The 273,310-nt window shown below is 42.2% G+C and overlaps 7 protein-coding genes and 3 long non-coding RNA genes across 20 annotated transcripts; 5 read left to right on the top strand and 5 right to left on the bottom strand.

Moving 5' to 3' along the window:
* Positions 1-4,583: 4,583 nt before the first annotated feature.
* Positions 4,584-34,512, bottom strand: ENO4 (enolase 4). Of its 6 annotated transcripts, none has more exons than XM_082222672.1 (14): positions 33,936-34,500; positions 32,262-32,390; positions 28,975-29,165; positions 27,900-28,042; positions 24,067-24,236; positions 22,924-23,055; positions 18,325-18,390; positions 17,458-17,514; positions 14,315-14,482; positions 13,912-14,037; positions 10,578-10,767; positions 9,735-9,802; positions 8,623-8,740; positions 4,584-6,966 (listed from the first exon to the last, which is right to left on the bottom strand). In XM_082222672.1, the coding sequence occupies exons 1-14, from the start codon at positions 34,119-34,121 to the stop codon at positions 6,851-6,853; spliced, it is 1,860 nt and encodes a 619-aa protein (XP_082078798.1). In that variant the 5' UTR covers positions 34,122-34,500; the 3' UTR covers positions 4,584-6,850. The 6 variants fall into 6 exon arrangements, 5 of the variants coding, with proteins under 5 accessions (XP_082078798.1, XP_082078802.1, XP_082078801.1 ...); XM_082222676.1 differs by lacking the exon at positions 33,936-34,500 and adding an exon at positions 33,611-33,822; XM_082222675.1 differs by lacking the exon at positions 33,936-34,500 and adding an exon at positions 33,480-33,592.
* Positions 34,513-78,652: 44,140 nt separating this feature from the next.
* HSPA12A (heat shock protein family A (Hsp70) member 12A) lies at positions 78,653-127,972 on the top strand. 2 transcript variants are annotated; one of them, XM_082222627.1, is made up of 12 exons: positions 78,653-79,093; positions 92,565-92,650; positions 94,081-94,205; positions 100,815-101,001; positions 104,045-104,149; positions 107,576-107,689; positions 121,274-121,445; positions 123,046-123,132; positions 123,266-123,370; positions 124,745-125,003; positions 125,586-125,689; positions 126,019-127,972. In XM_082222627.1, the coding sequence occupies exons 1-12, from the start codon at positions 79,066-79,068 to the stop codon at positions 126,651-126,653; spliced, it is 2,007 nt and encodes a 668-aa protein (XP_082078753.1). In that variant the 5' UTR covers positions 78,653-79,065; the 3' UTR covers positions 126,654-127,972. The 2 variants fall into 2 exon arrangements, with proteins under 2 accessions (XP_082078753.1, XP_082078752.1); XM_082222626.1 differs by having other exon boundaries at positions 78,654-79,093; positions 94,078-94,205.
* Positions 111,973-134,037, bottom strand: LOC309532442. Of its 2 annotated transcripts, XR_014219851.1 has the most exons (4): positions 133,810-134,037; positions 123,083-123,198; positions 120,031-120,121; positions 111,973-112,122 (listed from the first exon to the last, which is right to left on the bottom strand). It is a non-coding gene; the product is annotated as an uncharacterized lncRNA (long non-coding RNA). The 2 variants fall into 2 exon arrangements; XR_014219852.1 differs by lacking the exon at positions 123,083-123,198 and having other exon boundaries at positions 133,810-134,029.
* Positions 134,038-134,106: 69 nt separating this feature from the next.
* SPMIP5 (sperm microtubule inner protein 5) lies at positions 134,107-143,675 on the top strand. The gene is made up of 6 exons (XM_082222717.1): positions 134,107-134,256; positions 135,133-135,203; positions 137,334-137,555; positions 141,717-141,903; positions 142,612-142,709; positions 143,486-143,675. Exons 2-6 carry the CDS (start codon positions 135,146-135,148, stop codon positions 143,653-143,655), a joined length of 735 nt encoding a protein of 244 aa, XP_082078843.1. The 5' UTR covers positions 134,107-134,256; positions 135,133-135,145; the 3' UTR covers positions 143,656-143,675.
* Positions 143,676-150,689: 7,014 nt separating this feature from the next.
* LOC309532970 (pancreatic triacylglycerol lipase-like) lies at positions 150,690-169,199 on the bottom strand (the record flags this gene model as incomplete). The annotated part of the gene is made up of 12 exons (XM_082223749.1): positions 150,690-150,845; positions 152,614-152,781; positions 156,993-157,104; positions 157,834-157,963; positions 159,755-159,873; positions 162,811-162,930; positions 163,019-163,138; positions 163,618-163,726; positions 164,796-164,930; positions 165,791-165,916; positions 166,438-166,670; positions 169,112-169,199. The coding sequence occupies 12 exons, from the start codon at positions 169,197-169,199 to the stop codon at positions 150,782-150,784; spliced, it is 1,524 nt and encodes a 507-aa protein (XP_082079875.1). The 3' UTR covers positions 150,690-150,781.
* Positions 169,200-174,068: 4,869 nt separating this feature from the next.
* LOC309532422 (pancreatic lipase-related protein 2-like) lies at positions 174,069-196,341 on the bottom strand. The gene is made up of 14 exons (XM_082222692.1): positions 196,205-196,341; positions 190,643-190,729; positions 188,019-188,067; positions 186,392-186,546; positions 184,924-185,049; positions 184,377-184,511; positions 183,149-183,278; positions 180,726-180,842; positions 180,530-180,643; positions 179,048-179,166; positions 177,739-177,868; positions 176,449-176,560; positions 175,194-175,361; positions 174,069-174,728 (listed from the first exon to the last, which is right to left on the bottom strand). The coding sequence occupies exons 2-14, from the start codon at positions 190,643-190,645 to the stop codon at positions 174,665-174,667; spliced, it is 1,422 nt and encodes a 473-aa protein (XP_082078818.1). The 5' UTR covers positions 190,646-190,729; positions 196,205-196,341; the 3' UTR covers positions 174,069-174,664.
* Positions 175,377-177,731, top strand: LOC309532453. The gene is made up of 3 exons (XR_014219868.1): positions 175,377-175,714; positions 175,783-175,857; positions 177,398-177,731. It is a non-coding gene; the product is annotated as an uncharacterized lncRNA (long non-coding RNA).
* On the top strand, positions 194,493-273,022 carry LOC309532440 (uncharacterized protein). Of its 2 annotated transcripts, XM_082222725.1 has the most exons (7): positions 194,493-194,512; positions 221,079-221,220; positions 232,252-232,404; positions 268,044-268,224; positions 269,723-269,784; positions 269,883-269,950; positions 271,331-273,022. In XM_082222725.1, exons 3-7 carry the CDS (start codon positions 232,384-232,386, stop codon positions 271,371-271,373), a joined length of 375 nt encoding a protein of 124 aa, XP_082078851.1. In that variant the 5' UTR covers positions 194,493-194,512; positions 221,079-221,220; positions 232,252-232,383; the 3' UTR covers positions 271,374-273,022. The 2 variants fall into 2 exon arrangements, 1 of the variants encoding a protein (XP_082078851.1); XR_014219849.1 differs by lacking the exons at positions 194,493-194,512; positions 221,079-221,220; positions 232,252-232,404; positions 269,723-269,784 and having other exon boundaries at positions 267,369-268,224; positions 269,883-273,022.
* On the bottom strand, positions 219,144-247,543 carry CCDC172 (coiled-coil domain containing 172). Of its 3 annotated transcripts, none has more exons than XM_082222712.1 (8): positions 247,274-247,543; positions 246,168-246,253; positions 243,140-243,256; positions 241,237-241,402; positions 238,006-238,107; positions 236,895-236,997; positions 221,486-221,573; positions 219,144-219,884 (listed from the first exon to the last, which is right to left on the bottom strand). In XM_082222712.1, the coding sequence occupies exons 1-8, from the start codon at positions 247,350-247,352 to the stop codon at positions 219,849-219,851; spliced, it is 777 nt and encodes a 258-aa protein (XP_082078838.1). In that variant the 5' UTR covers positions 247,353-247,543; the 3' UTR covers positions 219,144-219,848. The 3 variants fall into 3 exon arrangements, with proteins under 3 accessions (XP_082078838.1, XP_082078839.1, XP_082078840.1); XM_082222713.1 differs by having other exon boundaries at positions 219,144-219,607; XM_082222714.1 differs by lacking the exon at positions 247,274-247,543 and adding an exon at positions 246,876-247,006.
* Positions 247,661-264,321, top strand: LOC309532454. Its single transcript, XR_014219869.1, has 3 exons — positions 247,661-247,936; positions 250,230-250,291; positions 263,872-264,321. It is a non-coding gene; the product is annotated as an uncharacterized lncRNA (long non-coding RNA).
* Positions 273,023-273,310: the final 288 nt, after the last annotated feature.

Here is a 273,310-nt window from a genome sequence, read left to right as displayed (position 1 = left end):
CCTGTTCCCTCTAGGAGGCTTCGCTTTCACTGCTGCCGGTGCTAGGGCTCTGGCTGCTGACTGAGCCCTTGCACCTCCAACCTCCATCGGTTCCCCTCCCCCTCCTGGCGGAGGTGTGGATTGCGCACGCGCTGCTTCCCTCAGAACGAAAGAGAAACTTCTCGCTGCTTCGCGCCCTCCACGTCCTTCATCTCTGCACCATGGACGTTCTTCCAGCCTCACCCCCACAGTCAGCGCCCTTTGGACCACCTCCTGCGTGCTTCGGGGCCTCTCCCCCCTTGCAATTTCATCCTTAACCGCAGAACTTAGACCCTCCCAGAAGAGGTCTCTGACAGGGGGCGAATCCCGATCCCATTCTAAAGCACTGACCAGCGCAAAAAATCGGGCGTGATACTGCCGGACGCTCGCCCTCCCTTGTTTTAGTCCATGAATCTCCCGTCTGGCAAGATCCACATCAATAGTAGACAAAAAACACGCATCCATCGCTTTGATAAAGGCATCTGCATTCTGAAGCGCCGGATCTTTATCCCTCCACAAATTGCGCAGCCAGGCTTTGGCATCCCCATGCAAATGGGACAATATGAACCCCACCTTCTCTTCCTCATCTCTAAAGTCTTTTGCCAGCAGTTGCAGTGCGCACATTACGTCTGCTCTAAAATTAGGGTACTGTTGCAAAGTCCCATCGAAGTGAGCCACAAGCCCTCCTGCTCTCCGTGCCAATCCCACGCCCTCCGGTCTGGGTCCCGGTTGCCCTTGCTTAACAAGCATTTCAAACCTGGCGTGTAGGTCTCTGTAGGCGGCTGTAGTCTCCTCCTCCCGTTTCTTGGAAGCCAATACCTCTGAGGACAACTGGGTCACTGCCTCTTGCAGCGCGGAGATCCTCTGTTCTTCCGTCATCTTGCTAACCTTTGTGAGCTCGCTTACAGACACCCCTCTTCCTCCCCTAGCGGCTTCTGCTCCCGCTGCGAGGTTTCAGGTTTCTGAAGCTTTGCAAGAGACGGGTCTTACTGTCAGAGCTGCTACCAGGTCCCAGCTCACATAGGACCACGCCACACAGCGTCCACTTTAAAAGAGTCTTTATTGAGTTACAGGTTTCATTTCCGAACTGCAGCGTGCAGCTCTACACCTTCTGCTCTAGGTCGGCGAAGACCCGTCTGAGTCCCCGCCTCTTGCACACCAGCTTAATACCCTAGCCTTGCTCCACCTCCTTCGCCTCTCCCTACGTCTCTGGGTCCTTCTGCCCCCCTGGGCCTCCTCCCTTCTACTCTCCTCTGACGCTGACCCCCCTGATCCTTCTGCCTCCTTGCGGCGGGCTTTAGGACCTGGTTCACTCTCCGGGCTGCTTACTGCTCCAGCTTCCGCTGCATTTGAACTTGGCGCGCGCGCCCAACTCTCTACTTTCCTCTTAACCGTTGCCTCGCTCTCTGAGGAGGGCGTGACCACCCCTGACTCGTGCCCTCCCTCCTGCTGACAGCCTCCGGAACCCGATGCCTGGCTACCTTCCTCCCTGCTGCTCTCAGTCTTGAGCGTGGGTCCCGACTTCCAGCTGCTGCCGCCCTCAGTTATGAGCGTGGGTCCCGACTTCCAGCTGCTGCTCTCTGAATCTCCTCTGTTCCCTTCCTCCTGGGGTGTCCCCCCGGATCCCCCCCTTGCTCTGCTCACTGGGGCTCCCTTTTGGGAGTCCTCTGACTCACTGCTTAGGCTTGGAGATCTCGGGTCGTCATCATCACTCATTCTCCCTTCGGCTTCCTCCCCCTCGCTCTCTGTTTCCACCCTTCTCTGCGTCTCTGCTTCTGAACCCCTGACAATAGTTAACAATGTTCAATGTCCATCTGTTAAGAAACCCAGATTCATTGCATCTTTCAGTTCTTATAGTTCCTATATCCGTAATGTTCAAAATCTTACTGCTATTATAGGTTTGTAGTTTCCTGCATACAAATACAGTGGTGCCCCGCAAGACGAATGCCTCGCAAGACGGAAAACTCGCTAGACGAAAGAGTTTTCCGTTTTGGAGGTGCTTCGCAAAACGAATCTGCTATGGGCTTGCTTCGCAAGACAACGATGTCTTGCGAGTTCTTGCTGTTTTTTTTCTCCTCCCCCCCTTTTTCTAAGCCGCTAAGCCGCTTATCAGCTGATCCGATCAGCAGATAAGCCGCTAAAAGCCGCTAATAGCGCTAAGCCGCTTATCAGCTGATCCGATCAGATAAGCCGCTAAAAGCCTCTAAAAGCCTCTAATAGCGCTAAGCCGCTAATCCTTCAATGGGCTTGCTTCGCAAGACAAAAAAAACCGCTAGACGAAGAGAATCACAGAACGGATTCTTTTCGTCTTGCGAGGCACCACTGTATTGTAGAATTAAGTGCATTGCATCTACCAGAAGTAGTTTGCCAGTTATCTTATACCTGGAAATGAGAGGCAAATTGTATTAAACAAAAGCATCTAAAATACATACAGTAGCTGCTAAACTGCTCTAAACCCCCAAGCAAATATTTTCGTCCGTACACTCAATAAAAACAAGCTAGTCATCTCTCTGGATAAGGCAGCTGTTGTTGTCCAACTAGGCCTTGTGGCACACCAGGCAAGGTGTTAATGAAGTTAGATAAACTTAGGAAAACTAAAAACCTTTCTATAGTCAGAGTGTCATTTCACCACCCAGAAAATTCATGGTCCTTCCTGAGAGATTAGACCATGTTGTGTCTCCACACAACTTATGTTAACCAATACTTAGCTCTCATTATGCAGCCATGGCCTCTTCCCTGGAAAGCTGTGGGCATCATAGTAAGTTTGCCAGTTTATGTGGCATTTTAAAGTAGCTGTGATCTTCACTAACACCTCTGTGCTGCATAGGAGAAAAGTGGTGGTCATGGTTTTGCTGCCTGTGGCAAGAGGTCAGGCTACAGTTTCTTGCAGTCTTAGCCATATTTTAAAGTGCTGCCTCAAATGTTCTGCTCTTTTCAAATAAGGGCTCAGCATTTCTGTTGCCTGCATGCACTTCACTGAAATGCCTACTTCCGTGCATGTTACTTATTTACTGTCAACCATGTGCAGCTGTGACACACTTCATCAACTTCTTTGCTTATCAATAACCCAGGAAGAATGTTGTGTGTAGGCACATCTAGAACATGCCTCCAGCTCTTGGTGGTCCTCCTCAAATGGGACTTCGGTTGCTAATTGCTGAGACTTCCATTATTCTTTTTATCAGCACTTTGCACATTTTGGGTTTCTACAGCGATCAGAAATTAGTATATTTGACCATTTTGAGGCATCTCTTGAGGAAAAAAAACTTCTCCCCAGCTGTTTTTTCAACTAAACATTCAGTCTACCAGTATGTCATTTCTTGATTGTTCTGCCAGGCTGTGCAAACCCTGTGCACATGTTACTCATGTGTAGAGAATGCATGCGTATGGACCAGAGCATTTTTTTAAACATCCAGCTTTATTTTTAACAACCACACATAAAATGTGGCTGTCGGTATAAGAAGGCCAACGCCCAAGCACCTCCTCATGTGTAGGGCCTCCATGCAGTTAGGACGCCCAAACAGCCAGGTGTCCAAAATGCACAAAGCCTTACAGACAAGGAGGCATGTTGGCCTTCTTGTGCAGACTGTGGCTGGGTTGCTGTTTTGGGGTTGTTGTCAGGGAAAGTTGTTGCTGTTGGTTCTATTTTAGATCCTGTGATTTATGTGGAAATTGTTTGCTTGGGCATTTTACTGTTTTCTTTATTGTTTGTCACTCCTTTTGTTACATTTTTTCATGTTGTAAGGTGCCTTGAGTATGGTCAGAACTGTGGAAAGGCAGCATACAAATAAAATTATGTATGTTTGTACTGACAACCACACTCAATGCACAGTTCTTAAAAATGCTCTGGTCTGTACTAGAGTATGCCTTACGCATGAGTAACATGTACATGGAGCTGCAAGCAGCTGAATCATTTCACAAGACCAAGTCTATAGAAATCTTGTATTGAGCTGACCTTCTCTTGTAGCTCCATATTTAATAAATGTAGGTATAGTATTTAGGATCAAGTATAGGTAGCAGCTTCTGTCTGTTTTAAAAGGCTTAAGAGCAGAGTAATAGAATCTCATATGGAGACCACCAAAATTCCTTTCTCCATTGCACCCCTCCAGTGAGGAGATTAATAAACATTTGCATGTGCTGTGCTGCTTAAAGAATATTTACTTGTAAACCAACATGTACATGGCCACAAAGCACCATGTCCAACCAGTAGATTATGGCATGTCCAACAAGTAGATCATGATCTACCGGTAGATCCCTGGCTGATCCTGGTAGATTGCGAGATCATCCCCAAAAGCTCTGCAATCCTCCCCCCAAAAAAGCTCAACAACTTTGGGCAACCCACCCACCCACCCACCCCATGCATGCTCCTCCTCCCTCCAATGACAATGGGTAGATCACTGCCAGTTGTTGTTTTTTATACTAGGAGTATATCGCAGTCTCTTGGGAGTTGGACGTGCCTGCTATATATGTTGCAGTTCTTCAGTGAATCAGCATTAGGCTTTTATTCTACTGTAAAATGACACCTGAAAACAATAGCCTGTCAAAACATCATGGGGTTGTTTTTGTTGGGGTTTTTTTTAACTAAGTGAAATAGCTTACATAGCACAATTATGGCATCACTCATTTCCCAGTGAAGACAGTGACAAATGTGCTTTTTACACAGTTTTCACGTTTCCAAAATCAACATACTTTTTACACTACAGTGGACAGGTGCGGTCAGGACTTTCTCCTTTAAAAAAACACTTGAGCAATTTAATGTTAGTTTGAAATTGGGTAGCAATGTTCTTGAATGCACTGTGAGATTTTAATGATAGGAGACAATGATCAGTAATTAGGATTAAATGATGAATGTGTTTGGTTTGTTAGCTTGGCTTTATAGTAGTTGTTCAATGCTTATCTCCCGAAAAGCAAAATCATTAAAAGCTATAATCCTATACACACTTCCCTGGGAGAAAGCCCCACTGTCCGAGTCAGGGCCAGCCCTACCATTAGGCACAGTGAAGCAGCAGCCTCTGGCAGATTTTGGATGCCATGAGAGGACAGCAAATAATTATTTAATTTATTAATGTGTTTTTACTCCCAGGAAGAGGTGGTTGTGGGATTTTCTGCCTCAGATGTCAAAGTAACTTGACCAGCCTAAGGTACATATGCACCATGACCAAAGGTGCACAATTTGCTTGCACTGCCTCAGGCAGCAAAATGTATTGGTCGAGACCTGCCCTAAGTAGATACATTTAGGATTGCATTGTTAGTGTGGTAACTGTGTGCGTAATTTTTATTTTTATTTTGCATGTTTGTTAAGCAAATAATGGGATCGATCTAATCAGTTAACTGTTTCATAAATATGGGGAAACATGTCCATTTGCTTTCCATGAACTTGCCCTTCAGTAGGTTTTGTTTCCTACTAATTGCTTTTGCACTTAGATATCAGTTTGATTACAATGAATTTCATACGACAATTTCTAAATGTATTTTTCCTTGAATTCTTACAGGAGAATATGCAAAAAAATGAAAAATGTATTTCTTTCTAGTTAAATTATTTGTTATACTATGATATAAATTATTTATCTTTTTAATGCTGCTTATTAAAAAAGGTTTTTGACTTTTTTCCCAGAAATTGTGGCATTTTGTTGTTCTTTCCAGCTTTAAGACAGGGGTAGCCTGGTACATCTGTTTTTAGTCTGTCATGTAGCAAAACTGGTGACTGGCCGTAAGATACAGGAATCAAAGACGGGTCATTAAGACAGACAGCCCCAGAAAAAGCACAGGGTTCACAGTCAGTAATGAAAGCCAGCCCAGTCAAGGTCATATGTATGTATATATGAATGAAACTCTTCTGTATACAGGTTATATCATACCAATTAATATCCGTGGAAGGAGTCAAATCAAAATATGCATTCTTTGTGTGCAAAGATAGAGGTCTTCTGTTGAATGGGAAGCATTTGCTGAGAAGGTTACTCATTGCATTTGAAAACGACCACTGTAGACTCCAGGGCTGGGACATGTTTTTCAGACAATGGGCAGTGGTGGTGGGTGGGGTTAGAGCCAAAAATGAGCAGAGTAATGGATGTGACTTTTGCTTTGTACAACAGGGTATATTCCTGCCACGTCAGGCATGCAAAAGGCATTATAGTTCAAGCATATATAGTCAAGCCAGGCAAAAGGACTTGAGGGAGAGTACAGAGCAGGACTGGTGAGGCATGTGGCCTGGAAAGAGTCTCAAAGGCCAAATAAAGAAGCTTGGGTGTCCACATTCGGCTCTGAGTCCGTTTCCTCACCCCTGATCTATTCAAACTTTCAGAGAATTTTACTTCAGAGATATTTAAACCTGAATTATACTTTGACTGCTGACACTGTTATTGGAAAGGAAAATCAGCTTGGCAAAGTGGTCTTTAAAATTGTGTGTGAAAATTAATGTCCTAAAACAAAATTATGGCAAACATTTTAAATTTTATTATTATTATTATTATGCTTTGGGGAAAAGGACTCCAAAGTGAACACTGCATTAAAAAAATACATTCATAAATGGAGTAACAGACTAGTAAAGCATGCATTGCTCATGGATTCTGTGGTCCTTCTGTCCTACACAGAGCGCCGTCATATCTTTATAGAACAAACAACTGTTATTCCTTATGGTAAATTCCCATTAAGCTGTGTTAAAGGATGCATAGCAGAAATATAAACATTTTAAAGGAAAATAAAACCAAAGGACTGACTGTGTCATGCCAACTCTTGCCCCATTGTGATAGTCCTGTAGGAACATGTTGTTGGCCTCAAAATGAAGAATTCAGGGGTCAGTTCTGGGCCAAAAAAGTCAAGCCTGAAACATCACTTTCTATGTAGCAGAGCGCTCTGTCCTTGCAGTAATATCAGGAGACTCAAGTTGTTCTTCCTCCTCCTCTTCTTCCTCCTCTTCAGTATAATCAACAAATTCATGATCCTCTCTTTCACCTGAAATGGAATATTTGTATCTTGAGTATTTTTTTAAAAACCCACATACAGTATTTACAAAAGTCTTTCAGCAAAAGCAATGTGATTTAAAAGTGCTTAACTTTAGCAGGCTTCTACCTATGGAGATTAAATTGGTATGGCTGGGATCCTGGACATACTTAACTAGGAGTACAGATGTAGAATTGCACTGTTAAGTCACGTGCAGTGTAATGCCAGGCCTTCTTGCCTCACAGCTCACACTCCTAGCAAATACACTATGCCGACTCTGTAGAAGCATGGACAGTTATTCCATTTGTAAACAATTCTATTCTACTACATCTCTGAATCTGTGAATACAGCATAGTTCTTTGCATACGTGTATTTAAACAGGCGACATCCAAGTTGTTTCAGGTCAATCTAGGAGATGGGAAGCATATGTACTCCTTGTATATTCATCCAGCCCTCCTCACTCTGCTGAAGGAATGTGAACATCAAACTCATGTTCCTTAGCTTATAAGAGAGGCTATGGAGTTATGCGCACATACACTCATTCCCTGTAATGGCTTGGCACAGTGCCTGCATCCGTGTGTATGCACAAAGAAAGAAAGCGGTAAAACCGGGCCTCGGCTATGCCATTTGGGGATTCCTGCATAGGGATTGTGCCCATAGATTTTGCACAGCTTAGGGAACAGCTGACAAGTGTAAAATTTCAATGACATGCCATGGGAAATATACAAGGAAATACGTTTTTCATTTGGATTGATGCCACTGGCAGAATGAACTGGAACATAGGAAGCTGTCGTACACGGTGCCCGATCATTTGTCCATGCAATTGCTCTTTCCAGGGTCTCAGGAAAAGACCTTTCCCATTACAGTGGTACCTCAGGATGCAAATGGGATCTGTTCCAGAGCCCCGTTCGCATCCTGAATGGAATGTAAGACATGACGGCGCATCGGCGCGGCGCGTTTTGTCGCTTCTGTGCATGTGTGTGATGTCATTTTGAGCGTCTGCACACGCACGAGTGGCGAAACCCGGAAGTAACGTGTTCCGTTACTTCTGGGTTGCCGTGGAGCACAACCCAAAAGCGATCAACCTGAAGCACATTCAACCCGAGGTACATGCTATCTCCTTTTAGTCAGACATGCCACAGATTGAACCTGGAACCTCTGGGTTCAAAGCCTCTGACCTATCACCAAGCAGGTCCCTTACCAGGACTGCTACCACATATGATATTCTATATGAAGCTGCCATGTAGCTTTTTCACACAGCTATATTTCTGCATCTTTATATGGAATGCTACAGAACAATTTCCAAAGCATCATCTGCAACATGCCTGCCTCCAGCTAAAATTCTGTGTGAACAAAAAAAATTCCCAATAACATTAGAAATGTTCTCCATTGGCCTTGAAGATTCCAACCAATTAATTCTGCTCATGAAAAGCTTGTTGTAGGCTGTGCCTAAAGGATGTCTTATTTTAACATTCAGGTAAACAGACAACTCATTATAAGGACAATGTACTTTGTGGCAAATGTCATCCTGTTTTCTGCAAGTGCTTATTTATAGTCTTTTGATTCTCCTTCCCTCCTGCAGAGTGTTTTCAATCACTCCTTTTCCAATCTTTGTATTCTTATTCATTAAACACCGAAAACAATGAAAGAAAGGGGTTGTTTTTTTACCAAGTCTTCCATTCTTGCCGAGTTCTTCCTCTATTGCAAGAAGACGGTTGTATTTGGCGACCCTCTCGCCACGTGAAAGACCTCCCAACTTGATGAACCTAGTTCTCAGTCCAACAGCCTTAAACAAAAAAATTACCATTTTAAACCTTCAGCGTTGAGGGGAAAAATGAATCCCCTTTCCTGCTATTTACATAACTTGGGTGACTTAGAAGCAGACTTCAATTATGTAACATTCATATTTCTCATCTCTATGTGGAGGCCTACAATTCAGCATTTATTCTTGTGTTTGTAACACTGCCATATGTATGGCCAGAACATTTATTTCACAGGACAGTGAGTGTTTGCTTTGTAATGCTGTGCTAAAATTTGGCTTCTGGTTAATTTTTTGCTTCCTACATGTAAACCCCATGACCTTCATGTAAACAGGTCATTGACTGGACTGCTGTAAGGTCATAGAGTAAGAGTAAGGCATGGCATTTTAACAAATACCTTGGCTGCGATGAGTCAAAGGAAAAACTCTGTTGGGAGGGAATTTCATGCAAGCTCTAGCATTGGTGGGATAGGTAGGGAGAAAGAGCTATCCAAGCCAGAGAAGAGGAAAGGGAAACCACATTGAGCTGAGAGTCAGGAAAACAGTACAGTGCTGAAAGGAAGGGAATTGGAAGCTCAGGAGACAGCAGGAGGCAGGGTAGGGTGACTGGGAGGGGGGTGGACTAAAATTCACACATTAATTTTAAATAAGTGGCCAATTTTTAGTGACATCCTCTATGCAATTATGCTTTAACACAAAGAGACTAGCCTGAGTCCATTAAGACCTGTTATTCAAGAAATACTGTCAGTGCTCTATGTTTTGAATAATTTGCTTAACTTTTCCTTAAAATGTCAGCAAGAGACAATACATATTTTCACTGTGCTACCATTGCCCACTGTTGTGCATCTCCGCCCCCCTTATAGTTCAAAGATTAACTCTCTTTAAAAGGCGACTCTCTCAAAAAAGCCAATTTTCTAAAAGGTTACCTGTGTTTCAACTACAGACAACATTTCTACTGTGGGCCACATCAAGATAAAAAGCAGTATTTGAGCAATTGAACAGCTTTCGCTACTTTACTTGCCAGGTCTACAAGACTGTCATCAGAAGTCTCTCCATCTGGACTGCCTAAAATGGAAATGCGCTTTCGACCTGTATAGGATGGAAATGAAAAGTGCTTTTTGTTTCTTCATTTCTCTATCCGGCCAAAAGACTATCTGTTTTCCATTGTTTGCCTTTGGCTATTACAATAGTTTTCTTCTTCTTTTTTTCTATGTCTTCTCTTGTTCTGTTAAATCCATGGTTCATAATCCATTTGAGTTTTGAGAATTTAAGCTCACTTATTTAAAAGGGCTTGAACTCATTTAACTCAGTGTTGGATTGTGGGCATTCTGTATAACAGCTGAAATACTTGCTCTGTCACTTTCTACAACTACTAATGACTGAACATATCATTTTGGTAGCATATTCAAGACAAAAGTGAGGCACTGAGGCATTTAATTTAATCTAAACTTATACAAAATATAGCTGCAGATTAAAGAAGAAAGGGGGGAAACCACTTCTCTAGCTAGTATAAATTAAATTCTGAAGCTTAGAGTTCATTTATTTCAGCAGCTTTGTTACATTTTGAAAACTTGTAAAATGTCCATAGAAATATACAACAGAAACGATTCATATGAGAGATACGCCCTGTTACCCTGGCTCTATACAGCACTTTGAGCGGAACTGTATTCCAAGAATTCATTTAATATATTTTGAACATGAGCCCACAACTCTATTGTTGTGCCATGATGAGAGCCAATTATGTCTAATAAGCATTTCTAACACTGTCAATTACTGTATTTAAGTATAACATGTTACATCCTTTTACAGATCGTATAGGCAAACCTATAGTGTATACTTCATTTTAATTCTGTTCTTTCCTCACCATCTAAAAGCTGAGTTATTTTACAGAGGTCAGAAATTTTAGCTTCATTGGTATATTTTAGGACGAGACCACTGCATTTTGGTGTGTTGTGGTTCTCCATAAGTTTAGATACACTCTTGCACAATTCTTCTGCAAAAATATAGCATTTAGATCCCAACGTGTTGCGTAATGTGATCCACTGCTGGCAGTCCTATACAAATAGCAAAATAACAGATTAAGAATTTCAGAAGTTAATGCTAGAAACCAGATGGATACTCTGTATTTTCAGTATAAACTTCAGTATGTGCTGTTTTAGAGAAGACAAATGGGCCCCCACAACTAATACCTGCAACCCTACAGAAGTGCTTCTGTCCAAGGCTCTAACCTGCTTGGAATAGGAACCCAAAATATGCATTTTGGGGTTCCCATTCTTCCCTCGCTACTTCATATAGCTGGGATAGCCAACAAGGGACCCTCCAGATGTTGCTGGAGTTCAATTCCCATCAGCACCAGCCAACTGGTGAACAGTCAACCCTTCTAATCAGATATTTATCCCAGTTGGTCGTGGGTTTGAATTGAGTATGTGCTGTTTTTGTTTTAAACTATAAATATATATACTCGGTGTGTGTGTATCTTAAACATGATTTTACACATGTAACTGTTTTCTCTATGTTTTTATTATATTGCAAATCACTTCGTGAATGAAATAATTATAACCACCGCCATATATTTGATTGCTATACAGGAAGGTGGGATGTGAGGGTTCTCCAAAAGTCACACACCCTCTTTACAGGCCAGACCCTGCCCCCCACTGGCCCTGCTCTGTGCCCTTGAGGGATCTTGTTTTGCTGAAATGTATTCTTTAACTCTGATGTTACTTGCAGGTCTGAGGATGGAAAGTGTGTATATGTGTGCTGTGCATATAATCCGCTGAATTTTGTCAGACTGATACGGACCCAACCATACAAATGTTAAGTCATTGCTTCCCCCACTTTTGGCCCTGTTCATCCTTGGCACACAGTCCCTGGAAGGTTGCCCACGGGGACATGCAGCTCTCGGGCTGAAAAGCGGTCCCCATTTCTGCGTTGGACCTTTTCTTTTCCCTTTCCCACTTGGCTGGAAGGTGTATGGGAAGCTGCCTACAGACTTTAGCATAGCTATTACTGAGCAACAGCGTGTTCCCATCCAACAAAGGTAACAGCAAAGGCAGTCTCTGGCATTCAATGTAAACTCTGAATTCCCTCTTCAGACAATAAGAAAGGTAGTTTATCTCTAAGCCATCAACATTCATTGTGGTACTGGAAGCTCACAGGACTATATTGTGCTATTTATTTAGCCATTTATTTTCCTTTCCTTTTCAATACCCAGAGAGGCATCAAGTAAACAGATGAATGTGGTAAAGCCATAGTCATCTTTGTTCCTAATAGGAAAAAAAAACCCTGCCATCTTCCCTATATTTAAATTTGTTCTTGTTACATTTTTTTATACACAAAAGAGAACAATTTATTTCAAAACAATGCATTTTTATATGACAGTAACGCAGAATTAATAGTTATATATTTAACCATATGTAATGTTTCCTGTTTCACATCCCCCCCAATGTACTTCACAACACTTTATCTTTTTTTTAAAAAAAAAGTAAATGTGTTTATATTTATGTGTAACAGTTTTATTCCTATTACAGTTTGCAACAGAAGGCTGATTTTTAAAAAGAAATCAATAGAGTGAATTTTCCCGTCTCATTTAGGTCTAAAGGAAATCAATGTTATCCATTATGCTTTGTCTGCCAACATTTCCTTATCCATACCTCTACAACGGAAACTAGTATATTTTACCAATATTTTGCCAGTAATTCTAAAGCAGCAAGATATGTATTTCCATCCTCTCTCGTATGTCTCCACTATGATTTCTGAGAAAGACTGACAAAACATTTTCTCAGTATACAATCTGTATGCCATGGGCATGTACCGCTTCTTAATGGCTGCTCCACAATTACAGAATTCTCTCCTTTTGGAGACTTGCCAAAATCACAGCCTGATTGTCTTCCCAGAACTATTGTAAGACCTCTTAGTTTTGTCTGGATTTTAATGGCCTGCATTAAGAGGGGACTGGAGGCAGTTATATTTGGTTGTTCAGTCTTGCTCAGATATGAAAGCATTTATCCTATTTTATAGCAGTTAGCTGGCAACTAGACTGTCTGACAGTCCAATCGAGGATCAAGGACAGGGGTGATGTCCAAGTTTATTTCTCTTTTCTCCTTACTCACTTCTACCAGCCTCACAGGAGGAAGAGGAAAGCTCCAGAGCACACAGCTTTTCTCATGAGTGTGGAGAGACTGCAGAAAACATGTAGGCACTGCAGCATGTCTGTTTCTGATGGTTTCCTCTCCCTCATAAATACACTCAAAATACACTCACTTTAGCTCCTACAATGGTACAAGTGCATGGTCAACTTTTCAATTTCAATTTGCATACAGAACTAGCAGATATCTAGAATGAAACTACTATAACTTTCCAACAATAGGTGACAAATGTTGACTTTAAGTTACTATCACAAATTTAAAACTTTGAGGCTCTAAACTACTTGCCTATTCTTTGGCCATTTGGGCTCTGATGGCAATCTATGTTGTCATGTGACCTGGGATAGCTCAGTTGGTAGAGAGCGATACTTGTATCTATAAGCATATATCTATTAAATGTCTTAAGTTTACTGAGGTAGACTTAATTCAAGGTAATGGCATTGCCACTGATTTTTACTTTAATATATTTATTTATTATAGTCACTTATAGCCCTCTTTTCAGGGTACAAATCCTTCTAAGATAGTTCACAACAAAATACGTCAACAATATACTGTATAGAGTTAAAATATCAAATAGTTGAACACAGAAATGTGGCAAATATTCTCGTCCTAGTTAATTGTGCTGCTGTGTTTTGCAATCATTCTCTGAAAACGAGACTTTAATATGATGCATGAATCTCATACATTTCGTTCAAACAGGCCCCCAGCCATCTAAAGTTAGGTATCAATGGGAATTAAGCATTATAATGGATCTTAAGTTACAACAAAATGCTATTCTTGTCTACTCAGACATATCCCGATACAGGATTGTCATCTTAGTCAAAATTCTGTCACATTGATTTCAGTAGGACTGAAGTGTGTCTAACTTTAATTGGATCGGGGCCACAATGCTGAGGAATGAAGCTCAGTGAAATTTTCTTTCCTCTATGACTTCCTCTTTTCTATAAAACATATCCTTCCCAAAGTTTAAGCACGTTTTATGTGTTTCTTTTATTGTTGGGTTCTCCCCGAGGACAGTGATAAAAATACCAAAACAAAGAGAGAGAAAGCTCCTACCTCTTTCCTCAGTGGATCTATTAATGTCATAATAGATGGGAATTTACGAATTAGGTCCACATACACATCCACCATTTCATCAGGGCTCTTGAATGTTCCAAGTATCACTTCATATTTTCCCTTAGACTAAAATTAAAAATACTGAAAGGTAAAAATCACTATCAGAGTTGAAGGTGCTCACTTTTCTTTTTAATAGATAATGATAGGAATAAAGTACAATAATTAGAAACATTGAGGTGCCGCAAAGGAGCCACTGGTCTTTTGCATGAATGAAGTCTGTTGATCGACTTCCTTCCCTTTACAGAGCCCACCCCCTTGATAGATCCCCTATGGGGAGAGAGGAAGAGTTACTGAAAAGGACAAAAGAACGTTGAAAATAAAGATACCAAAAATTTATGCTTACACAGTCAATTAGTTCATGAGCAGCACAATTTATTCCCAAATATACATCTATTCCTAGTTCCAAGGAAAGGTGTGTACAAGCAGACTGGATCAAAGCCAGAGGTTGTTCAAGACTTTCAAACCCTGTTACCAGGCAGCCTAAGTGAGACATCTTTTTAAGAACAGGAGACTGTAAATGAATTTAAAAACACTGGTATTAATTTCATATAGTCATGTACAAGAAGTATTCTGCCAAACTCCGAATAAGACCCCCAAGACCATCCCCTGCTGCATTATATAGGTACCATACTGTCCTACAACCTAGCCAGATAGAACATTCTCTCCCTGTATAGCTATTTTATAATTCAGTTTATGATTGGATTATTATTTTGTATGTGCATCAACTGTATATAAATTATCAGCATCTACATGAAGGCAACCAGCTTCTTGCAGATGGCCTGGCTAATGTTCCCAGTTTCTATGAACAGATGACACATAACAATACTATTTCCAAGCATGCTGTTTCATACATTCAGATTTGACATACTTCCACAAAGTTGAAAAGGGAGAAAATAGAAATATATTGTAGTCTTTAGGCAATTAAACAAAAGAAACAGGATGAAACAACTCTGTTGCTTCCAAATGATGCAATATTCCTATGAAGTTTAATAAAATATGAAACACAAGTAATGGGCATGATTCACTTAAAATGAAGCATAATTAATCTGATTCAGTGGGAAAGATTTAACCATGTGCCAAACTCTTCCACTGAAGTCAATTTAAAAGTGGGCAATTTGTGCCAATGACAATAGAAATAGAAGCCATCTTGGCCCTAGAATGCAAACAATGTAACACTGAAGCTGTTGGCAGAATCCTACCACCAACCACAGTTGTTGTAAAATCCTAAGAATATCAACCCAAAAGGCTGCAATTATATGCATGCTTATTTGTCTCATCCCCCAATCCTACTAAATCAGCTCTATGTGGGGCTGCCCTTGAAGCTGACCCAGAAACTCTAGCAGGTGCAGAATGCCACGGCGAGGCTCCTTATGGGGTCCTTGCCACAGGATCACATTCATCCAGTGCTTTACCAGCTGCACTGGCTTCTGGTGGAGTACAGGGTCAGGTTTAAGGTGCTGGTTTTGACCTTTAAAGCCCTATGCTGCCTAGGACCTTCATACCTACAGGACCGCCTCTCCTGGTATGCCTTGCGGAGGACCTTAAAGTCCACAAATAACAACACTCTGGAGGTCCTGAGCCGCAAGGTGGTTAGATTGGTCTCAACTAGGGCCAGGGCCTTTTCAGTATTGGCACCGACTTGTTGGAACACTCTGTCACAAGAGACCAGGGCCCTGCGGGACTTGACATTTTTCCGCAGGGCCTGCAAGACAGAGCTGTTCCACCTGGTCTTTGGTTTGGACTCAGTCTGACCCTTATATTTCCCTCCCCTTATGGTTTTGATTTATGGGCTACTGCTAAAATGAGGCTGCTTTTTAAATTGTATTTTATTTTTTTTATTTTTTTATATATATTTTTATTGCTTTTTTTTTAGATAGAAAATATTCAATCAATTTACACAAAAAAAAATCAGTTACAAAGAAAAGAAAGAAGAGAAAAGAGAAATTGATCATTTCAAAGCTCGTTTCAGTCTACTATCGGACTTCCCCACATCTCCCTCGCAATGCATTCTTAACAATAAAAATATCAGCAAATTATAACCTTGTTTCATGCGTTTCTTTTATACTTTCAAAACTTACGTTTTAGTTTAAATTACTTATTGCCAATTTACTATAAACAGCCAATATAATAGCATTTCAAACATTTAAATTGTATTTTAACCCGTATTTTAATTATTGTTGTTGTTGTTGTTGTTTTCTTTCCTATTACGTTTTATTGTAATTTTATTGGTGTTAGCTGCCCTGAGCCTGGTTCTGGCCTGGGAGGGCGGGGTATAAATAAAAATTTTGTTGTTGTTGTTGTTGTTGTTGTAAGAAAAGTCTATGTAATTATCAGTTATGTGCAAGTATGTGCTACTTAGAGTAGACCCACTGGAATTAATAGTGCTAAGTTAGTCATGTTCATTCATTTCAATGGGTCTAACTCTGAGCAGAACCAATGTTAAATATGATCCGCTATATTTTTTATTTTTCACACTATATTTTTCACACAATATTTATTTAGTTTCCTCTCTTACCTTATAAAAATGGTTTTTAGCAACGGTTTAAATAAAAATACATCCATTTAATGTAATCATTTATTAAACATTAAATCTAAGAGTATTACAGAGAAAACATTTTTAAAATGCAATTGTACACGTAAAAATTTCCACTTAAATTTACCTGCTCTTCTCTCCCTACCCTGGAGAGCATCCGCTCCTCACCATCCAACCTACATAACCCATATTTGTTCATACATAAATCCTCACAGGGGCACTGCTAACTCCCAGTCTAATTAATAAAATACATGTTCTACATTTTATGCTTTTTATAATTTTATGATGTTTTAATTATTGTAGTGTGCATCACTATGATATTTTTATTGAATTGGTTGTTTTAGGAATGCTCTTATAATAAATAATTTTAAAAAAATCATTCCTATCCAAATTGGGCTTCCAATTTGGCTATCAAAAATAAGTAACTCTTACCGGTACTGGATGGTTTCATATTCTGCTTTTGAACACATGACTGAACCTAGCTCATAGGCAGTGGATGCACCACATTTTGAGTCACTAGAATACCTAGGAAATTGCAACCCGTGGACTGATACAGATCCAAGTAACAGGATCTAGAGACAAAACCAGCATGACTTATTTGAGCACTATGCTGCCATCATCACATGAGTAACATTGGTTCCAGGTTTAAGAGACAGTGTGTGCCTCCATTTCCTTCTTCAATCAGTGTGAAGTGCAGTAGGAATTCCTACAAACCTGAGCTTCTAATGGTTGATATAATTATGTCAGAAAGGCTGATTGATGGAAAGCAATCTTCTTTTTCTATTCACAATATAGTATAATATAAATCCCTCCCAACAAATAATGGTACACAAGTCTCAATACATCAAGGGCCATCACACTTGCTAATAAACCTATCACCTTATGATTCTAACAACTGTTTTCTGCAATAATCCACTCCTCAGGTTGAAAACTGTATTGTTATTTTTTCTTACCGGAGCTTTTTTTGCAGCATCCCGTGAAGTCTTTTTACCTTCTCCCACAGAACTAGGCTGTTACAAAGGTTTTAAAAAATTGTTTAGAAACACCAACATTATATATTCAGGAAAAATAGTAACCCAAAAATTAGTCTTCTTTTAAATACTGTAATAGCTTCAAAGATACTATCCAAGATAAAGGTTGGTTATAGTACAGAACACAGAGTTTGAAACAGAATGTATTTATTGCAAACTGACAACAGATATCCAAAACATCACTATGAATAAACCTCCCTGATTTTGAACAGATTATTTACAGCAAACAAAATGAAGCACATTAATGACTTTTTTCAGAATTTAGGCACATGAAATATAAATGACATATATAATAGGACACCACATCCTGAGAGCATCTGGAGAGGTTGTATTTGTCACAGCAAGTAACAGATATGTGTCAATAAATAAACGTGAACCGTAAGCCAATGCAAAAGCAGCTAATCGTTCATTCTATTGAGAAAAAAATTAATAGACGACCTGGCACCTGCATAGAAATGTGAAAAATAGACACAATAGTAACTTGAGTCCCTAAATAAATGGGACTCTCCATAAGTTCCCATGAGTTTGAGGTGGCTTTCTTGTTTGGTCTTCCTGGTGCATAAATGAAATAAATGGTTGCCATACTGTATAAAAAGATAATGGGTTTGATTTACTTCTGGTGGCTTTTACTTGAAAAGTTAACTTGTCAACCAGGGCAACAGACTGGACTTGTGTATACCTTCTGTAAAGCAAGGTATATATGCACACAAACATACACATAAACATATACATAAAAACACACACACACTCCTGAAAATACAAAAATGATTAATTTATAACTTATCTTACCACGTTAGTAGTTTGACTCAGCAACTTCATTACTTCTCTCTGAATATCCACACATCTTTCTACACCCTGCAAAATAAAAATAAAAAAATCCCACAGAACCACAATTTTTCCCCCTATTAAAAGTAATTGCCCTGGCTCCCATCCCAAACTCAGTGACAGTATGTGTGTAAGTAAGCTTTATTCAAGGCTTACAGCAATTTAGGCCACACTACAGCTGCAGATCACCAAAGGCAAGCCTAAAAGTTCATGACTAAGTCTTTAAAGGGGGGGGCACAGCCCTCCACCAGCTTCTAAAAGTGAGACATGGTCACTTGTGACACAAGCCTCTCTCCCAATGAGACTGGTGGCACACACTCCTCCAAATGGGGCAGGGGCCTGTTCCCAGTAGTGCAGACAGCACTGAGTCTGTGAGAGGTCATAGGTCAGACCCTCTGACTCCTCCAGCTGTCCAACAGCCCTCCTGACTGGTTGATGCCTTCCCCCATTGCTAGGGAATTCCATCCCTGTTTGTAAGGGCTTGACGGGGAGCCAGGGGCAATGGAGCTCGTGGCATCACACCCCTTTTGTCCACTCCATGCTGTTGACATGCTTGCACTCTCCTCTTCCTCTAACAGCAACTGCCACCCGTCCCAAAGTAGCCAGGCTCACAACAATTACATTCTGAAAACAAGTGACCTTTTCCAAAAGTTACTAGGTAAAGGTAAAGGGACCCCTGACTGTTAGGTCCAGTCGTGAGCAACTCTGGGGTTGTGGCGCTCATCTCGCTTTATTGGCCGAGGGAGCCGGCGTACAGCTTCCAGGTCATGTGGCCAGCAGGGCTAAGCCGCTTCTGGCGAACCAGAGCAGCGCACGGAAACGCCGTTTACCTTCCCGCCGGAGCGGTACCTATTTATCTACTTGCACTTTGACGTGCTTTCGAACTGCTAGGTTGGCAGGAGCAGGGATCGAGCAACGGGAGCTCACCCCGTCCCGGGGCTTCGAACCACCGCCCTTCTGATCAGTTACTAGTATGCTCATTAAACTGCAGCTATTCACTTTAATAGACATGTTCCAGGTTGCATGAGAAGTTTTGGAGAAACCGCAACACCAGTGGCAATGTTCTGTGGGGGATTAAGTGTATCTCAAATCCTGCCAAGTAAGTAAATCCAGGTATTAGCAGGAGGGAAAGCAAGTATGAGCATAAAGAACACTTTGAATGGTAGGCAGGGTATGTGGACCACAACCAGCGAAGAGTATTAGCCAGGCGCCTACTAACTTCTGAAATAATACTGCTTTATTCAGGTATTATCATTCAAGCTCCATGTCCTTGAAAAAATGGCCTTGTCTTTCACTTATTTTTTTTTTATTTTATTATTATTATTATTATTATTATTATTATTATTATTATTATTATTTAGATTTATATACCACCCTTCATCAAAAGATCTCAGCGTGGTTCACAAGACTTTGAGTTGTGCCTTGACTTTGAAGAGGATACCAGATTATAATCAACTGTGCCAACATGCAATTAGACCTGAGTTAATTTTGCTCACACACATGATGTTGTGCAATAGAATGAAACATTTACTTTAACCATTTTTTCCCCCATTTAGGAACTGGTAATTGGGGATCTATGCCAATTCCCACTTGATTCAAATGAAGATTACCATATCTAATTAAATCTCTTTCCCCTCTCACCCACTTCATTGCTCTCAGTTGTTCTATCCATGAGTGTACCATTATACATCCTTAATCTGAGAGGTGGGATTGAACAAACATTACCTGGGAAGGTGATTTGACAAAAACATTAATCTATGAAAGTGAAATTTTAAAACTTATATTCAAGGTATTTGGAATCATCATAATAATGACCTTTCAGGAGAATAACTCATTCGTTCTATAGGAATGTGATGTCTCATTTTGTGAAAATGAAATGCCTACTATAACACAGAACTCTGCTATATCTTTCCATTGTCAATATTACTCACAAGAGACACATCCACGAGCAACTTCCCAGATGTACCGTATTTTTCGCCCTATAGGACGCACTTTCCCCCCTCCAAAAATGAAGGGGAAATCTGGGTGCGTCCTATGGGGCGAATGCAGGCTTTCGCTGAAGCCTGGAGAGCGAGAGGGGTCCGTGCGCACCGACCCCTCTCCCTCTCCAGGCTTCAGGAAGCTATCCGCAAGCCTTGCAAGCCTGGCGGGATGTCCCCCGGGCTCGCAAGGCTTGCGGGCAGCAGCCTGCACCCAAAAGCTGGGGACAGCGGGGAGGCGCAGCGCCGCCACCCCGCTATTCCCCGACCTGATGGGAGGCTGGGGGGGGGAGAAGCAAGCCTGCTTCTCCCCCCCGCCAGCCCCACAAGCTCGGGGGATAGGGGGATGGCGAAGCGCCGCCATCCCGCTATTCCCCGACGTGATCTGAAGGCTGGGGGGGGGAGAAGCAAGCCTGCTTCTCCCCCCCGCCAGCCCCACAAGCTCGGGGGATAGGGGGATGGCGAAGCGCCGCCATCCCGCTATTCCCCGACGTGATCTGAAGGCTGGGGGGGGGAGAAGCAAGCCTGCTTCTCCCCCCCCCGCCAGCCCCACAAGCTCGGGGAATAGCGGGATGGCGAAGCGCCGCCATCCCGCTATTCCCCGACCCGATCTGGAGGCTGGGGGTGGGAGAAGCAAGCCTGCTTCTCCCCCCCGCCAGCCCCACAAGCTCGGGGGATAGGGGGATGGCGAAGCGCCGTCATCCCGCTATTCCCCAACGTGATCTGAAGGCTGGGGGGGGAGAAGCAAGCCTGCTTCTCCCCCCCCCCGCCAGCCCCACAAGCTCGGGGGATAGGGGGATGGCGGAGCGCCACCATCCCGCTATTCCCCGACGTGATCTGAAGGCTGGGGGGGGGAGAAGCAAGCCTGCTTCTCCCCCCCCCGCCAGCCCCACAAGCTCGGGGAATAGCGGAATGGCGAAGCGCCGCCATCCCGCTATTCCCCGACGTGATCTGGAGGCTGGGGGGGGGGAGAAGCAAGCCTGCTTCTAAACCCGCCAGCCCCACAAGCTCGGGGGATAGGGGGATGGCGAAGCGCCGCCATCCCGCTATTCCCCGACGTGATCTGGAGGCTGGGGGGGGGGAGAAGCAAGCCTGCTTCTCCCCCCCGCCAGCCCCACAAGCTCGGGGAATAGCGGGATGGCGAAGCGCCGCCATCCCGCTATTCCCCGACGTGATCTGGAGGCTGGGGGGGGGAGAAGCAAGCCTGCTTCTCCCCCCGCCAGCCCCACAAGCTCGGGGGATAGGGGGATGGCGAAGCGCCGCCATCCCGCTATTCCCCGACGTGATCTGGAGGCTGGGGGGGGGGGGAGAAGCAAGCCTGCTTCTCCCCCCCGCCAGCCCCACAAGCTCGGGGAATAGCGGGATGGCGAAGCGCCGCCATCCCGCTATTCCCCGACCCGATCTGGAGGCTGGGGGTGGGAGAAGCAAGCCTGCTTCTCCCCCCGCCAGCCCCACAAGCTCGGGGGATAGGGGGATGGCGAAGCGCCGCCATCCCGCTATTCCCCGACCTGATCTGGAGGCTGGCGGGGGGAGAAGCAAGCCTGCTTCTCCCCCCTCCAGCCCCACAAGCTCGCGGGATAGCGGGCCAAGCTGTCCCTGAAGGCAGAAGAGGGAGACGAAGTGCTCCGTCTCCCTCTTCTAGTTTGGGGATGGCTGCGCAAACCTGGGGGGAAATCAAATTTTTTCCCTTGATTTCCCCCCCCAAAAAAATAGGTGCGTCCTATGGGCCGGAGCGTCCTATAGGGCGAAAAATACGGTAAATGAATGGGGTGTTGTGCATTAAAAGCACAGCCATTTATTACACACTTCCATATGCATGATTCCTCCATATACTTATAACCAACTCAGAAATGTTTTAGATTCAGGTAGGTGGCCGTGTTGGTCTGATGCAGTCGAAATAAATAAAAAAGTATTTGTGCAGTAGCACCTTAGAGACCAACTAAGTTTGTTCTGGGCATAAGCTTTCGTGTGCATGCACATGAGGTATCTGAAGAAAGTGTGCATGCACACGAAAGCTTATACCAAGAACAAACTTAGTTGGTCTCTAAGGTGCTACTGCACAAATATTATTTTATTTCTTCAGAAATGTTTTGTTATGTTTAAGGACCTAATAACATGTTACATTAATGATGTGTTTAGCAATCATATAATAATAATAATAATAATAATAATAATAATACCAAGCACAGAGACACCAATGAGACTTTTTCCTTGTGCTAATTGCTACATGGAGTGGATGATTTTCACCTTTATCACAACTGGAGAGAGTAGACTGAAACCACATACTTTATTCCTGAGGAAAATGCCCTCTTCCCACCTAATGCCTGGTATTTAATACTTGTAACCCCACATCATTAGAAATTATGCCACAATTGTAACAAGTAGTGAGGCAGTAAGGCTTCAATCCTACACCCTGTTCACTCTTACTCCAATTGAAGACAGCAGGTATAAGCGTAGGGAACGCGAAATTGGATTACGCCATAAAAAAGCAATTAACTTCTTACAGGTTGATTAAAATATGACCAAGTGGTTTTTAATATTGTGATTTATTATAAACAAAAGGGAAAACAGTTGCACATGGTACCTGTTTAACTGGTAACCAGTGTGGAGGTATAACCATCACTTCTTTCAATAGATTCAGTTTTCCAGGTGATGATTTTCCACAACTCAAAACTGTTGCCATTGGAAGTGGCAAAGCCAGTTCTTTAGGCGATTCCTAAAGTGGAAAAAGTCATGTGGGAACTTCTTTAGGCTTCACTTTGCAAATTATCCAGAACAGAAAGATGATTACATATGCCCCCCAAATACTATGGACTGCTGGAACTGTAGATGCAGCTTGATTGCTCCATATTATTTATTTACTTAATTTCGGCATTTACATACCATCCCATCCCATGCAGTTCTCTGGGAGGCTTACTTGCTGGTCAACAGCACATTATTAAATTAAGCAAGCACAGTAAGCATGGGGCAGCATCGACTACCTGGACACCTTTAGAATTAAAACCAAAGGAATTAATTGATATGTCACAAAATGTGACAGTTGCATTTTAGTGACCAAGGGCACAAATTTGCACAGCAATACACCAGGTGATGACTAAGCCCTCGCTCTAGCACAGAGATATCTGCCAGATTCATTATGGCCATTACTATGGATTCTGGTGGAAGAAAGAGCACAGAGCTACCGTATTTTTCGCCCTATAGGACGCACTTTTTCCCCTCCAAAAATGAAGGGGAAATCTGTGTGCGTCCTATGGGGCGAATGCAGGCTTTCGCTGAAGCATGCAAAGCGAGAGGGGTCGGTGTGCACCGACCCCTCTCGCTCTCCAGGCTTCAGGAAGCTATCCACAAGCCTGGGGAGCCCGCGGGAGTTCCCGCAGGGCTCCCTAGGCTGTGGATAGCAGCCTGCTGCACGGAGCGCGGGGCGCGCTGAAGCAAAGCACCCCGCGCTTCGGGCAGATATCTGCGGCTGGGGGGGGAATAATTTTTTTCCCCTTTATTCCCCCCCCAAAAAAAAACCCTAGGTGCGTCCTATGGGCCGGTGCGTCCTATAGGGCGAAAAATACGGTAAGTCATACTTGTATAATAAATGTACTAGAATATGGTTGTGATACAAACCACATCAATATTGAGCAAAAGGTTCCACAGAACTTAGGCTGCACGTATGTCTGGATTACTTCTTATTCCTATCTTGAGTGAGAATTCTGGATGCTTAAATCCAAACAAGTACCTGATCGTGTTTCAGCAAAGCGATATGTAAGTACAAAGGCATGTCACGAAGAGTCGCAGCAGTCTTTGCAAAAGCAAGAGATGTACACCCAATAGCCATGCTACCCATAACTACAGGTTCCGTGGGTTCTGCAGGAGGGATTGGCTTCTCCAGCACAGACAACTTCTTTGCTGAGAAAACAAAAACATGTTTATAGTTTTCTATTGACAATATCAACATCATAGGGTTAAGTAAAATATGGCTATGAAGTCAATTAAAACAAAGAATCTGGACTTCTTATTCTATTGGCGTCAAAGACACTGCTCCAGAGATAGGTGTTTTGAGGACTGCCATCTTAACCCCTTATATTAAGACACTTCTTCTAACGAACTTTCTAACACTAATCTCCTGTTGTTATGGAACAGGACTTTGAAGCATTTTGTTTGTAACTAGGCTGTAAAATGGTTGCCCTTTATGTTGAGAAGGTGAAACATGCAAGGGATACTAATTCGGGAAGTTTTGCATGGGAACCTGGTAATTAAGGAGAAACAGAAACCTAACCAAGACTCTTGTCCTCAATGGGGGGGTAGTTAAAATATTCCATATAAAAGTTGAAGAGTTGCAAGAAAGAAAAGGGGCTTGAATTAAACTGTAAAATTAACTTTTTTTCTAAAATAATTTCCCCCAAAAGTGTTTAACTTGATACCTTTAATAAAAGCATAGCTTATTCGGGAGCAGGGAATTTGGTCTGAGACCTTGTTATTCAACTCACCCCTGCCAATTTGCTACCAAGCTACATTCACGACTTTGCTACTGGTATAAGAATCCCTATACAGGTGGCGACCATTTACGCATGTCCAATTAGCACTCAACTGCTGACGCACAGGTCTTTTGCACCCAGAAGAGGGAGGAATGGGGGCAGAACAGGGCAGGCTTATGTGTGCTCCGCAGACACGTGCTTTGACCCAGAATACAACAGCTGTGGAAACAGTAATTGCCAGTGCAGTTCTGCATCTAAGAAACCACCTCTCCCCCCTACATCCCATGCTGGTCACTTAGATCTGGGAATAGAGATCTGTTGGTGTTTATAGCAAAGCATGTAAACCATGCTGTTACTTAGGCACATGCTCTGAGAACTGTGGCACCAGTTGTCTGGAATTCATCTTCCACAGATGGGAAACAAGCCTCCATGTTGTCATGTCAAAAACTTTTCACCCAGCCCGTCCCAAATTAGTATATGTCTGCAGTTTTCAATAAATAAAATTTATGTTTTTTTATCTGCTTTATATTTATTTCACTACACCATTTCCACACTACTGAATATAGGAGCAGTTTATAAACCAATTAATTAAATACCACTCCTCCCAATATAGACAGGAGCTGGACCACTTAAAGTGGTCCAACAGAAAGTTGAAGCTGTTGTTTAGTCAGGGAGTCAGAGGAGTCAGAGAAGAATAAACGTCATCCACAGTGGCAATGGTGAGAGGAAGGTGGGGTTGGTTTGGCTGGTTGGCTTGCCTTCTTTCCCTCTCATGATGAAGGCTATAACCCATGCTGTCACACCTAACCTTTAGGCTTAAATCACATCTGTTCTTAGACATAAGAATCTGATATTTTGACCTCTGCAATGAAGGCTTGTTTCAGTCTCGGATAGAACCCTTCTATTTTATTTCCTTTTCTCTTCCATTGCTTATTATTATGCCCTTCATCTACCAGCACCCTTAGATCCAGACTTTCCAAAGAGCGTTTTATATGCACAAAACTTAAGAACCCAGAGTAGATTTTGAAAATTACTTGGCTCTCACTTGGACACCTTAATAATGGCTGGATTTTTGAAGCAAAGAGCTTAGCAACCATAAACTCCCACTGTGACATTTATGTCCTCAAGTCCTCAAATTCTTATCATCCAATGGCTTGCTTTGACTCTAAAATAGGAGCTGGCATCTTTTGAAAATCCAGCACTAGTTGTGGGTGCTGAGTGCCTTTGAAAACCTGACCTTTTAATCCAAGCACTTAACAGAACTTTCGAACAGCAGAACATGAAAGCTGTCAAGTGCAGCTATGGAACTCTATGCAGACACCCAACTTAAGTGTTTGAAGCACATCATATATTTGAAGCACATCATATATTTGATCTTCCTTAGGTCTGGAATGCACAGCAATGAGTGCATTATGAGTGAGGTGTCAGGCATGAAGCAACAGGCTGTTCTCCAAAGTTTCTCAAAAATCACCTTTATTCTCCATAAAATGACAAATTCTACTCTTCAGAAGTTCAACTTCTCTATAACGGCTTCTATTGAGACTACTGAAATTCCAGTAATTAAATATTTTCTCCCAGAAAAGTAAAAATGATTTTGTTATATTTGCTAAGAAATCAAGAATGACAATTAAAATTATCAGTGAGGCAAATGCAGCAATACAAACTTCTGCTACAGTACTACTTTTAAGCAAATTTAACTCTGAGCAGTGTTTTTGGTACAAAATGGGGTGCCAGTACTCATAATCTTCATAAAAATGCCATGGATGCTGGCATAAAATGGCTGTCATGAGCTGCTACAAAAGGGGTGATGGTACTCCATACTGGTGAGTACTGTCAGACAAAAAACACTGCGAGAATCATGAAAGATATGAAATGTTAAAGAGTATACGAATAAGAACACTTTCTTCTTATCATGAACAGGTCACTGCAATTATGCAAAAAGCCAATAAGAGGAGAAACATTCGACACATTTCCCTCGAGTTAAACAGTCAATGGGTGTTGCATCCTTAAGACTCTTGCTCTCAAGGGGTCAGTATGATCTGGATGTTGTTTCCATTAGTGGAACGTTACTGAACGTTACAGATAACAAGTGGCATGGCCCTGGCTGGCAACTAGATCAGCTAGCAGTTCAATTTAAAGCCAAAGGGTGTGGCTAGGAGACACCCTAGCCCCCTTCCACTGTGCTGTTTTCCTGCCCTGCCAGATCAGATCCCATTAAACAAACATAAACTTCACAGCAGGTGTGCTGTTCCATGTTCCTCTATTAAACTGATTCCTAATAAAATGAACAAATCAACATGAGACAACGGAGTGCACATTCACATGTCAAGACAAATAATGCAGTCTGATACTCAGATAAGGCATTGCCCAAGAAAAGAGAGCCAGGTATCCAGATCAAGTGTTTCCCAATCTTTTTCTTTTGTTTTGCCTGTGTGATTCCCATTTTGAAGCATCACATAGCAACAAAGGCAAGCAAGCCACCCACCCACACCTCACTCTACAACTGCCATGACTTTACTTGGGATCATTAAGTCCAGTATGCAGAGTGATATGGGGATATGTTGAAGGGTGGAGAATCCAGGAAAGCATAACAGGTTATATGCAAAAGTATTTATTTATTTATTTATTTCATTTCATTTCATTTTATACCCCTTCCTATAATAATGTGGCTTACTCAAAAACAATAAAAATGCAACATTGATAACATTTCAATAACATTTCATAAAAATGTGATAGCAGAAGCATGCTTTGAACTACCTTCCCTTCCATAAGCTTAGGTAAGAAAGTAAATGTGGGTCTTTATCCCAGAAAGGACTCCTACTTGCAGAATAGAACTTCACCGTGCTCTCCTCCCCAGGTGGCCTCCCAAATCTGTTCTGGGAGTTCCGCCAACCCTCCAGAGAAAGATTTGGGTGGGTGGGTGGGTGGGCAAGGGACATGTAGGAAGAGAAGACGGAGGGGAAGTTCCATTACACAACCAGAAGTTGTAAGAACGGGACAACTTCATTGGATACAAGCCTGAGAGCCATGATACCCATTTGCTAAATAGACCGGGATGCTATCTACTTTATAGATACAAGGTCTATTCTATAACCTGCTTTGTTTGGCTTTTTTTTTCCAGAAGGAGCTGGAGCAGCTGAAGCACCGGAAGCCTCTGCTTCCTGGATTTCTTTCTCTTTCTCCTTTTCAGCTTCCCTTCTTTCTTCATCTGCTTCTGCTTTCTTTGCAAAATATTCACTGTAATAAAAGGAAGCGCAGTAACCGCTGGTTGCTTTAGTACTTCAAGAAACTTCTTGACACACGCAAGTCAGGGTACACTGAAATTTGTTACCTTCACTTCTATAAATAGTAATACATTTCTGATAAAACACATAACACAAAATTAGAGAGGTATTTTGTATTTGCCAGGGGGGGGGTCTTTAACCTCCCCACTCACACTTACCGTGTAGTTTATATTTGCAGAAAATAACTTCTAGGGAGTACATGAACTCAGAGAAACCCAGCACGGGAAAGATGTTTCCTGGTTGCTAGGTAAAAAGGAAGGGCAAACTATGGAGATTCTAAGGACTATTAGAAAATAAGGCAGAAGCAGATAAAGTACATGAAAGGGAAACAGCAACTCTTTCGGACCCAAGGTATTCCCATTGCCTGGTGTCCAAGCAACTCATCTATCACAGCTCTAATTTTACTCCTAGCTATCAGTGGTTTTAGCCCATGAGTAATCATTTCACTAAAATTGCTTAGAAGGGTACCTGCACATTTTGCTTAACTTTCTAGGAGGGCTTAGAGACTTACTTTTTTATTTAAAATAAAATGGCAGCAGGCTCTGACACAGTAAAGTTTTTCATGGGTTCCAGGCTGGTATCCTCCAAGGTAGATGATAATTTTATTTACAGACTAAGCTTAAACTCTATCATAATCTGCCTCCAGACCACCAGACTGTTATGGTTGAAGAACAGCCATTTCAAATCCTCAAGTATGCCACATGCTGGTAAGCACAAGTACAATCCAATACAAGTCTGCTCAAAAGTAAGTCCCACTGAGTCCAAAAGGGCTTACTCTCAAGTATAGAATTGCAGCCTGAATTACAGTCTTGTAAGTGCAACATAATGGATTTTCAAAAGAAATGAATTGCTATATAACATGCAGAATAAATATGTGAAACTTACCCTAGAAGTTCATCAGCTTTATGCTGGTCAGTAGGTTGAAGGCCTATGAACATTTCATTCAGTGATTCATTTATCCATTCAATTGCTATCTTTATAGATTCCTCTCTTTCCCTTTCATCAGCATCAATTGCTTCTGGTGAAGCATTTTCAAGAATTTCAGCATGAGAAGAGATCATGCTGGAACAAATCCTCTGCAGAACAGTATTTAAAAATAGATCCACCATTGAAATTTCACATAATAAACACTACATTGAAATCATTTTGTGCTAAAGGTTTATTTAATCTTTATTTCTGATGTATGGAGAGGGTTACCACTTTCACTGTCGAATGTTATAAACTCCACATGTCAAATCTTTTGACAAGGTATTTAAAAGAATTTTATTGCTAGAGTAGAATTCTTCACAGCTCCTTTCATTTCAATTTTGTTTAGTCCATATGCTTCTTTGACCATGTAAACTACAATGTTTATATGAACTTCTGAATAATGCAAATGCCTCTAGGTTATATTATTAGAAAATCGTAGAGTTGGAAGGGACCCCAATGGTCATCTAGTCCAACCCCCTGCAATACAGGAATCTCAACTAAAGCATCCATAGACATCCAACCTCTGCTTAGAAACCTCCAATGAAGGAGAGTTCACAACCTCCCAAGGGAGACCGCTCCACTGTCAAACAGCTCCTACTGTCAAACAGCTCTTCCTGATGTTAAGTTGGAATCTCCTTTATTGTAATTTGAAGCCATTGGTTCGAGTCCTACAATCCAGAGCATGAGAAAACAAGCTTGCTCTATCTTCCATGTGACAGCTCTTTAGATATTTGAAGATGGCTATCATATCTTCTCTCACTCTCCTCTTTTCCAGCTAAACATACCCAGCTCCTTCAACCATTCCTCATAAGGCTTGGTTTCCAGGCACTTGATCATATTAGTTACCTTCCTCTGCACATGTTCCAGCTTGTCAATATCCCTTGTGGTGCCCAGAATTCTAGGTGTGGTGTGACCAAGGCAGAAGAGAATAGTACTATTACTTCCCTTGATCTGGATACTATACTTCTATTGAAGCATCACACTATTGGTGGTGGTCCACTAAGACCCCAAGATCCTTTTCACATGTACTACTAGTAAGCCAAGTGTCCCCCATCTTATATTTGTGCATTGGTTCTTTCTGGCTAAGTGCAGAACCTTACATTTGTCCCTACTAAAATTCATTTTGTTAGTTTAGACCCAGTTCTCCAATCTGTTAAAGTCATTTTGAATCCTGATTCTGTCTTCTGTGGCATTAGCTACCCCTCCCGGTTTGGTGTCATCTGCAGACTTGATTAGCATCCCCCTCATGGGCGTAGCCACGTTTTTTGTTATGGGGGTCCCAAAAAGTTGTTGAGCTTTTTTGGTGAGATCACGGCTAAAATTCCCCCTAAAAGAGGGCATTACAGGGGGCAAGCTTTTGTTAGGGGGCAGTTAATTGAGTATTTTTTTATGCTTTTCAATAATTTTTGAGGATTATAGGGGGCAGCTCCCCCCCCCCTTGGCTATGCCTATGATTCTTCCCCCCGCCCAATTTCTTCATCAGTTGTTTATAAGGACGCTGAACAACAACGGGCCCAAGACAGAACCCTGCGGCACCCCACTTGTCACTTTTTCCCAGGGTGACGAGGAACCATTAATGAGTACTCTTTGGGTTCGGTCAATCAACCAGCTACAAATCCATCTAACAGTTATTTATCCTTTGATTCTCTATTGAATATACCTTAATATTGAATACACCTTAATATACATTTTTGAAGAGCAAATACACAGAAACACTGGGTGTCTTCTGTCCTTCCACTCATGCCATTTCTGTTACCCAAGTGAGGGATATGTACTCTTTCAAGTGTAAACTTGGGGCTACCCCTCCCATGATCTCAAGTGGCACTCTGTGAGGGGTGGCAAATTTGCATCTAGGTACAGTCCACACCTCCCTGCTTCCTCCATGGAGCAATTCCTTCAGGAATGCAGAAAAGTCCCCCACCCTACCCCCGCACTTTCATTCTCCAGATTATACTTGTTTTCTGGCTTCTTTACTTTCCCTCTCCTTCCCTGCTCTTTCCTTCTCTAGTTCACCCTCCCTTGTTTCTGGCATTCCTGTTTCTCTCTCCTCCCACCCCTGTTATCCATCTGCATTTAGTCCCCCTTGCTTCACCACAGCACTTCTCCTCCCCATTTCACAACATAGTCTTTTCCGTAAATCTATCAAGCCACTAACCCACAGAGTCCTGCTCAAGTGGCACGCTGCGTGTGCAGCTGCGTCCTGATGGACAAGCTCCCAGCTTTGCAAGAGAGCAGCCACGGTTTCCAGTAAGCCATGGTTCAAAGGCAAGACAGAATGGAAAGGCAAGCCAGCAGAATGGAAAGAGGCAGTGGGTTTTGAGGGGGGGTGAGATGAGCCCTATCCCACAACCACAGTACCTTCTCTCCATCCAAAAAGACATTTCAGTTAACAAACAAAAAACAAAAAAACCCTCAAAGAGGATGCAAAGCAGGACTGAAGAGGACTGGCCTGGACCTCAACAGAAAGGCCTAGAGGACTGCATTTGGTCTCTGAGCCTAATATTCCCTGCCCATGCCCTAACCCAGCATTCTTAACAAACCACAATTCCCAGGGGGGTGCCATTTTCTGGTTCACCTCAGGCAGCAAAATGCCTTGGGCCAGCCCTGTGTAGACTTCACTGTTGGGTGTCTCATCCTTATCCTTATCCCTCAACCCTAGTGAAGACATTTTATAAAAAGTCACAGCAGACAAGACCCTTCCAAATTTCAAAAGGGTGATAGTATGATGTCTAATTTGCCCCTAAACTTTTTTTACACTCAGGATCATGGTGTACAGGCAAATGAAACATTACAACTTTCTACCATGCAGTGGTCCTGAAGAAACACTCCACCAAAATTGCTACCAGCCCTAGGACACATTAATTAGATTCTGTTCACATTAATAGCATGAGGGGGGATTTTCATCAAGGAAAAAAAGAAGTATTGGAAACCCTTCTCCAAGCACCATGGTCCCAATCCTGACACACACATAACACACAGCAGCTAGTTAAGGGGGAAAACACCTAGATATGTTAAATGCCTTGACACATTTTAACATCAAACCTACTTTGGGCCTTTTGGTTTCATCATATTGAGACAAAAATTGGCAGGGGTTGACCAGTGTCCATATAAGCTCACGGACAATGTTATTTGCAGGCAGCCCTCAGTCTGGCAGTCAGATATCTCTGGATCAAATAGAGAATTAAGCACATAACAGTTCATACCTTGACACAGTTCCTAACTCGGCATGACACTTCCACTTCTAACGTTGGCCGACCAATCCCATCAAGCACCTTTTTCCCAACTAATTTGGTTATCACTGGAGGCTTTGATAATTCGGAGAAGTAGTTTGCCTGGAAGATAACAATTATAGCACTTATTTCCCATATATTTAAAATGAGATTTCTATTCTCCTAGTACACAGTCGTCTGCAGTGAAACTTTTCCCTGACATTTATCAGACTGCTCATTTAGTAGCTCCTGCACCCATGGCTTGGGATCATACCTATTACCAACAATATTATCTCCTTTCTTTTTAAAATCCTAATGGTACCCTCTTGGCTTGCACTAAATCTTCTGGAGTATGGTAAACTGTAATGATACCAGTTCATCTGCGATGAAGTCAAGGATGGATCACAATAAATTCTTGGATTGTGCCACTGACATTGATTCTGCAGGATCCTAGCCTGCCCTTTGGACTAGCAGGAATTAATACAGGGACCAGCATTTTCCCTGACACACGCTAGTATAGGGCATGCTGCCTGGCAATCAGGAGAAATGATCGATCAGGAAGCACTCCAAAAGGCACTATGATGTTTTGTACTGATGGTTGAATTTCAGAGGTAGAGGTCCACAAATATTGGCAGGTCTTGGTAGCCTGCCCAAATGTGAGCTTGCTATGACATATAATACTATTTCTGCTTCCGATGACATATGGTATCATAAAAAGTATGTTCGCATTTTCTAATTCCCTCTTTTATTACCAATCATTTAAATCACATTTTCTAGTGGGCTTAGTGCATTATAACCCTTGTTTTATTAATATCCGAATTAACACTGAGATTATGTCATAAGATTACCATTTTACCAATGGGAAACAAAGGCAGATCATGACATTTACTGTATATGCTACAGCATATTGTTCGGAGGAAGTTCATAAGATTATACACCATGTAAGTATACTCTGCCAACCTACTGGTATACAGTCATGTGGCATGAATCTCATGAACGTCCTCTTTACAATAGACTTGCAAATTGTACAGGATGAGAACCCTTCTACCTCCTAAGTGTGCCTTGCTCATCGTAATGCAGGTGACAGTACAAATTATACTGATATGTAGTAATGTTAGCATATGCTAACCATTCCCTGCCCAATTTACTGCTATGTTGACCTGCACAGGATTGCTCTGCAAACAAATTTATTATGGCACGGGTTTCATGTACCAGAGTGCACTCTTCACATATGATGATGCAGATTTCAACCCATAAAATAAATATTTTGGTGTTTAAGGTGCTGTCAAGGCTCTCGGTTGTTGTTTACTTAAGCAGTAAATTTGCAGCCACTATATACCCACTTAGCTAGGAGTAACTCTCGTTGGATTGAATGGGGACACACAGGAGCTCAGTGGGACTTGCCTCGGAAATATCATGGAGAAGCTCGCCCTGTAAAGGGCCAAAATACTACCATGCAGATGCACACACCAGGAACACACGACCTGCATTAAGGTCACTGGGAGTTCTGCACTCCCACCCAGCCGGTCCCACACCTAAGGCGTCTCCCGCCGCCCCCCCCCTACTCCCGGTGCGCGTGCGCACCAGGCACACATCGCACCATCCTCCGGTTTGGGCCAAAGGCGCATGCGCAAGCGGGGGGTGCCGTTACACAGGGGTCCGGCTTACCAGGTGCCCGTAGAAGTCCTCTGGGCGCTCGTAGAACATGGCGTTGAGCACCTCCTCCAGGCGCTGCGGCACTTCGTTGCTGCGGTAATACTCCGCAGCCTGGTGTTTGAGATCAGTAATGGTGAACCGCCGCTGCGGCTGCTGCTGCCGCTGCTCGCCCACAGCCCGGTTCCCGCAATACTCCATGTCTCCTCGGAGAGGCGCCGGGGCTCCGTTGCTAGGAGACGGAGCACGCGCGCCTCCCGCCCCGAGATTACCGTGTTCTCGCGGGATCGCGTTCCTCCCGCTTCTCCTCTTCTCCTCAGTTCTTTCCTTCGGGCTTCGGTCGAATAGTTGTGCCGAATAGTTTAGCAGAGCCCATTCGGAATCCGTCAGCCCCGACTTCTGAGGGAGGACCACGACGAGGAGGTTCCTGCTGAGCCCTGTTAACGTCTCCGGCGCGGCGCCGGCTGATTAGGTTCCTCCGGAGATTGAATAAACTTGGGACACGGCGGGTTGTAGCGCCACCTGGTGCCCAAAGGCGGGAAGCGCAGTCGAGTCTTTGTCAGCTCAGCCGGTTCCCTGCCTTCACCTGGGACAGACGCCTCTGTGCGCATGCGTGTGTGAGAGAGAGAGACACCCTCCTGTCATTCCGCTCAGGCTTGTGATTGCATTTTGGTCCGTCCCCGCAACCAATTCTGTGACCTTTTGACCAATTTTTCAACTGCTGTTTTTTGCCTCCGATTCTGTTTTCGTATGTGCGTCGCTTTTCCATTTGCTTGCTCCCTGTGTTGTTTTTCCTAACTTTAAAAAACAAAAAACACTTATTTCCCTTATTTAGCCCTGTTTTCTCTCCCTTGTCTCGGTACTTATTTGTCTGGGACTCATGCCTTCTTTCATCAGTGCTTGCAGCCCAAGCCTTTCATGTCAGGCAGGGAGCAGCCAGAGTTTTTTTCTTTCAACTCCACACTACAGGGAAATCATCAGGAAGTGCCCCCAAACCGCACTGTTGTACCAATGGAGCTGTACCAATGGAGCCCCACTTGGACTTGGGGGCGATGGGGGAGCGGCAGACAAAATGGCAGTTAAGAGCTCTGCACCCAGCTCTGGACATTCTTTGGCTGTTTCTGCTACCACAGCACACAAGTGTGTCCTTGCCTGTTGAAATCTTTTCCAGCTTTGCAGAGGGCACATTATATGGGAGAGCTTCCTGATGTCCTTTCAAGGGGCCTCCTACATGGACAAGTAAGACTCCTTTCAGAGGAGGATACTGCATCCCAAGTGCAAGGGGCCTTGTAGATAGGACATCATCTTCCACCCGTGAATTTTCTGGTTTTACAGCATCCCCTCTAGCTATTACCTTGCTTGCTTCTGCTGCTGGCCAGCCTAACATACCTGGTATTGGGCAGCCTCGTTTATTACCAGCAGCTCAGACACTGCAGTTTTCAACCTGAATAAGGGAATCCTTAATGGGGGGAATTTCCCAGTACCTGCATGTGCTACCCATGCCGGCTGCTCAGCCAGTGCTACCGCCACCTGCAGCTGCTGTCACACAAGCTGTTCTGTCATTCCTCACCATTAGCCATGCAGCCTGAGGCTCATGGGAATTGGACTCCCCACTGATATCTGCAACACCACAGGCTCCCTGTCACTCATTTAGAGACACTGAGCAAGCCAGACAGGTGCCAGCTGGTCCTGCAAGGCTTCTTACCTGCTCTCTTCCTTTGAGTGACACAGCCACCCAGAGGAGGCTCAGTCAGCCCCATGGTCCTTGCTGCAGTTTCCACAAGGAAAGGTGGTCCAAGACAGGAGCAGCCTCAGCATGACCTCTCTTTGTCTCCTGTGCTTTCCCTTTGGGTGGTGAAACAGCCTTGATTAGGCCCAGTGGGTTTAATTCTCCATGCTGCTGAGACTAAAGTACCATATTTTTTGCACCATAACACTCACTTTTTTCTTCCTAAAAAGTAAGGGGAAATGTCTGTGCGTGTTATGGAGGGAATGCTAACGGGTGGCATGCCTACGGATTTTCTTCCTCTAAAAACTACGTGTGTGTTATGGTCAGGTGCGTGTTATAGAGCGAAAAATACGGTAAAAACTAGCATAGTCAGTGGCTTTTACTGCCATTAACTCAGCAGTGCCATTGTATCCAGCCTTGTAGCTAGCAGAGGCCTCGCTCTTGTTTGTTCCTCTTGTCTTTGCACAGCACCACAAGCCACATGTTTCCCCACTAGGCCATCCAGAGGGTGAGAGAGAAGCAGAAGCAAACCCCTCCTGTTCCGGTTGAGTCACTCACATGTGCTAAGCAGCAGCCAACCATACCTGCCTTCATGAAACTCCATTCCATTTCACTTCTGCTGGTTTTCCATTCCCCTGCCCTCCAGTCAGCATCCCATAGCCACTGAATGTGTTCTGGGTTTTTTTGGTATTTTGGAGGTTTCTCACCTTTGGCTTTTTCCTAAATATTTGTTGTCCTTCTGCAAAACCTTTGGGTTTCCTCAGACCTCCTAATATGCCCTTTTATGCAGGGATGGTGTTTTGTCTAAAAAAAAAAGTTTGAAAACAGGAAGCGGTTCACCTGTATCATGAAGGCCCTCCTGCAGCTTAGCTTCCAAAAATGATAAGCGGCCCACTCCAATTTTCCAAAGAAAGGATCAGATTAATAATAATAATAACAACAAATTTTTATTTATATCCCGTCCTCCCCGGCTCAGGGCGGCTAACACCAAATAGAAATCACAATAAAACGTAATAAGAAAAAAAAACAGTTAATTAAAATACAGCTTAAAATGCAGCCTCATTTTAGTAGTAGCCCCTAAATCAAGACCACAAAGGGAGGAAACACCAGGTATTCACCCGAGACAGCTATCCGTGCTGGTCCTACATGGGCCACCCAAAAAGCCAAAGGAAATTTTATATACCAAATCCCATATAAGGTGTCAGAGTGAGTCTAAGCCGAAGGCCAGGCGGAACAGCTCCGTCTTGCAGGCCCTGCGGAAAGATGTCAAATCCCGCAGGGCCCTGGTCTCTTGTGACAGTGTTCCACCATGTCGGGGCCAGTGCTGAAAAGGCCCCGGCACTAGTTGAGACCAATCTAACCTCCTTGAGGCTCGGGACCTCCAAAGTGTTTTTTATGGACCTTAAGGTCCTCTGTGGGACATACCAGGAGAGGTATGATGGTCCTAGGCTGCACAGGGCTTTAAAGATCAAAACCAGTCCCCTAAACCTGACCCTGTACTCCACCGGGAGCCAGTGCAGCTGGTAAAGTACTGGATGAATGTGATCCCATGGCAAGGACCCCATAAGGAGCTGCGCCACAGCATTCTGCACCCGCTGGAGTTTCTGGGTCAGCTTCAAGGGCAGCCCCACGTAGAGTGAGTTACAATAATCAAGCCTGGAGGTGACTGTCACATGGATCACTGTGGCCAGATCAGGGCGAGAGAAATAAGGGACCAACTGCTTAATATGACAGAGATGGAAAAATGCCATCTTTGCCATGGCTGCAACCTGTGCCTCCATAGAAAGGGAGGCGTCAAAGGTTACACCCAAACTCTTGACAGAAGGTGCTGGCACTAATTGAGCCCCTGCAAGAGATGGGAGTTGGATTAGTTGGACAGATTAAGAAAGAAAGTTTCCCACATTGCTATAGGATCTGGCTTCATTCACACATCATAACAAACCATGGTTTATTATACAAACTGCTGTGAGTCTTGGACTCATTTGCTCTTCGCTCTCCTCTAGCAGAGCAACAAAAAGATCAGAAGCTTTCACTTCCAGTTTTGATTGACAAGCTCACTTCATAATTCATGGTTTGAATTTGGCCTATTTTAAACAAACCATAGTTAATAAGGGAGGTTGGGGGAGGTGGGAGACACACCGTGCTCCTTCTGGAGTAGTTTGTCTACCTTTGATCTCCACCCTGCACTCAGCTCTCACCTGTGACTCCTAGAAGCTGTCAGCATGCGACAGTGGCCACATCAGAAATAGCTTTGACTGGCTGGCTAAACAAGGTGAGAGTAGCCAATGGGTCTCAAACCTTCAATGAGCTAGGGACTTCCCTTGAATGTGAAGACCAACTCTGGCAGAGTAAATGAGACCAGTAGTGGGTCCAACAGTCAAGAAGGCAGTTTCTGCAAGTGCTGTAGGGGCTCGTCAACCTGAGAAAGCAGCACATCTAGGAGAAGGAAACCTGTGATCCTAAACCTCCACTGCCTTGCAGTCTCTTTGGGAGAAGAAAAGGCCAAGGAGTAAACCCTACACAAATCTGAAGTGAAGTCCCTCAGAGGGTTGGGTGGTGCCTTGTACGTCTCCTTCTGGCAATTCCTGCAGCCAGTTTGGTCCAAAGACACTGCACTGCTTTCCTTTGAGCCACATCAATGAGGCCGAGAGGGGGTTCTTGTCATCTGGGCAGCCCAGGACCTCCATCACACTGCCCAGGCTTGTACCCCGGGGAGGTCACTTCAGTGCTGCAAGTTAAGAATAAACAGATTTATTTGTTTGTCAGGTTGAGATTAAGTGATGAACTGCAGTTAGTCAAAAACAGAACTATTTGCAGATATCCACAGAGGGATAAGGAAGAGAATACACTTAAACCCAAGGCTCTCTGTGGTTCATTCTCATCATGATAAGCCATGGTTTACTACAATGTTCAAACACAGCCATAACATGTCATTTGTTTTACTCTGTCCCTTTCTACATTTGCTCTTTTGTTCAACTGTGCAAAAAGGTATGCTATAACTGCATTTCAACATTTGAAGCTGTTTATACACATCACAATAAATTAGGCACTGTAATGTTTTCATATGAAAATGGTTAGTTCTTTCTTCTGTGTTGTCATTGAACCTTGATGCATTGCCTTCCGTAGACCATTTACTTGAACTTCTGCTGTCTTAAACATTTCCATCTATAAAATGGGAATAACTTCGTAAGGACTATTTATTGTTGCATACAAGAAGGGCTACAGAAAAATCCAGGGTTATACTTAGTTATTTATGAAGTTTGACAATATTCATAAGCAAGCTTTAAACTGCTCTTTTTTGTATAAACTACTTATTGCAGAAAGCTTTAGGCATAGTTTGGTTAGAGATGTGTTCGGCCTTTTTTATTTTTGAACACAAAATGTACTGTTTCTCAAGACTTCTCAAAGGTTGGTTATGATCTTTATTGCTATAAATTTTCTAGCAAGTACCTCTTAGGATCAAAAAAAGACTCTTTGAGCAACAAAATTGCTGAAGATTACCATCCTGAAAGGGACACAGATTACAGCTTGCAAAATGTCTAGGAAGGATAAAGCAAGCAAAAGCCCCACCTGACTTTACTTCTGTATTTAAAAACCCTTTACTTTTCATGAAAAGAAACATTTCACAATCTAAATGATCACTTTTAGCCTGCAATTTCCCATAAAAACTTTCACTTTGTTTCTTTTTTTCATTTGTAATGTTGTTGAACTAACTGAAAATTGATACACTTAAAATGCTGTTAGCTGTATACTTCCTCAGATCTAAAATCAATGTTTGTGAACCTCCCTCATTGTGTGCTCACTTTGGTGGGCTGGGAAGTAATGAAGAAAAATCTTCACTGAATCATTTTCTTTTCCTTTCACATCCTTTCTGAAATATCACAGTATCTCTCCAGGGAGTTAATCCCTCCTCATGTCTCTGTATTCACCAAAGAAGTTTCTAAATTGAAAAGACATTCCTTAAAGGAGGTGCGATTGTGATTGCAGTGTATTTCTACATCCCATGAGATCTGGCTAAATTGTGGAAAAGTCTCCTGCGACATCACTTTCAGTTCCATATGTCTCCAGATAAAGTGACTGTCTCAAACTTTGGTTAGTTTCATTTCCTCTAAATTGGGTTATCCTTAAATTCCTGCTAGATCCCCAATTCCAATTATGTGGAATTCACATTGAATTGCAGTTTGGAAGGAACTGTTATGCTTCCCATTGGAAATTTCATTTCAAAGTTACATTTTTGATAATGGGGCAGCCAAGCAATCTGAGACTGCCCATGTGTGACAATAATTTCTCCTCTGCCCTCTTCATGCCTTTCCTGGTTCTGGGAGACCAGGGTAGCTTGTCACTGCAGGAGAGGAAAACATCTGTGCCTCTTCACTCATCTCTGCCTCTTGACTTCCCTCATCCCACTCTCCTGCTTCTTCTTCTTCTTCTAGACTTCTCTCTGCCACAGATTCTCCCTGCTCACTAATCCCTGTTTCCTCTTCAGCTTCCAACACCTTCTATTTCCAGTCTTCTCCTTCGGACCACTCATTGTCATCCCACCACCATTCCCCAGGCTCTGAGCCTTCTTCCCTTTAGTATTCCCCAGCTGGTCCCATCCCCCCCACCATCATTCCTCTGTGTCCAACCAGTCCCTGGCACCATTTGATGTTCTCTAGTCAGTTCCGTTTCTTCCCTCCCAGCCAAACTGGTCTGCAAACTCCAATAATTTGCAGGCTGGGGGACTGCACTACTGCTGTCTTCCCCTTTGATGCCTGCATGTGTTTGAGGAAAAGGTGTAACTTCTTACTGTATGACTAGTACCTAGATAGCAGCATTTTGATTCGTTTTCTCAAGAAAATGAAGTTGCACTTAAACTGCACAGAAACCGCTCAAGCCTCACCAGCTACAGAGTAGTCATACCTGTGCTGTTGCATTTAGTGTTCTTTTTAAAAATGATGACTACATAAAATTTATAACATGGGGGTGGTTATAACTTTGCATTAACATAGCATTTCTCCATAAAATGTTATCAGGAGAAAGGGGTATTTAAAGAATATTTTTTCCTGCCAGTTAGTATGAGATGGCCTTCCAGCTTGATTAATGCTCTGGGATACAAAAAAACAACTCAGACATAATTGCTTAGTGTTCAGTACAACTCCCATCACTAACTTCTTAGCTTATGGGAAACCAGCAGCAATTTCCCCCTAATCCATTTGGAGACTGTAGTGTGTACATTTGTATGTGCTGTACAATATAGGTTATTTACATTGTAAGAGAATGATCTCAAGTCTCACTAGGATTCTATTGTACTGACATTATGAAGGAGCTGTTGTAAGCTATCATGTCAAGGCTTACTTAAAGACTTATTAGTTCAAGGATCATTGACACAATAGACTATAATGACTCTCTTGGCAATGTTGTCATTTGTTGCGTTAATGGGCTTGCAGACTATAAGCAATTTACATTTTGTGCATGTGTGTATGTTTCTATATCAACTATTGCTATGCCTATGCAAAACTCATAATTTAATCACAATTTCAAAATAGAAGATCAAGTTTAGCTTAATAGAATGACAAAACTTTTTGACAATGCTATGATGAAATATTAAGATACAAGCAGTAACAAATTTGGATGTTTGGCAAAATCCACGCTGTTTTTTCAGGTGAACTCATGCTACGTTAAGGTAAAGACAATAAAATATTTTGCATCCTGAATTATTCGTACTGTGGTTTTTTAACCAGATGATGTTAATAAATATTCTAAAGGTTTGAATAGCCATTTAAAATAATTGTAGGCTGCAATCAGTCATTTACTTACCTGGGGCCAAGCCCCATAGAACTCAGCAGAGCTTGCTTCTGAGAAGACACACCTAGGATTACAGTTGTGCTTTTTGTAACCTAACTATGATAATATTGAAATTGGTGACTGGAATGAGACTTGATACAAGTCTTAAGATCTCCAATAGACTATTACTTCTGCTGGGAGATGTGGGTTTTCGAGAACATTTTGAATCTAAAGATATTCTGATATCCTAACTCAGTTGAGATATGATTTAGCATATTTGACGCAGTGAACAAAACTTTTAAAAGAAGCATATAATGTTAATTTTGCATGGTGTTAATGTCTCAGTGTTTTCCTTATTCCCCAAATAACTGAAGTTTTTAATAAAGGGAAAAAATAAATGTTTCATTTAAACAAATTGAGAAGTTTACTGGGAAGTTATCTGTACTGGCATCCTTATAGTAAATATTTTAAAATATGACAGTTAAATAATAATAATATTAATAATAATACGGTAATAATAATAATTTATTTATACCCCGCCCATCTGGAGTATAATATTCTCTTATTTTCTTTAACTTTTAAGGAAAATAAAGACTGTATTTTTTTATATAAAAAAGCTGAGACAGATATTGCGTTCTTCGATTACTACAACTATGAAATGTGTTGTTTAATTCAATATTTATAGCTGAGGTACCAAAGGTATATTTAGCTTAAGTGACTATAACAATTGTATTAGTAACTAGCCTTGCTCTCTATAGCTGCAATCAAAACATGGCAGAACCAATTTGTTTTGAATTTGTTGTCCATTAGTAGTTTTGGTGTTGCAACTATCACTAACTGAAGAGGTAATCCACTTAAAAATGCACCTTGACTCTTCTGTAGTTGAAAATTCCAGAGAGGAAAGAAAACAGATGCACTGCTGATTTATTATATTGTATAATAATTGTATACTTTATATAGAGGAAATTTGGCAAAGGAACAATAACTTCACTATCGTAGGTCATTAGGTAACATGGGACCAAAAAATAGGTATCTACTTCAATTTTAGCAGTGTGATAGTAGTGAAAACGACTAGGGCTCTGGAGAGACATTTTACATGAAAGGTAAAAAGAACAAAAACAACCCCCAAACCTAACACATCTGAAGAGAAGGAGCTGGTGTCAATAAGCTGCCACTGCTGTCTATTTTTGGAACAAACTGGCCTTTGCTTGAACTCCCAATACACAGAGAGTTCATGTGAAAAGTTTAAGCAACATTTTATGCAATTCTAGGAAATGGTTACAGACAAGAAGGGGAGAAAAGAACATGACAAGTGAATATATTGTTATAGTAAAAAAAACCTAAAAAACAAACAAAAAACTCCCAACACTAAATATCAAAGGAATTTGTCTTTGCCCTTTATTCCCCCTCTTGGCATATGCCAAAATTGACACACAACAAAGAATGATGGGAAATGAGCAACTAGCAGGAGATGCTGTCCATTGTTAGTCATCCTCAGAGTAGACTCACTTAAGTCCTTAAACTAACAGGGCAACTTCATTGGATATAACCTTTAGTATAGTTCTTTCCTCATGTCAGATTCTTACCTGATTTGGTTTGAAATTACCAGTGTCTGCTGAGATAGTGGTCCCATTAAGATGGTCCATTCCAGAAGATTGATGAATCCAGATGGTTTCATGATGAATCTTGGGGTTTTTTTCTGTCACTCAATTTACAACCCTGTTGAAGCCCTGGTTGACCTCTGGAATAAGGAAACAACTCAGGCAGTTGATAGAATCGCTCCTGAACATCCTTTCCCTGCTCATGCTATGCTAGCTCCTTGGTGGTCCAAGGGTGTGGCAGCAACAATATGGCAAGGATGACAACTAGACTGTGGCAGAAAGTCTAGTGATGAATTCAATCAAACACAGGCTGCGAACATCTTAAAACATTATTATGTGGTAAGAGTGATGATGTTTTATTTTCTGCCACCATTGTACCTGCTCTGAGTTGTCCAACAGAGTTGCTCCAAGTGGTCAGAGAGGTTTTGTATCTTAATCCTTAGGTTCAAGAGGAGAACAGCAGTGAAGTGTCTTTATTGCGGGGGGGGGGGTGTCTCCTTGTTGTAACAGTGGCTTTGTATCTTTTTGCATTCTGCTGCTTTTTAGTGCTTTTGTTTTTGTTTTAACGTATTGTTAGCCACTTTGAGCTTTTTAAAGGAAAGGATCATACACAAATTCAAAATTCTTTTTTTTTAAAAAAAAATATTTATTAATTTTCCAACAGTTTAAACACAACAAAACAGAAAAAAACAATACAGCAATACAATACAATACAATACAAAAACACTACAAAACACTAACACATAAGACTAACAAAACAAGACACAAACCATTTAAAACACAGAACAATTTCAATATCTTATCTTTCATTCCCTTATTTCCACGACCTCCTCACACCTCCCTTTTTGTATTCCACTTCTGTTAATTGTTTCAGCAATTCCTTTCCATCTTCCTCTGTTTTCTATCCTATAATTATCTTAACACATTCTAACCTTAGTTTTCCCTTTAATACTCTATTAATCTGTTTATACTTAATTCCTTATAGCATTTCTACTAAAGCCATATAACTTCATTCCAACATTTTTCTAACATTCATGATTTTTACAGTATTTCTATAAATAGCCTTAAACTTTTTCCAGTCTTCTTCCACCGACTCTTCTCCCTGGTCTCGGATTTCTGCCAGTCATTTCCACCAATTCCATATAGTCCATCAACTTCATCTGCCATTCTTCCCGAGTAGATAAATCTTGTGTCTTCCAATACTTCACAATGAGTATTCTTGCTGCTATTGTTGCATACGTAAAAAAAAGTTCTATCCTTCTTTAAAACCAATTGGCCGACCATGCCCAGAAGAAAGGCCTCTGGTTTCTTCAAAAGGGTATATTTAAATACCTTTTTCATTCCGTTATGAATCATCTCCCAAAGTGTCTTGATCCTTGGGCATGTCCACCAAAGGTGAACTCTAATCCTCAAATTCGTCTGTTTTTCTTAAAGTTCAATCATAGCAAGCGTCAACTTATGTTCATCAAATTGCCTCTGTAGGGCTGGGGCTCTCTTTCTCTTTCTCTCCAGTTGTGTTACTTTACATTCAGCGGCAACGGCTTTTTCCCTGGCTTCCTCCGCAGTTTGCCGTATCAAAGTAGGTTCCTGTATCAATTTCTGGGTGGTTTCTGTATTGGTATTATTTATACTTTCTGTATTTAAGTTAATTTTAGTAATTGAAACATCCACTTTTGCATTTATCGTGTCCATTTTCCTGTTAAGCTGATCCAGTGAGTCATTTATCTTATATAGTGCAGCCACTAAAGCCTCTTCTGTCGACATTCCTGTTGGTTTTAAATGTACTGGTACAAAGGCAGCAATAGAAGGAGCAGGGGGGCCTGATGATGAACCTCTCCTGGATTGTTGCCAAGTCCTCCCAGACATTAATGTTTTTCAGCAGTTGACTGGTCTGTTTTTCCTCTTCCATTTACCATAACACTTAAAAGATTCAAGGTCAGTCCCAGAGTCTCACGGTTTTTTATCTTGCAGTTGGAAATTCCCCTAGCCCAGCTCTTGTAAAGCAACCAGTTTCAAAGGCTTCCACTAGGGGGAAACAGTTTCTATTTGTAATAGTCAATAGTATCCTCTTTTAGACACAATTCAAACAATCCAAAGTTAGTTTCAATTTTCAGTTACTTTTACTCTTTTTTAAAGCAGCCGGAGACAGTAAAAACAATGTATTTCTCTTGTTTAGCTAGCTGTCAATGAACGTTCTAAACGCTGTCAATGAACATTCCAAAAGACATCAGTCCTGCTAGCAGCCCGTTTCCAGGGTCAGAGCAGTGGTATTTTAAATTTCTTCGCTCTCTCCCACAGGCATACTCAGTCCGCAGCTTCCCCCTCTCTTCTCCTGCCTCCAAGAGGGGGTTTAATGTTCTTTGCCGATGGAAATTTAGTCTTTTACAAAAGGCTTTCCAGGACTCCAGCTTGCACTTCATTGCCTCAGTCTATTTACAAAAGGGGAAGGCGGACTTCCTGTTTTGAACCTCCCCGTTACAGTACCAAATTAAACATTTAGAAATCCAATTCTTCCGCTTCAGCTCTACTCACGGGTAATTACTTTAAAATCAAATTGTCCACAGGAAAAGGTCAGCGCTCTCCGGCAACAGCTATGCGGCTTCGCTCCGTGGAAGAAGCAGACGATTCGAAGCACCGCGCCGCTCAACACACGTCGCTCCGGACCCCCAAAACCGGGGTTCCCCGCGAGTAGGGGAGGCGCAAAAGGTGCCCGCCAAATCCCACGCTCACAGGCTTCTCCCGTCTGTGATTTTAACGGGTCTCCGCCTTCGCCGTGGCGGCCAGACACAGATTCCCATGGAGCAGATTCCTCCCGATCAGAGGAATTCCGCCATTACCGGAGGCACCTCCCCGGAAGTGTCAAACAAATTCAAAATTCTCAGTCAACCAAAATGCTTACCTTAGGCCACTTTCTCTCTGCCTAACCTACATCACAGATAACATGAAGTGGGGACAAGCATGTACACTGCCGTACATGAAATAATTTGCTTAGCCAATTCCATGGAGCCAACACGAACATTGCAATGAGGATGTTTATGCGACTTTTCTTTTCTAGAGCAGGTCACGCATCTCTGAGGTAAAGACTTCAAGAGCAGGAAGGGTTATTATTAATTATACATTGATTTAAAAAAATTAATAAATCCCAAGATACCAAAAGTAAAAACCATAAAATAAAAAATCCACATGCACAAACGAGTTCATAATGCAAACTGGGGTGAAGGAGACTCCTCGCCCCCAGTTGCAATCTACATTCCCTCAGGAGGAATTGTTTGGGGTTGTATCTCTGTGGTGGGCAGAGTAAAAAGACACAGACAGAGCCAAAGATGAGTATAATTTTCAGCATTATGCGATTTCATAGTGCTGGCATCTCTCTCTCTCCCTCCCCCTTTCTCTTCCTGACTCCACACCTCTTTAAACATTTTAGCTCTCCCCTTTTTTGCCCCCTTCATTAACACAGATTGGAACTGATCGCTTGCAGTGAGTTCCCCTCCCCCTGCCACAATTTTCCTTATGTTTTGGTTCTGCCAGTTTCTGATTTCCCCCCTCCCACCACTCTGTTTCTTCCTTGAACCCCTTCTCCTTTTGGGGGGACATTGGCAGCCGCATCTCTAACTATCTTTGAAACACAGTGCAGAAAAGGAAGCTATTCTCAGGGGGAAAGAGTGGGTGTCTGGATGTCTGGATGGAGTTGGTCTGCATAGGACTTCTGGGCCGCTGATTCTCCACTCGTGATCTAAACCCATTAGCAAGCCAGCTGCACACACAAAAATCAAGCTAATCCCAATGCCATTCATGTTTCCTCTGTTGCAAAGCTCTTGTGCCCTCCGAACCCAGCTGTCAAAAGTAAGAAGTCAGAGCTAAATATATGAAATATTAAAAATCCCAGCAGGGAATCAACCAATATTCTGAATGCTCAGACATTTCTGCAGATATTCTATCATTTCCCCTCTGTTAAAAGAACAACTCCTCTTTGTAGAGTAAATGTTACTGCTATTGTATAATGTTTTTCATTTTTAAATAAACAAATATTGAGCTGGGAATCCTGTTTAAAATTGCAACAGCTAAGATGGTGTTTTGTTTCAGTTTTTGGGGTTTTTTTTGCAAAATCTCTTCAGTCTGAAGAAAGGTTAGGCATGAAATGGTAGCTCTCACCAATTCTGTTCTTTTTCACACCTGTGGTGTAATAATTAGCTATTAACAAGATGAAATTTGATTTGAATAACTTGTTGGCTCACATAATATTCCTCAGGAAATGGTGGTTGCCTATAGCTACTGAGCAAATCTCTGTAAAACTGGAGATTTGCTGTGGGATTTTGGCGTCTTGTGTGTCAGTGCTGCCACCAAGTGACGGACAGGGAGGACTTCATAGGATCTTGATAGTGCAGAGCAGCAAGCAGTATCTGAAATTTCTGTTTGCTCTTTTCCAAGTTTTTCTCTGTTGTATCCCACGGCTTGCTCAAGCTTTAAGGTGACCCTGAGCAAAGTGCCCTCTTATGCCTCTGCTCACACTAATGAGCACTATGTGGATAATGCCATCATACAGCTTAGTCACTAGGTGGTGCTGTGCGTAGGTGTCTCTGAGTGAGATCAAGAGTTTCCTGTTGCTGTTCTGTCTTGCTTAAGAGAGTGAAGTCCTTGTCCAGATTACCCGCTGGCGTGGCCTCTTAACCTACCATTAAAGGTCACTTCATTTTTAGCTGACACTGGCAGAAGGGCGCCCAGGATGGCTGGGAGCGGCTATTTTCATTTCCCACAATGCTGCAGAGTGCTCAGTGTAACATAACTCCTGGGCACTGGAAAAATGAAAGTAGAACCTTGCAGACCCAAATGTTTGATATGGAGGCAGGGGATGGTGTTGACAGACTCTGGTTGTCTTTGGATGTCAGGTACAGGCACCAGGCAGGATACTTCCTATATATGCATGATATTTCATATATATATTATACATACACACACACACACACACACACATATATATATATATATATATATATATATATATATATATATATATCAGTTTTGCATACTGTTTTTCCGAGGGGCATGCATTTTTGTATGCTACGTTCACCATGTACGTGCACATTTTACCCTGGTATATGCATTTTTGTGCACCTTGCTTGGCTGGAGAACCGCACTGCACTTTTCAGAGAAGGGCTCATTTTGAAGGACAGCTGTGTTTCAGTTCGCTTAATGTTTTGGAACGTGCGAATCAGGGAGCTTTGCCTTTAAATGTGAACTGAACCAGTGTATTCCCCATCCCTAGGACACAGTTCCATAAGCGAGGCCCCAATACCAAAACTCTCCTTGACTGTGTATGCATGTTAAATCTTGAAATTGAAGGGAATAGAATCATAGAATCATAGAATCATAGAATCATAGAGTTGGAAGAGACCACAAGGGCCATCGAGTCCAACCCCCTGCCAAGCAGGAAACACCATCAGAGCACTCCTGACATATGGTTGTCAAGCCTCTGCTTAAAGACCTCTAAAGAAGGAGACTCCACCACACTCCTTGGCAGCAAATTCCACTGTCGAACAGCTCTTACTGTCAGGAAGTTCTTCCTAATGTTTAGGTGGAATCTTCTTTCTTGTAGTTTGGATCCATTGCTCCGTGTCCGCTTCTCTGGAGCAGCAGAAAACAACCTTTCTCCCTCCTCTATGTGACATCCTTTTATATATTTGAACATGGCTATCATATCACCCCTTAACCTCCTCTTCTCCAGGCTAAACATGCCCAGCTCCCTTAGCCGTTCCTCATAAGGCATCGTTTCCAGGCCTTTGACCATTTTGGTTGCCCTCCTCTGGACACGTTCCAGTTTGTCAGTGTCCCTCTTGAATTGTGGTGCCCAGAACTGGACACAGTACTCCAGGTGTGGTCTGACCAGAGCAGAATACAGTGGCACTATTACTTCCCTTGATCTAGATGCTATACTCCTATTGATGCAGCCCAGAATTGCATTGGCTTTTTTAGCTGCCGCGTCACACTGTTGGCTCATGTCAAGTTTGTGGTCAACCAAGACTCCTAGATCCTTTTCACATGTACTGCTCTCAAGCCAGGTGTCACCCATCTTGTATTTGTGCCTCTCGTTTTTTTTGCCCAAGTGCAATACTTTACATTTCTCCCTGTTAAAATTCAGTGGCTAGGATTGCAGCCTAAATCACACAATCCTGGTTAGGATGCTTTGTTTATTTTTATATATATATATTGCATTTGTATCCCTCTTTTTCTCCAAGAAGCTCAAGCCAACATACATACTTCTTCTCCCCCTCCTCATGTAATCCCCACAACTACCCTGCAAGGTGGGTTAGGCTGAGAGTGAATGACTGGCCCAAGGCAACCCAACAAGCTTCATATATGAATGGGGACTTGAACCCTGGTCTCCTGGTTCCTAGTCCAACACTTTAACTTTTCCACTACACTGGTTGCTTCCATTCCTGAATCTGGCAATGTAACTTCAATCCTACGTGTGTATACTCCAAAGTCCCACTGAGTGCAATGAGACTTACTCCCCAGTAAATATGCACAAGATTGCAGCCATGGTCTTCTTCCAGGATTCATGTACCCTGAATTAAGCGGCATTGATGTACATTAACAGTTTGATTCTACACTTCCCCTTCCTTAAATTCTTTCCTTAAAATTCTTGTCTTTATATCCTATGGAAATTCCTGATTTGCGGAGGGAATGCTCAGGGAAAGCTGAAAACAACTTCACTGTTATTCCCGGCAAATGCACGAAGGAGACATATCATCCATATGCAGAAACATCGTTTTTTTTTAGCAACCTTGCTCTTGAACTGCCCTAAGAGCTTCCCAATCACTGGGACATTTCCAGGAACAGTTGTTGCAAAGCAATGTTTCCCAGGGAATTGCTTTATCTGGTCATTGGAGCAGCCCTGTCTCCCTTCCCCTTTGTCTGCAGCAGCGAAAGGAAGGAAAACCGATCAGGCTAAATCATTACACAAAGACAAGATATGCCCACCGTGTGGAGAAGATGAGGGAGCTTCATCTTGTTAGCAGGTGCCTGAGCCACAGTGCTTAGGGTTGCGTTTAACAAGGCTGGCCCTTTAAGACAATGCTGCAGGCTTACCTCCTGCAGCTGTTGACAGGTTTGATTCATCTCTCCCAGAGCCCATTGTGGCCACAGTGGGAGGCTCTTGCGCAAATGTGCTAAAGCAAGGCAGGGAGCCAGAGCTTTTCAATGAGCTTCCCAGCTGGAGGGCTGCCCCCTAAATGGCTGGGTTGGGACGGGTCTGCGATGGGAAAGGGGTTAGGCACCTGAGCACCATTGACTTCCCAAGTACTCTGTGCTTAAGGTTACTGGCTTCCCTTCACTGTTTTTTCTTCTTTGCTTTAAATGCTTGAGGTATTTAGCTTTAAAGCACTAAATGCTCCTTTATGATGGGCTTCTTATATTCTCCATGGTTACCCCACCCCCCAATCATCACCCCTAAGTGTATCTTGCAGAATTTCTGTTGACAATTCCGCCCTGGGAAGGCCAATGGGAATGTTATCTCTGTCAGCCTGTCATTTGCATGCAGAGTCAAAATAAGGCATCCCTTTTATTTACCCAGTTTGCAAAGCACAGACACAACAAGCCTCCTTTGGATTATCTTGAAAGCAGGGATTTGCAGGCATTATCTTTTTAAGACCCATCTATATCTGCACGTGCTACTGAATACTTTGGTTAATGGCTGGAAAAATGAAGATTCTGGTGTGAGTGACATGCCAAGACATTTTTTAAAGTATTTTCCTTAGGACTGAAATACTTAGCAAGTTCATCAATTATATCAAAACACATCCAATTTCTGTAAAAGAATGGCAGATGAAGATGATGGATTTTTTGGAGCTAGCTGCCCTGACCGGAAGAGTCCGTGATCAAAATGAGGAGGAGTATCAGGAAGAATGGAAGAAATTTAATGACTATTTAGCTAAATACATAAAGTTAAAATAATTGGAAAAAGCTTGCAATTACCAACTAGGCCTAGGGTTTAAATAAGCAATGTGAGGAATTATTATGTTTAATGCTGAAATGGGAAGATTGACTGATGTTAAGGGATTAAGTTAAGATTTTAAGAACTTTGATTTGGAAAACCGTTAAAATGATTTGCATTGAAACGAAACTAGGGGGACACGAGGAAGTCAGTTAACAATGTTAAGAAGATCAGTTTTAATAAGGATATGATTATGTTTGTTTGTTTATTTGTTTGTGTGTTTCTTAATTTTGTGAAAACTCAATAAAAAAAATTGAAAAACAAAAAACACCCAATTTCCTAAGTGGTGGATATTATTATTTTTAGGACAAGTACTTACCAACTGTATTAAAAGCAGCTCCTTCCCTGAACTGATGAAGACATGGCTCTTATATGACAAAGTTTGCTGTAACACAACATCATTTGAAAACAAAAAAACCACATTTTTCTTTAGAAGTGTTGAATTTATAGTCTTATGCAAACTTATGCAGATTTGATCAATTGGCTAATGAATTAATCAACTAATAGGTTGTGGACTCTCCTCCTTTGCGGGGTTTTAAGCAGAGGTTGGACGGCCATCTGTCATGCATGCTTTAGCTGAAGACTTCTTCATTGCAGGGGGTTGGACTAGATGACCCTTAGGATCCCTTCAAACTCTACAATTCTATGATTAATCAACTAAAATTTCTTCAATCAGCCAGTAACCCTATTTTTAGATCATTGCCCCATTAGGTTACAATTTTGTGTGGAGCATTACTGATAATCCCATGGGATGGGGACACAATCAACACTACATTCTGAATCTGCATGAGGAGAGGACACAGTTCCCCCTTAGGCTAGTCGGGGGCTCTCTCACCCTCCATTACCTCAGCTCTGCTCCCAAGGCACAGCGAGGAAGACACTTCAGTTGTCTTTTGGTTCCTAGAAAACAAGTTGCACCCCTTCCCCTTCTTTACAAATTAGCACTGCCTGCAATGACAGTCTTTTTTGCCAGATCATCCCCAGGAATGTTCAGTGTCACACCTCCAATCACACAGAGGATTCTAGCCCCCCACAGCCCCACTTCTTCCATCCTGGAAGGCTGTAGCCCATTGTCATGGAGGGACCTTCTCATAAGTGGTCCAAAGGCTGTGGGAGATGTTCTGGTCCATCTCTGTTGGACACTTATGGAACTGCTGTTGTTTCCCAAAACACTTTCCGAGACACTTCAATTTCTGGGTGATAGACCAGGTTTGTTAGGTTTCGTTGTTCAGTTAGTTATGATGGTGATGTTTTGTTTGAGAGGATTGTTTGGAAATTTCTCTTTAATACAACTGTTTCCCTTATGTTAGTTGTTAGTTGCACTGGGGTTTTTTTGTAGTTGCACCGGGGATTTTTAATTGAAGATTAAATGCCTGTTTGAATGAATGAATGGCACTCTTAATGTTCCCTTGAAAATCTGTCCAAACAACCCAAGGGACCTGGAGAGAAAATGAATATATTGGGTGCTCACTTTTTTGAAGGGAAGTGAATAGGGATGATCAAGAGAGCCCTCTTGGATCAGGCCAAAGGCCTATCCAGTCTATCATCCTGTTCTCACAGTGACCAACTAGATGCCCATGGAAAACCTGCAAGTGAGACCAGAGTACATGTGGTAATCTCCCTGCATGTGCTTCCCAGCAGCTGATATTCAGAGGTTACTACCTCCCAAAATGAAGACAGAATATAGCCATCATGACTAGCAGAATGCAGACTGTGCCAGCTGTTACTGGGATATATCATAGGCATAGCAAGCATGAGCGTAGTTGTTAGATGTGTAAGGACTAGAAATGGTGCAGGGTAATTTTCTGGTTGCACCTTGCAGGCTCATTTCTACACATTTCCACACTGCAAATATGTACACATCCTGACATGTCTTCTGCATGACTCATCAAAATACCTGCAGGGGAAAAGTAGAATTATAAGATTCTCCCCTTTGGACCCAAATGAGACAAGTTAAGAAACAGATACTGACATGAACCTGTGCATGAACTACATAAACAGTAGTTCAAGTGCAGCCTTGGCCATCTATTTTGGAGACACATGTGCAGTGCTTTTTTTCTGGGGGGTACGCAGGGGTACACATACCCCTAAAAAATTTGTGAATCTTTGTACTTTTGTCCATTTACTGTATTTATTTTCCCTGATTTGAACTATAAAATGGTGATTTTCTTGAGTTAAAATGAGAGTAGCACAAAACATTTTTTTTAGGGAGAAAAAAAGCACTGCATATGTATAACATGTTTACACAGCTGCAGAGTCCAATATGTTTACTTCATGGTCATCCTTCAAATATTTACACATGCTACAGCAGATACTGACGTAAAAACTGCACTAACTCCTATTCTCCCTCCCTGTCCCTCCACATGTAATTCCGTGTGTGATGAACAGACTTAACTCTTGGGAAAACACTGGTTTTGACTTCGCAGAAGGAGTGGTGCTATCTTTTAAGTTACTGTTGATTCCCACCCCTCTCCTTTCATCTCCAAAGGGCAGGAAGGTTATCATGTCTAGCCTTGCTTTTGCTCTGCATGTGTCTGGATGGGCTGGTGGATCCCTCTCTGCTGCTCACACATTCCGCTGTCCCTGCTCCCCCAACTTTTGTGAGTACAAGCAAACTATTCATGAAAAAAATATGCCTGTGTGAGGTGGTGTGGGGGATGATGCCACTGACATTCCCTATTGAAATACTCTGGCTGTTCATTTACATTCACACTTTTAAAAAAAGAAAAAAGAAAAAGAAAAAAATGTTAACTAATGATGTTAAATGCTTTGCCAAAGGTCTTAGCAGGTCAGTTGCAGAAGGACTATTTCGGCCTAATTAGAGCTCTTGGGGTAGCCTGGGGGCCTCCAGATACAGCGGGTGACAAGCTGGGAGATGACAGCTTCAATTGGCTGCAAGGGGAAGGTTGGACCGGTCATGTTTTCTAACTGAGCCAGGTGTTAGCTGAATGGGGGGTGAGGGGATATGGCCAGCCTCAATCTCTTGTTTGATCTCCCTTTCTTTTATTTGCTCTATTTTGAGTCCTTCCCCTTGCCTGTCCCATCTTGTGTCAAGGTCAAGAATGGCCTTCGCTAAATCAGGAGTTTTCCTCCCCCCCCCCCCCGGGAGGTCATTAGCAGCAATCCTCCTCCTTTGCCAATAAACCCAGAGGCGTTGGGGCAGAAACAATGCAGAGGCTCCAGAAAGCCACCCACTTCACATTGTGAATCTGAAGCCAGATGAGATGAATGAACATGGAAGGTGGCAGAGCCCAGCCACCCCATGAGCTGTGTTTAAGCCACATTAGAAACCAAAGCTAATATTGTTAGTCATGCCTGCACTTATCAAATACCCTCTACCAGACCAGCCCTCCATCGTTCAAAAGGAAACTGCATCCAAAAATAAAGGCCCGGTTTGTCCTATAACTTTGCATTTCACAAGCACCTGGACAGAGTGACAATACTGATTGCCACACCGACTTTTAGGCCCCCCTCCAGCAATGCCATCTGAGCAGCAAAAGTCCGTGGAGTGTTCAGAGATTCCTTGGCTGCAAAGCCTGCCCCAGCCATGCTCACTAGTTGGCATATTCGGTGTGGAAGATTCTCACTGAGGCTCAGAGCAGCTATGCTGAAGAATAGCAGAGTCTAATCAAGTGTAACAGATGGCTCGATATAACTATAATGTTCAAATGGTTAATTTTGTCATGAGCCAGGTTCCGACACTGGAGGGGGAGGGAGAATTATGGGAAGGAACAGGGATCACCATTTTCCATCCTGACATCAGCAGCTTTGGAAGGGGGAGCAGGGGTGCTGCCTCCCTCCCTCCCTTCCTTCTTTCTTGCAGAGCAGAGAGCCTCAGTGGAGGGCCATGAAGGTGAGAGCAGGAGGCAGTAGCGACTGAACAGGATCCTGAACAGGAGGGTGCAATCTTGTTGCCTTGAACCAAGCAATGCCTTCACAGGTGAGCAATGACCCACCCATCCTGATTGAGCATGCATCAGCAATCCTGACATTCCCACAAACCTCATGAGTCAGCATGTCACTTCTCACCTTTAACAGCTTGGTGAGTGGGGCATGGAAACCTGTTGGGATATCTTCATTGCTTCCATCTGGTTCTGAACTTCTTGCCATGCTCTTGAACTCCTGAACTAAGGCCCCTGAGCCCTGTGCTTTCTGCTGGGTTCATACTGTTACCTGACTGAAGAAAGATCTCTTTCTTACTTACAAGTAAGAGCCTCTGCTTGCTCATTTTGGGTGGGGGCCAGGACAGATTTCAATGAAACATTTTTTACCTGACATGTACACTTTGCAAGATGATCTTATGAGAATGCAGCATACCTGTATTTGTTGTATACACACGGTGTTCTCTTACAAAAACATACGAACAAGTGTAAGAAGAGTGGAAATACGTGGGGTCACAGCACAGCATTAACTAGACTATGTTCACTTCCCCCATCTCCATAGATTTTTATCCTCAGAAAGATTTACAGCATTCTGCAGGAATGCATTTCTTTTCTATCCTATTATTCCCAGCTAAAGATGCACAATATTTCCAAACAGTTTCAAAAGATTGCAGAGAAAATAAAATGATTCAGCGCAAGGGGGAAAACCACTGAATGCTATTAAAAAAACAACCTCACAACCACCACATACTGTATGTATGTGAGAACTAAAGCTGCCTTTAAACTCCCTGCTGGTTTAATGAGAGCACCCATTAAATGTTCCGGGTTTCGAAGGATAATTTGCCAAGCAGAATCCTCACTGCAGTGCATTGGCTGTTTTGTAGGGTCTCCCCCTCCCCTCTTTCTACAAAATGCAGCTTCAGTTTAAATGAACAATTGATCTGTATGGTCACGGGAAGGTAGGAAATTGTCTTATCTGTCACTTGTTCAACATTGGCTTCTTTAAAGGGAAAACAACAATCACAGTCAAAGATGCTTCACTGCCAGGAAGAAAATAGAGGCTGTAAGTGGGCAGATGAATTATGCTTTTCCAGTGGGGTTTTTTTTCTCTCTCCAAAAGGAAGCATTTACTGAGGGAGAAAATTGTGGTGGTTTTTTTTATCTTATAACAACTGAAGAGTAGAGCTTGTAAAAACATGGAACACCTACACAGACACTTAATTTTTGTTGCATAGGAACACACATCAAATAGCTTTCAGCAAAACTAGGTGGGCAATGGGCTTTTCTCATTGTTTACCTCTTACGTCAAGATCCTTAACAAATCCCTGTCAATCATCTGCGAGACCTAAATGCACCAGAGTTTAAGCCATTACAGTCATAAGAAAAGAAAAGAAAAGAAAAGAAAAGAAAAAAGCACAGTACTTGTAGAATATCCCGTAAAATAGGAATAACAAATCTAAACGGCAGGTGGATGGAGTTTAAATTTTGCTTCACTGCTCTTGAAAATGGTAGCCTAAAACCAGATTTCTGAGGCAACTGCCATTTACAATTCAATCAGGAGTGCTTTAGCTTTGTATACACAGCAGACTTCCCTTTGGGGGGCCAGAGATAGCTAGAAAACAGAACCCCATTTCTTGCCACTTATAGCTCCCGGCTAAAACCACTCCAATGTATTTTCTATGATCTACCACCCATGGGCGTAGCCAAGGGGGGCAGGGGGGCAGCTGCCCCCCCATCAAGTAAAGCAATAGAAATACTTAACTAACTGACCAATCACGTTGCTTCTGCTCCCCCAACCAAGTCCTCACCACCCCACTAACAAAAATACTGGCTACACACATGCCACCACCCAACTTGGTCATGGACAATGGGACCTTCCCTCTCACAGGCCTTGGATGGTAGGTGGATGAAAGCATCTGTGGTGGTGGTGCCTCTTCAATGAGATGCCACAAAAGCATTACACACACACACACACACACACATATATATATATATATATATAATCCAACACTTTAAAATATAGATATACTGTATACCACATGTGCCACATTCTAGGCCCTTGAGCAGAGGCAGAGAAACTGTAGCCTTCCAGAAGTTGCTGCACTACAATTCCCATCATCTCTTACCATTGTCCATGCTGACTGGAACTCATGGGAGCTGGAGTCAAATAATGGCTGGGGGGCCACAGGCTTAAATCACTGCTCTAGAGGATTGTGTATGTGGCATATCCCCCGCCCCCCGTCCCTTCATCCTCAGTGTGGCACACTTTCTCACACTATTGCTCCCTCCCTCCCTTTTAAATAGTTATGCAGTTTTAAATGGCTAAGAACAATTCAGTTCCCTCCTCCATCAATATGTGATAGGCTTATAAGGCTGACCCACCTACGTGCAAAAGAAAACGCAGAAATGGAGAAATGAACATGCAGTTTCACCAAGGAGACACAATGAAAGAAAGATCAGCAGGCTAGTGAAGGGAAGGTATGGAGTGATTAACAATGTTGTACTACGTGAAATGTGTCCCTTTCATCATAAAGCCATTTTCTTTTCTTTTCTTTTCTTTTCTTTTCTTTTCTTTTCTTTTCTTTTCTTTTCTTTTCTTTTCTCTTCTCTTCTCTTTTTCCTGTTTTCTAAACTGCAATCCTTTATTAGTTAAATTTTTCAGTACTTGGTGCAGATATGATAAAAGCCATTCTCTAAATGAATTAGATCTACAAAGATTGAGCTGAAAGGGCAATCACAAGTGGGGGAAAACACACTGGTATCACAGTATTCAGGACATTAAAGTCTAGGCCGAGCTACAGCTTGCAAATGAGTCAGAATCCAGACCTTTGAATGCTAAGCCTTGAGTGGAATGCCCCACAACTATCTAAATCCCACTGAAAAATGATGTTCTTGCACATAACATAATGCACATATCTCTGGCCATTTACTTTGGATTAGTGCAACGCACAAAGAGCAACATATGCAAATTCAGTTACTACATCAGCCTAGGTAGGAAACAGCCTACAACTCATTTATTCTGCTTGAAGGAGGGTTGTTAAGTGCTCCGAGTTTGAGTCAATATAGAATATTCTCAAAAGCTTCATGTTTTGACAGCCCATCACCTCTGTGTGTGTATATAGAAATGTTCTTCGTGTGCCTGTAAAGCAGAGGTGCAAATTACACAGAGAAAATTATGGATCAGGAAGTGCTCTTCTTAAACGATACGACTGTGCACAGTCCACTGCAGGACGGCCTGAGCTGACACATGCACATTTCCATACAAATTACAGTATACTGCTGCCAAAAGATCAATTAGAATGTCTGAGACCACAGCCTGCCACTCAAGCAAAGGGTGGTGGGATGCATGCATTGGGGATAAAGAACCAGAATTTTCCCAGGCTCAGGGTAGAAGCAGATGGGTGGTAGTGTTCCCTGCAGGGTGAGGCTTGCAGAATCACTGAGAGCAGCAGAGCAGAGGGCTTTTTTTGGAGGGTGGGGTCCAAGTAGTTAACACTTGGTTTCCAGCTGAGAGAAGAAATTACATCCTTTTAGCGGGGTCTTGTGCTGAGAGCCCAATTCCACCCCCCCACCCCCCACTCTGAGTCCAGGCAGTAACCTTGATGAACACAAAGCTGCCTTCTGCTTCAGAATACACAGTAGCTTGGGCTGCAAGATCATTTTGTATACTTTTTTATATAGCAATGGCTTTTATAGCAGTGGCTTAGGAGAAACGGCCACGTTAAAGCAATGTTACTATGAGTAGGTGCAGAAAATATTTCTCTACACCTCCCATTGGTTAGCATAAAAGAAAGGCTGTAGGAGCCAGATATTTCGTTTTGGTTTGATAAAACCAGTCCTTGTAATGAAGAGCCTGTACTGTATTTTTCCGTGTATAAGACCAAAAATAATGTCCAAAATTTGGGGGCGTCTTATACACGGGGGCCATATCCCCCCCATTTTCTTAAATCAGAGTCCCCAAAAATAGGGGTCGTCTTATACATGGGGGCTTCTTATAGACGGAAAAAATACAGTAATTAAAAACACAGCACTGATATAAAGAGAAGATTCCTTTTTCCTAATTAATTATTCATAAAAAGATCCAACTAAATGTCAACTTAGAAAAATCTGTTTCATAATTTCTTCTTGAAACTTTTGAGAGGATGTGAACATTGAAACATTAGAGTTCTAAATGTTTCACTCTTTCCTGGATGCTAGCTGAAGAACTGATCTTAATTAAAGTCTTGAGGCTAGAAGATATCTCTTCACCTGTGCTGGTGAAGACAAGCTAATGGTTTTATCATTTCATCTGGCCCTTAAGCAGCACTTTTTTTTCCAGCCAGAACTTGCCAGAAGTCAATTCCGGCATCTTTCAAGTGGGCACCATTGCCATTATAAGAGAGCAAGGGAGGCGTTCATGGTGAGTTCCAGCAACTCTGTTTCAAGAAAAATAGCAGGGCCCTTAAGGAGGAGTCATTGCTCATGAACTGTGCTAAAATGTTCATAACTCAATCATGATATGAAATACAGTCCTAGCAGTGCAATCCTGTACACTTTTACACAGAAGTTAGTTCCAGTGAGTTCAATAAAGCTGACACTTATGTTAGGTGGGTATTGGATTGCAGCCTATAACAACTGAAGGATATCTGTGGATTTATTTGAATCGGAGATGCAATTCATCCAAAAAGGTAAAGGACTCCTGGACGGTTAAGTCCAGTCAAACTTGACAATGGGGTGTGGCGCTCATCTCGCTTTTCAAGCCGAGGGAGCTGGTGTTTGTCCACAGACAGCTTTCCAGGTCATGTGGCCAGCATGACTAAACCACTTCTGGAGCACAGAACACTGTGACGAGTGCCAGAGCGCACGGAAACACTGTTTACCTTCCTGCCACAGCAGTACCTATTTATCTACTTGCACTGCTATGCTTTCAAACTGCTAGGTTGGCAGGAGCTGAGACAAAGCAACTGGAGCTCACCCCATTTTGGGTATTCAAACCACCGACCTTCTGATTGGCAAGCCCAAGAGGCTCAGTAGAGCCCAAGAGGCTCAGACAACAGCGCCACCTGCTCCCTAATTCATCTGCGTGTATATGAGGGTGCTATGCACATAGTTCCTTTCTAAATTCAGACGCTAGGGATGTGCCTCCCCCCCCCCCAAAAAAAAATAGATCAGCTGTTCAGGATGCAAAAGATGTGCAGGAATGTAGTGGGATGGCCCCTATTGTGCTCTGTGAGTGCAGTCATTCCTAAATTCAACCGCAAGATGGCAGTGCATTGTAGAATATATAACAGCTGGCTGCTTTCGTTATGTGTAAGAGGTTGAGACATCTCCATGTCTAATTTTAGGAAAGGGTGACTTTAATAATTACTGGGATGAATGGAAGCCTGGGTTTTTGGATTTTGGCATTTGTGTAAGGTTAAACAAACTACAGACAAGAACAGAGAAAGAAAATTAATAGGCTAGCCAAGTAAGTCAGCACATAAAACCTCTTCAGAGGGATGTTTAGCTACTAGATGTTCAAGACTCCATTAGAAATATTTCTCAGGGGAGTTTTAGAAGATCTCTGACATAAAACTGGATGTCTGATTCTGTGCTTCCTGTTTCCTAGCCAATTCTCACCCTACACTTCGTTTTTGGATACCCAAATACAAACGCTATGAACCTCTCAAGTGTGAAGACCACACACATCAAATCCCTTTAACATACTTGGAACAGATGCTTGATCATTCCGGTACGTTGCCTTTCAAGAAGAGTTGGGAATACACGACAAATTTCTCTCGTATGGACAACTGGCCTATTTTGCTTTGTTTTCCTTGGGTAACTATAGTTGCATACAACAAGCAGAGTGAGCATTATGTCCTCTAGCATTTATGTACTTTTGATACATTGATTTATTAGGCTCTAATAAATTCACTTATTTGCGGGAAGTGTCCCTGAGATAATAAAGTAGCCTCTGTTTCTGAAAAAGAGGGAAATTGTGCAGTGCAAACCCATGTATGTTTATTCAAAAGTATATTTAAAAAATCCCACTGTCTTCAACAGAGCTTACTCCTATGTAAGCCTTAGGATTGTAGCTGTACAAAGATGAGAATCCTTTCAAGGAAGTCTTTGGGTACCATTAATCATTAGATGTGCTTTAACCTGTCTGGAGATGGGATTTCCAAATACAAATATTATGCCATATTTGGCATCCATTTGATGGAGTGCTATAGCAAGAAGAAAGCTCAGCTGCGAAAAATAAGTGTCACTTGTTACATGGTGCTATTATGAACTGGAAATTAAGTGATAGTTGCCTCCAAGATAAGGGGCATCTGGCAGGCAGTGGGGCATAAAGCTCTGCAAAAAGAGCTTAGCACTCAAGAAAAGATAAATTGCTGTTAGAAGCAGAAGAGGGTTAGAAAAGGAACCTATGAGCGCTCAGAACCTTAAAAGCATCAAGTAATAATATAACCATGGGGGAGATCATTTCCTGACAGTTAATGTCTAAACGATGACCTTTTGTCCTCTGCACCAGCTGCCAGGAAGTGCATTCCCTTCTGGTTACTAAACTTGGAAATGCAATGTAAATATTTTAAGGGGAAAAGTGAAGTAGACTAGTAAACATGAAAATAGGATGTCTTGCAAAGAGATGCTGATTTACACCTCTTTACTAATCCATTCCTTTCCTTTCCAGATTTGAGTAAATGTTTATTGTATCGATCACTAAGCCTTCCCCTGAGCTTAGCTTATTGCTTCATTATGGAACGAGGTTCATCTTTCCTTTCAAGGGATTTTGCTGGGTGTTGTGGCTTCCCTCCAAAGGCCTGCATTTTTCTCCATAGAACTTGATAATAGTGCTAAAAGCCCCGGGAACTTAACTTCTCATTTTCCATTGCAAAAGGATGAAACTGCTTTGGGTATCAATATGAGGGGAAACAACAACATCTGAAATTGTGCAGTATGAATGGCCACACATTTATAGATTAACCACTTTGGAGAGCAACAAATTCATGCAACCTAAATGGGAGCTACATGTCTAAATGTCAGTTTCCTGACAAATAGAACCCAAGGAAGGACAGTGTGGATAGGCAGTGACTTGTTTCTTGATAAAAGGTAAAGGGACCAGTGACCGTTAGGTCCAGTCGTGGACGACTCTGGGGTTGCGGCGCTCATCTCGCTTTACTGACCGAGGGAGCCAGCGTACAGCTTCCGGGTCATGTGGCCAGCATGACTAAGCCACTTCTGGCGAACCAGAGCAGCGCACAGAAACGCCGTTTACCTTCCCGCTGGAGTGGTACCTATTTATCTACTTGCACTGTGTGCTTTCAAACTGCTAGGTTGGCAGGAACAGGGACCGAGCAACGGGAGCTCACCACCGTCGCAGGGATTTGAACCGCCAACCTTCCAATCAGCAAGCCTTAGGCTCTGTGGTTTAACCAACAGCGCCACCCGTGTCCTGATATCTTGATATCTCCTGTCAGATGTCATGGGACAATATAGTGCTCTGCACAAGGTACTGGCCTTATTGTTGGGACAAGGGCACTGGAATTTGACACACCATAGAATCATAGGATTGTAGAGTCTGAAGGGGCCCTGAGGTTCATCTAGTCCAACCCCCTGCAATGCAGGAATCTCTACTAAAGCATCCCTGACAAATGGCCACCCAACCTCTGCTTGATAGACTTTCTCCCTCCCATAAAACATGATGGCATTCTAACTGGTACAAACACCATTCCAGACCTATTTGGGAAAGACTGGCAAATCACAAAAGGGACCAAGACAGGAAATCACCACCACCACCATCAACATGCTGACTCAGGTTCTGAGATATTTTATCTCTCATTCCTACCACTTCTAGATCAGTGTATTGGCTTCCGCTGATGGTTCCTCACAACTAAGCATCTCACATTGACAGCAGTATCCTCCGCTTCCTTTCCAGTAATTGCAGCTAGTTAAGCAAAAACTACCTCTAGACAGAAACAGTTCAGCTTACTCTTTCCTAAGTGCCTTGCATTGTACTTGTTTGCACAAAGTATTGATCAGGCATCTTATTGCAGTTTGTGCTAAGTTGGTGTAAAGCTATCCCTCAGCAGCAGTGCCTGCTACTTACGGTATGGTATATTTTAAGGAAATGGCAAGTAGAAGACAAAGAGGCTGACATGAACGGTTTCTCCTAGATGTCCTCTGCAAAGTTGTATGTACTTGTTGGCTTTCTGTCTTTCGTTGACAATTGTGATCCAGCAACACCAACTGTTTAGTGGGAGGTAATTTTAATTTCAGTAGTTTATATATACATTTGATAAGGTACACTTGTGGTTGAATTTCTTAAACAGCTGATCACTCTGAAGCTCAGGAAGGGGTAGAATTAAGATACACACAGAAACAAGCCATCTTGTCTGTACTGCTAGATATTTCAGAATTTCTGTGTAAAATCATGGGTGCATCTGCCAAGTATTCTCGTTCAGCCTTGGAGTAATCATACATTGTAAATTTGTCAGCTTATCTTTGCTTATATTTCCTGTGTCACTAATCACATCTGGTCACATTTATGTAGAACCATACAGGTGGAGGGGACCCCAAGTGTCATCTAGTCCAACCCCCTGGAATATAGGAATCACCTGACAGGTGGCCCTCCAACCTCTATTTAAAAACCTCCAATGAAGGTGCAGTCCTCCATGGCAGCTATACCCTGGAATAAAGAAGAGAGACTCTGTGCTGCTTAAAGCTGGCACATTGCATGAAAGAAGCGTCCACATCCTAATGAAGAAATAGAGAGACAGCTGGCAGCACCTTAAACAGAGGCAAGTGTTTGGAGAGGGACTAGAGAGGGATATTCCTGTCCTTCCCCGTTAAGTATTTTCTGCTTCTTCCCAGTCTCTTTATTATTATTATTACCTTGCCTTTTCCCCTGATGAGATTCAAGGTGGCTTAGAGATAAATGTTGAGAATATAACTTGCTGCCCCCTCTGCACATGATGCTTCGCTCCTCAGTTGGCCATTTGCCTCCTCTCTGTCAGCGCTGGCTGCAAAAGCACCACCTCAGGGAAAGGGAATCTCCTCTTTTCCACCCTTCCTTTCCTGTTGTTTGTTTTCCTCTTCTGCCTCGAGTCTTGATTGAAGTTTTCACACTGTTTTCTTCTCTCTCATCAAAAGCCATTCATATCGATGCCGCTATAACCATATTTGACGGTGGTTTGTTTGAGATCATGAAAGCAGGCAAATTGGAAACAGACATTGTGGTGCTCTAAGCATTGGGATCCATGTGAAAACACTCAGCACAAGGTGTATTAGAAACTGAAGAACCACCCAAACCACACAGCCAGAATGGAAATCCATGGTACATTTCATCCATGCTGAAGTGTTCTTACATTATTTCTGTCCCCAGATCCATCACATAAATGTGTGGGGAGTCAGAGCATACTTTCCCTTCTCACTGATCCGCTGTACATGCCCCACCTCCAGGGGTCACATCCACACCATATATTTAAATTAGATTGTTGTTGTTGTTGTTTAGTCGTTTAGTCATGTCCGACTCTTCATGACCCCATGGACCAGAGCATACCAGGCACTCCTGTCTTCCACTGCCTCCCGCAGTTTGGTCAAGCTCATGCTGGTAGCTTCGAGAACACTGTCCAACCATCTCGTCCTCTGTCGTCCCCTTCTCCTTGTGCCCTCCATCTTTCCTAACATCAGGGTCTTTTCCAGGGAGTCTTCTCTTCTCATGAGGTGGCCAAAGTATTGGAGCCTCAGCTTCGCGATCTGTCCTTCCAGTGAGCACTCAGGGCTGATTTCCTTCAGAATGGATAGGTTTGATCTTCTTGCAGTCCATGGGATGCTCAAGAGTCTCCTCTAGCACCATAATTCAAAACCATCAATTCTTCAGCGATCAGCCTTCTTTATGGTCCAGCTCTCACTTCCATATATCTTAAATTAGATTGCTTCCCTCAAAGAACCCTGAGAACTGTAGTTTGTTATGGGTGCTGGGAATTGTAGCTCTGTGTGAGGTGAACTATAATCCCCACAATTCTTTGGGGGAAGTAATGTGGTTTAATTGTGTCTTGAAGGTATAGTGTGGATGTTCATGTAGGGAGTATAGCATTAAATAAGCCCCATTTTTTTGCATCCAGGACCATTTTATCAAATGGACAAAGGGGACAGTTGCTGAGCTTCCCATTTCTATCGGGCTGACCCAGGCTAAGAGTCAAAGCTTGTGTGTGTGTGTGTGTGTGCGCGCACACACACACACACACAGTATATATATATAACGAGTCTCTAGTCCTTGTAAATTCAGAGAAATTGATCAAAATATGCAGGCATTATCACCTAATTGTTTAGCAAGAAGAAACTAGCCATTGAAGTAGTTGATTTGCTGTAGTTAAGTGAGAGAAGTCACAGCTACGATTTGCATGTAAGAAGAACAATGATGTTCATAGTGACAGGAAAGTCTAGAGTCACAATTCAATTCTCTGGAAATAAAATTGCTTGTTCATTTCTCTACTATTTGGGTTTCCCCCCTCCCCAAGCAAAAATAAGAGCTGTCCATTTAGAGAGAGAAAATGAATTACCAAGCAGCAACATGTCAACCTAGAAATAAAAGATAGGGAAAACAGTCGTTCATGCTCTGAGTCAGGTTTTATTTTGTGCAGGGAAAAGTTTTGAAGGTCATTTACGGGTGTGTGTTTTCAAAAAGTTTTTAAGCACTTAAGAACTTGGGAAGGGCCCTGCTGGGTCAGACCACAGACACATCTAGTCCAGCACAATACTCACAGGTGGGTGATACAAAGGAGGTGGAGGAAGTAGCAGCAGCAGCAGCAATGTCCTCTTGCACAAAGAGACTCACTCTAACTTTTCTGGATCTACAGTAAGTCTGTGTCTTTTTCCCTAGTAGTAGTTATCATCTGAAAATCTCAGAAAACTCCATTTATGGTTGCTGATTTTCATCTCTCACACAGGCTAAGCCCCAAAGGTAATAACATTTCCCTTGATTTTCAGTCAGCTGAATGGACTCCATTAAATGCCTGAGCAAATTGCTCATTTTTATTTTTCTATTTTAAACATTTGTCCCTCGTATTATCTTTACGGACCGTTCAAGGCCGCTATGAAAAAACACTTGCGTGCCTGCTGTGAAATAACAATAAAACCACAGCATAAGCAAACAAACCAAATTACACAGCAGCAAAAGTGTACGCAAGGCAAACCATATAAAGAACCACCCAATAGCCAGAGTGTAGGACTTTGATGCTACAGCATGCATTTGATGCGAACATGGCCATTAGCTGCTGGTGCTGCAGGTGTGGGGTGCAGAAAAGCCACAACAATGTGATGTTAGGATGTCAGCTGCACTTGATACAAAGAGAGGACAGACTAAGCAAGCAAACTGCTGTTTACAGTGGCCATTGGTTACAGGGCCGTCTTTAGCATATGCACCGCCGGGGTGCAAAGATCCGTCCAGCGCCCCCAAATTTAGTTTAGCCGCCCCCAAATTAGCTTTTATTGAGCTTTTTTTTGGGGGGAAGCCAAAGTTGTTGACCTTTTTTTGGGGGGGGATCGCTCACCTGTAACAATGACGCATCGGAAAAAGCTGCTTTTGTTTCCTGACTCGTCGGGAATATTTGACGCTATGGAGTAACAGAGCGAGGGATTTTCGCTCCATTGCTTTTCACTGCCGCCGATCGAGAGGAACCGGTATACAGTAGGTATACATTTCGTGCCCCCCAAAATTCGGCGCTCAGGTGCCCCGCACTTCTTGCATCCCTGGGTAAAGACGGCCCTGATTGGTTATCTAGGATCCTTGAGACTGGATCACCAACCTAGACAAGAAAGACGCACACTTTCCTGAACAAACTGGGCTCTGACAGCTATCTAGAAGGAAAATGCTGTATTGGGATTCAGGGAGAAAACAAAACATAACTAGGCCTTCAACGTACTTTATTCCAAATATTTCCCTATTGTTAGGAGACCACTGTTCCCTTCACAGAGCTACAATTCCCTGGGAAGAGAGATTGACTGATAAACCACACTGGAAATTGTAGCTCTGTGAGGGGAATAGAGGTCTTTGAGCAACTCTTAGCAACCTTAACAACTTTCCCCAAGGTTCTTTTTGAGAAAGCCAGGACTGTAAAAGTGGTATAATAAATAGTGCTTTAAAAATCAATGGTGTGTGTTTCTCTAACTTCCATTGAACTCAATGGGGACTATTTCTGGGCAGACATACTCTGTACATTTTCCTCAGCAAATGTCTGCTCAGAACTTGGTTAGCATTTTGAAAAGTCAAAGCAAGCACCCACCACCTTTCCCTCTGGTCCTATGTCTTTGTTTTTCATCTATGATGAATCTGATAAGCTTTGACAGCAAAGCACCTTGGTGAGGCAGAAACTGACAGAGAAATTCTACTTTTGCCAGCTCAATCCTTTTGGCTCCATTGGATATGAAAGGATACAAACCTAGCCTGGAATCTGAAACCTTGCCTGCAGTGACCTTGTTTTAGCAAACTCTATTCTTATCTTCTAGTACTCCTTCTTGTCTCTGCTGCCATTCTTCGCTGTTTCTCAGCATGTATGATTTCTACTTTTAGAAAGGCCTTTTCTACTTCTCTTCGCTAGATGTTTGCATTTGATTTCTAAGGAATGGGATATGGCCATTGTTCACTCTGCTTCCCCATTAGCATGTATCATTACTATTCTTTTTATCCTACCTTCCTCAAAGGAATTCTGGGCAATGCACATGATTCCTGTCTTTTATCCTGATAGCAATTATAGGATGTAGGAAAGACTGAGAGAGACAGTGTACCTAGAGTGCAAGGTCACCCCAGGGCCGGATTTATGTATAGGCTAAGTAGGCTGAAGCCTAGGGCCTCTAAATCTAGGAGGGCGCCCCCAGCCAGCCCCCCTGCTCCCCAGTGGGCAGTCTCCCCTCTCCCAAAATTGCAAACCCAAGACTTCATGCAAGGGCAGGGCAACTCAGGCACAGCAACTATTAGACTCAGGGCTAGCCAGTGGGGACCAATTTGAAGCAGTGGGGCACAACTTGATTTTGTTGTTGTTGTTGTTTTTTGTTCACAGCCAAAGTCTGCAAAATCTTATAGATATAAATAAAATCCATCTAGATTGCCCTGGTGCAGGGGCCCCCTTAGGAGCGGCCCACAGGGCCCAATTTGGCCCAATTGCTCCAATTGCCTTAAGGGCAGCCCTGATGAGACTGTGCAGGGGTTGGACTGACAAGCCCTGCACCTTCTAGGTCCCTGGTGTCACCATTCAGAGTACAGACTCAAGGACTTGTTATGGAAATAAAGGGGGCACTTATTGGAAATCAGTTTTGTCACCTCTTCCCCCCAAACCCCAAGACAATGAGCCCAGCCAGCTTTTATTCACAGTCACATAAGCACTATACATGTGCTTCGCCATAAACTTGTACGTTCAACAGCTGAAATATATACCCAATATGTAGCAATGGAGATTTATGTTACTGCTTTATGAATGAACACTGTTTTATGAATGGATTCTGTATTTTGTGAATTACCCAAGAGCCACCAATAAGGAGCTCTAGAATCTGACAGCTATCCAATTGGGTACTACCAAACAGTGACCCCTTTTGCTGAAAGCAGGTAACCAGCAGGTAATGCTTCAGCTCAGCCTTTGCATTGTTGACTGAACACCCCCTGTTGTGCAGATAATGGAGAAAGCTCATAAATTGTATCCCTTCTGGCATCCTGGCCAACTCTGTTATGCTGGTGTAAACCCTGGTGCACCGGAAGCCCATAATAGCAACAAATAAAATCCGTTCATACGTCAGCGACTGATAAGACTTGTCAACTAGTTCTTCCAAAGTCTTCCTAAATCGTGGTTCGAGGAATGAAACACAAGGACATGTGATATAGGGTTAATGGGCAAGCAAAGGCCACAACTTTATTGATTACAGCAAGTGTAAAGGTATTGGCTTAGGCATTGGATTACGTCAGCTGACTCCACCCACTCGGAGAGGGGTGAGTCTAAAAAGCAAAGGGGGTTTATTCACCAGTAGGTGGAGCCTGTTGATGCTAATCCAACTATAAGCTCTCCCCTGATGTCACCGAGGGTCGTGCCATGGCCTCCCGCCAAGCAGGCATTGGACAGAATACACGACTGCCGGATTCCTTTAACGGAATACCCAAAAATTGAAGGCGCAGGCGATGGCCACACCTAGCCCTTCGACACCACAACACATTATTCCAATGCCTAACCTACCCACCAATACCACGAAAGTTGTGACGATTGCTACGAGGTAGGCGAAAAAACCAAAAGGCCTAATGCCAAATGGAAAAATTCCTACCAGGCCCCCCGGACAACCAGGGCGACCAACCTAAGGTCATAGCAAGGCCAAAAGAAAACTGTAAACCCTGCTCTAAGGGAATGGAGGGTGGGTGACTTGCGACGGGACGACAAAAAGTGAGGGCTGGAGGCTGGCGCCGCAGCAATTTAGGCTGCTGTACACGCCCCCTTGAAGGCACCTGGTTGGGTGCCTGGCCGAGGGCGTGGGCGCCAGCCAGGTGGGTGGGAGGCAGGGGGCAAACGCACCCTGCTTGAGGCGGAGTCCAGCTCCCGGCCACAACCACTCCCCTCTCTTTCAGGGAGGAGAGTCTTTATAAAGCTCCAAAATACAGGCCAAAAGAGAGCAGGTCTGGGAAGAGCAAGGCATACAATGGGCACCACCAGTGAAAAGGCCCTGCTCCATATAGCTGCTGCCCTGTCATTTGATAGAGTGCTCACTTGCCCTCCTTCTTGACATGGAATGCTCTCTATTGGAGTCTCCAGGTCCAGTACAAAGACATAAGGAGGGAGAGCAGGGACCTTGAAATTCCCAACAGCTGTTAATCAAGCAAGCAAGCACAAAGGTCACCTTGGTCACAGTCAGGACGCCTATGTCCTGGCCAGGCCTGCACCCAATCTTGTTTTTGTACAATCTTGTTTGTCCTCAGTAACCAAAAATATATTATAAACATATACAAGCAGAAAAGTTGTTTTCCTGCATTTGCAAGGAATCGTACAAAACAAAGTGGCACTAATAAAGAAAAGTTCCAGAGTAGCAACAGAAAGCAAACTAAAAATGCTTTTGAAGTTCATCAAAACTATTCAGCAATATCAAGTTACAGTATAGGAAAACTGGTGCTATTAACAGTAATCCTTCTAGTTGGTTAATTGGTTTGGCAGCTTCCATGCACATGACATGTGATGCTAATTATCCCCCCCCCCCGAGAGTTAAATGATAACTATCAGAGGCAGCTACAGGAGAGCTATGAGATTCAGGTGAGGGTCAGATGCCTTGTTAATCCCACCAGGTATATAAGAGGCCTGCGGCCTGCCCAGGGACTTCTCTATGGCAGCCCCCAAGTTGTTGGATTCCTTCCCCACAGAAGTGTACCCAGCTTCTTCATTACGCAGCAAATGCTGAAGGTGCACCTCTTTTCCCCGACCTTTGACACATGAGATGTGAGTTTCCAGGACCAACCCTATTCCTATGAACTTGAATTTTAAATTGTTGCATGCTTGGGATCGCTTGGAATCATCCTCCAGGACATCTGTGGGCTGCCCCCTCACTCCGTATGTTCAAATCTCTCTTTGAAAATGTTCTTCTGAGGCCTTTGGGTCTGTTTAGCTACTCATATTATACCCAATGCAGTGGTTTGTGAATAGTGCATTTTAAACTATTGGTTTTTATTGCATTGTTTATATTTGTTGTTTTAGACCGCATGGCTCTTTGGGGTAGAATTTCTTATTTTAAGTGTGTACAGAGCCATGTACATTGATGATACTATATAAACAAACAAACAACAACAAAAATAATAATTGTAACCCACTCTGGGACCTGTTGGTGATGGGCAGGTCATACATTTAACTACAACACTGACAGCAGACTCCAAGCTTTGCAAAGAAAGCAGGCAGACAGCGCATTGTGGTAGTCACCACTGTAGATACTGCTGAGGGAGTGTAAAGGCAGCTGTGCCATATGTGGGGTGTGTGTGTGTGTGTGTGTGTGTGTGTGTGAGAGAGAGAGAGAGAGAGAGTGTGTCCCCTGCCCACAACAGCAGAGATGACATCAACCACTGGAAAAAGCAAAGTGTGTGCAGACTTCCTACTTCCGGCTGGTGTAGTAGTTCCTAAGGCTTAAACTCAGCTTCCTGAGGCTGCTTTTAGGTTTAGCATTTTAAAAAGCATTGGAGAAAAGTTACAAGAGGCTGTGGGCAACTTTGAATTGGTCCCCCAGTTTTCCAAACCAACTGCAATGGGTCTAAATGGTGGGCCATTAACCTCAATAAATAAAGCAGTAATATTAAATTGGCTCTTCCTTCTTTTTAAAATGTTTCTCACCCGCTGCTCTCCCCTCACTTTAAAACTGTGAAATATTATTACCAGTAGCAATCTATGTGGTAGCCAGAAACAAGTGACATCCCTACTGAGATAAGGAGCAAATTGAAATAATGTCTTATAATCAGTATGGTCAAGGGTAGTGCATGGTGTATAAATACTGGCTGCTAATAACTCTTTATTCCAGTTTACTTATGCTGTAGAAACTGGGATTTTTCTTGCCAGGAAGTAATCTGTTTTCTGTACATTCACCCTGTCCAAATATTGATTCTCTCCCTCTCCTCTTGCATTCTGCAGACAATTTCAGGAAGCAAAGATTTATGCTCACATCAGAAAACATCTATTTTGAAAACTATGGGAACCTTGGATCAGCAACAGTGGTTTGAGAAGCTCTGAGATGAGGCGCTGTGCTTTCAGGTTGTTTGGGTTTCCAAGTGTCCTTGCTGAGATCAGCAGCCACTGCAGGGTTACGAAGTCAATCTTGTCTTCTTTTTCAGCTCACTTCCTCCCTTAAAAACAAAACTAAACTCCCTGAATGGAGTCCCATTTCACATCAAAGCTAAAGGAAAGCATGTGAGTTGGTGAGCACGCTTCCAATGACTGAAAGCCATCTCATTGTCTACACTGAGTGAAATGTCGTGACTTAATGCATGGTGATAAAAGTTGTGGTAAAGTAACATCTAGGGTGAAACAAGTGAAAGTAAATAGATAACAGATGAACTAGTTTGTAACTGTTACAACTAAATAATAATAATAATAATTGTATTATTTATACCCCGCCCATCTGGCTGAGTTCTCCCAAAGACGTTGAGATCAACAAGAGTCTCAATGGCCAATCCCAACTTCATCTGTAGTAAGCGTATAGTGGAAAGTTGAGGGGAAACCACTCTTCTGCTCTTGCTTAAGCAATGTGCTTAATCCACATGAAATGAACCTGATGATGCATGCGGAAAGCACTTGTTACCTCGTATGATACAGTTTGCTTACCCCTATAGGTGAAATCCACCACATTACATTTATACCCTTTCTCTGCTCCGTGAGCTTCTTGTCCGAGTGGTGATTTGAGCCTTATTGGCTGTGAGTCCTGGAAGACCTGCTACCTGCCTTCCAGACCTTTTTGGCCTTGACTGAGGCTGGGGCTGCTGAACAGAATTTTGGGCTGGGGTATTGTTCAGGGGCTCTTGTTTAGGGGGGTGTTGCTGCTGCTGTTATTGCTGTTAATTTTTTGTATCTTAATTTTTTTATCTTATGATTTATGTTGAAATTGTTCAATTTGGTTGTGTACTTTTTGATGCTTTGTTTCTTGTTTATGACTACTTTTGTTATGTTTGTAGTTATGTAATTTTTTCATATGTTGTAAGCCGTCTTGAGAATGGTTTTAACTTAGGAAAGGTAGCATACAAATAAAATGATTGATTGAAAATGAGTTTCCCCAATTCAACAACCTTGCACTGACCTACTCCTGGATCATTAGGTAGAGGGAATATTTTTCAGCAATGCAAATTACAGGTCCATATCTTCTTCTTCTTTGGTGATCTCTTGTAGCCGAGTAAGATTGTCTTCCATAAACACAGTTTTAACAATGAGTCCGTAAGTGACTGTGGAGGCCAATTCTGGATCCACACAGTGGGGACATTGGTTTCCAGGCAGGAGTTGATCATGGTGTGGATTTGCCAAGCATGCCTTCCTCTTAGCACGTTTCTCCCTTGCATCCTGAGTTCAAGTGTCTTCAAAGCCCATGACACCTTTGGTAAAGGCTGTTCTCCAACTGGAGCACTCACAGGCCAGTGTTTCCCAGTTGTCAGTGTTTATACTACATTTTTTTAGATTTGCCTTGAGACAGTCTTTAAACCTCTTTTGTTGACCACCAGCATTACACTTTCCATTTTTAAGTATGGAATAGAGTAATTGCTTTGGAAGATGATCATCAGGCATCTGCACAATAGGACCAGTCCAACGAAGCTGATGTTGAAGAATCATTGCTTCAACACTGGAGATCTTTGCTTCTTCCAGTACACTGATATTAGTTCACCTGTCTTCCCAAGTGATGTGTAAAATTTTTTGGAGACACCATTGCTGGAATCTTTCGAGGAGCTGGAGATGGCATTTATAAGTTGTCAATGTTACACAAGCATACAGTAAGGTTGGTAGTACAATAGCTTTGTAAACAAGCATTTTATACCCCAATCTGGATCAGGACCAGAGTGAGAGCAAAGCTTAAAGCCCCGCTGCCACCCACACTATGGTCCCAGTGGAGATCAGGCTTCCAGAAACTGCCATTTGCATTGCCAAATAAAGCTCCATGAAAGGAAGAAATTTTTTAAATTTTTTTGGCAGCACATAATATATGATGTCAAAAGCTCATCTAGAGAGGAGAAGGGTGTGTGTCGAGTGTGTGTTTGAGGTGTATGATTTTGTGCATGTCCAGCTCTGTCCACTTTTGGTCTAGCCCCACCCACTGCTGAAATATGCAGCAGAAAACTTCCCACTGAGGTAATGCAGCCAAAAAGGCTTTCAGAGCAGCTTACAAGAATCATTACTAAGGCTCATAATCTTTTTAATTCACCTCTCCTTAAGCTCTACTGTGTCCCACTGATAGCTCCTCCTTGTGCATGTCTGGTGCCATGTAGTCTACAGAAGAAGCCAGACTTGGAAAATTAGCATGCTGCTCATATAGTCTGGCGCGACCTGCAACAAAATGTTGCAGTCTGCATTGTTCCAATTCAGGGTTCCAGCCAGCCATACTCTTTTCCAGAATGTTCCATTCAGTTTCATTCTCCCCCCCCCCTTTCAGTTTTCTGTACTGCCTTCCCAATAGTCAGCCAGCACTTTGTAGACATTAAGTATGCTTGATTCTTCTTAAGACATTTTTGGGGAGAGAGTTCACCCCCTGGCTTCTCCTCCCCCCAAAGTTTTTATGTACTTTTACCAGCCTTGGGATTTCCTCAAGACTGTGGAGATCTCCCTTTCGTGTGTTGTTGGTGCCATTTTGACTACATAAGGATGCACACTCTGAAAATGAGTTCACTTTTGTCATACAAGATGATGATGACATCCACAGAAATCAGAAGACTTGAAGTATGAGCTCTAACATTTTAACAAATTGGAAAGTGATAATAAGAAACTCTTTGATATGAAGTACCCCTTGTTGAAACAGAAACAAATTGAGTAGACGTCTACTATCGATAATTTCTGCTACATGCAGGCAGATGTCTGTATAAAGCCTTTTTTAAAAAAGCCATTCTTATTTTATTTTATTTTTAAAAAATAAAAGTTGTTTGTCAGGCCTCCCTGGTGTGATACACTTTGCTTGTTCCTTTCTGCCCTTGCACACACAATAATTTTAACAAGGGCTTTTGATGCTTCACTTCTATTTAGAAGCGCCTATATATTTAGAGAAGGAATATCTCTCTACTTCATTTTAAATTGGACCCTGATGGCCAGTGTACATTAGCCCACACTCCACCATGTGGAGGCTGCTTTAAACGGCTGTGTGTGGCAGCTGTCTCCCCCTAATGTATTGTTTCTGTGCCAAACTTGACAAGCAGTTTGGTTGATTTTCCCCACTGAGCTGCGTGATGAGCCAATGCACACCAGCAGTCAGCACGTGGGGGGAAATGCCACGGGGAGCGATTTAATGCAGCCTGCATGCAGTGGTCACATCATCATCCCTTGCATCCTTTTAATTTGCACACTGCTCTGAGTACTGCTGTGGGAGGGTGGCATTAAATGCTAGAAATCTCTGTGTAGTTTAAGAATGCTGAACTGAGGTGGTTTAGTTACTATGTGCCCTGTTCTGACCACAAGCTGATGGACACCTGAAGGAGGCTTATCAGCCAGATAGCATCAGGCTAGAATTGCAGGACCTTGGATAGCTCCAGGCAGAGCACCTGTTCAGATAATGTTTAGAGCTCAACTAAGCTCTAAATGCAGGTGGGGCTGTGGTCTAAACCACAAAGCCTAGGGCTTGCTGATCAGAAGGTTGGCGGTTCAAATCCCCGCAATGGGGTGAGCTCCTGTTCAGTCCCTGCTCCTGCCAACCTAGCAGTTCGAAAGCACGTCAAAGTGCAAGTAGATAAATAGGTACCACACTGGCGGGAAGGTAAACGGTGTTTCCATGCGCTGCTCTGGTTCACCAGAAGCAGCTTAGTCATGCTGGCCACATGACCCAGAAGCTGTACGCCAGCTCCCTCGGCCAGTAAAGCGAGATGAGCGCCACAAACCCAGAGTCGTTCGCAACTGGACTTAACAGTCTGGGGTCTCTTTACCTTTACCTAAGCTCTTCTGGGCTTCTCATGGAACTGACTACCTCTCCTAGGCTCAACTCCATCACCAAGGAGTGGAGGACCTTAAAGTGGCAGGTCTCTGACTTGGAGTCTATAATTCACACACTACTCCATTCATTCCCACATAGAGCTCTGGCTCTCAGATACTGCGACCAGCGATCCCAGGTCAGGGGTCTACGACTTTGGATGCTCATCACTGGCAGACTTGGTCTCAGTGTCCTGGCCTATGATTGGTGTCTCTGTACCTTCCAAAGCAGCAAAGCTCCTCTTCCTCTCTGTCCCCTGAGTCCTGGCTATCTCTTAAGGTGAAGGTCACGCCTACAAATATCATAACATGATGGGACAGGTGAAGCTGATAGATTTCTGGTGCTCAGATATCTATCTTGTTGTTTCTGGACACACCAGGACAAAACTGGTAGTACTCCAAGAAAGATTGCTTACAGGGACTGTGCTCAAAACACAATATTGCTATACTACTATATATCTACAAAGTCAGCATAATGTCTTGTCTGAGAGCTTCTCTCAGTCCCTGAAAGGCTATGTCATTAAGCACTGATGCCAAAGGAGAAAATTTCTGGAGCCAACGACTTGTCTGTATTTTCTCCAAAAATTTCAACTTAACTTCCTGAGTTTTATTTGATTGCCCTTTCCCCATATTTGCTAACACAACCAAATCCAATCACTGTTAGTTTCATAAATACCTTCTTAAAAAAAGTAAGTTGCTAAGCTTCCAAGAAAAATGTTTTATTTCTGTACCCACTTGCAACACACATGCAACCATAGTCCTCTTGCCTTATTCACAACACCTACAATCAGGCTTGTAACTTAGGAAACCTCACTTGAAACAGATTAATGCTGTTGTGTGCTTGACATTCAGAAAGATGGCTCTATCCAACAAATTCCATTTTAATGTGGCTATTTGGGTTGTTTCAAGTGGGAGGAGGAGGGGGAAGGATGCCTGTCTCTGTGTTGTACTTCCTATTACATTTATTGTTGGTGTTCTCAAATATCTAATTTTAAAGCCAACAACGTAATATGTATACAGGGGTCTGTTAATTTTTTATTTTTGCTGTTAGGAAACTCTAACATGAAATGAAAGTTGTCTGGTTTCCTGTTTCCTATGAGTTTGCCATCAGATTCTAAATATATAACTGTGGCAGGCTAAAGGCCAGATGTTATTCCCTGCTGTGTGGTATCGAAGGGGAGGAGAAGGGAACCCAGAGCTCCACAGCCTGCTGTCCTTATCTCCCTGGGAATTTCTCTCATAATGATGAATTGCAGGGTCTCCATTGCCAGAGCAGCTGATGCCTAATTTAAATGCTGAGGCTGAAATCCTTTATGACCACTGATGTTCAACACATAAATATTTCCAAAGCTATATATATATATATATATACAATCTGTGCAGACATTTCACAATTCTGCCTCCTGTCCTATAAATTTGTCTCTTCAGCCTTTTGTGTTATGGTTGTTCCCAGGGCTTAACTTGACCCAAGGCCATGTTTTCAGTGGCAGGGTTCACTGAAGGAGAGGGGGAGGTAGATATTTTCTGGGCTCAAACTCCCATCAGCCTCTGCCAGCATAACCAATTGTGAGGGGTGATGGGAGCTGTAGTCTGAAGACACAACACTGGCTTCAATGGACTCCCCAAGGTGCTATGCAACTTTCAGTTTACACCTAGGGATGCTGTGATAATCTTCAGTTTTTTGGAAATATAAAACCTAGCAGTTATATCTGAGGTTAACTCAGAGAGAATCTCTTTCTGAGCATTTGCAGATACCCGTCGCCAACAGCCGGCCCCCTTTTAAAATGCTGTTTTTTGTGAAGTTTTTGTGTGTGTGTTTTAAGGACAGAGCTTTCAGTTTTCCAACAATTTTGTCTGCTCCAAGCAAGCACTGTGAGCTTCTGTCCCATTGGTTGTCCCCTGATGCCGATTATGAAAAGGACAAGCAGATAAAACAAATGTATCTTTCTTTTGTTATGTAAAGATCATATGCTAGGTTCTAGTAAAGCATTTTATGGCCCTCTGAGAGATTTTTCATTGTCTAAAATAAAAATAAAAATGCCAGTTTGGCACAGTTGGGACTCATTTTCCCAAATGCTGTTTTCAGCAAACATACAGATCCCCCCCCCCCCGAGATGTAACCTCCTATCCATGAAACCATCTTTTCTGAATGCAAACATTTATGACAAATAAACAGCTTTGCTCAGCAAGCATGTACTGGATCCTAATATCTCTCCCTCCCCCCTCAGTGATTCCTTGTCTACTGTATTTGATCATACAGTATACCTCTGTGAAAAGCAGTATTCTTTATATAAAAACAACAACATGATCACAAGACATTGTAAGATGCAAGAACCCTGTCATTTGCCCCTTAACTGTGGGAAGCTCTCTTTCTAAGAGTTGTGTTAAGCTGTTAGCAAGACACCTTTGCACAATAAAGATGCATTTTTCCATTGCAAGGATGTACTGTATTGGCTTTTAATGCGAAGTAATTTTTTAGCCTAGGAAATGATGCATGAGAGCATGTCCATCGCTGTTCCACTATGCGGAATGCAAAGTCTTCAGGACATAACCAGCAACACTACACCCGAAACCAAGACGGTCACCACTCTGTATCCATTTATGTTTTATTTGTTCTTAATTCTCTCAACCTTGCACACCCCTTCAGTGCGTATAACTGCATAGGAGTGCACATCCAGCCAGTTTCCATTTAATGAATGGCAGCAAGCAGATTTTTTGCTGCTTCTCCATCCACATGACAAGCCTATATCTCATCCCTAGTGGGCCGATGGGACAGCTCGCCATGGACACTGCATCCCCTCTTATGTTAGTTTTCCGCAGTGGCTCCAAGACACTTTCTCATGCACCTTCCATGATCATGTGAGGAAGCCCGCAGACTGGAACCGGTTCACGTCTGGCAGACGCATGGAGATACCAATGTGTCTGAAAGATGCCCTAAGTGGTCAGATGCATTAGGTACGGGGATCCTAATTGTAGCTGTGTTTTAAATAAATAAAAGCCCAAGGGACAGCCTTAGGAATTAAGAAGTGTTACTTATTTTTTATTCTTTTAAGGCAACGACAGCATTCTGGTTTGGGCTCGTCCAAGCCTATTCCTTGGAGATCTCCTTTGTCACTTGCTGCCACGATTCCCTCCCGCGCCCGTGCGTGAGGTGGGGTGGCAAAGGGGAGGGGGGACAGGCCGCTCACTTCCAAGGGGAGGGGCTCTGCAGAAATCCGAGCAGCCAGAGCCTTGCAGCAGGGAAGAAAAGGCTGGTGGACACACACGCAGAGAAAGAGACATAGACACAGGGGTCAAACGCTAAGCCCGTCCCTTTGGCTGTCTACACCGCCAGCCGTGGGTGGGGAAGGAGGAGGAGGAGGAAGGAGAAGACGCGAGCAGAAAGAAGCCTTGGCGTCGCCGCTCGCCTGCAGAACCGGGAAGGGAGCGACTGCAGCACAGCCGCCTCGCCCGCGCTCCCAATGGCTCCGGCTGCCGAGTGAAGCGAGCGACGAGCTCGGTCCCTGGCGGCTGAACGCGCCTGGCGAGGCTGAAGGACGGAGCCGAGGGCGCAGTGAACGCCTCCAGCCATGGCGGGGACGGAAGGCGTCACGGCAGGTAATGGGGGCTTGCGGGGAGGGTGGGCAGGCGGGGGCAGCGCGCCTCGCGTGGAGGGGGCTTGCCTTCGGGAAAAGCGCACCTCTCCAAAATGCGCGTCGTAGGCGATGCGGGGGGGGGGGCGCAGCTAGGAAGGCGCTGCGGGTCTGGGCTCGTGGGGTACGAGGGAGCGGGACGGGAGGCAGGAGGGGGGCTGAGGGCCGCGATCGACCCCCGACTACATCGTGGGAGCCGGATGCCGGCGTCGCGGTTTCTCTCCGCCCAATCAAGGAAACAATCAATAGCGCTGAATCTTGGGTGGTTCTTGCAGGAGACCGTCTAGATTCAGAAATGAAGCCGAGTCTCTGGGTAATGGATGCGCAGTCCCTCCCAGAGGCAAGTATGGCTTGGACGCCGCTGTGTCAGCAGCCTGAGCTGCATATCCGGAGGGTATGTGCAGAAAACGCAATGCACCCACATGCATGCATGCATGAGTTTATGCACACGTGGGATGTGGCAACGTTTTGTGTACGAGTCATATGGCGGCAGGAAGGAGCCATACTACAGGGGTCGACGTGTAAACGTTGCTTTAGGATTTGCTTGTGCGCAAAAGGCATCCTTAAGGCAGGAGTTCCCTTCATTCGTGAACAGACCTTGCACAGTAATCAACACCTACCTATGAATTTGCAGCGCGGCGCACGTAAAGCAGAGGATGGTAGCAAGCAGCCTTATATATTTGCGCGGCTGCTGCGCGTACGTCTGGAGACGCCTCGGTGTGCAAGTCCAGTTAGCAGCCCATGACTTGACTCCACCATCCTGAGTCTCCGGGACCGTCTAGCCAGTAGGAAGTGGGAGGGGGCAAGATCCTTGAGGAGGTGATCTTGGGCGGCGGGGGGGGGGGGATGCCCTGAGACTAATAATGATTTTTTGGAGAGGTGCTTTTTCTCCCCAGTGGCGTAGCGTGGGTTGTCAGCACCCGGGGCAAGGCAAGTAATTTGCGCCCCCTAACCCGTGGATTTACGCCCCCTAACCCGTGGATTTGCGCTCCCTAACCCTAACCCCCAGATGTTGCTCCCGGTGCGGCCGCCCCCCCTGCACCCCCCACGCTACGCCACTGTTTCTCCCTACTCCCACGCTTAGTTCCCCCACCCAGCCCCACTTCCCTTCCTTGCAAGTTGCGCTCCCAGAAGAGAGCAGGAGTTACTGTACTTGCAAAGTGCCTCCGCCCCGTTTCTGCAAAAGCCGGCCTGCCGTCACGTGGGGCTTTGGGGGGAACCGACTGCGCCAGATGGGGAGGCGAAGCGGCCGGCTATAGGATCCAGGTGAAAAAACAATGCGGAGGAATCCGAGGCGGGCACTCCCCCCGCCTCCGCGGCGTTTCTCTCTCTCTCCGGCCAGGCTGCAGGGAGGGGGTGCGCCCCATCTCTCCGCATGTGCTCTGCGGCTGGGCGGGGCACTGGGCCAGAGATCGCCCAGGCTGGCAGTGCAGCGAAAATTTCCCAGAAGCTGCGATGGCCAGCTCCCTCCTTGCTCCTCTGCCTCTTGCGGATCTTTTCCAGGAAAAAAAAAAGCGGGAGGGGCTTCTAATTCTCAGGATTCAGGAAGGATATGTGAGGGAGCAGACAGAAGCGACTGAGATCATGGCGAACAGGGGTTGGAAGCGGATGGGTGGGAAACCTCATTCTTTCAGCGGTTCCTTTTGCAGGCTTTCTTTCCTCTTTGGGAATCGGACACTAGAGTCGCACCACCCAAATTGCTGACAGCCTCGCTTAGCTGCAGTGGCCGGTTCTTTCTCCTTCACTGTTGGGCCCTGCTTTTCCCCTATTCCTCACTTATTCCTTACTTATAAGATGGCATGCCATTCAGCACAGTGACTCTGCACTTTGCGCAGCCTCTGTGGGGTTACAAAGAGCTGGTCCGCAAGAGGGCATCCATAGGATGGATCAATTGGGTGCTCCGCCTTGCATTTCTCTGTCTCACCAGAGTGGTACATGCTCTGGTTATCTCCCGCTTGGACTACTGCAATGCGCTCTACATGGGGCTACCTTTGAAGGTGACCCGGAAACTACAACTAATCCAGAATGCGGCAGCTAGACTGGTGACTGGGAGCAGCCGCCGAGACCATATAACACTGGTCTTGAAAGACCTACATTGGCTCCCAGTACGTTTCCGAGCACAATTCAAAGTGTTGGTGCTGACCTTTAAAGCCCTAAACGGCCTCGGTCCAGTATATCTGAAGGAGCGTCTCCTCCCCCATCGTTCTGCCCGGACACTGAGGTCCAGCTCCGAGGGCCTTCTGGCGGTTCCCTCACTGCGAGAGGCCAAGTTACAGGGAATCAGGCAGAGGGCCTTCTCGGTAGTGGCGCCCGCCCTGTGGAACGCCCTCCCATCAGATGTCAAAGCGATAAACATCTACCTGACATTCAGAAGACATCTGAAGGCAGCCCTGTTCAGGGAAGTTTTTAATGTGTGACATTTTAGTGTATCTTTCATCTTTGTTGGAAGCCGCCCAGAGTGGCTGGGGAAACCCAGCCAGATGGGTGAGGTAATAATAATAATAATAATAATAATAATAATAATAATAATAATAATAATAATAATAATTTATTATTTATACCTCGCCCATCTGGCTGGGCCTCCCCAGCCACTCTGGGCGGCTTCCATAAAAACCAAAAATACAATAAAATATCACACGTTAAAAACTTCCCTGAACAGGGCTGCCTTAAGATGTCTCCTGAATGTCAGGTAGTTGTTTATCGCTTTGACATCTGATGGGAGGGTGTTCCACAGGGCGGGCGCCACTACCGAGAAGGCCCTCTGCCTGGTTCCCTGTAGCTTTGCTTCTCGCAGTGAGGGAACCGCCAGAAGGCCCTCGGCGCTGGACCTCAGCGTCCGGGCAGAATGATGGGGGTGGAGACGCTCCTTCAGGTATACTGGACCGAGGCCGTTTAGGGCTTTAAAGGTCAGCACCAACACTTTGAATTGTGCTCGGAAACGTACTGGGAGCCAATGCAGGTCTTTCAAGACCGGTGTTATATGGTCTCGGCGGCCGCTCCCAGTCACCAGTCTAGCTGCCGCATTCTGGATTAGTTGTAGTTTCCGAGTCACCTTCAAAGGTAGCCCCACGTAGAGCGCATTGCAGTAGTCCAAGCGGGAGATAACCAGAGCATGCACCACTCTGGCGAGACAGGCCGCAGGCAGATAGGGTCTCAGCCTACGTACCAGATGGAGCTGGTAAACAGCTGCCCTGGACACAGATTTGACCTGTGCCTCCATGGACAGCTGTGAGTCCAAAATGACTCCCAGGCTGCGCACCTGGTCCTTCAGGGGCACAGTTACCCCATTCAGGACCAGGGAATCCTCCACACCTGCCCGCCTCCTGTCCCCCAAAAACAGTACTTCTGTCTTGTCAGGATTCAACCTCAATCTGTTAGCTGCCATCCATCCTCCAACCGCCTCCAGACACTCACACAGGACCTTCACCGCCTTCACTGGTTCTGATTTAAAAGAGAGGTAGAGCTGGGTATCATCCGCATACTGATGAACACCCAGCCCAAACCTCCTGATGATCTCTCCCAGCGGCCGCATGTAGATGTTGAAAAGCATGGGGGAGAGGACAGAACCCTGAGGCACCCCACAAGTGAGAGCCCAGGGGTCTGAACACTCATCCCCCACCACCACTTTCTGAACACGGCCCAGGAGGAAGGAGCGGAACCACTGTATAACAGTGCCCCCAGCTCCCAGCCCCTCAAGACGGTCCAGAAGGATGCTATGGTTGATGGTATCGAACGCCGCTGAGAGATCCAGCAGAACTAGGAAACAGCTCTCACCTTTGTCCCTAGCCCGCCGGAGATCATCAACCAGTGCGACCAAGGCAGTTTCAGTCCCATGATGAGGCCTGAATCCCGACTGGAAGGGATCCAAATGGTCCGCTTCTTCCAGGCGTGCCTGGAGTTGTTCGGCAACCGCTCGCTCAATCACCTTGCCCAGGAATGGAAGATTTGAGACTGGGCGATAGTTGGCCATCGTGGCCGCATCTAAAGATGGTTTTTTAAGAAGCGGTTTAATAACCGCCTCTTTCAGCGGGTCTGGGAAGGCTCCCTCACGGAGGGAAGCATTCACCACCCCACGAAGCCCATCGCCCAGCCCTTCCCGGCTTGCTTTTATTAGCCAGGATGGGCAAGGATCCAGGAGACAGGTGGTTGGTTTCACTCGTCCAAGCAGCCTGTCCACATCCTCGGAGGTAACAGATTGGAATTGATTCCACTCAACTTGACCAGACAGAACTCTTGCACTCTCCCGCCCCGGCCCTGCTCCCACGGTGGAGTCTACTTCTTCCCGAATCTGAGCGATTTTATCTGCAAAAAACTTTGCAAAATCATTGCAGGAGAACATGTGGCCCGTACTGGGCCCCGATGTTGCAGGTGGTTCCACTAAATTGTGAACCACCTGAAAAAGTCTCCTGCTGCTGTTTTCTGCAGATGCAATAGAGGCGGTGAAGAAATTCTTCGCCGTCGCTATCGCCACTTGGTAGGCTCGACGTTGAGCTCTAACCTGTGTCCGGTCAGATTCGGAATGAGTTATCCGCCACCGGCGCTCTAGCCGTCTCAACGATTGTTTCATTGCCCTCAGATCCGTGGAAAACCACGGGGCTGTCCGGGCTCCATGCAATCGGAGAGGGCATAATAATAATAATAATAACTTATTATTATTATTTCCACCGTGTGGGTGGGTGGAAGCTGTGACCCACCTGATGTAGATAGCTCAGTGGGTAGAGCGTGAGACTCTTAATCTCAGGTTCATGTTGGGCAAACGATTCCTGCATTGCAGGGGGTTGAACTAGATGACCACTGGGGTCCCTTCCAACTGTACAATTCTATGATTGCAGCTCCCTTCAGCCCCAGCCTGCATCTGGAGGGCCACAGGTTTCCCTGACGTAAACCTAAACCAAGTAGAGCATACACCCCCACTTAGTATTATTTCAGTTCCATTTTTTTCAACACTGGACCAAATAGGCAATTCAGCTAGTATAATTTCCGGGTGGAAATGTCACTGCCCCCACTTTGCAACTTGCATATGGTTGGTGGTGTGCATTCCTTTCTAAGGGGTTATCCATATTGCGCCCCCTTTCACTTGCTCTGTCTGTCTACCTGGCCCCTCATGTCCCAGCCCCATCACTGAGGGAGGCTCTGTTAATGGTCCCCCATGACTCAGATGCGCAGCTTGTAACTGCTTGGAAGCAGGGCATTCAGTGTAGTGGTCCCCAGTTTGTGGAGCTCCCTTCAAATTGAGATTAGACAGACCTCTTCGTTGTCAGATTTCAGGTGCATGACTAAGACTTTCTTGTTCCAGCAGGCATTTTACAATAAAGGTTTATTGTTTTAATTGTCCCATTTCCCATGGGCTGTACACCACTGAGAAGTGCAAATAATTAAGTAGTATATGCGTGTATATTATTTAATAGATCAAGGAGAAGGGACTAAAATGGGGGTGGGCATAATGGGCAATTGGACAACCCTAGGCCTGGCCCTGTTTTCTCAAGATTCTGTGGTGTAGGTGCAGTGGCGTAGCGTGGGGGGTGCAGGGGGGGCGGCCGCACCGGGAACAACATCTGGGGGTTAGGGTTAGGGGGCGCAAATCCACGGGTTAGGGGGCGCAAATTACTTGCCTTGCCCCGGGTGCTGACAACCCACGCTACGCCACTGTGTAGGTGTGGCTGGTGAAGAATTGTGGGCTGCTTGAGGGTTTCTCAGAAGAAACCAGTGCTTCTTGATGTCTGATGTATCTGATGGGCTGGCTGGACTAATAAAACACAAGCAGGTAATAGTGACGCTTTAACCCATGTAATTTGCTTCGTGGTTGTGAGTTTCATAGAAAATGGGAAATCCTTTGTCTTTGAGTCCTTAAATTTGTACTCGTTTACATTGTGGTGACAGTGTAAGGAGAGACTTAAATATCTGAGAGCCGCTTCATCTGTATGCAGCCTGCAAGGAAGTGGTGCATAATCAAGTTATTTAAATGCAGGGCATCTGAAGCAGGGAGGAAAGGACATCATTTACGGAAAGTGGAATTGTGAAAAGTGGGGGGGGGGCAATCTTTAAGATAGTTGGTTTTTATTTGCTGATAGTGAAGAGTGCTGCAAGCTAATATCTCTTTACTTCCCGCAAATTTAAAAGAGTGTTGCTCTTTTAAATCTGTTTCCCAAATATCAATTTGGAAATTGCTCTTTTTTGGCTGAACATGTTCAAAGCATTAGAGAGAAATGGCACAGGAGAAATGAGAAAAGTTGAAAAGCTGGTTTACTCAGCTGTCATATGATGGATGTCACATATTTCCCCCCACATGATTGCTGAATCTGGTATAAACTGATGCTAAAAGAAAGCCAAGTAGGAAGGCTTCTATGGTATTCAAGAATGTGATTCAGTAGAGTACCCATTTGTCATACATGCAATGCTGACATCTGGTTTATTCACTGATATACGTAGTGAACAACAGTGTTTTTTTTTTTAAAAAAATGTAAATAATGATGTTGCATTGTGAAACTGGTTCATGGCAGAACTAATGGTGATGAAATTTGATTGTAGTAAAAACTTTGCTACGAAGACAAAATTTCCTAAATCAAACTCAAGCAGTAAAAGAGGCATCTGCTATTAATTATTTTTATGCTTCCAGGTCCTACAGCACTGCGGTCTTTTGAGCATAAGCCTCAGACAGACAGCAGAGTTGATCCCCTGAAGCTTTAGATACCACCAACCCAAAGAAGTGCAATGCATTTGGTTTGAATGGTGTCTGTTTAGCAGATCTTTTAGCTGAAACATAGCGCTTACAAATATAGAGGTCCAGACTGTAAAAAAAGACAAACAAACAAAAGAAACCTAGGGAAAACCTGTTTGGTCTGCCCTCTTCCAGAAACAGTGGAAAGTGTTGTGCGATGCTTATTGGGTGGTCTTCTGTGGGAGTGAGATTTTCCTGCTTGGCAGGGGGTTGGACTCGATGGCCCTTGTGGTCTCTTCCAACTCTGATTCTATGATTCTATGATAAGGACATCAGCTGCAGTGGATCTCTGAAGTCGCAGCACAGAAAAGGAGTTTGCCTTGTACAAGCGAAAAAAGCAGTTAGTAGCTTGCAAAAACTTTGAATTGTTTTTTGTAAAGGCAGAGTTGGGGAACTTGTTGCCCAGCAGCTGTTGTTAGATTAAGGTGCCCATCTTCCCTGATCGTTGTGTCTACTGGCAGGGGCTGATGGGAGTTGGAGCCTAACAACATTTGGAGGGCCACAGTTTCCCCTTTCCTGCTTCCAAGCACAGGAGCCCTGCTGGGTGATGGGAGAAGATGCTCTCCTGCTGGATCAAAGTGGCAGAACTTCCTGTGAGAAGTAGCACCTCTGTTCCAATATGCTGTCAGTTCCATTGATATTAACTGTGGTGTCAAAGACTGAGGGGCAGGATCTCATCCACAGATACAGTGGTACCTCGCAAGACGGAAAACTCGCAAAACGAAAGGGTTTTTTGTTTTTTGAGCTGCTTCGCAAGACGATTTTCCCTATGGGCTTGCTTTGCAAGACGGAAACATCTTGCAAGTTTGTTTCCTTTTTCTTAACACCGTTAATACAGTTGCGACTTGACTTCGAGGAGCAACTCATAGCACGCGGTGTGGTAGCCTTTTTTGAGGTTTTTGAAGACTTTGGTGATTTTTGAAGCTTTTCCAAAACTTTTCCGACACCGTGCTTCGCAAGACGAAAAAAATCGCAAGATGACAAAACTCGCGGAACGAATTAATTTCGTCTTGCGAGGCACCACTGTAAAGCTCCCCATTATTTCCCCAGAGTCTAAATAGAAGCTTGAGTTAATGCTTGTGGGCCACTCTTGGGGAACCCTTTCCACTGGGAACTAGGATAGAAGGCACTGGTGAGATCCTATCAGAACTCACAGCAGGCCAGCAGGACTAAGAGCAACCTTTGGCCCTCCTGACGTTGCTGAACTACAACTCCCATCAGCCCCAGCAAGTATGGCCAATGGGGAGGGGTAATGGGAGCTGGAGTTCAGCAACAGATTAAGGGGTGGAAGTGGCATGATGAATTGGTATTATGAAACAGTAGTGGGTGGGTTGATAGGACGCTGCTGTCACCTGACACCTGGTGGCATTGCTGCTGCTTACTTCCAGGGAGAGGGGGGAGAGGTTGGTGTCCAAACACACCTGTGGATTCAGTCTGGAGCTCCTGCCAGTGAATTTGCACTGTGCTCAACTCGCCCGCCTGCCCGCCCCTCTCATGGTAAACAGCAGTTGTGACGGACCAGATGACGGTGATGGGCGAGCACAATGTCCACCACTGGAAGCAAGTGAGGCACAGCTGGAAGAGATGCTGTTCTAGCATTTGCCCTGGCTATGTTAATAAAACGTCCCTGAGCTAGAAAGTAGCATAGAGTTCCTCTATCCTAAGGCTGCAACAGAAGTATTCCAGTACTCAAGCACCGACCTTGCATTTGCGCATCCAGTCTCATAATGCATACAGTGGTACCTCTGGTTATGCACTTAATTCATTCTGGAGGTCCGTTCTTAACCTGAAACTGTTCTTAACCTGAAGCAACACTTTAGCTAATGGGGCCTCCTGCTGCCGCCGCCACACAATTTCTGTTCTCATCCTGAAGCAAAGTTCTTAATCTGAGGTACTATTTCTGGGTTAGTGGAGTCTGTAACCTGAAGCGTATGTAACCTGAAGCGTATGTAACCCGAGGTACCACTGTATCTGTATGTTCCAAATATGAAATTGACACTGTAGGAAGTGAATCATTGTTTATTACATTTAATTAAATGCTTTTACAAAGAAAGGTTTTAAAGGAACCAAAACCTTTCCATTTAAGACCTAGTAGGACGCGGGTGGCGCTGTGGGCTAAAGCCTCAACGCCTAGGGCTTGCCGATCGAAAGGTCGGCGGTTCGAATCCCCGCGGCGGGGTGCGCTCCCGCTGCTCGGTCCCAGCGCCTGCCCACCTAGCAGTTCGAAAGCACCCCCGGGGGCAAGTAGATAAATAGGTACCGCTTACCAGCGGGAAGGTAAACGGCGTTCCGTGTGCGGCTCTGGCTCGCCAGAGCAGCGATGTCACGCTGGCCACGTGACCCGGAAGTGTCCCCGGACAGCGCTGGCCCCCGGCCAATAGATGTGAGATGGGCGCACAAACCCCACAGTCTGTCAAGACTGGCCCGTTTGGGCAGGGGTACCTTTACCTTTACCTTTAGAACTACAGTGCTTTATTAACAAAGCCTTATTCCTTATTTGGTCTGTGTACATCTAATCAATCCTATTCAAATCTCCAGGAATTAAGTACTACATAATTTGGTGGGGCTTACTTTCAAGAGCATGCTAGATAATTATCCATAATTGGTAATAACAATTGAAAATAACTGGTGCAGTGGGCAGAAAGGAAATATGGGGCCACCACTGCTTAGGAGCATCTAAAGGGAGAAATGCCCATGTTCTTGCTGTGAGAGTGTTGCAAGGGAGGCAGAGGCAGCTGTGGCAGCACAGGTTGATGGCATCAGTGCACTCCATGCCTGCAATGGGTGCTTCTAGTGCAGGGGTGAGGAACTGGATCCGACTGGTGGATTGGATCCAGACCCCTCCCAAGCCCAGCAGACCACTTTGACAGGTGGTTGAGGTCGCCCACTTCTCAATTACTGAAGGGGAAAGACTCCCTGGACTAGGAACCTGATCCACCCACAGTACCTCTTATCTTTTCAGGACATTATATGGCACTTGTAAAAGTGCAGGTCCTGCAGATTGAAGCAGTCAGGTTCTGAACTGGGGCAATCCAGTTACAAGAGTAGAGATGCCCATTCTTTATGCAAGGAACCTCCCGAATCACTATGAAGGCAGTCCCAAAAAGGCTGATTCATGTTGTATTGGTATGGAAAGCATATTTCACCCCAGGGGCATCTAAATCTAAGGCGGCGGTTACAGCAAGTACCATTAGGAAGCATTGTAACACTTTTGCAGGCTGAGCCTTTGCATGCTTAGTCAGAAGGAACTCTCAATGTGTTCCGTGGGGCTTATTCCCAGGGAAGTAGCCACAGAATTGCATCTTTAAAGCCACCATCTCTTCTCTGAAGTTGTAATCCTGTACTGTATACACATACTGGGAGAAAGCCTGATTGAACTCAGTGGGTCATATTTCTCAGTAGACATATATATACAGTGGTACCTCAGGTTACAAACACCTCAGGTTACAAACAGTTCGGATTACAGACTCCACTAACCCGGAAATAGTACCTCTGGTTAAGAACTTTACCTCAGGATGAGAACAGAAATCATGTGGCGGCGGCAGCAGGAGGCCCCATTAGCTAAAGTGGTACCTCAGGTTAAGAATGGTTTCAGGTTAAGAACGGACCTCCAGAACGAATTAAGTTCATAACCAGAGGTACCACTGTATAGGATTGTGCTGTAAAGTGTCTTTATTGACCCCTGTTTTCAAGTGTGACTATTTTTCGGAAGTTTTCATCAAATTGGAGTTTGTGGTTTTGAGCTATTTCTCTGGGTAAGATCTGTTCATGCGGTTTTCCTGACAAAGATGGTCTGCTCATAATATTTACTATTCCCAACAGTATGTAAAAGCATTTCCCCCTCTCATTTTGGAATGACACAAGCAAATAGTTCTGCTATTGTTCATGATGCAGCAGTTCTGATGATACAGGTAGTGCTATAAAAATTAGGAGGAAAGAGGGATTAAAGACCGAGAACAAACCCAATGCAAGTTGCTTTAGCAGCAATTTGTGACTTTTAAATCCCTAAAATGAAAGAGCACTGCCGGTGCCAGCAGCTGCAGAGGATCTCCAGCTTCTGAGCTTGCATCTGTAAGAAAGTAGGATGGATCATTCATGGCCTGGAGGGCAACATCGGTCTTCACTTCTTACAGGATGATGGAATAGCCACAAAGAGTGGGTGGTTCTTATAGCAGGGATGGGGTGCCAGTGGTCTTTCAGATGTTTCTGAATTATAGCTCCCATCATCCCAGAGCAAAGGCCCATGGTGGCTGGGGCTAATGTGAGTTGGAGTTCAACAACACCAACATTCCCTGTTCTTGTCTTAGAAGATGGTGGAATATCTGAGGAGGCTTTCTACATGACATTCAGCCATGGGCTGAATTGGTCCTTTCTGCTTTGTGTTCACATTGCTGTGCGCCATCATCTTTGCACAGAAGGAGCAGGAGATTTAACCATGTGAACCTATACAGGGTTATTCTAACCCCCACATTTATTCAGTGGGACTTGCTTTTTTCCAACTGTGCGTTGGATCTCCACCCTGGATGACAACAATCCTGAGACTGCTTTTAGGAAGCAAGTTTCAAAGCTCTGCAAATGAAGAATGCCATAAAAATAAGATGAAGAAATATGGTTTTGTTGAGATCAGCCTGACTGCATTGATGCACTGGAAGAAACTAAATGCTTTTTGACCATATATGAAAACTCCCAAATAAATAATGACCTTTAGATTTCACTGTCCAGGCTGCTGAGGACTTGATGAGGCCAAAGCAGGGAAAGGGGAAATGCTGTCCTGGCAGCTTGTTTCTTGGATGCAAAAGCCTCTTATGGCAGTGCAAGCTTTAAGCAGTACCCCCCACTGTTTTGATTACAGGATGTGTGCTCCACTGTGGTGTCCATGGAAACCCCAGAGAAAAAAAGGTGCAATATTAGCTAAATTAAGCTACACTGGAATACAAATCAACCTCTTCCTTCTTCAGAGGTGTTAAAAATAAAGTAGTAACAGGCACATGGCAAACATCAAGTTTTTCACACAGGTTTCAATATTTGTGAAATTGTCATAGTCGGAGCATCAATGCATCATAGTCCATGAACTGAGTCATGTTCAATCGCATGTGGCTTTGCAATGTGTGATATGTGCCAAAAGAAATACAGGATTGCCACGTTGTTGTCTATCTGGGTGTTGTTTTTTTCTTTTAGAAATAACAGCTGTGTCACTTCTCACAATCCAGATCAGGACCGTGTCATGCAGGGAGAGGGGACTGATGCTGTCCTCTCAAGCCATTCCCCCCTGCCCCATTCCCTCCCAGAATTAGTTTCCCTGGAGATGCCATTGCAGGAAATAACATCTTTTCAGGGCAATTAGCAGCATGGTCAGCAGGTAAATGGACGCTCCCTACGCACTGCTATTTCAGCCTGATTCTGATCTCTGCTGCCCCAGCTTGTATTTCTGAAAGTAAAAGAAACCTGGGATCTATAACCATGTGGCAAACATATCCATCTAATCCAAGTCATACTTTCCATGTTTAGATCCAAATATTAGGAGAGAAGTCTTGTAAGAAACCAATGCAGTTCTTTTCAAAGAGATAATAATGCATTAGACCCATCTTTCTACATGTCAAAGCAGAGTTAATTCCTGTCATCGTGTCCAGATCAAGTTTTCTGCCTTTAGGGTTCTTGGGTACCGTGTTAAGTATGGATGTGTGAGTTTCCCTGTTACCTGTCAAGATGGGATTCCAAGCTTCAAAATGGTTCCTCAGATCTCTTCCTTGCAAGTTGGGATCCCCGAGTCATATCCAATATACTTCATTTAAAGTCAGGACTTTTTTTCAAGGTGAAACAATGTCGATTTTTGCCATTTGTTTGTCAGGGTTTGGGGAGAGAAAAAATTAAACTGCCATCTTGGTGACATGACATCACCACTCTCCAACCAGCACAGTTCTTAAATTACCTACAAAAATATTATTATACAGTGGTACCTAGGGTTAAGAACTTAATTCGTTCTGGAGGTCTCTTCTTAACCTGAAACTGTTCTTAACCTGAAGCACCACTTTAGTTAATGGGGCCTCCTGCTGCTGCTGCGCCGCCGGAGCACGATTTCTGTTCTCATCCTGAAGCAAAGTTCTTAACCTGAGGTACTATTTCTGGGTTAGCGGAGTCTGTAACCTGAAGCGTATGTAACCCAAGGTACCACTGTATCCTGAAGATGGTTCTTCACAGGTATAAAAGATCAGTCAGATAACCTGTGATCCAACTCCAATTTCTCCACTTAACTCCCTCTGAGCTGGAAAAGAGGGATGAGGCATGCAAGTCCTTTACAAAATAGACAAGTGTCAGGTCAAGGTAAAGTCTGAGTCCAGGACTCTAACCACTACACCACACTGGTGCAGCATGCAACATTTGCACTAAGAAGGTTCCAGAAAGAGCTTCCATCTCTGCTGCCATTTGCATTACACTCTGTGAATCATTGGGCTTATGCTTAGCTGCCTTTGAAGACCAGTCAAAATGAATTTGTTTCAGTTCATTTGTTATTAGAAGAATGTAATTTAATTGTCAAATTTAAATAATTATGTCATTAATAACAGAGACAAGTAACATAGCACTGATGCCTTTATTTCTGTGACTGTTTTTGTCACATTTGACAAAGTTGGTGTCATGAACTAACATGCATCTTTTTCACTTGTTTATCTGCTCTGAAGAACATTCAGCTGACTAAAAGGCGCCTCATATTTTTTTTCAGATGTCGCTTCAACAGCTGCCTATGCATCTCCAGCTAGAAGTCTGGGAGATCCAGGGATAACACCTCTGTCCCCATCCCACATTGCGGTGAGAAATGTAGCCTGTATATCACTGGTATTATTTTCTCCCCATCTTTTTTTTTAAAAAAAAAAAATCTATAAACCACACTTTCATATAAAAAAAATCACACAAGGTGGGTTACAGACTAAAATGATAGCATTATAGTAACTGGGTTACCTTGGGCCAGTCAGTCTCTCAGTCTAGCGGCCCTTGCAAGGTTGTTGTAAGGTGAAAAATTGGGAGGGAAAGAATAGTGTAAATGTACGAAATGTATAAATAAACAAAGGTTGAGTTTGCTGCCGGCAGAGGAGAACTTTTGGGATAGAGCCTTTTTGCTACTGTCCTGAAGCTGAGGATGAAAATAGTTTGTGTTAGCAGCACTGACCTTCAGTCTATCAAGGCCTGGAATAGCAGACCAATGTGGTAATGTACTAGACTGAGTGATTGCGTTGCATGACAAGGCCAAGAATGTTCTGAGCTTGCAAAATTTCACAAAGTCAGGCTTAATCTTCCACAGAGAGCCCTGTTTTGACATTTTGTGTGGCTTAGTTAACGATCATCATTTTTATTGTGATGGTGAGTGAGAAGTATGCTTCATGCTTTGTATATAACATCACAATTATTCCAATGCCCTTTTTTCTCTATGAAAGTTCATTTCTCAAATGAAATTTCATTCCAGCTAGAGACTCCATAAGAACAGATGTTGCTTCAGCAGCAGCAAACCCCAGACTGAGCTTTTAGTAGAAGTCTTATATGAGAGACTAAATTCATCTTGCCTGGGTGGAGCCCTTTTTATTTAAATGGACCTAGTCTGCTTTAGTAGTTGGTGGCTCTGACAGAACAGGGGCACCTGAGGTGGAGATAGAGAAAGGCAGCACAGTCTCTGTAGGCCAGAGAAGTAAGGGCACATCTGGGACTGATCCTGAAGGCAATTCCTTCTCCCATTCAGAATCCAGATCACACCCCATAAAGACTGATCCCAAGGTCCTTCTCTCTGAATAATGTCTACAAGCTTTTAGGAGGAGGTAAAGAAGATAAACATTTCCCCCACTCATGGCAGGTTCTGATTTGAAGTGAGTTACCTTATACGTTAAAAGTACATTGATTTAATAACTACATGCCATTGGCAAGCTGGAGCTTGCTGTTGTGTTTTTCTCACCCTTTTCTGAAATCAGTGACTGACCCATTTAGCTTGCAGAACGTACAAAGAATTTTGAGTGCAGCCATCATTTTGAGGCAGCATCACAGTCACAAAAATTAAGTATTGGCTTAGTGATGTGCTAAATTCCCGTTCCAGCTAGCATCTGGGGCCTGCTGGTATTTGGGGATTGCCAATTTCGGTCACTACAGAGGAGATTATTAGTGTCGTGTTTGGCATTTAAATAGAGCTAGTAACGCTTGCAGCCCTTTCTTGAAATCACATAACAGCAAATATATTTCTGTTCTTTTGACAGAAGGACTCTGATGCAAATGATGCAGAGGAGCAGTCCTATCCTGTTGTTGTGGCTATAGATTTTGGCACGACATCCAGCGGCTACGCCTACAGCTTCACCAAGGAACCAGAATGCATTCATGTAATGAGGTAAATGTCACCAGTGCAGCCTTATATGCGTAGTGAGTGCAGGGCCTGTGAGTATACACCAAGGGTGGGGAGCTCTTTTCTGTGCAAAGGCTGTGTTCCTTCCAGGGACCTCTTGCCAGTGTGGGGCAGGGCCAGAAGGAACGGTGTGCAGGGCAAGAGAGGCTACGCTTATCCTTTATATAGCAGGCAACATTCTAGCCAAAAGCAGAGGATTCTGCACTGACACACACCTCTCCATCCTCCATTCAGATAAGCAAGAGGAGTTACCATAGTTTAAGGACACATTTTAGCCAGAAAATCATATTTCCCAGGGCATAGGTGTGTGGTTTAGCAGGGTCCGTGGCCTGTGGACCAGATAGAGAATCCTGCAGGGCAGTATTTGACCCTAGGGTCTAAGGTGCCCCGGTTTTCGCCACTTCAAAACATTAGCTTAAGAAAACCCTGTGGGAAGGTCATCAAATGGTTGGCAGTGGAACTGCTGGGAGGTTGGGGTGGTGAATTTAATATCCAGGCTAACTCAAGGATTGTGATGTGGGTGTCAGGCAAAGAAAGAATTCCATTACTGGGCCTTGGAAATATGAAATGTATTTCACTGAAGAAAGAGTTCAGAATAGCTGGGTAGTTTGGGGCAATGGGCATTTTATTCTCTTGCACTACCATAGTGGCTTGTCTTCCAAATGCTGTATTGCAAACTGATAGTTGCATGCTCAGGAAGTTAGTAAAATGCAATCTGTCCGATCCAGTCAGCAGATCCAGTGAATTCTTCTCCTTCAGCTTTGTAACAAGAACATTTGGGGGAGACAATCTCATGAGCGTGTTAAACCTTCACATCTTTATCAAATGTGAAGCTTCACATTTAAACTGTAACATACAAGCTGCGTGATGACTGGTAGCGTAGAGGGTATTTTAAAGACAATATTTACATTATTAGAATCATTTGCAATATAATATTTATGTACAGGAAATGACATTTCTTTTTGCAGTGCTCTTGAGAAATCTCAAAGTTATAGCCCTGCTCTTTTCAGTTTAAAAATGGGCTGCTTTTCCTCCTGGTGTATATCGATCCTTTTTCTGATATTTCCTTTCCAGATCTTTTTTTAAAAAATTAAAAAATGCTTCCTTGTCTTTAGTTGTTAATACAGCAACAGCATAAATCAATGAAGTGAGTCACGCAGACAGATAATCGAGTGTGAAGCTTACTGTGCACTGACAGTAGGCAAATGAGAAATCGCGAAGCCAACCAAAATCATGGAATCATAAAGCTGGAGGGAAATTCAAGGGTCAGTAATCCATTCCACTGCACAAGCCCGATTTGTTAGACCTAAATAATTCCTGACAGATGCACATTCACTCTCCCGTTCCAAAAAAAAAGAAGGGGGGGGAATACACCTTCAGGGAAGATTTTATGACTTTCCCAGACAACTTGTTTCATTGCCCAGACATTCTGCCATAGCACCAATTGGCAATGCAAGGGCGAAGATTGGACAGCAGTGTCGCACTCTGTTTTCACCAGGGTCAAAATGTTTTCTCCTGTCCTCTGGATTCACCAGCTGCTGCTGGTCCGGCAGGGACGGGTGGGGGTGGGGCAGGGGTGTGCTGCATTGTTGTACCACAACCAGCAGTTGTGGGAATGACTTTTTAAAAGTAAATTGCATGCATGGGACCTTGAGTCCAAATTAAGGCCCTGGCATGGGGAATTTTAACCCTTTGCCTTCCACCCCTGACTGCGACCACATTCTGGATTGGCGGGTCCACACCTGATATCTGTGTGAGGGAAAGCCTCCCTTTAAGAAAGCTATGCACACAGTCCTCTTTTCCAGTTGAGCCTGACCTTGCAAAGAACCAGAAGAGAAAGCAGAATCCTTCTTCTGTTGCTTAACATTTCCTTATTACCAGCAGAATAGTCTGCAGAGAACAGAAGAAGTCCCTATCCAGAGTTCTCCTAGACTGCATTAAGGATGAGGCGGTGATGCTCAGGGTTGGTAAATGTGCAGTGGGGAAGAGGTGAGGGAGAATCAGGAAAGTACAGAGGTGCAGAGATGGTGAGGGACAGCTGTAGCTCAGTAGCAGAGCACATGGTTTGCATGGAAAAGATTGCAGGTTCAATCCCTGGTCTCTCTAGGTAGGGCTGGAAATGACTCCTGACTGAAACTGCAGAGAGTCACTGCCCATCAGCATAGACCAGGGGTTGTCAACCTGGTTGCTACCTCCCACTAGTGGGCTTTTCAGGATTCTAGGTGGGCGGTAGGGGGTTCTACAGCACAAGCTGAATCCTCCTTCCATCGAGCACTGTGGGCGGTAAGGAAATTTTACCATCAAGAAAGATGCATTAGTGGGCGGTAGGTATAAAAAGGATGACTACTCTTGGTGTAGACCAGGCATAGGCAAACTCAGCCCTCCAGATGTTTTGGGACTACAACTCCCATCATCCCTAGCTGACAGGTCCAATGGTCAGGGATGATGGGAGTTGTAGTCCCAAAACATCTGGAGGGCCGAGTTTGCCTATGCCTGGTGTAGACAGCCCTGAGCTAGATGGACCAAGTGGTCTGTCTTGGCATAAGGTCCCAGAAAGGTTTTCCTGAAGAGGTGGGTACAGTGGTACCTCGGGTTACAGACACCTCAGGTTACAAACACTTTGGGTTACAGACTCCGCTAACCTGGAAGTAGTACCTCGGGTTAAAAACTTTGCCCCAGGATGAGAACAGAAATCGTGAGCTGGTGATACGGCGGCAGCAGGAGGCCCCATTAGCTAAAGTGGTACCTCAGATTAAGAACGGTTTCAGGTTACAAATGGACCTCCGGAACGAATTAAGTTCGTAACCAGAGGTACCACTGTATGTGACAAGCTAGCTGGATAAAGAGAGGAACAATTCTACCGTTGGGAGTACCGTGGCCTAAAACATGCCCTTTAGGTTCTCCTTTCTTGCTATAATTAAGTCCAAAAGTTCTGCTAACTAATGTAAACAGGCATTGCTATACTATTAATTTTCACGAGTGGAATCCTTTCTGGAAGAATTTTATTCGCTTTTAACCTTTGAACGTCATCATATAATGAGAGCTGTATGGATGGCTCACTGCAGCTTTTGGTGAGCTCACAGATATGTATTCACTGGGGATCACAGACATTTAAAGCCCTATTTCCCAGTAGGGTTATCTTCGTCTGCATAAACATCACTATGAGTTAGAGGCTAGGTCTGCCAGAACATGGCTTTGAAGGAAATATTCCTGTAATAACAAAACAGTAGCATTAGATACATTTTTTAAAAAATGAAACATGACACTAAAGGCACAAGACTCCTTCAGTTGATAATCCTAGCCCAGGGCTTCTGTGTAAGAAATGGGCATATTAAGAATATTTACACACAATTTGTTCTTCTTTTCCTTATCATACTGTGGTGTAGAGGACTGAAGTCTAAACCCTGGTCTAGCCCCCAAATCCTCCTCAGCCCCTTCGTTCTCCTCTTTAAGATGTCATGAGGCATTGCATATTTTCACCCTCATCTTTGTATCCTTATGGACTAGAAACCTGCTATACTGTATAAAGGGGGGGTGGAGATTATCTGGCAGCTGAATTGTATGTCTGTGTACTGGTTTGTATAGTGTCCAGTGCAATTGCTGAATGCACACAGCCTTGCTGTAGCATCACATTTTGGGCATCCGGTGTGTACTACAAATTAAAGGAATTGTGTTTTCCAAACTAAATCTTTGCAAATCTTAGCCATGATACCAGTGAGATTACTGATGCTGATGGAACTAAAGTTCAAAGATGTTCATCCCAGAAAGGGGTCTCATGCAGTTTCTATTTAGGAAGGAATAGATGGCTGTCACAGTTATTCAACTCGTAAGTGCACTTTCTATTAACATAACACTCCATGAATGAGTCAAAATTACAGTCATTAAGGACTCTCAATCAAAACAGTATATTTCTTCTTGCGTTGAATGTGCAGCTGGTGCGTAGGATTTAACAAGCAGCAGTTTTGGTTCAGTCTCTGAACAATCCAGTTTAGAATAGATGCCCTCTTACCTGGGTTCTTCCCTTCTCTATCCCCCCCCAAAAAAAATATATCAGAGGCTCATTAAAATCTAATTAAAGTGTTTGAAATCGGCCATCTTAAGGTAATGTCATTTACCTTTTGAACAATAGGATTTTTGTACATTCTGGTGACTACAAACAAACTCACTCAATATATTTGTATCCCTAAAAAAGGAATTAAACATGGAATTGTCTCTAACATGGAATCCGCAGTTTATAGAAATGTCTATAACAATAACTTTATAGCATCAAAAAGAAGAAGAAAGTAAGAGTTTTAAAAATCAGGAATTTTTGAAAATCAGGCGGTACAAAATGAATTCCTTATATGAGTGGGATCTACAACAGTTACATTTTATGTATTTATATTATTTTTGTTAGCCGCCTTCACTATTTTTCAGAAAGATGGAATACAGATTGAACAAATGTCTTAATCACTGCAAGGCAGGTTCTTGCATACATACAGCAAACAAGGGAGAAGTGAATAGGTTTTAGTAAAAATAATAATAATACAGAAATAAATAAATACAGTGGTACCTCTGGTTGCAAACGGGATCCGTTCCGGAGGCCCGTTCGCAACATGAAAAGAGCGCAACCTGCAGCGGCGCGTCTGCACACGCGTGGGTTGCAATTCGCCACTTCTGCGCATGCGCGTGATGTCATTGTGTGCTTCTGCACATGCATGAGCAGTGAAACCCGGAAATAACCCTTTCCGGTACTTCCAGGTCGCCGCAGGACGTAACATGAAAGAACGTAAGCAACCTGAAGCAAACGTAACATGGGGTATGACTGTAATAATGAAATAAATAAAAATAGAGATGTACTGGGCCACATTCTGTACTCATAGCATTCCATTTGTATAAGCAGTATGCCTAGACGCTGTAGCTTATGGCTTCCTGTTAGAGCCACTTTGAGATGCTTCAAAATATAGCCAGTGGACCTGGCCTGAGATCCGTAGCCCCAAATAACAGGAAGAGAAATCAGCAAAGTTTTATCATCCTGGAGCTTGCCTTCATAGTAATAGTTATCAAGAATTGGATGTAATCATTCAGCAAAGCTGATCTTTGCAAGCATGGAGACTTCATTCCTTTGCAAGACTGAATGCACATTTGTAAAAGGGGAATTCAGAGGCTGGGGACGGATGATACTGTACATACCCGGGGAACTTCTTGTACTTCTTGTGGTGCTGTGATTGATGAAGCTCTGGTGTGTTAAAGTGCTTTTCCTATTAACGATTTCACTAACTAAACCAAATTTAAAGGCTGTGATATCTAGCTAGTGCATTAATGATGAGTGAAAAGTGACAGCAAAAACAGCTGGAAGACAGTCTGTGCTGGATGTTGCAGAAGTGGCTCTGTGCACACTGCCAGGATTTTCTTCAGGCTCCTTAACATCCACCCATCTAAATCTCATTACTTTCTCTCTGAAGCTCATTAACAGTGTCACTACTTGGTGTATTCATATGCTTCCAGCCAGATTCACGAGTGCTGAGGAAAAGTCAGGCTGCTGCAGCCTGCTTCCTCCCCTACATGCTTCTCCAGCAAACCTGAATAGAAAAGCCCTGTCAATCATGCCAAAGGTCTTCTGTCCAGCATCCCTTTTCTCCCACTCTGTCTAGAAAAACCAGATGACGCTCCATTAATAAGGAGCAGGAAAGGGAGAGGGAAAGCTCAAAGAGTGCACAAAAATAAAGACTTCAATGTCCCAGTGCATTTTAAAATGCATTTCTTCTTTCATGGCACCACTAATAAAAATAATTGTACACAAATACAAATTATATAATACAATACTTTTAAAACAAAGAATCACTAGTTATATTGTCTGTTGTATAATTGTTTTAATAGTAATATATTGCATCAAATACTCATTTGATGACGATTCTACAAATTAGAAATAAGCAACAAGTTAACAGTGCTATCACGCTGATTTGTACTCAGTATAACATTCATTTTTCTTATTTGTCGTGCCCTTGAAGATTGGGCCAGTAAATATGTTGGGCCAGTAACATGTAGATTTTTGTGCACCCTTGAGATTTCCTCTTCCCCCCTCCCCATTTTCTCTTCTCCAGGCTTGTTTGCATGGAATGCTAACCATGGTTTATGAACCACAGTTTAGTTAACCATACTAAACCATGGTTTAGTTGATCATCTGAGCAGCTTAACCATGGTTAAGCCACACATGTCCATGAAGGTTTGTTAATTTATAAATCGTGGCTATAATTACATATTGCATGCAAACCTGAAACATATCCTTAACTATGGTTACGGAGCTATCACCACTCTAGAGCTATGCTGTGAGTGATCATATGTGACATGCTTTTTCTGAATTCCTCCTTTTTACCTGTACCTGATTTTATAAAGCTGTTTTACTCATTTGACGAGCTTGTGTTACTGTTTTTATGTGATTTTTGTATACAACTTAGGGATGTATCACTTAGGGATTTTTATAAAAACTATTAAGTGATGTAGAAACGCTTTTAAATAAATGCATATACTCCAAACAGCTGTTGTATTCTCTGGGCTGCACGTTAAAATATGATGAAATTTCATTGATTTTAAGTGGTGTCTTTTGTATTTTAGGCGATGGGAAGGAGGAGATCCTGGCGTGTCGAATCAGAAAACACCAACCACTATCCTTTTAACTCCAGAAAGAAAATTCCACAGTTTTGGTTACGCAGCCAGGGATTTCTATCATGACCTAGATCCTAATGAATCAAAGCACTGGTTGTATTTTGAGAAATTTAAGATGAAGCTTCACACAACTGGTGTAAGTAGCAGATGAATTCTATACTTTTCCCTAGGGATAAGGGAGATGTTTGATTCAGCTCACATTTAAAGGCAAACCTACGTAATTTGCACCTTCCAAAACAATATGGCTGTTCTTCAAAGTTTTCATAAACATGGCTTATTGGGAGAATGTCACAATAAAACGCCAAGGAATTTTCATGAGGACTGCTTTGTGGGGGCGGAATGCAAACTGGTATGGAAGTGTGGAGAAGTGAACTTAAGAGTAGGAAATTGAGAGAAACTGAAGCTGACAGATTTGCTCATTTCTGCTTCTGCATAAATATTTCTTTTTCCTGGTGCTAGCCAGATGTTATCATAATGCACGCAACATTCTAGCTAAGCTTTGTTTAATATGTGAAACTGGTAACTTAATACTTTTCTGCAGTATTTTTCTTTTCCCTCTATCTGAAAGGTTATTTTGCCTTTTAAAATTAATACCATTCATGTCACCACCAGTTAAATTCTGTTTCGCTTCACAAGCCATCAACACATCATGTCATGCCTGGAGGTGGAATTTCCTTTAATACAGGCAGGTTGCAGGAATTCTCACTGATATATGTAGGGCTGGTTCAGACTTTCTGTGGCAGATGTGTCTCCCAGTGAACATCATCAAGTATGAAGGAGACATAATGTCTGGGCAGAAATACAGGGGCAGGTAGGGGCCATGGATGGCAGTCAGCTAGGTTTTGCTCAGAGCAGACCCATTGAAATTAATGGACCCAACTTCGTCATGTTCATTAATTTCAGTGGGTCTACTGTGACTAAAATTTAGTTCACTCCATATCCTCGTCTACTACCACATTTAGGCACATCTTATATCTTGCAGCATTCACTATGTCAAACACTGGTATATGCAGAGCTAGTGTATCTGCTGTATGAATAATGATTTTGCATTTAGTGTGCATTTATATAGGACACTTCAATCATGTTTATCCTGTGAGAATGTTAAGGATAATAGGGAAGGATATATTGAATAAGTATTATCCTTCCCTCACTCATGCTAGTGAGTGATGTAGCAGAGCAAATTCCCCTCAATATAGCTGGAAGCTATTTTGCAGATTTGTTTGAATCTCTTAGTTATTTCCTGGTGTCCCCTTTAATCCCTCTTAAAAGAATAAAGACACAAGAGTATTTTTGGTAAAGTAACAAAAAGTTTACTCACATTTCAGTTCATGATATGATCCCTGAAAGGCAGGCTTTACTTAGTGGTTACGCAACAAAGTATGAGTTCATTTCCTATGGAGACTGAATTCCTGTGCTGCTGGCTGAGAGCCTGCAGACAGCAAAATTAAATTAATATAACAAAATGGCTGCAGGAGAACAGCATGGCAGCAAAAGATAAGCAAGCAAGATAAGACATAAGAAGACAGAGAAAAATGGTTGCATGACTTGGCTCTTTTGCCCATCTCCCAGGTCATATGCAGGGGGAGGAAGTTCCAGACCAGTGGAACAGGAAGTTACACTGACTGGATGTCCCCCTTCCTGTGCCCATTCTAGGAAAATAAGGAATGTTGCATTTGACTGCACTAATGGATTACATCCCACGGATCCCAGTAATCACTGTGTGGCTGCATGTATAGGGATCATCCTAGAGTTATTAAAAAACACAAATGTAATTTCACCCATAAGCAGAGTGAGAGTTAGGTTCACAGGTAGAAACTGACCATTCAGGCACATAACATCTTTTAGCTTGGTTCACTGAGTTCCCTAATCTTTGGGGAGAAAGTGACAGCTGTTTGGAGCAGAGTAATGCAGAGATGGCTGAAAAAAATGGTAAAAGTAGACGGGGGGGGTGTTACAGGCAGACTTCACAGTAAGCTTTGAACAAACGAGTCTTGGCTTTCAAACCAAAGGAAGAAACATTGGGAGATTTCGGCAACTTCCTTTCCTGACAGTCATATTATTAGCTCTGAAGTTCTAATGTATAACAGAGCCTCTTTGACGTGTTAATTCTACCCTCATCCAAAAGAACTCACACTGTGCTTTAAACAGATCCAGGCAGAGGAAAGCATTTTGATAAGGAAAGCAACCAGAGTCGAGCCCTATGGCTTTTCTGACACTTCTCTTTCCAATACACTTTCCTGTGTTTTATAACTAAGGAAAGCCAAAAGATCTATAGGTTCTGGTTTCATAATATTGTGCATTCTGAGCCTAAGCCTTTGGTATAGTTGTTGGTTCTTGTGCTCACATTTTCCCCAGTTGCGTGTCATCTCGGACACTTACAAGAGCACCTCACCCTACATGTGCCCACTTGACCTCTTTGATCGGTGGAATTGGCACCACCACAGGTGCCTCATAATACCTGTTCCGCCTTTCTAAGAACTTGGATCATTTGGAGTGGCAGCGCCTTAACTTTGGAACTCTCTGCCTATTGAGATCAAGCAAGTGCCTTCCCTGAGCTCATTTTGGTGCCTGCTAAAACATCCCTGTTTACACATGCCTACCTAGATGCTTAGAAAGTTGAAGTAATTCTACGCTGTTTTAGTACATTTGTACGTTTTAAAGTAGGGTTGTATTTTTTTTCCATAATTTAACTGGTTTATCTTTTGTAAAGTGCTTTGAGGGTTTTTTTCAACCAGTGTATACATTTTAGGAATTAAAATAATATTTAATAGCTGCTGGGCACACAGAAAGCAGCATAGGGGGCTAAATCTGCCCTACTTTGAAACCACAACCAACAAGCAAAAAGCTTGATCCTTTATGAAAATGAAAAATGTCACAGCTAGGCACCGCCAACCTGGTGGCCTTCAGATGTTTTTTGATGAGAACTCCCAAAATCCTTGGCCATTGACTATTGGGGCTGAATAGGGTTGTAGTTGAAAACATCTGGAGGCACCAGGTTGGGAAAGGCTGAATGGTGAACTTCACTGTCAAAAGGAAAAGGTGCAATGCTTGGAGTCATATTTTTACCTAAGTGATGGAGCTCAGCAATAGCAAATTCCACTCTTTCCACCTCAGAGGAATGGATTTTGACACTTACCACTTCCTTTTAAACATGTTCTAAACATTTCCTTCCCCCCTAGAATCTCAATCTGGAAACAGACCTGACAGCTGCAAATGGCAAGAAAGTCAAGGCACTTGAACTATTTTCTTATGCTCTGCAGTACTTCAAGGAACAAGCATTAAAGGTAAAGGAACACTTCCTGTCCCCAGCTCTTTGTATTTATAACTGCGACAAATGCTGGCCCAACAAATTTAACCTTGCCATACTTCAGCCTGCAGCAGTTCTTGATGTAAACAAAGTGGAGCAGCTGCAGGAGATGCAGAAACGGTGATGGTGATGAGGTGTCCTAGATACTTAGATGCAACCTTCTTCTTCACCAGCAAGACATTTCTGCAGAACTCCATAATTCATATGCTGTTGGTTGTACTCTAGCTCTGTAGGAATTAATGAAAGCCATTTCTGATATAATTTTAAAGTAACCAGAATATTTTGGCTACCCCTCAAAGGTCCTCCTACCTGCTCCACTCTGGCTTTATTCTAGGAGCTCCTTCTAATAGCCATGGTTACTCAATGTTCGGAGCCAGTTTACCACAGTGTACCAGCTGCCAGAGGTAAACTTTTGGTCTTGCTTGCAAGCTTTCTAGACGTATTTGACTGACTACTGCTGGAAAAACTTGAGTCCAGGACAGAGATGAACTCAGTGCTCAAAACTGGGGGTGGGGGTGGGAACGACCGGCCAAATTAAATCCCAACTTTTGTTGCTATGCTGTGGTATACTTTGTGCTATATTGCTCCTCTCTTCCTGCCCCCAAGACTTCCCTGTCTTTGCAGAAATGAGCAGACAAACAAATTCAGGCAGCCTCACAATGCAATACATTTGTTCTTCCACATGTACATATAATTAAGCTATGGAACTCCCTGCCACAAGAAGTGGCAATGGGGCTGATAAAGATAGCCTTAATAGTTCTGTATTTAAATACCTCTGTGTTTTAGATTATTCTGGGGATAAAGCAAGGTAAGGCCATCACCCTCATGTCCTATTTGTGAGCTTGCCGAAGGTGTATGAATGGCTCAAATTCCCCTTGTGAAATCAAACCTTTATTAGGCATTATGCAAATAAAAACCGTAAGAAGGAAAATAACATGTAAAAGCCTTGAAATATATATAAAAAGGCAGCAGTTGGCTACAATCATATATATATATATATATATATACATATAAAATCAGTGGTTTTCCTTGTTATCCTGCTCCTTGGAGGACTGCAGCCAAAAACTCGGCTACCCCCGCCGTTACCCTTTGGTCAACGTCGGATAGGCAGAATCCGTCGGATAGGCAAATTCCCCTTGTTCCTTCCTAGATTCTCTTCAACTAGTTGTTTCCTCTGCTGCCCCACCCACCACCCATTTTCCTTGTCCACCTGGCAGGTCTGGCCTCACCATTGGGCAGCACAGGCTGGCTCCCTCAGGTGGCGGATGATTCAGGGAGAGGGTGCAGCGAGGTGTTGTCAGACAGAGCTGTCTGTGCCCTGTGGCATCTGCCTCCCAAGTTAGCCTGCTGTCCTCAGCTGGAGGATGCTGTCCCCTCCACAGTGCTGAAGTTAGGTTCTGTCTTCTATTTGTGTTAGGAGGGCATCATCTTGTCTTTCACGCTAGGCAGCACAGTGTCTTTGGCCTGCCCCATGTCTGCCCAGCATATGATTACATAGCCCACAAAGCCCAAACACTATTTCCCCCATTAGTTAGAGAATCAGGTGCCAGGAGAAGTGCTCCCCTTCAGCCTTTTCCTGCATAGGTAGTGAAATACCTGCTAGCTCTGTTCTCTCTACTCTTTCTCCAGATGGGAGAGCTAAGGTGTGCAGTTTTAAATGGGCCAGCCGTGGTTCCAATTCTTTGTCACAGAGCAGGCGCTCATGTGGTGTTCAAGGCTAGTCTGCTACAGAGCCAACTCTACGTTATAGCATCGTAGAGTTGGAAGGGATCCTGAGGGTCATCTAGTCCAACCCCCTGCAATGCACCAATCCTTTGCCCATTTTGGGGCTTCAACCCACAACCCTGATATTAAGAGTCTCATGTTTGCCAAGCTTAAATAAGCAGATTGCTAGAAAATTAACCTACTCTGCTTTTGTGTGTGCTTTGAGTAGGCTTAATTTATTCTCTTACATCTTTCCCCCACCCACAACTACAGCAAGAAAGATAGGAAAAAATATGCTACCCAATGGCAGGAATACCAAACTCAGGATATGATTTGCTTGTACAACATCCCTGGTACTTTCTATTCAAATAAAATGATTTTCTTGTTTACACCAAAACAGCCAGCACACCATAGAATTACAAATACATATACAAATAGCGAGAAGTATCCCGAATAGCACATAACCCAAATGAAAGTCATGATGCAAGGATTTCTACAAAGGATTGCCATAGCAACGTATCACATTCATTTTGACAGCATTATGATTCATTGGAATAGTTGCCAGCATAAAGTGAGCCCACCCAGGTTAGTTACTGGCTTGTGTTTCAGCAGAAACTGTGTTTTATAACAAGATAGCTCTATTGGCAAGTACTATCAGGATGAGTGAGAAACACGAGGGAGCTTGTATAAAACCAAGAACAAAATAATATGTAACTGAGGAGGTTCACCACTGCAACAGTTCCACAAATGCCGGGTCTTCCTCAGCATCAATGATGCATGCGGAGTCTCTATAAACGCCATAGTCATACCAAACTTCAGTATGTATGACAACACATTTTATTATATAGCCACAGACAAATAACCCAAACCGAAAACAAATAACCAAAGCCGTACAATTTCTAACATACATAGAATTAAAATGTATGGCACTTGCTTAAATGAAGGGCAGAAACAAACCAAGATACAGTAAAATTGATGAAATCTCTTGACAGGTCTTGGCAGCAGATTGAAGAATCCATTAACTGTTTCTGTTATTATTGGGACCATGGGGAGAAGGAAGGACTTTTCTCCCTGTACCCTTTCCTCACTTAAAAACACCTTTTGCTCTAGAAACATTTTTAAACATGCTGGACCTAAGGCCATTTTTATTAGATTGGTTTGAAATGTGGCACATTCATAGACCTCATCAAGTAGATCATGGGTACCAGTACTAAGTTACAAAAGCTAAGCAGATGCCATTTTTAATAAACTATAGAGGCTTATAGTGGCAGAGCCTTTTTTGCGTGCATGTCTAAACTAAGGGAACACTCCCATGCCTCTTCAACACAGCAAATATTTCTCAGCCTGATTAATGCTTAGGAGCATCAATTTAGAGCAACCTACCGCTTTCACTACAAAGGCATAAGGTACGCTCTTGTATTTGCCTGATTTTGTTTGTATAAGATGAAGAACTTGCCCTTCATCGTGGTATGTTTTCCTATGGACCTCCTTGAAGGTGCAACTGAAACCCAGGTTTCGACATTCTATGCATTTTTGGCATGTCAGCCAGTTATTTAAACAGCCTGACATAGACATAGCAAGAGAAACCATGAAGAGTGTCAAATTATTTTCACAGGAGCCACTGGGAAACAACATCACTTCTAGAAACAGCTGGTGTCAATTTTGCCTCTCACCACAAGTTTGCTTTCTTTTATTCCAGGAGCTGAGCGATCAGGACTCCGGGTTTGAAAACTCAGAAGTGCGCTGGGTCATCACAGTGCCGGCTATCTGGAAGCAGCCAGCAAAGCAGTTTATGAGGCAAGCTGCGTACAAGGTAAGCATTGAAGGTGACCATCAGCCAAAATGGCAGGCAGAGGGAAGCTTTTGTAGCCTCTGAACTGTGCATCCTCAGTCAGTTCCCTTGTTCAATGTTTCTTTCAAAAGTCATAAAAAGTAGGCTTATTGTTAGGGAGTTGTTTCATTTGGAATCCAAAATTCAGAAGGAAACAAGATGTTTCTAAACAGCTCCCTACTATGATGGGCACAAACTTGCTTAAGTTGCAGACTTCTGGGAATTAAAATCACGTTTCCAAGCCACACCCACAGACTTGGAAGCAGAAAACTTTAAAAGCAGTTGTTCTCTAGAATAAAACCAGACAGGAACTTTTACAGTAGTCTGGACCCAGAAAAAAAAGGCCATCTGAATTTCATGACCATCAAAGTGCTGCCTGTATTCTACCTACCCCATTGGAACATGAAACAGTCACTGAAATATAAGATTGCAAGAGGTAGGGCTTATGAAAAGCCAATTGGGAGCTGGCTTAGAAAAATGACATCATGCATCATTGGCAGGACAACCTCTACCTGCAAGCAAGGCGGATTAGCAATTAAATTGACATTTAATGGTTCATGCAGACAGATAATACACAAAACACTTCCGGGAAGGACCTGATTAGGGTGAAAGGTGTGTGACAGGCAGGAGAACACAAAGGGAATTAAACAACCATGTATTCTAGTTAGGACTGGTTAGTTTGCATTCTTTTCTGACTCCCCAAATTGGAGTGTTGTCCCTTTTAAAATGAAAGTTAGTTAAAGCAGGCTGATAAAAGCCTAGGGCATTATGAGTATGATGGAGAAGGAAGAATACTTGGTCCTGTGCAGATTCCATTCATGTTCTCTTCCATTCATGTTGTTTCCTGCTTGGCAGGGGGTTGGACTCGATGGCCCTTGTGGTCTCTTCCAACTCTATGATTCTATGATTCTCAGATTCTTCATGATGCTTTTGATCAAGTAATCAAAGAAGTGAGGTAGCTCACTGGCAAAGTGTTTGCAAACATAAGGTCTCAGGCATCTCCAGGCAGGTCTGGGAATATTCCCTGATTGAAACCCCAGCTTATTGTCAATGTAGGGAATCGTTAGATGGGGCAATACTTGGATGCAAAGCCTGTGTTCGTAATCTGTGTCTGGTGAGCAGAAAAGGTCTAAATTTCTACTCCACCCAGAATTTCTAGCTGCCCAGAGTGGTTGGGGAAACCCAGCCAGATGGGTGGGGTATAAATAATAAATTATTATGACTCAGAAATGCCAAATTCTCAAACCAGAAAGAATAATTTTGTAGTCAAACCAAATTAGTAATGATTGCCTACTTTGACTTTCCTCTTTATTCCAATGGGAGGGAGGGTTGTGCAAAATTTGGTGTTATTGATGGGGATTCAGATAATAGACATTATTGGGTGGGGGACATTGAAGGTAACACAGTGGCTGAAAGAAATTGTGGTGTCTGAGGGAGCTGTGTAATTTGCAAAATTCCTGCTCACTGACAGTTGGGAATGTAACATCACAGGGATTATATTTTGGTTTCTGAAACCAAAATACAGACGAGAATAGGAAGCTGTATCTGCATGCACAAACACCTGTTTCATGGTCATATTTCATATGGTCTCATTACCCACCTGAGTCTATTTCAGGGCCTTAGCTCAGTAGTGTTCTGCAACTTTGCATGTCCAATCCCTGGCATCCCCAGATAGGAATAGAAGTGATGCCTGTCTGAAACCAGCCAGCACTGAAAATAAACTGAAGTGGCTGGAATAATATTTGACTCAGCATAAGGCAGCTTCCTTTGTTGGTAAGATGGCAGAAAATGGCAAAAGGTGTGATGTAGAAATGAGGGGAAAGAAAGGTGGTGCTCACTTTGTAGCTTAAAGAAGCACATGCCAACCTTCTCCCCTTTTGATCACTTCCTTCTTCAATGTTTAGTAAATCCAGAGAGAGGAAATTGATGATCCTTTGTTGAGTCCAATCCTGTTTCAGTTAAGTGATTTTATTCAGACATAAATGTGCCCCTGTCCTTTATTTTAGACATGTTTGTCTTTGCCATATCTGCATACCATTTTCCCACTTGGATTTCGCGTATTTGATTGTGTGCAGCTAGGAAGAATTACACAATCCACTGGCAGTAGGGTGGTCAGGTGTAAAAGAGGGCAGGATCCATGCATCCTTTGTGAAGGCAAAATTCCCTCCTCAGCACATGTATTGAAGAGGAAATTCCCTATTATATGGGGCAGAATCCATGTCCTCTTTTTGCACTTGGCCACCCTAAGGGGCAGTACAACTATGCAATGCATGTTTTCTAAATGTTTGTTTGGGTATTTTGAGTAACCTCCTAAAATGCTGTTTAGATCCCCACAATCACTGAATATCTTGTACTTGTCTCTAATGTTGAGCAACATTTTTCTCAACAGTCTATAGTGTGGGATTGCTAATGCTAGTGCCAGAAGCAAATCACTTAAAGGTTCTCATGGAAGGACACGGTTGTAGGTAAAGCTGAAACATTAGAGACTCGTGTATTATCTTTGTCTGTTGTCGCTTGCCTGTTGTTTGTGTGCATGTGTACCTGTGGAATGGTATCTCATAGCCGAAGGGGGAAAAATAGACTAATGTTCTTGCAGCATTTCCCATCTGTGGCTCAATGGAATGTTGTTGACTAATGTCCGCATCTGTGGTAATTTTTTTTGTCTGTGATTGTGTGTTTACCAAACAGATCAATAAATAGTGATGAAAGAGAGCTTAGGAAGAAATCGCAGGGAGGTGACTCCACAAAAGCCGTATCAGTTCATATCTACAATTGTGTTGTGTATTGTTGTGAGCTACTTTCTGTAACTTTTGAGGATGAAAAGTAGAATAGAAATGGATGGGAAGGAGGAACTAAAATAAGAAATTCTGATACTGGGCAGATAGGACTAAAAGAAGGAAGGAGATGCTGTGGACTAGCAGTCAACAGTACAGTGATTTATGATCCCAAAGGACAGATATAGGTCATACTGAGCACTCTGAAACGTATTTTAAAGCTACTCCAGACTAATAGTATTCTACATTCAAATAAGCAGATTTAAGAAAAAGAAATCATCTTATGTCTGAAAAATATATTTGGCAGAAGGTGCAGCTAGAAGAGAAGGGAGTATATTTTGCATGACATCCCTAGCAATGTATTAGTTATAGTGAGCCATAATGGCACTTGTCGGTTTGTGGAAGTTGTCCATGCACATACCCTACACTAAACAAAAAAGCCATCCTGTTTACTACTAATAAAATGGTGTTTTGCTACCCAGGATATGTTTGCCTCTAGGCAAATAGTCTGCAGTATGACAAAGTCCTATAGAAGTGGGCTACACAAGCAATTACATCCCCCATGTCCTTAAAGATAATGGCATCTTCCACAGATACTTTCCAGAGCAGTAATGCTGTGTAGCATTATGTTGTCTTTCATACTTGTGAGTGCTGTCATACAAAGATATATCTTAGTGCATCTTTAAGAAAGGATGGGCAATAAGAAGATTATTCATGTGAAAAGGCTAATGAAAGGGATCATAATGGACACATGCAAATTACACCTGCATATATTTGTTAGGATATTTGTGAGTCACAGAGTCTGTGTATTTCCTGTTCACAGGATGTTTCTGTTGTGTCTTTGCTTTTGTTTCTCTCTCTGTGCCCGGACACTGAAGCAGGCAGTCATGTTTTTTCTTTGTTGTGACCAACACTGAATAAACTTAAATAATACTCTTCTTAGTGCATCTTTCGCTGTGCATTATCTGCTGATAGAGCGTGCATTAGCTCTGGAATGTGGCAAGCTATTTCTGGAGCTCATGTCGCTAATTGCTGATACTGCGTGTTTACAGGAGATAGATGGATGTCCAGAATCGACGTGGGGCCTTGATGGACTTTGTCTCCCTGGCAGTATCCCAACAATATTTGCTTGAGAAATTTTGGCAAGTTTACATTTTTTCATTAGGAGCTAGCCAGAATATTCTTATATGCTGTTGTGATTGCTTGCTTCATCTTTTCTCCCTGAAGAAGGGTTGCAGAAACCTTTAGTTCACCAGATATTGTTGGCCTATAACTCCCAAGAAGCATGGCCAATGGTCAGGGATGATGGGAGTTTGATGGGATATTGTTGGCCTATAACTCCCATCATCCCTGACTGTTGTCATATTTCCTGGGGCTGATGGGAGCTGGAGTCTAGCAACAGCTGGAGGAACACAGGTTCCCCTTTCTTGCCCTACATTCAAAACCCTTCAGGAAACATTGTAATAAAAAAAAATTCACCACCCCTAAGAATTGGTTGGCTTTTTGTTTATTTTGCTCTCTTGCTCTGAAAGTTTTTTAAAAGGCTCCAGACTTCTTGTCAAATATCCACTATAAAATGATGGATGGTCTTTGAATTCTCTGGTGTTGCCTCTTCCTTGAACTGAGCTTTAGGTGCTTAACCTTGATTGTAGAAAAAGGGATTGAATGCTCTTGGTCAGAAGGGTTTTCCTTCAGCTTGACAATTTTATTTTTTTATTTTTGGAAGGGAGACATTCTTTCAGCTCCCATTTCACTACAAATACTTCAACCACAGCATGTGCACTGCCTGGAATTTCTGTCACATGCCAGTGGAAATCACAATATTGCAGAAGGGGCTGTAATGTTTTTTTGAAGGGAGGAAGTTCAACACTGTTAATCCAGAAACAGCTAGAGGAGGTAAGAAATCTGATGAAAATTATCCTGTCCAGTAATTTCTGCAAGTCTCCTTTTGAGGAAATGCTCTTGACAGGTATTGAGGGCTTACATATTTATCTGTTTTCCTGCCTTAACTGTATTATCTAGCTTTTACCATTCAGTCTATACAGTATGTGGGGGGGGGGCAATGAAGAAAGCTTGAAGAATGCTCCAGAATAGCCTCCAGAAGATCAAAAGAGACTACGAGGCTCTCGGCAGGAAATTGAAGCAACTAAATGCACAAATTGTCATCTCATCTGTCCTCCCAGTTGAACGGCGTGGCCCAGGGAGAGAGGGGAAAATAGTGGAAGTGAACAGCTGGCTTCGCAAATGGTGTAAACAGGAACGGTTTGGATTCTTAGATCACGGACTGCAGTTTCTTGAAGATGGACTTCTGGCAAGTGATGGGCTGCACCTCACAACGGTTGGGAGAAATGTTTTTGCCAAAAATCTCAGAAACCTCATCAGGAGGGCTTTAAACTGACTAATGTGGGGGAGGGAGACAGTGCTCCTGAAGGTAGGAGTCTATCAATTAATGAAGATGATCATCCAAATGTCATAGACCAAATGGAGCAAACAGCACGCGGACCTAGTGGTGGGAGGAAAAAATCCTTAAATAAGAGACACGGGGGAATGATTAATGGACTTCAATGTCTGTACACTAATGCGCAAAGCATGGGAAATAAACAAGATGCGCTTGAGCTCTTGGTACAGCAAACTAAATATGACATAATAGGCATCACTGAAACCTGGTGGGATAAGTCCCACAATTGGAATATAATAATGGGGGGATACAATCTATTTCAGAGAAACAGACCAGACAAGAAAGGAGGAGGAGTGGCGTTATATGTCAGGGATGTGTATACCTGTGAAGAGATCCAAGATTTAGATCCTCAAAGCCAAAGTGAGAGCATTTGGGTCAAAATTAAGGGAGAGAAGAATAACAGAGACCTCATTGTGGGAGTTTACTATAGATCCCCAAGCCAAACGGAGGACATAGATGATGCCTTCCTGGAACAGATGGCCAAGCATGCAAAAGGAAGGGAGATAGTAGTAATGGGGGACTTCAATTACCCGGATATTTGTTGGACGTCAAACTCAGCCAAGAGCATAAGGTCAAACAGATTCCTCACTGGCCTTGCAGACAACTTCATTGTCCAGAAAGTGGGAGAAGCAACAAGAGGAACAGCCATTTTAGATCTGGTCCTAACCAATGTTGATGACCTTGTTAGTGGGGTAGAAGTGGAAGGATCATTAGGCGCGAGTGATCATGCTCTTCTGAAGTTTACTATACAGCGGAAAGGAGCAGCCAAGCATACTAGGACTCAATTTCTTGACTTTAAGAAAGCCGACTTCATAAAACTTAGGGAAGTGCTGGGTGAGATCCCATGGACAACAATACTAAAAGGAAAGGGAGTTCATGATGGCTGGGAGTTTGTTAAGAGGGAGATAGTAAAAGCACAACGTCAGGCAATACCAATGAGATGGAAACATGGAAGGTGCCTAAAGAAGCCAGGGTGGCTATCTAAAGAACTTTTAACTGAATTAAGATTAAAAAAGGATGTGTACAAAAAATGGAAAAGGGGGGAAACCACCAAAGAGGAATTCAAACAAATAGCCAGCACGTGTAGACACAAAGTCTGAAAAGCTAAAGCACAGAATGAACTCAGGCTTGCTAGAGAGGTTAAAAGCAACAAAAAAGGCTTTTATGGGTGTGTCCGTAGCAAAAGGAAGAACAAAGAAACAGTGGGGTCACTCAGAGGAGAAGATGGTGAAATGCAAACAGGGGACACAGAAAGGGCTGAACTCCTCAATGCCTTCTTTGCCTCAGTCTTCTCCGATAAAGAAAACAATGCCCGACCTGAAGAATTTGGAGCAAATGATTCAGCAAAGGAAACACAGCCCAGAATAACTAAGGAGATAGTACAAGAATACTTGGCTAGTTTAGATGTTTTCAAGTCTCCAGGGCCAGATGAACTGCATCCAAGAGTATTAAAAGAACTGGCAGATGTGATCTCAGAACCACTGGCAGTCATCTTTGAGAATTCCTGGAGAACAGGCGAAGTCCCGGCAGACTGGAGGAGGGCAAATGTTGTCCCTATTTTCAAAAAGGGGAAAAGAGAGGACCCAAATAATTACCGCCCAGTCAGGAATGCTGTGATCACCAATAGTCAGCATGGATTTCTGAAAAATAAGTCATGTCAGACTAACCTGATCTCGTTTTTTGACAGAATTACAAGCCTGGTAGATGAAGGGAACGCAGTGGATGTAGCCTACCTTGATTTCAGCAAGGCATTTGATAAGGTGCCCCATGATATTCTTGTAAAGAAGCTGGTAAAATGCGGTCTTGACTATGCTACCACTCAGTGGATTTGTAACTGGCTGACTGACCGAACCCAAAGGGTGCTCATCAATGGTTCCTCTTCATCCTGGAGAAGAGTGACTAGTGGGGTGCCACAGGGTTCTGTCTTGGGCCCGGTCTTATTCAACATCTTTATCAATGACTTGGATGATGGACTCAAGGGCATCCTGATCAAATTTGCTGATGACACCTGTCAGAGCTGCTTCCAGATCACCAAACTGGGAGGGGTGGCCAGAGGACAGGATCACACTTCAAAACGACCTTGACAGATTAGAGAACTGGGCCAAAACAAACAAGATGAATTTTAACAGGGAGAAATGTAAAGTATTGCACTTGGGCAAAAAAAATGAGAGGCACAAATACAAGATGGGTGACACCTGGCTTGAGAGCAGTACATGTGAAAAGGATCTAGGAGTCTTGGTTGACCACAAACTTGACATGAGCCAACAGTGTGACGCGGCAGCTAAAAAAGCCAATGCAATTCTGGGCTGCATCAATAGGAGTATAGCATCTAGATCAAGGGAAGTAATAGTGCCACTGTATTCTGCTCTGGTCAGACCACACCTGGAGTACTGTGTCCAGTTCTGGGCACCACAGTTCAAGAAGGACACTGACAAACTGGAACGTGTCCAGAGGAGGGCAACCAAAATGGTCAAAGGCCTGGAAACGATACCTTATGAGGAACGGCTAAGGGAGCTGGGCATGTTTAGCCTGGAGAAGAGGAGGTTAAGGGGTGATATGATAGCCATGTTCAAATATATAAAAGGATGTCACATAGAGGAGGGAGAAAGGTTGTTTTCTGCTGCTCCGGAGAAGCGGACACAGAGCAATGGATCCAAACTACAAGAAAGAAGATTCCACCTAAACATTAGGAAGAACTTCCTGACAGTAAGAGCTGTTCGACAGTGGAATTTGCTGCCAAGGAGTGTGGTGGAGTCTCCTACTTTGGAGGTCTTTAAGCAGAGGCTTGACAACCATATGTCAGGAGTGCTCTGATGGTGTTTCCTGCTTGGCAGGGGGTTGGACTCGATGGCCCTTGTGGTCTCTTCCAACTCTATGATTCTATGAATGCTGTTTACTACACACTGAATTTATAATTAGTAAGAACCCCACAGATCAAAACAAACACAGATGATCTGACCAAAAAGGTCTATGTATAGGTCATTAGCAAGTTAAAGACCAAACTGGATTTCAGTTTTTGAATTTACCCAGCAATCTTGTTTGTGCAAGACTACAACCCCTTCAGACCAATCCTGTAATCCCATTCCCCTCAGATTACAAACCCGATTCTGAAAAGTAGTGCACTGTCCCTTGTTTTCAACATGTCCGGTATACCTGACCATATAGTTTGGACTAAGCAGCAACATTTTTCCTTTGCCTCATGACAGTTTCCTCTCTTACATCACAAATAAGAAGTTTTATATGCATGAGCAAAATGGCATCTGAACTTGAGACGAAGGAAGGCATGGCGTTAAAGATAAACTTTTGGTTTTTGTTATTGCTGAAAGCAGACAGATAGCTCAACACTCTGACCAATTAGAAAGTATCTTATTTCTTTTTAAATTTGTGTGTGTGTGATTTGAATGTTATTTAAAATTGGATATATTTAGTGACATACTAGCCACATACAGCATCAAACACCAATGCTACCTGCACTAGATCTTTAAAGCAGGACAATGCCACTTTAAACAGTTGTGGCTTCCCCCACATAAACCCTGGGTGTGTAGTTCCTTAAGGATGTTGAGAGTTGTTAGGAGATCCCTATTCCCTTCAAAAGAGCTGCAGTTTCCAGAGTTCCCTGGATAGATTGTTAAACTGCTCTGGGATTTGTAACTCTTTGAGGGGAATAGAAGTCTCCTGTGGCACTGTGGGGAGCCTAGGACTTGCCAATCAGAAGGTCGGCGGTTCAAATCCCCGCGACAGGGTGAGTTCCCATTGCTCGGTCCCTGCTCCTGCCATCCTAGCAGTTTGAATGCACGTCAAAGTGCAAGTAGATAAATAGGTACCGCTCCGGCGGGAAGGTAAACGACGTTTCCGTGTGCTGCTCTGGTTCTCCAGAAGCAGCTTAGTCATGCTGGCCACATGACCCGGAAGCTATACGCCAGCTCCCTTGGCCGATAAAGCGAGATGAGTGCCGCAACCCCAGAGTTGGCCACGACTGGACCTAATGGTCAGGGGTCCCTTTACCTTTACCTAACAACTCTCAGCACCCTGAACAAACAACAGACCCTAACTCCCATTGGACCCAGCCAGCAGAAGAAGAAGAAGAAGAGTTTGGATTTGATATCCCGCCTTTCACTCCCTTTAAGGAGTCTCAAAGCGGCTAACATTCTCCTTTCCCTTCCTCCCCCACAACAAACACTCTGTGAGGTGAGTGGGGCTGAGAGACTTCAAAGAAGTATGACTGGCCCAAGGTCACCCAGCAGCTGCATGTGGAGGAGCGGAGACGCGAACCTGGTTCCCCAGATTACGAGACTACCGCTCTTAACCATTACACCACACTGGCCAGTGGTTAGGGATAATAGGAGCTGTGGTCGAACAACATCTGGAGGGCCACAGGTTCTGCACCCCTGCCCTGGTACCACTGCTCCAGGAATCCCCACCCCCGTTTCATGGCAAGATATGATGGAATTCTGAAGCTGGAACTATGTTTGCACTTCCTTTAGCTTGTATATATAAACATTTTTGTGACTGGTATTTGCAGATGCAGCTTTCCTTTTTGAAGGAACTGGAATGTTTCAATGCAGGATTCCCAAGGTTACCACCCCCCAAGAATATCTGATTTAGTGTTTTCTATTAGTAGAAACTAAAGAAGTATTTTGGAGGGTAGCTAATGTATTTGATATTTGCAACAGGCATATTATAGTTGTTATCAGTTCATTGCTAATTCCTGCATCTGGTGTAGAAAGGCGAAAAGATATTAGGGAACAAAGGCAAGTGATGATTTAAAGCTGCAATCCCTCACTGCTGCCTTCATTTTCTGCCTGCAGAATATCAAAAGCAGTGCAAATTAGACACATTAGCAGTATTAGGGGAAATGGAGAAATCCACTTAATTGTCACTTGTTGGTAGAGACAGATTGTTGTCAGAGAATGGATTGGTGTTATTACTGCAAGTTCCTGTGGATGTGATTCTTCTGGTTGATACTTACAAATTATCTTTTCTGCATAAGCACTAATGTTTGTTATGAAGCTATAATATGCTATAAGATTGCAGCATTTTTGAAGCCATAATTAATTAAGGAAGCTTAATTGATCATGGTGTTAAAATGCATAGAGCAAGAAGCACGTGCTAACAAATTTCAATTTACATTTGCTAATTGCTATGGTTAGGTTTGCACAAATATACGTTCCAGGCTAATGGAATACGCCCCCGGTCCTTCATTTTTACATGTAGCGCAGCAAACTGCTAATAGCTTAGGTACTCAAGCAGCGAAGGACCTGTAAATGACCAGAAACATTTTAGAGCATTCGTGCAAAAATATGACCTCTGAAACTGAAAGGCTTATACAGACTAAATGAGCTATCAAGTGTTAGCGCTATCTATAAAAGCTGTTTGACTGAGCCTCGGCGCTTCATGGAATAAAATAAAATGCATCACTGATTACGCCCTTAGTACTATGACTTCATCCATTGCACCAATGCATCTTGTCTGTGTTTCTGCAGCAGCTGTGGTTTGCAAGAAGTAAAAGCCACACTGCTGCAGTGGAACAGAGTTCTTGCTGGGTAGAGCAATGGCTCTTTCCAGCTTTGGGGGGGTCGGGGGACCTGACAGGATCAGAATCTACTGATCTGGTCATTAAGAGGTTTTCCTTAAAGGATTTGTATACCTAAGGTCAAAACAAAATAGGACAAAGTGTTGTAAACAGTGATTTCTACATCATCCTGGTACACAGGCTGCCTCATTTTTGGTCTGGGGTGCTTGGTATATCAGCTTGTCACATGCACAACAACCACCCCCACCCCCAAGAAGCATCATAAATCCCATAGGTGCAGTGGCAAAGCAATCTCAAGGCTTCTGTATTAGTGTAATAAGTGGTTGGCGTCCCACATTGGGCTCTTAACACAGTGAACATGATTTGTTGATACTCCAGGTCAATTTCAAGCCCGTTTTTTTCCATGTACTGATTTCCTCAAAGCTATTTCCTGTGGAAGCTCCCAGCCTGCTCAGATTTCACTACATTCTTCAACAACTCCCAAAACCTAAGCTTTAAAGCAGTTTTCTTTTTTGAGAAGAGTCTTATGTCCTAAGATACACCGCGGTTGGGGTTGGGGTTGGGGCAGGTATATGTTTTGATCGTCACTAGCAACATGGCATGGGGAGGAAGAGTTGTACACCTTAATGTAGTTTTTTTTCCTATGGGCTTTGTCCCTTCACTCTGGTTCAGATATATGGGCTCCAGTCCTTTCGTACTGGGCCCCACCTGGAAGTGCATCCACTTGCTGCAGTTTAGGGCTCCAGGTCTGAGCTCAGGACAAGCTGAAGACCACCAATTTAAATGGACCCAGGAGACAAAGTTCAGGCATACAGTGGTGCCTCGCAAGACGAAAAGAATCCGTTCTGTGATTCTCTTCGTCTAGCGGTTTTTTCGTCTTGCGAAGCAAGCCCATTGACGGATTAGCGCTATTAGCGGTTTTTAGCGGCTTATCGGCTTATCGAATCAGCTGATAAGCGGCTTAGCGGCTTAGAAAAAGGGGGGAAGGGGAAAAAACCCGCAGGAACTCGCAAGACATTTTCGTCTTGCGAAGCAAGCCCATAGGAGATTCGTTTTGCGAAGCACCTCCAAAACGGAAAACTCTTTCGTCTAGCGAGTTTTCCGTCTTGCGAGGCATTCGTCTTGCGGGGCACCACTGTACTTCCCTCTCTTACACACATGAGCAGAAATAAATGTCAGAGAAAAACTGGTTCAACTGCCTTCACTGGTTGAATTTATTTTCAGCTTAGCCCTGATGAGCTGTCAAATCAATATTCATGTTGACATGAAAATAATTGGTAGCAGAAGGGCTAAATGCCACTGCTGCCATATATTAGGCATAATTCAGTGAGCATTATTTGATTTTCTGTTGAAATAGTTCATTCCAAAAGTATGATTGCTGCAAAATACCACAAATCCTGAAGACTTTGCTTCTTTATATCTCTGGTCCTACAAAATTTAACCTAAAAATATTATTCAACTCAGTGATCATTACAAAAGCACTCAAATAACTACACAATTTTCAACAACAAGGCCCCACCTCTCTTACTCTCTTGAATGCAATTTCAGTGAATCTCACCTGATACAGAAGACAAGAGTGAGGACTGCATTTGCTTTTTGGCTTTCCAAAAATAAAAATTCTCCCTCTGAGGCATCAGGAAAGGCAGGAGCTAGAGATGAAATAAATTTAGAAGGGGATGTCACATGCATGTTTGGTATGTTCTGAGTGCATGTGCCACAGAAGCTTCAGCCAAGTGGTTAAGCTCCGCACATGCAGCAGTTAACTTTTACTTTGCATGCAAAAGCACATACTACGACATAAACACACTCTGTAAAGTTGTTACAAGTAGGAATCTCTGATCCCAGAGAGGGTACTTTGCTTCAACGTTCTTGCTGTTTCAAAGTCCCCAGCAAGTCTGGAGTTCAGCCGCTTCCAAAGTTCTTCACAAAGTATTCAGTTTTCTTCCGCGTTTCCAATCAGTCTCCATTGCTCAGATCTCCCCAACACTTAACACTATAACTTGAGGTGAGCTAATTTGACCATCTTTCCTTTGCTGGTTATTGATTCCTGTACTTCAGGACAGGAATGGGGAACCTGTGGCCCTTCACTTGTTGTAGGACTCCTCATCAGCCTCAGTCAGTATTTCTAGTGGTCAAGGATGATGGGAGTTGTAGTCCAGCAACTAAAATCTAAAATCTAGAAAATTAAGATATTCAGGAATATTTTAGACTACAATCCTGTACCTGCTTATCTGGGAATAAGCCCTAATAAACTATATAATAAGACACATATAGGATTGTTATGTTAGCAGCCCAGGTATTTCCATCGCACTAGACAACCTGCAGAACAGATTAGGTTTACTTTACATGATTTGGCATTTTATATTCCTTACAATTAGGAAGAGCATTATAACTGTGTTTTAATGCTGATGAGGCAGAGAAGCCAAAGCTAGTTGTCTGTTTCTTTGTGGGAAACTTTTTCATGAAATTGAACTAGATGCTTGAAAAGGAGACGAATTTACTCTTTTTAACATACCTTTTGTTTATCTTGCTATATCATATGCAGCTATGTCATTCTATTCAGTAGGGGAAATGCATGCATCTCTCCTAGCTATGAATCCTTAAAATGAACTAGATGTTCTTCCCCCCCAACCATGATATTTAGCATATGAAAATAAGAGAAGTGAAAAGAAAGAAGCATAGGTGAATGAATGAAAGCCTCAGGATTCACAAAGCTACTTCACTGTGAAGGCAGCTGAAAACCACTGTGAAGGCAGCTGATCATTTCCTCTCCCCTCCTTGTTTGATTCCTTTATTCACAGGCAGGAATGGCATCCCCAGAAAACCCTGAGCAGCTCATAATTGCCCTGGAGCCAGAGGCTGCATCCATCTACTGCAGGAAGCTCCGCCTTCATCAGATGATAGACTTAAGCAGCAAAGGGCCTGTCAATGGTTATAACCCAAGTGAGACCATTGCCACTGGCTTTACACCAGGTAGGGCTGATTTAATTGAGCTATGATTAGTGCTCAACCTAATTTTCTACTCACCCTTTCTTGCCAAAATCTTTCATAGCAAGATGTCTTCCAAATTTCCCGGCCAACTCTTGATTTTCACACTGGGAGAACCTGGATAGGTAATTGCCAGCCCTAACAATAGAAACTACAACTACCCGGTCAGGCTCATTAAAGTGTGAACTTTTCAGCTGTTTCACAGTTTTACATGTTTCTGAACTGTGTTATCAAATGTGAGCCTGTGCCAAAGGTGGAATTAAAATTCTGAGAACGTTTTCCAGATGGATAGGGGAATTCTATACTCGTGCTGATTTTATGAATGGAAGAGAATGGAAACATGCTTAGGTTAATTGATCTGTGTCAGGTTGGGTGGGGAGGAGCAGCCAACCCAACACCTGTATTACTGTAGCTTACCTGGACAGGGGTGGGGCAGGTTGGCTGCCAGGTCAAGGCTGCTTGGACATACCAGCAGGAGCACCACACTGGCTCTACCTATGTGCCTGCACAGCCTTCCCCTTGCCATCATCTCACCCCAGCCCTGTTTAGGGTAAGCTGTAGTGACGCCAGTCTTGAGTGGGTGGCTCTGCTCCAGCACACAGGCCACTGCTGCCTAAAAGGGATTCAGAGTGTGGCATAACATCACTGTTGACGAGTGTGACCATAAAATTAGAATACTATTTCTTCCAGATTACCTGTTCCAGGCACTGGGGAAACAAATGTTTTGAACATCCGTTGAGACATTCTCATGGGAAAATTCCATCAAAACAACCAGGAATTGTGCAAGACTGCAATTCTGGGGACAGCTGTACATTAAGCAAGGGACTAGAGTAGATGACCTTCCGATTCTGTGGTTATATGCTACTCCTAGCATGATATTAAAAGAGTAACTTCCAACCTGTTGCTTTCCTTGATCTAAAGAAAACTATGATGCCGCATTCATTCATAGTACAAAGAGTGCTTGCAATTAAAACAGTTATTCTTTCTTTTTTAGTGATAGTAACAAACAATGTGCGTATCTTGAGTCCCCAATTCACAGATGGTTTGTTTAACGTATGCAACTCTCTTATGGGCCAGCAAAATAGAAGACGGGAGTTTGCCTTTATGCTACCATGACTCTTGTGTGTCTTAAAATCAGCAAGCAATTTTGCAGAGAACACAGTGTCCCTGGCGCTGTGTATATTTGCAAAATTGGTAACACACCTGATCACCTCTAAATATATATATATTCATATCACAAGTACTATCCCTGAATACAGATTTAATTTAGTCAGACTTCAAATTCTGTGTTGATGCGCCCTCTGCTGGCAGAATTGTGATTTATTCAGAACCAACAAGGATCCCAACAGAGACTGTGATTTGTTAGCTGCTGCCACTGTCCTGTTTAGAACCAATTTGTTGTAAGAATTAAAGGAATGTCTGTGAATTGGGGTCATGGCTTTTATCCCCAAAACATTAGGACAAGTGCTCAGCAATATGATGACTAGCCAGCTTTCAGTGTTCCTCCATTTTGCGGTCTGCGGGGTACACATCCAACTTGTTCATGCTTTCTTACAATTAGTGTTTTGTCTCTGTCATCCTCTAGCTAAAGAACACATTCGGCGTAACCGTCAAAGCCGCACCTTTATGGTTGAAAATGTCATAGGAGAGATCTGGTCCGAGTTGGAAGAAGGTAGTGTCCTTTCCTGAGTCACCTTGGCCCTTGCTGCCTTTTGGTTAGACCTGTCAGCAGCAGCATCTGTGCAAAAATGTGGTTATATCATTTGACTCTAATACATGGCTTGTGATTCCTCTTGTATTAACAGGCGACCGTTACATAGTTGTTGATAGTGGAGGAGGGACAGTTGATGTTACAGTCCACCAGATAAGGTTACCTGAAGGACACTTAAAGGAACTCTACAAGGCAACAGGTGAAGCTGCATTCTTCACTCCTACTCATTGTAGAACATCTGCATTTAACCAGTAGAGGGCAGCACGGCGGGGCAGTGCTGCTCACCTGTGCTCTGGTGGGTCACATAGCTGCTGCTTATCAAACACACCAACAGGAGTGCCAGATTGTCTCTGCTAGTGTGTTTGCACTGTGTTGAACTTGCCACTGCCTCGCCTCTCTACCTCCTGATAAGCAACCAATCGGAGGTTAGGTGAGTGGTGGTTCTGTATCATGCAACCCACCACTGAATTTCATTGTTATTAAATTAAGTGATGGCAATGTTCACAGACATATGCATGCTGTGTACCAAGGGAACTCTGATTCTGTACCAAGAACAAGCAGATTACGTTGTTGTTGTTGTTGTTACCATCACCGCCACCCACCCTTTACCAGCAGATTCTGAAGCAGGTTACAGTAATCTAAAAATCAATATTAAAACTAGTTAAAACAAATCTCAGTCACAGGAATAGCATGGGTCCTGAAAACACACATCTCAGGTGTCCAAAGCTAGCTGAAAACTGCATAGGGAAGGTGCCTGAGGGGAGGGACGTTCATAACTTAGGGGCTGCCACAAAGAATGCCCTTTCCCAGCCCGTACGCACCAAACTTCTGAGGTTGGAAGAACAACCAAGAGGGCTTCCGCTGCTGATCGTAATACCAGAGAAGTCTTTTATGGAAGGAGCCAGTCTTTCAGGTGTTAAGTAAATTTACATTGGTTTCTTTTTATTTATTCTTTTTATTTTATTTCTCCCATCAGTTTTTCAGGAAAGGCAAAGAGCATTGGCAATCAAAGAGAGGAGGGAGGCTTTGAAGTTTTAGGAGGAGCTGAAGCCAGAAGACAAGAAATGGGAACTTCAGGAAAGGGGGAAGAGATTATAAATAGTACATTAAAATTGTGTGCCTGGACCAGACTACATAGTACATTAGTTACATATTTGTGTCTTTAAGTGCGTACTTCATAGGAAGCTTCTCCACTTCAGAAGTTCATGGATTCCAAACAAATTCATAGGGTGTTTGAAATGATTGAACATGGCTGAGTTAGGTCTATTAATTTCAGCAGGTCTCCTCTGAGCAACAGTTAGTTGAATTCCACCCATGTATCTGAATTCTGCTTATGACATGCTCCTCCTGAGGTTGCTTACTCAATAATCACCTCCCTGAATTCAAAAGTTAATCCCTGCTAAGTGTATTTAAGATTGCAGCTCCAAGTTTGCCTCAACTGCACACAGTATGTTTTCCTATGGCTTGATTTTCGAGTGCATATCGCAATGCCCATGCAATATTTAAAATATGTTGGTTGCATCATTCCTTAAGCAATATGTTTGATTAACAGTTCTAATTGTCTCTGATGCAGGTGGGCCACATGGTTCCTTAGGGGTAGACTATGAATTTGAAAGACTCCTGTGTAAAATATTTGGAGAAGATTTTATTGAACAATTTAAGATCAAGCGGCCTGCTGCCTGGGTTGATCTGATGATAGCGTTTGAATCACGCAAAAGGGCGGCAGCACCAGATCGGACTAATCCACTCAACATCACCCTGCCTTTCTCGTTCATTGACTACTACAAGAAATTTCGAGGACACAGTGTGGAACACGCCTTAAGGAAAAGCAAGTAAGTACTTTTAAGTTAACAGAATCCAAAGAGATTCTTGTGTTCATTGCCACACACGCAAAAAAGGAATAATCATTCCAAGTAAGACTGAAGAAAATTCATTCCTGGCAATATGTGAAGGAGATGGCATTCTATTGTATGAAATTTACAAACTGCTTCATGGCCTGAGGCATCAAAGATAAAAATACAAAAACAAAAACAAAAACCAAACAAATTCTAAAACAAATTCTACAATATCTCAGGGGTCAACTTTCTTAAAACAAAAGCATCTTTGGTTGGCACCTGAACATCATGGTAGAAATAAAAAACTGACAGAAGGCAAACCAAAGCAGCCTTTTCTTCAGCATGGGTGGTCTCCCACTTACTCTCCCATTGCGTGAAGGTGTTCTATTTATCATGGCCTTAGCTAATGTAAATAAAAAATCTCATTGGTTACATAGTGAGGATGTGACATTGGAATCCTTTCATTTCCAGCTTTTTGAAACATCTTGAGTTAGTAACATTATTTTTGCTAAGTGAGCAACATTTCACTAAAAAGCATTTCTTTTAAAAGCAAACTTTCTTATCATGTCCTGTTTACAGTGTAGATTTTGTGAAGTGGTCATCACAAGGAATGTTGAGGATGAGTCCCGATGCAATGAATGCTCTCTTCAAGCCTACCATTGATGAAATCATACAACATCTCAGTAAGTATCAAGGGTGTGTTTGAATGTCTTAAGGACTTTTAAAAGACCCACTGACATGAACAGACCTAACTTAGTCCATGGGGTTACTCTGAGGAGAACTAACATTGGTGGGAAAGAATGCCAAGCGAGCAGAACTTAGTTGGATACAACATTCTAGATCTGAAGAGCACTTAGCCTACTTTGATTCCCTCACAATGTCATTCTGTGAATCATATTGGATTCCTCTCACTCCATTTAGTGAGTTTTCCTGTCATTTGTCATTCTGTTCTCTTAATACCTGCAAAGGTATTACTGTTATTCTGACCATGTGGATTTTCCTCTCCACCAAGGTGATTTGTTTGAAAAGCCAGAAGTAACTAATGTGAAGTTCCTCTTCCTGGTGGGCGGATTTGCTGAAGCTCCACTACTACAGCAAGCTATCCAGAATGCTTTCGGCTCCAAATGCCGAATCATTATTCCTCAGGATGTGGGGCTCACTATCCTCAAAGGAGCAGTCTTATTTGGTCTGGATCCTGCTGTCATTAAAGTGCGCCGCTCTCCCCTGACCTATGGGGTAGGAGTCCTGAATCGTTATGTGGAAGGCAAGCACCCTGCAGAAAAGCTGCTAGTTAAAGATGGCACCCGCTGGTGCACGGATGTCTTTGACAAATTCATTTCTGCTGACCAGTCGGTGGCTCTTGGGGAGACTGTGTCGCGCAGCTATACACCTGCCAAGCCTTCGCAGCTGGTCATCGTGATCAACATCTACAGCTCGGAACATGACCATGTCAGTTTCATTACTGAGCCAGGGGTGAAGAAGTGTGGCACTCTGCGCCTGGATCTCACAGGAACTGATACGTCCGCGCCAAGCAGGAGGGAGATCAAAACACTAATGCAATTTGGGGACACTGAGATCAAAGCCATGGCAATTGACGTTGCCACTTCTAAAAGTGTCAAAGCTGGTATTGATTTCCTAAACTACTAATGCTCCTCCCCTGCCCCCCACCTGTTAGTTCAACACTCTGTTCTCTCATTTTTCATGCGTCACCAAAATGGACTTGCATTTCAGCCAGACGGAAAAAGGAGAGAACCATTAGAAGGAAAACGTCAGGCATTTTTGTTGTTTTTGTTCTCAAAATTATCTGTTCAGGAATCCGAAATTTACATGGTTATCAGGTGCTAAACATGAAACGGAATAATCCAAAATGGCTAAATGCATTGTGAGAATTAGTCGTTGAAATATCACTGCCCTCTTGATTGGGAAAACAAATAGTTTTACTGGAAGTATTCCACATGTGCTGTATTTGGGGCCCAAAATGTCAAAGCTCATACTCATGGTCCTACATTGAAGACCCTAATACAGCAAATGGCAAGCTGTCTCACTGACACCAACAAGTCTGCTTCGGACAGCAGGAGGTCATCACTGCAGCCCTAAATTAAAGTGGTCCTCTCAAGTGCTGCTGTTAATTGTCAGTGGAGATTTATAGGTCTTTAGCAGTTTTAAAACCAGACCTCTCTTATTTATATGCTTTAATACGAGTGCTAGAGGTGAAGTATCTAGCCTTTCTTTGTAAAATATGAAAAAACAGCACTTACCACCCAGGCAAAGTGCATTTACTTGTTGGGGATAGATGATGACTGCCTCTGGTGGCTTTTGGTTCTGTTTTAGCAAACTTCCAAGCCACAAAGCAGATTTGTTAAGGCTGCAGCCCATTTAAAGGAATCAACTAAATTTGCAAAACAATGTATGCAAGGAGCATACATTTCAAATTAGCAGATATGATACACAATCTCATCTTAGGACAGGCACGCCCTTTTTAGGTGAAGGGAAAAAGGATGATGTTTGCCACCTGCAGTTTGTATAAGTAGTTTGTATAAATATACATTGTATTTAAAACAATGTGTTGGATCCAGACTTTGTGATATCTAGAGCAGACCCACTGGAATCAATGGCACAGGCTAGTTGATCAAGTGCAGTGATTTCAGTGGATCTACCCGAAGTGTTAATCTAACCTGATTAATCCAGGAATAGGGGAACCTGTAGCCCTCCAGTCTCCACCAGTCCCAGTCAGATCACCAATGGTCAGAGATGATGAGAGTTACAGTCCAACATCTGAACGGCTCTCCCTGGATTAGCCATTAACATTGCAGCCCAAATATTTGAGTATTTCTTCTTTTTTGTTCATTGGAAAGAGAAGTTTTTTAAAAGTCTCCCTTCTCAACAGTTTTTACAAATTTAAGAGCTCCCACCTCACATTTTACTTTGGGACGTTATGTGGTAGGTAGGGATTTTTTATTTATTTATTTTTAAAACATACTTCCAGCTAGCTGTTGGGCAGACCTCATGCAAAAGAAATGAAGGGGTATGGTGGCAGTAGCTGCCCAGAAAGCACCTCTATTCTCAGGTTGGAGAAAGCAAGGAGCCATTTTCATTACCTCACTCATACTTGTTAAGAAACAGGAAATATATACTGTGTTGGTCCTAGAAAGTGAGATCCAGTAAAAGAAAAGGGATACCTTTATACAGGGCCAACTTATTTCACCTATTCATGAAAGAACTATATAAAATGTTTATTGTTATTTAGAATGATTCATCAGGAAAAAAGAAAACAGGTTGTTATATCCACAACTCTATAGAGAGTAGTTAGTTACTGTACCTGTCATTCATTTGCGTCCAAAATACCATATTTTTTCCTCTGTAAGACTCTCTTTTCCCCTCCTAAAAAGTAAGGGGAAATGTGTGTGTGTGTGTTATGGAGCGAATGCAGGCTGCGCAGCTATCCCAGAGGCCAGAACAGCAAGAGGGATTGCTGCTTTCACTGCGCAGTGATCCCTCTTGCTGTTCTGGCTTCTGAGATTCAGAATATTTTTTTTTTCTTGTTTTCCTCCTCCAAAAACTAGGTGTGTCTTGTGGTCTGGTGCGTTTTATAGAGCGAAAAATATGGTACTTGCTTTCCCATTCTCTTCCATTGATGTAACTGTATACACAGCCCTGAAAAACATAAGCCATGAAGTGGGCAATTTCCAGCTTTCCTCCTCACCAGCTTCTGTGATAAAGTACATCCGGAAGAAGCTTAAAATCTATTGGCGGGGGGATTGCCAGGAGATACTGTACATATAGGCAGGACAGGAAGTTCAGCTGTATTGCATTTGGCCTGCAGAGGGAGCATGAACACTGTTTCTCCAAGAAATGAGAGACTCTCCTGCCCCTGCTCCCACACAACCTAAGAAAGGAACAAGGCACATATCATGAGCACTGCCAGCTTCAAAACTCTCAAAAGCTTTAGGCAACAAACTAGATCCCTTCCCAGTGTGAATTAGAGCAGCTGAACATAAGAAATTCCCCCAACACAGAAGTTGCTTTAAACTGTGGTGTGATGTGGCTGCGTCCACCTAACAGTTTCCTGGATTTGCACATGGCCTGCAGTTCTGCATTAAAGGTAAAGGTAAAGGTACCCCTGCCCGAACGGGCCAGTCTTGACAGACTCTGGGGTTTGTGTGCCCATCTCACATCTATTGGCCGGGGGCCAGCGCTGTCCGGAGACACTTCCGGGTCACGTGGCCAGCGTGACAAAGCTGCATCTGGCGAGCCAGCGCAGCACACGGAACGCCGTTTACCTTCCCGCTGGTAAGCGGTACCTATTTATCTACTTGCACCCGGGGGTGCTTTCGAACTGCTAGGTTGGCAGGCACTGGGACCGAACGACAGGAGCGCACCCCGCCGCGGGGATTCCCATTGGGGGAAAGTTCTGCATTACTACATACCAAATGTGATTAGAGGTGGCTTGGGGAAAATATGTTTCTCTGTGCTGCAGGTCCTTCAAGACTGGCAATTTGCAGCATGGAGGCAGCTTCCATGCCATGCGGTCTAAAGCCACAATGCAGGGCTTTTGATATGTAGTCACTTCCAGATAGACTGGATTTGCAGCCAGACACCCTCAACACTGATGGAGAAGGTCAGCCATGTTTCCCCACCCACAACATTTTGAAAACACATTGTGATCCACTGAACCCCAGTCATGCATCCAGCGCACCAGAACGTTACCGTAATCGTGTAGTTACACCCTTTTCCAGTTAGCTATGCATGAGTGAAAAGCCATAGACCCTTTTTACTTTTAAAAACGTAAGATTATTGATCAGGCACTTATATTTTAGGGGCCATTGTGCAAATGCCTAAAAATTCAGTGGAGAATTTTAAAGGGGCCCCATTTGCATTATATCCATTATATAATTCCCTGATAGAATGTGAATAAGCTTTGCTGAATTAGCTATCACAGGGATGGACTGGATAATTCTAGTCACAGTATCTAGCTTGCTGTTCCTTAAATAATTATTCTACTGAATAATTAGAAAGTGTGCATGCTGGCTTTCCTTTGTTTTCCTCCTGTCTGCTGTGTTTTAAAGGCAAACGGTTTGTTTTTCTGTATGTGTAAGTGTGTGTGGCCTTCCATGGTTTACAAATAAGCAACTCCTTTGGGTGAGCTATGAACAATATTACGTGATGTATATACAATATTTAAATATTGTACAGATGCTTTCTTTCTAAAGTGCTATTTTCTTGTACAGTGCTCTTTACCTCTGTTGATTTGCATTCAGTGGTTAATTTTAAATAACATAGTTTCACAGTCTGCTTCAGTAATTATAGGCTTTTAAAGATGGTGAGATATGAAATGCACAATGATGATCTTGTAATAACAGGAGGGGAGCATGAAGAGTGTCAGACAACCCCACACTCTTCTTGCTATGCAAAGAATAGCATACAGAAACACCTTTGGGTTTTGAATTCTTTTTCACAGCCCCAGTTCCATTTGAAGTACCGTAATGCATAGGAATGACAATGGTTAAAGTCCTTTTGTACATCAGGTCGTCTTCTCTGAAAACTAGATGATCATTTGGGGCATTCATTACCCCAAATGATCTCCAGTTACAAACCGTATGTTTTATTTCAGTGATATCTCTTTATTACTAGATTCAGGCTAAACACAGACCGCCGGCCATATGGAGAGTGCAGCTTGCTGCTTGCCAGGTACTCTAAAAAATAGAGGGATTCTCAAGTACCAGAATGGCCACAAAACATGGCCAGTTCATTGCATTTGACTTGGTGATTTGCCAGCCGTGCAGGCCCCTACTAGACTAGAACAGAATGCATATGTCGTCATAAGCTAGAACACCAGGGGTGGCAAGCTAGAATGGCAAAAGATCGCTTGATATTAATTGTGTTGGACTCCTTTCGGTCCGCTACATCTTCTGATAGGCAATTGCTGCCTGGAAGATACAACACAAGATCATCTTGCATGACTGCTTCCTTGCTTTGTGACATGGCTCTTCCCAGAATCCCAGTTGTCTTGGAAAAGCATTGTTTCAAGTTGTTGCATCTTCATCATACATGCAGTCAAAGGAGCAGGGGCCTGGTATAACCGAGCACCTGCCAGGGCCAAGGATCCCACCACCAGTCTTCGTAGCCCTGCTGCACTGCTTCCTTTTGCAGCTTGTCCCTGTTCACCTGCCTTCTCTGAATGAGCAATAAGCAAAAGAACAGTAACCCTTGTAGTCGCCGGCTGGGAGGTGCTGCACTGGGAAGAGATTTCACTCCGCAGGGACTCCTGCAAAATCCTTACCAAACGCTATTAAGTCCCCACTGCTGGAAACTGCCAAGGTGGCAAGGAGGATCCAAAAAGGACATAGATAAATTGATCTCTGGTAGTGAGAATCTCCTAAGACACTATCCAGGCATTATTTCTATAACTGTCAGTCATTTCTGATCCTTTACAGCAGCAGAATGCTATCTTTATATTCTTGCTCATTTTCTCCTTTCCATAACTGAGATAGTCTCATTTGCTTCTTTTCTCCCAGTCACAAAACATGATTAGATGGCCAGTCCTCAGATTATATTATATATTCAAGTTGACAAATCAGCTCTTAAAATGTTAAACTCCCTTTTCATCACATAGACAAATTTTAAATGTGGAATTCTTCAGTTTCCTAGCATACGTTCAAGAAAATGTTCTCACTAAATTGTCTTTAGCCATTGCATCTATATATTTTTAAATGTATGGGATGTTTCCCTAATACATTGTTATTAGAAGCATGATTCCACTTTCTGTATGGAAGAACACTACAAAGTGTACTATGAAACCTATTACGCTTTCTCTTCTGTGAACAAAAGTATGTAAAAAAATTATGTGTATTAGCATATCTGCATTAATAGCACATTTGAATGTCTTATCAAAATAGCTGTCATTCCAGGTTAAAAGTGCTATAAACCTGCAATCCTGAGATTTCGGTCTATAAATTATCCACAAAATTATCATACCAAACTTTTAAAGTTTTCCATCCTGTTCCCTAAACTTCTACAGGGATATTATTTCACTTGGATAGTAAGATAATTATATTAATCTAGGTGAGCTAAATTTTGCATAGCAATACAGCGGTTTACAAGAAAGAACTTCTTTCGGATGGAGGTATGTGATTTACAGTGGTGCCTCGCAAGACCAAATTAATTCATTCCACGAGTTTTGTCGTCTTGCGATTTTTTTCGACTTGCGAAGCACGGTGTCGGGAAAGTTTTGGAAAAGCTTCAAAAATCACCAAAGTCTTTAAAAACCTCAAAAAAGGCTTGACTCGAAGTCAAGTCGCAACTGTATTAACGGTGTTAAGAAAAAGGAAACAAACTTGCAAGACGTTTCCGTCTTGCGAAGCAAGCCCATAGGGGAAATTGTCTTGCGAAGCAGCTCAAAAAACAAAAAAACCCTTTCGTCTTGTGAGTTTTTTGTCTTGCGAGGCATTCGTCTTGCGAGGTACCACTGTATCTGATTAATTCCCCTGATGTAATTTGCTCAGTGTGCTTGCAGCCAATGAAGGGAGGTAACTCGTGGATGGCAGCAGCTCCTTAGAAATACACCATGCAGCAAACCAACCTCTTAAGGCTGTATTTTTGCCCATCTGAATCCCTCTGAAGTACATGAAACTAAGGCAACTGCAAATATGTTGGCTGAAGTACTGTTTGGGCTACTGAACTGGCTGTTATGTGTACTGAATATTTAAATATAATCAGACTTCAGTAACTAGTTTTTAAAACCCTGCTATAAGCACTGTTGCTATTATTGTGAGATTTATAATTTTTTAAAAAGCTTATTTCCCCCACCCCATCTTCATCAGCCCCCCAAAAGCAGTATAATTTTGCTGGGCATGCTCTCTGCCACTTAGAATCCATCCCTATTCTCCCAAATAATAGCAAATTAGGTTTGGTGTCTAAGGGAACCTTTTAGAAATAGAATGTGATGCTATACGTACAGGCTTTTGTATGAGCCCTATGCTAAATTTAAAGGAAGTGGCACATGGATTTTCACTTGTAAGTACCGTAGAAACTGGTAAAGCGATAGATGTTTGCCAGATGAGAGTAAGAAACACAATTTTCCATGTGTTTTCTGCTGCAGGGTTGGTTGATTGTTGTTTACAGATCTTGATCAATAGAAATTTAAGGGAAAGGTTCTGCTCTGTGCCATATTAGAGAGACCCAAACTTTTACCCTGACAGCAAAACTTGCTTTCCTTTCTGTGGAAGTTTCCATCTGAACCCAATCATGGAAAACCAAAGCAACTTACCATAAACCTGGAAATTAAAAATGATGGCAGAGTTTATAAAATACTGTGAGCTGGATGCGGATTATGTTGAATTTAGTTCCCATTGAAATAAGCGACATGATTTAAGTCATGACAAATGTTTCATATTGATTTCAAAAGGAACTAAATTCAACTAAGTGCAATACTATACATGTTTAAGTAGGCCCTGTTGAGTTGCCAGGTAAGTTGGTATAGGATTGTAGTCTTAAACTGGATCCATCCCAGTGCTATTAAAGAAACCTCAACCAATGCTCTAAGCACCTTGCAGTAATCCAAATAAACAAGTGTTGAAATATATTATTAAAAGATGTAATTTTATTGCAGTGATGTAACTGCAGTAGCAAAACTGCATTATTTACACTCTTTAAAATCCACAGCACATTGTGTAAAGGTTGTTGGGCATAATGCTACAATATTCATCTCTGCTTTGATAATTCATCAAATATATTGTAAAAAAAATAAATAAACACCCGATCATTGTAATCTCATTCAATTTCTTCCCTGTGCAAGACTACAAACCTCACTTAAAGTCCTGGAGCAGATCACAGCTTTTCACTGTTGCATCTCCTGAATACTGTGCTCTTCAAAAAGTGTCAAATAAAACACAGTAAACTGTGAGGGAATATGTCTTCTGCTGATTATTTATGGCTCCTGTGTTAAAAGTTATTTCTAACATGATGCACCATCCAGCAGAAAGGAAGGCCTCTTGTACAGATGATCCAAGTCCTGTGCATCGCAGCTACGCTCCGGAAGCCTCTCTGTTCCCTGCACGTGTTGTAAAGGTCGTGTGGATGAGGTCACAATGCCATGGGAGGGACGGGGCACTGTAGCTTGAGCTCTCTTGTAAAGGGTCGCAAGGAAGCAGCCAGCTTGGGGGATGGTATTGCTCACAGAGCTTGTCATGGTAAAAGGCCCAGTCCCGGCCTCCTGAGCGAATTGTTCGTTTGAGGGATCTCTCTTGTACAGGTCAGTCTTTCCAGGGCTGCTACATTTTCTTCTCTTTCTTGTCAGTAGCTGACCATTGTTTGCTTCCTCTCTCGCTACACCCTTTGTCTTTAGCCCTCATGCGTCTTCATTTGTTATTGCCAATCTCAATACTGTTATTTTCGTTGTTGTCCCCCGCTTATCTCCTTTGTGCTTTGAGGACATGAAACATTGCAGCAGCAGGAGCCAATGGCGCCAGTAAGGTAACGCAAGGCTGCTGGATCCTTTCCCCAGGATATGTTCTTGTGGCAGCCAGGAACATAAATAGCTTTAAAAATGATTACACCATTTCATTGCTATCGCTATCAACAGCATAGGAACAGCCTATCAAATCCCCAAATGAAACCTTCATGTTCAGAGGCACTGTATCCCTGATCACCAAATACTCGGGAGAAACCAGAAGGCAAGCTTGGGTCTAACTCGCAGCTTGTGAGCTTCCCAGAGGCTGGCTGCTGTTTGGAACAGAATAATAGGCCCTTGTTCTCATTTGGAGGGGTTTTGTTCCTCCATGAAATTTTTGAGTTTTGAGTCTGCTTGGATGACTTGCTGGCCATAGTTTGTTCATATGCAGAGAGGTGATGGTTCTTTCCTAATGTTTTAACACAGAAAAATGGATGACTGCTCATAGGAGGGGTGGCTCCCTTGCGGTCCTCTAGCTGCTGCCAAGTTATAGTTTCCACCAGCCCCAGGCAGCATGGCTGATGGGTAGGTCTGGGAACTGTACTTCTGCAACTTCTAACTTAAAGGTTCTGACAACCTGAAACACCAATATGTTTTGATTGGGATAATTCTTGAACAACAGGCTTATTAATATCAGAGTCTAGATTCAGTTGAAAGTCTTTAACTTTCTTTCATCAGAGTTTGAAAAAGCATGGAACCATTTCAGCGACAAGTAGATGAGTGCAACCCTTTGATACCAGGATATACAGGTAAAAAAACTGAGAGTCTTGGCCTGAGCTTTGTTCCCATTTCTCAGCTGATAACTCGGCAGAGAGCAAAATAACATGCTTAAAGGGGCAGCCAAATAATCACAGCTTTTCACATCGGCTCCCACTTTGTTTTGATGCACTTTGTACTCAATATAGCAGTAATAAACAGGATTATGATTTTAGTAGCCTCTTAAAGCTATCTATTTGCTATTGTATGCTGTGAGGCAGGCACAGGCAACCTTCGGCCCTCCAGATGTTTTGGACAACAATTCCCATCATCCCTGATCACTGGTCCTGTTAGCTAGGGATCATGGGAGTTGTAGGCCAAAACATCTGGAGGGCCAAACGTTGCCTATGCCTGCTGTGAGGCAGCACCCTAGTCTTGCCTGATGAATGAGGGAAAACACCTTTCAATCTCAGGCTCTCTCCCTTGGGTTGCTGGGCTACAACTCCCATCATCCTTGACCACTGACTTCCATCACTAGCAGAGTGATAGGATGAGCCCCAAATGCAGAACAGTATTATTGGTGAAGAGTAATACTGTACAGTACACAATACTATCTAAATAGGTCCCTTCATAAGGCTGCTAAGTTTAGAGTCTATAACTACCTAACTGCACCACAGATTTCATGCTCCACTCCTTACATTGTACTGAGACACCAAAACACAAGCACATACCTAGCTCTCTTTCTGAAGATCTGGATAGCAATTTTATACTGGCAAATTAGGCTCTCTTCTGCACTCAGTATTTTTTAGAGTGTGTTACCTGCAGGGTGTGTGTGTGTGTGTGTGTGTGTGTGTGTGTGTGTGTGAGAGAGAGAGAGAGAGAGAGAGAGAGAGAGAGAGAGAGAGAGAGGTATGTTGCTGCAGAAATGCCTCTGAGTGATAATGAGAACTAGAATGTTGATATGAATTCTCTGAATTCTCAGGGTACAGTGGTGCCCCGCAAGACGAATGCCTCGCAAGACGGAAAACCCGCTAGACAAAAGGGTTTTCCGTTTTGGAGGTGCTTCGCAAAACGAATTTCCTATGGGCTTGCTTCGCAAGACGAAAATGTCTTGCGAGTTCCTGCAGGGTTTTTTCCTCCCCCCCTTTTCCCCAAGCCGCTAAGCTGCTTATTAGCTGATCCACTAAGCCGCTAAACCGCTTATCAGCTGATCCGCTAAGCCCGCTAAGCCGTTAAGCCGCTAATGGGCTTGCTTCGCAAGACGAAAAAACGCGGAACGGATTCTTTTCGTCTTGCAAGGCACCACTGTACAACTTTGAGGGTGGTGGTAGTACTTTGATTCCATAACTATTTTATTGAAAATTCTTATTATGAATTCTGCTGAGTTACCTGACATTACCTGACATTCTGCTGACTGACATTATACAATACCTTAAATAAAAATTAAAAAACCAGAAAGCATAACTAAATAAAATAGGCAGCTACAGTGGGCACACCTGCAAAATCTTGCTAATACATGCTCTATTCTAACATTTTTTATTAATTATCTACAAATGACACTGGCTGTTTTGGGAAACTAAATGTTGAGACTCAGACATCTGCTAAATTTCTAGTTGCTTGGGTATAAATCTCAGTGGTTGGTTGTGTGACAGCAGGCTTTGAAATGCTAGGAGGGTGACGGAAAGCTGGTGTTCACTTTCTTGTGAAGAATTCCAACACTCATACCTACCCTCTGACTAGAAGCCTGGGAATCAACAGCACCCAGTTTTGCAGGCATCAGACACTAAATCAGTATGCACGGCAGCTGCAAAACTTTGTGTCTGGAAACACCCAAATTTCATATTGTGCAAATTAATCAAATGGCAACAAATGTCACAGTGACAAGCTGGCGATGGGCAGGTAAGGATGATCACTCTGAAAAGGGCTGGAGCTGAAAGCCCATGTATGTGACCCACCAGATCATCCTTTTGACACATTTACTATGAATGCAACAGAATGTTAAGTTGGCTCCCACCATGGACTGTACGAAACCTGTATACACATATAATGAGTAAACAGTGGGATTCTCCTTATGCTAGTCCTGGGGCTGCAGACACACACAAGAAATTTTGTTGAAGGAAAGCCTAGACTAGTCCGCTGATGGCTTCTTCATGATGGTTGTGAACCTCTGTTGCCCTTTCCAGGCTACATCCCTTATAGATTCTACCGAATTGGAACTAGCTTCGGAAACGATTCTGTGTGGTGTGTGAATGCGTTTCGTGAGGCTACTCAGAGAAAATGTGACCAAATGGAAGAACTGAGGCTCACAGCGGCTACAGCACCCCAGCTGCCACCTCTTTGCTCGAATGAAGAAATAATAAACGTACTTGATGACTATAATAGCAAACACCATCCAAATGTGCTGGGTATAGTATGCCTCATTTCTAATTAATTTGGGCTTAGGATTCCTAGAATACCTTCTCCCCCTTCATATCCCCAGCTGATCTGTGTTCTCTGCAGGAGAGGGCATCCTGCAGGTATTGTCTTGCCAGGAGGCCTGTTCCACTATGATACAGTTATTGCAGATGCAGCTCTTGATCCCAAGTTTCTGCAGAGTAGCAGAGTCCATGTTGTTTTCACATCCACCCCATACCTTTAAAGAACATCATGGCTTTCCCCCAAAGAATCCTCAAAACTGTAGTTGACCCGTTACAGCTACATTTCCCAGTGCCCTTAACAAACTACAGTTCCTAGGATTCTTTGAAGGGGAGCCATGCACTTTGAATGTGCTGTAAGCATATGGTGTGGAGAGGAGGTGGGTCAGAGACAAGCTACCACTCTAGAAAACTCATTGCACGTAGCACCCTTAGAGTCACCGTCATATGTGGCAGGCTTGAATATTTAAGGCCAGACTCAGGGGGGCGGGGGGTGGTTGCTGCAAGCTTGGTGACTGGTTTGCTAGATTGAGTTGAAGTGTATAGTTCCCATTCAAGAGGAAGCCTCCTTTTTTCATGATGCTTGCCCTCTGAGGAGATACAGGGTTACAAAGGGAGCAGATGTCATGTTAGCAGTGAGCTAGCTTAGGGCATGCAACTGAAAGAAAGAAAAAAAGGAAGAAAAAAAAGCTTGGCTTGTTATGTACACATTGCTGATCTACAGGTGAAATTTAGTTCCAAATGAAACCTTCCACCCACCCTGATAAGCATACTTATCCACCATGTTTGCCTGCTTCAACATTTTCACGAACAGGCTCTGTTCAAGGTGCTATACAAGGTGCTGTGCAGTTTGGGACCAGGATTCCTAAAATACCTCCTCCTCCTTCATATTCCCAGCCGATCTGTGTTCTCTGCAGGAGAGGGCATCCTGCAGGCATTGTCTTGCCAGGAGGCCTATGCCATACAAAGTCGGTCTGTTCCACACCTGCCTTTTGGAAGTCTCACTGGCTACATATGAGACAGGTGCCATCTCTTCCATCTTCTTGTTGTCTGTTGAAGACTTTCACCTTTAACAAGCCTTCTAAGTCGAGATCTTTTTTATCCTAGTCTGTATCTGTGTTGGATTTAAAATTGTATTTATATATGTAACTTAAAAAGCCCCACAAATACACACATACACAGAGTCTTGTGAAATTGCTTCACAATGCTTCATAAGAAATGCTTCATGACTGAAATTAATTAATTAATAACAACAGACCCAGGGCATCATCTTTAACCCTAACCTGAAACATGAGCACCACCTTTAATGCTTTAGCAATTCCATCTCTGTCTCTCAAAAGAAACCCACAAACTGGTGGTTGTGTCACTGATGTAACCTGACCTTAGATCAGGGCATGTTCCACTTGTGGCTATACCACTATACTGTTTTGTTCCTGTGCCTGACTAGCCCACATCCAGGTCTTGAAACAAACTTTCCTTCTTGACTCTGTTTCCTAACTCCCTCCAACGTGGTGTAACAGAGATAAGTCTGAGCTTTCAGCTTTCTGCCATAGGACAGATTTCTATCTTCATTCCTGTAACTTTGTAAGCAGTTTCAGTCGATTGAGCAGTGGAGTAAAAGTTCTGTTGGATGTGAGTCATCGCACACACAAAAAGCTGTCTGTGAATGTTTTCTCTTCTTTTCTTTTTAACAGAATGTGGAAACTTTTAGGCAGTTTTTCATTTTCTTTTAAAGCAAAACACTGACCTTTGTTCCTCTGCTGTCGTGCACAGATGACAAATTCTAGTAGCAAAAGCATTTTTGCTTTGCCATAGGGGGAGCTCCCGGCAGTGATCCACATGTGGCCTGAACGTTGCATGGGAAGGCAGAGGAGATCTTAAGTCTGTTTTGATGAATTGTGGTGGTTAAGGGGGTAATGACGGTTCCCTCTTTGAGAAAAGTACCAGTCACTTTCTCCAGGTCTTTTGAGAGAGAGAAACTCTATCTTTGCAACTAGCAGCACTAAACCATGACAAAGAGCTCTAATAGCTTTGTTATTACAGATGAAGAGCAACAGAAATTGCTTTCTGTCTTGAGTTTTTTATCTACAGCTACATGGACCTGCCCCGTGACCTCTAAAGCTCAGCTGGAGAAATAAAAAGGAAGCAACGTGCATTCTGAGTTATTTCTTCCAAAACGGAGGCTTCAGACTTGTAGAAACCTAATATGCAAGTTCCATAAGACTTGCAACAAAATATTGCAGTGTGATTTACTCCCATTCAGGATGTTCCATTCCATTCACCTTCTCACCTGCTTTTCTGTCCCCCCACATTGACCACAGCAGTTGGTCAGCTGCCCATGGCCACTGAGCATGCTCAGTCTTCATTGGGCTGTTTGGGGTCCCCCCCCCAAATTATGTTTGTACTTTTGCAAAATTTGGTCCTTCAAAGCCTCCTGACACCTTCATGTTGTACATGGGTCATGGTATGTGCTTGAATAATTTAGATTGCTATTAGTATATATGATTATCTAGCAAATTTGCCATAACACAGACTGATACCCATGGTTTTACTTACTACCTAACACAGTGGAATTTGCTTTAGGCTCTACTCTTGCTGGGGTGCAGCCAGCACTGGGTGCCTCTACATACTGTAAATGGAGAACTAACAGTGCTTGCAACCTCTAGCTTTGAACCTTCCTTAGGACTTCTTCAGTGGTCTTCTCTCAGGATATTCGGATTCTTGATCCAACCCATGAGCTATATAAAACTGTTACAGTGGTGCCTCGCAAGCCGAAATTAATTCGTTCCGCAAGTTTTTTCTTCTTGCGAGTTTTTCGTCTTGCGAAGCACGGTTTCCCATAGGAATGCATTGAAAATCAATTAATGCGTTCCTATGGAAACCGCTTGCCAGGCTGGCGGTGCGGAGAAGGGCTTTTCTCCCCACCGCAAGCCTTCAGGACAGGTACGGGAACAGAGGGGAAGGGGCGCAGCGCTTCTCCTCTGTTCCCGGGGCTTGCGGTGGGAGGAGGGTTTTTCCTCCCCACCGCCAACATTCAGAACAGCATTCTGAATGTTGGCGGTGGGAAGGAAAACCCTCCTCCCACCGCAAGTCTTCAGGACAGCCATCCGAAGGCTGGCGCGGGGAGAAGGGCTTTCCGCCCCACCGCCAGCCTTCGGAGCAGCCTTCCGAAGGCTGGCGCGGGGAGAAGGGCTTTCCGCCCCACCGCCAGCCTTCGGAGGAGCCTTCCGAAGGCTGGCGCGGGGAGAAGGGCTTTCCTCCCCACCGCCAGCCTTCGGAGGAGCCTTCCGAAGGCTGGCGCGGGGAGAAGAGCTTTCCTCCCCACCGCCAGCCTTTGGAGGAGCCTTCCGAAGGCTGGCGCGGGGAGAAGGGCTTTCCGCCCCATCACCAACCTTCGGAGGAACCTTCCGAAGGCTGGCTCGGGGAGAAGGGCTTTCCTCCCCACCGCCAGCCTTCGGAGGAGCCTTCCGAAGGCTGGCGTGGGGAGAAGGGCTTTCCGCCCCACCGCCAGCCTTCGGAGGAGGTCCGAGGACAGTGGGGAAGACGCTGCACTTCCCCGCTGTCCCGGAGATTTCCCTATGGGCTTTCGTCTTGCGAAGGAAGCCCATAGGGAAATTCATTTTGCGAAGCACCTCCAAAACGGAAAACCCTTTCGTCTAGCGGGTTTTCCCTCTTGCGAGGTGTTCGTCTTGCGGGGCACCACTGTATTTCTCTTTCTCACTGATGGGAATTATATACAACTCTTCCACTTAGACCCTTCCTCTTGAAACTGGAATGTTTTAAAGAGCACCTGTCTTTCTTCCTGTAGTAAATTCTTTGCAGTGGTTGGCTGATGGTGCAGTAATACAAGGTTTCACAGATTTGAGGCTTGTCAGATCTACTTCATGTTTTTGTAGAACCCCAAGATCTACCAACCAGATTCAGGCAGAAAAGACATGGTGTTAGTTAAAGAACATGGTTTAGTGCAATGGACCTCATTTGTGTTGTGCTCCTCACTCTGTGTAGGGTTATTTTTAGCATCAGTAAGCTTTCAATTAATGCCCCATTTCATCACTTTATATTTGGTCTTTGGTAAGTTCTACATAACTGCATACAGAGTTTCTTTATCTGTATTCCTTTGTGTTGTGTTTTGCCCATTTCATCACTTTGCAGGGCCTGTGGAAACAAAAAGGAGTCTACTTGAGCCACCTATTCCAGGCTGGACTGGCTTTGTGCCCAGGTCGAAGGTTACAGAGTTTGGTCACGGAGCTCGCTACCATGTGATGGCAGAAAATTGCTATCGAGATTTTCAGAACTCCTTGGACAGAGCCAAACAGGATCCTGCTACCAAGGAATCCATGTATGTTGGCATAAAGATCTTTCACTGAGCTATGCTGCAGCCGAGAAATCATGTGGATATAATATTACATAATGTTACTCATTCATCTATTCTCAACCATTGTGTTATTTTTATATCTTTTCCTCCTGTGATTTTATATTATTGTTAAAGACCTTGATCATTTTGCATGAACAGCTGTTAGCATGATAGGACAAGATCTTTGTCACTGTGAATCCTACAAGACCTGTCTCTCTGGATGATGAGAAACTATCAGGGTGGAAATTGTTTAGGGTTTTTTGTTGGAGATGCTTAATTTGTGGTTATATTTTTGTAATTGTGTATAACTTTTGATGTTGTGAGTCACAACCTAGGCCATGTGATGAGTGGCAGGACTGGGGGCCCCAGGCGCTCAGCAGGGGAGTCCTCCTGGGTAGCAGCAGCAGCAGCAGTTCTTATATGGCCAAAAGTGGGACATTCCAGGATCAAATCAGAAACCAGGATGGCTTCTCTAAATCAGGGATGCCCCTGGAAAATAGGGACACTTGGAGGGTCTGGACTTGTCTTAGCCATATAAAAACCAGAGACATTCTGCCTTCCCAGAAGCATTTGATAAGACTATCACATGCACTGTTTCAGTCATATGCAAAGTTGCACATAATATGTTGTTACAGTCAAGAAAGTTGGAGAATGGCAAGCACCAAAACATCATTTATTTTATTTATTTTGTAGGAAAGAGATCCCTGCAACCAAACTCAAAGAATCACGCCCATACCAGAGATTCTACAGGCCAGAAGGGATGATGCCCAAGTATACTGGGCATATTCCACGTAAGGCTTTAGGATTGCATTATTTGAAACTGACCACTTGCTATGGGCCTGTTCACAAGACCATGTTCACCTGTCTCAACTCTTGGACTGGAGAAGAAGAGAGTCAGCACCAAAAAAAAAGCTGGTGCATGGTGATGAGAGGGGTATTGCTCGATTTGTTTTGGTCCTCAGAGGAAAAGGGTCTTTATGTGCCTTGCTTGGGCATGTGAGTTAAAATAACTCAGTCAAAGGTTATTATGCTTTCTACTATATCTTCATTGAGTTGATTGAACAGGTGTTCTGAAGCAGGGCACACAAGAGCCCCTTTGCCTCCAAGGAAGACCTTGTTAGTCTTGTAGAAGTCAGTTGGCCCATATCCTGTTATACTGGGCCCACCATCTGTTGATGATACTACACCACACTTTGACCACTATGATCAGCAGGGTATGCAAGGCTCCAGCAAAGCCATCTAGCAGAACATCGGTGTCTTCCTGCTTTCCAGGCTTTTCCAGAGCTCCTGGTTAAGAAAACTCCTTTCCCATAAAGTTCAGTTCAAAGTATATAGTGTTTATTGCCTCATGATCCCTGTGTGTGCGCACATGGGTTGTGCCCCCTCAAAATTGTGCACCCACGGTTATGAGCCCTGCTGCCTCCCATATTATCTCCCTGCAAGTACTCACCCAAGGATGGGAGCCCACCAATCTGAGCCTCTCCATAAACTGCAATGAACATTTAGACCCCTTGACTGTACTTGTCACATGGCTTTAGGCATTGAAATAGGCCTTTTTGTCTTGTAGATGAACGTTCTGGCATCGGAAAGACCTTTGGTAATGTGAGCAGAAGCTGTTCTGTCTGCAATCACCCGGAAGTGAGCTATGGCATTTATCTTGATAAGAAACGGAAGGCTGTAAAGTTTCAAGAACCGATCAAGGAAGAAAAGATCCCCTTAACTGCAGAGAACAATTAAAAATATACAGAAATACCTGAGATTATATGAGAATAATACTATCATGTTGTTTGTTTAACCACTTGGTATGAAATAACATTATTTACATTTTAAAATATCAAGTTGTTAGACAGATGATTATGGTTTTGAAACTGACCCTAAAAAAATCTACACCAGTATTTCTGCCTAGAGTACACCTGGATCACACCATCAGTTACTGCTCTAGCTGTTGACTTCACACCCTATATCTTATATATTTGAGCTGGCACAGAGATCTTGAGACTGTATGGAAGGTCATTCAGATGCTAAGATGCATAGTTTAAAAACTCTTTGAACTAAAACATAGTAAGACTTTCAACTAGTTTCCTATCCTGGTATTGCCATGCTGCTGTCAGTTTCTCATAGTATGATAGCCTGTCCAGATGTGGGTGATGACTTAAGCCATGAGCTGCACATCTCCTGGCTCGGTGCCACCATGGAGTTTGCCTGGTTTGACCTTTGCATCTGGAAGTGACATCAGTCACAGCTGTAGGTGAACTGCAGACTGAGCCAGAAAAGGAGCAGACAGTTTGCCTTACTGCTGCCTACAAAAGAAACTGAAAGGATCATAAGGCAGAGGACTGAGTGAGTGACAGGATGCATCCTTCACAGGCTGACAAAAGTGGTGATTCAGGCCAGTTTAGTGGCCCTCTACAAATATGTAAAGAGAGGGCTGTAGTTTATTTAGAGCATTTATACCCCACTCTTCAGCCAAAAAGTCACCTAGAGTGGCTAACATACAATCAGTTAGAACAAAACAATCCCTGCCTGCAGATTTATAATCTCTCTCTATATAAAGAAAAGTGACACACAAGGAGAAAAGAACAGGGAGGGAAGATGAAAAAATAAAACTCAGGCACCAATTCTTAAGCAGGTGTTCTTTTAATGACCAGCTGGCACAGTTCAGGTGTAGATGGTGCCTGATACAGCTTGTGTGGTAGAACACTTGTTTTGAATGCAGGGGAGTTTTTGGTTCAGTCTCCAGCATCTCCAGCATCTCCAGAGAAGGCTGACAAATGCTCCTGCCTGAAATTATAGAGAGCTGCTACCAGTCAGTGCTTGGGAAATGCTGCGTTCTAACAACAGAAGGGGCAGCTAGTGACATTTGGGTTCCCTGCAACAATGGTACAAAGAAACAAGCATCTGAAAGAGTTGTTCCAGTGGGTTTCTGAGGCACATTTAGAATACGTAGATTTGCTTTCAGTGCATTTTTCAAAATTACCTTGGGGGAGTTTTTCAGATTTCCTATCACAACTGAGGTACATTTATTTTCACCTCCTTTTTCGCTAGAGTATTCCTTTGCTTGCATCTGTTTAGTTAATGGAGCAGCCCACCATTTATTTTATCTAAAATCTGAAGGAAACGTTTTGAGTTCAGCTCTCTTTAATCTGTCCCGTAATATCTGAAGGGTTTGTGTGTATCTGCAGTACTTGATTTTGTGGGAGGTGGGTTTTCTTTTTTTAAAGAAATGTGTTAATTTAATTACACTGATTGTTGGTGTAGCAGTGTGTGTGAGGGTGTTGTATAGTACCTTGTTGAGCATTTAAGTTCTAAATCTTTGACTTAATCTCCTAACCTTTAGACTTTGATTTTCTTCCTCAGCCTATAATTTGTACAGCCTGCCATCAGAAGAGGGAGGTAAATTAGACGGCATCTGCTATATTACAAATTATAATCATTAACATTACTTCCATTAGAAGCTAGCTCTTAAAATTCCTTCTTGGTGGAATAGTGCTACTCCAGTAAAGCCATGTATGGGGAAAAGGCATAGGCCACCGAAGCAGCTGAACTAATCGGTAGAGATTATTCAGATACACAGAAATAGCAATGGAATATTCCATTCTGGAATTTACTTCTTGAGGCTGAAAGCTTGGGGTTTTCAACATACAAACCTGCCCATTTGGTGGGGGCACTGGAGAGGGCCTCCACAGTGGCTGCTCCCAAACTTTGGAAGTCTCTAGTGCGGCTCGATTGGCCCCCTCTTTGTTTTCCTTTCACTGGCAGGAAGTTTTATTCTGGCAGGCTGTTGGGAACTGACTGCTTTTGAGGAAAGGGCTTTAAATGGTGCTGCTTTTTGTTAAGTTGTGGGTGAACATATCAGACGACACAGCGATTATTCAAACAGCTCTTGCTTATTCACAGGCCAGGACAGAACTGAACTGAAGGGTTCAGTCAGCCTGCTTATATAGAGCTCCAGTACAATGTAACTGTAACAATTTTCTAAAACTATCCAATCACTGAATGTCACTTTCGATCCCTTATTTGCATAACTATCTACAGTATCCCCCTGCTGGCCCAGGGTGAGAACTTCAGTACATAACACCTTTAGTGCTTTTACTATCTGTAGTTTAATAGATTTAGTTGTTGTTGTTTTTACATTGTTTTAATTCCATTATAGCTTAGTTACTATTATCTTCTGTATTTTTTTTAGCCTTCTGTGATTGTTTTAATTTTTGTAAGCTGCCTTGAGTCCTGGTTCTGGGGGAAAGGTGGAGTGTAAATAAATAAAATAATGATAATACTTCTGAATCTTTTTTTTTTTTTTAAGAGAGAGAGATTGAAAGATTACAGATTTAGTGTTGCCTTGCCTAGCTATCAGAAGGCTAATCCTAAAGGTATCTTCCATGTGCAGGAAAATATCAGACACTGGCTTTTGTAGCTTTGGATAGAGAAGGGCTGTACCGCAGTGGTAGAGAAGAAAATAACCTTATACTGCAAACAGCCCATTCAGATTTAAGTCTTCTGTGTGTGCCTTCAGCAAAGAACTTTCCACATTTTCCCATTCCCCCAGTCCTGATATCCATTGCTATTCCACCACTTCCCATCTGCACTGCTGGGCAGAGCTTGAGTGCAGGTATCTGAGCTGTGTTTGTCTCCCCAGTCACCCCTTCACTCGGCTCTCCACTATATTTTTTCACGCTGGGCATTTCTATACCCGTGCACCTACACCTTTGAAAAAAATGAAAATACCATCAGCCACCAAAGTGTCTCCACAAAATGTCACCCTCCCCCCCCAAAATACCTTACAATACAATGTAAATGAAATAAAGTTTAGTTGCATAGGAATACTTACAACATACCAGATTATCAATCTATACTAGGATGTTATCACACTGTTCCTTCTGTAACCACAGTGGCAATGTTTTCAGATGTTAATAGCGAAAGTAACATTTTGAAGTCTGAACTGTACTAATAAGCCTCACCAGCTTTTCAAATCAAATGCCTCTTAATTGATACAATGCTGATCAAATCTTGGAACATGTTCCCTTTTAGCGTTCAAATCAAAAACTTTGCTGTGAATAACACAATATTAAAGTGAAGAAAGACCAATCTGCCTGGTACATATTTTGAACATGTTTTGTTGCAAATAGCATTCTAACAGATAGGGCTGATTATATGGTAAAGAGCATAATTTATATATCACAAGCAGTGGGGGCTTTTGTCACTGACATAGCTAAGGAATTTGACACCTTTACAAGAGAACAATACATGTCAACCAAAATATATACCAATTAGACCTCAATGAGACACTGAAATGAATGATGCAGGAACATGTTGTATTTACAAATAATATATGGTTAACAGCCACTTGCATTTTCAAACAACAAATCTTTTTGTGTTATTTGGGGGGGGGATAAGCATTTGGAAATGGTCACAAAAATATCTCCATTAGCACTGAAAGCTGTGGAAATGGACAGTAATTTGATGTTCATTTAACTTTGCATTTTATGTGATAGCTTTCCAAAGTGTTTGTTTAAACACTACTCAACAAAGTGAATGCTGTTGCACTTCATTATTAAAAGAGGACATTTGGTAACCCATAGTTAACGGTGAATACATTGATGTTAGGAGCAATTGCACCAGAGGACTTAAATATGGGGCGGGAAGAGGAGGTTTTCTATGGAGGATCTGGAAATAGAGAGGAAAAGAGAACACACTTTCGACCCCACTCTGCTCCTAGTGCTACCCATGTCCAAGAAATGTTTGTAAAATTATACACTTTGCAAAAGTGGCTACACCAAAGGTGAGACTGATGCTTGAAATCCACATAATGTCACCAGGTGTGTTTTTCTTTCCCCCCCCCAGGTTCTCCTGTGTTAACAAGTTACAATATAACCCTATACAGTGGTACCTCGGGTTAAGAATTTAATTTGTTCTGGAGGTCCGTTCTTAACCTGAAACTATTCTTAACCTGAGGTACCACTTCAGCTAATGGGGCCTCCCGCTGCTGCCACACCCTGCTGCGCAATTTCTGTTCTCATCCTGAAGCAAAGTTCTTAACCCGAGGTACTATTTCTGGGTTAGTCTGTAACCTGAAGCGTCTGGTAACCTGAAGCGTCTGTAACCCGAGGCACCACTGTACAGTACATGTCTACTCACAAATCTGCAGGACTTATTTCCAGACAAATCTGTGGGATTGCAGCCTTAATGAGAAGCACAAATTTAGCTTTTTCCATGAAAATGTTTTGGTGGGGAAAGAAAGATCACCTATCAAATTTCTTCTTACTACAAGGGTAAAATAAAGGCATAGGAGCCAAGTTCATGAAAACTAGCAGCACGAATAATGCTGGGTGTTTTCTAAATATGAAATCCATTTCACTATTACAGTATAGGCAAATGTAACGCTTGCTTGAGTTTAAATGAATTAGCAAATGCAAAAGATGTTTCACCTTCCTTAGGAGGAGTAAAAATGTGTTCTAAGTGCACGTAATCAATCTAATGTTTTGGCACTGCAGCAAATATGCATTTGAAATCACAGGGAAAGGAGCACAAAACATGGCTCTTAGGGTTTTCTCTTGAATTATATTTCCTTGGTTACTTCCTATTGAGATGTGATATATGAGAACTTTGGTTCCCAATCCGTCTTTCTCTAATAGAGTCAGCAATCTTTGTAGTCCAGAATGCGATGCAGATTTCCCAGAGGTGGAAATGTGGGCTTAAATATTTTCTAAGGCTTGTTCACCCATTTCACTAATTGCATCTACTACACATGTACATATATGTTTGTGTGCATATGTGTGTACACTTGATTTGTACAGCTCAACTATTATTCCTACTGTACAGTGTGGTTTTTGTTTTCAAAGTGGCTGTGCTCTACAAGAGCACCATTTAGCTACTGCCTATGTATCATATTGCACCCACTTTCTTTGTTGTTCTTTGGGAGCATGTACTCTTACGGCATAAAGGAAGTAATCTACGCAAAGTGAGACAGCCTGGAAGTGCCTGGGGAACTCCCATAGGCAAATCTATAATTTGGCAGATCAGGTGGATTAACCTATTAAACCAGATAACCACATGAACAAGAGCATTTGTCATAGCACTGGTATATTAATTGAACCAGAGTATACTTGCCTGAAGCACCAAAACTCCTCTCTGATGTAACAGTGGAATCCTATGTATTATTGAGACATTCAGATGTACTGCTGAACTCAGTGGGAGCTATTCCCAGTTAAGTGTGTGTAGAATGGCAGCCTAAAATACATGCATTTGTAGCTTGCCTTGCTCTGCTTACAGGTGTGAATTAGCTACTTTAGCATTTTTTGACTGGTGTTATATTGTATATCTCAAAACCTTGTCTAAACCTATCATGAGTTCTTTGTTCTCACCAGACCCATTTTATACATCTTTGTTTCTATAAAGCAACAATTGTCTGTATCAAACTCTGTGGGGAAGATGATTTTCTAAATTAAGTGGCTTTCTCTCCAGTGTGAATAATCGACGCTTCTTGGGATATTAAAAGTCCATTTTCAAGGCATACACAGATAATTACATCCCGATCAAAGGAGCTCTTGCTAACACTTTATGCTTAGCTGAGATGTGTGTGTGAGAGAGAAAACAATGAACAGTTTAACAGAGTCTTTCATGGGGTTTTTTTTTGCATATTCATAATTGAACCACTATATTCTGCAACTAGATTGTTAAACACAACAAAATAACTTCCTCACATACTCATGAACAGCTATTCTATAGCTCTATAGGTACATAATGATGACTGGCCTGGAAAGCTAAAAGTGACAAGAGCCTAGCATTGGATGAAAACAATCACAAAATTCCCATAATTTTTTTTTTAAAAAATAGCCCTGGGGTTCTCTTCCTCTCAATCAATTTTTGGCTTTGTGGCTGAATATCCCTCTTGGCTGTCTTAAAAGCTTTGCAGTCCAATCTAGTCCTTCCCCAATCCTTAGCTTGGGTGGAGAGAGAGTCCTGTATGTGAAGGGGAGATGTACAGCAATAGACTGTTTTATGCCATTGATTTGGCGCCATCTGCAGCTTTGATTAACATACATTCTATTCTTTCATTCAAGCCATTTATAAAGATATTGAGCAATGCAGTACCCAAGACCAAACCCCAAGGCACCCTCCTTGCTGCTTCTCTCCAGGTTGACAAGTTGCTGTTGATGAACGCTCTTTAGGTACAGTCCATCAACCTGCTTGTCCATTTCCACTGCATTTCTTTCAATGGGATGTGTATTTGGATGCAAGTAGTTAAGCTTAACCGGTGCTTTTCTTCTGTGTGTACTCAAAGGTATGCAGTACCGGCACCTTGATTTTCTAGAAGAAAAGCACTGGTTAAAAGTGTGACAATTACTGTAACAACTTCATGGTGAGTACTGGAACCTTTTTTCCTTGAAGAAAAGCACTGAGCTTAGCTATATTCTGTAGTATGCTGGATTAAAGGCCGGTAACCAGTGCATATACAGTTTCTCAACCTGCAAAGGATGCTCTATTCATATTGATAGGGATAACACACATATATTTGCATTTTATGAAAAGGGATCTGTGCCATCCATTACAATTAATTTGGCACTTCATATATTCACGAGCGCATGAGGCTGGAATGTGCCTCCTCTAGGCAAACATTCCCCTGCAGTTTTGCTGCTGTGGACTATTGCAGCTTAGTATGCCTATGTTTGGGTCTTTTAAATGGAAAAAGCAACATTTTCTTTTTTATAAATTAGTCATCTCTTTCACATTCTAGTACAGAAAAATTATCACATAAAATAATACAAAAGCAGTTAACAGCCAAATGTCCTAGAAAGTGGACTGCGGAGGATTATGACTTTTTATTAAGATTTGCATAAAAGCTTTTGCTATTTTTTCTTGTTATTCAGCACGGTGTAAGTGTTTGCAGAACATCTTCTCTCACTGTGTCACTACCACAGAAATTGTATCTGAGGATTAAAAAACACATATATATTCATTAGTTTAAAAGTGTTAATGTTTCATTTTTATTGCAAGTCCATTTTAGTAGAATGTTTTAATTTTGCATCATACGCTCCTAGAAAATGTAATAAATACAGAGTGTGCATTTATTTAATTTTGTATCAGCATTTTTTATAATTGTGTTGATTTTATCTTCATCTATTGAATATCTCTAATGCTAGAATAATGCTGGTTATTTAAAGAACATTCTAAAAGGTTACTTAAAGAATCTTTGGGGGGGGGATTTAAGGCCCAGGCTTTTTGCAAAAGGAATATTATACATCACCACATTGTATCCCATTCCAGGGCCTTCTTATGTCACTGGGACCAATACTAAAGTACCGTATTTTTCGCTCTATAACACGCACCTGACCATAACACGCACATAGTTTTTAGAGGAGGAAAATCCGTAGGCATGCCACCCGTAGGCATTCCCTCCATAACACGCACAGACATTTCCCCTTACTTTTTTAGGAAGAAAAAAGTGAGTGTTATGGTGCAAAAAATACGGTACTTATTTCCTGCAAGGAACTACCCATGTTCATTCATTCTTATACTTTGATCATATTTGCAACGTCCATGCAAACATCTTACAAAATTCCCAGCAGTGCACTAAGGCAGGTGTTAGGAACCATTAGCCCTCCAGAGGTTGCTGAACCACGACTCTCATCATCAATAGTCATTAGCTGCTGGGGCTGATGAGAACTGTAGTTCAACAACATCTGGAGAACCAAAAATTTCCCACATCTGCACTAAGGGAAGGTTTTAGGGGCACACTCAGCAGAAATAATTGGAAGGTTCCCAAACACAGTAGGGCTGCTTGATTGCACTTTAAACTAAGTGAAATTAGACACCTTACAATCTAACCAAGGGAGGCCCATAAGACCACAAAGTCCAGAGGGAAGGGCCATAAGGCAATTCACTTCAGCGGCTAACATTGCCTAACTGAATGAATAATGATAACTGAAAAACCTACATTTAAATGTCCATTCCTAAAGATACTTATCTGGGAGCAACCTTTGCTAAACTTAATGGAGCTTATTTCTGAGTAGACATGCAGGGGGTTGCTGTTCATATAATTTATTGCTATAAAATTAAATTAATTTTAAGTAACACATTGGACACACAGGGGTTTCTGTGTAAGAATGTATAAATCTGCCCTGCACAACTATCAGTTTTAAATGCAACACCCTAACAATAGCTAAATCAAAACCACAAGAGTCAAATTATGTTCAACATACACACTCTTTCCAATACTATTTTAAAACATGTACGCAACCAATGCCACGGCTAAGAGAGATGTGAGACTATGACTGGCCCAAGGTCACCCAGTGAGCTTCATGGCCGAGTGGGGATTTGAACCCTGGTTTCTCAGGTAGGTCCTAATCCGATGCTAAGCACTACACCACTGGTTGTGTAGCATGAATGGCTAGCCTGCGGCCTTTCAGACATTGCTGGACTCCAAATCCCATCATCCTTGACCATTTACCATGCGGGTCAGGATTGCTGGGAACTGTAGTCCAGCAACAATGGAAAGACCACAGGTTTAGTCACCCCTAAATTTGTCTTTAAAGTATTCAAAATATACTAAAAACAGGCTACTGATTAGTATCTTTCTCCTCAAAACTCTCCTGCAACAGTGTTGGGCCTCTGGTCTATTTTGAAGATAATTGTATATCTTTAATAGATATGTATGGGTTGGTGCTTTTTTGTATAAAACAGCAAATGGATACATACACTGTCCCATCTTCTCCATCCTGTACTGTAATCTTTGCTGCTCCCAGTTTGGGCAAAGTTGGATTTATGATATTGTTGTTCCACAGAAATTTAACCTTAGTAACTGATCCAACATTAAGTTGTACATCAATTAGGTGGGTATAAGTTTCATCAGGTTGGAGTTTCCCCCTTGGAGAGAAAAAATATGATACAAATACACAAAGAGGTTCTTTTTTAAAAACACTTATACATACATATGTCCATCTTCTCCATCTTGCACCTGAATCTTTGAGGCTCCCAGTTTGGGAAAGGTTGGGTTTATGATATCATTGTTCCAAAGGAATTTAACTTTAGTTACTGCTCCAATATTGATGTCTATGTCGGTGAAGTTGGTATGTATAGTGCCAGGCTTCAACATTCCCCTTGAAAAATAAAAACAGGTAAGTGATTTCCTTCATTATTGACTGATCATGCTGTGTCATGGTGAAGGCTAATTGACACAAGAGGATGTGTTGGCCATTGGTCCAGCCACTGTGGTTTCTAGGATGTTGTGTTCACAAGTGCATCATGTACTATTCGGTACCTAACATTGTAAGAGGTAACACACATAATCAGATTTGAACATCTCAATGGTGTTGTCACATCTGAAGATACCAACACATTGATCTGGCTTCTTTTCCATCAGCTCCTGAGAATTTCACTTGCAATGCAGAAAGGGTGAATTCAGGCAACCACTAAGTGAGAAGAAGGAATGCAAGAGTTTACTGCAAGAGTGGCCTGCAGCTCTTGCCCACATGGTAACCCTAGGGTTCCCATCCTCCGTCGACTGTTTTGAAAAATTGGGATTACTCAAGTAGGATGATGAAGCTGGGTTTAGTGATTATGGACAACCACCTCTTAAGTTAGCACAGTAAGGTGAAAAATAGGGAACAAGGCACACAATCGAGTATGAGCAAAAGGTGCAAGGATTACTATTGCAATATGTACATAAGAAGAGAATTCAATTTTAAACTTTCCAAAAATATGGAGAAATGTAGTAAGATAACAAGTAGCCAGCAAGAATGGTGAGAACCAAAAATCATGTGACCAGCAACAATACCAAGACCCAGATGCTTTTCAATCCACTAGTGGTCTTGCTCAGCAATTAGCGTTGTTGTTGTAATATAAATTTATTTATTTATATGCCACCCTTCACCAGAAGATCACAGAGCAGTTTACCACAAAACACAAAAATTACCACAATAACAAACAAAAACAATACCTCACCCACCCCAGTTTAAAAGGCCATAGACTCTGAAATGCCTCATAAATTGGAAACTGCTTTATATAATGTCAGATAGTCCATTTGGGTCAGTATACACAAATCTCAATGTTGAATGTTACTTGAGGTGAATCATTTGACTGGTCTTTATAGATATCGTGAGCTGACCTGTAAAGTATACAAGTCTGACTAGACCTGACTTTGCCAGACTAAGGTAAAAACCCTAGTCTGATGAAAAATTATTGACAGGAAAGTATCTTATCCATAGATTTTTGTGTGGAGATCTATAGGTGAATATGTCTTGCTCTGAGGTGCATTCCAATGCCCCACATTGATTCTAGGCAAGTTTATTTCAAGAGGAAGCAACACTACCACATCTCCACATGGTTAGAATCACCACAGCCAACTAGCACCTTTAAAGTGTATAAATTATACAAGATGAGGAGAGGAGAAGGGGATCAGGGGGGCAGCCCCTCCCCTGACCTGCTTTTGAAGATTGGAATGGAACAGTAAACACAAAGGCTCTTTGAAAAAACACAAAGATCCTAAAAACTATGACAGCTTTATCCATGTAGATCTCAAAAGGTCCCTCAACTCTATGTATCCATGGAAGACATGACATGGGCAGCATATATAGTTGGATAAGCATAGGCTCATTTAAGAAAGCCTACAGTCCTTCAGGTGATTTGGAGCAGATTATTATGCAGTATTGCCTGGGGAGGTGCGAAACCTGCCAAAGGAATGCTATAATCCCAGTAGATAATGTATTGTCTAGACCACGATGGAGAAGAATGAGGGCCAAATGCATGAAAGGGATACAAAAAATGTGCACTATATATGTGTGGGTTTGTTTACTACTGTGTGCCAGAGTTTCTTTCCCCCTCCACCATGCTTATATTGCATGACAGACAGGTGATATTTGGCTTAGATTAAAATGATTTATTGTAGAAATCATTTAAAATGTCCCTGCTATTAAATCTACTTTTCAGCACTAAAACACGTTGCTGCTGGCTAAACTAAATAAATAGCAGGCTGGAAAGTGACATTTTTGAATAGCTATAATGTACCAGGGCTTTTAGCTCAGACAGTCACAGCAAACAAAAAGCGGAAGCTTAAAATCACATTTCGGAAAATACCAGAGGGGCGTTTTCTCCCTCTTAACGCAGATGACATTTGAAAATAGAGTGACTAACGTGAAAAAGTGTGGGTGGTATGTGTTCTAAATAATTTATGAGACCAGGACAGTATTTGACAAACAAAATTCTACAGCATTGGAAACTTTGGAACTCCTGCCTATTGACATCAATTAGGCACCGTTGTTGTATTCCTTTCAGCACCTGAGAAACTAAAGAGAGAAACATAAAGAGAGAAACTACCACCTACATGGCAATGGTTAACTGACATTATTGATCAGTTTCTGCTAGAAATAGTGAGGCAAGTGCCTCAGGTGGCAGACACTGGAGGGCTGGCTGTTCCTCCTGAAACCCTGGGTCATTCTCCTCTGTTGGAAGACATAACTGGGTCTTCCACATGGCTTCTTCCAAATCCATTAAACTAGGCCGCTGCCCTTGGATACTGTGGGGGATAGCTGTCCCATTGCCAGAGCTGAGGTAAATTTCAACTGCCACACCAGTTGGCTTATGGACATGGGGAGGGTTCTTGTCATTTGCATCAGGGGCAAAATGTATTGGGCTGGCCCTATCATTGATGATCTTTTTCAAGAAATTTGAGTTGCCAACTAACCAGCACTGGTTTGAGGCTAGGCCACGGAGGGCCATTGTCAGGGTTGGGTCACTGTTGGCTGTTGCCAAGCAACCAACTGTGGCAGGGAGCTGGGTCATTTATTCCGCCCTTTCCTCAGTCACCTGAGGAACTGTATTTAAGTTTAATACTGATTATAAATAATTCCAAGTCAGGCACTCACAGGGAAATGTGCAACTTTGCCCATGATGTTAAACTGGGGGCAGAAAAGTGTAAAAGAGGGCAGGGTTCCTGCAACTTTACAGCTGAGCTGAAGAGGGAATTTCAGCAGCTGTAGCCTGCATGACTACTACACAACTATTAAAAGAAGGTGCATATGCCCCATGCTCTTATGGACCCACCCATCTTAAACAAAAACTGCAAATGTACTGTGAAAACCACCACAACAGGGTGACTGGGCAGCAAAATGGCCAAAAAGAGTTCCTGTAATTCAAACTGATGTGGATTAGGAAACACCCTGATTTGATATACAGTGGTACCTCGGGTTACATACACTTCAGGTTACATACGCTTCAGGATGCAGAATCCGCTAACCCAGAAATAGTGCTTCAGGTTAAGAACTTTGCTTCAGGATGAGAACAGAAATCGTGCTCCGGCGACGTGGCAGCAGCAGGAGCCCCCATTAGCTAAAGTGGTGCTTCAGGTTAAGAACAGTTTCAGGTTAAGTACGGACCTCCGGAACGAATTAAGTACTTAACCCGAGGTACCACTGTATATGATCCCTAAAGTGTCAGTAATTAGTAAATTTTGTAACCTTTAGTGTGCAATCCGAACTCCTGGCACAAAGGTTGGAGGGCTGGTTTAGGCTTATCAGCTACTATACTTTGACTGAGTTAGGATCCAGCGGATCCTTGGCTAACCCAGCTCTGTCCCTTTCTGCCCCCACGAATGTCTTCTTTCAGGGGCTTTTGCTTGCATTTGCCTGCCCACATTTTGGCAGGTATAATAGGGCTTTTCATACTGGAAGGGTGCACCTCACTCTGGTAGAGCCTGGCAGAGCTGAGTAGAGCTGAGCAGAGCACACTTGAGAAGCAAACTGGGTTTTTGCTGCTCTGTTATTTGTGTTTATTTTTTCATTTGTATCTGTATTTTTTGTTAACTACCTTAGAGGCTTTATTGCAGAAAGGTGGGTCATAAATTCAATAAACAAGTAGGCTAACCAAACAGAAAAGAGCTCTTGAGGTTAATGTAGAAAACTCCAGTTGCTAGAAAATTGTTAGAAGATGAAATAGAATGTATCGTAATGCAATATGAATCTGTTGTTTAGCTTTATTTGCATTTCTGTTCACCCCCTATGAAAAGAAAAAGAGAAACAGAAAAGCAAATGTCAAGTAGGAACACATATTTTAAAATCTAATTTTCTACCCACCGTACTTACTTGAAAATCTGATATTGCTTTGTGTTCCCTCCACTTCCATATAGGGCAATATTTATGTATCCACGGACACTGCTTCTTCCAGACAGAGTGACTGATATTTTGTACCTCCAACCTGAACAACACAAATAGCAAGATTTTGATTTTCATCAGGCAAGTTCCTATGATTCTTGACATTTAATTCTTCTTCGTCTTAATTTTGTGTGTTGATATCAGATATTTCTTTTATGTGAAGGATTCAGACCAGAGGAACTTTAGCCATCATTTGCAAAACCAAATGTATTATGCAATATCCTCTTTCACTTCAAGTTGTGGAATTAATTGAATACTTCTCTAGGCAAAGAGTATGGCTCCAGGCTATAGTTCCTGGCTAGGGCAAGTGCTTTGCATGCGGAAGGTCCCAGTTTCAATCCCTGGAATATCAGCTGGGAACAGCTGGAAAAAAACTCTTGACTGAATCCCTGGAGAGCTGCTGACTGTGTAGACAGTACTGAGCTAGATAGACCACTGTGAATCAGAACACAGGTGCTCTGAATTATGGCACATTTGGTGTACATCTGTTTCTGATCTCTGTGCACAAAAGCTTGCTTTGTGTGTGGCTCTTGCTTGCTGAAACACTACACCTGTCTAGGCACAATTTAGCAGCATCTGAAGTGTTGTCTTGGCTTTTGGGAAAGATGCTGCCTGTTATCTAGGATATTTTTTGCTCCACATACAAGATGGAAATCCAGACCAATAGAGCAAACTGTAATCTTTGTAACAAACTATTGTTTCATACAGTTCTCTGAGCTGCCAATATAGGATGAAGGTCAGCCTTCAGAGTTTACTCCAAAAGTGAACTTACGGGCAAAATCCTTGGCATCTCCAGTGTTCAGATAAAGCTTTGTAAATGAAGAGGTGAATCTGCCTTTAGATTCAATTGCATAGTGACCCATTTTAGGGCATCCACCATTTGGACATGGGAAGCAGCCATCCTAGTGAAAACAGGAAAACTCATTTTATTCATATTGCAACAATTATTTCTCTCACTTGTTGCACTGTTAGGAAGCCATACCTAATAACTGTTCAACACCTCTTTCATTGTCCTGCCCTGGACAATTGACTGCTTGTTGTGGCTCAAAGATCAACTTGGAGGTCACGTGCCGGGGTACTGCCAGGTTCTTTAAGGGCCCAAGACACAGACCCATGACACAAATTTGCATATGCTACTTTTTATGTACAGATTCCCTTTGGCAAATTAAGCTCTCCACTATGGAGTGTGCCAAGTTGTCCTGTAGGCAAAGTGGTGCTTTTTAAAAGGTATTGCAAAGGCAGGACACCCAGGGCTGGTGCAAAAGTCCTCCTGGCCCACTCACTAATGCCATACCTGACCCATGCCATATTCTCAAGACATTTCAGAAGCAAATTAATACATAGAAGAGAATTAAGGCAGCCTGCTGTCCTTAAACCTATTATAAAAGTCAAAACACAATATCATTATAGAGCCTTTGTTAACTAAGCCTTGATTCTACAATTCACCTAATCTGCAAGCATTAATTGTGTGTGACCCTTGAAGTTGTTCTCAGTGGTCTACATTATAAGAATGTTTGCATGGTTGATAACCCTTTAAGTTTAAGATGACAGAAGTTACATTGTAATGTCTTTCCCTTTGCCGTGGGAAAATAGCACCCTAGAGTTTATTTTAGGACTTTTACATTTGAAGAAGTTGACAGTTCCTGTTCAGAAAACAATGACAATAGTAATATGAATCTAGATTCAGGTAGGTAGCCATGTTGGTCTGATGCAGTCGAAATAAATAAATAAAAATAAAAAATTGTCCAGTAGCACCTTGGAGACCAACTAGGTAGTTCTGGGTATAAGCTTTCGTGTGCATGCACGCTGAAGAAGTGTGCATGCACACAAAAGCTTATACCCAAAACTACTACTATTTATTTCAATAGTAATATGAAGTTAATGTTAATCAGTCTTCAATTCTCACTGTGACTGCCTTGCATCATTCTGCTACTAGTCCAGTAACCTATTCCCAAGATTCCAATTATTCTTTTATGGACCTTGACCTGTTGTACTGGTACAACTGCCTCAGAGTGAGTTGGTTCCCATGGCTTGGCATTACATGGTTGAGTCTTCACATCATGTGCTTCCTCCTCCTCTCATTCATTGTGCTTAATTGGTTACTTTCTGGTTTGTGACAAACTACAACTTACAGTTGCATCCCAGCTGGCAAACTATGGTTCGCACTTGCCCTCCAAACCAGGAATGGAACTCATGATTTGCAACTGGTTTGCAGTCCCAGCATGGAGGGTAGTTGAAAACCAGTTTTCTTATTTGGATATACCGGTAATTGCAAACAATTATTTGAAGCAAATTAAATGGCATATGAGAGGCAAGAAGGAGGATGAGGAAGACCATGTGAGCACAGGTCTTGTTCCCGTTCTTCCAGTGGCGTAGCGTGGGGGGTGCAGGGGAGGGCCGGCTGCACCGGGCGCAACATCTGGGAGTTAGGGTTAGGGGGCGCAAATCCACGGGTTAGGGGGCGCAAATCCACAGGTTAGGGGGAGCAAATTACTTGCCTTGCCCCGGGTGCTGACAACCCACGCTACGCCACAGCGTTCTCCTAAGGCATGGTTTGGTATTACAAATGACCAGTCTTTTTCTTCACACATAGTGTCAAGGGATCTTAGCAAACTGGAAAACAGCATTCTACTGCATGTGCATGATGAAGCAATAACATGAGGTGTTACTCCTGAGATACACAAATAACATACCGTTTCAAATAAGTTGTATGCTGCACAGGGGTAACCCAAAAATCCATCTGGGAAGACAATGCTATCTGAATAATACTTGTAGCTTCGCAAGTGGTTACAGGCCACAAAGTCACGGGTTCCTGTGCAAAAGAAACTGCTGTTAAGTGCTATAGTTTACTTTTTGATTCTTCTTTGTATCATGTGCTTTGACCAAGGCTATATGCACAGCTTCTGCTTTTATCCCCCTTTCTGGATTTAACTAAATTCTCTCTAACTGTTCACAACCACATTTCAAGCAATGGTAGATTCCAAAATACCCCCTTGTAAGATTAAGAATACATCAGCATTGGTGGGATAAGGGAAGCAAAAGATTGGTTACACTGGGTTACTTTAGCTCATGTTTGTTTTGCTGCAAAACAGCAACAGTTAGTTGCCTCTAAGGTTTATTCTCAGCTTGTTGCTTGTGGTTCATTTGGGGAAGATAAACCATGAGCCTAAGTTCAGACATAATACTAAGACCAACCATGGCTTAGGTTCCAGTAGCATGAAAACTACTGCAAAGCATCCATAGTTTTCAAAAACTGCACTAGCACACTTCTTCATTCATACTTAGCCATGGTTTGGCTTATCATTATGTTTAAATCTTAAATCTGAGATTTGACTTCTAGTAGTATCCCAGGTTTCATATCCTGTATGTAAATAGTCAATACCTGTTGCTAATATAATCCTTGATTCTTGATTCTTTTTTAACTTTGATATTCAGTGTTTGCAACAAAATTGGTATTGAACAGTTCTTCAGTCTTTGACACTCATAGGAAAAGCCACTGGAAAGTATTCTAACCCTGCAATTGGTCCCTGTATCTTTCTGAGTGGCCTGTGCTTCATTAATAGTGCACAAACAGCATTGGGTACTATGACCAAAATTAATGTTGAGGGGTGAAATCTCATTCTTAACATTCAAAATTCCCCTTGAAGGATGTGTGCAATCGGAAGCATGGAAAACTGATCTGCTTCATCCCTAGCTCATTGTATCTGTTAGTAGAATCCCTTGTTCCTTTTCAATTCCATTTTGAATAGAAAAAGACGTGATAGAATTTGATTATTTTCACTGCCAAAAGCAATAATCACAAATGCAGCAACATACCCAAATATCAAGGTCATTCCTCATATGCTAACACCATTGTCTAGCACTGCTGCCAAGAAACTAAGTAACAGAGATTAATTATGTTCTGTCCTCAATCTTCAAATCATTGGAATAGTTTAAGCTGTATTTATTTCTATCATAGGCAGCTTTTCTCAACTGAATTAATTCCTGTTTGTTTCTATTCTGTATGCTAATTAGGGAAAATATTGGATGCAACAGAACTATAATTAAGTAGGTGTCTTTTTTATATCTGCCATCATATTGACAGATTTTATGCCTGTTGAATCAGTGTAATGGAACAAGTTTTTCATAAATGAATCAGATAGGAGGTTTGGGGACATATAAGGATGACAAGGTTTGGGATATTTTACTAAGGAAGATTCATTAACACTTGCTATGCTTCTATAATGCAATCTTGATTTGTGGGATTGACAAGAAAACACACTGTTTTTATTGCTGTATGTCATGATTTCTAGCCCTGGACTATATTTCATTTTCTTAAGTTATCAAAAATTAATAGTAAATTCAAAAAATTCAGAAATAATCACACATGTACTTATATGCATATTTGCTAATTATCAAAATAAGTACATAACAGAAAACATGTACACAAATTATCTTCCTATCTACTATATATTTTGGAAAGTTGCTTATCTCTTCAGTATGGGTTGTATCCAATGCTAGTCCGAATTGATCAACTGAGATTAATAGACATGACTAATGTGGGTTCATTCATTTTAATAGGTCTGCTCTGAGTAAAAATCAGGCTGTGTATACATTACCATTAATTCTGGCTTCAGTGCACTCCCATACAACATGTTTCCTGCATCAAGAGTACATTGAAAAGTCTCCTTTCCTCTCCTTCTGCCCACCCACCAAATCTGCTCCAAAGGGTCCCCTTAAACCTCAGGATCAGATTTCTAGGGGGCACAGTGGGCTGAGGGTTCCACCACACAAGTCAAAGTCTGATGCATGAGCATAACAGCAGTGTTGGAAACAACCCATTCATCTATACAGATTTAAGCATTCTAAAGTCCTATTAATTTCAGCAGAAGAGATTTGAGTATGTATTTTATTCTCTCATGGAAGTCAGTGGGATTTAAAAGGCTAAATGAATCTACTTTTGCAAGTATTTTGGTGGTATAACATAAAAAACTAAAGAAGGTATTGAACAGTAACCTCCAGCAGACATTCTTTGGTGCCAAAACTTCTGTAGCACCAGTGCTCTGGAACTTAGTCAGCCAATCAGATAGAGGGCACCCCTATAGCCTACAGTGCTGATCTTAGTGCTCTCAGCTGACCCTACAGCAGTGGTGTCCAAACTTTTTTTGAAGAGGGCCAAATTTGATTAAATGAGGGCCATGGGGGCCGACCAAAGGGCCGACCAAAGTTGGTTGTTGACCTTTTTTTTAGGATTGAAGTTGTTGAGGTATTTTTGTATTTTTAGAATTTTGTGCCAGGAAACTGCCACAGGGGCTGGATTAAACCAACCGGCAGGCCAGATTAGGCCCCCCAAACAGACTTTGGACATGCCTGCCCTACAGCCTAAAGCTGGTCAACTCACCATGCAAAGCAATCATAAGAAGAGCCCTGTAGGATTAGGCCAAAGGCAGCATCCTATTCTCATGGAGGCCAACCTGCAAGCAGCACCTGGATTCAATAGTGCTCTCCCCACTTGTAATTCCCAGCAATTGGTATTCCTCTGACCGTGGAGATATCCAAGTAGGTGACCATCACTGACTCTTGCAGTTGCAATCAAGAGGAAACAGACATTATAAAGCTCTTCCTTATAGGCTGGTCTAGCAGTCAGCAACTGATTGAAGTAACTGTGCAATCCCTCCCCCATCTCTATCTTTAATCCAGCCTTTGGACTCCAGTCTATTCATGACCACACATCCTACCTCTGTCCCTGTTTCCCTGATTTGATACATACCTTCCCAGATTCCATCAATGTCAACTATTTGTGAAATAGGATTCTTCTTACATCCCGGCATATATTCTCCTCCATTTGGATAAAAATCAAGGTGTCCTATAGCTTGACTTATACCAAACCCTGGAAAGTTCATAGCAGATAAGTATATGTTAAATCTGAAAGATTGCATGCATATTATTGCACATGTTGTATACTGCAGTCAACTTACCCAAGTATGGAATGGTTGGGGCTGAATCAGTATGAATAATGTCAACAAAATCAGCGTGACTTTTATCCAGTCTGACCTCAGTTGGCGTGCCTTGAAAATAGGGTTGAGCAGGATCCAGTCCTATAAACATTTAAATGTTTGTTTTAAGAGATGAAAATTTACGGAATATGTTGAACCACAGTTAACTGAAGTAACAACTAACAACATATTATTGGAAATGGGAGCGGAGCTGGGAAAATTCTGATTCCCATCAGAACAACTTTGCATTCAATTATTTGCCAGGAAATCCCCTCAGACAAATTATCTGAACCTGTGCAGGATTGTAAAACATCTGTAACTGCACTGATCCTGAAATATGCCTATTCTTGTATCTCCAAGGCAGTGTTATATTGCTGGGCTTTCAAATGCCATTCTACAGTAGACCAGGCTACACCCAACAGCAACACATGCCAAAGTACATTCACACTTTCCCATTCATTAAACATTTTCCTCCCAATATACTATATTAAACTACTATAATTACATAAGTACAACATGGAAGATAAGATTCAAAGTCCATATTGATTGTCTTGATACCGATTTGCATTGCACCAACTTACCAGTTATTCTTCCAATTCCTGGTACTCTTCTTCCCATCTCACCACCTGCATGTGCCCCAAGGCTGTGGCCAATGAAATGAACCATGGATGGAGAGTATCCATACTTTGACTAAAAAAAAGAGCAATTGTAAAGAAAACAGCATACACACTGGTAGATGTGTGTTATGGTTCATTCAGTTTGTAACTCAATCTACACAAACCTTTATCCTTACAAGCTGAATTCAGCTTGGAGCCACTCCATGTGCGAGAGAGAAAGGGGGAGGGGGAGGGGGAGGGGGAGACTGACTTTACGGGTAGCTTAAAGGTGCTGAAGGACATTGCAAAACTACAGAGTTGAAGAAAGACATAGCATATTTTTGGATTTCATATCTTTTAAATAAGATGCCAGCTAGGTTAGATCAACTTTCCTCCATATGGTGCCCTCCAGCTGTTTTTGATCACAACTCTCATCAATCCTAGCCAGTACATTGACTGGGGATGATAGGAGTTGTAGTCCAAAACAGCAGGACACCACAACATTGGTGAAGGCAGCATCAGCTCTTAACTGGTGCTTGTTACTTAGCACAAATAATATATATTGAGATGGTCTGTAGCTCAGTGGATATAATACCTTTTGGATTTTGACACAGGAGTTCTGAATTTTGTTCTTAGCTGTGGACTTCTGCTTGGTGGCATTGGGAAAGTCACAATGGTTATTTTGTTTCATTTCTAAACCATTTGTATGTTATCTATGTATTTATTTTATATTAAGGGTTCTATTTTTGTCTGACTGCTTTGCATATTGCTGCATTAAATTTGAATCAAGTGCATAATTAATATATGGCTTTGCAAATCTTGCCCTAGTGCTTGCGGTAGTCAAGAATGCATATTTAAAACTGAATACTAGGATTATACTTCCTTGCTAAAATTTCAATATTGGCTTAGCTATAAGTGACAACCTTTTCCTCTCCCCAACAAAACATCTTCCCGGAATATGGTAACTGAATTTTGACACTAAACTCACTCTGTCCACCAGAAGATATAATAAATTGTTTCTTGTATAAAATAATGCTTGGAAAAGTATTTGGGTGGGGTTTTTTGCCCAGGTTTTATCAAATGATTTAATCTTTCTTGTCACGGATGCCTTCCAGTAACTGTAGGATTCATAACTATGGCATAGTGAATGGAACTGCTCTTACCTGAAGGACATTTACAAAGTAGGCCACTTCAGCTCCCACCACACGGATATTGTTCGATGCTTGGGTGTATGGACACCTGGAACCACTACTCCAGTCTATGCAGATGCAGTTCACATCTTCCACTTGAAACATCCTCTGATGCAAACAGAGTAAAAACAAACTTGAGGGACAGCGTCCTGGCTCCACAAATCCTGAATGTTCTCTTTGTGCTAAAGCACCACTTATCCTATTATTCACAGAATTGTGCTACTGTAGCCACCTTGGCTGGCAGCTGCCTTAGGCCATTTTACCTTTGTCATGTTTCATCGTTCATTTCCTTGTGTTATCTATTTTCACTATACTAGCAAAGTTTGGAAGCAAGTGCTACTCCTAAGTAGCCACAGTGGCACCACACACACACACACACACACACACAGGAGAGGTATTAGCATACTTGTAGAAACCCCAAGGTTTCCAGCAATACAAAAAAGATGCAACATGCAACCCTGATTTTCAAACCCTCCGAGTCCAATGATCACTGAATGATGAGTGTTGAGGAGGTGGAAACTGGAGAAGGGAGGGGAAATGGAACGGAGTATCCTAAAAAATGGCAGGGTTGGCTGGCTGGAACCCTGAACAAGAGCACTCCACACTGCAGCATTTCTAGGCCCCACATGGCCTAACTGTTTTGCAAGTGAGTCAAGTAAGAGGAAAATCACTTCATATTTTAAGTATCAGAGCCTCAGAAGCATTTGAGTGTGACACATCTGGCTTCATTTTAGGGTACTGGATGACATGATCTTTAAGTCCCTCCAAGAAAATACTTTAGTTAATCCTGACAAATGAAAATCTGAACTCACAATTAAATACAAGTTCATAATTCTTATGGTTGTTGTTGTTGTATGTTCCCTGTGGCAAATTGGTGACAGGCAAAGAGCTATGATAATTGTGAGGGCTATGTGTCTGGATATGAATGTATTTCAGAGCTATTTCATGAAAGTTACATTGTACTGTACCTTGCACATGTCTGACAGCCAGTTTTCTTCACCTTGATCTACAAATCCATGGGTAATGAAGCGAGTTATCTTGCTGGCATTAAAGTTTGAATAATCAATTGTTTCTGGATTAATTGCAGTGATTTCCTGTGAAAGGTATGAAAGAATATAAACTTTAACTGCTTCTCCCAACCCATCTACAACTGAGTGAAAGTACCAAACACCATCCATAATGACTGAGATGTGTTTTAATTCACCCACACTGTCTGTGAATTTCTATGTTTCACAGAGGTGTTTCTCTGAGGCCACCTCCAGATGACCTGCTTTTTGAGCACTCATCCTGATTTGTTTGCAGTGAGATTAGATGGTGTTGGCCATTTAACAGGCATTCATTAAGATCTGAATGTAGGGATGTTAGACAACATTGTTCAACACTTTCCAGTTCATTTTTCTGCCACTTTCCTTATTGCAAAAAAATCTTATACTTTGGGAGAAGTGGGTCTGCAGGGCAAGACCTCCCAGTCAACTATAATTGTGCCACCTGAATTTGCCCATATGTGATTGAATCCTACCTGAAAATAGCAAGCCTGGAAGTGCCCTTAGAGTATTATCCCCTTTTATTCTGTGTATGGGGAAATCTTGCGATTTTACATGGTTGTAGGCCTTACTTGGAAGTTATTAGGGTTCTGCTTTGTGTAGAGAAGGAAGCGAGTGTTTATTCTTGTTGGGGACCAAGGTAACTTTGCGATTGGTCGTTGTACAGTTCCAGCCCATGGTATATCATCTGAAAAGCAGCCCAGCCGGTCATAGCAGACTTCTTTTCCTGTTATATGGGGAGCAAATAACCAAAGCGTGAGTGACCAAAGTACTAAAAGAATTCCCAGTCTGTCCTTTTTTGATGTTCAGGCAAGCTCATGTGAAATAAGGCAGTTATTTAAGACTGCTTCCAGCAATTGTCTCATGTTCAGAATAGTGGCACAATATAATGCAGAAGGACTTGTATGTGTTAACGGAGCAATTGGTTTGTGAATAAAATGTTTAGATAGGTTCATCTTTCCATTTTGGTTTCTTTCTGTTTTCATTTTTTCAATCTTAAATTTCAATCTTTAAAATTAAAATTCATCAGCATTTAGCATAAATTTCTCCAAAAATACACACTTTTATGTAATTTGGCCAATGCAAACATTTTTGTAAAGCCATTTTCCTTAATATACTGCACTTTGATGTGTTAATTTCAATAACAAATGCCTTTTATACTTTACCCTAGTATATGCATTTTTGTACACATCACTTACCTGAACAACTGCATTTAAAATATTTTATGGTAAGATAAGGTTAAATAAATTAAGGTAATTTGAATAACAGAATATGGGGAAAGATGGGAAGGATCTGTCGAGTTAATTAATAGGTTAAATTGTTAAGATAAATTATTTAATAAAAATTGAGAAAGATGGAAAGAATTTGCTGAAATAACTAACTAAACTAGAATACGAAAAGGGAGGTGTGAGGAGGTCAACGAAACAAGCAAATGGAAGTTATATGGGATTTGTGCCTTCCCCCCCCTTCTTTTATTTTTTATTTTTTATTGTATTGTTGTATTGGTTTTTATGTTTTGCGTTTTTTCTTCTTTTTATGTATTGTAGTGTTGCTTTTTATTTTTTTCCCTGTAATTCTGAAATTATTAATAAATATTACTTTTTTTAAAAAAAAGATATGGCGGAGATGGGGGGCCACTAGGGGGCGCATTGGAAGATGGCCGACAATACCATCTCTCCAACCCACATGGGGTAATTAAGAGGCTGTTATGGGAGTAGGCAGCCTCCCTTGTTGCCCCAAGGAAATGGAGAACACTGCCCTTGCCTGCTGTGCCCATAAATCACCCCCTAATTCGAAAGAAGAGGGTGAGGGCCCTAGGCAGAATGCCCCCGTGTGGACCTCGGCTCTCCTGGATGCTGTCTCTGATTGTGCACTAGTTGCAGCAATTTGGAATAATTAATTACAAAAGAAGCAAATGCACATATTTCAAGTGAAGAAGGGGAGTGAAGTCTGCTAATTTAAGTGACCTCTGCGAAAGAAGACGGGCTGGAGAAACAGGAATATTTTACGATGAAGATACACCAAAGGCTGGGTATGCTGACAATGGGGCTGGATGGGGGGGGAACCTTTTTTACTTTCCTTCTATGTGATTTACAAGAACCCCTCCTCATTAGAATCGTCGGTTGAACTGACCCAAGCAGGATGATTAAGGTCTGTGTGGAGATAAACTTTAACCAAAAGTATGCTTTATGGAGACCGAGAAGCAATAAGAGCTTTTGGGAATGGCGCAGCAATTAATTCGGAGTCGCCATCTTGCCAAAGGATTTATAGCCGGGAGGAAGAACGGACTTGTTTTCAGACTGCATTCCTAGTGAATCTCCTCAGAGGTTTTGAGAAAGGAGGCAGATTGGTGAAGATTAATGAAGCTAATACTGTTTTGATGTATGGAAGTGATGTTATATGGAAAACGTCTGGATATGGCTACTGGATAAAAAAAAAAAATATCCACGCAGGATTACAAACTGTTCTAACCAGCTTGCGGAGACTATCAGAGGTCACAAAGAGAAAGTAAAAATATATGAAAATAGCAACAAGAGATGTGGAAAAATAATAAGAAAGGACTGGATAGTACTGTGAACATCATAAGGTTAGATTTGTGGACATTAAAACAGCAGTAAGAAGCAAGAAGTTGATTGGATCCCTTTGGAACTTGAAATATGGGTACCCCCAACAAAAATTTAAAATTCGGCTGTGTAATTTGGAATTTATGTAATTTGGTTTGATTTGATGTGATTGGTCGGTTAATAAAAAATTATTCTTAAAAAAAAATTGATATGGCGGAGATGAAAAAATACTGCCTTTGCAGTAGCTGCAACCTGCGCCTCCATGGAGAGGGAGGCGTCGAAGGTTTCACCCAAACTCTTGACAGAAGGCACTGGCACAAGTTGAGCCCCCGCAAGAGATGGGAGTTGTCCCCCCAACCCCATGCCGTCCTGACCCACCAGTGGTCCTCTGTCTTCAAAGGGTTTAACTTCAACAGGCTCCCACACAGCCATCCAGCCACAGCTTCCAGACATCTGGTCAGTGTGTCCAAGGCTGACTCAGGATGGTCATCCATCAACAGATAGAGCTGGGTGTCATCAGCATATTGATGACAACCCAGCCCAAAACTCTGGACAATCTGGGCAAGGGGGCACATAAAGATATTAAAAAACATCGGGGAAAGGATTGCGCCCTGCAGCACTCCACACACCAAGCGGTGCTGCGACAACATATCCTTCCCTAGCACCACCCTCTGTCCCTTACCTGAGATAAAGGAACGCAGCCATTGTCGGACTGTGCCCTGAATCCCCACGTCGGCAAGGCAGTGGTCCAAAAGTTCATGATCAACCATGCTGAAGGCCGTCCCGACCCGCCTCAGTCCAGTTGTCTACGGATATCATCTGTTAGGGCGACCAGAGCCATCTCGGTCCCATAACCAGGGCAAAAGCCGGACTAGAATGGATCCAAAGCCAATGTTTCCTCCAGAAACCTACCAAGCTGTTCAGCAACCGCTCTCTCAATTACCTTACCCAGGTATGAAAGATTCAAAACTGGGCAGTAACTGGATAGATCTAAAGGATCTAATGGTGTTTTATTTAAGAGCGGACACACCACTGCTTCCTTCAGCTCCCCTGGGAATGTCCTTGTGCCAAGGGACAAGTTGATGATCTCACCCAAGGGGACCCGCACCTCGTCTGGGCACGCTCTAATCAGCTAAGACGGGCACAGGTCGAGGAGGCAAGTGGTGGGCCTTCCAGCTCGGAGGAATCTGTCCACATCAGCAGGGAGTATCCAGTCGAAATGGTCCAATACTGGACCCAAGGACAGTCGAGGGGCCTCCAGTTCTATTGCTGTATCCAAATTGGCAGAGAGGTCATGGCGGAGCAACAGGACCTTCTCCACAAAAAAGCTCGCGAATGCCTCACAGCTATGGGTCAAATTCGTATTTAAATTTGGCTGTCCCACTGGGGGGCGTTAAAGACCTAATCATTCTGAAAAGTTGTGCCGGGCCAGAGCTAGCAGATGAAATGGAAGCTGAGAAATAAGACTTCTTAACAGCTTTCACAGCCATCTCATAGGCTCTCAGTTTGCGTATTGTTTCAGAAAATCCAGATTAGGGAGGTTCACCTTTAAATGTGAACTAAATCAAATTTTTCTCCCATTCCTAATAATACATAATTAGGATCTAAATCCCAACACTAACTTGCACCTTAATTTCCCTCTCACCATCTCTCCATCTGCAGTAAGGAAGAACTCAGTCTCTCTTACTACTTCACTTTGGCATCCTTCAGCAGACTTACTGGGATGTGTATCACATTGTTCAGCTCCCTTTCCCTGACGCACCGTATCTCAGAGGCACATTGCTGCAAACCAACATTAGTTTGGGGATCATGCAATGCCACATTCAAAGTAACAATTGGATCTCACCTGCTGTTGCATCGAGCAGTACAAGTGCCAAGCTCCAAAAGGCAAACATCTGAAATGGATTTTTAAAAGAGTGAAAAGATAGGGCCAAAGAAAGAAGTATTAATTTTGTCAGAGTCTCAATGGCATATTGAAGACAAATACATGCACATATATATTGAGAAGACTGATACCAGTGATAATTACATAAAGGAAAAGGGTTACAGTGACAATTAATAATGCATTGCACTTGACAATTAATAATGGTATTGCACTTAGTCTTTAAGAACAGACCAACAGGCCCTTTGCCTGTTTTTGCTGCAGCAGACTAGCACAGCTACCCCTCTGGAAATTATTGATTTTGTTCTCACTGTTAAAATAGCGTTAGTGCACAGTGAAAATGCATCAGTTGCAGCGCTGACTTGATGAGATAAGATGTGACTTACTGCACCGTCTTTGGATGAATCCTTCCAGCAAAGTCTTCACTACCTACACATGGTCTTTTTATAAAGTGTCATATCCTTGGGGGCTATTATTGAAAGCAAAAAAGTGTACGAAGATAGAAACTGACGTGTATTTCTGATTAAGGTTATCATAAATACACAAAGCACGGCAAGCATATCACAGATAAAATGGACTAAGTGACCATGCAACATTCCTGAATTACATATAAATGTAAGAGCAAAGATCCTGGTTTGCTAGGGAAAGTGATATTGTCCACTCACCTGGGGCTCGGGGGGGGGGGTGTTTGCTGCACGGCGTGGCTGAAGGTGGTCCAGGGAGGCCAACATAATCCTGTGCAACCAGGAAGGGGATGGCCACCCTGTGCTGTCCAACTGGACCTTCCAGGTGGGTTGGCCTGACCCTCTAGGCCAATTGGGGCAGGGGCATGCTGGCTGCAATATGCCCACCCCTGGCATATTTAAGAGAGCAGCTTCTATTTTTATGTGTGATTTTCTTAAAAGGGAATTAAGTTCCTTTCATTGCACTCCCATGGTCAAAATATCAAGAATGTAAATGGCAATCAGCAGGACTGCCTTTGGGAAGGAGTATTCAAGGCGTCATATATTGTGGAAAAATATCAAGCCTTCACACTCCTGATTAAAGGCCTGATTAAAACTGTATATAAAGACAAGGCAATGGCATTGGAGAAGACCACAATCAGTCAGAATCTCTTCTCAACTGATCAATGTGGTGTTCTGATTGTATAGTGAGCTAACAGCATTTTTATTGTGATCACAAATTTATCCCAACCCAGTTAATAAGAAAGCACAAGAAACTAGCTTTACCGGGAAAACATAGGAGAAGCAGCATTACTGAAGTCAAAACTTCCAGCATTCCATACTTCTTCATTCTTTCACGTTCTCTCTCACCTTCATGCCAACTCTATACATTCTGCTTCCACAATGTGTATGGAAGAAAGCAGAAAGTAACCTTTTAAAAACGTGGATTGCATGTTTTGCAGCAACTCCCTTAATAGGTGCTGAAATGTTCTACTGGAAAAAATACTTAACTGTTCTTCACAGCTTTCACTTCTGAAGCTTCTAAAACTTGGAGGGGTCAGTTTTCAGCCTGTGCTTGCAAACCATCATTCTCACATCCTACCATAGTAATAGGGGACCTGCATTCATCTGAAAAAAACCTAACATGTACAGGATTTCTGAAGTATTTAAAGAGGACTTTCCCAGTTGCTTTATTTTAGAATTAAGGAAGAAGAAAGTTTTTTTAAAAAAATAACTGAAGCTGCAATTCTCTATACACTTACCTGGGAGTAATAATAGAACTTACATCCTGAGTAGCCATGTGTAGGATTGTGCTGTAAGAATACACTCCTACTGCATGTTTATCTAGACATCAATCCTATTAAGTTCATCTGAGTAAACATGGATAAGATCAGGCTGTACAGATGACAGAATTATGATTTGATTACAACGAATTAATATCCTGTACAGAGGCACTATGCAGTAAACATGTATTCTCACACCCCACTGATATGCTTGGGATAAGGTGGTACATATACCCTTTCTCTTTTTCAGGCAATTCCATTTCACCTGTGGTCTTATAGCCAGAAGCAGTATTCCTAGAATTGCATTTTATTGCAGGCTTTGGTAGCTCCAGTCACTAGATGTGTGAAGGAATAAAAGGACACCACCTGTGCACACAAATACGAAGCTGCCAAATTATATAAGAAAAGTTCCATTAAAACCAGCCGGCTGTTTTTGATTTGGATTCAGGGACTTATTCCACCTGTTGCTTAGCAAGTATGGAAGGACCTTCACCTTATTTTCTCAAAATATACTTTTGTTGTTGCTAAGATTATTGCAAATATTTTAAGACTGCTTTTCTGGTTAAACGTCCATCAAAAGCAACTTATGGTTCAAAACAATGACACATAAAAAGAACACAAATCTGAAAACCACAACTCAGCAACATTTTGTTTGTTTGTTTTTGTGTGTGTGTGTATAAAAACATAATTCAACCAGACTGCCACCTAATTAATAAACATAATACCTGGAAAGCCAACTGAAAAACATAAGTCTTCAGCATCTTCCAAAAACACTCCCACCTGGATGGCTTTAAAAGAGGATTGGACAAATTCATGGAGGATAAGGCTATCAATGGCTCTGTCTTCAAGGAGCAGAAAGAACTGTATGTTCATAAATGTTGCTACAGCTTGTTTTGTTTTGTTTTTCCTGAAGAGGAGCAAATCAAAATCTGTAAAGGTAATAGGGGACTTTGCATTTTGACAGACTGATCTCACCCTCTGAAGCCCCCCATGATTTTTAGCATTGATTATTTGTAGCATATGCTCTGCCCACAGTGCTCTGCCCCATTACTTACACAATGATACAATGTGATGGGGGCTAAATGGTTTGGAACAACTGCAAGTCATTGAACTCTGGGCTTTTGTATGTGCTGAAGAGACAAAACTCACCTGCTGCAAAATATTTGAACTTATGTGCACAGGGTATCATTTAATATATATGAAATATATGTTCATTTGTCAGCTGTTGTCAGATGATGGAAGCAAGTAAACCATTAACGTGTATTGGACTTCTGCTATGTACAGAAGCAGCTTATCTGTTGCTCTCTCTTTTAAAAAACCCTGAAACCCTCACCCACCCGCTTGATTTGTAGGAGTTTTAGTTCAACAGTTCATACTGTAACCTGCAGAGTAAGCAGATAACTCTGAAGATGTGGCATGTTTCCAAGTTGCTAAAGTACTAGAATAAAAAGGGTGAAATCAATGAACAAATTTTAAGCTACAGTGCCCTCCAAGTTACTTAATCTTGAGGTCCCACAGGACCTTCAGTTTATGGAACTAGTCTTCAAAGAACCATGTTGGAAGGAAGGTAATGGAGTATTGAAACTCAGGAGTTGAAACTCAAATATGGCAGGACTGTAGTTATTGTGTTGTGTTGTGAAGATTTTGTTGTTGGCATCCATCTGTCTCGAGAGATAATGAAGTGCACCTCTGGGGGTGAAGTCAAACGCTGCATCTGCAGCACCAAAGTGTTCTCCCCTGGGCACACACGTGGGTAGTGTGTATGGAAATAATCAGGCGAAAAATGATAAAAAGAATAACAGTCTCATGCGTTTTAGTCATGTGTAATCAGATATGTACACCAATTTCTTTCTTTATGAGGAATTAGTTTATAAATTTACTGGATAGATAGATAGATAGATAGATAGATAGATAGATAGATAGATATAGAGAGATAGATGGCATTCTCTCACCATTTATAGACTTTTGTAGAGAGAGTTTGGGATTCTATCACAGGTACTAAAATAAGAAAGCAAGCAACATTTTTACTCAGTTGCAATTTCTTTATTGTGGGGTTTTTTTGCAGCCATTCATTAATTAGTCTGACAAAAAATGCATACATACCCCTGCTCTTCAGCTAAAAGGCACACAGCTATTGTAACAGAAAATAATATAGCATCTCTACGAAGCACTAAATACAATATTTTGTATGAGGGTTCAATATAGTCTGGAGCAGCTATTGTTATGTACATATCATGCTTTGCTACTTGATGCTCAAAATGTGAGGTGGGATGTCTCTGTAGAAATGTGAGCAACAGATTCCTATTAAACATACACATATAAATACACACACATTTCACCATTTGGACATATCAATTCAATCAATTCAGTTCTGGATCTGGAATGAACTCCCAGCATACATCAAAACATCCATTTTTTATGTCTACAGTACTTTCATGTATTTAGAAGCAGATAGAAATTATAATAATGACTTATTGTTTTAAAAACAAACCATGATTTTGCACAGAGCAGACTAAGAAAGAAGCACAACTATGTTTCAAACCTTCAAGCTCTTTCAGTGGCCAAGTGAAAAAAGCAGTTCTATGTTCTTGTAGTTTACATATACATAATCTGCTTCCTTTTAATGCTCAGCAAGGTGTAAGTATTTGAGGAACTCCATGTGTTGCTGTCCCACTGCCACAAAAGAAGGATCTGGGAGAGAAAAGGCAGAAACCACCATGTCAATAAATCTCTCACTTCCAATAAGTTTTCCTTGCCCCTCCTCAATATATTTCGCTGAATGTTGAAAAGAAGCAGAGATAGCCAAGTGTGAGCATAAGACTGGTAAGTTAAGGAATGTACATGATTTTCTCAACTGGAAAGTTGTGGTTTGTTCCAACAGAATTGTTAATCATTCAAGTACTCTTTAAAGCAGTAATGGGGAGCTCTGGCCTTGACTTCTGAAGAATCTCAGTGGATGCTGTGACTGCAGGGACTGGTAACTTGTAATTTCTGCCTCCTGCATTGTTTTTGCTGCATTCACAGCACCAAAGTGACGTCTCTAGGGCACAAGCCAGGGCAGTTTGCATGGAGGTCCTGGGCTGCCCAGATTACGACACCTCCTGCCCCTGATGGTATAAATCATGAAATCAAAACATTCAGAATAGCCATACTTACTCATGCCCATCCTTTCCACGGACTAGGCGCACTCTTTCAGCTCCCAGTTTAGCCCAGAATGAAGTGAAGCTCTTCTTATGCCAAATAAATACAACTCTTGAAGCTTTTACAGGATTAATTTCGACACTGATGAGCTTTGAGTAGGTTTGCCCTTGGTTAAGGCTGCCACTGAAAATGGGCAAGCAATGAAAGTCATTAGAGAGCATCAATATAACAGTTGTGCTTTGCAATTGTCAATTTAATAGTCATGTAATCTGCGGAATTATTGTTGCTCATTCACATTTCGTGTCACTCACGTACATATATTTCAAGATGGATGAGCAGGTGAGGCTGAAAGCCTGACTTGTTAAAGATCACCCAATAAATCCATGACATTGTTGCACATTATTATTACATACCAACTTCTAAAAGAGGGCATCAAGGTATTTATAAAATCTGCTCTGAACTTTTACAGTGCTGTCTGTTCTCCATTGTAAGGACTGGTTGATCATTTAATTGTTTTAGTTGTTTGTGTTATTTAGGCATCATATGATGAGTTTAAATTGAAACAGCTTCCTCTCTAATCTGACAACTTTCTGTTTTTGTTTAGGATTTCTTTTAAGAGAAGCAGGGGTGGCAAAAGACACATACAGAGAAAGAGAGAGGCACAGTCAAAAGAGTAAAAGTAGGTTCCATATTTAAGGTTAAAAATTGTTGGTGTCCATAGCAGCCCTATACATTCCTCAGAGCACCAGCAGCCTGTGGACTGTCATACCTGCAATTATTTAACTGTGACAGGCAGGGTCGTCTTACCCATAGGCAGTAGGGGTGTGGGGCACCTGAGCGCTGAGCTCTCAGAGGTGCCAGGCCGAGAGTCTGGGGCCCGAGTGTAGAATCTGGGGAAGAGCCCGCCCGTCGGTCAGAGCACCGCGGCGGACTCTTCTGCTGCAGGCGGCTCTGCACCACGAGTTCAGGGGCAACTGAGCCAGTGAGATGCTGAGGCGGCCAGCCGGCTCTGCCCTCCTGCGCGCCTGGGACTGGGCAACCTGGGGAGGGGCACTGGGCGGATCTTTGCACCCTGGCGTCGCATATGCTTAAGACAGCCCTGGTGACAGGCAACCGAAACTATGTGTACATTAACATCACAGCATATAAACAGAACAGCTGACTTGTGAAATATCTGCACACAACTTATAAACATGTTTAACGATGATTAATTGAATCATGTATGAGCAAAACTGCAAAACCTGCTATTTCACTATATCATAAAACATACCTCCCAATTTGGTATTCTTTTGTCTTTCCATCTTTCATTTGGAAAGCTATGTCCATTTCTCCCTTCACGCCTGTCATTCCAGATAGCTTGACCGATATATTATATAGCCAGCCTACACAATAAATATATAATGAATCAAGATATGAAAGTAGGAAGAGCAAGAACTGCAAATAGAGAGGAAGAATTCTATGCATTTGGCATTCATGCCTGAGGCAAATGAAAAACCAACCGTGGTTACTTTAATAGCCTTTAATTTAAGAAATTTGGGAGGAGGTGAGTTGAACAAGACTTTCATTACTTGAAATTTGGATCCAGGCCACTGTTGCTGTGTTGGTTCAAAGCTTAGATTATTAAAATAAATTTAAAGGTGTATGATTTTAAATCCACTGCAGTGTGGGAAGAGCTTAATTTCTTTAATTGTTAAGAAGCTGGTGCTATATTTGGCCCAGTTATCCCCCCCCTTGAATTATAAAACTAGCAAAAAGAAAGGGGGGAAAGAAAAATGTGCAGTGCCCAAATGTGTGAAGTATTTCATTGCCTTTGCCCATGTATTTTGCCCATGAAAAACAGCATTTATTTGTACCTCAATCATCAACATTGCCCAATTAGACAATCCTAATTAAGAATGGGAATTTTATGTTTAAGAAATGAATCTCAATGGGGTCAGAGAGATATGCTTCCTGGTTATGCATAATTAGGATTGCAGCATGAAGGTGTGTGAATATTATCCATGCATATGTGATTGCTTCCTGTGCTTGTTGATATGTGATCTTTAATCATTTCACACATTGAAATCCTGTAGCTCAGTGACAGAACACGTGCTTTGCATGCAGGAGGTCCCAGGTTCTATCCATGGCATCTCCAGGTAGGATTAGTGAAGACTGTACTGAGTTAGATGGACCAATGGTCTGACTCAGCATAAAGCAGCTTTCTATGTTTCCTATCGAAGGTTTCACACTTGGAGAGAGAGAAAATTGACCAGGAACTTTGTAATCTGTTCCTTGCAACTTCACACACATTCTTGGGGCTTTGTACAAAGTCACCTGGGATAAGAAAATCCACAGCAATCCTCCCTGCAGTGTGTTGGCACTTGGAAATGATTCCAGTTGAAAACGTGTTCATTTCTCTGCATGGAAAACAACGGGGAAGTCACAGCTATGTGTCCTGTTTTGATTCCCAAAACTGTGATCACTGCATGGACTGCTGAAAAGAGTCTTGTATATCAACAGATTTCACGGCAATGACACACATGTGTATCTGTACTGAACTGACTTTAATTTGTGCACTTACTGGTAAATGGCTTCTTAGGTGCGGTATCTAAAAAGTACTTTGGGTTGTTATTCCTCAGTTTATTTTGGAACCGATCAGCATAGTGGCCCATCATTGGACAGCCTTCTCTGGGGCATGGAAAGCAATTTCCCTAGGAGAAAATAATGCATTGGTCAAGAGAGCATTTGCTTTTTTCCATTCAAACATTTGTTATGGTGTCAGTTCAAGTATCCTTTGTTGCTGTTCCGCCTCATTGTCTCAAACTATGAGGGGTATGAATTATTATTTTTGTTCTGCAATTTTCCTCATACTAACCTGGAGTACTCAATACCTGCAATCCTAACCCTGAGTATTCAAAAGCAAGTCTGGTTGAAGTCAATGGAACTTAATCCCTGGTAAACAAGGTTTGGAGTGCAGCTGATTCATGGGATTGTAACCAACATGCTTCTAACTTTCTTGTTCCATCAACACAAGGTTTCTGCTTACACAATGGATCATTCTCCCCTCTCCTCCACCTGCACACTCCCTAAATCTGTTCTAGTGGTTCCCCCAACTCTCCAGGAAAGATCTGGGGAGGGCTTGGGGCATGCCTGAGGAAGGTAGAGGGGGAAGTCCTGTTGTGCAAGCAGAAATCCTCGCACTGATGGGATGTGGTAGTTGAATTGCCCTTAATTTCTACAGTGAGAGGTCTTGGTATTCAAGGCTGCCTGACACTCACATTCTGCTCTGAAAGTCTTTGTGCCTAACCCTTGTATTCAAGTTACTGTAAAGAATGTTTAAGCACATGGCCAGTATTTTTCCATGGAACTGGTGTTTTTTCCACTCAAGATGAGGCAGCTTGAGGTTGTGACTGAATCACAAGGTTTGAATACTATTACAAATGTTTATATATGCTAATGAAATTGCTTGTGTGTGCAAAAACTATGTGTAGTCTCTCTCTCTCTCTCTGGGCATTGGCTCAGCATGTAACAGGAAGGAGAAAGAGAGACAGAGCGTTTTGTATTCCTAACTACATTTTAGTAAAATCTGTTCTCAAGTCTCACACTGGGCTCAGTCAGTCTGTGAGAAAGAAGTTTTGTAAGATTAACATTTGAAACTTGAGTTCTGCTAGTAAAGCTTTGAAAATGCAATTCTTCTATGGAATAAAATTTAGATGCAGAATATTTATTGATTTCATAGATCTGTAGTACATGCTAGGCCCTGCCCTAGTTGCAGAGTGGGGGTGGAAGGCCCCTCATTGGCGCTGTGCCAAGTCCTGTGTCTCTTGCCAAGTCTGGTATTGGCCCTGCTATGCTGATATAATCTAATCAAACTAGACCACCATGCTTACCTCTTGGAAGGATTCATATGATTCACATGGGTAAGCAACAAATCCTCCAGGATAGACAATGCTGTACTTATAGTACTCATGGCTTCTTGAGTGGTGACAGTTTCCAACACCCTCCATTTCTGCCAAAAAGAAAAAAGAAAATCTGCAAGCCTCAGTGAAGAGCTTTACAACCCCATCCAACATCACTTATGGTACAACAAATACCAACTTATGCACTTCAGGACAACCACGTTTTTGCACCACTGCAGCCCCAGGCAACAGTGGGTGCGTGATTTTTTTGGTGCAAACTGTAGCCATGGACATGCTATGTGATCTGATGGTGAATTTGGGGTGACCCAATGCAAAAATCCTGAGGATCCATGTGGATCTGTGCTTTGTAACCACGTTTTAAGTGGGGAGGGAAGGAAAAGCACTCAAGGGACAAGGAACACGGGTGGAGCAGGCTCTGCTTCTCTCCCTCCTCCCCCCCCCTTAGCGAGCTGAAAACCTTTGCTGGAGGGACAGAGAGCCTGCTTGCTTTAAAGGAGCCTACGGGACAGGAGCCGCTTACACGAGTGTAGTGTAAGCGGCTCCTGTTCGGTAGGCTCCTTTAAAGCAAGCAGGTTCTGCTTCTCTCCCTCCTTAGCGAGCTGAAAACCTTTGCTAGAGGGACAGAGAGCCTGCTTGCCTTAAAGGAGCCTAAAGCAAGCAGGTTCTGCTTCTCTCCCTCCTCCTCCCCCCCCCCCTTAGCGAGCTGAAAAGCAAAGCGGGAGGAGAGAGATACAGAGAGCCTGCTTGCCTTTTGCTTTAAAGGAGCCAAGCGGACAGGAGCCGCTTACACTTGTGTAAGCGGCTCCTCTCCCCTCCCGCTTTGCTCCTTTAAAGAAGCAGGCACTCTGTCCCTCTCTCCTCCCCATTCAGCGGCTCTTCTCCCGCTGGAAACCACGGAGGAGGGAAGCATTCGCTCCGTAACACGCACAGACATTTCCCCTCACTTTCTAGGAGGAAAAAAAACGCGTGTTATGGAGCGAAAACTACGGTATATGCTATAAACCAGGGCTCACCAGGGCACATGGTACCCACAAACACCTTCACTGGTTCCTTTGCCTTGGACTCTGACCTTTCTTTCTTTCTTTCTTTCTTTCTTTCTTTCAAATCTCTAGCCCTCCTAGAAAAAAGTTATGGTGCAAAATGTGCAAGTACTTTCTAAGCGATTTCTGTGAAATCAGAATGTGTGTGATGTGACCACCTTCCTGGTGTTGTTGTTACCTCTGTGTGTAATCATTATTATGTGATTTCCACAGTTAGAACCAGTAGGACATAGCTGACTTCCCAAGGTAAACAAAGTCAGGATGGTTGTCTCTCTAATTTTATGATATGGCACTCTCCCCATAGCAGCCATACTTGTGACTGGTGTCCCCAGCACACTTTCAAAACTTGAACTATGCCCACTGGTCCAAAAAGTTTTGCAACCCCTGCTATAAGCAATGCCGACAGGCTTACCTGTATCAAAGTCAGTTTCAACTAGTGTTGTATTCTTATCATCACATCCTGGCATAACTCTTCCACCATTGGGGTAAAAGTCAAGATCACCAGTGGCATTGTACATACCAAATCCTGAAACAGATTCATAGGGCAATAAATGGTTTGCTCCATGCTTCAACTTTCAGCACAAAATTCATGTGTGTTTGGCAGTTACCTATTGTGGGAAACTTTCCAGCATTGGTATGTATGACATCCACAAATTGAGCATCGGAAGGATCCAGCCTGACCATATCAGGGAAACCTTCAAAACCTATCCCAGGTGGATCCAAGCCTAAAAAAACATAAAATAATCCCGTTTATTTTAGCAAACCAAATCCATTAGCAAACCTGTTTTGTTTTTTTCTGGGTCCAAGAATACAACCCATCAAATCCCTGACCATTAGCCTTGCTGCTTGGAGCTGATGGAGGCTGTAGTCCAACAACATTTGAGATCCTAAACTTGGGAGACACTTCTGCATCCTGATTAGGAATGGTAATGAAGGAGATTTTTCTGTCTCCCTTTATCTCTGTGTTAGGACTCTATTTGGTTTGTTAGAGCTCCATATTTGCTGTGTGCCAAGGCTCCGTGACCCACACTTCCCTAGTGGTTAATAAACACATGGACATAAGTATTTAGGTTTATGGGTTCAAATAGGCCACAACTTTATTAGTTACAGATGTGAGTGGTTTGGCTTAGGCATTGGGTATAGCCAGACTATATCTCTACTCCTGCCAGGAGTCCATCTAAGGGTAAACCACCAATAGGGGGAGCCCTATGACTTACATCAAATATGGACACCCTGAGCGGTCCCCATTGGGGTCATGGCATGGCCCTAGCCCACAACCAGGCATCAGAAAGAATCCACACCCCTGGATACCCTTAATGAGGAGGGGCAGGTAGAGGCTACAACCTCCCCTCCATCCAAACAAAGGCTTACCCAATGCCTAAGCTCACAAAGTTGTGACGATTGCTACAAGGTAGGCGAAAACCAAATGGCTGGTGCCAATTGGCCAAGTGGAAAAAATTCCTACCCAATCCCAACAGTATTGCAGACAACATTTGTCCATAGCAGGGTTGTGTCATTGCAAAGCATAAAAAAGAGGGTGGGTAGGGAGATTCGGCAAAGGGTGAGAGGGGAGAGGCCCCTGGCTGCACTGTGGTTTATGTTTCCCACGGCCACGCCCCTACCAGTGCTGATTGGACAGCAGGGCCACCCCTGGGTGTGGCCCCACCCAGTGCCCATGACGTGGTTGGGATGGCACGAAGGGGGTGTCAATCTCTGCCCCCGCCAGATTACTGCAGCAGCCTGGATGCCTGGCTGCAACCCCACCCACTGGAAAAGGTGAGCGGACATATTAGCAGTGCTCTTCAACAATCCATATATGAACCCTCACCAACTCCTCCTAGTAGGAAAAAAAAAACCAGATTGTTTTAAGTGGAGATTAAGAAAATTCTGTATTCGAATATGAAAGGATAGAAATTGAGAATACATGAAAGGAGACTAGCTAGGTGGAACAGTATCATTTAATTTTAAGTTAACATAGAGAAAGGATATATTAATAATAAATTATTAATAACAGTTGTTTGTAGAAAGGTAAGGAATAGTTTAATTAATCAAAAATTAATTAAATTAGTTCTTGAAGGATGGCAGTGTTTAATGACATATTATTATAATGAGAAGGTTGGGGTAGGTTAGCTAAGGATCTCTGATTGATTTCAAATGATGACTATGGATTGTAATTGCTATGGGAAAGTTGTTCTAATCCTTTGATTGGTTGTTTGTAATCACAGGCTAGCACAGAAGTGTATAAGAGTTCATGCTCCTGTATGTCACTTCATAGCCTCTTTATTTTTTGGGCTGTCCCTGTGAACATTTTTATTTCAATGAAGGCCTATATTTTTACATGCAGCCTGCACCCTTTTCTTTGGGTTTCTGGAAGTGCTACCTCCGTTCTAGGAACCCCTTTTAAATTTCTTCAACAGTAACATCTACACCAGGCCTTTATGCTGACACAGCAAATAAGGCTCAAAATGATGGTCTGCTATCACATGAAACTATAGAAACCTCGTTGCCCACCCAGTATCTTTTGTCCTAAAAATCAGGATAAAGCACATCTACTCCCTGTTGCTAGCTCCTTCCTTTTCACTCCCACCTTCTTTTGCCAATCTTCTGCATGGATGGAATGTGGTAAGAAAGATGAAATGCAGAATGTATGACATATTATTCAGTCAGCTATACTGATATGATGTAAAGCTTTGCCTTGCAATTGTGTTACTGTGCATTTTTATCAATGGTCCTTATACTTCCAGCATTTCCTAGTGATGTTGCAGCTGAATGAGCTTGGTAAGCATCTGGTTTGCCTTTATCAATCAGATGAGATCCCACATTTTCCCACAGAATATCTTTCACCAATCAAGCTTTCTCATGTGGCATTCACACCATCCATTTAAAGCACATCTCTTGTCCCCCAAACAGAATCCTGGGATTTGTAGTTTGCTATGGGTGCTTGGAACTGTAGCTCTGTGGGATTAAAATACAGTTCCTAGGATTCTTTGGGGGAAATGTGCTTTAAATGCAGTTTCATAGGAATTCATACCAGTTATTCTGCCAATGCCTGAAAATTGTCTGGTATTGCCTCGAAGTCGTCTTCCTACTTCTCCAGCAGTGTGAGCACCAAGACTATGACCAATGAGGTGGATCTTGGATGGACAATAGTGATACACTTCCTAGTGATTCAAGAATGGGGGTGGGGAATATATAAGCTCAAATGATTAGTAAAAGAGACATCATTCTTACATTATGCAGCAGAGAGTTTTGCACAAGCGCTGTAATGCAATTGACATGGACTCAGGGCTTATAGTCGCACTGGCTGCATTGAGTGAACTGGATAAGTTAAGGATTCTTCGGCGTGGGCAGCAGAAGCAAGGTGGAGGGCACTTCCTGTTTTTCCTCAAGCAGTGAAACGAGACATACCGCCCTTGCTTCAAAAGATGAATAAAACTGTACAGTATGTGCAACTTGTTGGCAGTGCAATAAAAGCAGAATGTGAAAAAATGAATGCAAAAATTACATAAAAGGGTATAAAGTGGGAACGGAAAGAAATCTAGGACGCTACATACAAAGTTGGTATCCATTTATAGCATGCAGTAACACCTCATCTCAAGTACATTTGACTTGCACAATTTTGGCTATACACAGCTGAAGGTGGACTGGTAGGGTTGTTCTCTTGAGACTCCATGGAACAATTCGACTTCGTGCAAGTATCCCTAACACTTCTAGAGTCAGCACAGTGAGCAGGCCTTCCCCAAGAGACAAGGCCAAGAGCTTCAAAGCACTTTTCACAGTGGGTAACCCCAAGTGGTCCTTGTGCGAAAAGAGCTCTGAAGCTCTTAGCCTTGCTTGTGGGGCAATGCCCACTTAGCGCACTGGCTGTGGGAATGCTGAGGGTCCTCTCTTTCCCTCCCCCCTTATAGAAGGCAGGCTGACTAGTTGTGGGGTGGATCCAAGGGTTTGGCAAGATGCAATTTCCACATCTATGCATAATCCCTGGAACTGAACTCTTACATAAGATGAGGTGCACCTGCATTTGACCTGGCTGAATTCATATGGGGAAGTTGGTGCTACTATAACAAAATAGATTTGGGATTTTATTTGAATATACTTGGGTCTGCTATCTGCTTAGAATCTTCTTGCATGTATAATGTTTCTATTATATGCATTTTTATTTCCTATACCTATAGAGAAAAACATAAAATATATTTTTTTTTAAAGAGCTGATTTAGTAGGATATAGTATCTGGCTCTGAAACGTAACATCATACTTACCGCTAAAGTGTTGATAAGATAAGCTGTTACAGCCCCTAAAACACGAATGTTGCTTGCGGCTGTGAAGTAGGTACATTTGGCACCATCTTCCCAATCTACAGCAATGCAGTTTACGTTCTCCACCTTCACCAGCAGCTACATCACATGTATGTTTCAGAAAAAGTAATATGTTAGAGGTTGCTAATGCAATCAGAAACACTGGAGGTTCTTTCAAATGTACTTGATCACCAGTTTCAAAGGATCCAAAAACTAGGTAGTCCAATCTCATACCCAGAAGCTGGGCTAGCCTTCTGCCCACCTTCCACAGTTTAGCCTACACAATCCAGGTCACAGTGCACAACAAGTAGACAGCAACTGTACAGTAAGGTGTGATTTTAGAGCAAGACACCAAAGACTCTTGCAAACCAATGCATCCCCCGAGTTTGAAGAAGGCAAAATGACCTACTGATTCCCATTGTTATTATTGTGAGCCTGTGTGTTTGCATAATGTTCACCTGTTCCCCATGTCCTAACTGAAGAAGGAAACTAGTCAAGATAAATCTCATACCAAGCACATCTCCACAACCCAGCCATATTTTCCAGTACTGGTAAATCCATGGATAACAAAGTGAGTTTTCCTCAATGGAGAGAAATAAGAATTTTGAACAGTTGATTTTTCGGTGTATAACAGTTTCTGTTGGGAATTAAAAATATAAAATTAATTTATTTTAAGGATCTTCAAAGCAAAGAATGTTTTCTCACTTATTCTCGGGTACCAACATCCTCATAAAGTTCTACTGGCTAGAATTGTGCTTGATTTTTCAACTGTTGGCACTAATGTCTTGTGAAAAGATCCTAGAATCTGAGGTTTCCAAATCCTCAAGTGACTCATATGCTCCTTGGCAATACAGATTTCAATGCTAGCTCATCTCTAGCCTGCTTTACAAGCGTATATATCTCAATTCCTATACAGTGGTACCTCGGGTTACAGACGCTTCAGGTTACAGACTCCACTAACCCAGAAATAGTACCTCGGGTTAAGAACTTTGCTTCAGGATGAGAACAGAAATCATGCAGCGGTGGTGCAGCAGGAGTGGGAGGCCCCATTAGCTAAAGTGGTACCTCAGGTTAAGAACAGTTTCAGGTTAAAAACGGACCTCCAGAACGAATTAAGTTCTTAACCCAAGCTACCACTGTAATGAATTGGTTATCCATGAGGAAGAGTGAATATGTCTGTATCAGTTTCTCTCAGTTTCTCATTTTCCCAATCTTCAGCTCTCCATATTTCCACATTTGCAAGCTATTTTTTTAATATAAAAAAGTTATCATGAAACTTCTTCAGCATTTTACTGCCAATTTCTCCCAACAGGCACATTTTTGTATGCAATTTGCCCAAAGCACACATTTTTCCAAAGCATTTTCTTCTGTTATGATGCATTTTCTATGTTATTTTCAGTAATATATGCAATTATGTGCACACTTTACATGAGTAGATGCACTTCTGCGCACATTCTTGGCTGGAGAACTGCATTGCAAAATTCAATGGAGTGTGAATTTCAAAGTACGGTTGCATTTCAGTTTGTGATTTGTTTTGGAAAGCGTGACAGGTGAGTTAGCTTTCAAATGAGAACTGAATTGACTTTCTCTCCCATCCCTCATTAGCAATTATATACCACAGGCATAGGCAAACTCAGCCCTCCAGATGTTTTGGGACTACAACTCCCATAATCCCTAGCTAACAGGACCAGTGCTCAGTGATGATGGGAATTGTAGTCCCAAAATATCTGGAGGGTCGAGTTTGCCTATGCCTGAGATACCATTTTCAATGTGGAAAGAGCTTCATAGTTTCTGTCATTCACAGGCATGGCAACCCTGTCAGATGGTTGCTGTTATACAAATGGTGAGAAAAGGAGGCTGAGAATCTCTGTCTTAGCAAATGCCATTGTCTGATTAGACAGGATCAAGCCTAGCACATACAGGCATACACATATATTGCCAACAGTTCTTAAATAAACAATTAAAAAAGGTTGTCTCACCTGTGAAAGATTCCCAGTCTCTCTAGTGAAAAGCAAAAAAGATATATTCATGCTTTCAGGAGATGCTGGTAAGCCAAACAACTTTCTCCCAGGTATTCCTGACCAAGGGGGGTTATCAGAAAAGCAACCCAGATCTTTATAGCAGACTTCATTGGCTAGAGAGCATGCAAGGCAAATTGTTAAGTACATGGTATTCACCAACATAGCATCACCTATAGCATCACCTATTACAAATGTCTCATATTATTATAATAGTGAGTTTGATCTACACTTACAGGTAAATGTGGTTAGGACTACTGTCTAAATTTTAGTGGTATAAATTAGCCTCATATATCCAACATGCTTAGCTCTAGTTAATGCATGAAGGGGTTAAGACCATAGATCAAGCTATTCTGCTAGACTTAACTAGGTCACGCACGCTTCACTTGGAACAAAGGAAGTCAAGTTTCTCTATTCACTCCCTTCCACCATGTGAATCTGACCAGAGAAGATGTCTGGGCTAATCACTCCAAGCCCAGACCACATGTTTAGAACCATTTTACCACCAATTTTGAAGCTAAGCTTTACTGCCTCTCTTCTCTTGCTGCTGTATGGAAAAGCACATGAATCTGACCTTTGAAAGTGTTTGTAAGTAAAAAACATTTTTAAACTTTCCAATCTGCATGGTCTTTTCTGTGCTAAAGGGGAATACAGGGGGAACCTTGTAAGTAACTTAAAAAGGGATATTTTAAAAGTCTAGATGCCTACATTCCCATGCTTTACTTTGCTGGAAGTTTTGTGATTTTAAATCTCTGCTGTAGCTCTCTTACCAGACAGGAATTCAGGAAATTCTTCTTTTATTAACCAAAACCAATCATAATCAACAGTTTTATGCACTGAGTTTCATGTGAGCCACTTAAAGACAATTGTAATTAAGCAATATAGAAACTGTTGAATTGAAATAAATTATAAAGAAGTTAACCATATCTTAATTCCCATTAAAATCAATGGGATAGGCTAGACATTACTTAAGTAGCATAGTCTGCATTTGACCCATTGCTCTTGTAAGAATGCATATGTTTAAATGTGTGTCCACAGATCATTTTACGGATGTCTCTGGTTGGATGCTGTAAATGTGTACATGCATAGGTTCTGTGCAGAAACCTAATAAATGTGTAGAGGTTGACAATAAAAGCCTATTCTTCCTCCATATGTTTACTATCCTGGAATAAAGGTTGTCCACACAGAACTGTAACAAAAGAGCCTGGTTGTCACTAAATTTCAGTCAAACATCTCGGAAGTATTGCCACTAGTCCATCTAGTTTACTACACTGACTGGCAGTGGCTCTCCAGGTTTTCAGGAAGGGAATCTTTTCCAGTCCTGCTTTAGCAATTTTGTGGATTGAATCTGGAAACTTTCACATGAAAAGCAGATGTTCTACCACTGAGCTGTGGCGCATCCCCTAAATGTCACATTGTCATGCCACAAATTGCACAGTGAGTTTCTAGAATGTTTCAGTCTTTGGTTCTCTGCCAGTCAAAAGGATGTTGATGCCATTTGGTGGCAAACTGGGAGAGGCTTTAGCTTGGTTTGTCTAATCATGAAATTGTTCTCTTGAAATACATAATGTGTAAAGTATTGCCTCACCTTCTGCTGTGCCAAGGAGGAGGAAAGCACCAATCCAAACTATAGGAATCTGCAATAAATTTAAATATACATGTTATGCAATAGATGTTATACATCTATGCTGTGGCAGTTTTACTATTCCAGAACCACTCATTTGATGATACAAGTTACTTAACAGTGCAGCCAATATCAGCACAGTACAAGGTTCCCTTCCCCCATGACCTTATATCCTTTCCAGCTAGACATGAAATACTGTGGGTGCTGTTTATTCTCTTCTCTGTAGCAAACATAACTGGGATGCTTTGGGGCTTAGATATGTGACACAAAAAAACAAAGCCTGTCTCGATGGGAGACTTGAGCTTTTAAGGTGGAGACTGTAAGCCCCTAAGGTGGCGAGTGAGTTGTTAACAATACCAAGAATACTTAGTACAACAAAAGCACTGTTGGACTGTTTGCATCATGCGGTGATTACTGGACAAGATGGTGAATGAAAATGGACCAGAAAAGATGAGGTTAAAGAAGACACAGATCCTTTGGAGAATAATATTGATAAAGGACTGCCAGAACTGGAGAGTGGAACGCTAAAGCTAGAGGCAATAGATGGTGAAATGGAGAGGACCTTCACACAGGTGCCTAGAGGAGTGAACCAATCAAGGGGTGGAGCTAACGATGTTAGAGGAGTGCAATGAAACCACGGATGGAGAGATTAAGAAATATTCTGAGCTGGTAGAGAAAGAGCTGAGAGAGAAAGCATTGTGTGCTCAATTTGGAGTGAATTTAGAGGGAAAAGCTACCAAGCCTGTGGCAACATTCCTGAAAAAAGAATGAAAGAAGCAGAAATGGAAGGAGTTAAAAAAACAAAAACAGTTCAGCTATGGATCACTGTTTTAATAAAAGACCACAGCACAGAGACTTCTGTGTGACTAAAGATGAAGGATATATTACTTTTCAACATGGAGGAATGGTTCTTGGCGTTTTTGGAGGTATAGTTGTTATGCTGGACTGGGGAAGACTTTTTGACACTTATCAATAATAATAATTGGAGAAGCCCTTTAAGACTTTTTGTTTGAAAGGAGAAATGAATGAACTTGAGATGTCTGGATCTGGAGACTGGGAAAATATCACCTAGCAGAACGAGGAACAGCTGCATTTCAGTCTGGAATGAATACTTTGAATAACCTTTATATGTATATAACTGACAGAGAATTGGAAGCCCTTTTTATTTCTCCCTCTTTCCCTTTTTCTTCTTTAAGAAGGATCGTGCTGCCCGGACACTGAGGCCCGGTGCCAAGGGCCTTCTGGCGGTTCCTTCGCTGTGAGAACCCAAGTTACAGGGAACCAGGCAGAGGGCCTTCTCGGTAGTGGCATCCGCCCTGTGGAACGTCCCCCCACCAGATGTCAAAGAGAGAAATAACTACCAAACTTTTAGAAGACATCTGAAGGCAGCCCTGTTAAGGGAAGCTTTTAATGTTTAATAGGTTATTGTATTTTAGTGTTTTGTCGGAAGCCACCCAGAGTGGCTGGGGAATAAATTATTATTATTATTATTATTATTATTATTATTATTATTATTATTATTAATTTTTTGTTATTTTTATATTCCTGCTTCTTTTTCTTCTTCTTTCCTTGTTTTGGTGTCCTCTACTCTGGATCATTGAGGGGATTGTACACACATGAAGATAAAGGACCATGTGTGAGAGGCAGGGAAGGGAAGATATCTCAGACTGGGAAGTTGGAAGAAGAAAGGGAAGCTCCCAGGTGTGAGCTGGGAGAGTTCTGAGTGGGATAAGAGTTAAGATTCACCTGTGAGAAGGGAGGACTTTTTATTTTCTTTGCTCTTTACTTTTTTTATTTAATTTATTTTTTATTGTATTGTATGGTAGAAAGGAACCCTCCTCTTGTGTGGCAAAAGTCTTTGGGGTTGTAAAACCTAGCAAAGCACTTGTAAACCAAGGCAGGCAGTAGTATCAAATGCAGTACATGAAATACCTAATCCTCATTCCTGGCCTCCTACACTATGGCAGTGCTTCTTGGAATTGAACCAAGATAGCAATTAAGAAGCATAGTATGGAGTGGGTGTGAGAATCATACTGCAAAATATTTGATATGAATCAGAAGGCACATGAATGTGGAGATGTCATTAGTTCACCACCACATAGCCTTAGTCTTCCACATAGTCTTCCACATAACCTTCAAATGCTAGGAATTCTGGCATTTCCTTTTGGATCAGTTTACAGCAGTAAACTGCTGTCATACCTCGTGTTGCGTTAGGTTCATGTTGCGTCTTTTCCGCTTGTGAACGCAGCAAACCCAGAAGTGTATACTTCCAGGTTTCACCATGTGTGCGCACGCAGAAGCGTTCTGCGAGCTTTGCGCATGTGCAGAAGTCTTCTATTGCGCTGCGCGCTTAGAAGCACTGCTCTAGTTACGGACTTTTCAGGCACCCCGTAAATGGTACCCTGGAATAGATTGAGTCCGTAACTAGGGGTACCACTGTATTTTTTAAAATATCATTCGTTGTCTTTCCATATTAAGACTGGGTAATAAAACCTAGTTTCCCAGTTGCATTTCCATTCTCTTTACAGAAAATAGTCCTTTCCACATCAAATAAATTACCCTGAACATCAGTATGTATAACCACTTACCATTCTAAAGCCTGAAGTTCAAAAATGCTGTGAAATCTCCTTTCAGATGGTTCTCTCCTGCTGCTGTGCTATTCCATCCTCTCCCTCCTGTGCATATAAGAGAGAGGGAAGTGACAAAGAATATTCTTCCGGAAATGATATGTCTGGAGAAGATCCAAGTTGGTAGGAGTATATTTTCCTTCTATGGATGCCAACCATGCAGTTTTATATGCATGAAACAGCCAGGCAGCTTGTAATATTTGGGCTTCTGCTATTCCTTCCTGCTTGCTTCACCCTCCTGCCTCTGTCATCTTTGACTCATTGTTTGTGGACCGACTCCCTCTGAAGTTTCACCATTTACTTTAATAACAGACATAGGAGGAGCTAATATTTTGTATGTTACTTCCTGAAGTCACATGTTTATTTAAATTGATGAAAGAGACTGTGGGGATGAGAAATATGGAGTTACCTAATGCTTCTTCATCTATGAGTAAAGAGTTATCCAGTTAGGACCCAGGGCCTGTGCTACTTTTGAAACTTTAATGGGGAAGGCCTGTAGCTCAGTGGTATGAGCATCTGCTTTACATGCAGCTGGCAACAGGTTCAATCCCCAGCCTCTCCATCTAAGGCCTGTTTCAAATCCTGGACAGCCACTGCCACGCAGCGTACACCATCCTGGGTTGGGTGGGCCAACAGTTTGAAGTATAAGACACTGTCCTGCTAGCACTCCAATTGGAGAACAGGCTTTACCAAATGTGTCATGGACTTTGAAGATGAACAAGCTCAGGGTGAAAAGGAGAAACGAGCTAATACGAAGGCACGTTTGGCAGACCCTCACAATGATCAACTCTGCCCAGAAACCTATGTCCCCACTGTGGAAGGACATGTGGATCCAAAACTGGCCTCCACAGTCACTTACAGACTCACTGTTAAGACTGTTTTCATGGAAGACAACCTTACTCAGCTACAAGCGATCACCAAAGAAGATAAGACAGCTTTCTATGTTTCTAGATGTGGTTGCATAATTTCCTAGTCCTTTAAAAATAATTTCGGCTGTGAATAGCCCTTGCAGAGAAATTAACTCATGGTGTAGCAATACTGAAGGGGGGGGGGGAAGAAACCAGATGCTTTCTCTGCGAGTTGGTGGCCATTTATTACATACTGTATGTTAATATTTCCAAAATGGAGAATATTGTGCCTGCTGCATCAGTACAGCTCTGGATTTCCTGACTGCTTTCTCTTTCTAAAATTATGTTTGTTTGTTTGTGCCTTATCTCCTTTGGGTTATGAAGACTACTATGATATGGTTTGGGACGCGGGTGGCACTGTGGGTTAAACCACAGAGCCTAGGACTTGCTGATCAGAAGGTCGGCGGTTTGAATCCCCACAACGGGGTGAGCTCCCGTTGCTCGGTCCCTGCTCCTGCCAACCTAGCAGTTTGAAAGCACATCAAAGTGCAAGTAGATAAATAGGTACTGCTCCAGCGGGAAGGTAAACGGCATTTCCGTGCTCTGCTCTGGTTCTCCAGAAGCGGCTTAGTCATGCTGGCCACATGACTCAGAAGCTGTACACCGGCTCCCTCGGCCAATAAAGCGAGATGAGCACTGCAACCCCAGAGTCGGTCACGACTGGACCTAATGGTCAGGGGTCCCTTTACCTTTATGATATTGTTATGGGTTTGCAGGGGGCAAGGATCACCACTAAAATTCCTGGGTGCCAAGATCACCCCATAATTTCTGAAATTGTAACCTGAGGTACCACTGTACTAGACGCTTCAGGTTACCCATTTTCGGGTTGCGCACCACGCCAAACTTGGAAGTACTGGAATGGGTTACATCCAGGTTTTGACGCTCACGCATGCACAGAAGCACCAAATCGTGATCTGCGCATGTGCAGATGCGGTGCTGTGGGTTGCAAACACTGCGGGTTGCGAACGTGCCTCCTGCATGGATCACGTTCGCAACCCGAGGTTCCACTGTAAATGCGGGGCTTGAAGTCAAGGCAGCTTCCTCAGGAGATGGTTTAGAGAGGTGCTATCTAAGAAAGCCTCTCCTGCTACCAGATGGGAGGAGTTGTGAGCGGGAGCCGGTTCCCGCATTGGCAGGGGGGGGTGTATTCGGCCCCCTGAATCAGTTTCCCGGCTGCTGCACCGCGCCCATCAGCCAGCCAATAGGGGTTTAGCCACATTCAAGCAGCCACAGCAGCACCGTGCCCTCATGCTGCTGCCTGGAGTTGTCGGATCACCCGCCCACCCTCCCTTTAGGTCAGATTTATGCTTTTGACCTTGCTATGGACTTTGGTTGGTTGCCCTGGTTGCCCAGGGGGCCCATTAACCTAAATATATGTGTCCTTGTGTCTTATTTATCCCTATGTGGGTGGTGGGTCCTCGACTCACAACAAAGGCGTTAGCAGAGCCATTACCCTGACGAAAAGGGAGGCTACCAGGGGACATGATGTCTCCACATGAAAAAGTGCCTTTTGTAGGAGTCTTTTGAAATGGAGGTCACAGAGAGATGGTGAAATGCTGGATGAGTTGTTTTCTGCAAAGACTTCTTAGAATAAGTAGGAGGAAGTAGGCAGAACTCCATGCAGTGCTGGCTAGAGATGGCTGCAATGAGAGACTGGGAGCCATGACTGTTTTGCACTTAAGTTTGCTGAAGCTATGAGAGGACCAATGAGAGACACTCTTGGGGTATAATGTATAATAAGCATCTGGAACCCCTGGAATCTTATATAGTCACTCAGTGGAGATTCAGGTGGTGTGTAACAATATGATACAGAAGATCCCTGGTGAAGGAATGAGAAATTGGCTAAGTGGTCACTGCCCACCCTTACAAGAGGGCCCAACACAGCTGGAGGTTGGCAGTGTCAGCTATCTCCTCCCCTGGCCACGCTGGAAGATGGCAGCCTCCCTGGACCCACTACGGAGGCACCATGCAGCAACAGCCATCCACACTGGAATCCCCAGTTAGCGGATAATAGTGAAGAAAGTTGAGTGAGGATCATACAATATAATATGAATAAGAATACTTATTTGACATCTGGGAAGTGGAAGGGGGAGATGATGTCCATATTTTTCTTTGTATGGAGGTTATTGTGTTTCATTTATGTGTAGTACAGTATTGCAGTTTCGAATTACTGGTTTGCTTTGGGCATTATATGACATCCATCCAGTCTAGGAGAGTGTGGGTGGTGGAGGTTACATCTCCTGTCTCACAGTTGATAGATAGTAAACAACTGTATGAATGTCCTAAGTGCCATTTAAAATACCCAGGGCTGGCCTCACCATTAGACAAGGTGGAGTGTCTTCCTCAGGCAGCAGACACTGGGCAGCAGTGAGTGATACTAAGATGTTGTGGTACAGGGCTATGTGTACTACATGTGGGCTGTCCTAAGTTTACCTCACACTGCCCACAGATATGGTGGAGAATGCTTTCGTCAGTCTTGAAGGAAGATTCAGCTGCCAGTCTGACTGGCTTCTGTATGTGGAATTGGGAGGGGATGCCATCTTGCCTTTCACCTTGGGTCAGCCCTAAAACTTACAAACATCTGGTGCATACGGTCTCCTAAGGTTTTGCAACTGTTCCCATGGTTAATGAGGCCTTTGCTTCTTTGCAATACTTTGTAAGCCTCAGGATGTCATTCACGCCCTTCTGATTGTCATGCTGCTAGAAACCTAATAACCTTACCCATGAAACACTGATATGACAACAGTCACGGTATGGGGCTCCTTGTTAAACACATTATCTGCCTTGCTAGGGATACCTGTTTCGACCAACAGATAATTAAATCTTATCATTTTCATCAAGGGAGAAATGAACCTGGGGAATGAGAAATAGGTACAATGCACAAAATAACTACAAACAAGCACAACTCATCTGCCCCCAAAAGGTAAGGCTCCATCCATCTAGAGAAGGGTCACAGAAGCCTACCATTTCTAAAGATGAATGCATATTTCTCTCGAGTGTGTGGCTGCTGTTTTAATTCCTGTCCAGCCATTGTGCCTTTGGTAGAATGCTCAAATGAGCATTTCATAGTGTATCTGAATGCCATTTCAACACATAACCCCACCCCTCAGATCACTCAACTTGTCACAGAGAGTTCAGGTAGCCAGGCGTGTACAATGAGCTCAGACACAAAATAAGTCAGTCAGTGCTTATAAAACTTTATTTGCATTTTGAGTGTGGCAGCTCTTTCATAAATGCCTGAGTTACCGCCTTAGGGTTCATTAGCCCCACAATTATCTTTCAGGCAGTTTCACCTGAAGTACTCTCTTCCTCAGTGTATTGTAGATTTTGCCTTGTACTGTAAAGAGCTGATTTCAAAACATGTAGAATGCTTACTGACTAAACAAACAAACAAACAAACACTGTGGCTTTATTCTTCTGTGGCATTCATTGCAATAAAACATGTGCCACACTGAGGGACAGGCAGTTGAATTAACTCCCTGTGATTTGGGTTATATTTAAAGTTTAACAAAAGTGTTGCTAAAGTAAGAGTAGGGCCCAGAACTAAAACAGGGGCATGTTGCAGACCCTGCTTTTGTTCCCTGGTCTTCCTGATTGAATGAACCGTTTCTGATGGCAAGGAGCTGTTTCAGTATGTAAGTACAGATTTTCCCCTTATGTTTGCTCTGAAGAGCTGTCATTTCTCAGGATTATCTTAAAGGTACTTAGGGCAATGGAGACTTTATGCAGCTGTACAATTTCAAATAGTACACATATCTGTAAACTCCTGGTAGATGTATGGTGGGGGAGACGCCAGGAAAAAAATTTTCAGCTGGAACTTGCCAGACAGTTCTGGGAACTCAACTGGGTGACATTGCCATTACAGTGGTACCTCGGGTTAAGTACTTAATTTGTCCCGGAGGTTCGTACTTAACCTGAAACTGTTCTTAACCTGAAGCACCACTTTAGCTAATGGGGCCTCCCACTGCCGCGGCACCGCCGGAGCACAATTTCTGTTCTCATCCTGAAGCAAAGTTCTTAACCTGAGGTAATATTTCTGGGTTAGCGGAGTCTGTAACCTGAAGCGTAAGTAACCTGAAGCATATGTAACCTGAGGTATCACTGTATAAGAGAACAACGGAGGGGTTCATGGTGAGTTCTGGCACCTCTTTTTCTAGAAAAATTGCACTGGGGAGCGGGGAAAACATGACCCACTACAGCTCCATGATATCCTTTCTAGTATTTATAGTTATGCCTTTCCCTGTCAAACATCATGAAGCATTCCTTCATCAGAGATACACAATACAGAGATACACAATGGAGAAGCAGAAAAACAGGTGTCTATTGCATACACATAGTCTAAACCAAGCCTCAGATACCACAAATGCATTAGCTAAAAATGTGGGGTCTTTTGGAGCTGTTCTAATATTAATGGGCATGCAATCCGTATGAGGAGACAGCCTGAAATGATTACTTGTTGAAATGAAAAACTTGCATTTTACAAGTTTATAAATGAAATACTTGGAGAAGGGCCCCTCTAGTGGTGAAAGTGATGCATTTAACTGACAAGGAAGAATATTTTTGTAAAAACCTACAATAGCAAAACAACAAAAATCCCAGCGGTGTAGCTATCCACTTGGGTGTCCAGTGTGGCGCATCTGCTGTGCAAAAGGGTGGAGGTGGGGTGAGATGCCCTTGGTGCGGGGCAAGGCAGGGCGCGCTGGAATCTCAGTGCCCCAGCTGCATTCTGCTCTGGCGCCCTGCAGGCCCATGTTGCTTTTTCGAGCAGCGCGGAGACTGCAGGGAGTCGGCCCGCCCCCGCCCTCTGAGCTGTAGAGTGGCTGAGGGGGAGGCAACAGGCAGACACAAGCCCCACACTGCTCAAAAAAGCAGTGCGCCCCACCACCCCCCAGCTACACCCCATGCTTTTTTCTGGGGAGACACGGGGATGCATACCCCATAACATTTTGTGAATCTAAGTTTGGCCTCATTGAGGGGCAGTATTTGAATATGAGTAGGAAAATTAGAGTACCCTTAAACATTTTTTTTAAAGGAAAAAAAGCACTGGCTGCTACGCCTCTGAAAAAACCTAAACCAAAAACCCTTTAAAACCCCTGCATGATTAGTAAGAATATTATGGTGGCATAAGGTTTTGCGGTTGTTAAGGCTGGACCTTTCTTGAGCAATGGGCCTTCTAAGGCCCTCTTGTTCTGAAAGTTATAACTCTAGTGATGATGATAACAAAACATTTAAGGGAACCCATTTTTAAAAGAACTGACCAATGACACCTATAAAGGAAAAATAGTTTATTCTGCATTCTCAGTTACAGCTGGCAAAATGTGTGTTTCATGCAAAGTGCTCATGTGTGTTTCAGCAAAGTGCAAGTTTTTGCTAAATTTCAGTGTAGTCAAAATACAAAATTTCAGCCTGATCAAAATACAAGATCTAGAAATAAAAACAACAACTATTGAGTTAATATTTTTCAGGATAAATAAATGGTACCCTCTTTAAAAAAATATATCAAAAGTATACTTCAATAATATGGAAAACTTGTCTTCTCCCTTTCATCAATTCATCTTAGACCTTCAGGTTGCACTGGTAGTGCTATTAGAGAGAATGATAAACACTGTACCCAAAATGCAAAATCATGCTTTTAGTCCTTGGGCTACAATCACAAAAGGCAATTCAACTTCAATCTTCACACAGATTAGTGGTTTAATGTTCTATTAAACCTAAAGAAGCTACACCATATGGAATTAGCTTCATGTGTTTAAATATAATTGCCTGTAGGCAGATGAAGTTAATCTCATAAGCACAGCACATTCTTTTTAAAGACTCTATGCATTTATGCAAAGACATTTCATTCATTGTGATTCCTGTGCAGTACAAAAAAAAACTTGCCCACATCAGAGGTTAGGAAGCCTGTAGAGTCAAGATTTGCTGGGGTGCATTAAGATAATCCTAAATAATACAAGTAATGCCTTAATACAGTATCACAAATCTGGTACCCCAAAGGTATTCCAAAATGTACACAGAGTCCCCAGCAGACTGCATTCATTTGAAGAGCTTTATATGCACAGAGCTGCCCTATCCACTGAAATGTATACAGCAGCTGCCTTGTACAGTGGTACCTCGGGTTAAGAACTTACCGTATTTTTTGCACCATAACACTCACTTTTTTCCTCCTAGAAAGTAAGGGGAAATGTCTGTGCGTGTTATGGAGGGAATGCCTACGGGTGGCATGCCTACGGATTTTCCTCCTCTAAAAACTACGTGCGTGTTATGGTCGGGTGCGTGTTATAGAGCGAAAAATACGGTAATTCGTTCTGGAGGTCTGTTCTTAACCTGAAACTGTTCTTAACCTGAAGCACCACTTTAGCTAATGGGGCCTCCTGCTGCTGCCGCACCGCCAGAGCACGATTTCTGTTCTCATTCTGAAGCAAAGTTCTTAACCTGAGGTACTATTTCTGGGTTAGCGGAGTATGTAACCTGAAGCATATGTAACCCGAGGTACCACTGTATAAGCCCTCTTTATGTCTATACACAGTACTGGTAAAACAATGCTTAGATTCAAATGCACAAAGATGAGCCACAGTGAGTCTTGCCTTAAGTTCACAGACCCTACTCTCTCCTCCTACAACAAGGCCATAAAGACCATTATGTTACTTCTTCCATTTTAGATGAACCATAACTTCCTCACTGGGAGGAATTACCTAGGTGAGCTCTAAGAGGCAACGGGGTAGCAAGAGGTCTACATGACTATCAGACTTTGAAAAGCTGGAATCACTGAAGTTCATCAGTTTTGTTGAGTTAATTAAACTAAATAGTTTTAATAGGATTTTGAAGGAATGTGTAATTAATTGTTACTGTTTTGAATTTTAATTTCTTATCTTCCTTAGTGGGTTGTGCAAACCACTATTCTGAATAATGCTTTTTATAGTGTAGGGGGGCACTGGGGGTGAGTGTATGGAACCAAGCAGGCAGCTTGTCAAAAGTTTGTTGCTGAGTTATGTATGTTGATATCCTGCAGAGCTGCTGCCAGTCAGTGTAGACAATATTGAGTGAGGTGGATCAATGGTCCGACTCAATATAAGGCAGTTGCTATGTTCCTGCCTGTGAGAAGAGAAATCTGATTGCTTATTAGCATCAAATAAACTCAAGTACTCCTAAATTCCAAAGAAAACTTAACATTCTGGAACACAATTATATTCACACTTGCCACAACAATGGGCAACTGTTTTAATTAATAATTAAGACTGCAACCCAAACACAGATATCTAGGAATAAGTCCTACTGAGCATAAGTCCTTCTGAGTAAAAGTGCAGAGGCTAGTGCTACAAACACATTTGTACCCTGCCTAATGAGCAATGCTCCAAAAACAAACAGACCCAGTGTCATATACCTGTCACTGTTATCTATGCATAAGGCCTGCACAGAGAGCAATCCCATGAAACAAAGGTTGTGCCAGTACCCGCCATTCCCAAGCAGTCTGCCATTTTTAGTCTTGCCTTTAGTTATTAGGTTTGTCTCTGATCTCTCTCTCTCCCTCTCATGTGAGCACAAGGTTCCACACTTCCATCAAATCTCACTGATTATCCGTATTAATATATTTTAAAGCAGTGTTTCCCAACCGTGCCGCGAGACGTTGCCTGGTGTGCCGTGGGAGGGAGGCGGGCGAGTCGGGCGGCGAGAGGCGGGGCGGCGGCGAGGAGAGGCCGCCCAGCGCAGGGCTCTCGCCGTCTGCCTGCCTGGCTGCGTGCGTGGCGCTGACGTCACGGGGCTGTAACGTGACCCACATAGGCACACGCGGGGCGGCGAGCGAGCTCCCTCCCACATCCCATCGCCGCTCGCTTCGGCCGGCCTACTGGGCTGTCGCAGGCGGAAGGCCTGCGCATGCGCGAGGTTTTCGCACCTTCGGGATTCCCTTCACGCCTTCCTCCTCCCGGGTCCTTGAGAGCGCGGGAAGCGGCAGCGCGAGACCGGCATTGAGCCTGGTAGGTATTGCGCTTGCCAAGGCAGTCATTTGGGAAATGAAAACTTTCAAAGCAAGCAACCAGTTCAATCTGAAGTACGTGTATGCTTAATATCCTGTATCTGAAACCTGTTCTGCCCCCTCCCCCACACTTGGTGCCATTTTCATCTACACATGCAGCAGAGTAAGTTGACCCAGAATAGTACCAATTCAGATGGCAGATGGGAGAATGACAGTGCTGAATGCTTTCCCATGTAGAACAGTCCCTGCAAATAAAAACCTAGCATATTTGGAAGAGGGATGCTAGCCTAACCATTACCTTCTATGCTGTTACTATTTTTTTATTTTTTTTTACGTAAGTAAAAAGTGACCTTTCCCCATCTGGCATGGTGGTGTGCCTCGAGATTTTTTTCATGAAACAAGTGTGCCTTTGCCCAAAAAAGGTTGGGAAACACTGTTTTAAAGGATACACTCAACAGGTCCAGACCAGCTTCCACAAGACGCCACCCACATAAATAACTACACTGTTAATCATAATTATTACATTCAAAGCACACAGGTGCACAGGTTGTTTTCCTTATTTATTATAATGCACTCACTCCTCAAAATATTAATTGAATTTGTTCATCAGAGCCCAATGTTTTCCATAGATTTCTCCAGCAATCATTTCCCTCCAAAACAGCCTCCCCCAACCTCCTACTGTCCAGATGTTTTGTCCAGCCTTTCTCAATCTGCTACAGTTCCTATTCTCTCTTATCAGTCAGTGGCCATGTTAGCTGGGGTTGATGGAAATTGTAGTCCAAAACTGCTGGAAGTCACAAAGCTAGTTTTCAATCAGTTGGGGGGGGGGCCCTCAGTGTAATCAACAAGATCTATCCCACCCACCTCCTCCCACTTTTACCCTAATCTCTCTCCCTCTCCTCCATCTTACCCCTTCTTTAAATATTTGTGAAGGGGAGAATTGTCTTAAAAAGTAACGTTTCCATTTCCCCCATTTGCCCTGGCTGCAAATGAAGGTTTCAAGACCCTGCATACCACTCATCCCACTGTAGAGCAAATATTACAACTCTATAAGCATCTCAGTAAGAGAAAGCTCCTATTTCTCCAAGTAGACATGTACGTGGACTGCACTGTAACTCAGGAAGCAGCACTACAAGGCACAGAAGGCAACTATACAAAAACAGAGGGAGTACTTGCCCATGGCGAGGGAGAGGCGTATTTGACAACCAGCTGCCTGCCTGTAATCAAGTTCTGATTTGTATCTTCAAAGTCGTTGGTCACGTGTTGTGTACACACAGAGCAACAACATGGGCACAGGGAAACTATAGCTAAGCAGCAGGATCTCCTTGCCCACAGTGCACCAAATCATCTGAATAGTAGATGCTGGGAATCGTGGGGGTGGGCGGGTAGAGCACTGTTACACTTACATCCATCTTGCAGACTTCCTATGAACACCTGGGTCACCAGGGTTGAAACTGGGCTTTATTTCAAAGACCCAGTTTGGCAGCCCTCCCCCAAATGCATTTGTGTACACACACACAGAGGCGGGGCTGGGAGCCTCAATGGCACCCCTCTAGAGGCATCACCTGGGGCAAAAAAACTTGACTAGCCCCCCCCCCCTGCCACTATGATTCTGTGAGTAGCCACTCTGAGCACAGGATGCTGGACTCAATGGGCCATTGGCCCATCCAGCAGGATCACCTTATGCTCTTATCTAAAAGCGTAGAGAAACGTACTATAAAAACTCAATATGCATTGGTTTTATTCTATTGCCCTTAAGATGTCAGTTGCCAAAGCCTCTGGACCCATTATTAGGGGACATTCGGCACAGAAACATGTGTGTCTACCTTTAAGAAGTTTCTGGGATTAATTGGCTGCAGCTGGCCATGACTATAAAAGGAAAAAAGCTGAGTTTTGTAGCCTGCCTGCAGGAATAACACCCACCAGAGGTTGTGTTTATTATTTAGTAATAAAGTCTTCATTTCAGTTTTGGGTTTTTACACCTATGTCTCCTGGAGTCACTCTGTCCTCTGCCACCAGCTGGAAATCCCCCTCCAATACCCATTGCCCTACAGATGAGACTTTCATACTGCATGGGCACTTACACAAGAGTTGGGGAGAGATTTGGATCAATTCCTCTTTCAATGGGGACATACCCTAATTTGCACCTCCTGAAAAAAAGGGAAAACTTGAACCCAGTTATCCTGCATTGCAGGGAGAGGACTAGATGACACTTGGGAATCCCTTCCAGCCCTACAATTCTATGAGCTTCCAAAAATTCATGATTCACATTTCTCTGAATTTTGTAGTGTAACCCACCAGGGAAATATGTGTACAAAAAGGGGAAAGTGTCCATAAAAATAAATGAAAACAACATACAAAAATGCAGGAATAGAGAAGAGCTACACAAACTGCAGAATATGGAGCTGAATGTTCAGTGAGAACATTTTTGCTACCCCCCCCAAAAAAACCCCAAAAATATTTAGGTAAGATGAGAACCCCTCTCCCTCTCCTCCCCCCTCCAAAAGCCTACTGTTTACATGCTGGTTCTCTGCTGTTGGCTTCTCCAATTGCCTGTAGATGTGGTTGTGCAATATCAGTGAAGGCCAATCAGGTTGTGAAGAGCTTATTCTGGAGATCCATCACTACCTGAATGCCCTACATTTGGGTAGTCATAGTGGAGGAGAACTAGGTTGGGAGAGGAGTGGTATCTGAATATTCTTGATTGATTGAAGCACCCCCACCCTAAGCAACAAAAAGGAAATAATGTTTTGGGGAGTGTTCCCCAACATTTTTGTACACCTTTGTGCCCATAAAATCTTTGAAATTGGGGGGGGCATTTTTAGGCAGCTGTACCAAAATTAGAGACACTGGTTCAGAAACATAAGTTTGCTCAAAAGCTTTTCAACCAGATCTATGCCAATGACAGTGTACAAAAAACAGACTGTAAACAGTTTATGGACTTTTGAACTTCCTACCTATTAGGTCTTCTCAGAGTTGAGCAATCTTCCCGGTCAGAATTTTGCAAGCTCTTACAATTTGCTAATGCAGAAAATTATCTCTAGATACATGTCTGTACTGCCACCCGGTGGGTCTTATGCCACACTGCAGATTATAGTATCTTCAGTAAAGTGCTAACATTAAAAAATATTGGCAAATTGTATCTGAAAAGTGGAGAATTATGGGAGGTCCAATTTAGGGACACACATACACACAGGTGTTTCAGCCAACATATGATGAGTCTTCAGAACTATACATAGATTCAATTATAACATTAGGTCTTGCTTGTTTTTGTTTTTGAAATGGCATTCAATTATGTTATTGGCTTTATAATGTCAAAGCTTCTGAGTCATCTCGAGTTATTGTTTGACACTTGATGCGTCACTTAAAAACAGGACAAAAGAGGAAACAGATTTGTATAAAATGTGCATATGCTAATAGATGTGTATAGATGCACATTTACTATAATTTAAGTATTTACCTATTTATTACTTATAAGATTATTTCTAAACTGCCAACTCTTAAAAAAATTATGTCAGTGTACAATAAAAGCAATAGAAATAGAAAGACATCTCCCCATCATGGGGGAAACTGCAACTTTGGTGACTTGTGTTCCTGCCTACTCAGTTTGCTGTCCAGGTGCTCACTGATTAAGGGGAAACTTCAGAGTCTCTCCCACTCTCCCTTTTTAGGGTTCTTCATCATTAAGTTGGACAGGGACTGGACAAATAGAAGACTCTGTAAAGTAGGACATATGGCCACCCCTATCCTGTGAGTTTTGAAAAGGTCTTCACTGTGTGAGGAAACCTTGCCTAATACCAGGAAGCATCAGGAGCCTGAGCTTCAGTAGTTGTGTTTATCCATGAGCATCATAAGCAGCTCAGCACAGCAGCGAGGACTTGTTACACAGGCAAGATTCAGGTTCTAACAAGTTCTTTGGAGGGAACCACATGTACGGAAGGGAGTTTGTATTGAACAGTCTGTAAAATGAGACCGGTCTCACTCGCTACGCTGCCCGCCACGACCTTTCACAGATCATAGATACTTTTACACATATATATTTGAAGGGCATCATGTTGTGGCCTCTCTTCATCAGTGGAAAACACATCAACAGAAATACAGTTGCCACCTGCATCAGTGTGCCTTCCTCTCCTCAACAACCATTATCTAGGGGCGGAAGAAGTTTGAGATACTGCAGCATAATTTTAGTCCTACTGGTATAGATATATAGACTATAGATTGTAGATAATATAGATATATAGTCTGGAAAGGGCTTGGTCTTCCAGCCATGGTGCTTAGTTCCCTCTAGTTACTTATTGATTTTTAACCATGCATGATCTTCCGGAGAACATGAGGGAAGTGGGACAACTGAAGAGCAGGTGGGTACTTTATGCTCTGGAGAAATCTTAGCAGTCTAACTGGCGGGGGGGGGGATTACAACCTTAGCTCTGATCTCCACTAATGCTCAACAGATTTTGCCCCCCTTTCCATGCCTAGAGCCACCACCACCTGATTCCACTGCTGTGCTTCTTCTGCTTCTTGGTACTGTACTAGGAGAAGTTTCCAATGCCTGTGGATAGGAGCCACAAAGCACCCTATGCTGTTGTGATCAATTGCTGGAAGGAACATGGCAGCAGGGTTGGATGGTACAGCTGGTTTGACAAGGCCAAGACAGCTGAGACTGAGATTTGCACACGCAAATATCCACATAATGCACACACTGAATTACATTTTGCATCTGACTTTATATTCTACTTTTCCCCACTAGGTGGACTCATGTCAGCTCACAGTATCTTTTAAAAACGCATTAACAGTGTGCAAAGAAATATAAGTACTGTATTTTTCTGTGTGTAACATGCCCCCGTGTATAAGACGACCCCAATTTGGGACCCCAAATTTAGGAAATGGGGGAAGATTGCCCAGAGTTGTTAAGCTTTCTTTGGGAGGGGGGATGCAGCCAACCACCAACAGGCCTTGATGCAGCCACCAATCGCCCGCCCAACAATAAAGAAATAACAATAAGGTGGGGAATTCTAATAATAAGTAAGAACTAAGGTAAAGAGGTCCCATTCTAAGTTTCTATGTCTCTCAAGCTGTCCTTATTTAAATAATATTTAAATAATATTTAGCTGCCCTTTGCAGCTAGGTGTTACTTGGCAAAGAGTTCTAATTTGGGGGATAGAAGATTAAATAAAATAATCCTTCTCATATCCTATTGGGGGGGGAGTAATTAATTTACCTAAGGATAAAATGTATAAATCCTAAAAGCTTCTACTTTGTTATCCAAGGGTAAATTGCTGCAGAATAGTAAACAGTCCTATGTATTGAATGCATGTTGTAATGTATCAGAAAGGATTATCCACACGCCACACCCCTTGCCAGTGAAGCATTCAGAAATGACACTCTTCACTCAACAAGTTTGTATGTCTGCCAGAGATAAGAAAATTGGCAGCCTCCTGTAGGCATGAGTCAGTGCTATTATGTTTCCAATTAAATAGTGTCATTTAGACTTTGATTGCTAAATATCACATTTAGTCTAGTGCGTAACTTGCAGGAGGTTGGTTTTCAGTTCTGTTTTCCTGTCCCTGAGCGATGGATTTATGTAGAAAGTCCTTTGACAAATTACATTTTTAGCCTGTTCTGGTTGCACTTCCATTCTGTCAAAGCTTTATCATTCACAAGCCCTGGGATAGTTTAGTGTGCAAAATCTCACTTGTAAGTGTAATGCATAAACTTGTGTATGAGTCCTGCGGACATATATTTAACTTCAGATCACACTGTCTCCTGGGGTTTATAGTCCCTAAGCTGCAAAAACCCTTTCTTGTTCTCTTACGTGCATATTTTCCCCAAGACAATGCAGATTTGATGACATTACAGCAGATGACTTGGCATTAAAATGGTGATAATATCAGGAGAATTGCATTTGAGACATGTAAAATGTGGTGATATGTAATAGCAGTGAATGTAAATGCAGCATTTACATTAATTCTGGCCCTCTCTCTCTCTCTCTCTCTCTCTTTTTGAGGGCTTTGTATTTTTTTAAATAATATTTTATTAGGTTTTAACAATAAGAAATTTGAAAAAATAATAAAGACAAAAAAGATACAAAATTATAAAATACGACAATACAGACATTAAACACAAAAGAAAGAAATAGAAAAAAGCACATGTAGTAAAAAAAAGACAAAAATTCCCTCTTTCTTAATTTCTCCTCTTTAGTTAACTTATTTTCCTGACTTCCTCACGTCTCCCACTTTTGTATCCCTTTTAAAAATTGGTTCAGCAAATTCATGTCCTATTAATCTGTCTATTATTAATCCAATCTTACATTTTACCTTGTTGCTAGAACCCCTGCAATTCATTTCAATGCCCTCAACATTCAAAAATTTTACAATATTTCTGCAAATAGTTTTTAAATTTCCTCCAATCTTCTTCCACCGACTCTTCTCCCTGGTCTCGGATTCTGCCAGTCATTTCCGCCATTTCCATATAGTCTATTAGTTGCATCTGCCATTCTTCCAAGGTGCGTAGGTCTTGTGTCTTCCAATGCTTCGCAATGAGAATTCTTGCTGCTGCTGTAGCATACATAAAGAAAGTTCTGTCCTTTTTAAACACCGAAAGACAAAGACATTGGATTCTTATCCCATTATACATGATTAAGCCATTTCTCACCTTCTCACCCCTTGCCTTTTCCTGTAAGACCTATTACAGTCGTTAAGAGTCATCAACAGGCTCATCTCAGCTATCTGCTAATCTCCCTTTCCCACCACCCTTCTGAGTAATACCCCTCCCCACCTTCTCACTATATAGAAGGATCTGGCAACTTCTGTTTCAGTGTATCTGAAGAAGTGTGCATGCACATGAAAGCTCATACCAAGAACTAACTTAGTTGGTCTTTAAGGTGCTACTGGAAGGAATTTTTTTATTTTAACCTCCTCAAGAGTTTTGCTGGGCTGGGCTATGGCCTTGAACTCTGATAATACTTGCCTGGATGGAGGGCAGAGAGGTATATGAATGTGCAGAAACTATCCTACTATAAGAAGGCGAGTGTTCCACCCAGTTTTGTCTCTGGCCCCACCCACTCCTGGCACACAGTCCCCTGAATGTTCCCCAGAATAGAATGCAGCCCTGAGGCTGAAGAAGGCTGCCTACTTCACATGGTAAGCTTATGGACACAGGGTTCAGCGATTTATGTTGTGGGTATAACCTCCCTTTTATAAGAGGATTCTAGCCATGGCCCAGAAGGAAGGGTGGAAGCATTGGAGCAGTGTTTCCCAAACTTGGGTCTCCTGCTGTTTTTGGACTACAACTCCCATCAACCCTAGCTAGCAGGACTAGTGGTCAGGGATCATGGGAACTATAGTCCAAAAACAGTTTGGGAAACACTGTATTAGAGTTAGACTTCCCTTAAAGGTAAAGGTGAAAGGACCCCTGACCATTAGGTCCAGTCGTGGCCGACTCTGGGGTTACGACGCTCATCTCGCTTTATTGGCCAAGGGAGCCGGCGTACAGCTTCCGGGTCATGTAACCAGCATGACTAAGCTGCTTCTGGCGAACCAGAGCAGCACACGGAAACACCGTTTACCTTCCCGCCGGAGCGGTACCTATTTATCTACTTGCACTTTGATGTGCTTTCAAACTGCTAGGTTGACAGGAGCAGGGACCAAGCAACAGGAGCTCACCCCATTGCGGGGATTTGAACCACGGACCTTCTGATCGGCAAGTCCTAGGCTCTATGGTTTAATCCACAGCACCACCTGCGTCCCTTATATAGTAGCAAACATTCTGAAGCAGAGTGTTGCACATCTCCAAGGAAATGCAAGTGGTTTCCTTTTTTTATTTATTTTTTAAAATGATATTTATTACTTTTCGAACAGTTTCAACACAACACTACAAACAAAAGAAAAAAGAATAAAAACAATACAAATACAATACAAAAACACTGCATACAAAACAAAACAAAAACAAACAAAAACAATTTAAAAACACCTCAAACATTTTCAATATCTTATTTTTCATTCGCTTATTTCCAACGACCTCCTCTCACCTCCCTTTTTGTATTCCATTTCTATTAATTGTTTCAGCAATTCCTTTCCATCTTCCTCTGTTTTCTATCCTATAATTATCTTAACACATTCTTGCCTTATTTTTTCCTTTAATTGTCTGTTAATCTATTTATACTTAATTCCTTATAACATTTCTACTAAAGCCATATAACTTCATTCCAACATTCTTCTAACATTCAATAATTTTACAATATTTCTATAAATAGTCTTTAAACTTTTTCCAGTCTTCTTCCCAGTCTCGGATCTTGCCAGTCATTTCCGCCAATTCCATATAGTCCATCAACTTCATCTGCCATTATCCAATACTTCAGTGCTTTCAAGAAGCAACCATTCTCTCAGCCAGCAAAAAGCAGATGGTTCACAACAAAGTTTAGGGGTCTGGCAGGGCAAGTCCACCTCCTTCTTTGGCATCCGTCAATATCTTAAATTTAACTTGAGGCTTCCTGTCCTGCCAAACAAATCTAGAGACGTCCCTCTGCCACCTCCTGAAACAATCCATCCCATCCGAAGCTTGCAATATTTGAAACAAAAACAACATCCCCAACAACACAGCAACCCTCATCCCCACCACAGCAACTTCGCCCAACAATAACAACTTCAGATTTGTCCATATTTCCAAATCCCCCTTCTCTTCAATCCAACGTCCTTCACAGTTATCCTTGAATAAATTCACATTTCTGGCGCTCATACTAACCCCCAAATACCTCTCTTTCTCAACTGATGTTAGTCCTGTCTCCTCCTGAAACTCTGTCAAGCTTTCCTTTTCCTCAGGTAGGGCTCTGATCCTCAAATTCATCTGTTTCTCTTTAAGTTCAATCATAACCAATGTCAGCTTATGTTCATCAAGTTGTCCTTGTATGGATGGGGCTCTCTCGCTCTCCAGTTGTGTTGCTTTACATTCAGCAGCAAGGGTTTTCTCCTTGACTTCATCCACAGTTTGCCGTGTCAAAGTAGATTCCTGTATCAATTTCTGAATGGTTTCTTTATTGGTATTCACCTTTTGTCCCAGATTATTTAAACTTTCTGCCATTAAGTCTATTTTAATATTTGCAGCATCCACTTTCACATTTATCACGTCTGTTTTCTTGTGAAGCTGTTCCAGCGAATCGTTTATTTTCACTAATACGACCGCTAAGGCCTCTTCTGTCGACATTCCGTCTGTTTTTTCCTTTCCATTTGCCATAACACTTAAGAGATTCAAGGTCAATCCCAGAGTCTCACAATTCTTTATCTTGCAGCTGGAAATTCCACTAGCCCACTCCTGTAGAGCAACCAATTTCAAAAGCTTCCACTGGGAGAAAACAGTTTCTATTTGTATTAGTCAGTACTGTCCTCTTTTAAACAATGTTCCAATAATCCAAAGTTAGTTTCAGTTTTCAGTTACTTTTAAAAAACAGCTGGAGACAGTAGAAACAATATATTCTCTTGTTTAGCTACCTGTCAATGAACGTTCTAAATGCTGTCAATGAACATTCCAAAAGACATTGATGCTGCTAGCAGCCCGTTTCCAGGGTCTGAGCGGCGGTATTTTAACTCTCTTGACTCTCTCCTACAGGCATATTCAGTCCACCACTTCCCCCCCTCTTCTCCTGTCTCCAAAGAGGGGGGTTAGTTCTTTGCCGATGGAGATTTAGTCCTTTTACAAAAGGCTTTCCAAGACTTCAGCTTGCAGGCTCATTGCTTTAGTTTATTTACAAAAGGGGAGGCGGACTTCCTGTATTGAACCTCCCCGTTTTGATGCCAAATTAAACGTTTAAAAATCCAATTCCCCCACTTCAGCCCTACTCATGGGTAATTACTTTAGAGTCAAATTGTCCACAGAAAAAGGTCAGTGCTCTCCGGCAACAGCCATGCGGCTTCGCTCCATGGAAGAAGCAGACAATTCGAAGCACCGCGCCGCTCACCCCACGTCGCTCCGGATCCCCGAAACCGGGTTTCCCTGCGAGTAGGGGAGGCGCAAAAGGTGCCTGCCGAATCCACGTTCACAGGCTTCTCCCGCCTGTGATTTTTACAGGTCTCCGCCTTCGCCGTGGCGTTACAGACCCAAATTCCCACAGGGCAAATTCCTCCCGATCAGAGGAATTCAGCCATTACCGGAGGTACCTACCCGGAAGTCAATGCAAGTGATTTCCACGTCACCGCTCCTAATATATACTTTAGGTGAAATTGGGTGCCCTAGCCTGACACAGTTGTTGCTCCCTTCATAAAAGTTTGAAATGTATTAGTAAGAACTGACTGGCAGCTGCTGAATAGATTTAACTAATAACAAGAACAAGCAGGGACATATGCAACAGTCATGCCTTCTGTCAAAGAGCATTAATTTCAGCCTTAGTAGCAAAGACAAGTTGCTTGTCAATTTCCATCAGAGACCCCAGACAGTACACCTACATATACTTATTCTAAGTGTTCTCTGTCATTAGGGAAAGTGAGGCATTTCATTTAGGATGCAGAGAGTGCTGGAGCTGAGGTTCACTCAATATCTTGAATGCTATGATAAATTTATATCCCTTTAGATGGAGATTACGCTAACAGCATTGTGCTGCTGCTTATCTCGAAGTATATGTCATCCATCTTGACTGATTACATGGACAGTACATTGCTGACACTTTAAGATGGTAACGTTCTGCAAGCTGACAGCAAAACGTTATCTCTCAACTTCTCCACAGTACTCCTACCTCAGTTAGAGAAAGAAAAAATCACACTGAATGCACTATGGGCAGAGTGATGAACCCTAAGGTCATTGATCTGGACAAACCTAAAGGGAGGATGGAATGCGACTGCAATAACTAGGGCTTCCCATTTCCTTTCCAAGCAATCTATCAGAAGCAGTGGCTAAGACCTTTTGAATCTATTGGGGTTTACTAGCTACAGTCCTATGTATACTTAGCTGGGAATAAGCCCCCATTAATTCAGTGTGGTTTACTTCTGAGTCGGGATATATAGGCTTGCACTGTGAGCTGTGCATTATAACCAGTCTGGTTCAGATCTTGCCTCTGCTATGACTTGCTAGATGGCTTTAGGCCAGGCAGCCTCTCAGCCTCAGATCACAATTTGGGGGTGGTAATACCATTCTGCTTTACCAGGTGTTGTGACGATTACAAGAGCCATGCTGCAGCAGCAAAAACAACAAAGCTCTGGTTTGTGGCAACAAACAGACACAGCTACATCTTTATAAGATAATGTGTATGAGCCCTTTGGACATGTTTGGGGAACTTTTTAAGCTGATAAGAATTCCCCTCCCAAAGCAAGTAACCATTTTGGTGAATCTATTTTGGGTGGCAGTCAGGGGCACACTAGGGAATGAAAGAGTGAAACTCCCCCTCTCCACCAGCTGCAAGCAGGGCCGTAGCTGGGGTGTGTGTGTGTGAGTTGGGCCACCACCAGGGGCGCAGGCAGGAGGTTGCAAAACCCACTAAAAATGTCCATAAATATGTCTATAAATAAAAATATTGATTATTGCCTCATAAGAAAAGGTTTTAAATAGAGGGTGAATTGAAGGGGGGCATTGGAAGGAGAGGTGGAAAGAACAGCTAATTTGTCAGTGGCTAGGGGGCTCAATCTGGACAGTTCTGCCATGGCTCTCACTGCAAGTCCAGTAATCATTATTCTCCCTCCAGTGGTTGTTCTTGCATTTTTGCAAATAAGCATTACAAATGCAAATCTACATTTGCCCTTAGCCAAACTTGCATTGATGCAGGGATTTTGGGTAGTGGCTTGTGAGCTTCCCTGAGGTGATAGGATGATTCTGCTGAGACCTCCTACTTGCTGCTACATTGCCTTTTGAGATTCATCCCCAACTAATGTGTTTTCTTCTTTGTTCTGGAAACCTTCAGCACAATCCTATACATGTCTCCTTAGAAGTAAGTCCAACTGAGTTCAATGTGGTTTACTCCCAAATAAGTGGGTATAGGATTGCAGCCTTAGAAAACATAAAACATATCAACTATTAGACATAAACCACAGAGTCATTTTATTTCATCAGCAAGACCGTCTTCAGTAAATGGTTCAATTATTTTTACTGAGTAGTGTTGCTCAGCGCAATCTTGAATAAAGCACTTGAATACAATTGCAACTTTTTGTTGTTGTATAGAATATAACTTCTGGTTTCAAATTCATCCTTTGCTTCTGTCAGTTTCCTAGGAGCTTTGGATGCCTGCCTTCTGTTTTATTGTTTCTTTGCCTGTTGCCTTTTACTACCATAATGAGCTTTCATGGATAAGTGGATTCTTGAAGGGAGGGGGTTAAACAATGAAGCTTTGAATTGCTTCCATCTCTTTCAGGATAGTTTGCACCACAATTTAGTCTCAAAACTGTTGTTGGCCTACTTTTAAGAAAGCTTTTCTATATCTTAAGCCAGAGGAAGCTGCAGCATCCTTTCATGAACTTTGTTTATTATCTTTCCTATAGCGCAAGAGATGGGTGACATGCAGCCCATGGCCTCATTTCATATGGGTGGCAAGAAGGGGTGAAGGGGGGTTGAGAGAAAAGGGGGTGGACCCACCCACTGCTTGTTTTTTTGACTCCAACCCTACTCACTGCTGCTCTGCAGCCCTTGACAGATTAGTCCTAAGGAGATGAAGCCCCCAACATAAAATGTTTGCCAGCTCTGCTGTAGAAGACCAAAATGGGGAAGATATTGGGGGGGGCTGTTTCACTCATGTCCTGGTTATGGGTTTCCCATGGTGCCAATGTGTATAAAGGTTGCAAGATTAGATGGGCCTTTGGCCTGATCCAGCAGGCTCTTAGGTTCTTATGTGTAACTGAATTATGATACAGTGGTGCCCCGCAAGACGAATGCCTCGCAAGACGGAAAACTCGCTAGACGAAAGAGTTTTCCGTTTTGGAGGTGCTTCGCAAAATGAATTTCCTATGGGCTTGCTTTGCAAGACGACAATGTCTTGCGAGTTCCTGCTGGTTTTTTCCCCTCCCCCCTTTTTCTAAGTCGCTAAGCCACTTATCAGCTGATCCGATCAGCAGATAAACCGCTAAAAGCCGCTAATAGCGCTAATAGCGCTAATCCGTTAATCCGTCAATGGGCTTGCTTCGCAAGACGAAAAAAACGCTAGACGAAGAGAATCACAGAACGGATTCTTTTCGTCTTGCGAGGCACCACTGTATTTTTTGTTGTGTTTCTTCTCCTACACAGAATACATGTAGCAGATTTAGGGAAGTGCGACTGGTTTGGTTGCAGTGGGCACGGAGCCTTGAGGGTGCCACAACTATGATTTACAATGGAGTGTGAGAGGCAGAGGGGCATCAAATTTTGGTGTTGCACAGGATGCTACTGAAATTTGAGATTGCAAGATCTGCTACTGCAAGACCACTACAGTCAATGTGGTGCCCTCCTGATGCTGTTGGACCAAATGGCCCAGCATCCCTGGCCATTGGCTGCGCTGGATGGGGCGGATTGTAGTTGGAGTCCGACAACCTCTGGGGTGCACCATGTTGACTGCCCCTGGAATACTGAGTTCTATGGCTCTCTGCCAAAGACCCATGGTGGGGTGTGTGTGTTTAATTTTGCTTGCCATTTTGGCCTTCTTTGAAAGGAAAGGTGGGATAAATATGGGCAAAGAAAGAAATTGTCCTTTGTGAAATTAGTTACTTGCAGTGGCCAGGAAGCAAATGTCTTCATCCTAAAGAAAGAGTATGATGAACACCAAAGGCCCATCCATTTCAGAATCTCTTCTCCATCAGATGGGAATTAGCAAAGCATGAATATACACCAGCCAACATCTAAGATGAAGCTGTAGTGTTATATCTCTCAGAAAGGGGAATGGCACCTTGATTCTACCTTTCTCTTCCTTTTCTTGCAAAATCTTAAACAGCCTGTCTTAAAATGATTTTAAAATAAAACATCATATAAAAATGCAAACCTGCAAATATACTATTTTTTGTTGCCAACACATTATAGATCAGAGTTAGAATCATAGACTTGGAAGGGACCACGAGGGTCATCTAGTTCAACCCCCTGCAATGCAGGAATCTTTTGCTCAACATGGGGCTCAAACCCATGATCCTGAGATTAAGAGTCTCATGCTCTGCCAACTGAGCTATCCCAGCTGCACCTCCTCCCATCCCTTAAAAAACAGGACATAGCACGGGGTGGTTTTAGACCCAGATGCCCAAGTATCATCAGTAGCCTGAAGCACCTTTTACCAGCAGAGACTAGTACATCAGCTACAGCCTTTCCTTAACAGAAATAACTTGGATATAATGATGATGGATATTCTAGTAACATCTAAAATTGACTGGTGTAACATAGTGCTGCCTTTGAAGATGGTTTGGAAATATCAGTTGGTTCAGAATAGGGCTGGTTCAGAGTATCCTGGTCTTGTTTCTCGTACCAGATGGAGGATACTATATTTGGGGTTTAGTGTTTACATAGCAGTTCAAGCCACTAGATGGTGTAGAAGGACTCCTTTCTCTTTGACAGAGAACCATGCTTGTTTAAATATTTCTGATTTCAGATGTTGCATTTAGCTAAATAAATGTAGTTGTTATCCCTGTGTTGTGCAGTCCATATACCAACCCTCAAGGTTGTGCTGCTGTTGTGGGCATACCATATTTTCTCAGCATTGTTGTTGTTTAGTCGTTTCGGACTCTTCATGACTACTCCTGTCTTCCATTGCCTCCTGCAGTTTGGTCAAACTCACGTTGGTAGCTTTGAGAACACTGTCCAACCATCTCGTCCTCTGTTGTCCCCTTCTCCTTGTGCCCTCCATCTTTCCCAACATCAGGGTCTTTTCCAGGGTGTCTTCTCTTCTCATGAGGTGACCAAAGTATTGGAGCCTCAGCTTCAGGATCTGTCCTTCCAGTGAGCACTCAGGGCTGATTTCCTTAAGAATGGATAGGTTTGATCTTCTTGCAGTCCATGGGACTCTCAAGAATCTCCTCCAGCACCATAATTCAAAAGCATCAATTCTTCAGTGATCAGCTTTCTTTATGGTCCAGCTCTCACTTCCATACATCACTACTGGGAAAACCATAGTTTTAACTATATGGACCTCTGCCGGCAAGGTGATGTCTCTGCTTTTTAAGCTGCTGTCTAAGTTTGTCATTGCTTTTCTCCCAAGAAGCAGGTGTCTTTTAATTTTGTGACTGCTGTCACCATCTGCAGTGATCATGGAACCCAAGAAAGTAAAACCTCTCACTGCCTCCATTTCTCAGCATTAGGCAAGCTATATTTTGTAGTTGTATTTTTAAGTGCGTCCACTTGTGATGTCAAGGGTGACAAGTGAAATAATCCAATAATGAAAAAGTGAACTGCCAAAGTAGACAATTGCCCCCAATACATTCCCAGAAGCTTGAACCACCTGTGAGTTTAACTCATCATCACAATCAACATCATTTTTCAAGGCTGGGTACCCCTCCACTGTACCAGTCTTGCTGGGAAATAATTAGCTTGTTGGGGTTATTTTTAAGTGAATACCAGTAAAGCTACCCCTGCAAATTCTCTGGTGTCCTGACCTTACCAAGAGGATCCTCTTGGTAGTTCCACCGCCCTCAGAAGTTCAGGGTGGTGGTGGACTGAAAGAGGGCATTCTCTGTGGCAGCTACTAGGTTGTGGAATTTCCTCCCCACAGAAGTGCATCTGGCAGCTTCATTATATAGTTTGCATCATATGCTGAAAACATACCTCTTGACCTTGGACATCTGACATTTACCGGTAAGTTAGTTTTAAACTGTTTTTAATACTGAATCTCCAAATTGTTCTGACCTGAGCCCTGATGGTGAAAGGCACACAATAAATTGAATAGCAATCATAATAATGCTGCTGCTGCTGCTGTTGTTGTTTTAGTGCTCTGAAAGACGCGCACTTTCTTTTCAGGCACAATAATGAGCATATAACATCAAATAACATCATATAACACCCCACGCTTCCATTCTTAATTTTTTTTTTTAAATGAGGACTTTTTGTTAAAAGATTGTAACGGAATAGAGGAACACAATCATTGATGGCTTGGCTGATCCCTCACAAGAATCAGCCAAAATATGAAATACGGTACTAATCTATGATACTGTAGATGCATTTTGTTCATTGTCTAAGTCAGTCTTCCCGAACGTGGGGCTCTCCCAGTATTTTGGACTACAACTCCCATAAGCTATGTTGAGTTGCAGCTGGGGGAAGGCTGATCTGAACTGATACTGAACTGAAACAGTATTACTTATCTATAGATGGATGCGCACACTGACTTGTCTTTGAATCCTGTGTTTATGGAAGGCAATCAAAGCAGCAACATAACATATCTAGGTGGAATATGTTTGCTTCAGCCACGTTTCCCCTCTTTGAAGCTGAAGAATTACACAAAACGAACACAGGGATGACAGATGTGCATGCTTAGGACCTGTGTCACATGTTAGGGCACACAAGTGGAAGGTCAGGTCCCAATGCCTTACCAGTTAGGATTTGTGGTTATGAGTGTCTCTGTACTCCAACTCAGTTTAAGTCAAGGGATATTATTTAGACATTGACACAGAACAGGTCTGGAAGCATATGAGGACAATCATAACTTTTTTGCCTTTCTTTGCTAGCCAAAGTAAACTTTTCCGACATTTTCTTCATTTGCAAAGATTTGTTTAGATGATTGATGTTCTTAATCTTTTTTTGAAATCAAATCTACTGAGTTTCATTTATGAGCATTTTTCTTTACTCAGAATATCCGGTGTATTGCTAATAATCCCATGTATCCTTAGCAATTTGGAAATGTTCTGTTCCCTAGCATTCTAATTAAAAATGACATAAGATCCATCTTTTCTTTCCTCATTATTTCAAGAATTACTCATCTTTGATTTAAGAATCATAGACGTTCATACACACACTTTGTGCAAGAATAGATTAAATGAGCCCCAGACTGTTCTATGCGTAAGACAATGGTGACTAATTTGAACATTTTCATATACAATATGTCACCATAAACTAAACTCACCCTGCATAAATGTTTCTTTTAACCATAACTGTATTTTATTCCAGTGCTGCTGAGTGATTTGTTCAGACCGTACTGATTTATATTGATCACAATTTTATATGAGAAGGCTTTATTCCACTTTGTTGTTACACTGATTTTAAACCATCTATTCATTTTTGTTGGTATAATGCCACTTGTTCTTTTAAACTGAAACACATGCAAAATGAACACACTGTAGGAGTGTGTTCTCCTACACAGAACTGTAGGAGTTGTGAAAACCACATTTGGTTGGATAGCGTTTACTAGTAGAAAATGGGTAGTCTACTGCAAAGTCCATTGGAAGTCCATTGTTGAGAAAATGAACAATGAAATTCCCTAGCACACTTATTGCATGCCCAGGCCCAGTAAGTACATAGTGAGGTCTGCAGGTGCCAAGTAAATACTAGGACACATGGGTTGGATTCAAATTAGAAACAACTCTATTGATTACAGACAAAAAGGTTCGGCTTAGACATTGGGCGTGTATCCAGTGATCAACCAGCCCACCTTCTGGTTGATGAATATAGATATAGGGGTTCCCCTGCAGTATGAACTGAACCCAATTGGTTAGTGGGGGGGGGCTTTGGCCTACCAGCCCCTGAGTTGGGTGTCTGGACATGAAACACTGCCCTCCAAGATCCCATGTCCCTAAGGTTGTGATGATTGCTATGAGGAAGGCAAAACCTGCAGACCCAGCCTGAACATTTTGCAGGGAAAATTACTCTCTGGCCCTGAAAACAGCAACTTATCAATATCCATAGCAAGATCTGAAAATCAGGCTGTCACCCTTATGACAGCCATGAAACCATAGCAAAATAGGGAGGGTGGAACAGACAGCCACGTGGGAACTTCAGTGCCAAGTACAGCAGAGCCCACATTCTGTTCCCTTTGAGCTGACCTGGATGGGTGAAGTCTTCCCCCAGGTCTGCTCCAGTGGCCCTGCCCACTAGGAACCCAGGTTGGTGCTGATTGGCCCCCAATGTCTTGCATGGGCTCCCTGACCCCAACGTGGCCACACAGGGTGGGAAACCAGTCTGTCTGTCAGGCCAAAGCTAGGAGCTAGCTCACACACACCCACCCTGTTATAACACTGAGCCTACAATGCCGCTTTTGGTAAGAAGGCAGGTGGGCAGGACAAATCAGCCCGAGTCATGTGGCTATGCTTCACATTGATTGCAAATTGCATGGAGAGGTACCCATCTGCAAAGTATACTGCTTGGCTATGCTTCACATTGATTGCAAATTGCATGGAGAGGTACCCATCTGCAAAGTATACTGCTAGGGTATCATCAGAGGTTCTTACATTCTTATCACACTGTATGACACTCATATCTTTCACCCTATAAAGTTACTGCCTTAGGAAGCAGGGATGATTATAGAGCTTAGAAATGAAATGATTAATATGACTTAGGAAGTATCTCAGAACTTGAAATTTCTAATTGTTACTGGGACTGGTATAATTTACTGTGGGTAGAACGGTGGACAGTGTTTAGTAGCTCTGGCCTGCTTTTTATACCCGGGGAGTGGACCTGAGTGGAGACTGTAACACTCAGGTCCTCTGCTTAAGCCCTGCCCCCCAGGCAGCCATGGATTGGCTGAATTTGAACTGAGGTCCTGGCAGTGCCCAGAATACTCTGCGGTGGCCGCAAAGGAGCGGCAATGATTGTGAAAACATGGCGAGGCTCAGTGGGCATGGGGTGGCACTGTGGCAGGCCACAACCACCACTCACCACTGAATTGGGTAAGCAGCCATTCCCTTTTTTATTTTAAACAGCACATGAAGTTCAATTCCATGGATCCTGTGGTATCCCACTATCTGTAATCTGTTTATAAATGAATGTCCACAGGCTCATTATTCCATATACAGTATTGTAATATAGATCTGGAATACAAAGCTTACTCTAAAATCAAGAGTTGTACTTGTATTCTTCCTATAATAAGGTGCTCTGCCAAAGAAGATTCAGACGTGGAGCTACAAAGGAAAATGTGTTCTGCATAACTTCCCATATTGAACTTTTTGGCTCCTCTCAACATTTTGCAGTAAAAAATCCCCCATGTTGATACCAGAGTTGGATCACTGGTATGTTTTTATATACAACTTGTTCTTCCCACCCATTTTCTCATAAACAAACTCAGCTCCAGGCCAAGTCTGCATCTGCCAGTCCTATCTGTATGCTACTGTTGTATATTTCCTCATGCTCCCTCAAACACATCACACTAGTGCCTCTTTACACTGTAGAAAAATGAAATAATGTTCCTTAGTTGTCTCTTCTATTCCCAGTGTGATTTGTGGCTGGTGAAGAAGGCAGAGAAGTTAGAATATAGTACAATGAAAACTAAACTGAAACCTAAACTGTTAGATGCCAGACTTCCCATTGTGACCTGAGCACTCCATTACGTAGCCCACAATTACCAGGGCGAATTCCTCCCTCCCCACATTTTAAAAACCATAATCATATGTCAACTCATGAAAATATGTCTAGAGCGTGAAAATCTAAACCGGTGAGAAAAACTGAGGTACCAATCACATGCACAGGTGAAGAACTTGTGTGAAATAATTTTTATTATCACAGAATAGTAGGCACTTAAGTGAAGCAATCAGTTTAAAAATAATCATTAAGTCAGATTAATAGACAATATTCATATATGACATGTTAGATCTAAAATGACCTTTAGAGAAAGTTAGACTAAGTTCTACCTGAGCAAGACAATAAGAAATAACAAGCATCCAAACCTCTGCTGAAACTTATTAAAAAGGGATCATAGGCTGAAATAAATCTACATTAAACACTAAAAGAGAATGTGGCTAAATATTCATAGAAAATCTCCTTCTGGTAGCACTGACTCAGAGGGATCACCATTGTTTCCTTTTCCTGGTTTAAAAGGGGTCGGGGAAGCACACAAGGAACCTAACAGCACTGGGAAATTGCACAGACAAGCACAGAATTGAGATAATAGTGACAAGGTCCACGTTATGTTGAATTGTGTGCTTCTGCCAGAGCTGGTGAAGATAGAATGCAGGCAGGCTTTTAATGTTGAATATGGGAATGGGAACACTGCCAAAAAAAAATCTCTCAGCAAAAAGAAAATGATTTGTTTACAGTTGCTAGACACCCTTGCTAATGAACAGACGAAAGAAAAGATACAATATGTGTTGCGAAAAACAGGTTCCATGTTTTACTAGCAGGAAATGCAGAGGATGATAAATTTAACAACAAAGGCTTACAAAAGCAGCATTTACTCAAATGCTACAAAGACTTGTTTCTCTGACATTTGAATCAATCCACCATATGTTATTTATTTGACTGGAGATTTTTTTTTGTATAACAGCTTCTGCAACAATAAAAAGAGACAGTGGTAAATAGCTAATTGTTCCGAGCATTATCTGCTCTTTACTGTAAAAGGTAAAAATTTTAAAACATTCTTTGGTATTTGCTCACACAAGTCTATATCCATGCAAAATCTGTGGAGAGGCAAAGTGAATTGTGAGACAGAGGAAGGCCCCCACTCCGGAACTACAGAGTGATTATTTTGGGATGAAGGAGAGAACAAAAGAATAAGTTTTGGTTCTCTGTTTCTAGAAATGGGGAAGGATTAGGTTCACTTCACGATTTGGAAAGCTTCTCCCTAGTCTGCATCTGACGATCTGGCTCGGATCAGAACGTAGACATGTGGCTTAGATCACACATCTACAAACCTTTTGAACAGCATGGTTTGATTCAACATATATTTCTTTGTACGAGGTGATCTGAGGGGCTTCCTGGTTCATTCGTTCTTTTAAATGGCTTGCAGCTGCTAGAAAGCACAAGGATTGCTGCACTTGTTGAAAATGTTTTAAGTAAAAAGCCCCTGGAAGCAGCAGTACATTATGGTGTTCCAACTGTTCCTTGGTAATTGTATGGAGAAAAAGACCACTAACCCGAGGCACTTATAGGGACATTCTACATGGGGGCAGTCATCTTTTCCTCCATACAATTACCCAGGAAGCAGGATTTGTACGCAGCTACAAACAGTTTAAAAGAAAGAACCAGGGGAACCCTTGCCCCACATAAGTACTGTACTTACAAAACAATTTCCATCAGTTGAAAGCATGGGATTATTTAAAAGGGTTTTCCCTAAACACTTGCATGGATTTGGGACAAGTGGACTATTCAAATGCATAGACTGGATTGTGACTTTTTCGTCTATCTCAATACAAACGCTTCAGGTTACAAACTCCGCTAACCCAGAAATAGTACCTCGGCTTAAGAACTTTGCTTCAGGATGAGAACAGAAATCGCATGGCGGCAGCGGGAGGCCCCATTAGCTAAAGTGGTACCTCAGCTTAAGAAAAGTTTCAGGTTAAGAACGGACCTCCAGAATGAATTAAATTCTTAACCTGAGGTACCACTGTACTGCAAGACCCAGATCCCTCCCATTTTATATACTGTAACTACAGCCTCCTATTGTCCCAACAGCAGCTGTTAGGTTTAGGTTCAGCAATAGCACATGAAGGCAAGTTCAGTTCTTTCTCTGTTTCAATTCCAGGGATCACCATGGATGAGTAGGCAGGACTCACCCAGAAGCAACTGTCAGCAAAGAAGGGAAATATGCATGTGACAGAAATGGTTGGAGCTGTTCTGCAGAGGAGGCAGCATTTTATCTCAAATCCCTAATACTTTCCACTAAGGTAGGGAATCATTATCTACCAGTTCTCACAAGCAGTGCCTCTCTTGAAACAAATAAAGTCATGGAAGTCATGGGAAATAAAGGGAGTGGCATGGTTATAATGGGAACTAAATTTCTTCTTACTAGTAAATCACAATCTGAAAGGCAAAGAACTTCCACCTGTCTGCTAGTATATTGTTTATTCAGAAGTGTTGTATGTGCAGAAAAATAGAATCTCCCCAACTAAAATGATCAAACATGATAAATGTTAAGTTTAAAGGGCATACCATCTGCAGAAATTCAATTTCCGTTTGAAGAGCCTCACAGGCATTTTCCATTTCATCTTCTCTGTAACTCTCCAATTTCTTTTTAAGCCTATGCCAACATTTAAAAACAAAACACCTGATATGGTGAGGCTGTCAGCTGAATCTTTCTCTTCTTCACAGCAGTCCTAGTTCTTAATTCAACCTTGATCATCCTAGCTGTCTCCCATTAAAAGTCCTGTAAGCTCCCCAACAATGTGTGGATCACATGTCACTATCCAGTTATAAATCAGAGAGACTAAAGTTTGCTAGATTGCTTGATGTGATTTAAACTGCATTACCCAAGACTGTATAAATCACTGCACAGTACTGGCAATTGTTTAGTGATGTGAAGAAATTAGACAATCTCCAGGAAGAATATATATCTCCAGAATAAGTGCTGTAAGACAAGCGTAAGTTAAAAGACTGTATTTTTTTCTTCTGTGGGTTGTGTGCATATTATAACCTATGACGAAATTATATCCTATTCATTCAAAAACTTCATGATTTGAATCTTTGATCCTTGCCTTTTATAAGTTCTTATAAATCTTGTTCCCAGAGTTGGTGATGTTGTCTGCCTATTGCTTACCTTCTCCAAGGGTTTCAATAATCTCTTTCCCACTGCCAAAAGATCAGGTCATTCTTTAACATTTCGTGGAGCATATTTTAAGTCAGGAGTAGCCAATATGGTGCCCTCCAGACACTGTTGTGTTACAAGTCCCATCAGCCTCAGCCAGCATAGCCAGTGGCAAGGAATGATGGAAGCTGTAGTCCAAAACATCTGAACACCATCATGTTGGTCACCATGTGTTAAATAATGGATTGTTGGCGGTGCACCTCTCCTCCAATTTACTTTAATGAAATCTACAACATGCATTCAAGGTTCTCAACTGCTGAAAAGGGAAAAAGACATCTAGTGTCTAATATTATAGTTACATGGATCTTCTGTACCGTCTGGATCATGACACTATCAAATCTCATTGCTTCTCATAAATTACTATGCTTTTGTGTTATTTTACAGCATAAAATTTTTAGAATCTCATGAAAAGATACTGTGTAGCAACATGCATTGCCTCATGACACAGAAAATGTATTCCAGATGCTCAAAGATTTCTTGCTGCACATGTGTCAGCACCACAATGCACAAAGGTTATGTCCCACTGTTGTCCCATTTTCCAGAAAAGGGAGAAAAATGCAGGCAAAATATGAGGAGCTGACCAATATCTTCCATACCAGGAGACAGACCAATGTCATTTTAATGTTGATTGCTGGAAGAAAATGCTTTTAAAAACACAAAACCCCCCAGAAATATACAGGCATCCCTCCCACTTGCGCATGATCAACTTGCATGTGATCATGTATATGTGCAACACCAGGAAAAGGTGAATTAAAGATGATTTAATTCATACCAGGAAATGGAGGGAAAGAGCTGGAGAGTCCCCGTGGCTTGCAAGGAGACCCTTCCTGGAGCCCAGAGGACTTCAGTGAGGGAGAAGAGACTGGAGCAGCAGCAGGGCTTTTTTTAGGCTGCTCAGCCTCCCCACTGAACAGCTGGTGTGTAGGGTACTGCAATAGCAGCCACTTTACTGAGCATCCTCCTGCCAGCCCTAGCTTCAATTTCAGTTGTGGATATGTTTGGTACAGTGTTTTTGATTTTTGGAGAGAAGATGGCAGAGAGGGCATTTAAAGAGTGTTCCCTGGTTATGCAATGTTCAGTTATGCGTGCAGGGCCCTGAAACGTAACCCCCACATATGAGGGAAGTTGTCTGTAATGTGAACGGGAGAATAGGATATAAGAGACAATCTCCTTGTGTTTACCCCAATCCCTCTGCCAAGAAACCCCTCTACGTTGTAGAGAATGTATAGGCATTTTCTAAGGTGCACACTCTCAGTTCATGTGGGACACACAAAATGTTTTACGTAGAACAGTGTTCTCCTACAACTGCATTTTAAAGTTGATTATTAGTAGTGGCAGGCAAGCGGACATTCACCAATCATCACCTTGAGAAGCCTTCCTCAATGTGGTGCCCTCCAGATGTTTGCGATTCCCATCATCGTTATCGTTGTTTGTCATCAGGAGGGCATGAAGTTGGGGGAAGTTGTTCTTCAGGAATACCTGGTAAACTTCTGAAAACCTTAGCTTCCCTGGAACATAGCTTCCACATAATGTAGGAAATTCTGCCCTTTGATACTACATTGGATTCTTACAGAAACATTAGTAAGAGCTTTCCATGAAGAGAGGAATTATAGTTACAGAGAGCAGCAAAAGCTTCACTTTCCTGTTGGACACCAAAAATGTTTTGCAGAACAATAATCAATACTGCATGTTAGTCAGTTTTAGACTGAGCCTTCTTTAAAATGGAAATAAGTTTGAATTCGACAGTATGTTTCACATGGGGAATGTTGTGAGCATGGTATGAAGTATATGAAGTGTTCCACTAGCACAGAAAGAAGTTCCTACTTTAACACCTGCATAACATTTCATCAATGGCAAAGAAAGAAATTAACACAGAAACTTCCAATAAATAGGCTATATTTTGGTGGCAGAAGACTAAAGAAATCTACTGATGTTTGGGGATTACGGCCTTTTTATTCTGGCTTGTTCAATGCAGCATCTGGATTGAAGAACAGGCAGGCAGCTCACTGAGTGTCAGCAGCAATAACAAAAACAGAGCAGAAATGGTGACTAATATGGGAATGGAAGCTTCTTTATATGGGATGTCTTGGGAATGGAAAAGCTCTGAAACCAAGGAGTCCATATACTACTACCCATTATATTTGCTTAAGTGGATACTTGCTGGACCAAGAAAAAGCTATTTCAGATCTTTTAATGGTCCACAGTATATGCAGCAATAAACTTATACTGCAGTCCTTGTCATACCTGCCAGAAGATAGTAAAATGGAAGATAAGTATAAAGTTGTGTTAAACCCATTCATGATAATAGAGGAGCAATTTCTGGGGTCACCGTGGTTATTTTGGGATTGTGAAATGAGCCCATATAGGGAAAGAATTATATTCTGGTGGTAGTAAATATATCACAGTGTGGGACCTCGACTGAGATTTTATATATATTGAATGCTAAGAAGATTCAGAAGCTTACCTTGTATATAAACAACATTTCATTGCTTAAATATTACTTGGTAATATCTCTTCCACACAAAAGGGTTATGCTGAACATAATGGCAACATGTAACCTTGAATTAAAAGGAGTAGAAGGAGTACTAATCCAAAACCCAGCTCCATAGTTCCACTTTTTGTCTGCTTTTATTTGTATATGGTGGTCCCTATCACTTGTAAAATTGTCTTTTTCTATCTTTCTTTCTCTCTCTCTCTCTTTCTTTCTTTCTTTCTTTCTTACAATTACATTTCTTTGCTAACTAGAACAGGTGTATTTTCCCAAGTACAGCTGCAGTGTATGTGCCGATTTAAAGAAGAAAAAAGTCCTAAAATGAGCATGTACAATACCCTTGATCTTCCATCACATCATGCATTTTTGCTTTTAAAAAAAGGCACAGGCACAAAGCCCTTGAGCCTGATGTTGTTTCTGCTATGCACTGCAAACAATAAGATCTGCCAACAAATTCATTTACCTTATGGAAATATAGTTTCAAGGATGGCAATACTGTATTTGTGTCCTGATTTAGCTTAAGCATTTGAGATGGCCACAATACAATTAATGTATCATACACGTCTATGATTTGGTGTACTTTTGCACCTGATCTATTGAGTCAGATAGCGCACAGCAGTATAGCATAAGACAGTCAAACAGCTGTGTAGGACTTGTTCTTTGCTATGGCCAGGCCCAAGGGCCCACACACATCCTTACTAAGAACACAGGACCCCTCCTGGGTCAGAACCTGTTTACTAACAGCCATTCCCTCTTGTCTGTCCCTTGTGTCTGGTGCTCAGAGTCCAGGAATGCCGCAAATTTGCAGAGTCTGTTCCAGTTGTAGTGTAGCTCAGACGCACATGCAGGAACATGATTGATGTTGAAGAGGCCAGGAACCACCTTGGCTGTGAATCCTGGAACACCTGCTCCCTGCCTTGCAGGCCTTTTTCCACCCAAGTGGAGCCCTGACTGGCCCTGACTACAAAAGCTGAGGCTGCTGAACAGACTCTTCGGTGGTGTTGCCGCTGCTGCTGCTGTTGTTGTAGTAGTAGTAAGGTGTTGCTGCAGATTTTTTGTATCTTTGTTTTAGATCTTCTTGTGATTTATGTGGAAAGTGTTCTGTTAGGTTGTGTATTTTTTAATGTTTTACTGATTGTTTAGGACTGCTTTTGTTATGTTGTAGTTAAGTATTTTTTTAATGTTGCAAGTCACCTTGAGCATGGTTTGAACAGTGGAAAGGCGGCAAACAAATAAAAATATGGATGTATGTATGTTGCTTTTGCTTGAGCTGCTAAGAGAAATGTCTAATTGCTACTTGCAAAGTGCTCTGAAGCTGTAAGGCACTAGATAAACAATTATGCATTTGGTAGAAACATTTGCTTTTCTCGCTGAGTTTTGTGAAAGGCAGTAAAAGACATTTTTGTTGCTTCATGCTCCCATTCGGCTGCTTGATTTATATGGTTAATTCTTTGTTTTGTTTTGTTTTAAATAAAAAGCTAGGTAATTTCAATATACCCCAGACCTATCCCTTCAAGAAACAGGGAATGTATCTGAAGTTACAGGCTGCACAATCAATGTTGTGGAGACACTTAAGTAATGAATAAATAATGGAAATTTATCATTAAGTCTGGAGTGAATGAAAATATTTAAAGTTATACTTAACCAGAAATTTGTGAAAGTGTAACACTAAAGTAATAACAAGAATATTAACCATATATAAGGTTCACTATTTGATGCACTTTAAATGCAAATTTTAAATGGGATGAAAACATACTATGAATATTTAGCTACTTGTCTGAACAGGACAAAATACATCTCTGAGCAAAGTTATTAAATGCCAAAGACCTTGCTGAGCTCATGTGTGCATACTGTGTTTCAACAGTTTGGTTAATTAGCAACATTATATTATGTATATTTGTTTAATAGTTCTGTGGGTTTTAGGTCTGTTTTACCTAAATTTTTATTAAGTACAAACTTAGAGAGCTCTTTGACTCAGTGGTTTATAATTATTTCTAAATAAATTAAATAAATAAACAAAATCAGCATGAAATAGCTGGACTTGAAACTAAGGATATTCAATCCAATACCAGTTAAATGAATGTAGCCTGATACAATCGAAAGAGTATTGTATAACAATGTGAGAGAAAGTGACTTTTAGAGCAGTCCTTAACTCCTGGCAACATGGATGTTTCTGTACTGTTCTTTCTATCCTTTTAAAGGAAGAAGTAAGGATTCATTTTAGATTCTTAAAGGGTATAGTTATATTTTAACTGCCTTTCTCCCACCTTGCTTTTCTCTCGGCCTGTTAGTCTCAGCAATCAGCCTAACCATTCAGTAAGACTGGTTTTATTTTTGCTCTGAAAATCTATGCTTCAATAATTACTGTGAGATTTTGGAAGCTTGAAATGAGTTGACCCAATAAAAGATTATTTCCCATACTATATGCATCTCAACCAGCAGAACCATCACTTTTCTGAAAAGTCTCCACAGCAGGAGTGGAAGATATACGTCTAGAGGAGGACTGTTCTGGCCCAACACATTTAAAAAAGGGTTACAAGCTAATTCTCAGAAACCATTTGCCTTTTTAAAAGACCTGAAGCTTGTGCCTGCTGATCAAAGGGCTTGAAGGGCTGCAGGGGAGAACTCATGAGCAATTGGTATTCTATCTCCAAAGCCATGGGTAGGCAAACTAAGACCTGGGGGCTGGATCCGGCCCAATCGCCTTCTAAATCCGGCCCGCGGATGGTCCAGGTGTTTTTACATGAGTAGAATGTGTGCTTTTATTTAAAATGCATCTCTGGGTTATTTGTGGGGCATAGGAATTTGTTCATTATTATTATTATTTTCAAAATATAGTCCGGCCCCCCACAAGGTCTGAGAGACAGTGGACCGGGCCCCTGCTGAAAACGTTTGCTGACCCCTGTGGACCAAAGCTAACTACATATCTGGTAGTTGTAACAAAGGTCATGAATTGGAAGTGCTCTTCCAGGCACCTTCATCACCGTCCAAATACTGCTTATGCAGTAGTATGAGGGAATTGTGCACTAATACATAAATATCAACACAACCCACTATAAATTAATATTCCTTAATCCAGCATATAGGCAGCAGGAAGAATTTCCAAAATATTCTATTTGTGAGACATAAAAACTGGAGACAGAAGATGAGATGGTTGGACAGTGTTCCCGAAGCTACAAACATGAGTCTGACCAAACTGCGGGAGGCAGTGGAAGACAGGAGTGCCTGGCGTGCTCTGGTCCATGGGGTCACGAAGAGTCGGACACGACTAAATGACTAAACAACAACAAAAACTGGAGTAATGTTTACAGATAACATTACCAAACTGGCAATACAAGGGCATTCTCATGAAGTCAGAAGTTTGGGAACCTGAACCCTGTTGGTTCAGCCTCTTGTCAGAAGTACACTTTTTTGTAAGTAAGTAGTACTCTACCTAACAAGCCTGATATCACTCGTAGACAGAATGCTTTCTAAATGAAGGATTTTTTGTGAGGTAAAAAACATTAACCAAGTGACTAAAGATGCAAGCATCAAACTTCAAAGCTGGAGACAATTAACACTTGTGTTCATACCTACTAAAACTTACGTAAATTGACAGACGAACCGCTCTCCCAAAGTTTCCTGTGTATGCATTTGTGTAAGGAAAATTACTCCTGAGCAAATTTCCAATGACAGACTTTACCCTAGAGCACGTTTTTATTGTTGGATTATAAACCTTGAAATTGGGGTTCATAATAGAAACCCTGACACAATTCTAACTATAACAGCCCCACTGGGCATTGGTATAAAAAGTTTTAAGAAATCAGTTAGCACATTGTCATTACAGAAACTCATTCTGCACCCCAGAGATTACTCCAGAGATGGGTATTTCTTGCTTATAAAATTTAACATAAAATTAAATTGAACATATTTGTTCAAAACCAACAGAATCATGGCCCTCGGCAATGCACTGTTAATATGAAGGATTTGTTCAGCTCTAGTGGACATATTTCCTGGATGATTTATGTGAATGCAGTGTCATTTGTTCTTTCATGGTTTCAATAATGAGCTTTCTTAGGCTATAATAAGAAATGTAAGAAGCAATCCTAGTTCTTTCAGATTAGTCAAGTAAACAAACGCCTTAACTATTAAATAACACAAAGCAACTTCAAACTATTTCAATATTTCCAGGCTTCTGAAAAGAGTGCAGAAGTTCACACTCTAAAAAAAGAAAACCCTTCTCTAAAATTTCCCTCTGAAATGGACTAACAGAAGAAGAATGGGGAAAAGCAGAATGCCATTCAAACTTCTAACTGTAAATGAATCCAGTCGCCTCATTTTATCTATGAATGAAAATATGGCTTTAACCTGTTCCTACGGGGGGACAGGACATGAAAGGCAAATATAAACCGAGGTTCTGCTTTTTAGTATTTGTGCTTTCCCACTAATCTACAATAAATTAATTTTGCATATTTTGATTCGCTCCTCTTTTCACTCTGTTTTTTGTGACTTACAGTTAATAATAATTACATTTTGGTTCTCCTTAAATAGGTGGTATATACTGATAAGATAAAATACATTTCCTCTTCTAGGCAATATACTCAAATGCTTTTAAGGATTGTATGTTAGTAGCTGCAACACTGATATACAGAAGTTGAACACAGTATGATCTACTACACAATAAGCTTTTAAGTAATGGGAAACTCCAGGTGTTGTTGAACCCTAAATCCCATTAACTGTAGCCATGATTAGGGATTATGCAGAGCAGCTGTAGTGAAGCAACATCTGGAGGATCACAGATTCCCCAATACTATGTTAAGCATTAACTCTCCCCACATGCAGTTAGCAGCAATGTGAGTAAAGGGTTTCCTGCAGGGTGTCTAAACTGGCCCTGATTCCAATATGTAAGAAGTAATCCTAGTTCTTTGAGATTTGTCAAGTAAACAAACCCCGCAAGTGACATATAGGTTTATGCATGTGAAGGACCTCCAGTACTAGGGCCATGTGTAGGAAATAATTTATGAACCAGAGAGTCCATGCCAACACCCAGCAAAGAGGTCCCACAAATACAAATCAGAATTCTCTCCATTCTTTTTCAAGGAGGGAAACTGTGTGAGGTTTGGATGTTAGTGTGGATGCCTGGCCCATATGTTACTTCTGCATATGGCTGTGAATATGGGGCTGCTTTGCATGGGATAGTTTTAAACATATTGTGGTGTTGTCTTCACAAATCATATGCCCACTGTAGGACAGACAAAGCAAATCAGATCATATTATAGATGTCTCAAATTGACACCATACGTCATATGGCTGGAGAGTTAGGCCTGAGTGGTGCATTCTGAAATACCAATTTGCCCCAGCAAATAAATGTATCACAATAGTACTAAAAGCTTTAGGCAGTAGGTAACTCAAACGGATGATCAAAATAATCATCTTTATGCTAAACCTTTTACAGTCCCACAAATAAGCTTTCTTCTAAAGAAGGCAGTGCTTTATGACACATTTTCATTTGGCTTTTACACTTAACATCTTAAAGCTCTGTATGTTGTTAAAGCTGTTTTGAAGTTGGTGGCTAGCATGCTGAGAATACAGTGAGATTCTGCAATTGATTTTCATGGAAGGAAATGGCAGTATTTTGTCCTGACACATGATCATATAATCCAGTAGGATAATGGGCCTTCTTCAAAGCATGGTACATTCTAGTTTGATGGCTTGGTGGATCTTTGCTGTCAGTGGAGTGCATTTTGTTACTGTAATATTTCTTTCAAACTAGCAGGACACTTCAAAGCATCTGAATCCTCTGCTGTGACACCTAACCTGCCACAACTGGTGTGAAAATGAAAGCATCTTTGTGAAAATGTCTGCTGATATTGAAACCCTTTTACTACTGTAGGCACTTTTCTGAACAAGGCTTTTTTTTTTAAAAAAAAGGACCAATTCTTCTTTCATCATTAATAAAAAAAGATGTCCATCATGAATATAAATGAGGAAAGGGGAAAACAAAACACAGGTTTTGCTCCAGAAAATTTGTGAAGAGCAAATTCAAGTTGGTGTGATCTTGCTTCCGGTTATACCCTGGTAACAATGATTTTCATAGAATCATAGAATCATAGAGTTGGAAGAGACCACAAGGGCCATCGAGTCCAACCCCCTGCCAAGCAGGAAACACCATCAGAGCACTCCTGACATATGGTTGTCAAGCCTCTGCTTAAAGACCTCCAAAGAAGGAGACTCCACCACACTCCTTGGCAGCAAATTCCACTGTCGAACAGCTCTTACTGTCAGGAAGTTCTTCCTAATGTTTAGGTGGAATCTTCTTTCTTGTAGTTTGGATCCATTGCTCCGTGTCCGCTTCTCTGGAGCAGCAGAAAACAACCTTTCTCCCTCCTCTATGTGACATCCTTTTATATATTTGAACATGGCTATCATATCACCCCTTAACCTCCTCTTCTCCAGGCTAAACATGCCCAGCTCCCTTAGCCGTTCCTCATAAGGCATCGTTTCCAGGCCTTTGACCATTTTGGTTGCCCTCCTCTGGACACGTTCCAGTTTGTCAGTGTCCCTCTTGAATTGTGGTGCCCAGAACTGGACACAGTACTCCAGGTGTGGTCTGACCAGAGCAGAATACAGTGGCACTATTACTTCCCTTGATCTAGATGCTATACTCCTATTGATGCAGCCCAGAATTGCATTGGCTTTTTTAGCTGCCGCGTCACACTGTTGGCTCATGTCAAGTTTGTGGTCAACCAAGACTCCTAGATCCTTTTCACATGTACTGCTCTCAAGCCAGGTGTCACCCATCTTGTATTTGTGCCTCTCATTTTTTTTGCCCAAGTGCAATACTTTACATTTCTCCCTGTTAAAATTCATCTTGTTTGTTTTTGCCCAGTTCTCTAATCTGTCAAGGTCGTTTTGAAGTGTGATCCTGTCCTCTGGGGTGTTAGCCACCCCTCCCAGTTTGGTGTCATCTGCAAATTTGATCAGGATGCCCTTGAGTCCATCATCCAAGTCGTTGATAAAGATGTTGAATAAGACCGGGCCCAAGACAGAACCCTGTGGCACCCCACTAGTCACTCTTCTCCAGGATGAAGAGGAACCATTGATGAGCACCCTTTGGGTTCGGTCAGTCAGCCAGTTACAAATTTTAATGGAACTGTGGCACAGGATTGTAGCTTAACAGTCCACATGAAAAATTGCGAGCATTTTTCAGGCAGTCATTCTGCTTCTAATGACTATGCCTGTCTCAAGGTCTAGCTTGCATCTTAGTTCTATAATACAGGAAAAGTAGCTGGAGTGCAAAGACCTCAGTCTGCACAGTCAGATCCTGGAAAGACTCTTGACAGCAAAGATGGCTGAGTCACTGTTAATTCAAAGGCTCCTCAAGCTGCCAGGTCTTCAATAAACATCATTCTCTCTCTTCAAGATGATACATTTTTGCTTTCTTTATTTAGTTACAAAATTAGTAAAAGAAGGGGTTTCAGCTCAGACGTAGATCACATGTACTGCATATGTTCAAGTCCTATTATTATCTTTGTCCTAGACCACTCTTACCTCACTTGACAACCTTTTATTGAATGCTTTGCAGACTAGACAGCTAGGAATAAGCATGGTACCTGACCTGCTTGTTTCTTATCTTTGTTACAGCTACCACCTACATACTATGTATGCTGGTGAGCACTGGCTCTGATGCGCCAGAGAGGTTTGTCAGTAGAGGTGTCACAGCCTTCTCCTACCGGGACAGCTGCAGCAAGGTTTCTTCCTATCACCTAACATCGTATGATGCAATGCATGAGACAGGTAAACCCACATGTTAAACTGAAAAAGAACAACTGGGAGTACAGTCTTAAGTCCAGCTGATGGTAGAATTTGGTGCTTTTTTCTGTTGCCTTCTCCCAGGATGGAGAAGGCTAAAACATCTCTACTGGTGACAAACATCACTGGTCTTGAGGCAACAGAAAAAGCTGCCTAATTGAAAAAAAGGGGTGAATTATAGATGAAAAGAATCAAGAACGTGCTTAAGACAGCTATCCCAATTTTTTTGTTGCAGCCACAGCCTGAATTGGTATGATGTCCAAGAAACTTGTGAGAGGTGGGGGGACTTCTGAATCTGGCCCACTGGCCAGATCAAGTTCCACAGCCCTTCTTCAGACAAAGCTAAGTTGTGGGCGCTGCTCTAAACAGTGGCTTGGCTGTGTTCAGCAGCCTGGCTGGCCCTCATTTTCCAAGGGTTTAGCAGACTGCCCAGTGGAACAACACAAAATGGTTACATAATTCCCAGAGGAATTTCTATAGTTAAAAAAAGAAATAAACTACATCAAATTGGAAGTACTTCCACGTGAAAGGTGTGGTATTTGTCCACCCTCAAAGACTGTACAATCCCGTGAAATTACTAAATAATAGTAATAATAATAATAATAATTCATCTGGTCTTGGCTGCACAGCAGTCATGTTAGTGAGGCAGTTTCATTAACCACACTTTGAAACTAAACTAAGCTGTTCTATATTTAATTAGTTCTGTCTCCAACAAGATTCCAAAGTGTGTATTGTCCTCAAAAAAGAAACAATTAAAAAAAAATCGAACAATTTAATCATCAACCAACTCGTATGGAAGTGTGTTATTTTCCTGCTGAATTGTCTTCTTGTCAGGTCTATTGATGTTGTGCCTCTTTCATTCAGTGTTAAGAGATACATAATGCAAAACAGCTTATCATTTTGAAAGTCCAACCGAAATCCTTTTCCTTCTGGAAACTACCTCTAAAAAAGTAATCAAAGCTAACTAAAGTAATAGCAACTCTTGGTGCATGTTAGGAGGTATTATCTGTAAGATTACTTTCTTAATCTAGAGATGTTGCATGAAACACACCAGGTTCAGTTCTTCAACTAGTTGTTATCCTTGCCTCCTGAATTAAAATTCAAGCCACAGAAGAATTACCAGCATAGCCCACTCCACAAGTGCCAGCAAGCCAACATCCATCCAAACTTCATCTTAGGTAAAGGTAAAGGGACCCCTGACCATTAGGTCCAGTCACAGATGACTCTGGGGCTTGCGGCCCTCATTTAGCTTTACTGGCTGCAGGAGCCGGCGTTTTTCCACAGACAGCTTCTCGGTCATGTGGCCAGCATGACTAAGCCGTTTCTGGCAAACCAGAGCAGCGCATGGAAATGCCGTATACCTTCCCGCCAGAGCGGTACCTATTTATCTACTTGCACTTTGACGTGCTTTTGAACTGCTAGGTTGGCAGGAGCAGGGACCAAGCAACGGGAGCTCACCCCATTGCGTGGATTCGAACTGCTGGCCTTCTGATCAGCAAGCCCTAGGCTCTGTGGTTTAGACCACAGCGCCACCCATGCTTTTCCTTTAACTTCAATTTATCCAGTTCCACAGCTACTGGAAAAAGAAAGGTTTCTCCTCCACCACCACCAACCTTGGCATGCAGTGTACAGGATAAAAGGCCTTCCTGGTATGTTTATTTCCGCAGGGATTTCAAGACAAACCCCTTCCTAATTCAGGAAGGGGTCTGCATTAAACTGTGGCTAAAACAAAGTCATCGCCCCCCCAACCCCAACCCCCCGTTTCAACTGGCAATTGGGGATTAAATCCTGCTGTATGGGTCAGTGCAGCCAGTGCACAAATAAACCCTACCTCCTGTCCATTAATGGATGTCACCAACTGTTGTCAGCTGATTTGACAAGTGGGTGTGGTTTTGGGTCTACACTGGCTTCTGAGATGGAGGTAGCCTACCCCTGCACTATTCTATGTCCCTTGGAGATGCTTGAATGCTCTTCTTTCTCAAACTGAGTTTACAAGAAACCCAATGCTTTGCACAGCATCCAGAGGATCAGAGCAGAACACAACACTCACTGGCTGACCCTTATGTCAACCATGCAGTCACACACACCTCCTTCTCTAAGCAGATTTTCAAGTGCCAAAAAATGCCTGGGTTTTAAAATGCTTAACAATTCACTTTAAATCCAGGTAAGTATGTAAGGGGCTTTGTAAAAGACCCAAAGTGGACAGTTTTCCTGAAGCTCAGGGGAAGGTGCAAAGAGAAAGAGGTAATCATTATTTGATTTCTAGTCTGTATGTGCAGTTTGAAAAGGCAGGAAGAAGCACAGTTCACTCCTGTATACAGCTCTTGCATGCAGGTCAGGAACATCACCATTGCCCAGAAAATAAGGTTTAATCCTTGAGCCCTTAATGGCAGTAAAAAGCGAATGTCAAAACATTCCTATTAGTAACAGGCTATCCCACAGTTATGGGATGCGGGTGGTGCTGTGGGTTAAACCACATAGCCTAGGATTTGCCGATCAGAAGGTCGGCGGTTCGAATCCCCGTGATGGGGTGAGCTCCCGTTGCTTGGTCCCTGCTCCTGCCAACCTAGCAGTTCAAAAGCACATCAAAGTGCAAGTAGATAAATAGGTACTGCTCCAGTGGGAAGGTAAACGGCGTTTCCGTGCGCTGCTCTGGTTCGCCGGAAGCGGCTTAGTCATGCTGGTCACATGACCCGAAAGCTGTACGCCAGCTCCCTCGGCCAATAAAGTGAGATGAGCGCTGCAACCCCAGAGTTGGTCACGACTGGACCTAACTGTCAGGGGTCCCTTTACGTTTACTTATCCCACAGTTACATGAATATCTTCTCACTGCTCTATGAACTGTTGACTAAGCATCTATCTTTTTGTGTTAAGGGTACTTCCTGTTTGAATACAGGAAGAGGCCTTTGCTGAAAAAGTATCAAGATTTGGGTAATACTGCCATAGATGACCAAGTTCAGTGGAGAATATGGGGAACCCAGAAATAATAAACTGGTATCGTGTTTATCTTTGTTGTGATATGTTATCTACAATTATTAATGCTGTTCCTTTATTCAATCCCTACAAAATAAAATGTGAGCAGTCATAGTCTAACTGAATTTTGTTGAGTGGGACAATCATTGCCTACTTGCCTTTATGCTATTCAGTACCAGGGCAGGAGCATTTTAATTGAAATCAATAGGGCTTAAATTAAACACCTTCACAGACCTTTGAAGGGCTTGGGTAAGGAGGTGCATACTGATGCTTCAATCTTAGATTAAGGAAATACAATATACATGTGTAAAATCTTGAATAATGGTGCATTCTTCCAGTTCTGCCTCTGAAGTAAGCCCAATGTGTAAAATGGCAGGTTTCCCAAAAGTGCAATCTTTGACGTGGTAGTAGCACTTTGTCTTCTGGTGTTCATCATATGATTTGCAAAATAAGTAACTATATTTATCAATAATTCTTGACAATTCTTTATAATTGCTTTGCATCATATTCAGCAAATTGCAGAACTTCATTGCATTACTTTTCATATAAACATCAACACATTGTTAAAAAACAAACATACCATGCACTATTTAAATATCTTACTGATTCAAATAAGATTATAATTCTGCACCCACTTACCTTAGGAATACAGGAAGGTGTTTTAAGCTGAGTCAGACCATTGGTTCATCTAGCTGATTGGCTGAGGCTCTCCAGGATTTCAGTCAAGAGTTTCCCCCAGCTCTACCTGGATATGCTGGAACTGAACATGGGATCTCTTGCATGCAAGGCTCATGCTCTACACTGAGTTACTGCCCTTCCCTAAAGGGAACTTACTTCGAGTAGACATGCAAAAGATTGTGCTGTAAGTCATTTGCAAGCCCATGGACACTAACTAACCTTGATCTTCAGCATGCTTATATTCATAGTAAACACCCCTTTCCTAATCATGCTGTATTGAATGTTAAATGACACTGCAATAGCAAGATACTCCAGGAGAAGTGTATTATTCAGAAGGAAGATGACAACCTCATACATCAGAAAAGCTAATGTACCATAATAGAATAAATAATGCAAAAGCAAGCTGTAGTGTGCTGTACCACATCAGCTTATGGATCTGCAACTAGTATTATCATTTAAAGTCCCCTTTTGATGTATGTTTCATACATACGGTTTTGCTCCTACACACAAATTCTGAAGCAAAACATTTCATTTAGAAGATTTTGTTCATGCTTCAACTCCACTTGAGGAGAAGGAAAGGGGCTTGGCAGATCTCCTTTGCTTTACCCCTTTAAAATTCTTCATTCCCTATGGAAAAGGTGCCAGGTTTAGGGGATGACTGAGCCTCCTTTTGCTCTCCATGATGCTTCCTCCCATACAGTCACTTACATAAACACACACGCCGTATCAACCAGATTCATGTTGTTATTTTGCTTCATTATGAACGCATGTTAGCTAAAACAAAATTCATCTCAAATCTATGCATTTTGGCAGGATACCTTTACCTTGCACATTCTGGATCGGTCTGCGGTTTTTCAGAAATTTTATTTTTTTCTGTTTCTAAACACTTTGTGGTGTTTTTAGCTTCTCTTATTTCTTCTTCAAGATCTGAAAAAGAAACAATACCTTTCCATTATGATTTTATAATACAGTACTTTATTATATAATGGAAACTGTAAGGAAAGGCTGTAGTTGAGTGTGTATGTAGCTGAGCACATACTGAAGGTCCTGCTTTCAGTCCTTGGTATCTCCAGCTAAGGATGGGAGAGAACCCTGTCCAAAACCTTGAGGAGGAACTGCCAGTCAACTCAGTCAATACTAAGCCAGATGGACCAATGGTCTGCCTTAGTCTAAGGCAACTTTCTATGTTTCTCAGTTGTTTTGCTGCACATTAAAAGAACCTATTATTAGAATGAAAAATTTGGTTTATAGTTTTATGACATAAAAAACCTTCAGCTGTATTTAAGTCATTCCCATTCTTACAAGAATATGAGATCGTATATCGAAAGCACGTGAATACTAAAGGCTGGAATACAAAAAATGATATGCAGGTGCATGGGAGAAATGCATGAAAGCCAAAGCTTCAATAGTGGGACTTGGTGTAGCAGGTCCTATTGCACAAGATACAGTATAGGATGTGGAATGATTCCTGCATTACAGGCAGTTGGACTAGATGACCCTTGGGGGTCCTTCCAATGCTACAATTCTATGACTGTATTATTTTTAAACAAAGCCTTGGATCCAAGGCAGTCTGAATTGCTAAAGCTGCAAAGAAGGACAGAAAATGTTTTAAATTCATATTCTTTAAATTATTTGTTCATTAATGCCTTGATTAATATTAACTTAAATAATAATAATAATAATAAATTTTATTTATATCCCGCCCTCCCCAGCCGAAGCCGGGCTCAGGGCGGCTAACAACAATAAAACAGTACAAAGTACAACATAAACAACATTCTAAAATCATTCATTATAAAAATTAATTAATTAAAAAGTCCATGATATAGATATAAACATTCATCTGTTGTTGAATGTTTTTTGATCAGAATCATTTATCAAATGTACTCACACTATGTCTGAACATCAAATCAGGTGGTGATCAAGTGAACAATATACCTTTGAGTTTTCTCTGAAAAGTACACAAATCCTTCTTCAGTTCATTCTTCTGCAGCTGAAACATTTTTAACTGAGCATTTTCATGTTTCATTGACTCTATTTCTAAGAAAGTGATAATTTTAAAATTAGGTTAAAGATTTAAGTTTACCACATAACCAAAAAACTCTGTTGCAACTCTTCTCAATATGTTTTGAAAAAATAATTACATATGTAACCATATATATAGGCTATGCGCATTTAATAATCCCTTATATAATAATACCTCTTATGTAGTGACTGACATATGTAAGTTTTACCTATTGCACTTTTGGTAATTCTGGATGACATCCAATGTCATGCAAATTTCTGGATGAAATTTTGGTAATTCTGGATGACATCCAATGTCATGCAAGTGGAATTCTCCTCCTCCCTACTGTAGCCCTCTGCCCAGAAACAAAAAATTCTTCTCCAGAGAGCCTCCTAACTCTCTGGAGATTTTGGAAATATACTGGGCGGGGGCATGGTAGCTTCAGGGAGGGAAAAGGGGAATTCATTCTGGCAATGGTGTTCATTCCAGTGGTGGACAGATACCATTAGACTTCTGTTGGTGTTGGTGTTGGTGTTACCAGCTGGCTTGGGCTCTATTTGTGTGGAAAGGCAGAATATAATGTATAAATTTAATTTGGTCCTAAGTGTGAACATGTCTTTTTTAGTTTATTAGAAACTTGGGTATTTATTATCAACAACAACAAAATTACTCAACATACTGTTTGTCGAAAGTAAGAGCTGCAAATGCAAGCAAAGCTAACAAAATTTATTTGTATGATGGCAACAGCTGTGCAGTATACAATCACTGTAGTTTATGTGTTTTGTTGGAGAGCTAACAGCTTTCTATTTGTTCAGGAGCTAATAGCACAGTTTGAACTCTGTTCAATGTTGTATTAACTACTGCTGGTTCTCATTCTTTCCTTCTAAAGCTTCTTGAATTCTTGAGTACCTTGTACTAAGAAGGCAAGATAAAATCATCAGGTGAACTGCGTTACCATAATCCAATAAACTGTCCATGAGAGCCTGGAAAATTGTGATACATTGTTCTACATTGGCACAATCCAACAGGGGGGAAATGTTTTACTGTTGGAGAACAATGGCGAGTGATTCAACAATTTTTTTGTATAATAGCACAATGATCCTGTGAGTGTCTAAGCATCTTAAATAAAGATTATGACTCTGAATGGGTGAGAATTACAGTGTTTGTATTGTACCTAGTACTGTTGGGAAAGGGTAGTTCTTTAGGAGCATCTATCCAATGCATTAATGGGCTGAACCAAAGTTCTTAAAAAATGCTACTTGCATTTTTTGTTAAATCATTACATTAAAAATACATTTTTTAAAAAGGCAAAGCTGGTAGCAGTGTCAAAACAGAAGCATAACAATTATTGTTATGTAGATTCTTTCCAATAATAAGTATGGTTGAATATTTTCTTGAGTTCTGTTACACCAATACATAACAACACTGCTCCAATTCTCAGTAAATAATTTATTAAGTTGTCTGTCTGCCCTCACTCTTACAACATTAGCTAATTTTATCAGATGAGTCAGTTCCCAAACTCTTACTAGCGATTCTTCTAACACAGAGATAAGTGTCCTCCCACCCATTATAACATATCTATATGAGCAACGGTTAACAAATGTGTTACCAATTCCGTATCCACGGAAAAATTCATAGCCTTAACATATCCAGACAATACAACCAATGGGTCTACCATCAAACCATACCCTGCTATGAGTTTACTTTCATCTGTTATAGTCTTCCTGAATATCACATTTCAGTTCACGAATATCACTATGAAGCATAACAGTGTTCGATGCTCCACACCTTCAACATATATTAGCTGCCCCACTGCATATACTGCTAGGTGTTGCAGGTGTTAAAAACAGGGAAATGCTAATTTATATTTTTTTAACCCATAACTTATAAATTTGTTCACATTTTTGTGAAATGTGTTGCCAAATCCTTTCCCATACTTCTGGAGTGTTTTGTCTTTGCTCTTTGTCTCGGTTAATTTTATATGTGTGTCTAATTATATCCAGTTATGTGTGATGTTGCAGCTTCTTAGTGTGGGGGGGGGAACATGTTGTGTTTGTCAGCTGAAATACAACTTTACTTGGTTTACAGCAAGTAAGTGGGGCTGGCATAACAGTAGAATGTGGCGTTTTTTCCATCAGTCTTTGTTGTTGGAATGCTGGTTGCCATCAGTCAGTTGTGAAGCAACTAATATGTGTTGGCCATCATTAGACCTTGAAGTGGTGCAAACCAGGTATCTGGGGGCCCCTGGGCAAATGAGGGGCAGGACTGATGCAAGGCCTGGCCCCTGCAAGCTAGGGATCTAATTGGGCCATAATGCAGTGTGTGCATGTTCCACATTTCATTGCCTTGAGCAATGTGACATGTAATATAATTTCCAAAGTAGTATCTTACTGGCTGCATACTGTCACATACTCTTGCTTAAGGAAGCAATGGTCAGCTACAGGGGGCTAAGCAGTTACAGTGGCTTTTGAATTGCAGGAATAGATTTGGCAGCAGCTCCCAAAGCAACAACAGTGGCAGATTCTACTACTGTATTTTTGTGATTGTTTGCTGCCTTGGACTCATATGTGAGGACAGGCAGAGTATTATAATGTAGAAGGAGAAGACGTAGTCTTGGGGGGGGGACACAGTATTTTGTGCATTTGTTAGAAAAGATAAACTATAGAAGTTAAGCTTTTGATTTGCTAGCAACACATGTAATTACAGTTCATGGATGAAAAATGCAAAGGCATTTTTAATTCAGTGTTATCTATGCTAGCTAAAGCTCAAACTGGCTTGCAATAAATATTTGCAACGTCTGATGTTTACTAGTGAAAAACAGAAAACTGTATACAACAACTATTCTCTTCAATCTTTAGCAGTGACTCATGGATGGGATTGCGACTGGGGCAAGGACAGGTAAGAGTCTTATCTCTGACCTCCTGTCGTGTTCAGCAATCTTAATATGTTAGAGTACTATGCAGTTAATGTTCCCTGCAACAAGGAACATGCTTGGTGCTCCAGTATAGCATGCTGTTCTTCACTCTAGGAAAATCATTACCTTACAATTTAATAGGACTTTTCAGCTTGGAAGAAAATTGTGAAATTGTAGTGTCATGGAACTGCAACATAGTCATTTATATTCTCAGATAGTCCAAGATAAAATAATTAAATTCAAGACATACCATTTCTCAAAATATTTTCTTTTTCCTCTAATTCACATATTTCAGCCTTGACTCTTTTTTTAATTAAAAGCTCCCTTTTGGATGTTAACCCATATTCACTGTTGAACTCTGTAATTTCCTTCAAAAATCTCTCATCTTCTATGGCAATTTTTTTCTTTGTACCCATCTAATGATGACATAAAATAAAGTAACACAAAAAAGAAAGGAAAAGAAAGAAAGAAAGAAGACTTTGTTAAAATACAATAGAAAACTATATATGAATACTATATATGAAAATTATATATGAATATATGTTTAGAGACATGTAAAAGACTACCTGTTATTTATTCTAAGTATTTAGAATTAACCCACGGTGCAAATATGCAAAATGTAAACCACATTAAACAATAAAATCAAAACAATATAAAATAAAGCACAGATTTCAATTACAAACAAAACCACCAATAGCAGCAAAAATTCTAATGCCCAATGTATGTTTGATTAAAGACATATGTTTGATGTTCGATTTGACTACAGGAAATACAGGAACTTCTTCATTCACAAAGATTTTTTTGTGAACACAGACGTTGTAAATATTCACTCTGAACGTGCTATGGAAATGAATGAAACATGCATTTTCCTAAGATCTACTATAACGTGTTCGCTTACACAGGGCTTGAAGACTCTGAAGTCTCCCTCCAATAATGCCTTATCTGAATATTTCAGTATCATGTTCCTGTCTGTGAACTTTTTCTATAATTAAGCATACTTAATGTAAGGTATTTGTCTTGCCTTCCACCAACATGGTCTGAAAAGATCATTCTGTTATGATCTCAGCTGCTCCTGCCAATCAGGTGGTGTTATGAGGTGGTCATACCATGTAAGATAACACACGGTGTTCTGTAGACTCTTGCAAGAAGCACATGACTAATCAAAACATGAATTTGTGGATTCCCTTCTTATTTTTTTGTAACATATATGGCATGAAGACAGTGCATTGATTTCTGTGCAGTGCTTGGGTGTGTTTTTTGACACAGCCATACTGGCCCTGAAAGTTGCCAGAGAGCAAAGAGCTGCTAGAAGCTTCATTTTACAGATTGCAAATGGAGGTTTGGGCCTCTTGTGATGAAGAAGGGCCAAAAAGGTGTAAAGCAAGGTGCTTTCTGATTGAAAAGAAATAGATGTTTAATGTTAAGAAGATATTTGAAATTTAACAGTGGAAACTTATACATATCTACTCACTGAGTAAGTCTCATTGGGCTGCATTGGGCTTAGTCCTGCTTGGACCAAATCCTTAGTTAGTAAATATTAATAACTCTTGACAAATCTTAAGAAATTGAAAAAGGTGAGTTCTTTGGGGTCATCTGCATTCCTAGTATCACTTTGTGTGCATGGATCTCCTCATTCTGCCCACTGAAAAGGCTGTCAGGCAGGACTCCTACTAACAGTAGCCCTTTGGAAAGCCCCCATTCCAGAGGTATGGTGGAGCTGAGCCAGCCTGGGGTCTGCTAGATCTTGATCCAGCATCAGTGCTGTCAGTTGGCAGCACCAGTGTGGGCCCAATCAGTACACCAGCTGCAGGCTGACTCAGCTCAGAGAACATTTTTGCCTGCTGTTTGCCTTCTGCCCCAGAGGGCCTAAGGAATGAGGCTGTGAATGTATATGGTTGGGCCACTACAGAGGTTTGGATTGTTCAGCTAGTTATCGCCAAAACCCACTGAAAGCTATGGGAGAACTTTGTTACAATGAACTTGTTCCGCTGCTTTCAACAGGTCATATTCAAAACAAACAAACCCTGAGCTGGACTGGGGACAAAGATCCTGGGCCTTTTATGTTCAAATATCAGCTCATGTACAATTTAGCTAATGCTGGGTATCAAAAGGTTGAAGATTTCTGATCTAGAACAGTCTCACTGAGAACATACAAATGTTTCAAGCAAAATACTCTTCTGATTAAGAAGTTCAGCTTTCTGGCTTTCTAAGCCCTCTTCTCTTTTCTTCAAAAGCTCCAAGTCTAATAGCTTTCCAGATAGCAACTGAGCCTGTAAAAAAAAACAAATTTTAAAAAGTCGTTAAAAAACCCCTGAGTGCAGTTGTAGTTATACATAGTTATTTTACATATGCAGGGCCTTTTGCATGAGAACTCTAGCAATGTGAGGTCTTCAGAAACTGTATTCTTTATACTGTTCTGTGATTTAATTAACCATACATAAGCAGTAGTGGTTGGTTTCAAGGAGCAGCACCATGGAGTCACTCTCACCAAAGACAGTACTGGGGTAGGGCAGGGTGGCAAAGAGGTTAGGGTTGTGCAGACACACTTGTAGGCCCACCAGGTTCTGTCTGGACAGCTATGACCTAACCACTACATAGGTTTTGTTTCTAAAATTGTTTCTAAATTTAGAATTTGTTTCTAAATCAGGTTGTGGGTGCTCAGTTTTACCTGACCAAAGGGTTCCCTCACTACTGATACAAACTTGACATTATTGCTGCCACCATCAGAAGCCAAAGCAATGGGGAACAACAGGGAATCTAAATTAAAAGTTTCCAATATTTTAACCTCTAGAAGAATACAGTGCCTCCAAATGTCCCTTAGGATATCCTCCTCATGTGACTGCAGCCAAGGACTAAACTCTCAGAAGCACCTCCATCCTAAAAGAATTGCAACATAGGAGAGTTTTCTTCTCCCTTTCCTTCATTTATTCTTTACAGCAGCATAGTAATTAGGCATGTTCAAATAGCAGAAAACAAAAAACCAAGCTGGGTCTTTTTAAAAAGGATTAAAGTTTGCTGAGTACATGTTTATATAACTACAAATTAACAAATGGAAAGTTCACAAGTTAATGGCGAGCTCTCCTCTTTCCTGCATTTGACATTCCCCCTCCCCTTCCCACCAACCCCTCCATTCTTACAAAGAGTCTGCTTATTTACCTTGGTAACTGAGAATTTACTTCCTCATGCCACACTGAAGGGTTTGGGGGTGGGCACCTTAGTTATTCCCAATATCTGAGTCCCCAGATCAGTGATGTCGTGAGTATGACTAGGCAAACACTCCTGTTTGCATCTTATAGTTGCAAGTACAACCAATGCAGGCATGCACGCATGAGCCTTGAATAGGCTTGTCCTTACTTGCACCTCTTTCTTCTTCTACTAAGCACAGAATGGAGTATGTCACTCCTCCATATTGTGCAAAAGATAAAATTAACACCACTGCCTGAGGAGAATGCTAGTAGTACCCTGGATAATGTAGAGTGGCTGGGGAGGCCCAGCCAGATGGGCGGGGTATAAATAATAAATTATTATTATTATTATTATTATAGCTGCTCTTTTGCTGCTTTGCATGGGCATCCTCCATTCTCTGCTGAGCAGCAGAAGTGAGCCCACTTAAAACAATACAGGAAACCCTCTGCACCCAAGAAGAGTCATTGAAGGCATATATCTATACAGCGATCTGTGCCTTCTAAGGCTCCTGCAATCAACTGTTCACGAAGTGGCTGCCCCTTTCTGCAGGAATATTAGAAATACAAGAGTAAGCTGGTAGAGAAGAGATAGTGATCTCTCCTTCAGCCATCACATCCCACTGCAATACTGGCTGCTGAGAAAGGGGCTTTCTGGCTGGCCAGCCAGACCATTCAGTGGATCTTCAGTATGGGACTGCTCCCTAAACTACCTATTCAATATAGTCTTTAGAACAGCATTTTTGAAAAGGAAGCATTGAACCTTGAAAGGCAAAATGCTATAATTCAAGTTCTAATTACATGCTACCTAGTTTTTCAGAACACACCAAAATTTTATATTTCCTGGGAGCATTTCCTTGACCACAAGCAGTCTCTGTGAAATAGATGTCAAAACACCTTTGAACTCTGAGGTTCAGCTACATGAGATTTTTGGGGTTTTTTGCTGTGCCCCTATATTTACAGATATGAGACTGTGCAAATTCCTAGACATATAAAAATGTGGAGTAAAACTTATAGGAATTTGGAAAAGGAACTTATGTGAGTATCATTGCTCAGTGCTTAATATATATTACACTAGAGATCTCCAGAGAGACTGGCATAAGGTTATGTTTCTGTACTGGGGGGGAGATAAGTCTTGCCAATTTTAATAGTGTTCAATATTTATTTCATCCAGTGAAGGCAATGCATATTGGCTTTTCCTACACTTATAAGGTGTGGTCTTAAAGAAAACCTGATACTAACTAAACATGCAAGTTAATAGGCATTGACCTTCATGTAATTAATTCTATGGGTTTAAAGCTTTAATTGCTTTAGGAACGCTTTTCCAGTTTTCCTCATTAGTAATTCACAGTAATTGTTCCCTCACTTTCACAACCCTCTGTATCTACCATGGAAACCATAACTGTAAATTAGAATGAGTCAATAGCAAATTAGTGACATGAAAATAGAATTATGATTGTCATAAATTAGTTTTACAAGCAGCAACACAGTGACTGTCATTGTGTAATCTGGCAGAAAGGACAATGGGGCTCCTGTTTTGTGACCTGGGTTTACTGCTGAGGCAGAGGTCACGTAAAATACTCTATGTGATGTCAACCTAATACATACTTCTGCACAGCTCTGTAAATTCTGTCTTTCCATATTATATCTATTTGGCTTTTCCTACAGATTTGTGGTGTTCAGCAAAAAAGGCCTACTGAACAGGGTAGAAACATTGTGGGCTTTTTTCAAGTGGGAACTCCGGACAGTCCTAGAAACCAGGCAGCTGCTAGATTTGGTTTGAATTGCCCTCAAAATGTTCTTCACTAAAATGACATAGTATTATTAAATAAATAAATAAATAAATAAATAAATAAATTTCAATACCACCTTTCATCCGGGGATCACAGGACTGTTTACAATATAAACAAAACAAACAAAAGCAATACCCCCCAAAGTTTAAAAAACCATAGATGGCCAATTTTCTTTAATCTATCATTCTAATTGCTATCCTCTGTACCTCTGATTCCAACTTTCTTTTTTCTCCGTCCAGTTGTTCTGTGAGTTGTTTAGCTCTTTCATTAGCTAGGGTTATTTCCTGTTTAACTGCAACACAAAATGAACTTTTAGACACAAAGATGTTTGTGCAAGCAGTATTATAAAATTTGCTGCAAAAGTAAAAAACAGGGCTGCAAAAGTTTCATTAGTGAGGGGCATTTTACAGTGGGAAATACACTATGAAGTTGAAGGTTGCATGTTTCTTTTATGTATTATGTATACCGCCTGAGAGTTAATTTTATTGTGTACTTTTGTATATTCTAATTGATTACTAAATATTTGATTATTTGATTCAAGTTGTTTATTTTAAAGTCATATTTTATTATGACTTATTTGTATGGGATCAGACTGTTTTAATGTGAGTGATGTTTGCTGTATATTTTGTTGTTTCTTCAGCTTTTAATTGCCTTGTGCATATACAGAAAGGTGGTATACAAAGTAAAAGTGGAATGAAATAAGTCTGAAGTCAATGCCAAGAAGAATCACACAGCCTCATCTGAACTCAGTAAGCTGTTCTAGTTAGAAGTTATTTGTGGCTATCCATAAAAAAGCTCATTTCCCAGAGTTTTGCTTCACTCAACTTCACTTAGTAAGAGTCTCACACAACTTCTCTAAAATCAAAAGAAGATAATCAGAGAAGGGGACACAATCCAAAGTTGTTTATACTTACTCAGAAGTGAGCCCCATAGTGTTTTGCATACCATTTAAATTGCCTATTTTGCATTTTTACTGTTAACTCATGAATGCCCCAGGATGGGGTGAGAGGACAGCCCATCCCCCCCAAAAAAAACCCCATAATTCCCTGGTTCTCAGTTTTCATTTAAAAAGCTCAAGTCTAGGATTCATAGAACTGGAGCTGTGAGAGAAAATGTCCAGGCGCTATTCCCGTTTTCGGGTGCTGTGAACACTAATACGCAGAGTAACACAGGATTGAGGTAGGCATTTAAAACCAAACAAAAAAAACACAAGCACATTAGCTGGGTCGAGGGGATTAATTTGGTTCATTGAACGTGTGCCCAGATGGCAAGCGCTTGCTTCAAATTCCACAAGGATGGTGTGGCCACCAACCTTGGTGCATGAGACGTTGCATGCCCTCTACTTTTTGCTCCGTCAGGAAGATATACTGGAACAAGGAGCCTAGGCTCATTTTAGCTGTGTCTCCTGGAAAGGGAAAACGAGAGGTGCCCTTTTCAGCCAGAGCGCTGAGCTCAAATATGAGGGAGCTTGCTTGAAAGTGGTGCCTTGGCAACTACTTGTATTTTGTTCCTTTGCTCCTCGCCCACACAGAGCCACCCAGCTGCTGCCTCCTCCTTCTTCCTGTGAGGCGGCTCCGTCCATAACAAGGTGGTAGAGGTTTGGACAGAGCCACTTCACACTTCTGGCGGGGGTTACCTTTTATATTCCCTTCACCAACCCCCCCCCCCATAAATGCCCTGCATGAACTGAACTAGCACACGATGGAGAAAGTTTTATCATAGTTCCTCACCTTGGTGTGTTAAGTTATTTACATCCAGGAATTATTTTTTATGACGGGGGAGTATTCAAAAACATGGCCTTACATCTGCTGCTTTGAGGTGGTACAGTCAGCAATTCTCCCTGCTCTATTTACGTTCTTATTTGCGAGGTTAGCTGTATGGTGTATTACAAAGTGTCTTAATCTTTTTTTCTTTTTGAGGCTTCTGCTCATCTCAAGGTGGCTTACTTAAATTTAAATCACAATAAAGCCTATCAGTAAGATACAAGAAAATACCAGGTTGTACTTAAAAAACAAGTACTTTTTAAATAATTACTGATAGAAACGGTAGATGGCAAGCACTATCGTGGAATAGGCATCCTATCTTATGTACAGCATATATTATCTCAAAAAGTACGGTTTTAGTTTATTCTTTCCTTCCAGTTGTCTGTTTAGCTCATATACAAATTAAACTGAGTAGTCGGCTGATAAGACTGCAGCCCTACATCCACTTACCTGGAAACAGGCATACTGTATATGGGATTAAAATTAAAAAAAATCCTTCCAGTAGCACCTTAAAGACCAACTAAGTTAGTTCTTGGTATGAGCTTTCGTGTGCATGCACACTTCTTCAGAAGTGTATATGGGATTGTAACTGTAAGGATGGGAGTGACCCTACACCCACTTGCTCAGAAGTTAGCTCCATTGAGATCAATGGGATTTGCTTTTCAATGCACTTGTATAGAGTTGCCCTGTAAGGCAGCAATTCTTTACACATTTAATTCAGAGTGGATGGCATAGAACAAAATGGAACTTATTTGTGAATAGGCATAGGTTTGTGCTGTATAAATTATATGATCAATTTTAATGGAGTGAAAACACTAGTTAGAATAGTGCTTCAATTTAAAGAAAAGTGTGAGAAAAGGAATATGAACCTGGGATTAATTCATGCTGGAGAGCACTTTTGTCTTTTTTTCCACCTGCTACCTATCTGCCTATCTTATTTGGAAGCAAAGCTTTCTCTTCTTTTTCTCTTTAAAATGTAGTAGAACAAGCAAGGTAAGGGAAAGGGTTTTGAAGGTGAACTTGTAGGAAACTATATATTTTTTAAAAAAAACAGCAGTGAAGCTTTTCACCCTTAAAGGTCAAATGAAGAATATAGGCAAAAATGGAGCTTTAGGATGTCTTGATATACTTGAAAAAGATTGGCGTAAAATTAGGAAAGAGCATAATGGTATGCCTGGCTCAAGATGGAGGAGACATTTTCCAACATTTCAAGATGATATTGCTAAGGGATCAACTGGTGTCTTGATCAAGCTGTGAAAAAGTTGCTCCATCTGGGCTTGGTAGACACAGGAACAGCTTGTCAGTAAAAGAAGAAAGTTAAATATCTTTGGACTGCTTTAGACATTATTTTCACAGCATGATTGCTGTCAGAATGAAGCACCACATGGATCCCTTGTGTGTTGGAAGCAATGGTTTGTATTCAATGTACATCCTACTCAGAGTAGACCCATTCAAGTTAATAGACGTAACTAAATGACATTCTTTTCAGTGGGAATAATAATAATAATACGCCGCCCATCTGACTGGGCCACTCTGGGCGACTTTCAAAAAATTAAAACATCAAACACAGTAAAACATCAAACTTCAGAAACTTCCCCGTACTGTACAGGGCTGCCTTCAGATGTCTAATGAACCAGTCAGCAGAAGTCCTGTACAAGGATTACCTCTTGTACTTTCCCTCTGCTCACCCCAAAAATGGCTCTGGGGAGGGGGTGGTCCAGAGAACCCCTAGAATAGCATGCAGCAGGAGAAGAGGGAGGGTTGTTTCATCTGACAAACTGAAATGCTTGTGCTTTGCACAGTGCATCATTGAATTCCTCCCTCTACTTAGACCTTAGCTGAATAGAACCCCATATGTACCCAGTACTGTGGTTCACACAGTTTCAACTACAGCAGCTAGTCATTCTATTTTCAGAGGAGGTAACTTTCTGGCATGCAAGAAACTGATTAAGCCCTGTGGGGAGTCATTTCACACAATTAACTGCCTGTGTTGAGCAGCATCTGTCTCATGGATGGGGAACCTATGCACTTCCAAATATTGTTTGACTCCAATCCTCATCAACCCCAAACAGCATAGTCAAGTGTGATGGAACCTATAGTATAACAACATTTGAAAGTCCTGTGTACTTCACTTCTTCAGTGGCTACCCAAACCACAAAATGAACTTTTAGACACAAAGAGGAAATATGTGCAAGCAGTGTTATAAAATGTGCTGCTTGTAGAAAGGTAGACTACATTTGAATCAGGGATCTCCTGATTCATGACTCCATATATATCTACGGTTTTAAGTTATGCATATCTTTGTTTTTAGTTCAGCAGGAATAATTATATATATATATATAATTAAAAATATACGTAAAGGGTTGCAAATTGGTGGCCAAATAGTTTGGAAAACAGCATAGCTCAGGCTGTTAATGACAATTTTATTGTACAACTCAAAAATAAACAGTAAGATTTTTGTAAACATTTGCCTTGCCCAAAGAATGATTCAGTTTTATCTTGTAGGTTGCAAAAGTACCTCCATGCTACCATCTACATCTGAATCTGAATCAAAGAGCTGTAATCAGGTCATGTTTTTTCCTAATGTACTTTAGAACTCATAATTTACTTTACAGTCAGCCAATGTAAGCTTATGTTGTGTAACATCCTGTTTTCAGATAAACAATTAAAGCAGGTCAATGTGTAGATTATTACTAGGATAGTAATGGATTATTTCAAGGGCAATGTTTGATGCTCATAGCGCCAAGTTCTAATGCAAACAAGCCCTTAAATCTTAATGTTTGAGAAGATAATGCATATATCTCAGAAATGCTAAGTATAGTAATATTATTACCGTAACCTTTGCTTTCTTTCATATTCTTTCACATCACCTAGTTTTGTTATATAATTCTTGCAAATGTTATTACTTAAAACTTACGCATTGGGCCTTTTTACCAATCCAGTCTAATAAATAAATGCCATTTCCCCCTTTGTTCACTGGAGCAAATGCCTCTCTTCCCATATTTCTGTTTTGTGGAACTCCTACTCAGATCCAGTGTACCTGCCAAAACAGATTTCTAAACTGAAATAGATTCATAAATATTTGCAGAGTGTGTATATTGCTTTAGGACTAGGCTTATGTACTCAGCCCTCGAATTGTATGAGTGATCCCTGTAGAGGATTTAGAATTATTGCATGCCCAGTGTCTGATAGTTCCAGAATTTATTATATTTCATCTATGAGTTTGGCCTCATCATCAGCCTAACAAAGACCAACATCCTGGGTCAGGATGTCGTTGGCACTCCACACACCAGCATTGGTGACCATGTGCTTGAGTTGGTAGACAAGTTTGTCAACCTGGATTCCATCATAATCGGCAACCTCTCCATTGACATTGAGCTGGACAAACGTATTCGCAAGGTGGCTATGAAAATGGCTCACCTCACCAAAATGCTAACGTCTAATATAAAGATGAAGGTTTACCAGGCTTGTGTGTTGAGCATGCTGCTTTATGGAAGTGAGTCATGGGCAACTTACACATGACAGGAGCGATGCATCAATGCCTTCCATATGTGCTGTGTCAGGAAGTTTTTGGGCATCACATGGCAGGACAGAGTCTCAAGCTATATTCCCAGCATGTTCGCACTTCTCTCTTAGAGATGTCCATGCTGCCTTAGAAGATGGCAGCATCCCCAAGGACATGCTTAATGGAGGCCTGGTCTCAGGCGCTAGGTCTGTTGGCAGACCAACTCTGTGTTACAAAGATGTCTGCAAACGTAACATGAAGGCTGGCAACGTTAACCCTGCCATATGGGAATCCCTTGCAGACGATTGCAATACCTGGAGACAGACCGTCAGGTTGTGTATCCACAGCAGTGACCAGAGGAGGAATGACTGCTGGAAGGAGCACAGAGAGAAGAGATGCCATGGTGCACTTGTAGTAGTAGGAAAACTGGATGCTGTCATCTGCCCCACCTGCAATAAAGCCTATCTGTCCCATATCAGTCTCTACAGCCACAACAGGTGTTGTAACTTTCCAGTGGTTTGGCTTTACCCCCGAAGGGGCATTGTTCCATTGTCTCCCGAGACAGGCATGTGCCAAGAACAAAAACAAGGGGGTCAGAGCTTCCATTCAGACATTATCAGCCATCCTTGAAAACTGCTCAGCCAACCATGGGTAGCTGCTCTAGAAATCTGCAGCTTGCCAATATGTAAGAACAGTAGCATCTGAACAACTGCCCACTGCTGCATAGTGTTATCTTTAGAAGGCCCATGTGTGTCAAAGATATCCTAAACACTTGGCACATTTGAAAAGTATACAGCCAAACACAGAAAGGACCAAAATCTGGTTAAATTAAAAAAAGGAAGGGAGTGGCTTTATCAATACATAATGCTAAATAAATAATAATATATAATAATAATTTATTATTTGTACCCCGCCCATCTGGCTGGGCTTCCCCAGCCACTTTGGGCGGCTTCCACAGAAACCAAAAATACAGTTAAATCACACATTAAAAACTTCCCTGAACAGAGCTGCCTTCAGATGTCTTCTGAATGTCAGGTAGTTGTTTATCTGATGGGAGGGCGTTCCACAGGGCGGGTGCCACTACCGAGAAGGCCCTCTGCCTGGTTCCCTGTAGCTTTGCTTCTCGCAATGAGGGAACTGCCAGAAGGCCCTTGGCACTGGATCTCAGCATCCGGGCAGAACGATGGGGGTGGAGACACGCCTTCAGGTATACTGGACTGAGGCCGTTTAGGGCTTTAAAGGTCAACACCATCACTTTGAATTGTGCTCGGAAACATACTGGGAGCCAATGTAGGTCTTTCAAGACCAGTGTTATGTGGTCTCGGCGGCTGCCCCCAGTCACCAGTCTAGCTGCCGCATTCTGGATTAGTTGTAGTTTCCAGGTCACCTTCAAAGGTAGCTCCACGTAGAGCGCATTGCAGTAGTCCAAGCGGGAGATAACTAGAGCATGCACCACTCTGGCGAGACAGTCCGCGGGCAGGTAAGGTCTCAGCCTGCGTACCAGGTGGAGTTGGTAGACAGCTGCCCTGGATACAGAATTGACCTGCGCCTCCATGGACAGCTGTGAGTCCAAAATGACTCCCAGGCTGCGCACCTGTTCCTTCAGGGGCACAGTTACCCCATTCAGGACCAGGGAGTCCTCCACACCAGCCCGCCCCCTGTCCCCCAAAAACAGTACTTCTGTCTTGTCAGGATTCAACCTCAGTCCATTAGCCGCCATCCACCCTCCAACTGCCTCCAGGCACTCACACAGGACCTTCACCACCTTCACTGGTTCTGATTTGAAAGAGAGGTAGAGCTGGGTATCATCTGCATACACTTTAGCCTAAGAGTGTATGAGAAAGTGAGAAATGAGTGGTGCACACAGAGAAAAATCAAAGGTGCTTTGTTTCTCTCCTATTTTTGTCCTGCTACTGGAACTTAACCGTGGTTAGGCTTCAAGTTACTTTTGAACCTTTGCTTGTGGTTTGCCTTCCCCAAGGAACAAAACTTGAATGCTGATCATGGTTTATTTGGATTAAGGCAAACAATGAAGCCAGCTTCAGTGTTCATTGTTCAGTGTTCAGATTAAACACTAAACCAAACCATGACTTAGCTCCTAGTAGCGTGGCAGCAGGAATGGGGGAGAAGCAAAGTGGCTGTGCTTTGCTAACTGTGCACTAGCATGCATTCTCATCCACACTAAGCCATAGTTTGGCTTAGCATTACATGTGAACCAGGTTCCTGTCATCAATGATGTCTGGATTAGACTGGACAGTTCTAAACTTGGTTTATTGGGAGTTTGTTATGGGCAATTTCAGAAACAGATTAATTCGATGTACTGCAATATCCTGCTACTCCCAGAATCAATGGTGCATTGCCAATGAATTTGATTGGCTGAAACCACAACTTAGTCCTTTGTTAGTAAATTTGTTTGTACTACAACATGCCACTGAATCAACTTGTTCCTTTGGACTGGAAATGAATTACTTTAAATTGCATTTTTTAGCTTCCCAGAAACTGCTGAACTCAGACAATTACAACTGAGCTATATCCACTTTATTATAAGCTAGTGGGTTCCAATTCCTTTAAATCTAAGGGTGCTTCCCACAAGAAGTAAATCTTTTTTTTAAGTCACTAGTCTCTGTGTTAATAACATCCTCACTGATATTGCAAGTTCCAAAAATTAAGTCTTTTTTCATTTCTTAGTACAGAAGAGTCTCATTTCTTTATGACATGAACAAGGTAGTGATTGGCAACCAATAATTTTCATCTTTAATTTAAATTATTGCTTTCTATTACTCTTCATTTCTGGAAAACTATCATTTGGATTTTCAAAAAAGCTTCCTATATTGCATGCTGTATTAACCATTTTTCATAAGTTTTTTTAAAAGGTATTAGCGATAAAAAGGCATGCTTACATCCCTATTTTTACTTTATTTACTTAAAAGTAAAGCAGAATGTGGGACGCGGGTGGCGCTGTGGGTTAAACCACAGAGCCTAGGGCTTGCCGATCAGAAGGTCGGTGGTTCGAATCCCTGTGACGGAGTGAGCTCCTGTTGCTCGGTCCCTGCTCCTGCCAACCTAGCAGTTTGAAAGCACGTCAAAGTGCAAGTAGATAAATAGGTACTGCTCCGGCAGGAAGGTAAACGGCGTTTCCGTGCACTGCTCTGGTTCGCCAGAAGCAGCTTAGTCCTGCTGGCCACATGACCCGGAAGTGGTACGCCGGCTCCCTCGGCCAATAAAGCGAGATGAGTGCCACAACCTCAGAGTCGGTCACGACTGGACCTAATAGTCAGGGGTCCCTTTACCTTTAAAGCAGAATAATTTCAATAGAAGGAAGATCTAGGTCAGGGATAGCTAACTCAGTGTCCTCCAGATGTTTTGACTACTATCATCTCCAGCCAGAATGGCCAATGGTAAGAGATTATGGGAGTCCAAATTATTTGGAAGACACCATCTTTGCTACCCCTGGTCTTGGTGAATGTGAATCTTCTCTTTGCAAATGAGGCCAAGAAGGCAAATTTGTGAGGAAATTTGTGGGTGAGGGGGGAGCTTTTACTTCTTCCTTTTGGCCATCACTTCCTCCTTCAACTCCCCTTGCAGAAACGTCCCCCAGCCACACATGGAAGGGTTTTAGACCCATGCTTCATTTACTTGTCACAGCACTCTCATGTGTATTTAGGATCACTGCCTTTTTGGAATTAATCACCATGGAAATTACTGGTACTTATTTCTAAGTAAATTGAAGGGCTCACAGGTAATATTAAACAGTGCATAACGTTATTAGGATGAGTCACAGTACTTGTGTATTTCCCCATTCCCTTACTCAGTTGTCTGCAACCTTTAAGACAAAAAGAGCCACTTGGACCCATTTCTGAAGAAAAAACAACAACTGGGAGCCGCAAAACCATTGCAACATTTAAAACAAATATATCTCCGGAGCCACGATCTGACAGCGGGCGGGAAGGTGATGTCGGGACGGTGCGTGACTAACACACGCACCGCCCCCATGCGACGTCACAGCCAGTACAGCGCCCGCCACAGTGAGGAGTGTCGGGGCGCACAATGCGCCTCCTCCCCTCGCTAGTATCCGCCCCGGAGCCGCAGCAAAGATGTAAAAGAGCCACATGCGGCTCCGGAGCCGCGGGTTGCAGACCCCTGCCTTACCTCCTCTGCTGTGGCCATGAAAAGAGATCAGAAACTTGCAATACCATTTTAGATTAACAGCAGTTTAGCATTATAGCTGAGCTCTAAACTATGGTAAAGCTTGTTTCAGCAAACCATAGTTTGTACATGAGCACAGTTTGTCCAAATTCAGATGATATATAGAACTGTGTTTGATTTAAATAGAGATGGAAGCTTCTAAACTCCTAACGTCCATGCTTGGACAGCAGGCAGTGGAGTGTGTGATCTTAGGGCCCCCTCGCTTCATTCTTGTAGAATTAAATTATGTTTTGCCTAAACTATGGCTTAGCATTACATCTGAACCAGCCTAGTGTATTTACTATCAGAGCACCAGATTGTTTAAAATAGCACAACCAAACAAGGTACAAAATAATGTATTGTTGCAAGTGAATATTTTATTCAGCTTGGCTAAAATGGAAAATTGTATTTATACTTCTAGAAGCTGTGATATGGCTTTGTAATAATTGTGTCAGATTATATGGAAATTTATGTCCATTGCAATTCGAGTGATTGATGTGAAATGTCAGTGAAGAACTTGTCTCATTGTGCTTTTCCATATTAAGAGGCTGTTCAGTGTTTCAAGATTAAGGGAAATGGAATGACTTTGTTAAGTAGTAAACTGATATTTTTTGACATTTAAAAAAATCTATATGGTTTCAAAACATTTAACACTTGAATAACTTGATGAATGTCTCTGGAAATCACTGGGAAGTGCACCTACCATTTTAGTTTTGCTTCAGAATGAATTAAGATCCTTAGCATTTCTCTAGGAGGTAAACAACTTTTCAGCAGATGTTTTTTGTTAAGGGAAGCAGCTCTTTGTATTGTGATATCTCAATTTCTGTCTTGCATCCAGGATTTTATATAATTCCATCTGTGGGAAAATACATTGGCTCTCTTCCTCTGTAGGTTATTATAAAAGTGAGGATTTTTGAAAACCCTTGAGTTTTCTGTCTATTGTGTTTGTTCGTAATCACACTAACACCTGTTTTATTACTGTTTGGCAACTGTGCTAAAAATGAATAGACACCCACGAATATAACTACAGTATGTTCACAATAAGCCCCTTGATATTTGACTCATTTTGCCCTGTTGATGCACTGAATAGCTGTGCTGTGCCATAATTGGCCAGGTTAAAAGGTGGCAACCCTATTGTGTATGTGTGTGTGAGAAACGAGTACTGTGTGTGTCTGAAATATTTTGCAGCTTCTCCTTTGTTTAAATTAACAATGTACCTTTCTAATATGTTACCCTATTTTGTTTACCACCTACTACTTCGGGTATCAGCCCTTTTCACACAGCTTGAAGTGAGTGCATGGAAAGAAGGGTGTTGGGATTGCACCTGCCAGCCCCACCCTTAGGTAAAGGTAAAGGGACCCCTGACCATTAGGTCCAGTCGCAGAGGACTCTGAGGTTGCGGTGCTCATCTTGCTTTCTTGGCCGAGGGAGCTGACGTACAGCTTTCGGGTTATGTGGCCAGCATGACTAAGCCGCTTCTGGCGAACCAGAGCAGTGCACGGAAACGCGTTTACCTTCCCGCCAGACGTGCTTTCGAACTGCTAGGCTGGCAGGAGCAGGGACCGAGCAACGGGAGCTCACCCTGTTGCGGGGATTCGAACTGCCAACCTTCTGATCACAAGTCCTAGGCTCTGTGGTTTAACCCACAGCGCCACCCGCGTCCCAGCTCCACCCTTAAGTACCATGTATTTTGTCTGTACAAGGGCTTGTACACCTGAAATCAGTAAGTTCTGTATGTGAGAGAACTCTACTTGTCATTTTTGCAGGGTGCAGTTTTTACCCTGCAGTCTATACTCATTAGGATGAATATGCACAGCAGTGTTGGATCGGCGGGGAAGTGGTTGCAGGGGCAACAAAAGGGGGCACATGCCTTAGGCGGCAGGTTTAGGTGGAGCAGCAAAATCAGAGGCTATTATTTGGATCTGTCCAACAGCCTTCCCTTTTGGGTGTGCCTTTACGCCAAATTAACAACACTGCTAAGGAGTCCCATTAAATGGGCTTTTGACTATGTACAAGACCACTCCAAGGGTGAGGAAAGAAAAGCAAGATGCCCGGTGGGTGGCCTGTTCTGAAATATGTTCCCCACTTTAAAACAATAAGGCTGGCCCTTAAAGCCTCCAGGTGGTACATTTGTTGTCCTGCTGTCTGTGAGGTGTGGTGGTTTCCCCAGACTGCCAGATCTGCTGGGGACTTGTGAATAAAGTCTCTGCAATCCCAAGAAGAGATAAGAAACCATTGTAGTCACCAGTGCTGTCTAGATGTCTGATCTCACAGAACCCAAACCAAGCCTTGGCAATATTTAGAACCAGATCCACCAACTGCTCGTTTCCTCCTGCCTCTGAAGGCCTGTGTGGGTCCTGGATAGAGAAAGAGAGATGATTGCACAGTGTCTGGAATATCACAGTTCTTCCTCCCCTGTCTCTCCCATCCCCTTGTGTCCACTGAAATGAGCAGTGGTGCTGTCTGGCAGGATTTTGGGGCAGATGTCCCGGGTTCCATTGAACAGGATGAACAGGACGTCCCTCAACACAGTAGGACTGCCTTACCAATGTTTTAAAGTAAACAAAGGAATATACTGTACATTACCATCTTAAAGGTGTCAAGGGTGAAGGAGTAGGCAGATGTATAAGGTGGTGTGACCGGGGGTCTCCCAAGAGCAGGAGGCCTGCCTTGCCACATTCTGAAGTGAAATAATACAAATTACTTTCCAAAGAACTCCCACACACCTCACAAAGCTATGAAGTCCAAGTCACCTAAATGTACATTTTTAGGAACGAGGGGCAAAATTCAAAATCCCCATCTAGCATTACATTTAAAATGACACACTGCCAGCTGCTAGTAAACCAAGATACTGAGAATGACAACAATAAGCACAAATTGTTTTTGTGACCTATTTTTGGAAGCCCCCCCCCCTAGAAATTCCTTGGACAGCACTCCACATATCTTTTGGATTGAATGAGGTCACCAGTGGTGAAATCATACAAATTCAAAACCCCACCTGGGTGAGGATGGCCCAGGAGTGTAAGACTGCCAACCGAAAATAGATCTCACACACTCCTGCCCTTGTATTTTCTTCTTCCTTCATGTGAATCAACCTTAACCCCCCCCCCCCCATATAATCCTGGTCCTTTTTCAGATGAAAATGAGGGCACCCCTAGATGCACCACTAGCAGGCAGAGGAATTTTCAATGAGACCACAGTGCACAGGAGCAGAGGTTTAATTATTCCCTCCCCAGCTACAATTCCAACAAAAATCACAGCTCTTTTCTAGGGCCGATGACAGAGGAAGGGGGATCATCACTGGGAAATGGTTAAATTTCCCCAGCACACTGCAGACCAGATGAAATCAGCGCACTCTGTGCCTGCAATCTAACAAAGCAAAAGAAAACGCCTTGCTGTGCTTCCTGGTGATGCTTTTAGCATTTCATCTTGGTGGTTTCTGGACTAGCCATCAAACCAATTCAATTCATATTTAGAATCTGGAATATAGTTATCATAAGGCTTTGGTATGTACATACGGCGTCAACATGGCTTCAGCATTCTGTTGGTGGGACTGCCCCGAACATAACTCAAGAACAACGTTTTAATGCCTTTTGGTTTCAATACTAATTTCTGTTTTATTTTGAACAAGAAACAAATATTCTGAGATAGCAATGAATGCAATGTGACACTTCTTTGGGGGTTTTTGCTGAATATCCTGAAATATGTGTCTGACTATTGTAATTTCCTTTTGCTGAATTGAACTATTGATACTGGAAGCATGACCTCTTTTGTGACAGTAGATCTTGACTGAAGAATGCTCCATTACCTCATTTGCACAGCATGGAAAGAAGAAAAATTGGACTATTCATTGGCAGTCATGGTGAATGAGAACAGGAACTAAATACATCTGGGCATTGAATGTAGCTGAAATGTATGGTTTATGGGTTCAGACCAGGTCAACTCCCAAAAAGAGCAATATTTTCTCTGGAGAAGACAGGCATCCCAATCCACAAATGGTGTAAGCTTTCAATGCAAGGGGACTGTAGGGCAGGGAGCCAAGAGGAAAGTGAAGCCATTGAAGAGGACTGGGTGAGGAGCCATGGATGACAAAAGATGATTTAGTGCTACTGGATTCTGGCCTAACCAGTTTGTGAATTGCAATCTAATAGAGAGGTTTCCCTGAGCCAGGCTACAAAAAATATATATTGGGGGTTCATTAAAACCTGACTCAAAGGAGAGCTGATCTTTATAAGTCCCAGCTGGATCAAAACTTGAGCCAGAGAAGAATGGTTGACTTTCTCAACCCACCAGTTTCCCCCTGTGGTACGTAATGGAGCAGTACTGCTTTCCAGCTCTTTAGCTACATGCAGGTAGAATGAGCCTCGTGCTACCTCTGAGAAATGGGTCATTTTTTCAAGCCCTCAGTTTGACGAGGAAAAATCACCAGAGCTCCTCCATATCTTTTTCAGAAGAATTTGTGTAAATTCTGAATCAAGAGCTTTGGAAAGCACACCCATCTTTAAAGTCTTCTCCTTGTGCTTTAATTCAATTTGACATTTGAATCCCTTCTAGAAATGTGTCCAGAAGGCAAGCCTTTCAAATCTGTTCAGCACAAGGGTTTTAAAAAAATCATTTGTAAGTTCATACATTACTATAGTTCTTTTCAAATAGTAAAAAAAAGAAGGCTCATCACCATATCACATGTTTAATATCATGTTAGTTAGAATTGTTATAAAATTAGATATTCAATTATAACATAGAGAAAAAAGCATTAGGTTGGATATGACCATCGTATTTTTTTTAATCCAAAAATGAATGAACAGGATTATTTCTTTATGCATTTATCACTTTGTGGGCTATAATGACCTCCAGGTCCAGCTATTAATGACTACCAGTGGTGGGGTAGTGGTGCTTTCCTGGCCTCCCATTGTTGGCATTGCTGCGGCTAATAACAGGACCTCAATCTTTGATTCTTAAATGCATGCATGGGTGACTGTGTCTTCATGTCTGAATTTCAGTGGTTTCTTTCAAATACAGGTCTCTGTTGGCACACATCATCATGCTCTATGCATAGGTGAAGCATCAGTTTTGAGAAAAATATCACAGATAAAAACCAACAAGTATTATTTATCAGAATAAGCACTCTCACTATGGCTATTTGAGTCCATTTGATTGTCTGTTCTGCTTACTTATGTGAGACACACAGAAATCTTGTTTTATCTCACTGGAAATACTTTGTTTTGGTAGGGAGGAGGAATAGGAAAAGGAAACAAAATTGTAATGAACAACAAATGCTGTTTTCTTGTCCAATCATAACACATTCTCATTCAGATTTCTGTACATAAAAATTTCCTGTGTGTGACCTTCTCTTTAAATACAGTAATGTAGAAGATGGCATATATGCGATTAAAGTTTAAAATGTTTATGTATTTATATTGGCTTTTGCCATACATCTGTATGAATGATTTTCTTTATCTGATAATAGCTACATTACCCATCTAATTACATCTCCCTCTCCCTCTTGTTTTTGATAAAAGAAGGCAGTTCTTAGACATTTCTATAACTGGATATTTAAAATTGAGGTTAGTGTTGTTTTTCATTGATATTATCAAGTCGTTCAGGGTATTACAAAGAATAAAAGGAATGGTGTCCTTTTATTAAAGAACAAAGGCACCTTCACGTAACACCCACAAACCTGATCTCCACTATTATTCCACAGTGGCATACGTGAGCTGGCATTCTGTGGAAATTACTTCAACCTATAAAAGGAAAGCCATCTTGGATTTTGGGATGGTGAAGAGACAAATAGTATGTTTGACAGTCAATTCTTATGTAGTGGGAAATCTTGGTACAGAGGTCCTCCAGGCCACCAGCAGCACCTACGCCTTGGAAGCTGCGTAAGCAATGCCACCCCACCTGCACTCTTCTGCTGGCTGCTACTGATTTACTGTAATCCATAGGAAGTGCAGTCAGGGAAGAAGGTATTCCCAGGACCACTGCTTGAGTAGCACATTTAATCTCCATGGCTGCAGCTCAATGGAGACAACAAATTGTGTGTGCCTGTCCATCATTACAATTTCTTCTTCTTCACAGAACTCCTTAGACTACGTTGCAGAACAGGGGGACTGTGACGAAAATGGACTCTGTTTATTTGGATTCAGCTTTGATAGGAACTGTTGTTTATTATATGGGAATGCATCTCCTACTTGGCTGTTGGGGAATTATAGGTTTAATGGGCTATACCTGACCTACCCTGAGGCTCAGTTCAGAAGGCAGTAGAACTTCATGGTGGATGTGAGAGATGGCACCTCTCTTCTCTGAGGGTGGTAAAATTTAAAGGCTCCTCGGCTTCCTGTCATCTGTAACCACCAATTCTTTTCCTAGAATACTCTTTGAGAAATCCTGCTTTAGTTACTGATCCATAATGGAACCTTTCCTCTTATCTGATAACTGCAAAGTTTATTCAGGAGTCTGTGGCGAGGGATTTTATCGAAAGCTTTTTGAAAGTCTAAGTACACAATGTAGACTGGATTAGAGCTATCATATGCTTGTTGATGCTCTGCAAAGAATTCTAAAAGGTTATTGAGGTAGGACTTACCCTTGTAGAAGCCAAGCTGGTTCTGTTTTAGCAAGACTACTTTTTTCAAAAAAAGAAAATACAACAGATATAAAGCTGTAAAGTAAATCAACGAATACTCCTCCTAAACAATTCAGTCACAACTGGAAAAGTAAACAAACAGAAACATAGGTAAAGTAGAATCCGAACATGCACTGAACTAACACATGAATGAATAAATGAAAGATCCATCTCATTTAAAGCACTTCCAATGAACATTTAAAGCACATGACATATCCCAAAGAATCCTGGGTATGAGACATGCTGCCTTGCCCCCATGACAGTGAGTGCCCGGGGCTTGCTGACATCACCAAGGTGTGTGCGCATGCTGACATGACGTTGGCACACCCTGCAGCGTGCTGACATCACGCATGCGGCAGGAATGTGCGCACGCCGCCAAATAGAACCTTTGAGGTCCTGGCCCCTTCATAAAAAAATTGTGGGTGCCCAGACACCCAGGGCCCTGCATAGTTGGCGCCTTTGCTGGGAATTGTAGTTTTCTCCTGACAGAGCTGCAGTCTCCAGTATCCTTCACAAACTACAGTCCCCATGGTTCTTTGGGGGACATCATGTGCTTTAAATGTGATTTGGACATGCGTTAAATGTGTGGTGTAGACCTGCCGTTAATCATAATTAAAAATTGGATTAACCATAAATCTTACAGTAAAGCAGGCATGGGGAATCCCTGGCCCACAGACCCAATTAGGCCTTGTCGGGGCCCAGTTGTGGCCTGCAAGGCCATTTCCCCAAGGCTACACCCACCTTCTCCACACCTCGCAGCATATAGTCTCTTGAATCCTTCATCCTGCCATTTCTTCCTATCTTTCAGAGTAATCAGGGCTTGTTCTTCATTATGCCTGACAATTCCATCTTTAACAATGCTTTCCACAAGTTTCCCAAGAACAGATGTTAACCTAACAGCCATGTAATTTCCCAGATCCTCCCAGGATCCCTTTTTGAGAAAAACTGTGTTGCATTGGCCACATTCCTGTCCTCAGGAATGGTTGATTGAGTAGTTATTAGTAGCTCCACAGGACTTGAAATACTGGATAATATTGCGTGTGTGATCCCGTTTCCTCAAACACATATGCAACAGAAAGGAAACAGATGTCATCCGTTTACAAATGCCAAATTGTGCAACACCACATGTATCCATAATGCAAGAGGTTTTGAAATAGCATGAATACACTGCTAAAGCAAGCTGATCATATGAAAACCCAAGTTTTAAACTCTATAACGGGATTGGCCAACCTTTTTCCCTGACAGGGGGAATCTATATTGGTGCCTATATTGGCTGGAGCCAGAGCCTAAGTCAAAAGTGTTCTGGATTGCTACTTTTGTGGTGGAATTACACTGAAAGGAGAGCACCATAATTTTGTTGTTGAGAAATGACAAAAATTGTGAGAGGGACAAAACTCTTGTACATAAAAAGTCCTGGAAAATGCTATAATACAAGAAAGCTTCCGCCTCCTCATGGACCATCTAGCCTAAGGGATCACTGCAACTCATGAGGCTGCCTCCATGTAAGGCATCTTCACAAAGATTAAAGCAGCTCACTGAGTCACTTGAGAATGCAAACGTTAAACTTACATTGTCCAGAAATGCTCATGTAAATTTAAAAATGTCCCCCACATTCTGTCAAACAATAACAATCAGATGATAACATAAATAACAAAAGAAAATCTTCATATATGAAACCATGTACAGTCCCACATCACCACTGGCGGATGTGGAATATTCCTTTCTGCATAATGAGGACTTCCTCACTCAAGTAGGTAGATAAGTTGAATTTTTGTAGAAACGTACGACTGTCTTTTTAAAAATAGTTTTTGTTATTCTTTTGGGTGGACATATTTCAGTCAACCAGATGTCAGTGCAAAAGAGGTTCTCTTCGAATTTAAACAATCTGAGCCCAGAAATTTCTAAGTACCAGAATGGAACTTCTGCATAACAATCCACTCCGGGTCATCGCCCCCCCCCCCGACTACTTTCTTCATTTCAGCAGTATAATTTAGGGGTAGGGTGGGAGTGGGGTAATTGTTGGGATTGTTTAAACAAACAGAGACTCGGAAATCCTTGTTGATCTACTTCAAATCACCCCAAGATCTACCAGTAGATACTGATCTACCTTCTGGCCACCCTTGCACCAAGAGGGCAAATTATAACAATACTGAACACATTTCATTAGAAATATGTCATACCTCTAGCAGTCCCCGAAGTTGAGCTCCTTCCTGAAGTGCAGATTTATTGCTATGAGCTTTTTTAGGGCCTGGCCCAAGGAGTATTTTCCCACACACGTTACATAGCAAAATAAATTATGAAATTTCTTGAAATTTCATTCTGAGAAATTAAATACCGTATTGGCCCGAATATATGCCACACTTCCTTTTCCAAATTCAGGCTGTGGAAAGTTAAAGTGTGGCTTATATTTGTGACCTTACCATGCCCCCCCCCCGAAGCAGCCCGGGAGCACAGGACAATGGTGTGCAGCCTGCCAGGCACTCCCAAGCCTCCCCTGGCGCCAGCTTGGGGAGGTAGTGCCGGGAGTGCCGTAGTGCTGGGAGGCGGGCTGCACCCCCAAATAAGCCTTGATTTTTAAAGACGTGGCTTATTTGCAGGTGTGTTTCATATCTGGGGCACTACGGTAGATTCAGAAAATGTGTCAGATCTCATCTGTGGCTGATTTCTTTAGCACTGTCTTTATGCAGCAATATAAATGTTACATAAAGAGAACACAATCATTCGTACAGGATATGTCATCTGTCTCCAAACTTGGCAACCGTCAAATAAAAAATATGGAGTGTTATGGTGAGATTAACAATGATGATGGTACAAATATTGTTCTTGCCCTATTATATGTCACTAGAGTTGTGCAGTTTTCAAAAGGCAGTTGTTGACAGTTAGTTTGCATATATAAATACAATTGTATGGAACCCTTGACTTATATAAATAGCAGAGATAATTGCACTTTGTTAGCAAACTTGATTATTTACTCTGGTGTTATGTCTACAGTTTACCCTGGAAGGTCCAAAACTTCAACCAGTATAAACATTGTACACAGCACTTGCATGAATTTTAAGAGCTAAGTTTGGTTGCTTTACCCCTCCAGCCTCACTTTGTTCAAACCTCTGCCGTTATTTAATACTGCCACTTTCCTGTGCCCTCCATCCCCTCTCCCACCCGGACTTCATGCAAATCCAGGATTGTGATGCAGCAGCACAAATCCTCCAAAAGCAGCTGTGCAAAGACAGCCTTACAAGCTTATGTATATAGGTATGTGTGTGTGTGTATCCTAGATCCCTAAGTTACTTAGCACCAAACACAGCAATTATATCAGTAATGAATTTGTCCATCCATGTCAAATAATAAATACGTTTTAGTGATATAGGTATGTATGTATCAGGCTCAGAGTACCTATTTAGCATTCAGCAGACTGACTTGCCTTCCAAGGTTTTGGCACGCTTTTCCCTTTCAAATTAATTTGTGTGTTAATCCCTTGCAAGAAATCAATTTGAGTCCAAAAGCTCATTAGTTTGAATATATATTTTTAATTAAAGTATGGTTAGCTTTGCTTTTTTAACTCCACCAATTTTCCCCCCAAACTGAGCAAGCATCTGGGCAGTAGAATAACAATGGGTTTGGGTTTGTTGTTCTTTGCTGCCACTCCCTTTTCTTCCAGTCGCTTCTCTTGTTTCTTAGGGGCAGTCTGAGATTGGAAGTGTTATCTCCAAGTGGGTGTGCTTGAATAATCCACATTCGGCTCCAGAATATGGCATGGATCCTAAGATGACTGTATAGAAGGAAATCACAGAAGGAAAGTGTCCCATCCTTCCATCCCACTGCAATCACTGGCACTCCCTGAAAAGCCTCTCCAGAGAGCGATGGGGACCCGCCTGAAAAATATGGAGTGGGAGAAAGAAGCTAATAGGGGAGGGGGAATCAACCAAAATCAGGCAGAGATTCTCCTAATTTTGGCTGATTCTCCTCTCCCACTGTACTCCCGACCCATTATTATTCAGAAGGGCCGCAATCCTCTGGAGCTCAGGCAGGTGCCTTTTGTTCACTTATCTTAGAATCGGAGCCTATAAGAGCAATCTTGTGCACACTTATGTGCAAGCAAATTCCACTGAACACAGTGGAACATAAAAAGGTAAAGGTAAAGGACCCCTGGCAGTTAAGTCCAGTCGTGAATGACTCTGGGGTTACAGCGCTCATTTTGCTTTACTGTTGAGGGAGCCAACGTTTGTCTGCAGACAGTTTTTCCAGGTCAAGTGGCCAGCATGACTAAGCCACTTCTGGCGAAACCAGAGCAGCGCACAGGAATGCTGTTTACCTTCCCACCAGAGCGGTACCTATTTATCTACTTGCACTTTGATGTGCTTTCAAACTGCTAGATTGGCAGGAGCAGGGACCGAGCAACAGGAGCTCACCCCGTCACAGGGATTCGAACGGCCAACCTTCCAATCGGCAAGCTCAAGGCTCAGTGGTTTGCACCACAGCGCCACCCGCATCCCTATACAGTGGGACATACTTCTGAGTAAATATGCATAGGATGCTGCAGCATAGCAACCAGTTGTGCTTCGATGGAACCTGAGCAATTCACATTTTTGGAAGAACCCAGTGAACTGCAGTTGGTGGAAACTTAGTTGAACAAACCTTGCAAGAGGATAGAAGTGGAGTAGGTTTCTTTGAAGACAAGGGACTCAAAGAGCAAATTGATGAGTGAAGCAACCCAGGATGTTTTAGTAAAACTGGGGAGACTTGCTTGCAAGCAGTAGCTTGGAAGGAACAGAAGGGAAGAACTGAATTCCTCCTATTAAGTTATTTCCAGTTATCCTTTCAAGTGTCTCTTGCTGTGAGTCATCCTCGATTTTGCAAAAGTCTTGGCTTCTTTTCATGTGTTAAGAATGAGATTGTCAAGGAGTTAAGAAGAGGACATGAGGCTTTGGAAGGAGAAACAGCTTTTTAAAAAATGAAAACAGTTCGAGATTTCTTGTAAAGGATATTGAAAATGTGTGTGGCCAGCCCAAATTGTCTTTTTTTGCTATTCTTTCCCACTACATATAATGCCACATTGCCCAAAAAGTTTTTCTTTTAAAACAGAAGCAGATTCGGGAAGTGAAGGAGCATCTGGCAAGTAGCATTTAACTATAAGAAAATAAAAAAGTTCAGCTGGATCCAAAGGCCGCCTGGTCCAACATTCTGTTCCCACAGTAGCCAACCAGATACCTATAGGAAGTCTAACAAAGGACCTTAGTTACCACAGCATTGTTCCCAGTTATGATTCTGAGAAACTGGAATTCAGAGGTATACAGTGGTACCTCTGGTTAAGAACTTAATTCGTTCCGGAGGTCCGTTCTTAACCTGAGGTACCACTTTAGCTAATGGGGCCTCCCGCTGTCGCCACGCGATTTCTGTCATCCTGAAGCAAAGTTCTTAACCTGAGGTACTGTTTCTGGGTTAGCGGAGTCTGTAACCTGAAGCGTCTGTAACCTGAAGCGTCTGTAACCCGAGGTACCACTGTACTGCCTCCTGCAGTAGAACATAGCCGTTGTAGCTGCTATTCACTGATAGCCTTCTCCTCCATGAATTTGTCTAATCCCTTTTTAAAGCCATCCAAACTGATGGCCCTCACTGCATCTTGTGGGAGCAAATTATGTAGTTTAACTATGTGCTCTGTGAAGAAGCACTTTCTTTTCTCTGTCTTGAACCTTCCAACATTCAGCGTCAGTTGATGGCCCCAGGTTCCAGTATTATGAGAGGGGGAGAAAAAGCTGTTTCTATCCTCTTTCTGCAAACATGCATTTTGGACCTCTTGCAGGAGAAAAGCAGCTAATTTGGAGTAGAAAAAATGACCAGTAGAGATAAGCGCTGTGCTTTCTCTTGAAAGAGGTTCCTGTTTTTCTGCCTCGTTCACTGGGTGTTTCTTTACAATTTTGGTGGGTGCAGGGTTGCGCTTACCATATAATTTCAAAGTAGACAACATGTGTGAGTGTGTTGCTCTCTGTGTCTGTTTCTTTCCACTCACCAGTTCTCCAGTGCTCTGCAGCTTCTCTGGCTATCTGTGTTTCCTGGGCTTGTTTGTTCATACAACTCCAACTACCTGCATGACACTTCCAAAAGTATTAGAGGAGAAGTCCCTGCACTGAGGAACATCCAATTGATAATTCATTACGGGGGAAACAACAGAGAAATCAGGAAAATGGAAGTAGGTAATCTGGCCACGTTTTATAGAGTCTGCAGACTTCTGAAAATGGCAAACATATGTTTTTCCTTGTGTCAGCTTGAGATTTGGAGTCCAGTTATTCTGAGTGCTTCCAAATGGGACCTTAATGTGCAAATGAATCACTGAGGTATCATAAAATAGTCATTGACAATAAGGTTTTATTTTGTACTAATAATATTTTAAGATGTATTGGATTGCTCCCCAATAGGGTAAATTCTGATTAAATGCAGGGGAAGGATACTAGTTGACATTTAAATGCCAACAATGTTGTTTTGGCCATGCAAGAAACTTGCATGCATGAGGCACACCGATCCCACATTAAGCACCAGTTTGGAAGTACCTTTAGTCTCTGTTCTGTTTTCTTTCTGTCATATTCTCTATTTCTTTGAGTATTAGATTATTTTCTGAAAAATGAGAGTTGTTATTCGCTTGGATCAATAAGAAAAAAGAAATTAAAGGAAGCCTGTATTTGTTGAAGCTGAATTCAAATACGGAGAGTTGTATTTTATAGAAAATAAATCTTTTGTGTTCAATTTGAAATTTCCTTTCTCTTTTTTTTAAAAAGTCATTGCTCTAGAACAATATTTTGTCAGTAATCAAGTCAGAATAATATATCCATTATTTTAATACTTTGATCACAAGCCACAAAGCAGAGATTTGGAGTTATTGACTGTTTTGCTTACTTTGGTGTTTCAAAAACTATCTCTAAAGGAGGAGCAGGATTTAATTCTCTGCCAATTGGATCATCAGCGTCTGCATTCAGATGGCTAACAGGTTTGTTTGGGCCTTTCATAGTATAAAAATGGATGTGCTGCATGCTGAATTTTGAGTATGAAAACATTTTGACAGATGTTTCCAGACAGACATGAAAGAATTAGACCCTTTTATCACTGCAAAAAAATAACAACAAAACCCTGAGGTGGTTTCAGTTTACATGCTCAAGATTCTTTTATCAAATCTATTACCCATTTTCTTGCCTGGGTGTGCAAAATTTGCTTATGATGATCACCAGCTGAAATGAATTCTTAAGTATTAGTGTGTATAGTTGAGAATTTAAGTGCTGTATTGTCCAGTGGTTAGAGTTCTGAGAATAAAATGGGGTGATAGCTTGCTTCTTAAAAAGGCTTTTACAGTATATTATTACACTGTAAGGAAAGTATAGTATTTTCAGTCGCAAACCTACAGTTCCAAGTGCTGCACACACTGTTTAAATCACATGGGAGTCAATGGGATTTAAGCCTCATAACTATGTTCAAGATTACTCCCTGACATAATATATGCCTCATAAATTAGACTATCAGTACATACTCTTTCTTGGAAGTAAGTGCCACAGAGCTCAATGGGGCTTGCTCCCAGGTAGATAGCACAGAATTGCTGTCTTAATTAGCTTTCCTTTTTGACCCATAAAAAAATCAGAATAAGGGTGATTTAAAAAGGACATTGACTTGTCAGGAGTCACCACATTTTCAACTTTTATTTAATAGATCTTGTCTACATTGAAGTGAGCTATTACAGCTGCCCGAAAAGAAAGCACTGTTTGATGTCTGTAAGCATAGTCAGCAATCAATAATTTGAAATTTGTGCCATTTGTACCTTTAAAAACTGGCACGTCGTTTTTTATTCCATTTAATCTGCTTACTGTAGATGAAAGTGGGGGTTGAACTGATGCCACAAAGAACATTAGTCATGAAATGGTGCTCGTTTATCCAGCAGTAAGTATATCATTTTGACATTTATTTGCAATATTAATTGTACTTATTGATTAAATTTTTGCACATATTGTAAATTGATTCAAAATACCGCAGAAGGTGACATTATTCTGGTAGCTGTGTGCTGCTATGGTAAATAATCACAATAAAAAGCATATTGTCTGTTAAATAATATTTTTAAAAAGAAACTGTAAAACATAGATCTAATAAATTAAAATCTTCTACATATTTCATTCCTGGCAAATTGGAAATGGAATGATGAAACATTAAATTAAGACCTCTAGAGGGGATCACATTGCAAAGCATGCTTATATTGACCCCATCTGCACTACACTTTTAAAGCAGTATCATACCACTTTAAGCAGTCAGAGCTTCTCCCCCTCCCCCCAAATTAAGTGGAAGGTAGTTTGTTAAGGGTGCTGAGAGTTGTTAGGAGATCCCTATTCCCCCTCACAGAGCTACAGTTCCTAAAATTCCCTGAGAAGAGGGATTGAATGTTAAACCACTGTGAAAATTGTAGCTCTGTGTCTCCTAAAACCTCTCAGCACCTTTAAAGAACTACAGTCCCCAGGATTCTTTGGAGGAAGCCGTGACTGTTAACAGTAGTATAATACTGCTTTAGATACATAGTACAGATCTCTATCCTGCCCCACCACCGTGATTGCTTTGATAACAGAATTTGAGCCCTGAACCCAGAGATCAGCCCATACAGCGGTGGGACACATGCTTGGTGCTCCTTGTATGACTCTGGTTTCCCACTCCAATCCAGCAATCAGATGATGGGCTCCATTTCTGGATCAAGGTGGCTGTCTGAAGACCACAACAAATCTTATGTTAACAGAAGCGGGTGATAGAATCCCATAAGGTACACTCACCATAGCAATATCAATTCTCAGTAGTTTTATGGCTTATGCATCCAAATATGACATCACCTGAATAAAATAAGGAGGTGTTGGCTGACTCAGAGGAATTTCCAAGTTTGCTTGCAGAAATACTATGTTAAAATTTTTAGTAAAAAACTTAAAGCTGTGAGGGCTCTACCCCATTTTCTCCTCAGTGTAATCCAGTTGAGACTGAGCATTCTTTGTGGCCATGGAATGCTAGCTGACTGTTGGGGAGGCAGAGGAAACTCAAAGTCAAGTGGGAATATAATGTAGTGGAGTATCTAGAATCCTGAATGGAGAGCAACTTCATTCTGCAGTGTATTGTAGCAGGTCCAACCTTGTCTATTTACCCTAATGAGTCTTAGGACTTTAAACCCTTAAGGATCTAAGCCACAAGAATGGAGATCCCTGCTAATATCTGCCAGTTGTATTTTGTGCTGCTAGCTTCAGTTGGTTGTATTTTTTACTGCTAGCCTTTTTATCTTTATTCTGCCACTAGAGAAGAAGAATCTCCAAAGCAATGGAAAGTATGTGTCATGTGATATGAGTTATAACATCTAACTATTACATTCTGCCACAGTCTGCCTGGAGATAAGAAATGGGCAGTCCACAGGTTAACTTAAACAATAAAACTTCTGGGAGAGGAATGGCATGAACTAGTCTTTGGGGCTACTCAGACATAACACAGAATTAAACCATGGTTTATCTGCTAAATGTTATCATTACGGCCATAATCAGGCTTGAGCCTTGGGTTCACACATTCCTTCCTATTTCCCCTTTCTCCTTCCTTGGCACAGAGGTTAGAAACTTCCAGTGACAAGCAAGTAGCAGACTACGGTTTGCTATTTGGCCATACCCAATTAACTGTGGTTGACACAAACCATTACTTGCTTGCAAATCAGGATTTCAAACCATAGTTTAATCCTAGTGTTGAGGCAAATCATAGTTCCTCAGGTTTGGTTGGAATAGCAAATTATGGTTTCCCTTGCTAAACCAGTAATGGAAGGTAAGGAGGGAGGGGAAAGGAAAGAGTTTACAAGCTTTGACTCATTTGTTTGTTCTCATACCATTAAATCATAATTTAGCCTTGTGTCTGAATACAATTCTTATGCCCCAGATACAATATATGTATGCACACATAAATATACACATACATATATATTACCTGACATTTGAAAAGCCCACCTTCTGTAGACTAGTGAGAGCCACTGTGTGCTGCCTGGGAGCTCTATGCCTTGGAAATGAAATGTGACATTTTCCACTGAGTTATTATAGCCACTAAAATAAATGACACTAGATAGAGAAAGCCATGTCAAAAATAAAATTAAACATACAGGAAATTAATCTGTGCAGAACCAATAGCAAAAATTATGGTTCTTTTTCAAAGATGGTGTGGTCTGCTACACTCACTCACAATTATGGCGATGATTGGCTTTGCAAAGCTTCATCTCCCCCCCCCCCATGCCAATTCTCTCCCTCCAAGTGCAATTCTGGCTCAACCACTTAAACTGTGAATAAACAGCATTTTCTCCAGACACATCATCTTTCCTGCTGACTCCTCCTTTTCGTTTCGATTTTAATACAATGAAGAGTTGCTGGAACTCTCATCTTATGCCTTATGTAAGATTTTCTTCAGTGTAATTTCACTGAATGTCCAGATGGAGAATAAAAATAGTACTTTATTAAAAGGGCAGGGGGCTTTGATGGATAGGCATTGCCCACTCATCAGACTGCTCTGGTAGTTGTGGAAATTAAAAATGGTTCTCCCACTTGTACCCAGACCTGCGCTGAAAATTGTATTACAAAATATCTACTTGCTAGGCTGTTTTAGTCCATGCCACAAAAACTTCAGATATTGAGAACTTTGGGGATTACATCGGATATGCTTATAAGAGCACGCACAAAATAAAGCTGACCACAGTCATTAGCTGAAAACTACATATTTTGTAGCTAATATTTTCCACTCCCCAAAAATGTACATTTGAAACAAAATGCTGATTTTATAAAAAAGATACCTGCAGATGACAAGCACCTAAAGAGACACCCTCTCTCCTTTCACACACAGGATTTGTATGATAGACGTGTGCATTGCCTAAAAAGAAATTGCATTGCCTAAAAACAAAGAAAACGTGTTTCTTGGTTCAGAACCATTGTTTCCAGCCCTGTGCAAATATTATTCAATAGACTAATATGGATAATTGGTAAACGTGTCTTTAATCAGAGTCCTAACCGTTGTGAATTAGTGGTTTTCAATCTTCCTGCACCCAGGGGTCCCCTTGACTTTTGTGTTGAAGATGCTGCTGGAATTTGCTCTAGAATGTATGCTCAGTTCATACAGAGTGCTCCCCATGCCACTGAGGCTTCATTGATGCCTCTTTGGTACTGAGAGAGCACCCTAAGCATACTCTGCATGATTCAGGGGAAGATGACCAGTGAGGGGTGTCTTTCAGGGAAGCTTGCCCACCATGACTGATCTTCT

The sequence above is a fragment of the Podarcis vaucheri genome, assembly GCF_965113315.1.
Source record: "Podarcis vaucheri genome assembly, chromosome: 5".
NCBI lineage: Eukaryota > Metazoa > Chordata > Lepidosauria > Squamata > Lacertidae > Podarcis > Podarcis vaucheri.
This window is presented reverse-complemented; position numbering and strand designations above follow the sequence as displayed.

Bases quoted from the DNA above. Each gene is read 5' to 3' on its own strand.
- LOC309532440 (XM_082222725.1), top strand. From the start codon at position 232,384: ATGATGCAATGCATGAGACAG. The intron at 268,225-269,722 runs GTAATCTGGCCA...TTTATTTAATAG, and splicing joins AATCAGGAAAATGGAAGTAG to ATCTTGTCTACATTGAAGTG. The intron at 269,785-269,882 runs GTAAGCATAGTC...TGCTTACTGTAG, and splicing joins GAAAGCACTGTTTGATGTCT to ATGAAAGTGGGGGTTGAACT.
- SPMIP5 (XM_082222717.1), top strand. From the start codon at position 135,146: ATGGAACCATTTCAGCGACAAGTAGATGAGTGCAACCCTTTGATACCA. The intron at 135,204-137,333 runs GTAAAAAAACTG...TGCCCTTTCCAG, and splicing joins TTTGATACCAGGATATACAG to GCTACATCCCTTATAGATTC. The intron at 137,556-141,716 runs GTATAGTATGCC...ATCACTTTGCAG, and splicing joins ACACCATCCAAATGTGCTGG to GGCCTGTGGAAACAAAAAGG.
- CCDC172 (XM_082222712.1), bottom strand. From the start codon at position 247,352: ATGAGCCTAGGCTCCTTGTTCCAGTATATCTTCCTGACGGAGCAAAAA. The intron at 238,108-241,236 runs GTATGTCTTGAA...TCACTTTCTTAG, and splicing joins AGAAAATATTTTGAGAAATG to AAATAGAGTCAATGAAACAT. The intron at 221,574-236,894 runs GTAAAGGTATCC...ATGTTGGCATAG, and splicing joins ACCGATCCAGAATGTGCAAG to GCTTAAAAAGAAATTGGAGA.
- HSPA12A (XM_082222626.1), top strand. From the start codon at position 79,066: ATGGCGGGGACGGAAGGCGTCACGGCAG. The intron at 104,150-107,575 runs GTAAAGGAACAC...CTTTTATTCCAG, and splicing joins TCAAGGAACAAGCATTAAAG to GAGCTGAGCGATCAGGACTC. The intron at 125,690-126,018 runs GTAAGTATCAAG...CTCTCCACCAAG, and splicing joins TGAAATCATACAACATCTCA to GTGATTTGTTTGAAAAGCCA.
- LOC309532422 (XM_082222692.1), bottom strand. The intron at 184,512-184,923 runs GTATGAGATTTA...CATGTGATGTAG, and splicing joins GGGTTGTGGAGATGTGCTTG to CTGCTGGTGAAGGTGGAGAA. The intron at 176,561-177,738 runs GTAAGTGCACAA...TTTATTGTGTAG, and splicing joins ACCTAAGAAGCCATTTACCA to GCTGGCTATATAATATATCG.
- ENO4 (XM_082222672.1), bottom strand. From the start codon at position 34,121: ATGGAGTATTGCGGGAACCGGGCTGTGGGCGAGCAGCGGCAGCAGCAG. The intron at 24,237-27,899 runs GTTATAGAATAG...TTGTTTTCTCAG, and splicing joins AAAAAAGCCAAACAAAGCAG to CAAAGAAGTTGTCTGTGCTG. The intron at 6,967-8,622 runs GTAAAAAAACAA...ATTCCATTTCAG, and splicing joins CGGCAAGAATGGAAGACTTG to GTGAAAGAGAGGATCATGAA.